At 38.0% G+C, this 288,358-nt stretch overlaps 11 protein-coding genes and 1 non-coding gene across 15 annotated transcripts in view; 7 read left to right on the top strand and 5 right to left on the bottom strand.

Moving 5' to 3' along the window:
• Window positions 1-858, top strand: part of LOC139145410 (xanthine dehydrogenase/oxidase-like) — a 23,725-nt gene extending 22,867 nt beyond the window's left edge. The window contains exon 15 of the mRNA XM_070716561.1: window positions 1-858. This exon is cut by the window's left edge and continues 448 nt beyond it. The gene's annotated coding sequence lies outside the window, so the exon portion shown is untranslated.
• A 734-nt stretch (window positions 859-1,592) lies between these two features.
• LOC139140421 (organic cation transporter protein-like) lies at window positions 1,593-21,923 on the top strand. Its single transcript, XM_070709652.1, has 10 exons — window positions 1,593-2,093; window positions 11,509-11,739; window positions 12,585-12,781; window positions 15,575-15,708; window positions 17,053-17,350; window positions 17,888-18,022; window positions 19,121-19,206; window positions 19,655-19,775; window positions 20,417-20,489; window positions 21,319-21,923. The coding sequence occupies exons 1-10, from the start codon at window positions 1,761-1,763 to the stop codon at window positions 21,562-21,564; spliced, it is 1,854 nt and encodes a 617-aa protein (XP_070565753.1). The 5' UTR covers window positions 1,593-1,760; the 3' UTR covers window positions 21,565-21,923.
• On the bottom strand, window positions 21,914-37,609 carry LOC139140422 (cytochrome P450 3A9-like). Of its 2 annotated transcripts, none has more exons than XM_070709668.1 (14): window positions 37,336-37,609; window positions 33,873-34,013; window positions 32,990-33,142; window positions 32,344-32,440; window positions 31,534-31,662; window positions 30,892-30,980; window positions 30,342-30,493; window positions 28,556-28,677; window positions 27,990-28,143; window positions 27,178-27,287; window positions 26,799-26,887; window positions 25,695-25,832; window positions 24,264-24,426; window positions 21,914-23,792 (listed from the first exon to the last, which is right to left on the bottom strand). In XM_070709668.1, exons 2-14 carry the CDS (start codon window positions 33,962-33,964, stop codon window positions 23,700-23,702), a joined length of 1,581 nt encoding a protein of 526 aa, XP_070565769.1. In that variant the 5' UTR covers window positions 33,965-34,013; window positions 37,336-37,609; the 3' UTR covers window positions 21,914-23,699. The 2 variants fall into 2 exon arrangements, with proteins under 2 accessions (XP_070565769.1, XP_070565780.1); XM_070709679.1 differs by lacking the exon at window positions 37,336-37,609 and adding an exon at window positions 36,867-37,030.
• Window positions 37,610-39,054: 1,445 nt separating this feature from the next.
• On the bottom strand, window positions 39,055-52,429 carry LOC139140401 (general transcription factor IIH subunit 1-like). Its single transcript, XM_070709627.1, has 11 exons — window positions 52,024-52,429; window positions 50,144-50,345; window positions 49,454-49,550; window positions 48,947-49,097; window positions 46,814-46,963; window positions 46,412-46,491; window positions 45,774-45,886; window positions 44,989-45,394; window positions 43,863-43,953; window positions 42,163-42,371; window positions 39,055-41,474 (listed from the first exon to the last, which is right to left on the bottom strand). The coding sequence occupies exons 1-11, from the start codon at window positions 52,178-52,180 to the stop codon at window positions 41,391-41,393; spliced, it is 1,740 nt and encodes a 579-aa protein (XP_070565728.1). The 5' UTR covers window positions 52,181-52,429; the 3' UTR covers window positions 39,055-41,390.
• Window positions 52,430-52,642: 213 nt separating this feature from the next.
• LOC139140410 (ciliary microtubule-associated protein 3-like) lies at window positions 52,643-57,651 on the top strand. Its single transcript, XM_070709639.1, has 5 exons — window positions 52,643-52,798; window positions 54,011-54,165; window positions 54,674-54,772; window positions 55,195-55,328; window positions 55,799-57,651. The coding sequence occupies exons 1-5, from the start codon at window positions 52,768-52,770 to the stop codon at window positions 56,010-56,012; spliced, it is 633 nt and encodes a 210-aa protein (XP_070565740.1). The 5' UTR covers window positions 52,643-52,767; the 3' UTR covers window positions 56,013-57,651.
• A 967-nt stretch (window positions 57,652-58,618) lies between these two features.
• Window positions 58,619-73,842, bottom strand: LOC139140395 (zinc finger CCCH domain-containing protein 11A-like). The gene is made up of 18 exons (XM_070709614.1): window positions 73,725-73,842; window positions 72,396-72,430; window positions 71,965-72,155; window positions 71,174-71,293; window positions 70,173-70,347; window positions 69,751-69,867; window positions 68,268-68,381; window positions 67,596-67,676; window positions 67,062-67,172; window positions 66,669-66,812; window positions 66,055-66,201; window positions 65,683-65,745; window positions 65,192-65,383; window positions 64,860-64,993; window positions 64,062-64,254; window positions 63,171-63,370; window positions 62,191-62,378; window positions 58,619-61,816 (listed from the first exon to the last, which is right to left on the bottom strand). The coding sequence occupies exons 3-18, from the start codon at window positions 72,016-72,018 to the stop codon at window positions 61,642-61,644; spliced, it is 2,208 nt and encodes a 735-aa protein (XP_070565715.1). The 5' UTR covers window positions 72,019-72,155; window positions 72,396-72,430; window positions 73,725-73,842; the 3' UTR covers window positions 58,619-61,641.
• A 6,831-nt stretch (window positions 73,843-80,673) lies between these two features.
• Window positions 80,674-88,883, top strand: LOC139140379 (RNA ligase 1-like). The gene is made up of 6 exons (XM_070709591.1): window positions 80,674-80,981; window positions 82,550-82,757; window positions 84,114-84,356; window positions 84,796-84,996; window positions 87,415-87,584; window positions 87,938-88,883. The coding sequence occupies exons 2-6, from the start codon at window positions 82,556-82,558 to the stop codon at window positions 88,133-88,135; spliced, it is 1,014 nt and encodes a 337-aa protein (XP_070565692.1). The 5' UTR covers window positions 80,674-80,981; window positions 82,550-82,555; the 3' UTR covers window positions 88,136-88,883.
• Window positions 88,884-90,376: 1,493 nt separating this feature from the next.
• Window positions 90,377-103,678, bottom strand: LOC139140384 (uncharacterized). Its single transcript, XM_070709603.1, has 6 exons — window positions 103,570-103,678; window positions 99,279-99,403; window positions 95,644-95,758; window positions 93,587-93,720; window positions 92,132-92,208; window positions 90,377-91,604 (listed from the first exon to the last, which is right to left on the bottom strand). Exons 1-6 carry the CDS (start codon window positions 103,636-103,638, stop codon window positions 91,501-91,503), a joined length of 624 nt encoding a protein of 207 aa, XP_070565704.1. The 5' UTR covers window positions 103,639-103,678; the 3' UTR covers window positions 90,377-91,500.
• Window positions 103,679-120,594: 16,916 nt separating this feature from the next.
• LOC139140369 (ras-like protein rasD) lies at window positions 120,595-157,869 on the top strand. The gene is made up of 5 exons (XM_070709579.1): window positions 120,595-121,634; window positions 153,867-153,923; window positions 154,383-154,456; window positions 154,797-155,108; window positions 155,523-157,869. Exons 1-5 carry the CDS (start codon window positions 121,439-121,441, stop codon window positions 155,658-155,660), a joined length of 777 nt encoding a protein of 258 aa, XP_070565680.1. The 5' UTR covers window positions 120,595-121,438; the 3' UTR covers window positions 155,661-157,869.
• Window positions 134,512-134,583, bottom strand: Trnaa-ugc (transfer RNA alanine (anticodon UGC)). The gene has a single exon. It is a non-coding gene; the product is annotated as a tRNA-Ala (tRNA).
• A 7,045-nt stretch (window positions 157,870-164,914) lies between the features above and the next one.
• Window positions 164,915-250,238, top strand: LOC139140353 (MAP kinase-activating death domain protein-like). Of its 3 annotated transcripts, none has more exons than XM_070709569.1 (25): window positions 164,915-165,108; window positions 166,786-167,513; window positions 198,057-198,351; window positions 206,746-206,877; window positions 207,989-208,102; window positions 209,563-209,643; window positions 212,643-212,975; window positions 213,540-213,879; window positions 215,449-215,702; window positions 220,974-221,541; window positions 222,988-223,108; window positions 223,863-224,040; window positions 224,866-225,070; window positions 228,949-228,987; window positions 229,879-230,004; window positions 230,763-231,064; window positions 232,150-232,309; window positions 233,125-233,245; window positions 233,874-234,090; window positions 234,610-234,717; window positions 235,589-235,753; window positions 236,415-236,487; window positions 237,258-237,364; window positions 244,602-244,671; window positions 246,003-250,238. In XM_070709569.1, exons 2-25 carry the CDS (start codon window positions 166,882-166,884, stop codon window positions 246,179-246,181), a joined length of 4,920 nt encoding a protein of 1,639 aa, XP_070565670.1. In that variant the 5' UTR covers window positions 164,915-165,108; window positions 166,786-166,881; the 3' UTR covers window positions 246,182-250,238. The 3 variants fall into 3 exon arrangements, with proteins under 3 accessions (XP_070565670.1, XP_070565661.1, XP_070565652.1); XM_070709560.1 differs by having other exon boundaries at window positions 224,866-225,091; XM_070709551.1 differs by having other exon boundaries at window positions 224,866-225,202.
• A 13,766-nt stretch (window positions 250,239-264,004) lies between these two features.
• LOC139145401 (uncharacterized) lies at window positions 264,005-264,664 on the top strand. The gene has a single exon (XM_070716548.1). The coding sequence runs from the start codon at window positions 264,005-264,007 to the stop codon at window positions 264,662-264,664; it is 660 nt and encodes a 219-aa protein (XP_070572649.1).
• Window positions 264,665-288,358: the final 23,694 nt, after the last annotated feature.

Raw genomic sequence — 288,358 nt, 5'->3', positions numbered from 1 at the left:
CAAAATCTAGCTGATGTACTCCATCCTTAATCACAGGGTTATCGAATCCCTGAGTTACCATTAGTATGCGAAATACCTCATGTGTCCGCTTAGCCACCAATTTCCCAGTTCAACTAGCTTGAGTGTGAAATAGCTAATTACAGGAACATAAACATGACTGATATGTTGACTAGGTTTTTTGTGGAGGTCAAGGTATAAAGACTAAAACAAACAAACAAGCAAACAAACAATTAATCAAGTAGTAATTGAAGTAGAAAATTTCTAAGTCATCAATCAGTTTCATATTAAATTGTCTTCGTACTAAACTGACCGACCAGCAAAATTTTCAGGTATGTACATGACATCAAAGATAAAAGAAAGTCCGTTGTCGAATTTGAAGTGAGCAGACAATTCCACATTCCTTGTGCCATTCTACTCGTTGAAAATAAGATGTGAGAGATATTAAAACAGGGTATTACAAACATTTCTTTCCAAAATAGTGAAAAGAACGATGGTCCACTGTAGGCTAGCTGGCAGCTTTTATGAAATTTAATAAAGCGTCAAGAAAATTTGTCGGTATTGTTGTGATGGAATGGTAAAGTTCGGTTTCTCGATATTTCTGGGAGACTTTATTTGATTTTATCAAACATTGTGCTTTATTGGATATTACTGAGAATATAAAAACCATAATTTTATCGCATTTCTTTGATTGCTAACAATATTGACTTAGTTCGGTAATGTTGTATGTACGTTCCGCATTTCCACCCTCAATACTGGACAACTGAAAGGTTCCATATTCCAATGCGTGCCTTGATCACAAAATGAAAGATTAAAACTGTTCATATCTTCCTTTTCTACCAAATAAAGTTTCAAATATTGATAAATCAATTCAAGTGACCAGCTGATCGATTAACGGCGTATCAGTGCATTGTGACAATATGTACATTCGTTTACATGGTGAATTCTTTTATTCAAGCCATAGGCTCAAACTTGATCATTTAAACAAGTAGACAAGGAATCTCTCTCTCTCTCTCTCTCTCTCTCTCTCTCTCTCTCTCTCTCTCTCTCTCTCTATGCTCCTTTAGTCTACATTTGCATACTAATATATTAAAGGCCAGTACAATTAGTTCAGGTGCTATTACCTATATCACAAACGGCACTTCAAAAGTTTCTCAAATTGAGGTCGCATCATGTATCGATAGACTGACGTGTCCCTGACAATTCCCAGAATTCCTCGGCAGAAGCGACGTTGTCATCCGTTATGTTATTATGTAGCGATTTGACACTAATGAAGTTACATTTTAATATCTGTCACAGTGTCAGCAAATAGGGTCACAAGGCCACCTATCAGTCGCGCAAGAGCCCATCTTGGTTTATCGGTATCTATCATCCACATTTTACATAATTGCAGTGCGCCCTCTATGTCCAGACTAACTTTTCACCAAACTTTTCCATAGTTTTGTCTGTCTTTCTGTCCTACACTGATATAATCGCATTTTAGGACTCGGGTAACGACAAAAATTAACGGCAGGCAAGGAATTCAGGAGCTGTCATCCAAGGAGATATATTCTTTGAGGGGCAATTAAAAAAGCAAGATATTACAATGTAATCAATCCGTGTTTGCTTGGTGATTACTGTACCTGGTTGCTTATGTAACTATTGTACCTGTCTTCGTCAAGTCCACATTGACTGTTTGCTCCTCGGCAGAGACGTCTAGATAAATATCAAGATCGTCGGTGTTTTAAACTCTCCTTGAAACGGCGCTGAATGGTTGTGCCCCCATGGAACTCGACGACGCGTTGGTTTTGATCGGAGAGTGGGGCCTGTACCAGACTCTCATGTACTGGCTGATCACGATACCTGGAACATGGTTTTGCGTGTGGCCGATGATGTCCGTCGTCTTTCAGGCTGGATTCCCTGAGACGTACTACTGCAATGTTGGAGAGAACTCCCAATTGAATCAAAGCATTCCAATAATCGATATGGAGGATGGAAGTCCCGTATACGACAATTGTTACATGTATGTCAATTCATCGGTAGATAACTCAACGATGCCATGCTCTGACGGTTGGTATTATGAATCAGACAACTTCGCTGAAACCATTGTCACGGAGGTAAATATCAAATGCAAAGTTAAGGAACACAGCAAACAATGATTTATAGATTCGATGAAGTTCAAATCTTTGCTTCAATTCAAGTGTAATTGACAAATTTGTCCTCGTCCAAGTGCTGACGCCAAAGGTAAACTTTGGCCAGGCGGGCTATCAGTGACGTAACTGATAGCGATTTAGCTGTCTCATACGCTTTACTCACGCAGCGATTGATGAGCTATCTTGCCGAAGACAGTATTGTATGGTGTATGATAAAACGTGGAATGGAATCATACCATTCCATTTGTAGTAACGCAAAAGGGCGACTTTCTGTCTAAAAGATTTTTTCCGTTTAAAGTGTTTTCGTAATTGACTGAAAGATTGTTTGTTAGATCTGCAGAGGATATGCATATGATTTAAGGGATAATGCAATCATAAAAACTGAGGATATACCAACATTAATTTAATCGTCGTGTTTGGGTACGTCATCTTCTTGTTTGTTCTTCATTTGGTATTTTCAGTCCTCCAATGGTTGTTTCGGAAACGCTTGTTTTGAGCACGGTCCATCCACAATTGTACCATATGCTGAACGATGTGGTTAAAGCTCCATAAGCTGTATCTTTTGGCTATTTTTTCAGAACATTTGTTTTGTGGTTTCCCTACACTTTCTGCATTGAATCCCTAAAATGTAATTTAATGCCAAGTGTTTAGCATATCAACACAACCTATATGAGTATAATCTACATTGTTATTGTTGAAAATTGTATTCAAGTCCGGACTAGAATCCATTTGTAAACAATAAACATAATCACTACATACATACAAGCTGTGTAAGAATACTCGAAATTTCAGCATGACAAACGGATCAGGGTCAGACAGAGGTAGTTGATATACAGAAGAAGAATACTGAAAAAGTTGCCACAAGTTATAGCTTATGTCCCTAAAACATAAACTAGTTTTAGTTGTTCAATTTTCTAATATGGATTCTCCAGATAGGATCCTGTAAGTGTCTGTAGGCGTTCATTTCCGTCCTCAAAATGGAACTATCTATGGATTTCAAACAAGTACGATTTCAAACAAGTACGATCTCGATGAGCCGAATCTTATGGAGAAAAATAAAGTTTAAGATTCGAAAAACAAACTTTTAAGACGGTGAAAAATTCTTATATACCAAGAGCTTTAAAATGAAGACTAACAAGTGGTAATGGAAAAGGTTTGGGAGTCAGAATAACTGTCTCCGAGTGGCATTCTATCTTAATCCAATCAAAAGACTAGTGTTATATGCTTTCTAGAAGACACTTAGTTGCGAAGCTGTCGGGTATCGGCTTAATATTTTTCCCGGTTAATTGGGACCAAAACAAGCAAAGTTTAGCCTTCGTTAAACTCTTTCACTCTAGTGAACTTGTCAGGTCAATGACCCTAAGTGACCCCATGACAAGTCCAAGTGCAGACAATTGTTTGTTGGTTGGTTGTTTTGAGTTGTTTAGTTTTTTCTGGGTTTTTTTGCGATGTCTAAACTTGTTTTTAATGTCAGTTGAAATTTCGTGGAGATTAGTTCAGCGCCAGGCGAAACGAAGATAGTCCATAAGGAAAGAAATACCTGACTTTGATTTTTTCTACATGCAGCTTGATTGTTTTTACTTAAGATGAAGATGTGAAAGATACGTGATAAAAACAGATTTTTACTCCTAGGGATGTGTAAAGCGAGCTGAGAAGATAGTTTCAGAAAATGCTGTCCCCTCAAAGAAAGCAGAGTGGAGTACTCGGCCCGGTGAGGGCGTTTTTGGTCACCCCGACCAAAAGATAGGTCCTCCAGAGCGCCCAAAGTTTCAAAAATTGGCCAAATTTTCCCGTTTTTGTCTCTTTAAATTCAAATGAACAAACATGTTTTGAAGGTCAAGCTTTAATTCAAGCATGTGATTGACCTTTTCTCGACATACAGCTGCCTAGCAAGTCAATTATTCTGTAAGATGCCTCTGTATAACCCCTATTTGTAACAATCAACCCTATTTGTAACAAAATTAATTTTCAAAAAAACTTTGCCGTATATGTTGAAATATTAATAAAATATGCATTTTGTATGTTTGCGGGCAATTTTCTTTTTTTTTCCTTGTCAAAACTCATTTTTCCGAAACTGCTTTTGTTACAAATTGGGTTGATTGTTACAAATAGGGGTGACATGTGTCAACCCTATTTGTAACAATCAACCCTATTTGTAACAAAACCTAAATTTCAAAGAAACTTGGCCGTATTTGATGAAATCTTGATGAAATATACATATTAGTATGTTCGGGGGCAATTTTCTTTGTTTTCCTTGTCGAAACTCATTTTTTCCGAAAATGCTCGTTAGATTAACTTTCGTTGTGCAGGTTGCCTAGTATAAGAGGCCTACTCGTAAGATATAATCGAGTTGTGCAGATAGGTTTGTTTTGGGGCAATTTTCACCAATTTCGGTCAAAAATGTTAAAAATCTTGTTTTCTGACCGAAATCATACTAAACCTATATGGGGTTAACTTTTGTTACAAATTGGGTTGATTGTTACAAATAGGGTTGCCCTGTCAACCCTATTTGTAACAATCAACCCTATTTGTAACAATCAAGCCTATTTGTAACAAAATTTAACCAACTTGAAACAAAAAACCTAATTTTCTACAAAACTTGGCCGTATTTGATGAAATCTTGATGAAATATACATATTAGTATGTTTTGGGGCAATTTTTATTTTTTACTTGTCGAAACTTATTTTTTCCGGAAGTGCTCGTTTGATTAACTTTCGTTGTGCAGGTTGCCTAGTATAAGAGGCCTACTCGTAAGATATAATCGAGTTGTGCAGATACATGCCAAAGGCTTTTTCGGGGCAATTTTCACCATTTTCGGTCGAAAATGTTAAAAATCTTGTTTCTGACCGAAATCATACTAAACCTATATGGGGTTAACTTTTGTTACAAATTGGGTTGATTGTTACAAATAGGGTTGACGTGTCAACCCTATTTGTAACAATCAACCCTATTTGTAACAAAAATTAACCAACTTGAAACAAAACCTAATTTAAAAAAAAAACGGCCGTATTTGATGAAATCTTGATGACATATACATATTAGTATGATTTGGGGCAATTTTTATTTTTTCCTTGTCGAAACTCATTTTGTCCGGAAATGCTCGTTAGATTAACTTTCGTTGTGCAGGTTGCCTAGTATAAGAGGCCTACTCGTAAATATAATCGAGTTGTGCAGATACATGCCAAAGGTTTTTTTTGGGGCAATTTTCACCATTTTCGGTCAAAAATGTTAAAAATCTTGTTTTCTGACAGAAATCATACTAAACCTATATGGGGTTAACTTTTGTTACAAATTGGGTTGATTGTTACAAATAGGGTTGACGTGTCAACCCTATTTGTACAATCAACCCTATTTGTAACAATCAACCCTATTTGTAACAAAATTTAATAATTTTGTAACAAAACCTAATTTTCAAAAAATTGGCCGTATTTGATGAAATCTTAATGAAATATGCGTATTTAGGTCTATATTTTGGGGAAACATGTCGTTTTTTCAAAAAATATGTTTTCTAAAATTGCGAGGTGGTGTGTTTTTTGAAATTTGGTATACAGGTTTCTGGAGATAATTCCTTCAAGACGTATTGAATTGTGCTGATCTATGCACGACTCTTTTTTGGCAATTTCGCCATTTTTGCTAAAAAACAGGTCAAAAATCTTCTTCTTAGAATCTACTCGTCCTATTGCTTTGACATTTTGTATGAAGGTTCCTTGTGGTGACGTTTTACCTAATTTTCAGATAATTCATCACAGATACGGCCTTGGCATTTGTTTGGATTCATTTGAACCCTCAATGCCGCTGCTTTAATTTATACACTTGTTGTTTATTGTAGGCTCTTGTTGGTTGTTTCGGCAAAAGGGTTTTTATTGCTTCCCACTTATCAAGTTCTTCCAAATATTTTGACGGGCTTTCTTTTTTATCCTTTGTTTTGATATGTGTTGAGCCTAAATGTTGTTGTGAAGATCAAGTCATTTTATGTTGTGAATGTTTGTTTGTTTGTTTTTTCTATTTACGGTTTTGAGTATGGTTTCTGTTTGGTTTATGTTGCCGTGCATTCTCTGTCTATTAATTTGCTTGTGAAGAATGCTACATTTTTTCTTGAAATCGATTGGGTATTGCATGTAGGCGAGTATCTAAGAATTTTGCCTTCGATGGGTCCCTTAAAGGTTGGTTTTGGTTGATCCTCTGAGCAGGCATTGGAACGTTCCAGTTGGTTTTGCATTTGTTTTAATATCAAGAATGATTTCTTAGTTTTGCTTTTAGCCCTGAAATATTTCAACGTCGGAAAATGTTGTTTTTTTAGGTATTTCTCAACTGTAAATTCAAATGTTGAATGCATTTCCAGTGTCAGTAGTGTCATGAAGTCTACAACCATTTTAATATTCAAATTGAATATTCGTCAGTTTGTATAACCTGCTGAAGGGAGATTTTCACTGACAATTAACTAGGGACAGAGACACAAGGGTAATTTCCCACTCGATGTTGCTGCCGAGCGCTGATGGATAAGTAACCCTATGACCTTTGATGAAGGGATGAGTCAAGTGCATGGCATATTTCGTATCATAAACCTCAAGAGGTAGACTATCATAAACGATGTTATTATCTGCATCGGCCGCACCACTTCTTAGATTCGGAGATTTTCATTCTGAATACTCTTCAGAATCACGTTTCATCTCTACTTTTTATGTTCATAGGGATCACGATAACATTCAATAACATTATGATTACTAAGATCGAGAAGTATCTGTCCCTCGAATTCTAAAACAATGCACTTGATTATATTTTTATGATATTCTGAACTACTCGGTTATTTGGGTGACCGATACTATAAGGTCAAATACCAGATCCGAAGGTATCTGGAACATAAACGACTCCACTCTCTAACTTTGGACACCGTATGTGTAGTGTCTCACCTATCTGTGCCTGGCTTGGGTTATGAGTAACTACATGATGGGTCCTTTCTGCCTTAATTCCATATGGTTTTCGGCTGCTGAAGCTTGATAAAATTATCGATTTTACGGCATTGTCATTGCTGTAAGGCATTATCATTGCTGTAAGGCATTATTAGTGGAGTAATACAGAGAAAAATACGACTGAAGGAGAAAAAAAATATAGAACTCGAGGGCGACGTTATTGAAAGTTTTTAAAATTTAAGTTTGATGATGATTTAAGTTACTATGACGCATCCTTTACAGAGGCCGACCAAAGTCTCGGTGGCCTGCAGATGGATAGGATAGGCAAAAGAAATGTTGTCCTGTTCCGATAACCCGACCTACCCTATTTTTTAGACTGCGACCCTAAACTTTTTAGCAACGTAAACACGGAAGAAACAAAAAGACAGAAAACCCCCGTAAAATCACGTGTTCGTCACCTGATATTTGATTTTTGCTTGGGACGTCGACGTCTTTTATGTAATTAGTCCTTGATATGTATGATACGCTTTTTCTGGAAATGTTGTGGTAAGTGTTAGATCGCCCTGAACCCCTGAAAAGTGCATATTTAAAAAAAAATATTGGGAAAAGAAAACCAGCCGACCTAACTGCCCTATTTTGAAACCATGTTATTGGAAGAGCAAAATTTATGTTTTAAGTGTTACAAATAGCATTAACTTTTGATATAAATAGGTTTAGTATGACTTCTGTCAGAAAAGAAGATTTGTTTTGTATTTTAGACTAAAATTAGTGACTGATGCCCCCCACCAAATTTGGCATGTATCTGAAAAACATGATTACCTCTTAGATGGAGGCCTTTTATCCCTAGAAACCTGCACGCCGAAATTTTATCTAATGAGTAGTTTAAGAAAAATGAGTTTCGACAAGGAAAAAACAAGGAAAATTGCCCCGAATATACTAATGTGTATATTTCATCAAGATTTCATCAAATACGGCCAAGTTTTGTAGAAAATTAGGTTTTGTTTCAAGTTGGTTAAATTTTGTTACAAATAGGGTTGATTGTTACAAATAGGGTTGATTGTTACAATAGGTTGACACGTCAACCCTATTTGTAACAATCAACCCAATTTGTAACAAAGTTAACCCCATATAGGTTTAGTATGATTTCGGTCAGAAAATAAGATTTTTAACATTTTCGACCGAAATTGGGGAAAATTGCCCCGAAACAAACCTATCTGCACAACTCGATTATATCTTACGAGTAGGCCTCTTATACTAGGCAACCTGCACAACGAAAGTTAATCTAACGAGCATTTTCGGAAAAAATGAGTTTCGACAAGGAAAAAATAAAAATTGCCCCAAAACATACTAATATGTACATTTCATCAAGATTTCATCAAATACGGCCAAGTTTTGTAGAAAATAAGGTTTAGTTTCAAGTTGGTTAAATTTTGTTACAAATAGGGTTGATTGTTACAAATAGGGTTGACACGTCAACCCTATTTGTAACAATCAACCCAATTTGTAACAAAGTTAACCCCATATAGGTTTAGTATGATTTCGGTCAGAAAACAAGATTATTAACATTTTCGACCGAAATTGGGGAAAATTGCCCCGAAACAAACCTATCTGCACAACTCGATTATATCTTACGAGTAGGCCTCTTATACTAGGCAACCTGCACAACGAAAGTTAATCTAACGAGCATTTTCGGAAAAATGAGTTTCGACAAGGCAAAAATAAAAATTGCCCCAAAACATACTAATATGTACATTTCATCAAGATTTCATCAAATACGGCCAAGTTTTGTAGAAAATAGGGTTTAGTTTCAAGTTGGTTAAATTTGTTACAAATAGGGTTGATTGTTACAAATAGGGTTGACACGTCAACCCTATTTGTAACAATCAACCCAATTTGTAACAAAGTTAACCCCATATAGGTTTAGTATGATTTCGGTCAGAATACAAGATTATTAACATTTTCGACCGAAATTGGGGAAAATTGCCACGAAACAACCTATCTGCACAACTCGATTATATCTTACGAGTAGGCCTCTTATACTAGGCAACCTGCACAACGAAAGTTAATCTAACGAACATTTTCGGAAAAATGAGTTTCGACAAGGAAAAAATGAAAATTGCCCCAAAACATACTAATATGTATATGTCATCAAGATGTCATCAAATACGGCCAAGTTTTTTTGAAAATTAGGTTTTGTAACAAATAGGGTTGATACGTCAACCCTATTTGTAACAATCAACCCAATTTGTAACAAAAGTTAACCCCATATAGGTTTAGTATGATTTCGGTCAGAAAATAAGATTTTTAACATTTTCGACCGAAATGGGGAAAATTGCCCCGAAACAAATCTATCTGCACAACTCGATTATATCTTACGAGTAGGCCTCTTATACTAGGCAACCTGCACAACGAAAGTTAATCTAACGAGCATTTCCGGAAAAAATGAGTTTCGACAAGGAAAAAATAAAAATTGCCCCAAAACATACTAATATGTATATTTCATCAAGATTTCATCAAATACGGACCAAGTTTTGTAGAAAATTAGGTTTAGTTTGAAGTTGGTTAAATTTTGTTACAAATAGGGTTGATTGTTACAAATAGGGTTGACACGTCAACCCTATTTGTAACAATCAACCCAATTTGTAACAAAAGTTAACCCCATATAGGTTTAGTATGATGTCGGTCAGAAAACAAGATTTTTAACATTTTTGACTGAAAATGGTGAAAATTGCCCAAAAACAAACCTTTGGCATGTATCTGCACAACTCGATTATATCTTACGAGTAGGCCTCTTATACTAGGCAACCTGCACAACGAAAGTTAATCTAACGAGCATTTTCGGAAAAAATGAGTTTCGACAAGGAAAACAAAGAAAATTGCCCCCGAACATACTAATATGTATATTTCATCAAGATTTCATCAAATACGGCCAAGTTTCTTTGAAATTTAGGTTTTGTTACAAATAGGGTTGATTGTTACAAATAGGGTTGACACATGTCACCCCTATTTGTAACAATCAACCCAATTTGTAACAAAAGCAGTTTCGGAAAAATGAGTTTTGACAAGGAAAAAAAAAAGAAAATTGCCCTCAAACATACAAATATGCATATTTTATTAATATTTCAACATATACGGCAAAGTTTTTTTGAAAATTAAATTTTGTTACAAATAGGGTTGATTGTTACAAATAGGGGTAATACAGCCTCCAGAGTAGGTAAACTTTACGGTAGTGTGCGCCTCATTAAAAGACTAACCTTTTGCTCAAAATTTCTAACCGATTATTTCTAAAATTTTCTTTCAAAATCAAGGATAGAAATTGGGGGTCAACGTTCAAACTTTGGTACTGGAGGAGCAAATTACCCAAGATTATCCGATATTTTATATTCAAACTGGCCGACAACTCTGTGTTAACTTTATGGAGAAATGTAAAATTTTCGATTTTCGCAAAACAAAGACGGCGAAAAGTTTCCATACACCAAGAGTTTTAAAATCAACCTCACAAGTGGTAGATCAGAAAAGGATTGAAAAGGTTTGAGAGTCCGAATAACTGTCCACGAGGCGCGTTCTACCTTAATTCAATAAAAAATCTAAGAGTGTCACAGGCTTTCTAGAAGACACTTAGATGCGAAGTTGTCGGGCATCATATCGGCTCAATATTTTCCCAGATTAATGGGAACAGCAAAGCATGGCCTGCATTAAACTCTTTCACATCAGTGACTTGTCAGATTAACAACCTTAGTGACCCCATGCCCATTCCAAGTCCAGACAAGTGTTTGTTTGTTCCTTCGTTTTTTTTATTGGTTTAGTTGTTTTCTTTTTTGCGATGTGTAAACTTGTTTTTACTGTCAGTTGAAACTTTGTGGAGATTAGTTCAGTGCAAGGCGGAACGAAAATAGTCCGTAAGGAAAGTATATTTTGTTTTCCTACATGGATAAAAGCTTTGACGACAAGTGGACCCTTTGGTCCTAATAACCCTTCTGGATCGAATATGTTTTAAATGAATGCAAATTAGTGATTGATTATTTAAGAGTTGTCATCTTTAGTTTGTGACATGCGGAACAGAATACTGTTTTTCGTAGTCAAATATGCAAAAGGGTGATTTGTCAATTCCATATAATTGAATGTAAGCTTCGGAAAATAGATTACTTAGGTGTTGTGCAGGCTATGTCGATAGTACAAATACTAGTAGAATTGTCAACATTCGATGGTGCCTTTGTCGAGATGCAGTACGATTTAAACACTGTAAAAACCAATAGTTACATTGAGTAGTTTCACTAAAATACTGGTAGGAAAGTTTTCCGATATCAATTTTCTAATCAACTCTAAGAACACACAGGTTGTACAACAGTTGCCACTCAATATAAGAAATCTCATAACAACAGGTCCTTCAAGACATCTTCAACACAGAAGCCCTCGTAATGTTACACCACGTATTAAATTTTAAAGTCAAATGTACTTTCTTTCGACAGTGGGACTTGGTATGCGAGGAGGCATTCCTCTCACAGTTGTCGCAGTCCATCTTTATGGTCGGTGTCATGATCGGTGCCTTCATAGCTGGATACTTATCCGATAAGTTTGGTCGAAAGACCATATTTCTGATTTCGTTGTGGTCGGAAAGTGTTCTCGGCATACTCGTCGCTTTCACGCAGTCGTACATCGGATACACAATCCTGAGATTTCTGACAGGTGTGATGCTTCAGGTAGGTGCAGATAATGACAAACAGACGTACAAATCTTGTTTTCATTTATCCCGCCATGCATTGCTGTACCAGTTTGATATACGTGCTTTAAACAAAACCCTATGTATTTTGTTGCATATATATTTTATCACATTGTCCAGCAATGTGGTTATGGTGCCGAAAAACGTTTGGTTACTTGTGGTTTATGATCAGCGACGAATGTATCGGTCAGATTAATGTCAGCCTAAAATGCCACAACTAACTCACCATGGTGCGAAAAGCATTATGGGACGATGAGAGAATCATTGCGGCCTCGCAGAATGTACGGTGTCCATGTGGTCCTTTCAATATGAAACTCATTGATAATACTTGGGCGAGTGGGTCATGATTGATATGTCACACGGAATTAGACCTGCAAAGGTGATGAATAGTGGAAGGCATTATGACGGATACGTATGCCGGTGTGACATACAGTATGAGTATGGACTGACCATGGAGGTAAAAAGAAAGACTGAGGCAAAGAGTGAGACTGGATGAATGGGTGGGTGGGTGGTTGAGTGACTGAGAGTGGGAGGGTGAGACGTATAAATCGATAGGGAATTGATGTATAGGTCATGAAGGAAGGGAGAGATTGTGAGTGATGAAAGGGTTGATGAATGTACGGGGGGGGCAAAAGGGGGGGCAGAAGGAGCGAGGGACGAACATTACATTTAGAAGAGGCTAACGTCAAAAACTTGAATGCAACATTCAGTTATAGTTGGCCAATTTGTTACTTTCAGAGTGACTAGAAAGTATCTAAGTATGTCCATCGTTTCCTTTCATAATTTTTTTACTGATATCTGAATCGCGACAATTGAATATTACAGGGCGTCATGGTCAGTAATTTGATTTTGGCCACTGAGATGTTTCCTCCAGGTAAACGTCTCTACGCTGGTTTTCTGAACAACATCTCCTGGGGATGTGGTATAATGCTGTTGGCACCAATGGCCTATCTTGTCAGAAATTGGCGTTACCTCCAGCTATTCATGCATGCCCCTGGTCTCTGCACGTTTTACTATTTCTGGTAAGTATACATCGATTATTGTAGGTAGTGTGCAAGTCCGATGCATATTTTATGACGAGTCTGGTACTTCCTTTTAAGGTAGAACGCACCTCGGGGACAGACATTCGGACTCTCAAACTTTTACAATTCTCTTCTGATATACCACATGTGGGGGTTCATTTTAAAGCTCTTGGTGAAAAAAAAACTTTTCACCGGCTTAGTTTTTCGAAATTCGAAAATTTTATTTTTCTCCATAGAGTTAACACAGGGATGGCGGCCATTTTGAATTTCTAATATCGGTAAATCTTGGGTAATTTGTTTCTCTAGTACCAAAATTTGCACGGTGACCCCCTATTTTTATTCTTGATTTTGAAAGAGAATGGTTGAAAGATTCCTTGAGGAAAGTTAGAGCAAAAGTTTAAGTCTTTCACTTTCGAGGTGCATACTACCTTAAAATATTATACTCAGGCTGATCTGATACTTTTATGGACTCTTTTAGAGATTGTGGAATGAGAGAGTTTTTGTTTGTTTGGTTTTTTTTTTGTTTTGTTTTTTTAAATTTTTTATTGGCTTTCAGAAAAAGAAAGACAAAACAAAAAATAACAACAACAGAAAAGAAAACCAAACAAAGAAAAAAAACCAAAAAAGCAGGACAGTACTTCGGTTTAAAATCTCAAAATTCTACTGGCAAAATAGACTTAATTTTGACCATTTTGAATCCGTGTCATCTTTATCAAAGAAACTTAATTTATGTTTATGTTTTCTACTGTATTCTTTCTTGTACCCATATTGTAAATTGTTGAATCTTTGGTATTCTGTGCAATCTTCTGCAATCATATATGTATTTCTTACCTAAAATTACTAAAACATTAACAGTGAAAGTATCATCTTTCGTTATAATTCCCAATATAACGTTCTCTGGAATCAGTGTTATTGGAATATTACAATTTTTCAGCAAAAGCGATTCTACATCACTCCAAAATTGAAGAATATGTTTGCACTCAAAAAACAGATGGACTATGTCTTCCACCCATTCATTACAAAAAGTACATTTGTCATTTGTGATTACATTTCTTATTTTTAAAAATTTATTGGTAGCTATTGTACGTGTAAGAATCTTGTACTGAAAGCTTTGCAGGGCAGTATCGTCTGTAATTTTGAAGGTCAATGGAAAGAATTTTTTTTAGGTCACCGACATGAAATCTTTCTATCCACTTGGTCGTACTGACTTGTGTTTTAACTTTGTTCATAACCGTACTTTGAAAAAGACTTAAATATACTTTCCTACATATTTTTTCTGAAAAACGCTGGTTTATTAATCGATTATGTGTTTTATTTTTTATTTTTGCTTTCAATTGCTTAGGAATAGCATCAATAATACTTATGAACTTCAACCTTTCTGATTGTGGTATATTGTATTTATGACTAAATTGATTAAATGTCATGACACAGTGATTTTCATCTAGTAAATCTTCCAAATTGCAGATACCATGTCTGTGCCACTTAACATAATGCACTGATTTATTATCGATTTGAATGTTTGGATTGGACCAAATGCACTGTGTGACTGGATCGCTATCCTCGTCATCTTGATTCAATTGTTGCAGTTGGTCAGACCATGTCATCAAAGTATCTTTCCAGAACTTATTTTGACTAAAATATATTGATGCTACATTCCTTGCAATTGGTGGAGTAAAATAGTGGAGACACTGACCACTAAAACCACTAACAGCCTTAAACCATTCCTTCCATTGACTTTCTTTATCACACATTAATCTATGAATCCAAGTAATATGTAAAGAACTAGCTAATGTTGACAAGTCTAACATGTTCAGACCGCCATTTTGCACATCACAGCATAATCTTAGTCTGTTTATTTGGCTGTCTGTTGTTCCATATAAAGTTAAAGAGAACGTCATTCACTTTTTTTACGAGAGTTGGTGGGAGAGTTTTTACAGCTTGTTTTTGTGAAATTCTGAAAAATTCACTTTTCCCATACGGTCAGTTTTAGTTATTTTGTCTTTCCAATTACCGCATTTTCACGGAGATTCCTGATTTTATACCTGTTGTAATTGAAAATTGTTAATAACGTTTCTCAGAAGAATGTTTTGGGGAAGTTAACACTTTCAGAATCGACAAATACTACAGTAACACTAAATCTAAGCATGTTTACCAAAGCCTTTTGGTACTATGGTAGCATTAACGAGACGGTAGACTAGTGAAGTTCAAAATCAAAGATAATGCATCGTAGGGAAGGAACATTAAATCCCGTGATTCGGTCGATTGGAAAACTCTCAATGGAAGTAAACCAAACTGTTGTTCCCCCTAAAAACTTTTGCAAACACAGTACCTTGACACGTATTGGTGTTCGTAAAGAGAAGAGCATAGCTCCACGATCCAAGCTTCCATAAATTACAAATAGGTTTGTGTTGTTTCAGGAATAAGCAGTTGCATAACTCTTTTTAGGTGGCAACAAAACAAGAGACCAGGGAATATCGTGAGGCTTTATGTAACACACCAACATCATCACTTCAGCTTCCATGAAACTCTACTTACCCGTACTTCACAGTGAAACTAATTTAATTTTCAAGTGGCTACAAATTGTTCTGAAATAAGGTCATTGATTTGTTTTGTGTTTCAAAGGATCGGAAGAAAGCTTCTAGGCTCAAATACTTTGGTGCTTAGGTTTATGATTATCAAACATAGAAATTCCACCTGTTGCGGTAGAGTTCATGGTGCTTCACATTTAAGGTAGCAATATCGAAAGACAACCACCAACTGGAGATACAATGTGTTCCTCCAATGTACATACAGGGTGATACCTGAGTCGATGAGATGGCTGATATCTATCGGTCAAAAGGACAAGGCAGAGAAGATACTGTACACAGCGGCTAGATTTAATAAGAAACAGCTACCAGAAAATGTGCTGAGTGACAGCGTTACAGTGGGTAAGATGTGTTCACAGTCGCTTGGTGGGCTATTCAGCTCTGGGACTATTCGCCTCATAGACGAGTGTACAGAAGCGAGAAACATTGTTTGGGGCGAATAGTCCCAGAGCTGAATAGCCCACCAAGCGACTGTGATGTGTTTTATGCATTTGCTTTAATTGGTGATAGAAATACAAGTAGACAGTTTGAGGCGAAAAGCGCGTCAACTTTTCTTGAGAATGCTCATAGTGTATTGAAAGGGGCTAAACTAGATCACCCAGTTATCATTACTCTGCAAAATAATAATAAAAGACTCACCATAAAATTATCCAAAAATAGGTCAGATTGTATTGATAAAATGCATGATAAAATGGTGAAAAACTTATGAAGTAAAGAAAGACGTTTACTTCATGTAAGCTTATTTACACGAATCTAATATGATGCTTACAACTTCATCTCATTCTTTACTATTCTTGACAAATATCGGACGATATATTGTCGCTTTCAGCAAATTTCCAAAATAGTGTCGAATTGATGTCCTATCGTCTTGGCAGACGACATCTGCGTTACACAGAATACTGTCAACGTGCGACTTGTGAACAGTCAACACAACCTAGAGTGTAACCTTAAACTTAACAAAAAACTATTTCACCACAGGCAAATAGGTTCTGATGACGATCCGATATTCTCTGATAGCAACGCACAATTTCGTGGTTGCCGCTTATCATGAATACACGGTATAAATTTCATGCAGTGATTATGCCACGTGTTCTATCCGAAATGGACCTAAATACTAGCTATTCAAAAGTAACTTTTCAGCTTGTATTTTGTTCACGCTTTTTGATCATGGAAACGTATAATTATTTTAATTAAAGTTAGTTGCAGGCTTTTTGTAAAATACAGCCTTTCGCGCGTGACATTGAAGAATTGACAGAAATTCGAAATGTTGGCGCCTGTATTTATTGCTAGCACGATTGGAACCAATTTGGGATAATCGGATCTTCATATTTTTCAAATTTCTCAAAAATGTTAGGTGCTGAATGTCGGGATATTACAAATTACCGATGAAAACAATTTGCAGATTATACAGACACTACTTCATCCGATTATCCCAAATTAGTCCCAATTGTGTTTGCTACAATTTCCTAGTCCGGCCCCTTATTTCAGTAATTGTTATCGTATTATCATGGTAATTAACATAAATTAACATGAAAATATGCAGAAAAATGTTTGTTTTGATTATCAACAATAAAGCTTTGACATCATTAGGGATCCACTCTCTTGTAACAGCGTACATAGCATGTGTTTAAGAAAGGAAATTTGCCTGAAATTAATGATGAAAGTGTGTTATGTGTTTGCCTTCAGATGCCCCAATGTGCCAGAATGGGTTCGGCGGAGGAAGTAATCTGAAGCCGTTTGGCAAGACTCTCGATGAAAACAACATGGACGGCAATTCTAACTGTGAAAATTATGTTAGTCCCAGCGACAACATCGTCTTTTCGAAGACGAATGGGGCCAGTAACGATGATCAAACATTAAGTGGCACAGACGGTGTTACCAAATTGGTGGACGATGAAAAGGAAGAAGATCCGAAGTACACTCTGCTCGATTTATTGAAACGGCCGAGATTGGCTGCGAACACAGCTATAATGTGTCTGGCATGGTAAGGGCTGGACCATTTGATATCCCTTGGTGGGTCTGGAAGATTTATGAGGTAGCATTATTTTTTTAAACTGATCCATTTAACATTATTTTTTTCCACTCCCCCACCTTTTCTGGCTGATTTTTTTCATTGACATTTGCTGGGAATCTTAATTTATCGAAAATCTTCCCGCCTCCCCCCCCCCGATATCAAATTGTCCTTCCCTAAGTAGAAATACATATCCTTCCAGAGATTGGGTCTGGGGCAGTATCATCTCCCTGTACAAACCTTGTTTGTGAGTCTTTTATACCGAAAACTTTATCGTTTCCATAGAAACAAGAAGGTTTTTTCTTACCTTGCCAGTGATGTATTAATCTGTAGGGACAATGTCATCTAGATCTAGATGTAATATAGATTTGCAGTGCCAATCAGATTTCCTCGGCGAAACCCCCGTGATGCACTGCACCAGAAAGGAAACACAGTGCAGTGAGTGATTGCCTCAAAGTCATATAACTGACCTGTCCAGGTTTAACCTCACTGCCTTTCAATCTCGTCAAGGTTTGTGACAAGTTTGGTCTACTTTGGAATATCCTACAACTCAGTCAACATTGGTGGCGGCTTTTATTTATCATTTTTCTTGAACGGAATGGTGGAGATACCAGGCCAAGTCATCGCTCTCTTTGCTACTCTCAAGTAAGTACTTAGTTGACATTTAGTATTTATCTGTTTAGCAGAACTACAATGCGCACCGAGAATACAGATATTCGAAATCTCATTTTTCCATGATACTTTGCTGGTTTGCTGGTTTTGTGAACTAATTTTGAAACAGGGGAAGTAAACGAAGTTTTCGTTACTTGTTTTGTTTTTGTTTTTTGTGTGTTATTTTTTGATTTTGGGGGGATTTTTTTGAAAATTCAAGATATAGTTTTCCAGCTAGAGTTTATGTTGATGTAGCGGCTATTATTTTATTTCAAATTTCGGTTATTAATAAGTAATGTGTATCTCCTTTGATTTCAATCTTGATGATGAAATAGAACATTTTAAAGGGCAAGCAGCTTGAACTTTTGATACTTGTTTCAATATTTTTTATTTTTTTATGTCAGTAGCGAGTTTTTGTTTCACTTCCTAAAGCATGTTGAAATACCAACACTGTGAGAGCGCCTAAGCTTATATGTTTAAATGGGCTCTCCTTGTTTATGTTTTGTTCCGCTTTAGGAATCCATGTTATCAATAACAATAAAGTTAACACAGTCACGCACATGTTCAGTTGACACGCTGTGTCCTGTATATCAACATGCTTTGGGAGTAAAACAAGACACTGTAATTAACATTAAAAATAAATACAAAGAAAACAAATCTTCAAACGTTACAGCTCCCGACTCTTTAATATTTCTTGTGGAATGTTTGAGCAAAAGTTTGAATTTTTTTCTATTTTGAGGCGCGTACTATATTAAATAACCAGGTAATGAGGAAAAACATGTGCGTTCAATGGTAGGTTTCGATCTCAACTTACAAACTTGGCGATCATGTCAATATCATATTCACAGGATAGAGTTGTCGTCTTGACTCCGTTGTCGGATGCGGTTGTTCGATGTTCTTCTGTCAATCGCTAAATTTGAAAGAGACCGCAAGAAAAGAGATGTCTGTAAGAGATCACATGTTAATGTGTTGGCCGGCATTGAATGTGTCGGACCAATAAATCTGATAATCGTAGGGTTGTGAGCATCGATTATCAACTCGGTTACAGACATCAGTTGCCCGTTAATGACATTAGAAATCACTTTGTTACAGGTGGGGTCGACGAATTCCGACATGTACAATTTTGGTCCTAGCTGGACTGTTCTGTGGGATAACAATATTCATACCAGCAGAAACGTGTAAGTATTGAATTCAGGTTTGACAACTTTAGTAATGGCAAGAATATGGTAACAGTAAGCCAAGTGTCTTCACTTTGAGCCGGATAGTTTGCTAACCTTGGTGAAATATCGATTGATCATTTCACCATTTTTCGTAACGAATGATCTTATAATGCAACTTAACTTACCTGTCGCTACGGGCTTCTTACTTTACAAGGCTGAGAAAGAGACCGACAAAAGAAAACTAAATGCTCTGATGCTCTCTCTCTCAGTACTTCCACTGATGTAAAATCCAAAACTCTCACGAATTACTAAAATTGCGCTTCTTTACTAGTTAACAACAACCTTTAGCCTATTGGTATTAAAGTCATTATCGTTGCATGATGTTTTACTTTGATACTAACATCTCTCTCTCTCTCTCTCTCTCTCTCTCTCTCTCTCTCTCTCTCTCTCTCTCTCATGCCCCTAGCTGATGGTACAAACTTAGTTCCTCTTCAACTAACGATGTACCTGATAGGTAAATGTGCAATCACGGGAGCTTTCAGTTGTTTCTGGACTTGGGCTCCTGAACTCTTTCCAACTCTTATCAGGTAAAAATATGAGATACTCTATGAGTACAAGGTAGACTTTGTGATCACCCAACACTTACAAGGAAAAAATGTGATTGCCCAATCCTTAAAATTTAAACACTGTGATCGTCCAACCATTTTAAGGCAAAACTGTGATCGCCTAATACTTATATGGTGAACATTGTAATCGCCCAAACCTTACAAGGCAAAATGTGATCGTCAATCCTTATAAGGTAAAAGCATAGACCAGGGGTCTACGGTAAAAGTTGTCTTCATCAAACCCTTCTTAAGTAAAAATGTGACAAGGTCAACGCCTGGCTACACGAATCAATTGAAGTAAATTTCCGGGGGAGATATGATGGACGTACTCAACCAGTTTCTCCGAACTTCAAAAGACAGTTTGAAGAGTGAAGAAACAGATTGAGTACGTCTGTTATTTCTTCTCACTTTGTACTAGTTCCTGACGACATCAATAAGTTGCAGTTGCATGAGTTGTGTCTATTTCTTGCTCCCGGAATACTATCAATTTCCTATCATGTGACTTGTACGAATGAAGACACGTTTCTAAATATATTTAACGCATATAATTTATGCCGTTGATAAATTAAGATCTCACAACGACCGGACCCTTGTAACAAATTCTGTTCACTGCAATTTTTCAGAAATCTTGGCTTCGGCGTGACCAATTTCTTTGCAAGTTTTGGTGGTGTGGTGGCGCCCTTCACTGTGTACCTTGTGAGTATGGTCTAGTAATGCTTGCTAGCATTGTGCAAAAATATGGTAACCGGTAAAACTTCAAACTTTAAACTCTAGAATTCAAGTCTGGCAAAGAAAACACAGAGTGTAGACAGTGAGATCTCTGCTACATACCAACTTGAAAGTATGATACGTAACTGAATTTTGAGACAATGGAACCTTCTTTTAAGATAGTTTGAGAATAATGCAAAAAGGTGATGATATGCTGGAGGAAAAATTTACAGTTCTGTATCGTTACAAACAACATATTTACGATATTTGAAGATGGTAAATCTCCCTTCATTACTTCTTTTCCTAGATATGACCATAGAACTTCTCATGGATCTCTTTGAGTCCTATTACCTACATATGATTCAGTTAACGTTGCTTATATTGGATCTCCACCAATGACAACACATATGTCAACGTGACATCTCCCCTTGACATCTAGGTCTGATGTAATTTACAGTTCAACATAAAATTGTGACAATGCCAACTTGTGTCTACTTCAACTTAAAAGTATCAACTCTATGTCTACTTGATATGCGCACTTTCTATTCTCCAGTTTATTCAAACCATCCTTTAAACATGTTCGTTATCTGAACGCTATTAGCTTCAACTGGCTAATTCAAATGGTTTGTAACTAATTAAAATTACCTAAACCAATGTGAAAGTAATCTCTTTCCATCAATATATCTTCAAGTCTGTATATGTTTACATTTTGTACATTTTTTATGAAAGTGAAGGACTATGCAAATTTCTTCATACATAAAGATCCTGGCATTCTCCTGTGTACATTTGGTGTGATGGTTATCAACTTGCATTGCAGGCCTACAACAACCTGAATGCCGTTCTGGTCATCTTTGGAATTCTGTCCCTCCTAACGGCCATCATCGTACTATTCCTTCCTGAGACTAAAGACCAACCGATGCCAAGAACCATTGAAGAGGCCGAGGAGATGGCCAAGGCAAAGACGAAACAAAAGAAACTGACCAAGGCAGAGAATGAACCGAGTAATATTCAGGGAAAGGACAATATGACGTACTTTGCTGAGAAGGAAACACAGACACTGTGAAGCACTATGCATTTGAACATACCTTTTGCCACCATGGTTTGTTCCAAACCCATTGTTATCAATGGTGAGTTTGGACCAGTTTAAAGAAACTGGGGTGAACAGATTCGCCCTTTGACTGGACTTGAATGTGTGAAGTTTTCTGGTGCTCACAAAATTACCACATAAGCACAGGAAAATTCTATACAGACCACAGTATGTTTGATACAGAAATTTTTACCACACTGTGATATTACAGGTGACAAAACGCTTTCCTGTTAAAAAAAATTTTGCTACAAATTACATGCTCACTTATTTCCAATTACGAGAAAGCAACTGCTTCTCTCAGAATGACTGCTCACTGACAGAAATGTTTCACTTCTTGCAGAATTCATACTTTATTCATAAAAATTACAAAACGCATACTCGTAGCATTCATCACAATTACATTGTTTTCATATCAAAATTTTTCAATTGGTCTTCGATATTATTACGAATACACTACACCATGTGTGCACACAAACAGACACACACACACACACACATCCATACACTCCAGCTTGTAAATTCAATGCCTGTATACACATCTTAGCAATACACTGACATTATGAATAGCAAATTAAATTGTAAAGTTTTTCACATCTGCATAATATTTGCATTGTACTTCTATTACTGACTCTGGCCAATGTTTTGTTACTCCTTTTTCTATAAATATCACAAAAGATGATTTTCTATAAATATCACAAAAGATGTTTGCAATATGAGTTGAGCTAAATTATATGCATAAAATCTTGCAAAACCTTTTTGCACCAGAACTGGGTAAAACTTCTGTAAACTCGATTGTAAAAACTACAACCCTTCTGAGCCTCTGAAGGGTATTTTGTGAGGCGCTTATCAGTCCCTCTTGGTTACAAAGTCATTTTATGGGAGATTCTCTTGGTATTAACTGCTTTTACCCCTTTAACCTAGTGTACAAGTCCATCCAACCTATTATTAACAATTGGGAAGTACCAAACTTGTATGGTGAATGGGGTGAAGTAGGTAATAACAGGGAATAGCAAATTTCTATTTCTTCAGGTAATAAACCAAACTCTGGACAAAAAAATATTCTTTTGTAGTACCTTTTTGTCTATATTTAAATGAATACATAAACATTCTCTATTGCTTATGATTATTGAAAAAAAATGTACTTTCTGCTGAATATAGAGAAATTAAACTAAAATGTTTTGTTATCTATAGCAAGAAATACAGGATTTGTCCTTCAAGTACTCTGTGGAAATATGCTAGAGCTGGTTAGGATTGGCACATATGAAACACAGGAATCGGTAAATTCTTACATTTCTGTTTCAAAATGCAAAACAAAAGTGACGGGTCAGGGCATAGTCCCTCAATCAAGAGGGACTGTGGTCAAGGTGTAAATGACATGACAGGTACTGGCAAAGCGTGTATGCTTTTTCTCTTTGATGAACAACTAAAGATAAAGTGATGGTCTATATACGGATGGCATCATCAGATGGAAGCTAAAACTTTGAAAGACCAGATCTACTTGGATGGATGGCTTTCGGTTGTTGAAATACTTATTCGACTTGTTTGTTATTATGTGCTGCAGATCTGTCTCTCATTCCATGGTTTTCCTATCGGTGCTTTTGTTGATGTTCACTATTTACATGTAGCTGGTATTGGTCCCATTGTTTTCCTTTGAAATTGTCTTAGATCAATCAAATTGCGCAAAGATACAGTAGATAAACCAGTAAGTAGAATAAACCTTGAGAAGTTTTTGGCACTTTCATTTTTTTTAATAATTTTTTTGTCTGCTGCTTGCATGGTCTGTGCTTAAGTCCTTAAAGCAAACAATCTTTCGCCTTCTCTTTTCTGAACAATTTGAAATATGACTTTGAATTTCAACATACATAACTTCAGGGGTTTTTTTTTAAATCCTAAACTTTGTGCTGTAAGCTCTATTATCACTCTACATGATGACTAGTTTAAAAGTTTGCTTGAGGAAATTTCAAGCACATGATTAAAATTATCGACTTCACAAAAAATATTTCAATTTCTCCTGATACACCAAATGCTGGAAAGAGTGGCTGTGACAAGCCTTGACTGAATCTTGTAATGTCAGAATTGACTGAAAGAGACTTGAGTCAACGTAAACTGCATCAAACTGGCACTTTTTCATCTCTGTCGATGACTTTCAAATGAATTCCATTGGTTGGTGTCATGGTGATTCCTACTTCCAATTTCAAAGGCACCTGGAAATGCAAGGAATGTGTGAGGATTAGTGGAAACTGGATCCACCCTGCACTTTGTGCACTCAACGAACAGTGTCACCAATACTCTCTCATACAAAACTATAGAGGGCTGATTCCTGGAGGCCAATAAATCTCAGTCACAAATACACAGAAATCAAAATTTATTTAACACTTCTTAACACCTATAGAGTATATCATTCATGGATATGGAATTTTGCTGAACCAATGTTGTGATGAAAATCATAAAAACTTATATGTCAAGGGAAATTGACCACAAGCAGGAATAAACATACTCGAACATAGTTGCAACATTATAAAAATTTGTCAAAATTTGTCAAAATTTGTGTCGCAATTGGCTGATGTCACTGATGTATGTAATGCTATATATAGCAGCACACCAAGAAATCTTATCATTATAATAAATGAATATTTTACTGTTACACCATAAAAAACAAATCTTTGTTTGCTTACTTCAGTTTTTGGACTGGTTGTGAACTTGTATTTCTGCAGGACCCTTGACAGGGCTATCTTCATTTCTAACTGTGCAAATCTCATCCCAATGCAATTCCGTGGTCCGTGACTGAATGGAAGGAAAGTGTACGGATTCCTTACTGCCTTGGCTTCCGGAGTAAACCTGGAAAGCAAGGATCCAGATAAATGCAATGACTGACTGAGTAAAACAAGAAACACAATGTCAAGCATACTTATCAAAGAGTGACTGTGTCATGTGGGCTGATATTTGACTTTGCCAACAGAATATCAGCACTTGGTTACAGAAATTTGACATATTTCTCATTTCAAATTCAACAAAACAACATCAAAATGTGACACTCATAGTATTACCCCTTTCATATCATGGTTTGGCCTATACCTCATTGTCATCAATGGTGATTTGTGGACCTGTTTATAAGTACCAGTATTATGGGGTGAACAGGATAAAGGAACTTAGTGCCCTGTCTTTGAAGTGGCAAGTCATTTATTTCACTTGAAATCATCTAAAAATGTGCATCACAAAAACTGTGCTGTGTATTGACATTCCATAGGAAGATAAGTAAATATAGCTGACACACCCTTATGACCATATATGGAATATGCAAATTTGCAGTAACCAATGAATTTTTGCCACAGACTTGTATCTGACACATTGTAGCACTGAACATAACAGAACACGTGCTCACATCAGAGTCCTTGATCAAATTGACAATTCAACCAGATACCATTTATTTTGCATATTGAATTAACTCACTGCAGGGCAAATGCTAAAGTAGTGACAAAACATCGTCCAATCACAAGTACATAAAAGATGCAGCGTCAGTCAGAAGACTTTAAGGACTGAGAAGAATTGAAACATGTCAACGGTAAACAAACTTTTTGGATTTGATTCCAATCTCCTCAGTGAAATGTTGATAAAACAAAAATCAAACTATGAAATAATGATTTGAAATGCCCCTGTATCACAAACATGATAAATTCCTGAAATAGGTTTGTTGGAAAGTTGTACTGCTGACAGCCCATAGAATAAGAAACATTTCTGAATAAAATCTGAACAGTGATTGAGTGGCAAACATAGATACGGTTTCAATGGGCGTAACCTTGACATTCAGTCAGTGAGGTTGCGTTTATAATAAGGGTTCAACCTCTTCCCTCTGACGGCAATGAATTTGGTTTGTCCTCCACGTTTGAATTATCAATGGCCAGTGGATAAGGTGGCATTTTAGTGGTAACAATATCACATGTAACAGAGACGTTGATGAGGAGAAACTCTACCGGTAGTGAAAAACACTCTCAAGCACATTCCACTAGTTACAACTTTAAGTGGTGCTATTGCTCAATACAAGCACGGACAAAGTTAAAGTACAGATAGCTGCAACAAGTTTCAAAATAGGGATATTGGCACCATACCTTTCAGGGTCAAATTTTTCCGGATCTGGCCAAAATTGTGGATTATGATGGATACCATATATGGGAATATCCACTTGAATTCCTTTTGGGAAGTGAACACCATTAATTGTACAGGATTCAAGACATTTGCGATTCACTCTGTACAAATGGAAAAGACAAGGAAAGGTTTGTTAAATGATTCACAGAGTAACATGTACATCTACATTCTTAACATTTATATATATGACTCACTTGAATTGAATACCTAACAACGCTTACTCATTAACAACTTTAACTTAGATATAAAAAATATGGCAGAAATCCTGGGAATATTTTTCACCTTGATTTAGATGGCTCCATTCAATTTTATCTTCCTAAGACAGAATGCGCCTCGCGACAGGTATTCAACTCTCAAATATTTACAATTATTTTCTGATCTACCACTTATTAGGCTCATTTTAAAGCTCTTAGAGTAAGAAAAACTACTGTCTTAATTCTTCAAAAATCAAAAATTGAATTTTTTCTTTAGAGTTAACAATTCTCTTCTGATATACCACATGTGGGGGTTCATTTTAAAGCTCTTGGTGAAAAAAAACTTTTCCATGGCTTAGTTTTTCAAAATTCGAAACTTTTTATTTTTCTCCATAGAGTTAACACAGCGATGGCAGCCATTTTGAATTCCAAATATCGGTAAATGTTAGGTACTTTGTTTCTCTAGTACCAACGTTTGCATGGTGACCCCTGAATTTATTCTTAATTTAGAAAGAGAATAGTTGAAAGTACCTTTTAAAACATTTAAATTTGTGCAAAACTTTTTAGCATTTCACTTCCGAAGTGCACACTGCCTTACACAATTTTTTATCAAAGTACATGACTTACTATCAATCATAGATCTTCATTCACCTTTATTAAAGCTACAAACTTTCTGAAAAGACCAGTCACTAGCATAGTGTGAATCAAACTGTTACGAGATACATCATTGGATAAAAACTATGCTGGTGAGATACAAAGGGTACAGAAAGCCAATGAGTTACATCATTGGATAAAAACTATGCTGGTGAGATACAAAGGGTACAGAAAGCCAATGAGTTACATGTTTATTAATAATTGATTTTAAAAACGTACCGGAATGCAGCTGGATAAAGCCGCTGAGTTTCTGATATAACCATTTCCATATATGGTAATTTCTGAACCGAATTGTAATCCAAATTTGTCTGAAAGAGTTGGTAACATATAGTTCTTTTCAGATTAAAGTTCAGACTCAGATGAAGACTGTGAAGCATGACACTAAATAGTTTACAGTATTAAAATATACTTGAACAAAGGTTCAACAATTTCTTAAACTTACTTCCTCACAAACATTCATGACATAATGTAGTTTAAAAAGACAGAAGGATTTTATGATGAAAATTTTTCGAAATTTTGAAACAATGAAGCAGTTTCTCTGTGAGCTGTGTGGATCAACAAAGTGGTATTTATTTATCATGATCATTTCACATCTTACCTCTCCCTTGAGTGCATCATCAACTTCCTGAATCAATCTTTCCTGAATCTCAGGATGTCTTGCCAACAGATAGCAACAATATGCCAGGGTATTTGTGGTTGTATCGAAAGCTGGAATGTCAAAAATTTAATTTAAATAGGATGACTGTACTTGTATACTTCTTTTAAATACTGGTGACAAAATATTTTTGAAAGATTGTAACTCAAAATGAGAAATCTTGGATTTTCTCTCAAATATAAGTGAAACCATCACTTCACATTATTTCTGATAACACAATGACTGTCTTTTAATATGTGAACTCACTGTCTCAACTGTTCTTCCTTATGTCAATAGTATACATACCGTGATCCTGAGTTTATCTTTATGCAAGACCATCCTCAGCAATTAATGTAATTTTTCCCATCAAATTTTTAGTGCAACATTTTACCAATTTTTATTAATTTTTCTGTACTTTTTTGACAATTTTGGACCATTGAAATGAACATCAAATTTTATTAAAATTTTGGCAAAAATCTGGAAAAAAAACTGACTGGGTATATTTATAAAACGGACAAAAATTGACTTTGGCACTCAAAGGGTTAAACCTTGACTTACAGCTTTTGTAATATGCTCAAAAAAATGTTACGCCACATTTTAAATTGTTAGATCAGAAAATACTATACAATCAGAAATTTGCTCTCACAACTTCTGAATAGCTTTTCAGACCTACTGAAGTATTCGATGCAAGTATTTTAATCATTCTATTGATTAAAGTCCAGTATATCAAGTTAATTCTTGATTTAGTCTATTAGTAATGAATGTTGGTTCCATACCAGCAAGTAAAAACACCATAATCTGTGCTTTCATCTCTATTCTTGTAAGTTTGGTTTTTTGCATTGATTTGGATGAAAATCCGTTCGCAATCTCTTTTCCCGATGACGTCTGCTCTGCAGCTTCCAGGAGAAGTTGACAGAAATCTCTTCTTTCCTGTCAAAATTCGAAATCAAAAGTTGTTAAGGATTTGAATATTTTTGGAATCAATTGTTCAATAATTTATCAATTCATACTAAGTAATTAACATTAATCAATCTTAAAGGTATAAAATAAATTAAAGGGAAACCGTCGTCAGGAGTCAGGACTGCGCCTGTGAGAGTTTCTCGTTTACAAACAATATATTTTGTGCACGATATTTAGATGCACCTCATCATCATAGCTGCAACATTTAAATTATACGATGTAGATTATGACAGACATGTTTTAACTTTCATCAATCACCATCATACCTTGGATACAGTGTTGCCATTGGTTGTATGGGTCCCATATGACCTTTGAGCGCAGTTCCGACAACTATATCCCTTTAACTAAAAGGTTTTAACTAATTGATCACTGCAATACTTACTGATCCGTGTATTTGCCTGGAGTCTAGAAGTTCGTCCATGATATCTTCAAAGAATTGGAACATTGGTTTTCTTTGCTTCATGACAAGAGCTGCTGTGGGCGGTATCAGGAATGGAAACACAGCTGTGGAAATCAACAGAATGTTAATATGTCAGTCTGAACCTACACAACAAATTGCTTCTCCACTTCACAGCTAAAGTTTTGCACCGTCTAATTTTGTGATGTGATAAATTTTGTCTGTGGAGGGGATAAGAAGCGGTAGAGTTCAGGCTAGCCTAACACATTTGTTTGCGGCTGTTTCTTTTGATAAATTGTTGGTCTGACCTATGACCATCTTCAGATCTTCCTCTGTTTTTTTGATGTACTCATAATGACAAATATACTCATTAAAAGGACAAATCGGCCATTTTTCATGAATTTTGTTTGATACGAAATACTATTTATATTGTTTGACATGTTGAAAAATAATGAATGAATGGGTGACCATGCATATATTTTGACCCTGGTTATAGACACAATACATGAAACCAACGAGAGAAAGAACAAATGGTCATGACGATTTATTCTTTCTTGATCACGATGGTTTCATTTGTCTATAACCAGGGTCAAAATATGCATGGTCACCCATTCAGTCAGTATCTTTCAAAATGTCAAACAATATAAATAGTATCTCACATCAAACAAAATTCATGAAAAATGGCCGACTTTGTCCCTTTAAGATAGTTTGTTTGTATCTTATATGCACCACTGACAGTAATGTTTCATGATGGACTTATCAAGCATAATTGTTTCATGAACAATACATAAAACTGTCAAGTCATATAAACACTTAGCTTCAGACTAAATTAGAATTGCTCCAAGTCTATCGGCATATTAATTTATCAAAAAAGAATAAACTGAAAGACTAAACTTCAGTACGCTGTCGTACTAAGTGATAGGCTGTTTTGTATATCATGGGGTGAACACCTTGGCCCACAGACTTGTGAACCTTGCAGGGTTTGGCTTGCTATAAATAATTCATGATGACATAAGGCTTATAAATATGCATAGGAAGGTAGGCAGAGTTTCTCCAGGAATCTGTGTTGGAATCATGTTGCAATCATTAACCAACCATTTCTTTATTACTCTGATTATGGAAGTTTTATATGTCAACATAGCTTAAGTGATAAACTGATTGCTTAGGAAGTTCAAAGTCCTTGTCAATCATTTGCTGAGTAGTATGCTTATGTCAACAAACGGCAAGACAGCTTGTAACACTAGAGGGTGTTTGCAAGGTACACCAGTCGCTTGGCAAGCCAGTAACTCAGCTGCTAGGACTAATCTAAAGCAATATGAAGACTAAAGGTCTCTGTAATGAACCATTTGACGAGTAACATGGCAACAAGTTAGCAAGAATGCAGCTTTAGGTTATGATCATTGGCCTGTTAAACTGAAAATCTTGTGACTCAGGAAAGTCCATGGAAATAGGTCAATCACCCCTTGGGTGCCAAAGACCATTTTTGTCACCTTCATCAAATATGAAACCAAGTCAATTTTTTTCAGATTTTTGCCAAAATTTTAATAATGTAGCCAATGAAACGAGATATTCATTGGTACAAAGTTAAAGAAAAATTATAAAAATTGGTAAAATGTTGCACTAAGATTTTGGTTGGAAAAATTACAGCAATGGAAGTAAGCTATCTTGTGATTATAATAGCTTGTTAAACTGAAAGTCTTGTGACTTGGCAATGTTCATTAATATAAGACAATGAAGTAAAATTTTATATCAGAATTATTGGTTAACTCACATGTGACAAAAAACCTGACACTTTTAAAAAGGAATGATCCAACTATCTGAGTTGATTTTTGAATGAACTGGTTGTTGAGGTCCTTCTGTGTCTCAATGTCAATGCCAAACGCTGCAGCTGCGATGACATCAAGGGTGTAGTTTCCGAACACCCTGTGTGAAATGAATGAAAACATACGTGGTATTTAGAATAAATATGAAAAGTTGTCCATGGTGAGTATATATAACCACAAACAGTGGAGTGGACTGCAGTTGTCACGAACTAGAAGTAACAAACCTAGTTTAGTAATTACTCAAAATACCGTACTGCTGTATCTTAAATTTTTTTGCTAGCCGCTCTATTACAACACTTACAAAATGGCCATGCATCTTACTAAAACAAGAACAGATACAATGTATGCTCAAGGGACTACAAACATCAACTTTGAACTTTGACTTCTTCCTTTTGCTCTTGAGAAGTACATGAACTGCACAGGTCATGAAATACAACACACCAGATCTCAATTATTTAGTAAAAAAGACCTTTAAGTGACCTGATGACAATAACTTACTTCCAGAGATTAAACGAGTCACCTTTGACCTTGTGTGATTCCAGAGCGTTGAGAAGTTGTGATGTAGCAGCGTTAATAAACGGCGACATCTGGAACAAAAATTAATGAATAATTAGCATTAAGTTATAGTACGTATTGGTGTGTGTAGTGATTTTGCGAAGTTTTAGTAAGATAGGTAAATGGTGTAGAAACTCCATTACAACTCCAGGTTCCCTTGTTAATATGACTGAGGAACCCCGTTTCACCAGAGTATTGGCCTTAACCTTGTACTCTGCGCCTCAAAAAATGAAAGACTTAAAATTTTGTTAAAGCTTTCCTCAATGAAACTTTCGACCATTTTCTTACTAAATCAAGAATAAAAATCACAGGCAACAGTGCAAAGTTTTGTACTAGTGAAACAAATTATCTAATATTTGCTGATGTTTATAAATCAAAATGGCTGTCAGCCTTGCATTAAAGTAAAATAAAATTTTTGAAAAAATAAGATAGTGAATTTTTTTCTTATGCAAATGAACTCCAACAAGTGGTGAATCATAAAAATTTGAGTCTGCATATCTGTCCCCAAGGCACATTCTATCTGAACAAAAACACTGATTTGGAAGAAAATAATTGAAGACATCGGACACACATACAAACACATACCTCTTTCATTTTGGCTGCGCTGAATGCCGGTGTGAGAATTGTCCTCACCTCCTTCCATCTCCTGTCTTCTAAAAACAGGACACTCTGTCCAAAGACAGGATTTGTGCGCTTTGGTGACCCCAGTGCATGCTGTAATTGAAGAAAGTCACTGTCTAATTCAGGGTGGAGATCATACAATAGGAACACATGATCACCGGATAGTGTATTTAACCCTTTGAGTGCTGTAATTTTCTCCCGCCAAAATTTTAGTGCCAAATTTTACCAATTTTTATTAATTTTTCTTAAATTTTTTGATAATTTTGGAGCAAATGGACATCACATTTCCTTAGCTACAGTTTTTTAATCAAAATTTTGGCAAAAATCTGAGAAAAATTGACTGGGGTTTATTTCATAAAGGGGACAAAACTAGACTTCGGCGCTAATAGGGTTAAGTCTATGTTTTCAATATGTGTCACAGGTAAAGATTAGTGAATGCAAACCATTAAATTTTGACTTAAAGGATTTTCCTGTCGGGCTTTAAGCTAAGTATCCAAACCCTACGGCTAATCCTGATGATTTCCTAAGTTACTGCTGAAATTAATACACAAGACAATCTGAATTATTAATCTAGTCTTTGCCAAATATATAGTCTCAATGCCTTGGCTGCCAGAAATTTCTTGTGAGATCCAGTGCATGTTCACAGTATGTTTTGTACAGCCATTTCATTACATTGTGGTAGTCAAACGGTTCATATGCTTCACATTACCTTTGATTGATGACAACACAGAAGATTAATGATTTGAAGTGTAACCATGCCATGTGTATACTCACATGTCTATTCTGGAACTTGTGAAATTCTTTGACCAGTATTTGTTTTAACATATCTGGATCTGCAACCACTATGGTCGGTTTCCTGCCCTCGTAGCAACTGAACAAAGTCAAAATATAATGTGAGGACTTTTGAAAACATTGGCATTAATATTTCAAACTGGCCCTATGGTACTGTGAAAATATATTCATTTTGTTCAGTTCAACACTGATGCATTTTCTGTATTCTATAAGTTATTATAATACTAGTACATGATTTGCCACAAATTTTCTGCCACCCTTCTGTATTCTGCTGCAATACAACATAATTTACAAATAATTGGCAGTTTGCAAATGTTAAAATGCATCTGTCATCTTTCAATGCTTTGTAAAAATGATTACATTACATTACCTGTAGAATGTTAAGGTTAATACCAGCTGCATTGGAGAATTTAATTTAAAATTAAATCATTTTTAATTTAAAATTTTAACATCTATTTGAAACTTTTATCAGCTTGGTTCAACAAATATTAAGAGGAAGTAAAAAGTGACATATGCCTGTTCCTCCAGACAGCTTGACACATTTATCTTATTTTGATAAACAAATTTGAATTTCAAAGACAAGCTGGTAACTCATGATACATACATAAGTCTGTGTTATACAGCTTACCAAAATATTTCACCATATTTCTTGATCAAATTTGTAATGTTGATGTGATATTGTGGCCCACCGTGGAGCGCAAAGAAACTTCCGACAAACGGCCATGGAGTGGGTCCTGGTAGATTTGTATGTGATAATACAGAAAATGCTGACACAGAAATCCTAAGGAGGAAACGAGATAACATACACGTATGCACTGAGAGGTTACAGTACGTGATTGTAACGTGATTACATATACAAGTATTGAGGGTCAAAAATCATATGTACGTACAGTGAAAATACTATCACCATTCAAATCATTTTTAAAACACTTTGACTTTCATAATCAATCCTATCCGAGGAGAAATTACTGCTCCATGAATATTTATGTGACAGGCAGTTTTTTCGGGGTAAATCTGTAGAGTGAGTCAGCATAATTGCCTTGACCCACTCATACACTCTTCATAGACAGACTTATCTGATATGAATACCCATAGATACCGTACTCTGTAACTATAAAGTTTGTATATTGTACATGAATGGAAATGGTATAGGTTTTGATGAGCTACTTTCTATGAATGATAATCATTCAAAAGCAGAACTTTGGGGCTGGATCATCGCTTTGCAGTGACATACTGGGATATTTCTAACAATTGATTTCTTTTCATTTGAAAAGACCTATTGTACACTGCAAGTCAACTGGAACATTGTCTGGGTCATTGACCTCTGTGACCAGCTCCTTCACTGTACCTGTACCTGGTACACCCTGATACCTGCAAAATCATCTTTTTTCAGTGTTTCCACATTGAAATTCTGACCAAAATGACGTGGAATCTTATTGTCGGCAGGATACTTATCATGTTTTCATAATTTTTAAACTCTGATGCTGAAGTAATTTACATACGGGACTTACCACATTAGAAAAATAATTACTATTGTCAATAAAATAGTTGTGACCGGTACTGAGGTCAAGCCGAGGTCAAAGGTCAGGTCTGATATTGCCATGTTACTTCTTCAGTGTCCAATGAAATCAGTTATACCACTTTGTCATTACCTGTAAATAGAAAAAACAGAAGTCTATTGAAATTAGCTAAAAATCACGCAATTAACGCACATTCTTGCCAAGTCCATATTTCACCACCAGGTCAAGATGGTTAAAATTAATGGTACAGAACGTATTCCACATAGTGTATTTTAACATAATACTGTACATTTGAAGGCTGTTGAAAACATAAATACTGTAAACTTGACTTTTTTGGACTAAAGATGCTATAACATACCAAGCCAAGTGGGTGAAAAGACGTCATGTTTGAGCTCAATACTGCTTTTTACTGACTTGGCTGATTGGGAAGTAATATTAGTCTTAATACTGTCTGGCAGGAAAAGGATTAACAGATAAAAAACTGTTCAACTGAACGACTGGCTTATGGAACAGTATTTTACATTTTGTATTTAAATAAATTCTTTTTTGTCAATTTTATATTTTGCATCTGTGATAGAATGTTAAATTTCAAGTATATAGTTGGCCATACTGATTTAGCACATGATCCAGGCTGTTGATAAATTTTCCACTGCCTTTTGACAATACGATATGGGCACAGCTAGTTCATGTAAACAATTTTCCCCAACGGCAAATAATTTACACTAAATTTCCCCATATGCTATACAACGTGTCAAAACCTACGAAAGCAAAACCAGCAATAATTCTGTAGAAAGACAGCAATGGACTCCACACAACATTGGAAAGGATAGTATAAATATGCTTATCCGTAAACTACATTCACTTTTCTCATTGAAAGATTGTCATGTATTTTGACAGGAGCGATAAACTTTCAACAAATTCTGTGTGACAGCTCTGCTATGGTGAAATACACATCCTCTAACATACTGTGATGGGGGTATAGGTCAGTGAACACAGACATTCCAAATGGGCAGACATAATTTCTACATCCTTTATTTCCTAGTATACCAATTAAAGCCACACCTCACTCACACATACGCTTCAGAAATTGGTTTTGAGAAGGATCGTAAACTTACACGTAGTCACAAAGGACTGAAAGTACATTAAAATAATTATGATTCCATCGTTGGTCACAGCAAATAGGTATATTACAATTGTACTGCAGCTATTGTCAGTTGTATACTTCCACATAATTTTAATTCCTCTGGTAGACATAGAGATCTTGTGGAGAAACATGTCGGAGACTATAATCTGTCACTCAAATGATGAGTGACAGGCTCGTACCTTAAACTATAAAAAGAGTTTGCATCTCACCCACAAATTTGTCAACTGTGGATTAATCCTGATGGGTGTAGCATGCTGGGATAAAATATGTTACCCATTCCAGACACCTCGTGACCTGGTACCACCACTTACTGGTATTAGTGGGTTAGCATGGTCCAACTTAATGACATAAACGTACATCTCACAGATTTGGTCATGGATATAATTATTGGACCAGTTGTGATGCCATATTGTTTAAGTTGCTTTTAAATAATTTGATGACAGTGGTGAACTTGACCGCACTCTGTTCGGTAAATGACTCTTAATTTACTGGCAATACAACTAATATCATTCTTGCTAAGTTTGCAATCCAATAAAAGTAAAAGAAAGATGTTTTGAGTCTGATTAAATATGGGTCACAAAGGACAGGCTTTACTGTGCTGGAATATTTAAGGGCTGTGGATAATTAAAACATATGCGCACAGTAAACGCAACTAAGTTTGTTTGGCCTCAACCAATGTCCACCTCCCCCTCAATTTCCCCTAACCAATGTCCCCCCTCCCTCAATTTCCCCTAAACAAAAGTTTGAAAGTGTGAAAATCCACCCAAGCCTTTATCAGCATACAATCGGTAATTATCTCACTCTGAAGTCACGCATATCCTACAAACCAACTCCTATATTTTTGCACGGTAATTGAAATACAGCCAAACGCCCATCCCCTCCCCCAACACAAAAATTGCGCTTACCATGCACAGGTTTTAATTATCTACAGCCCCTAATGGCATCAAAATTATATCGATCAAGACAGACTTGTGTATATAAAACGTATACAGGGTGGGGGCAATATACCTCAGTTATGTCACTATTTAATCATGGACAGTATAATCCTTCTACAGTACAGCTGGACTTTTTTATCAACTGTGCTGATAAAAAAATTAACCTTGATCTATGGACCATCCAAAGTTTCAAACAATCATTACAGCAATCTATAGTATTGTCCGTTGGTGCTACATCACTGGTGTAAAGTCTATTTATCTATGCCCCCTAGTCTACCCACTACTCATCTGATTAAATTTGTAAAGGGTGATACTACCAAGAGTCAGGGCTCCAAAACTATAATAGGGAGACTAAATGCATGTTCTTAACCTTAATTTTTACAATCATGGTTCAAACCGCTGTAATAGGTCAACCTACCCTATTAAAAGCAACAGGGTGTTCCAAATTCTGGTGGTTAATGGAATTAAGTCCTCTTTTACAAAATCATGGATGACCTCTTATATTTTAAAGTCATTTCAGTGTACCTGGTTCAGGCAAGACATCAGTATCAGTGAACGGTTACCAGGCAACCTGAAGACACATGTCTACCACTGAGGGAATGGCCTTGGGGATTATGGAATTTCTAATCTAAAGCATGTATTTTAGCTTAAATATTACACTGGAATTTTAAAGGTCAAATCAATTTTCTACATAACTGGGAGAGGCAGATAATGGTCTAACTTGTTATAGAGTACGAATTTCCAAAGCAAATTTCCTACAGTCTTTCACTCACTTGTTCACATGTTTATGAACATTGTTCCAATGTTTGCTGTTTTCGTTAACTTACAAAGTTCGACTTTAAAAATTTCAACATGTGTATGACATCCCAATGTTCATTTCTACCTTGGCAATAGCCGTTCACCTACATTGCTTGTTGTGTACTGTCCATTGTCCACATAACGCCTGTGACTGGTTACGTACTTTCACACCTGCAGACTGTGAAACGATCCTCGGGTTTCCTTATTTAAAATCGCACTCGGCGGAACCCACAAGAAAGTATAAATCAATACAACATCCGTGGAGTGGAGTGGACGGCACATCCGGTTAGTGCTTGAAAATTACTATTAGTAACCATAGACTGTAGCATACGCTACATGCTGCTACACTGGCACCATGCACCGGTGACTGACATGCCAAATTGTAATCACAAGCGTAACGTCCTCGTCTTCACACTGCACAGAACTCACAAGTGTCGCTACTACTAGGTCAGCATGCCCTTTGAAGAAGCGGATACCGATATTACTATGAAGTTCACACCACATGTACACGGTGAACAACCAGTGGCAAGTACTGTATATTCACTCTACATGTTATACCGTATATTTCGTAACTCACCGGCGTCCGTCTTTATATTTGCGTGTTCATCAACCACGTTCTGATCAGTCATGCGAATGTCCAGGAATGTGTCCAAACCTTGTACAGATTCGATTGTATGCTGATGTCTAGACGGTTTCGGAGTTCCGCCAGTCCATGCCCTCTTAGTGACCCGTACCCTCTTGTGACCTAAATTTTCCACAGGTCCACGACGCGATACGCGTGACAAGCATGTGATACATACGCCCCTACATGTCCTCCTGTCAGCTGTTTTATATGTGTGAGTTGTGTAGGTTAAAGCCCCCACTCAATTATCAGATTTATCTAATATAAATATTATTTACTTGATGAAATATTCAATGGAAAACAAAAGAATGGCAAACTGTTAATGAGCTGAACATTGACACATTCGCTAATGCGAGAACCTGGGATTGAGAAGGGCGCCTTTAAAGCGCCCTTGTATAGCGCCATCTGGCGACAGAAAGTTAGTATCCAAGATGTCACGTTTTCAGTATGAGAGGCGAAGAACTTTTTGGCATAAAGTAGTAAAAGTTTAAATTCTTATACTTTTGTTATTCTATTTTCTGTTTCGATCCACGGCCAATAGCCTGAAATACCTGATTAATATGTAGTACGACTCAAATACTGTCATTAAATGTCAACGAAATGATCTCCTTCATATCTTGGCGCCTTTAAGTTGATTTTTTTAAATTGGCAGAAAATCACAGAACGTAATTTGCACTCTGTTGGTCCATTTCCTGTAAAGTTATCAAATGCAGTACAATAATTCAGAGTCGCCCAAAAAGGCGATATTTATGTTTTTTGACATATTTTGAGATACAGTCTGTAAAGTTAATTACTTTATGTTCATGACCAGACGCACGGGTACGTACTCCCATGACTTATTGGAATCAGAGTAATTATGTCCGTTCATGCAGTCGCGTACTAGATATGAACTGATGCCCGTACGGAAATCTGGGCCAAACGCTGTTAATGAAATATGTGTTCCTTTTGCCCTACGAAATATTCTGAAACTAAGTTGCTGACAAGTGCCGATATAGGAGACGGCACATGTCAGAGAAGCAAAGTTTCCTACGAAAAGGATTGTTTCAAATGTTTCATCAAATATAGAGGGTTCGGGAGGAACGTTTTACAAATACCATTTATTTCCCTTACTTTCAAACAGTCCAAGAATATTGGAATATGCATAGAGAGAACGCATACAACATTGTAATTTGTACTTCTGAAATGAGTTACGTTAGTCCCTCCATTTGATGGAGGATTGTGGTTATGCCTTAAAACTTTTATGACTCACTTAGGTGGGAGAATCTACTTAAGATAATGAGAATTCGATCACCTTTGAGCGTGATGAATGATAAAAATTGGTGAAGAATTTGTCAATGATGGAAAACAAAAAGGGACACTGCTTTACTCTAATGTGCCCTGTAAGAGCACTCACTTAAGCACCTGCCATGATAGTTTAAAGTCTTTGCCAGTAGGTTACACAGCTATAAGGATTTCATTTCGGTGTGAAGTAAAACAACTACGTCAGCATAAACATAAAGCAAAACAATGCATTTCAACACACAATACAACTAACATTTATGAAAAAAATTGGCCAAAGCTCCTTAACTGTGGCATTGTTGACATCAATGTCATAGTTACTGAAAATTTCTGAAAGCCCATTTTTCATCGATAATTCTTCTGATAATATCATAATGATGCAATATAATGGTAATCTGACACTACAATTCTTTCATTTTTTATTTATCTTTCAACGTTGAAAACATCAACTTTGGCAATTACAGTAGAAAAAAACAGAAAAAACCTACATTAACTGTGAAAATTTTACACATACTGGTATACTACATGATTTCAGTGTTGACATCTAACTTTACAACACAAAAACTGCTCCCTTAACTGGAATGGTCTAGTCTCGAAAGACCATAGGAAGTGCAACAACACAGTGCACACCATACACATGGACCAAACGATATAAAGAGGGGGCAGGGGTTAGTTTCAAAATTTGAGAAACTGTAAAAGCTTAACGTGATCAAATACTGTGTTCATGTCCCTCAAACATTGTACGCCCTAAATTTTTTCCCAAAATCTATGAATTGCATCCGCTCAGAAATCTGCCTCAACCAATTCTGTACATAAGTATAAAACGATTGTTTTGTCATGACAAGAAGTGCGCCCTCTCTGGGCCAAATTGATGCGCCACTGACTCAAGAAAGTTGCAAAGTTTCATGTACTGGTGTAGAAACTCAGGCTTAAAAATTTCAAAAACTTCCTCAGCAGACCTAAAGAGTTCATGAGCTAGACAGCATAGATATAATACATTTCGCCCAAAAGCCTGTCTTTCTTCCTAAGATCTCTGTCACATTATCTCATTGTACTCTCATTGCAGCCCATTATCAACCCACGGAAGTCTACCAAACTACACAATCTGCCATGGCAAAAACAACAACAAACTTATCCGATGATTTAAATCTTTCTTCAAAACAACACTGCCTTTGAAATCAGAGATAGAGTCATATCCCACAAGTTTGAACCATTCGCAGATACTTCATTAGGACTATTTCAACCTACAAGCTTTCAGGCCAGTCAAATCAACACCCCTGTCAAAAAATATGGTATAGACCCTAGTAATGGAAGTAAACCTTTGACTCCCATTTTCTTGTAAAAGAATCTACCGGACTTAACTATTCTCAGACAGGTGGGTGAAATCGAAGTACCATGCTGCAGGAAACGTTTCATATTTCACGCTTTTTCACTTACACTAGTTTCTGTCCTTTTCTTGATAAAATATACAATATCATGTCGCTAACCCACGCATCTATGTACCAATGTTGAAGGTCAAGCACAAAGTATATTGGCTTGTTACAAGAAAAGTGTACAAAAAACATTATGGCATTAAATTGTAACTGAGTATTTTTGTGAAATAACCCTTTTGATTTCTTTGGTTAAAGTTACGACATTCAACTCAGACGTCTACAACAATAAACTGTATAAAAGTGACAAAATTGCTGCTTTTTGGTGTGTTTTTTATCTCTTGTCAAGAAAACATACAAAAACGTCTTAAAAACCACCAATATAGCCATAGATGTTGATGTACAACCTGACATGTTAACAGATGTCAAATACGCACGCATGGCAGAGACTGGAAATTATGAAACGGCTGTTATGTTAGTTAGCAAAGTGAAAGTTTTGCGGCTTTGACCTCTGTACCAGAATGTCTTAAACTACAGAGTAACGAAAGTCACTTCCGTTAAATTGACAAAGTCTGTTACTTCAGTTTCATGTATCCCTGCAATCTTCAGTCAGAACTGTTAGATATCAGAATCATTTATGTCTGTCTAATGATTGCAGAATGCATGAAATTGAAGAGATATTATTACTTTGTACTTAAAGAAATGAGGGTTTTTTATTTATAACGCTCTGCCTAGCATCAAGTTCTGTAATGTCCCATAAGGATATCTGTGTATATATTTTGGTACATTATGTAAAAATCCAGCCTGTAAGGGTCAATTTCTATAGTTAGTATCTGTGTCCCTATGAATCATATATTTTTTACTACGTGGTGAATTGTTGCTCAACATCATTATAATGTATGCAATTTTTTTTACACCTGAAATATGTAAACAGAAAACACCTGTAAGTACGTATAATGCACCAAAAATGCCCTGCAGAAGATACTACACAGCAGATATATACACATTCTTATCTTGCTGTGTAAACTGTATATCTTTCCCCATCAGAAATTTAAACCAATCTTCCCTTTTAACTTGTAAATTGTGGCTTTTCAAATATAAGAATCCATTCTTTTCATAATTTCAGTGTCATTGTTCTCAGTTTCACATTGACCAGTTTGTGCTGTTCAAATATCCTCTGTGTACCCTCAGCCAATCAGCATAACAGCTCTGGCATACATTATCACAATGACCAATCAGAACGTATCCCTCTGAGATTAACATCAGCCACTGTCCAATCAGAAATCACTTAGTTTTGCAGGCAGCAACGGCGAACACCAGGACACTTAATTCATGACATGGCACACACAGAAGCAGTCAGTACTATCTAACTCCACTTCTCTTGACTTGCCATGATGTAAATTTTCCATTGGCAGTCTCTAGCAGTTCCTCCATATGGTTGACCACCTGGCAACAAAAGATGAAAAAATATTCCAATGAGTAAACAGTGGACAGAGAAGCCTGACAGAACAGTATGATGGAAATGATATCTCTTTCATATTAGCTATTTGGTTGAATTTTGAAAACAGATTACAAATGATAAATGATAAATGAATACAGTGTTAGATAGTGACTTATTATCATTTGATTTATTCACACAACAAATGTTATTAACACACTTTCCATTTACAAAATCTAGCTTTTCAGCTCATTATAAATTTATCACAATTACTGTGCATGACAAGAATTGCAATCTGGCCAAGCCACAGCATAGAATTCAACTGAGGATTGCAATGCATTGTTACACACAAGCCTCAGTACCTTTCTACACAGTCTACAATTGCATAAGTAAGTGCAACACACGAAGCGTAAAACACAGCTTCAAAAACAGTAATTGAGACAATATCGCCTGCAGGCATTTACAAAAAAGACTGGACTGCCATTCACAGAGAGGCATCAACTACGTCTTCGATAAATGAGTACACAGTGTAAATGTTCATACCATAGTCTCTTGGAAAGATTGTTGTCAATAATGTATGTAAATTTGAAAATACATCATTAAATACACTAATATTAATTAACGGTTTCTGTAAATTTGGGCATAAACATTTTAGTTTTTATATATAGATATTCAGATCAGTAACAAATAACTCACGCTGACATTCATATGCTGAGAAACAAGTTTTTCTTTGAATGGATTCAACTTGGCTGCCTGGAATCTTTCCAAGTTGGTCTTCATCCGCATGACCTTCTCCTCCAAAAACTTTGACGCCACCGGAAAACAACTCCAGAAATGTCTCAGGAGCTCACAGAGGGCGCTGTACAGATTTTTCAGCTCGGCTTGAACTTCTTGACTGTATAATACTGAAGTCAGGAAGGAGAAAGTCATGAGTATTTGAGATGATCAAAATATGTTCACCCTGTCTTCCATGAGTTTTGTGCCAAACATGCTTGGTTTCTCTAACCTGTTCTCCCTAATTCCCTGTGAACAGGCCAACATTCACCATAGGAGTAACAATGGGTTTGGGTGAAACCATGGCGGTAACAGGGATAGGTTTTCATTGTTACTTTCAATGAATAAAGTTGGACCACTTTTACTCTTGTGCCTACTCTTCTCTGATCTATCTCCAGTGTGTTAACCCTTTCATTTCCCTTCTGGTTTTCCTGTTTGAGATTAACAGTGCAAAATGAAAAGGGCAAGTACCGTAAGATGGTGGCAATATGTCTCTGTTGAAGATGTTGGGGGACTCAGGGAAGGAGAGACATTGCCCATAGGTTGTGACCAGTCTATGCGGGAGGTTACAGAAGTTAAGATCTCAATGCAAAGTAATTAATAATTTGTCTTGTATCTCAGGAGGTAAGACAGCTGGTTAGAAAAGACCCTGATCAAGGTGCTAGTAGGTTTGCATAACAGCTTGCTGATGAACCAAAACTGCGATGGATTAGCCCGATCAGAACCTATCAGCCACACTTGGCGTGACACACTGCACATGTCATATGAAGAGCCAAGAGTGTTCATCAAGTGGCATTTTTAAGACTGTTTCAACTGGTACATAAGCATTATTATTAGCATAATTACAAGGCACCTATGGAGTTCAATACAGCAACAAGTCATCAGCACTGCTGGCATGGAGGACTTCAGAGACAAAGGTTTCTGATAAATGGCAGATTAAATTACAATACACAGGTAAATGATAACAACTGAATAATGAATTACAGACATCAAAGTTTTCTATATCCCATTTTTAGCCCAAGTTCGCAAAAAATTTACCAAAACAGCTCATGAATTTATGTGTACTTGACTATTCCTTGGGAGTTCTCTCCATGAATGCAGAAAATAAAAGATTCAATGACACCGTACTGTAGATACATAGGTACAAACCAACTTTTTATACAATGAATCAAAGATTAGCCATGTCATAATCAAAAAAGTCTCTTTAGATTCTTTAAACTAAAAGCTACTTGCAATCTGATAAAAATGCCATATAAAAATTGATTGGTGTATTACACTGTCGTATTACAGTCTTCATTTTCCTGCAGTCCTCCCCTCACTACATCTGAACCTGTGAAAATACTCAACCAATCAGGGAGTGGCTTTCTCAGTGCATTAGGCTGTGCACTGTACGTCACCATGTTGTTTGGGTTCATTTGCTATCCTCTCCCCCAGCACTTTCTGTAATGCACATTCTGTTTGGCTTTGGAAAATGCGAGATTTACAGGATTTCCTGTGGCTCAGGTTCAGATGTAGTGAGAGGAGCAATGCAGAAAAATAAATACAATAGCATAAACTACGGACCCATCTTTACATTGGATTTTAATCAGATTGAAGTGTCTTGCAATGATGTAGTCACTTACAGTGTACCGCCTGGTGGCTCTGACTGTGCATGAGAGCGCCCCCTGGTGATAGCTCACTGACAACACCAGCAGCTGTGCCTGGATGGATGGCCTGTAATCAAGTTTTCACAAAATAATTACTTTAGGAGACAAAATAATAGGCAAATTAGTAATATGTAATCTGTGCAGAAGACTGGGTTATCTGTATTTTTTTGTACCTGGATAAATTTGCTTTTTCAATCCTTTGTTGGTAGTTCCTTTATAACATTTGGTGGATGATAATTGTGTGTGGCAAGTCATAATGATGAGTACATTTCTCGGAAGATGTTATCTGATTGGTCAGCTGAATCTTATCGTTATAATTGAATAATACAAAGAGACTCTGTAAGTTGCTGTGAGTAGTGACAATCCACCAATCATATATAACCTTCTGAGCACGCTGCACATCAGCAGGATTTCTGCACAGCCTCAGTTGACAATAATATTCATGACAACTTTCACATACTGTACACAACATTTGAAAAGCACCCTGTTTTCAAAGGGCATTGAATTGGTTTTGTCTGAGAGTCTGTAGAGCATCACTAGACTGCACGAACTGTGTTACATAAAGGATGTGTTACACAGAAAGCATACTGGGTAGATACTTTGATACCTTTGGAGTCTTGAGGTACGATAAATAGCACAAGATATTTACATGTCTATATAGTCTTGTCCCCAAGATTGCGGAATCTCAACATGAGTATTTTACATGTATGCACTAAAAGTACACATTATAGACAAAAGGCGCGTCACATGGCCTTCTTTCTGTAAACTCCCTAAGACAATACAGGTTCCTATCCCAGCATGCATTTTTTTACTCTACTATATAGCGCATGTTGTAGGATATTGATATCAACTGATGTTTATGTATTGACGTCAACAGTGGCTGTGCAGAAATGTACCCCTGAGCAAAGTAAAATCAATCACGTCCAGAGGTTAGGGTTGGGCATGCAATCTACTGTAGCATAGCCAGGCATATGAACTACATACAGCCCAGATGTTACTGCTGTATCATCATTCTGAGGTGAATACAAACAGGTGTAAACTATTGATACTCTGTGAAGGCTTGTCTTCAATGTATACCTATCAGACTCTGCCTCACACATACCTGAATCAGTGTTGGCCTGGCATCCACCATATCTTCCCTGACGCTGTGAATTGCGTGTAACATTTCATCACTGGTTGCATAGTTCATTGCTCTCACCGGCATGGGGCCGTGGTGATAGCGATCAGTCTTGTCCAAGTTCAGTGACACAGTTTCCGGGGCCTTCTTGGAGGCCAGGTCCTCGTATTCAATGGATTCCTTTATCCTCTTTCTCTTCAGCTGAACTTCTTCACCCTGAGTTTTAGTACTACTGCTACTACCGCTACTGCTACTACTACTACTGCTAGTGCTGATACTGGCGTTGCTACTTCCACCGTTCTGAACGTTATTGGCAGTGCTGTTTTGATTGGCTGTTATACTTAAATTTGTACCTGGTTTGTTTTCACTATTGCTGAGTTGTATGTTTGCACTGTGGAAAGAAATTAGAAAGGATATTTTAGGACAAGTACAGTACATTGCAAGCACAATACTCATTATATCATGTTAATAAAAAAACAGTTCTGAAATACCTACCAGTTATCAGCAGACTGTGGTACATCCCTAGTATTTGTTTTAGGGGACAGATGCTACATACAGTTGAATAGGGCTTACACATGAGCAGGGGGCTTACACTCGGATGAGTACGGTAAGTAAGACAACCCCCCCCAAACCCAATCCCCCCCCCCCCCCCTAACATCAATTCATTGAACAGCTCTTGTTTCCTAATGTGTGCTTTGAATTGACCACAGCCCCTTCGGAGTGAGAAGGTTGAATTTTTGTGTATGTTAAAGAGCTCTGCAGGAACTTACCCGATTTTCTGTGAAGCACTGAGTACTCTTGTATTATGTAGATTAAATCTCTTGATGAGGTTGCTGTTACTGACATTGGTAGACACTTTATCTCCAAGTCCCACTCCATAACCCTGCAATGTAATGATCACACTATGAACTGCCATTCCTTCACTCACTGAACTGCCATTCCGTCACACCGTAGAGTCATTTGTCTCTCTAAGATCCCTTAAATAACCTGACAAATGTTGTATCTTTTGAGATCTAAAGCATACAATGAGGCCAAAGGAAGTAAATTCTCAGTTTCGCATCCCTCAACATAAAGAGTTTTTTTAGTTTTTCACGGAAAAAAACACACTACAAATTCTTGTGGTTCCCTTCATTTGCAATATTCAGTTGTAAAACCCAAGTCATGGCTTTTACATGGCAATAAAGCACTACCTGTGGCACTTGCAGTCATGTGACAACGACTAACCATGTGATAACAGAAAACTATGCCTTTGGAGACATAGTTACAGGAATGTGCATGTTGTATGAGAAAACTATCAAATAATAAAGGCAAATTGATTTGGGATTTTGGCTATGTGGACAAAACCTGCCACTTTCAATATCCTTGTGTGTTCTTCTTCAAATCTATCGATTCTTTGTATGATACTCACTTCATCAAGGGATTTATCATCCATCCCTGTCAGATCTAAGAGTGGATCCTGGATCTGTTTGGTTAAAGTTTTCTTCATTTCTGGGTAACGAGTGAAGAGGGATAAGGAAGGTAGTTATTCAAATGCTGCTGATCAAGGAAGTCGGAAAGGAGTCTGAATTTCACAGAATTTCAGGAAATTATCTTCCTATTTCTACCTCTATGAATACCAATCTAACTTTCAAACAAATTTTAAAGATTAAAAGATTAAGAAGATTAAAATATGCATATGCTAAACACTATTTATACGAAGCAAACCACTATCACAGTTTTGTACACAAACATTCAAAGTTACTGACAACAGAGTCCAAGGAAGTAACCATAGAATAGTGGAAATAATGGTCTACAAAAGAGCAAGGCTCACCTTTCTCGTCACTCTTTGCACAATCCGTGAAGAGATCCTTGGTGCCGGCATTGATTCTGTCTCTGTGGAAATAGTGAGACTGGAAAAATCTTGTCCAGAATTCACTCTCTGATATCTGGTCTGGAACATTCTCTGCATGTTTCTTTTTCACTGCAAATGACGGTTAAAAGATTCTTTAACTGACAAATAATCACTTTTATCATATTCTGTTTACTGAAAGACCCACCTGCTATGGCTATTCTGTAAATGAGAAGAACTGTTTGTGTGTGAAAATTCTGAAGGGGACAGCGGCAAGTGAATCCATGAAAAACAGACACTAATTTTCAGTTTATCATCACTCACAGAAATCTTATTGGACTGTCCACCTCTAAATCTCTATACACAGATCAACAATCACAATTGACAACATTGGGTTTGGGATCAAACCAAATCAGTGAGAGGTAACAAAGCTGTGAAAGGATGACATGTCATGATGAGCTGCATGTCAGTCTAACTTTGAATTATACACTATTGACCATACATGTATGCTCTGTAACAATAACAAGAGACTGTCTGTGTTTTGATGGAAAAAATGAGATCAAAGTACAATTATCAGTAGTGTGCAAACCATATGTTCCATTAGTGCTAAAACTGGTTTTTGCTAAAGCCAGCACATTTACCAGTTGATTACTCTACAGACCACTTGTCTTCAACGCTTCAATGCCTCAATAAGAGATATAGGCAGGTCCCATTTTCTCCAGGACTATGACCGTTACAATTATTATGTTCCTTCAGCCTACAACTTGCCCACTCTTAATATAAATATTTTTTTAAACTGTATTGGCAGGGCTTGAAATTAACCCTTTGCACCCTGACCCCCTGGTACTCTATGACGTCATCGGACATTTATGTCCGAGTCGGGTTCAAAGGGTTAACATTTTATCCTGGTAGTCATTTTGACCACCACATTTTAAATTTGGTGGTAATTTTAAGGAAACTGGTAGTCAAAATGTTTTTTTGAACTGAATCATATTATCAGGCTTTTTGTATTCATGAAAAGAGAGGTCAATGTTATGGTGGGAGTCTCTGAACATGGCTGTACCCAAAAAATACATGTCTGTACAGTAGATAAAAAAAAATAATACCGATGTTGGATAAAAATATACTGATTTTGCCAACAACTTCTCACTACTGACTCGGGCTTTATTGGAACCCAAATAACATGCAAACAGGTGGCACAATTCGTTCATGTTGTCTATCTTGCAATCGTATTTTTATACTTGCCAGAGTTTCAAAGTGATCGCTGCGTTGTCTAATGTTTTGTAATGATAAGTAGAAGGATTTTGAATAATTTTTCCGTCGCAAGAAATATTTGCATAAATGTTGCAAAATGAAATTTAGTTTATTGGCACCTGTGAAGGCCATGCGCCACAAAAAGGAACGAAATGTTATGTGTATCAATTTCTTCAAGGCCAATTGCAATGTTGTATTGATGAAACGGTGCCCTCGCCATACCATCAGACAAACCGGCAACCGCTGAAATACTAATTTTTTTCCATGGTGGTCAAAATGACCGCCAGTTACAGAATTTGGAGGTCAAGCACGGAAAAATGGTGGTCATTTGATGCAAGACCACCGCTAATTTCAAGCCCTGATTGGGTATATGATCTCCAGCTAACTGAATCTCTGACCTCTGACCTTTCACTTCCTATATACTCCAACTCTTCACTGCACTGTTGATCTCACACGTTGACCATTGATCCACTTAATTTTTTTTTTTATTACGAAAATAAACTAAATACCCTCCATTAAACTGCTACTTCCTATATACCAGTACTCTAATTCTTAACCTTTAACCTTCTTTGTAGACCTTTGACAGAAGTAATTTCTGAATACAACGTATAAGATTTGCGCACTACCGATAATTGTACTTTGATCTCATTTTTTCCATCAAAACACATTCTTGTTATTGTTACAGAGTATATTCTTATAGTCATTAGTTTACAAGTTAAGACAGAAGGCGATACAAATAAAGCCCCTTTGATGACATTGAGTACCACATTCTAATCATTACATGTGAGAGAAGTTCTAATATTGACCCTAACCTGCAGAATATTTCTAATATAGACAAATCAAGACTCATATTGACCTCACCTGCAGGATAAGTTCTGAAAATTGACTCTATGATATCAGCTGTCAGGTTATACTTCAAACCATTGCATCCATCAGTTTGTGGTTTGATATCAGCAAGAAATGCCGCCGACACACCGACATCTTGCTGTGCTTTCTGAGATGACGTCTGATTCTGAGAAAGAGAAAATAGATTATGACTTAAGCTTTGCATGTCACAAAGAGGCAAGAGATGACATCCTAGCACACTAAAGCTCATTTTAAAGCAGCACAACAAATTGCAATTTTAACAACCATAACTTCTAAAATTTTACCAATAAGTACAGAGAAAGGACAAGAACATATGGCCATGGCTGATATTGTTGAGCACAAGTTGAAGTGACTACAAGTGGAAAATGCTGCAATACTGCTGTGTCATCATCAGTTGTTTGGTTTAAAGACAAAATACAGAAATAAAATGTCTGAAATACTGTAATCTAGATATTTCTATTACATTATTTCATTTCCAATTCAATGAAAAAGCAAACTCACTGAAGTTCTGTTGGACCAGAATTCATCAGCTGAGATAACTCCACTCATAACGAGGTCTTTGTAAAGCTGAAACAACTCTGGATCTTCTTGCAGCATTCTGTAATCAATTCAGGATGATTGTTGTGAAGGAGAAGAGAATTCTTTGAAATGAATGAAACATTTGCAAAACAAAGACACAATTCCAAGATAACGTTCAAAATTACAAATGTCAGAAAGCTTTCTCAAAGAGACAAGCCTCCAGGTTTTTCAAATAACTGTGTGGGGGACGAGACAGGTGATATTCTAGAGGTGACTTTTAAACATACAATTGAAAGATAATTCAAGTGGTAAACTTTTAATATATGTAGAGTTATACTTGAAAGAGCATTAGAATTAAATACCAGTTGCACAAAGCACGGTCCCTCTGGTAGAGGGACCGTGCACAAAGCATGTGCATGAGGAATAAGACAGCAGGATTTGGGTTTAAAGTACCGGTATATAAATCAGAAATGTAACTTAGAAGCAGTGCCACAGGAACATGAACGAAAGAACTCTTTTATATAATTCAAAATCATTCTATTGCCCAGTTACTACCTCCAATACGGGAAACAAAATATCATATTTTGATGGTTCCTTTTCTTTGAAGGTTGGGTGTCTTTCCATATTTTCTGAACTCCTGTACAAATATTTCAGAATCCATTTCCTGCTTACCTATTTTTCTCTTCCAGTTCTTTGTTGGCTTTACTTTTAAACCGTGGCAGTAACTGTTGAAGCAATTCTTTGACATCGTTTCTGTCTTGCAATGCCTTGGCTTGTGAGTCAGGATGGGCAAAATGAAAGGTATTGGCACTGCCATCATGCAATATCAACTGTAACTGTACCTTGGATTTTCCCTCAGGACTTATTTTTTGCACTGAAGACAAAAGAAAATGTGGATTGCAAATGAGTTAAAATTAACTGGACATTTGATTTCCTTTCTCATTAACCTAATCTCCAGCTTCCCTTTTTGGTCCATTTGTGCTTTTCCTAAAAAAAAGATTGTCAAATTGACCTCGTACAAATTTCAGTGCATAAAAATTACGTGTAAAACAGCCCTCCCACTTTTCTAAACAACCTTGATCACTAGAAGGTTTGTTACTAAATGTACACGTGTGCTACCCTTGCTGCTGCTGACAGAAATTTAGACAAATCCGGATGGTTTAGTGTATCTGTGTTTCATGCTGTAGACTGTCATCACATCCCTTGGCATTTGATTTCAATAATGTACTTTACGATAATGACAACAAAGATGTACACTTTTCATCATTTTGTGCAAAAAACTTTTTGTCACAAATTTCCGATGAATATCAAATTTCCATACATTTGATACATCATTACACACAATAAGGTTCCTTTGCAACAATTTTCTTTATTACTTAAATGACACATTGTTGCATGTAATATTAAAGTTCAAACTTTGCCATTTTTATTATTATCTCCATTTTGTTGAAAAAGTCTAAAAGAACAACAGACTTTTGCAATTTTTCTCGCCATCTGTCGTGCCATGGGGCTCAAGGGTTTGACTCATGTGAGTTATTATTGTCCTACAGGGGTTCCCAGACACTTCGCACCAAAACCACTTCGCACCATACAATCTCGTCCCATACCGTTTCGCACCAAAACCACTTCGCACCAAAACAACCTCGTACCAAAACCACTTCGCCCTAGAAGTCATGTCCCCCAAACCACTTTGCCCGAAACTTATCGCTAACTGGTAAAGCTGAAAATAACCTCCTTCCTGTCATCCTGGGACTGAAATCTTGAAAGTGTACGCATTTCGCGAAATTGACATCGTGCATTTCCACGCACGGCACCTGAGTTGTAGCATTTGCGTGTTTTTTTCTTATTCTATCGATTATGGTTTCATGCAACAATAAATGGTTCGTGGTAGCCAAAATGTCCTAACACATTAATGCTTCCAAGTTGTAGGTAAAAACAACCTTATGATACGTTGTGACATCGTTGTTTCAGGACGAGTTGACGGTACTATACTTAGGGGGAAGTGGTTTTAGTACGATGTTGTACTTGGGGCGAAGTGGGGTTGGGCGAAGTAGTACTTGGGACGAGGTGATTTTGGTACGAAATGGTTTTGGGACGAAGTTGTGTGGGGCGAACTGGTTTTGGTGCGAAGTGTCTGGACCCCCCTACAGGAACCTGTACGCTTCAAGTTCAATAACGCATTTGAATAACTATTTCTGTCCACGTTAAAGGCGGTGCATCATTTAACGTGGATTACGACATACTGTGTCGATGTTTATCGTGCGATCAGTGTCCTCTGGCAAGGAGTACTTTGGTACAAAAGATCAAAACATGATAATTACACTTACAACAAATTTTAAGGTTTTTGTACCTCAGCAGAGCAGAATATATCGTATTTGAAGGATGTTGTTGTGCGCATTGATACGATTGGACATGTGATTTTCCAAAAGAAGGTCACACGCTCTTGCTCGTCGAGGGAATTTCAACTGATAAAAGAAAACCGGTCGAGGCCATAGTCTTACGCAAGCTTGCTGAACTCGTGTTGTGCGATCGCTCATGTCAAAGCCACTTACTCTTAATGTCTGCATATAAATGGCTGATGGAAAACATTTCCCTGCCACTTTCCATCCAGCCTATCCTTTCTGCCATTAGGTAAAGTGATCCATCTCTCTTCTTTTGACGGACGTTGTTTACCACCAGCAGAACTTCCTCGCTTGACGTGGTGGCCATGATTGATGTCCCCCTGGGCACACAACACCCGTCCTGTCAGTTTTCTCTGAGACTACTCCTTGTCAGATGCGCATCAGAAACTGAGCGCTTTCTCTGTTTTAAGTTAGTATAAAACTTCGTTTTTCTTGTAGTTTAACGAAACTTTTCGGGCATCAGTGTTGAAGCTGTTTTGTGTTGCTGAAGTATCGGCGGACCAAAATTGCGTCTTCCCCGTTCGTGGCAGCCATGCTGGATTTACGCCCTCAACGATGACATTTATAAATATAAAACATATTATCGTAAGACGGTGGCCTCCTGCGAACGTAAAATTAAATTTGCCTAAATTTTTCATATTTAGTCGATTTCTTACCGCACGTTGTGTTTTCATAATCAAACAAATAACAGATCAGTGTAAGATTAATAATTGGAGGGGTTATAAAGTATGACTATTGCCTCTATTGACATTTTATTACGACAGTCGTAAAAGGACGGTCTACCATAGCAACAAGACGCCCAAACAAGTGGCGATGCAAATTGTGTGTGTTTGATCAGTTATACATGCAGATGTTGAAGGGCTTAGGACACGGTGGCCACACTTCGAGTTGCCAATGAACGAAAAAATGGCAACGTCTTTGGAAGGTAAGTCTCGCTCTCTTCAAACCATATTACGTTAGCAGAGTATTCTCACGTAAAAGAATTCTTTGTCAAGGATAAAAGTAGATTCGGGTAGCGGTTCGCTGTTTGGCGCAGGCCTTTCGTGAAAGCTACTCTACAAGTAGCGTAATCATTGTACTTTGAGTCAACAACAAAACAGTTGTTATCAGTGAGACCAAGAGACGGCCGTCTAATCAGTACGAAGCCATTTGTTTATTTGAACTTCTCGACTTGACAGTTAGTCGATAGTATCCGAGGCAACACGTCTTGACATTCTCTTGCCTTGTCTTGCCGTTACGATACTTGAACTCCATCACGACTGCATGCACATACCAATCATCTACAACCTTGAGTTGGAAAATGTCGCCATTTTGCCCCTTTGGCGCTGGCTGGGCGTCGACACACGCCGCTGGTATTTTATCCACACAATACATTTTACGATACCGTCGCAAGCCCTGTCCATATGTAGCGCCGGATGGTAAATTGAAAACCAGATAAAACACGTAGCAATAAATATGGTAAATGTGGTCAGGAACTCCGTTGAAAATCGACAGTGACTTTTTGTCCTGTTTCTTCATGACATACTCAACCAAGTTGTGTTTGTTCAGTCGTATAGACGACTTAGATTGTTTGACAGCAGCGACTGAAACTTCCACAGTGTGTAAATCCATCAATAACATGAAGCATCACTAGCTTCGACATTGAGGTCATTTTAGGAATTTTATTTAATAGAAAAACCACATCGCTTGGAGAGTAACCGTGGCTCGGGCGACGATGTTTGGAAAGGAGATTTTACTGTCCAGGGGCTATTCAGTAAAACAAACACATTAAAGCCGCAAAGCCCTGTATACCAACACTGCAATGCAAAGTTGAACAGACAATACTGGCGATCAGAAGCACTTGGTTACATCGCAATGTGTTGTGTAAAGTACCACGATTCTGGCTGGAATAGAAATAGTTTGGAATAGTAATGTGATTGAATAGCATTGTAGGTAAAGTAATTTCAAACCCAAAGTTTAAAGTTCATTTTTTTTCCTTCTTAATAGGAAAATGCCTACACGAATTGCTTTACAGTATAGTAAAAATAATTGTGATATTTTCATAATCAACTGTCATTTTATTCTTTATGTGACCAACAGATGCAGTTTTGACTGTATTTATTTATTTGTTTGTTTGTTTGTTTCTTTATTTACATAGCCCTACTGGGTCGAGAGAAGACAAGTAATGTATCCTTTGGCACGACACAGAACAGAGCTCTCTTTCCAACCAGTGTACCTCCAACTCGTGTAGGAGTCATACTGAACTCAGAATCACTTCCGAACATTGCACCAGGCACATATGATAATGCTGAAGTAAGTATTCCTATTAACATTAAAACCTCTTTCACCAGAGAACAAAATTTAGTTTGCCCATCATTTTGACAAAGCTACATAGGAAACGAGCAATTTTTTTTTTTTTTTTTTTTTTTTAACAAAACAACAAAATCTTCTACTAGTTACATTGTTACTAATGTCGGGTCTAGATTTGACAAACTGTCCAAATAATAGATCCATTATATACATGATATACAGGCAGTGTTGGCAGAACAAATTCTTAGCATTTCAGAAGACGATTAATAAATGTAGAAATGTGCACAACAAAAATGCCTTGATTTTCTACTATTTAAAATTATTGAAAATTGGCGTAAGTAGAGGCGATTTTCGAGGAACACTTTACTGGCCTTATTTGATTTTCTCCATAATATTTCATTTCAAAGGCTATCACATGATGATTTAAAAGACCAAAATTTCAGCATATACAGGAATTCAAATCTAAAGCATGGTAAATGTTGCTTTTCCTCTCCCTGTCCCCCCCTCCCAGGTTAGTGGTTTTGTCTACAATATTGACAAACAAGTGACAAGTAGAAAAGGCTATTCACTGGGTGCCAGAACTGGACCAAGGATACGAAGACAATTCCAGGTAAGTCTGTGCACTGTATAACTTCTGACCTCACAACAAACTCAGCTTAACCCTTCGACCTTTGATGACCTATGACATTATGCAGAGATAGCAATGATCAGGCTCAAGGCCTCAAGGATCAGGCCTGATCATTATAAATTGTTTTTGATTTGTATGAAAGAAATAAAAATAAAAACAAAAGAAGAAATAAAGATTAGAAAAAAATGCAATAAATAAGTATTAAGCACTTTCATCCAGAACAAAGTAAAAGTACCAGTCATGGAATTAATTTTTTCATAACATACAGAAAAGTACAAATGCTGGACAATGTTCAGACATTGTGATCAGTGCGGTATCAGTATAACATGTGTCAATAATTCTCTTTGTTACTTGGTTTATGCTCACATTCATCCTAAATTGGAAAAGCATTATTTTTTTTTTAGGAAATAACACCATGCCCAACAACTTACCAAAAAGACACCACAGAACCAAGGACTTTTTCGCCGGCATTCAAACCTTTTGAAGCAGGAGCTCTCAGGTTTCCAAGAGTACAAAAAGATCCAGACATTACACCTGGGTAAGTATTGTCATAAAATGATATCAAATAATATTTAATAATTATCAATGAAAGAAGAAGGACAGAATTATTGGTGTACCATATGTTTAAGTAAAAGTTACGGGTTAATTGTCACTCTGATTCCCAAATTTTATTCATCTCCCCATACTGATCTATATAATTTTACCAACCATGGAATCAGTAAATAGAAAAGTCAAATACTCATACTGAGTCTTTTACATTGGTTACAAACTGAGTGAGCAAATGGAAAAATTCCAATACATTTGTAGTAATAAGACAGTCCCTCCATACAGGACTATGGCAATAAGCATTTTCTCTTCTTCTGAGTAAGATATGTAAGAAATTCTCCATTGGATAATGTTACACCTTTTGTATGCATTAGATCTTGTGCACATGAATACACCAATGTTCTGGATATTCTGTACAGACTGCTAACAATACGGCCTTTCCCTTCGTTTTCCCCCAACCAGGCCTGGAACATATGAACACAGAGTTCCACGGAATAGAAAAGTGGGTTTCCATGGCACATTCGGAGGCCCACAACTTTTAAAAGTCCCACCAGATGGCGGATTCCTATTACCAGACGAATGCAAAGGAACAACATACAAGAGCAGAATGATGTCATACAAAGATGCGAGAAAATTCAAAATCAGGGAGGCTTATCTTAGCCTGTACTGGGACTGATGATTTTGTGTGTTTGTCTTTATCAATGAATATTAACAATTTTGTGAGGTTCTTGCAGAACCATGGACATTTACTGTTTTATTTTTTTATCTGCTACCCCATGTGCCAGACGTAATATGCAAATTAGTTTCAATATGCAAATTTTAAAAAATTATTTTCATCAGGTATGTAGTGCTTCCAATAAACTGCTGGATGAGAGAATTTTATTTCAATGCTCTCTTGTGGCCAAAATCTATCATAATTATGCAGCATATTTGGAATTATTTATATGTACAGCTGTTTTCGTATTTGCTGTAATTGAAAACTGATTCTGTAAATTTTCAGTGGATTGACTGGTGGAAATCAGGCTTTTGCATTTGCAGTGTGTAGCTTTATATATTCATCTCATATTGATATATACTGGATGTGTGCCGAACTTGGCCTCAACAGAGGATCTGTGTATGTGTGTGTTTCACTTTATGTGTCCGGCATGGACACAGGTAATCCAATCATGGTAAAAATTATACCACTGAAGGGATGAGATACCGGTATATACAAACTAGGTTATTATTTAAATTATGAAATGATATGATTGGTCAACTGTAAATATATTCACAATAATTTGCATATTGTTTTTGTTTGTCAAGTGAGGCTGATGTCAGTAGATATGTAAAGGAGTTTGTGGAACTATGGTTATGTTGACTGAAAATAACTCATAAAATGACTCAATCATTTTCAAAACAGGTGGTTCTACTTAGTTTGATAATTATGTATTGAAAAATAATTTTTTTTTCAGAAATATGATTGTTGATTCCTAGGACTCCAATACCCATTAGACCCGGTATTTTTCCAGAGTAATGATTTCAGACTTACTTTATGAAGATCTGATTTTAATACCAACCTTCAATATCCTTCTGTTGTAAATGTTCACACCAGTTTGTACATTTTTTTGACTGCCAAAGTAAAAACCGTCCATGTTTTGAAATCAGTTGGTACAACATACAGGGTTGCAACTGTAAACTTTGTACCACAGCAAACGCTTTTTTTTATGTTGTCTGTTCAATTCCTTTATGGGGAGAGGGAGAATCATATATTGCTTAGATTACTACTAACCTAGTATGTTGAATTGTATGTTGAAAAGACAACCTATTAGGAGTAGCATATTTAGTGTTGTTATGATCATCTTCCGTCCTGGCACTATGGCAACAGTAGTTTCTGTTGTATGTGAGAGTTACATTACGTGCTGAGAAATCCAAAGTGACCGTGTCGGACTTCAAGTTGGCTTACTACTCTGTCACCAACACAAGACTTTTTTAATGGACACCATTTTTGGGGACACAAGAATTTCAAATTTTTCAACAGAAAAAATGCCTCTGGTATAAATGTATCAAAGCTCCAACAAAGGAAAGACTGTAGTTTTAAAATATTATAGTGGCAAAACCGGGAAAGTTTGTCGAACTTTCTGAAGTTCAATAAGAATTTCATGATTCTTTGTATTGGTAAAATGCACCTGAGGTCAAAGGTCAGAGTTCAATAGATTGCAGTAGCGTTTTGGGGAGTGCAAAGATAGATTATCCCTGTAATGTCAGCCCATTGTTTTCACAAGATGCATGTGTATAAAAATATTCAAATGCAATAAAATCACAAATAAATGGTACAACCACTGTATATTGTGTTATTGTTTATCCAAAGTTGAAGCCTTCACCTCTTGAATGAAATCTTGATAAAGCTTCTTTGGTCTGACCTACCACAGTCACTGTAATCATGAGGGCTGTATATTTGGAATTGAGATCATGAGCTCAATATATAGAAGTGCTGGTCTCCCACTCATTCTACCTACTGACCCATGGCCCAGTTTTCCTATCAACACAGTATTTTTAGTGTTTTGCACAGCTGTTTTGTTTGGTCACCATTTGCTAAAAGATCTTTATGTTTTTGTACCCAAATTGCTTATAAGAATAGAACACCTCATTTTTTTGTCTTCATGATCATTCACTCACTCATGAGGTTTCAAGTAACTATGCTGTGTATCTTTTCTATACGACAGCTTCTGCAAATGCAAGAAACTTGTCTATTTATGGTCTTGCGTAAAAAGTGTACGGCATGGATAGCCATAGGATTCATTATGTAGAACACTAATTATCAGTCTACTTGTCTTACCATCAAAAAAGATGTACAACGATCATGTTTTCTTTTCAATGAAATTTTCTTTCCACTGTCTTTATTGGTGGTGGAAGGTTTATAACTAAGATATTTGTGATTGTGCGATATTTTGTGCATTCAACAAGATGGCACTAAATACACATTGAAAACCAGTGCAAATCTTGTGCAAACAATGAAAATATTTAACTGTTACTCTATGGTCTAGCCTTGATACTAATTTTGAAAACACGTGATTTGATTTCAAATTTGTCTCATCTAAGTAAATTGGGAAAACAGTGACAGTAATCACTGATGTGAAGATAAAAATTTCAGAAGAAAAAAATTTCTTGAAGTTGATCAAACTATGTATGATGCTGAACACTTCCCACACTGGGAAGTGTTTAGAACGGAAAAGAGGTCCTCAAGTTATCTTCATTCCTGAAGGAGTGACTGAATTATCAAAAGAAATACACAATACTCATGTCTTCTTTTTATCAAAATAGTCTTTCCACTGTCTTTATTGGAAGTGGTAGCTTTAACAATGTACACCAACCAATAGACTTCCCTGAATACAAAATACTTCAAGATCCATTTTTGAAACATGAAAAAAGCAACAATTAAACTCCATGAAAACATCATTCATATATTATGAGAATGAATGAAAACAGTTTCAGTGAACAAGATATTACAGTTTCAATCAAATACAGAAATTCTGTTTACTATATCTAGATTGACTATGCAAAATGTGTCTAAGAATGTTGGCAATGTGTTTGTGCTGAAGAAGTGATAGGTTTATTGGAACCTGGACAGATATATCAGTAAGGAAATTCACCGCTGCATCAGCTTAGCCTATGACTGGTGTACAATGCAAAGTAAAATCAAAGTAGATTGATCTGTTATTGTAACAGTAAGTGTCTAGATGATACATGAAAGGACAAATTTCAAACAAAGCTGAGGAACATGTACTAGGTGGATAGTCCTACTGACGTACACATCCATGGAAAAATTCTTTATAAATGCCTTTGAAACATTTCACACATTAATTTTTTTGTGTGCAAAGTTTACTTCAAAACAGCAGTCTGAAATATACTTATTTAGTTGTACTCATGCTGTCTATACATTACAACGTAATACAGAGGAAATATGCAATGAAATAGCAAACTCAGAAATGGAATAACCTTGTTAAATGGCCAACAGACAGAGATTATAAATGCTTCCTGTCTGTCTTCAGAGAGGTCATCACACAAGGTTAAACACTTGGCATATAAGTCCTATCAAGACATTATTTTCATTTTTCCAAAGTAGATAAACTGTGAAAATGTATAATTTGTACGATGCTAATTTGACAAAACACACATTAGGAACGATTTTTTTAATACATGACAAAAACATTGGCAACAATGCACCAAGAAAAGTTCAAGTGCAAACAACTGTATTTTAGCTAGGATTTTTTGTCGATTTTTTTTTAGTTGTCCACAATTTTACTTGAGATTTTTTTGTTCCTTGAAATTTTTCTGTCATAACTTGGTTTTTTCGCATTTTTTTTTTCATTTATCATCACATTGGTGAACACTCATTCCTAATATCTGTATTTTTACAAACATATACAGGGCCTTTTTTTTGTTCATCTGAATGATTGTCCGATGTAGTCCTGTCCTCCCCATTTTCCTGTGTAGAGGTCAAACTTTGCCACAGCAATCAATGGCATTGGGCCAAACCATTGGTGAAATGGGGTTAAACAATTTTGAATTACAAGAATTTGACAAGACAACCAAAAGCACAAATGGCAATAGCTGTTTAACCTGTTCACCCCCATTCCCTGTAAACAGGTCCACAATCACCACTGACAACAATGGGTTTGGGCCAAACCATGGTTGTGTAAGGGTTAAGCATAGTAGCACATGTACTCAAGAATGACATAAGTGTTCTGTTACAACAATACACTTCCTGTCTCAACTTCACAGAATCTAACAATAAAGATAGCAATGAAATGTCGCTTCACTTTATACAAAACACAGAACAAGCTTCATATTTAACTTTTTCATAAACCTTGTACATCAAATGCATGCACATATAACTTTAAAAAGAAAGCGTTAAGATGAGAACATTTTGTGTTAAAAATTGAAAGGCTTTCCATGAAATATCCACATCACCTATACAAACTGATCAATAAACAAATATGTAGATCTTCCATTGTGTAAACCAAATATCAGGAATGATGGTCAGATAAAAAGGAATTAGGATTGATGTAACACAACAAACAAGAAAGCTACTCTATTTCTGGCAGACTTTCAATAACGGAAGAAATGGCTCTAGGTGTATAGCATAAAAGTTAAATGTCACTCACAGACTGACAACTATTTTTAAGATTCAAAATGAGAAAGAAGTAAGTTTTTTTGTAAATGCTCCTTTTCCCCTTTCATTATATTCACTTAACTTGAACACAATAAAAACACACCTTGTCTCTTGGAGACAAAACAACATAAGTTTCATGGACAGGTATCGTCCACAAAATGAAAGACTATCCTTTATCAGTCAGAATATACTGATGGTTACATACTTGCTTGAAGCTCTCCTCTTTTACATTATCATGTACTTGAATGATATCATTCACACTAACAATGAAGATTGTGTCAGACAGGAGTATACTACTATGTTGTTTCACCCCTGCAGATAAACTAACTGGGTCTGAAATCGGTGTTATATTGCGAAAAGCACACAGCTATTCAAAAAGGAAACAATCTTAGAGAGGGTGATCTATTAAAAAAAAGACACACATAATCTTAGAGATAGCTTATCTGTGACATTTTAAGCGCCATTGAACATCTTCTGAAGGATACAAGTAGGTTTATGAATTTTTTATCCTTTTGTTCCTTTTTTTTTAATCCAGAGCAAGTTCATAAACATCTGTCACGGTTGAAACATGATTGATTTAAGTTGATGCAGCTTGTGCAGTGAATGATATGAAATATACACCATAACATGTACGGCAAAATCTGTAATAAGCTTAATGATAGAGCATCAGTGCCTCTATGAATCAATTATCTTTCTCTTGTTTGATTCGATATTTAACTTTACAGGCAAAACAACTTCAAACTCCTGCTCTTAACAAGGTTGTATGGCGCCCTCTATGGTCAAGTGGCAGGATGCTAACTTTTCTACATGAAGAGACTACCAGAGTCACACAAAAGTAATGCGACATAAGAGCAGTGACTGAATAGTATACTTATACAGCAAAAGTCAAGGGTAACATACATCTGTGTCACTGCCGGTCAATGGTAATGCTTTCTTGAAATTATCTTAATACTATATAATGCTGTTCAAGTCATGACTTCTGCCATCTACACTGAATTTACTGTACACCATAACAGACTGCAGGTTTCTTTCTAGAAATCAACCACTGGGATTAGAATGTGCAGTGGAGCAAAAACTCATCAAATGAAAGTGTCAGGTATAAGGAAAGCACTGATTGCACGAATGGATTTGTTTTTTCCATCAAAAGTTGAAATCAGCTATTGATCAATTCATCCAATTCCTGCAGTATGTCGTCGTCGTCGCCGTCGGATTCATCCTCCTTGCCTAGATCATCATCCCTGAGTAACTCATCAACTAGAAACTCTTTAAATTCATCTTCCAGGGCAATACTGTCATCCATGACTGGCTTGGATTTCTTTGCTTCATCACTGTAACAAATACATAACACATTACTTAGCAACAATAAGATTACAACTCTGGCTTTAACAACAAAGAGTTTCTACAGATTGTGGATGTCAACCAATCATAATATGCCTTTACAACTCTGCAGTACTGTGACTTACTCTTTCATTTTCAAACTCTTTGGATGCATTTCTAAATGCTTCTTAAATTATCATTTAAATACATAAAGATACATGTCAACGTTTGAAAATAGAACTGTGAGGAGACTGACTCTCTGACAAAGTAAAATAAAGTTGGAAAACCGCTCCATGGTTTATCATCTCCTGGAAAGTTTGTTTTGTTTTTAACAATCTGTATACTACAGCTATGGTTCAATATTCAGAACATAAAAGTTACAAACCTGGCTTTGGTGTCTGTTTCCAGTGATGACCCTCTTGATCGTTTCACTGCCCTTTTCTGTGTTGTTGTCCTTGGTGTTGTTTTTGTTGTAGCTGTTGTCGTTGTTGTTGATATCTTATCAGTCTGTAGCGGTGACACTACTGAAGTCTTCTCTACGGAGCTATCTTGGATTGTCTGTGATTCCTGAGTCTGGTATTTACAAAAGAAAACATGGTTTCTTTATTGTTGTTACGGTATCATCAATATTCAACAGTCAAAAAGATCTCTATTGGCAGAGTCCTGGTATGGACATAAAGAGCTATCAACAAGGCAACAGACATTTGTGTCAGGATCCCTTGATTTTTTTGTCACATTTGTAGTCCACACTTTGGCATGTGACCTGGCCAATACAATAACGTAACGGTTCCGGATGCCTTAACAAATTTGCTGGGTCAAAATATCGCCAATTCAGAGATGCCATGCCATTACATGTGACAACACAAAAAAACAGACGCCTTGGACAATTAAATTGTCTTTCTGATTTTGTTTAAGTGTGGCAACAGTATGTTCCATGAAGCCTATTTCATCTGTCAGTTTCTTTCTCACTATTTTTATCTACCTGTCCGTCTTTCTGCCTGTCATTTTGTTCCTTGGTCTAACCTGACACCTATTTTAGACCATGTCCTTTTTTCCTCAAAACTCTATTTTTCATGATCCATCTCCCTACCACACACACGGTCAACTCTATCTGCCTTCCAAATCCCTCCGCCCACATTTCCCAATACCCTTGCCTATTAGTATTGTCGTCTACAAAAAGGCAGGGTCCATGTACAGCAGAAAGGGGATGGGGTGGTTAAAAAGGTTAATTTCATCATCTTGCCGCTGGTTTCAAAACGTTGCTTACCTTTTATAAGTTACACTCTCTACCATGAAAAATAAGTATTTACATCAAATTTCAATAGTGCACTGGTTGCCTCATTACAGGCATGCAAGATCACCTACCGTCTCTGATACGGCAATATCATTTCCATTGGCAGCTTTCTTTGATATGTTGTCCTCTAATGTACTTCTCCGTCTTCTCTTTAGTTGCCTCACAGGGACAACGCTGCTTGTCTTCGCAGTCTCTTCAGCTTTCCGTTTATTCAAGGGTGATGTGTTTGGAGACACCTTTTGAACTGGCTTGGCTATGTCCTTTGTTTTTTCTGTGGGAAAAAATGGAAAAATTTAGGCTGATTGCAGTCAGTGTAAATATGATGCCTTGTGTTCCTTCTTTGAAAATTAGTCTGGTACAACAAAGTCTGACTGGAAGCAATCCTCTCACAACCATGGTTTATTCCAGACCCATTGTTATCATTGGTGGTTTTGGACCTGTTTACAGATAATTGGGGGTGAACAAATTAGTCCAAATGAGGAAACAAATGCGAAAACAGGGAGACTGGAGAGACTTGAAAGTAAGACCAGGATGGGATTCAATATCTCAGACCATTCACAACTATTGTTAGGTTAAATCCAGTCTTCTGTAAACCTGTTCAGCCCTAATTCCCTGTAAACAGGTCTACACTTATGATTGCTGGCAATGAGTGTGGGCAAAACCATGGTGGTGAAAATGTTAAAATAGGGAAGGCAGACCCATGGGAAAAGGCTGAATTACAGTGTAGCTGGGAAACTTTAATAGGAAAAGTAACCACTACTTAGGGATTAACACGTCTGCTGTAAGAGACATTTCATATTACTTAAAATAGTGTTCATCACTCAAGATATAGAAATGTACATAATGCGTAATATTTATTGTAATACAACAGATTTCGCCAAACTTCAGATTTTACGATAATTTAAGGAAATCTGACATAAACTTGACCATCTGGTTTTGAAAAGCACTGAAATCACACATACCATTCGAGGTAGTAGTGTCATCCCATACGATGAGTTTAATATTCTTCTTAGGTTTTGGTTTTTGGTCCTCTTTTTCTTTTTCCTTTTCTGTCTTTTCCTCGTCTTCTTGTTGTTGCTGTTGTCGCAATTTCTTCTCCGCCATGATTTCTTCAAAAGTCTTGATTTTGACTTCAGACAGTGGCTTGTCTGATTCCTGTTACCGGTAAAAGATTCAAACTTCATGAGGGAAAACAAGGCACAAAACTCACGCTTTTCAATGCAGAAAATTCAGATTTTGATGCCTTGGTGGTGTACACAGACAAAATAATAAGAATAACCCTTGCAGTGTCGTGTTGAATTGTTAAGTAAATGTCATCTGAAAACACTTGAAATGATCTGTCTCTATTATATTTTTATCGCCATTTTTGTTCACTCTTTATCATACTATGTTATCACTTTACAAGCACACCTGCAAGCGAATCTGCAGTGAAAATACAATGAAGCACAAGTGCATGTGTTGGTACATGGCATGTGTACATCACACTATACACACATGAATTTTATGCATTCTTGTCATCTTGAATATGAGACGAAAACATCAATGAATGTTACAGTGAAGCTGACTGTAACATGTGTATCCATGGGTGTATATTTGAATGAGTGTGTGTACTATGCATTGGTGTGTGTGTTGGGAGGGCAGATATCAGCATGTGCATGGGTGAGGAAGTAGATGTACACAATTGTAGTGCATCCTTGGATCACCAACCTGAAAGTAACATGATAAAATGCTATATGAAGCAGAGTTGACAATTCCCATACCTGAATTTGTTCAGTATCCTTTGCAGTTTCTTTCTGTAGCCTCTGTATTGCAGGTTTTGCAAGTCTCTTGATCACAGGTCCATCTCTGTTTAAACTTACTGTAGATGGTGTGTCCTTCACAGAGGAATCACCGTCTGTACAGCAAACACAGAAAAATATCATAATATATACACTGTGTAAACGAACACATCTTCACCATAAAACACATTGGTATGATACATGGAAACACAACAGCTACAAAGACTCAAGCTTACTGGCTGATAAAATAACAGGTTATCCTTCAATGCACTGTCTCGGCCAATCAGGATTCTGTTTCTGGATAAAATTCTCACCTTCTGTTCTGGCAGTAGGTGGCCTATACAGTTGTCTTGGCTCTCTCAATCTCATCTTTCTGACTGGGATGGTTTTTGTTTCTTCAGGTTTTGTTTCTTCTTTATCCGACATCTCCTCACCTTTCCTCATGGCTTTCTCTTTTCTTATCTCTTCCAGTGTTTTGATTTTGATTTCTGGTTCTTTCTTCTCTTCTTTGAAGTAATAAAAAATATCAGTTTTGTATCACTTTTGCTGCCAAGACATCACAAATCAATGGTATCAAAAATATTCCTTTGTATGGTTGTTTTCCATTTATGCTGCAATTGGCAAATCTACTGAAGTTCAAAGGTTACAGGCTAAAGGTCAACAATCACAGGTACATTACATGTTGTTGTCTGTACAAGATGCTGACTGTTTACCTATTTAAATCAACATGTTTCATACCAGCAAAGTTATTTGACTGATCTGTACAGCATGTATTCCTATTACTATTACTACATACTATATCTACCTGTAGTACTGTGTATCCTCTCATCTGTCTTGTTTGCGTCTTGGAATTTCCATGTGATTAAACCTGTGAAATAACCACGAAATATAAGTCAGCAGACAATAGATGTGAAATTAATCATCCAAAACCTTATACATGTATGTGCATTTAAAACATGCTCCTTGCATAAAAAATTTGTGAACTTGTGGTCACTAATTTGCTCTCACATTGTTATTACTCAAAAATATAAACAAATGTTATATGCTCTAAAAATATGTAATAGCCAAAATACACAGATCAAAGCTTTGACATTTATTCTCAGTATTTTGTGAGGTGATGAGAGAATTGAATTCTTGACTGAACTATGGCTGATTACTGAAATGCAATGTGACCAACCTTGTTTTGTCATTGTGATTTTCTTCCTAGGAGGTGAACTTGAACTTTCTTTGGATTCTTCCTGGCTCTCAATATTTGCTGACCTCAGCGCCTTTTCTCTCCGGATTTCTTCCAAAGATTTGATGCGAATGTTTGTAGGAGAGTCCCCTGCAGAACAAAATTAAAAATATACATCCAACGTTAAATGTTAGTTTGTAACAGACAGCTGTTTACTGCATTGATTCCAATGATTGCACAGTGACCGATAAAACATAACGTGTTCACCTCCAGTTCATTGTTAGGTCCACACTCACCATTGATAACAATGGGTTTGGGCCAAGCCATGGTGGTGAAAGGGTTAATTTCTTGACTGTCTCTCTTTATACTTTCAGCTGTTCATATTGTATCACTTGTATTGTGATTAAGATAGTATTGAAGAACCACTGAAGACAACTGTGATTCTGAAACTCCTTGTCCACACAAACCAAGATGAACACATAAACACACTCCCCTATCCTAAAATTTGTATTATTCCAATAGTTTTGGATGTGACCAAAGAATGAAATTATTGATGTAACAGAATTGAAGAAGATAGTAGACATGAAAAATGTTCATATAACATCAGGATGTCTGACCTTGCCGATTTTGTACATCTACCGTTACTCTTCTAAAATCTGTACTCTGTACATCCTCTGTCTTGGCGGAGTTCTCAAATCGTTTCTGTCTTTCTTGTCTCAGATCTGTCAGAGACTTGATTCCCAAAGATGTCTGACTGTCATCTGTGATGAAGGATAAAAAATCAAATCAGTGGATGAAAGACTTTATTATGGCCCTGACTAGAATTCACATTGGAACTGTGTTACATGTTTTTAATTTTTTTATGAAAAAGTCTGCAAAGTACATATAGTAGACAAATAAATGGGAAAATATGTTTACCACAATATAAAGCAAGCCTATTTCAATTTCACAATATCATTTTCCAATCTTGTATCTATATTTGAATTTAAATCAAAGCAATAAACAATTACCATCTTTTATCTCATTGGCAGTGTTCTGTTTTCCAAGTCGCTCCATTAAAGACTGTTGCTTTTCACGTCGGATGTCTTCAAGGGATTTGATTCCGAGAGAGATTTCCATGTCTGCAAGACAACAATATTTGTGTGGTGGGATGAAGTATGACATGACAATTAATTTACAGAAACAACTGATTACAGTGTTTGTAAACATTCAAATCAACTTTATGAACATACATGCAACAGTTTATCATGAAATAACAAGGCCATGATGATAACTTACCACTAGAGATTACAAACATTTCTAACATAACTAACCCATTCAACACCATGGTTTGGCCCAAACACACTGTTATCAATGGTGAGTGTGGGGCATGTTTACAGGTAACTGGAGTGAGTAGGTTAAACTGACTGGCAAACAGAAGACGCCATGATAACAATTACCATACACAAACCACCACAAATTTATTATTCTATTTTTCTCACAACACACACAATTTCCTAAACATTGTCTGGTTTTTTACGTCCAAGTTTTTTTTAAGCCCTCACCTTTGCCTTTGCTGTCCTGTTTCCTTGTTGATATAACTCTGGGTCCTTCAGGTACCTTGATCTCTTCTAATCTACTGGATACTGTGGAAATGAATGATTACAAAATGTAAGTCTGCAACATCGCTAGAGACACATAGTGGAATTACATCAGAGTAGACAATCCCCGGCAAATTCTAAATGCAGATTATCTACCATTCATGTGGTGGAGAGAGTTGGTGTAATCTTAGTCGTCAATCACCATTTCAAGTTCTACCCTTGCTCTTCCAATGGTGTAAACATTGTGATAATTCCTTCATCAGTAATTGTGCCCCTGTGGTTTCTACAACATGGTAAATCTGTGGGAAACAATACTGTGCATTGTGTTTCAACCAATTATGTGCAGTTGCTGAGGCAAGACATTTGATGTCATACAATCACAAAAGTTAGCAAAATACCCATACGAACTTTGGTAATCACATCTTTTGTTATCCTAAAATATCTGAAGATGGTTGATGTATATCTGGCCTTCTCAGAAACACTTTCAAAACACATCTGTATAATAACAAGTGTGCGAACTGAATAAAGCAGACCAACTGAAGGATAGTGGAGACAGAATTGCTACCTACATCAATAGCACACAATGGTGTGCAAAATCTAGGAACTTTTAGCAATCAATGTCTTTGAAAAACTTACCTTTAGTGTTTGAGAATGTTTTGTCTAATTTCCTGATAACCCTTGGAGACATCATTTTGACAGGCGAGGCATTGCGCTTTACATGAATTGGTGAGCTCTCTGACGTCGTATCATCTGTAAACAAACATAAAATAGACACATACTTGTTACAACAACAAAACACTGCACTTTCTTATTTTCTGTGAGAACAAAGCATCATTTATGTAACCTTGACTTTCAGCTTTCACCTTCTATGCTAATTGAGGGACCAATTTTGGCAATCATGAATGAGGGACCAATTTTGGCAATGGTGAATGTATATTGCTAATTGAGGGACCAATTTTGGCAATCATGAATGAGGGACCAATTTTGGCAATGGTGAATGTATATTGCTAATTGAGGGACCAATTTTGGCAATGGTGAATGTCTATTGCTAATTGAGGGACCAATTTTGGCAATGGTGAATGTATATTGTTATTTGAGGGACCAATTTTGCAATGGTGAATGTATATTGTTATTTGAGGGACCAATTTTGGCAATGGTGAATGTATATTGCTATTTGAGGGACCAATTTTGGCAATGGTGAATGTATATTGTTATTTGAGGGACCAATTTTGGCAATGGCGAATGTATATTGCTATTTGAGGGACCAATTTTGGCAATGGTGAATGTATATTGTTATTTGAGGGACCAATTTTGGCAATGGTGAATGTACCGGTATATTGTTATTTGAGGGACCAATTTTGGCAATGGTGAATGTATATTGCTATTTGAGGGACCAATTTTGGCAATGGTGAATGTACATTGCTATTTGAGGGACCAATTTTGGCAATGGTGAATGTATATTGTTATTTGAGGGACCAATTTTGGCAATGGTGAATGTATATTGCTATTTGAGGGACCAATTTTGGCAATGGTGAATGTATATTTTGCTATTTGAGGGACCAATTTTGGCAATGGTGAATGTATATTGCTATTTGATGGACCAATTTTGGCAATGGTGAATGTATATTGCTATTTGAGGGACCAATTTTGGCAATGGTGAATGTGTATTTTGCTATTTGAGGGACCAATTTTGGCAATGGTGAATGTATATTGCTATTTGAGGGACCAATTTTGGCAATGGTGAATGTATATTGCTATTTGAGGGACCAATTTTGGCAATGGTGAATGTATATTGCTATTTGAGGGACCAATTTTGGCAATGGTGAATGTATATTGCTATTTGAGGGACCAATTTTGGCAATGGTGAATGTATATTGCTAATTGAGGGACCAATTTTGGCAATGGTGAATGTCTATTGCTAATTGAGGGACCAATTTTGGCAATGGTGAATGTATATTGCTATTTTCAAACAGTTGTAATCAGAATATCATGCAGCTGTATTTGACACAGTGATATAATCTAACACACCGTCTTTATTCAGACAAAAATCTTTCGGTTATACAGTCGACGAGTTTCTGTTACTTCAAAGAAGTACTGTAACTCTATGATCATAACCTACCATCATCTTCGTCTGGTTGTATAACAACAGGTTCAATTTCTGGTGTTGGCACCGAACTGAGAATGCTCTCTGACAGGCCTAAATCTGTTGACAAGTTTGATGTTGGCAATACAGACGCTACAAAAAACACAAAGACACATAATGACTGAGTTTCAGTAGACACACCACTACATTTTGTCTTATCTTCCGATCAAAAATGATGCCTGGCTGTATACCTTACTACAACTAGAAAATTCTTTACACTCGCAGTCTTTCAATATCGGTTTTGGGAAATGAAAAGCAAAAGGCAATGTTACTAAATACCTGGTTCTATTTTATTATTTGTGAACATCTGACTTTCCATGAGTTTTCAAATTTTATCTACAACATGATAATTGACTCAAATGTACATTACAACTCCACAGTAAAGGTTCTATACTCACTGTCCTGCTTTTTTTGTACATCCACCTTGCTCACCGGTTTGGTAAAGCCATAGGATTGCGCTGTATTTTGGCCATATGATGGTTTGTTTCCTTGACTGTGCAGAAAGACACAGTGTGGTTTCTGACATCCTCCTGGCTGGCTCTCCCAGTAACAGGGAATAGCAGAACGGTTTTTCTAAAGAAGAAAGAAAGATATGAATTGCTTATCCTTCATGGCACTGAATACAGTCAGTGTGACAGTTTTCGGATGACCTCAGTTTTTGGACATTTAATGACATGCTGTTCGTTGTACTCACTTTGCTCCGTATTGATAGCCTTTTACAAGTCATGTGACTACATATTAAGTCAGGTGACGTTGCTGTCCCGTTTTGGATAGTTTATTTAGGCAGAAGCTATTTCGGGCTACAAACTTTAGCCAGACCGTATAATACAAGGTGCCAAAAGAAACACACAGAAACAGCCTGTGTGTCCGGTAGGTAAGTGCTACATGCATCGAAATGTTGTTGAGTCGTCCATCTAATTATCACGAAATATTTATATACAGTTTTCTGAACACATCGAAATTGAAAACAGAGGTTTCGAAGTTTCAAATTATCAATATTTAGCCCCTAATCACATTCAAAATACGACGTCCAATTACTGCGATAGCAGTCCGATTACTACTGTATGCACTCAACATGGGGTTAAAAAATTTGGCAACTTGACCCCCTAAATACCACTTCCGTCCTGTGAACACTTTGAGGATAAACACAATAAAGTTTCGTAAGGTATGGTAATAAGATTTCGTAGTGCTCGTCATTCAAGAAGTGTAACTCACATGGATATCACTGTTTTGATCCAGTAAAACATGCAGAATGGCTTGTTCCATTTCATTTGTTAAAGCTCTCAATCAGTAAGAAAGTATAAACAAATGAAATGACTCAATTGTCAACAACACTTCATCGATACAGTTCTTTCTGAGCTGTACGAGGCTTTGCATTCATGAAGCATCATTCACTTACATTTGGTTCCATGTGTCGGAACTTGCAAACTTGTCGGAAGCATTTCCCTTCTTTCCACAGGGTACAAACAACTTCACTTCCGAGTGCTGCTTCACAATGACGGAATGGACAAAAATCCCCCTGAAATTCCCAACGAAAAAAAGTTAAAATTAATATCGTTTTTGGACAGTGTGAGTACTTTGTTACATATTTACATATAGGTAACACATTTAGGTTTGTTATCGCCTACCGGACAGTTTAATTCAGAAAATAAAATAGATACATGTATATATATATATCTCTTTCCAACCTGGCCTGTCACCTGCCATGCCATTCTGCTAAGCAAATTTGTGTGTGCATGTTGGGGGAGGGAGTGTTGGGATATTCAGAGAACACTATTTTCCCAGATTGGGCATATCTAATAAACAAGAATGAAACAATTGTATTTTGGCGAGCATATATATTACTGGACTTGGCTAGCTACGTTATATAACATGAACATTATTGAGACATGTACTTGACAGGACAATTGCCAACTTTATCCTGTTGTGTTCAAATGTTACCATCAGGTCAAGTTGGTTAAAACTAGTGAAGCATAACATGTCCTGTATGTTGCATTTTATCAAAAAATTGAACATTTGATGGCCACTGAAAACATATACTGACTAAAGCTGCTAACACATGTGGGTGAAAATATGTACGATTTTGGTGCAATACTGCTTTTTACTAACTTGGCACAGGGTTAGTGATACTGTCTAGCAAGGAAAGGGTTATTAAACGTAAATTCTGAACAAATTACATGTGACAGGTACCTTGGCACATGAGGAATAGTAGAAGAAATAGCAATCATCTCCTTGGTTGGTCATGATGCTACTGCTTGTTGGTATCTTTTGTAGAAAATCTTCAACAATGATCGTCTCCTGTAAGAACCAGGCTTCAACACAAAGTCTTGCAGGTCTGTGATGACCTAAGGTTGCTAAGTCGATCAAGTCTTCATTAATTTCTGTCAAAAAAACAATTATAAAAAATAAAGATATACGTAACTCACAATCACATCCATATATTTTGACAAATGTCATGAATTTTCTATGATATAGAAATAATACCTTCCTGGCCTCAGTACAAACAAATACCATAACCAGGGTATTCAGAAAGCTGGCACAATGAATGGTATTCTGTGAAGTACAGTGTATAATACTGCAAATGAAACAAGAATGAAAGCAATCAAAATGGAAATACTCACCTATCTTCTCAGATTCAGGGATCCTCTCCAAAGTCCTATCAGATAAGTAGTCCAACAATGACAAGAATTATGAGTTCTTCGTTCAATTCATCAGAAATGTTTAGCACACTAGAATGGTTGGTAGAAACAAGAAATGTTCACATGCTCTGACAGAAGAAATTCTTCCACAGTTCATGTAGACACATCTACAAGTCCATTTTAATTTTTTTTTTCATTCGTTTATTTTTTTTTAAATCTCTGTTTCATTTTTTTTTTTAAATTTAGTAGGGCACATGCACTGACCAGATCTTTGTTGGACTATGAAAGCATCAGCAGTTCTTGACAAGTAATGTTCTTCATTTACAACGTCAGTTCTTGTTGGGTTTTTTTTTCCAAGCTTCCACTGCTCAATCCATTGGAGAATTCCGCAACTTTGTTTTGTTAACTTCAAAATATATTTCTGCATACATGTTTATCCAGTGTCTAGCACATAGGCTGGGTCTTTGCCTTCCTGGTGCATCATGTTCTTATCAGTGTCTAGCAGACAGGCTGGGTCTTTGCCCTCCTGGTGGATCGTGTTATCTGTATTGCAGTTTTTGAATGATTTCGAGTGCATGTGCCCGCGGCCGAAATAAACAGAGACGGGGAAATTAAGTCTTTCTTCTTCGGTAAAAACAGATTGGGCTTCACCACTCGACCAATTCCACAGTACCATGGCGTAATCCACGATGATCAATGGGGGATGTCCAGTGTCCACACTTCCCTTGATTGTTTGCTCAGCTTCCGTTGGCGTCAGCAATTTTAACACGAAATCCGGGTACAGGCGAAGATACTATTGCACTTTTCTTTTGGGACACACACTCGGGAAAATTTCACAAAATCGCACTGAACTCACTCACACACCGTTACAGTAAACCGATCAAAACACGGACACACATTTGGGCACAAATATACAATAAGGGCGGGAATGCCAGACCAACGAAAAATATTATGAACTGCCGCTTGTCGATGACGAGATAAAAATCGATCGAAAAATGTTTCTACGACCTCCGCATTAGTCGGGTTAACTTCTTATACTTACTGCAATAAAACAGATATCAAACCATGTAGGGGTCACTGTCGACAAATCGAAATTTCAGGTTGTTGTTTTGTAACAAACGATCCCCAGTAACTGTATCCATCATTCTCCGAAAATTACTCAAGGCTACACTGATTGGAGTACACACATGTCAGCAAAAATTATAAAATTATTGTACAAAGCAAACCTCACACACTATCAACCCACAGCATTGGTAACCTAAATCAAATGAATCTTCATCCTAAGAATATATAACAATTAAATACTGGTACCCTTTTTGGCCGAAGGCTGACTGTTTTTTGACGATTTCGACAAAGAGTGATAATCTACAAGTTGGCGATGGTCCTACCACGATCCCTGATGGAAAACAAAATGGCGATATGACGCATGGATGTGTGACGTCATGCGTAGAATTTACGCCCTCTATTGACCTAACTTGAACCAAGACATGATGCTAAAGTTGGACTCAGTTTTGGTTTCGGATTTGGTTTCCAACTTATTTTATCATTTTTTCGGAGGATAGGATATGGTTAAACAAAAAGCGTAAGTTATCCCGTAATGCACTGCGCCATAATCTGCCCACGACTGTTTATTTCGTTTATGTTGGACACCATGGCAAGCATAAGCACATCGCTCAGCGTCAAATTCAAAGGTGTTATTTGAGACACTAGAAATAAATATACCCACATCTCAGTCGCGCACAAATGAATTTCTTACAGACACAACTGAGTTACTTTTTTTAAAGGGTGATTAACGCATTGACACAATGATCCGTTTCCACGCGTGGTCCCGTTCCTTCAACATTTCAATATTGCACACACTATAGTTCTAAAAAAAACAGTCCCCGTTTACTCTAAGTTAAGGCTGCGTTGACAAATAACGATTAGGGGGGGGGGGCTGGAGGAATTTCGATTGAAATCTTATTTTTTTTAAGATCCCCCCCCCTAAGTACCCCCAAAAAATTTCAAATGCCCCCCTCTATATGGTCAAAATTTTTCAAGCCCCCCCCCCCCCAACTATCACAGGCCCGCATATTTGTAAAGGATGTGAGTGCAGAAAAATAAACATATTGCGCCGTTCCGCTCACAGGTGTTCAACACTACCTGTATTAGCACTTTCTATAGTCATATTCTCAAGGCAAGTTCTTTAAATGCATCAGTGGTTTTTTAGATTTATTGGTCTAAAAGCCAACTTGAGTTAATCCAACTCTGGCCAGGTCAATTGCTCCTGCTGAGGAGCACACAAAATGACAATCATGAGAGAGTAGGCAAATTGTGAATTCTGGCTAATTGCCATATTGCACTGTGACCTACCAAACATTTTTCCAAAACTACAAGACATCTATGAATTAGATGCTACTCTAAATTGACAATACTGGAAGGTTAAAATGTTCCACCAAATAAATGTTTTAATCTCTGAAATTTTGGGTGTAATAATTTCAAATTTGGTTAAAAATAAATAATTCCATTTGGTCAAATATTTTTACTTTTAGTCTTTACTGTTCAAAGTTTTACATCTGTATCATTTTATAACAAGAATATGAAATTTAGAAAACCAAGCATGGTGACTCTATCTTTTTTCTGTAATATTTGATTATTCTTATATGCTAGAATTCAAACATTACTATGTGTTCTTGCATGTGTTGCTCTCTGGCCTGATCTTGTGTACAATTATGTTTCACTGTCATGAGCATCATTTGACCCAAATTCTTCTTCAACTACCATGTACATCAGAGTCAGAGCTATCTCTGTCACTGATCAGGTATGCAGTGACAGTGAAACTGCAGGAGCAGAGCTTTAATGATAGTGACACTATCTGTAGGCAGTAGCTGTATTAACTTTGATAATTTTGGCAATATTTTTGTTCAGTTTTACAAATTTGTTCTAGTTCTACTCCCTACAGCCTGTTGAAATGTCTAGTATTCAGCTTGCTATCACAGCCTATTTATGTGTACCATGCATTTGTATCACTGACAACTGACTGTCAGTCTTGACTCCAATTAAATTATCACTAAATACATATTTATATTTATATATACAGGCTTTGTCGACAAACTAAATATTGTATGTTTGAGCATGCTGTAGGGAGATAGCAAGAAACTGTAGTTGTTATATTGCATAGGAATATTGCAGAAACCATTAACAGTTGCAACTTCTGCCCTGTTACGAGGCTCAAGTTTGTTTTTTTAACACAAATCACACATTTAGATTTTTTCGAGATAAAAGTCATGAAATGTGACAAAATGGTTCTAAATTTTGTTAAATTATTTCTAACATTAAAACATTTTGATGACATTAAAAATGGTATTCATTTTTCATTGAATTATCTACAAAAGCTTGGAATTGGCAAATGTAAAACACAAAAGGGAACAAAAAATTTTCAAGTCCCCCCCCTATAGGTAGAGCAAAATTTTCAAGTCCCCCCCCCCTCTACTACCCCAAAAATTTTCGAATCCCCCTGAATTCCTCCAGCCCCCCCCCCTAACCGTTTTTTGTGAACGCAGCCTAAAGAGCGAGGTTTGAAATGGATTTTGTTGTTTTTCTTTTCTTGACCGGGGGTTACATTTTTCAGTTTCGTTTGAGAAGTCAACCTCATATATTAGTATTATCCTCGGAATGACGGAGACATTCGACCAACGTTTATCACCATATACAATGTGCTTCGCAGAACCCTGCTGAATGGAATTGTTCCCGGTGCAAGAACTCTGTGCGCTACCAAAATGATTGAGAAGCGAAGCGTGCGTCATATCCAAAATTGCTGAAGAGCCTTGACATGATGGATTAAGAGGTAAAATTCGTCGCCAACATCGATATCAAAAAAGAAAATGCATATGCGTTCCCAGTTTTCTATGTAAATTGCATGGTTGGTTCCCGAGTCATTTTTATCAGCAAGATATCACTTGCACAAAATGGTTATCCCGCCTGACATATAAGCCTTAAAGGCAAGTTAACTACAAAGTTTCACATTCCCAAAACAGCAATTCATTATTAAATCGTTTTACAGAATTGGCTTGGAGACTATGACATAATAAAGCTGTTTATGATTGTTGTATATTATTAATGTTTTGTTTTAAATTTACGGAAATAATTGGGAGCTCTGGAATTTCCTTTTCCTTACGATTCCCTTCCACAGTGATCTTTAATTAGTTGTTAAAAAGTGAAAAATAGGAAAGATTGAGATGCTTTTTTAAAAAGAAAACCCGATCAAAATAAATTCTCGTTCCCTGGCATCTTGTGTCTAATGTGTCTGTGGTCATGTGTACGGTGGAGCTCATATAAATATGGCTATAGAAATCATATTAAAACTTCCGCACCTTGACTTTTATTCATTCTTTCTGAACCAACTGGAACCAGTTTTGAGAAAAGCATACCAAGCAATTAACAAATATTTTTTTATCAAATATCGAAATCTAGGCACCAAACATATTCAAGTAGATGCAAAATTTATTTACACTGTGTTTGTAAACTTGGCATTTCTGGATATCAATGATACAACATTTAAAAAAATTATCTATTGATATTTGCTTGTATTCATTCATGAATTTAGTATCTTAATTGACAAACTACGCTGTTTGCAACATTTTTTCTCACAATTTACAACTCCAGTCGTCGTATGAAAGCCGATTAGCGAGGGAGGTACGATTTATTGCACGACGGCCACGGTATAATACTGTGTATCCTCGCCCTTTTTGCGTGCCGAAACACATGAACACCCACCTATTACCTCATCAGGTCCACCAAGGGTCAGTCAACTCGTTACAAAGTATGGAAAGTTACCACTTGCGCCTACGGCTGCAATTTGGTATGACTGTCAGCGCGCACTTAGGGACCGTCTCAGATTGTCACAGAAGTTCAAGAAACGAAATTCCTTCGTTTAGATCAAAACCCCCTCCCCTCTCCCTAAACGAAACTTCAAAAGTGCGAAATGATCATGTCTGACCGAGAGTACAATGTTGCATTTTTCTATAGCTACTAAAGACGCTAGACGTCCTAGATGTATTCCCCTTGCCACATTACAATTGAAGTAATCGATCAGATTTGAGTACTAACAGGGCATTTTACTGCATAAAACTTTCATTTTATTTAACTTTCCCTTTTTGCATCTCTTGTGCTGTTCTTTGTCTTTGCGAACACGCAATTTCTACTTGGTAGGGGCGGTAAATAAGCGAGAAACTTTGACAAGGGGGCCCAGGCATGTTCAATCATATTAAAACGACTATGACCAGGTGCATAACAAGTGAGAATAAAGACATCTAGTGTTAGAGCAGCACGCTTATAAATAGCACATTTTAAAAAATGATACTTTTTGTCTCTGTTTAATTTGATGAATGAAAGGTTTAGGATACAATGTTACTATCGGTAAATTGTGTTTGGGGCACAAACGAGATAGAAACAGTTACAAATTTGTTGGCACGAGTGTGCAGTTTTTCTTTAAAGGGATGTAGTCGTCGGAACTGCGCTCAAAGGTCGTATGGGACCCATACGACCCATAGCAACAATGTATCCAAGGCACATTGGTGATTCATGACAGTTAAAACATGTCTGTCATAATCTATCATCGTATAATCTAAATGTTGCAGCTATGATGATGAGGTGCATCTTGATATCGTGCACGAAATACATTGTTTGTAAGGGAGCCGTCATTATTTATGGCCTGGGGGGTCGGAGGAATCTGAGGGGGGGGGTCACTCAAAAAATCGAAAGCTACAAGGGGGGTTGCTCAAAAGTGGAGAACAAGAAGGGGGGGGCTACTCAATTTTGTTGACATGTATTGAAGCATTTAGTGGAGTTACGAATTAATACAACAATAATAGTAAAGATATGTATATTCATACCCGGTATTTGTGTACACACACACACACACATAATATATATATATATATATATATATATATATATATATATATATATATATATATATATATATATATATATATATATATATATATATATATATATATATATATATATATATATATATATATATATATATATATATATATATATATATATATATATATATATATATATATATATACCAAAACTTGTTTGTATCTTCTCAGAGGGGTAAAGTGCTCGATGCAGGGATGCAGAGCAATATTACGATAAATATGAGAACACATCAAGTATGTTTGGTACCTATTACTCGAGTTTCACGCATACACGCGATCGTCAGATAGGTAGATTTTATTGTGTAAAATCTACCTATCTGACGATCGCGTGTATGCGTGAAACTCGAGTAATAGGTACCAAACATACTTGATGTGTTCTCATATTTATCGTATATATATATATATATATATATATATATATATATATATATATATATATATATATATATATATATATATATATATATATATAAATCATAATACAGGTGGTTTCAAGTATAAACTAAAATCTCATTACACTATGGTTTCACGTTATTGTGATCTTCAGACGAGAATGATCAGCTATTCGACGTGGCAAGCCCTATGTTAGAGGCTAGTACTGAGTACATTTTTCAGGATTTCCTGATTTAAGATTGATATACTTGCCTGATCATTAATGAGAAACGTCTGCTTTCTATATTCTACATTGTATAGGTTACCGATAGGGAAAAATGTGTAAAGCAAGCTTATTCTGATGCTATAAAGTTTAAAACAGTTGAATGCCTTGACAACAAACCCATCTTTTATTGCAGGAACATAATAATAAATAATAAATGTGAATAAATGTATGTCTGTCGCTATTTTTTCGGTTTCAAACAATATAGTTGAAATCAGTGAACTGAAATATAAGTTTTGGAATACTGTCTCAGATTTATTTTCCTTTGAGTTTTTATACGAAAAAAATACTCCCCAAGTGCCACCAATTAACACCATTTAAATATCTATTTTTCAAAAGCTCCAATCGGGCAGGAGGGGGACACCCCCCTCTTGACCTCCCCCCGCGACCGCTTATGCGGTCTCTTGTGGTGCTTTCGCACCACATCTTCCCCCTCTTGAAAAAAATCCTACAGAATAACCACATGTCACCAGAGCACTGGATACAGACCTGTACATCAGCCCTGCCACAGCAATTGGAACCTCCTTTCGACAAAGACCTATACCACAGGGTTTAATCAGGGTCTGTACAGGGCCTTTCGCAGCAGCAATCCATTTTACTGTATAGATATTTAACTTTCCCAATTTTTTTGGGTGGAGGGGGGGGGTCACTCAAATTTTCTGTTGCAGAGAGGGGGGGTACTCAAACACGTCATGGTTGGCAGGGGTGGTTACTCGAAATTTTGGAGTTTCGAAAGCAATTCCTCCGACCCCCCAGGCCGTAAATAATGACGGCTCCCTAAACAAGAAACTCGCACAGGCGCTGTTCCGACGATTATATCCCTTTAATTTAAAATAAACACACGAAAACTTGTGATCACAAAATAAAAGTGCGAAAGTGAAGTTCACTAATTGAATGGAGGTCAAACCCCCTCCCCCCTAAACGAATGAATTTCGCTTTTTGAACTTCTGCGACAATCTGAGACGGTCCATGCTAGCTGTGGGTCCATAGCTGTGGTGTTTTCAGACCGGGATTCCTGCCTTTTACAGCTGTGGTGGCGGGGTTAAAATCGTAAAAGTCAAAACCAGCCCGTAAAAGGCAGGAATCCCGCCTGGAAACACCAAAGCTATGGACCCACAGCTACCCGCTCGCAAATTCCACGCGCAAATTCTACTGAGCTGAGAGTTCGATTAAAGACCTCACATACCACGCAAGGGGTCTCACGACATGTCGAGCTTTATTTGTGTTCGTCGTCAGGCGTAATTCTTTATTCAAACTGCGCTACAATGATAAACATACAAATTTGTGATATATCTTAGAAGTTAAATCGATCCAAATGTGCAAATTTTAAACTATTTATTTGGTTTGCCTTCGTCAACGGGTCACAGATCGACCGGCGTTCGAAAATGGTGACAGGTAGTAAATCATGGAATTGGGTCACTGACTCGCTCAGCAGATCGAGTAAAAATAGGGAAAAGTGCAAATTTTGCGGAAAATCGAAGAAATTAGATCATACAAATACTATATATTTATTTACATACTAACAAGGGGTTACCAACTTCAATTTTGTTCCGCACAAATCAGTTTAATCAACCATTCACTACGTTTTAATACCTCCAACAGGATAGGGGCCGGGCGCTGATGGAAACTGAATGAAACTGAATCCGAAACCGAATCCGAAAATAAGTCTAAATTCAGCATCATCCATTTTGACCCAGGACTTTTGGTACGGTGAGGTCGCGGAGCCCACCTTCAGGTCAAGAACTCCCTTTTGCTCCTTATTTCAAACATGTTTAACTTAAAACTGCATGTATTTAAATTACAATCCTTATTTTCAAATTTGTTGCAATTTTTCTAATACGCTCATCGACTGAAATCACATCCAAATCGATTCTCTGTACTAGTGAATATATTGGCCAACATATGTAACTGTGACAGTGTGAGCGATGTATTATTTAACCTCGTGTAACGTGACCATGGATACTCCGAAGCTGAGACTCTAAGGTAAATATAACGTAAACATTGACCTTGTCCTGTATGTTTCTTGGGTCAGCTCAAAATTGTATTTAGTATTCAGTGAGTGTGTTACTACGATACGCATGTGATGTACAGAATTATGAAGTTGAAGGCATGATACTCCAGGCATTAACCATTGGACACCTAAGGTGGAGGGGCCATTGGACACCCTATGTAGGTCGTCATCTAATAAACTGTTTACATGGTAGTCATGTGTATTGTGGTTGCATAGGTCCTGTACTAGCTGTGGATCCCTAGCTGTGTTTTCAGAAGGGATTCATTCCTGCCTTTTGACTTTTCTGACTTATAACATGTGTAACCCCTCCACCACAGTTGTAAAACACCTCAGCTATGGCCCCACAGCCAGCCCCATACATGCAATGGCTCTTAGAGACTTCGCACCAAAGCCATTTTACACCATACCATATCATCCCATACAATTTGGCACCAAAACTGCTTTGCACCAAAACAACCTCGGACCAAAACCTCTGCACGTGCACCCAAAGAGTCATGTCGACCCAAAACCATTTCGCCCCCAAAATAACACCACTTCGCCCCGATTATCGCCAGCCAACCAGTAAAGCTGATAATAACTAAACACTGCCATTGATGTATTCATCACCTCTCATCCAAGGACTAGACTCTTGAAAGTGTACAAATTAAGAGAAAATGACACCATGCAATTCCGCACAAGGCACCTGAGTTGTAGCATTTAGTAGTTTGCGTTTTTTCCTTTTTTCCAACTCTACTGTGTATGCTTTTCTGCAAAAATAAATGGTTTGTTGTAGACAAAATGTCCTGACGCAGCTTCCAAGTTTCAGGTAAAAACAGCACTCTATCACAGTGACTGTGATACATCGTCACATCGTTGTTTTATGATGAGTTGGTTGTATTATGATGGTACTGTACTTGGGGCGAAGTGGTTTTAGTATGAGGTGGTACTTGGGGCAAAGTGGCGTGGGATAAGCGAGTATTTTAGATGGGGTGGTTTTGGGACAAAGTTGTATAGGGCAAACTGTTTGGTTTCAGTGTGAAGTGTCTCGACCCCCCGTGCAACCATGGCAACAGAGAACTCTGCCACCTTTGTAGCTAGTTGTTCTCTGTTCAATTGTCTGTGTAAGGAAAAAAATCGAAGGGTCAAAATGGAGCAGGACACCAGGACAAAAACATTATCACATAATACATCTATTGGTAGTAGCTCAGTGAAGATAGCAGTAGTGAAGATTACAATGATCACAGTGACTAGCAAGAGGGCAGCTTCTTGTTTGCTGTGTAACGCCAGTCAGTAGGGAGACAGTTCTTGACCATTGAAAGCTGAGATATTATGCCCAACATACCTGCTTGGCACAGCAATTCACACTGGCAATGAATCCAGACTACACTTTTTGTAGACTGTCTATTGTTTCAAAAAGAAGATACCAGACTACAAAATAGCTGTGTCCACAAGCTAAATAACAAAAACGGATAGATTTAAGTAGAAAGGAATCCATCATGTTCCCTCAATTTGTCCTTCTGGAGAAAATCATCTCACCACACTATGTGTTACTCTCAACCAGATTACAATGTCAGGTAGTGTGCAGAACAAAGTGCCCTGTGTCTTCAAGACCATTGTCGTGGAAGGCAAATCCAGCAAACGAGCCCATCAACAGTATAAGGTGGTAGCATCCAGGGAAATCAAAGAGATTGCCTTGCAAGCTGATATTGAACAAGCCTCTCCTACAGAGAAGATTGACGGCACATGTGTCTATGTACATGATTTCCAAGGTACAGAATGAGGGGTTTTTGTGACTTTCTTTCATGAACCTTACGCCTGTGGTGAAAATACAAAAGTACAGTACGTACTTTGTTGTTATGTACTTTTGTGTCTACCATTTTAATCATCAGAAGCGTAACATCTGGTCACCGTTTTAAAATGCAAAATAACACAACCAAATCTAATAATATTAGTGGAGCAAAACATAACGGCAAGTTCAGATAATGTTCTATGGAACATCCCTTTTGTGATAAAAGTTGGATTTGTGTCCTTGATCTACATTTTACAATATCTGATACAACTGATTCTGTGACAAGTGGCAACACAAAAAAAGACAAATTTTCCTGATTCTAACAAAACAAAGTGAAAGTTTTCAGCATTTGAAGGTGAACTTTGTAAAAGGGAAATGTTTGGTATTTAACATCTCAAGTGTCAGTCAATTTCTCATATTGCCAGTTGTAATGTATTTCTCTTGTATGAATCGGTCTGTTTCTTGTATTGCCTGATCTATGTTCTCCACAGCTTTCCATAGATCCAAGAGTTTTACATAACAATGTAGTAACTTGAATATTCTTTTGTTGTGAAAATGTATCCTTTTGTATGAAGATTAACAAAAACTGAGGGGTGGTCCATCCCTCAAAATCCTCTCTTCTGAGAACCCTGCTTATAATATAGTACTCTAAGTTTATGAACGACACAATTAAACGAGTGTTGTTCGCTATCAGGAGATGTTACTGGAATGTAGTCTAGCTAGGATCATTTCTGTTATATACATTAATAGGACCGATGTGGTTTGTCTAGTGATGCAGTGTCCATGTGCTCACATCTGCTGTTTTATGAGTGAATGCATTTATGCAGGAAATTTGTGTCATGAGTATATCAAAACTTTTAAGTTAAAAAATTTCATGTACATTTACACATGGTTGATTAAAAGATTTGCCCAAATTACTCTAGATGATATTGATGATAATGGCGTCGTTGTTGATGATGATAATGGTGTTGTTGATGATGGCGTTGCTGTTGTCATTGATGATGATTTTCAACAATTTCAATACAAAGTCAATATGTTTGCAGAACAGCGCCCTCAGTGTCAAACAATGAAAAATGAAAAGTTGATGATTTTCAACAATTTCAATACAAAGTCAATATGTTTGCAGAACAGTGCCCTCAGTGTCAAACAATGAAAAATGAAAAGTTGATTTTCAACAATTTCAATACAAATTTAATATGTTTGCAGAACAGCGCCCTCAATGTCAAACAATGAAAAAATGAAAAGTCTAGCCACAACTTTCGTTTACTATTGCATGATACTGGTATTAGTGCACACAGGTGCCAGTGAAATCTTACTCTGAGTCTATCCTTCCCAGGCAAACCATGGCTTTGGGCCAGACATGACAGGAAACCTACAAAACAGGCAGACAAAAAATTTAAGAGGTATCAAACGAATCAAAGAACTTCAGAGTTGGATGGAGAGACAGAAAATGAGGTGACACCTTGGCAATGGAATGCTGAGAAAGATTTCAGAGAAGCTCCTGAGAACTGGATACCTGCCAAGGGAGTGCCAGTGATTGATGGAATAGCACAGCCAGATGAGAACGGGCACATACCAGGTGTGTAATATGCAATCTGTTTATGCATGATGTATTCCTATGTCGGTGTTTTCATCACAGGCACATATTGAGTTTAAAAAAGGCATAAACAATATTGTCTTCATTGCGTATTCAGATTTCACACCAGCTTTATCAATTTAAAGACTGCAGAGATACAGAAAAGTGGTTTGTGCTGACTGGTTATAAACATTCAAAATTGCTATCAGTAATGCAGTAATGTGAAAGACCAAATGAAGAGATTTAAGTCTTCAAGATGTATGTTTGATCTATCAATGTGTCATGCTGAACAATCAGTCAGGAATTTCATATTGAGTGGATTTAGTAAACCAAGGGATTAAAAAAGACAATTGTAACATACTTGTAGGGATGTGTTTGTTTGAATAGTAGGTACATGTGAAGTATCTCAAGTTGCAGGTTCTATCATTTTCATCTTTGTCAGGCTGGGTACCCCTGGACAAGAACAATAGGCAATACTGCTGGCACAACACAGTCGTGGATCACAAGCAAGGAGTAGCCGTAGTTCTCAGACCTTCTGCCGATGGCAACAAGGATGAATTAGAAGTGTCAATCAGCAATTTATCGTCACTGTTAGAACGGACTCTGGAATTGATTGGGACCAATATCAATGCTAATCCCTACGGTGAGAGTAGACATGTCATATTTACCAGTACTAATATCATAGTTACTGGTAGTAGTAGTCGTCATGGTCATACCGGTAGTAGTAGAGACTGCACTGTCTTGATAAAGTAAACAGGCTGTCACATGTCCAGCCCGCAAAATTACCCATAATGCAATACAATTTGTATGCACGCAGATCAGATTGCACATTGCGTTGTCGCCATATTACGCGATGCATAAACCACATGTGAACCAGTAACAATGCGATCAGAGTGTATGTCCAGTCTACTCACCGTGAGTGCCATTGCCTCAAAAGTATTTACATTGTAAGTTGAAACTTTGCCTTGTACACATGTGCATGTATTTATAACCAGCCAGGAAAATGTATGGTATCCAAAAGATCCAAAAGATAGAAACTCAACCTCAATTTTTGAATAATGGGAATCTTCATCAAGGACACCGTCCGGGGGGACTTATAGGTTTGGTAATGTCTGTGTGTGCGTGCGTGCGTCCGTCCGTCCGTCCGTTCACGCAGATATCTCAGAGATGCCTGGAGCAATTTCATTCAAACTGGTACAAGGATTACTTCATATGCCATACAGATGCACGTCAATTTGTTTTGTGATACAATCCAATATGGCTGCCAGGTGGCCATTTTATTATGATTTTTTCATGTACAGAGCCATAACTCAGGCATGTTTCAACTGATTTTATTCAAAGTTGGTACAAGGACATTGACCAATGTCATAGATATGCACTTTAATTTTTTTGGTGATACGATCCAATATGGCCGCCGTGCAGCCATTTTGTTACGATTTTTTCATGTACAGAGCCATAACTCAGGCATATCTCAACCGATTTTATTCAAACTTGGTACAAGGACATTGACTTATGTCTTACATATGCATGTCAATTCGTTTTGTGATACGATCCAATATGGCCGCCAGGCAGCCATTTTATTACGATCTTTTCATGTACAGAGCCATTACTCAGGCATGTTTCAACCGATTTTATTCAAAGTTGGTACAAGGACTTTAACCAATGTCATACATACATGTATGCACCTCGATTTGTTTTGTGATAGGGTCCAATATGGCCGCTGTGCGACCATTTTGTTATGATTTTTTCATGTACAGAGCCATAACTCAGGCATATCTCAACCGATTTTAATCAAAGTTCGTACAAGGACATTGACCTATGTCATACATATGCACATTGATTTGTTTTGTGATACGATCCAATATGGCCACCATGTGGCCATTTTAAACGATTTTTTCATGTCCTGAAGTACAACTCAGACATGTATCAAGCGAATTTATTCAAAAGTATTTTTATCACAGACCTAATGAAGAGGACTCTATCCTCTCTGAGGACCTATAATCAAAGTACCCATTAACAAGTGGGGACTGTGTCATCAACGATGACTTGTGCTATAAAGATCCGGAAAAAACCGTAAAAATGTACGTCTTCCGAACTGTCACATGGAAGTAACTGCAAAAGAGGATAAAAAACATATATATGCGTACGACCTCAATTTTCAGCTCGTGGCTATATTTGGACACAGCATTTGTCGTAAAGGTAATTGCGCCCTCAGTGGCAGAATGGTGATCTCATAGCATACAAGTCATGTTGCATCATGGGATAAAATAAGTACTGTGCAGCCTTGCCCACTTTTTACAACACATACAGTATAACATCACTCAAATCTCTCTCTTTGAACATACCAATTTTGGATAGGTATGGCTGCCACAACAACATGCACTCACACAATGGCCTCTATCAAAAGTGGGTGAACAAGTACTTTTTCAATCACATATGCCCATAACAACATCACATGCTCATATGAACAATGGTCGGCGAACAATCATTGATTCATTTCCATATGCCAGAAATAACAACATCTGCTTACATTTGCAACGGGTAGTTAATTCGCCATCTTTCAGTATGTATTTTTGTAGTCACCACTGCTGAACAAAAAAGTGTCGACGTCTACCAGGAGAGGCAATAATTGGGGCCGACTTGCAGCGATTTCGAAGCTGTTATCCAATTGGTTGGCAGAATCTTACCGTTACAATTAAATAATACAAATAAACTCCCTAAGTTGCTGTGAATAGTGACAATTGACCAATCAGATATAACCTTGCAAACACGCTGCGAATCAGCAGAGGCAATAATTGTGTGCTACACATGATTCAGAGTTTAAACAAAATAATATTGACAACATAGACATTGTTAAATATATGAAAATATAATATTTAACCATGATGGGCAAGAACTTACTGAAAAAAGCCAAAATTGGAATTATGGTTTTCGCAGGTTTGAAAATGACTCAACAAATATGGCGTGTGCCAGCAGAGAATGGCAATATTATGAATCCAAACTTCTGTCTCGGAATTGAAATGAATTATAATGAATACAGTATTTGTATTTTGTTTTCTAGGTATAGGATGTAAAAAGAACCCCATCCATTTATTGATACCACACGGTGCAATAGGATTGAATGACCAACTGACAGTCAACTATGATGATTTGAAGGAATGGTTTGAGACCAAAGATAACGGCAAAGTTGAAGGACTTGTTTGGCATTGTAAGAATGGAGAACTCTTCAAGGTAAATCCATAACTTATTCATTCATCTTCACTATTAAAGAGTTGGACAAAGTTACAATTTTTGGAGGTATGTTACGTTTGTTAAGTTCCTCCAAAAATTAATCATAAATACAAACTACATTGATTTTTCATGATTATCAAATATCATAGGTCTCTCTCCACTTTTTGCCAAGGGTTTTAGTTTGTATGGGCACAAATTAAGCCATCCCCTTCTGTTCTTGACAAGCTAGTCAATTTGTTGGGTGTCCATATGGTACGGCACAATGTACAGTCATTCCAAGAACTACCATGTTTTCTCACAGCAAAAACACTGAAGACAACATTTACCATTGGTTTCATTATGTTTCTTTACAGTTTCACCGTCACCACTTTGGTTTGCCGTGGCCAGTTGACGATTTACACCTGTGCAGGCAGCCTATCAGATTTGCATTGGACCCATCACGGTTTGAGTGTGACTTTGATGCCAAGTCCATGTTCACTGTACTGAGTCAGTTTGACGGACAGTTGTTTGATCAGATGAAGGACATTCCATGGGGTGAAGGGGTGGACTAGCTGTGAAGTGCGATGGGCATAGAAACTGACCAATTTGTCGCAAGATTTGTTCCAACTTCTATTGTCTTTAGTTGATTTGGCAGACTGCCTATGTGGACCAGATCATAAAAGTGTTGACACAGTTATTTCCAACTGTACACTATAAATACAGAAATGCAGAACATGACCAACTTGCGATGTAAAAATTTAATTATTAGACAATGGCGTCTATATGAAAATTTTGCAATATAAAGTTGGAGGAGATATTTAAGAGACATTATTTGTCACTTTGGGAAGGTTTCTCAAGAATTCTTGTCCCAAGTATAGTTGTCTGACTGTATGTGAAAACATGACAAATTATTCAGAGATTTCAGATAGTGTATGTGCTTACAGTACACATGTATGCAATGACGGTCAACGAGTTGTAAAAAGTGAATGTCTTTGATGTATGCTAACCCAACAAAAGTAATAGTGAATAATAAACATGGAAGCTATGGTAAAGAAACCCCCACTGAGGAAAACAAGAAACTGCCTGATAAATGGAATGACAAAACAAATTTATTGTGAAAAGTTCCTTTTATCATTCACAAAAATTTTTTCTCCTCATGGCAAATCTGGAACGTTCATTTTGAAATTCAACATTTTTGTTAATGTTATGATAAGCTAACTGTTGTAATGTCTTGAAATGCAGGCATTCTGCATGCTCTGTCATTTATGCTGGACTTATTCATTAACGTATGTAGATAAAGGCAATGTACATGCAGTGCCATTGTTTGGTCTATTCCTGCTCATTAACATATGCAAATGATTGCAGGTACTTAGTAACATTGTAGTCAATGTCAGGCTTGTTGCATTGTCCACCCACATGCGTCTGTTACTTTGACTACAGTCTTCCACTAACTGCGGGATCCACCAACTACGTCCTCTGAGGGAATTGGGATGGACCTCCAAAATTTGGCACACCCACCTTAGCGGATGTCACATATGTTACAAACAGATGTGACACAGACAAGGTTGGAACCAGCCAACTGCCAAATGTGCAACTGCGACAGTAGGTCCAAGCACAGTTACTTGTTGGCTGAAAAATTCATATCCGATACTTCATCTGCTTCAAAAATGTTCATATCGTGTGATTTTCGACTGATTTTGAAAGACATTGCCAAAACATAAGCATGATCAACATTTCAGTCGCCCACATGGGTAGGTGGCACTGACAAAATCCAAAAGTGGAGAATAGGGTCTAGGCTAGGGCTGCGTAGGTGGAATTTCAGTTGACAAGTGTGGGTCCAAGAGATTGATGAGATCATCGTCTTTGAGACTCTTGCTGATGTACCGGTATGTTGGTGACAAGGATTATTAAGCAACTTGTTCCTGCACAATGCTAACGAGTAGGGATACCACTATACACTATGAGACTGCATTGTTTGGACTGGTAACACAAATTCATTGTTAGCACAAAGATTGGCCAATTCCAGTTGTATTTATTACAAAAGACATCATTGCCATTTGAAATTGAGCTTACTGCTGTCTTTTGAATGTCAGTCAAACTCGTAACAGATATAAAGATGATATGTTCTCACATTCCTGGCCACATCGACGATGTGGGAAAAATCGATCCCACACTCTCAAAAGCCGTCCACACACTGCAGTATATAATACACGAGCTCTGATAGGATTATAAACAGCCTTTTGTTCGACGCGCAAAATATTATCAAGTGGCACGACGAGTAACACATGGGCCAATACTACAAAGTAAGCAGGTCAGAGTACAGTGGCAGACGACAGAGTTGTCACAATTTTTGATAATATTGTACGTGTCCGATATGAATTTAATGCATTTTGTGGTCATGTGAGAAAAAGAATCTCACACACCAAGGACCTGGGATCAGATTTCTCACACTCGTTGGGGATATTTTGTCTCACACTCGCCTGCGGCTCCTGTGAGACAAAATATCCCCAACTCGTGTGAGAAATCTGATCCCAGGTCCTTGGGGGTGTGAGATTCTATTATTCTCCGAGGTCACTTATATCGTGGACATCACCATCGGCACTAATTGGCTATTCACAAGTCACATACAACCGTGTGGTGGCGCTTTAAAACACACAACCTAATGACTCTTTCAGCCAAGGTCTGATTTCAGGGAGCATCAATCTGCCCAGACGAGACCTTGGCTAGCGAAGTTGGGCATGTTGTGATACAGTCAATATGTCAAGTCTCTGGTTTGTCTTCATTCACAGATGATATCACGTCATCATATCAGATTTTCCTTTTTACGTCCAGGTGATTTATTTACTGAAAAATGTACAAAATAACAAAACCTATCCAAAAGCACAATAAATTAATGGCTGCTTGAAACTAAGTATCAACAATAACTCAAAAAGGGACAGGACCACACAGCAATATTATCTGTCTTATGTTTGTACACTCGTTGTATGATTTGATACACTCTGTGGTTTGTTGACCAGCATCCAGAAGTATTTCACTTCAATATGGTGGAAATTATATTACTGATTAAATCTGAGGACAGCGATTTGCTGGAAATATGATCGCAGACCAAACATAGCCCATCAACATTTAGAGCACCAATAGTGACCAACATTGTGTCATAGGAAACATTTGAATGTAGTATAAAGACAATGTGCTGTTATTTCATTGAAATTGTAAATTATATGTTGTATTTGTGAAACATCAATATGCAACTTGTACACAGGTATGGCCAAAGTGAGATAAATATGTCTGCAAAGCTATTGTCTTATGCATGTTTTCTTTATCATGAAGGTGTAAGTCAGATGAGATGAACAGATTCTGACTCGCACAAGGTGAGGAATTGTGCATCTTTCAAGTATGTCGCTAGTTTGAGACAGAAATTCAACTACAAAAGTGACAACTACTGAAATTCAGAGTGTCGATAAATATTGCCTGGTTAACAGCAAACACAAAAGTTTGTTTATTTTCTGTGGATGCAGAATCAGTAGTACAGAGTTCATTAAAAAAATGGTGAGTACAAGCATGTCTTTGCTCTCAAAGTGTTGACACCAGTCTGTGGTAAACTGTTTAAAATCCTTAAAAGATTGAGAAAGGAAATTACGAAAAAGATAAAAAGCAGTGGCTTGGAAATGTTCATCAGAATAATACTTAAATATGTGTATTGAAGGAGTAAAAAACTACTAGTTGGCAGATCTATGAAGATTATCCTAAAAACTGTGAATAGTTGATGTTACTGAGCAATAAATTAGAATATCAGAATTGATCCTGAACAATACTGCAGTGTAGAACTGATATAAAATTTTCCGCACAACCGAAAGTATGTCTAGCCTTTGCGAGGTTCTGGAATGCATTTCATGGAAACCTGTGACTAGCGCCCTCTTGTGGTGAAATGGTGGTCCTAGTATTCATCAGGATCGCTGCTATCATAGCCATCATCATCTTTCTTCTTGTAACCTAGCAACGAGTTGCCCCCAGCTGGAACATCTGGAAGTGTGATTATTCCTGAAAGTGACAGGTTTATATGTTGATATCAGTCATCTTAAATACACTCAATCATACTTCCCAACGTTCTACAAACACGAAAAATGCAAGGTTTTAGGGGTAACTTGGAAAATCAAAATGTTTTAGTTTCGTTTTAGATTTTTCTCTTCCAAAGAGTAAACTCCTGACCTTTCTCGCCCGCTACACATTCCTGTTTGTTGTAATTTATAAACAACATGTAAACAAGGAGTTTTGAAGTGAGCAAGGATCTTGTTGTGACTGGGTTTGCTCTGACATGTAATAAACACATTTTATAATGACAAAGAGGAAAGAATCACATGCTGTCTAGTTTTCTCTGTCTTTCACAGCCACAGTACATTCTCAGTTTAAATTTGTCTCTGCAGACATGTAACAAATGTCATACAAACACTTGATAATGTTTTATTTTTTATGCGACATCAGTAGTTAAAATGTACCACGTAATTCGGTTAGGCTTTCAGTAGTTACAGAGAACACCATTTTAAGACAGACAGAGGCAATGCAAATACCTGATTTTGCCAGTCTTCTCTCTAGATTCTCTGTGGTAAAACTGTCCGTGTTTCCCAGCTCTTCAAAACCTACAATTCTGAAAACATAACCGTCATAAAAATTGTAAATTTTCAGGAATTATGGAACAGAACTGTAAGAGTCATTGAATCCTCTGTGCTTCAGTAATTAGAATTGCTTTGAGTGTATATTATGAGACAAATAATCTTACATCATAGGTGGTATAAACCATGGTTTACTCAATCTTATTCACATCTTTTTCCTGGCACATCAAGTCAACCAATCATACATTTCAAAACAATGGGACATTACCAAACATTGGTGAGCAGAGGGTGAAAAGAAATATTTTATCTCACACGAGAAAAACTTTAATTCATCAAACATTTGTTTGCTATCATGGACAGAGATAAGGTTTTGCTTTCCAAACAACTCATTTTACAGTGTTCATTGTCATTAGCAGTTGATAAATACACCATAATTGAACAACACCAACAATACTAGTGACCTTTGACATCTCTATCACTTTAAAACAAATACATTTTTGTATTCTTCTCCACAAATTATGAGTACAGGGCCAGTAATGCTAACTTTTGATTTTTTCACTATTTTTGTTTTTTAACCCTTTCACCCCCCAGTTCCCTGTATACAGGTCCAACTTTACCATAGAAAACAATGGATTTGGGAGAAACCATGGTGGTGAAAGGGTTAAATCAAACACAATTTCCTGTTCTTCTCTCCAAAGCAACACTTGATCAATCAATCAATCAAATTATTTATAAAGCACCAGTATCCTAGTATCTATAGTTAAGAGGCGCTGAACAGTCATGAAGCAAACGCTTCAGTAAATAAGTAAGTAAGTAAGTTTAAAATTCCTTCTAAAGCTAATGGATGAAGGCTCCCGTCTTTGTTCAAGAGGAAGTTAATTAAACAAATGCATCTTGATACACACAGTGTCGAGCTTGTCAACTCATACTACATATATGTAAACTGTTGATGAGTGAATTCTGGTCCAGACTAGAATTCAAATGTAAACAACAACAATGCATTTTACAAATATTTGCTATGTGGACAAGCTAAATAGTGGGTGTTTGAACATTCTGCATGAAGTAGAATGAAAACTTGCAAATGGCATACAAAATAATGATGAAAAATTCATTGAAAGTTAGCATTGTTCGCCCTTTGAATAGAAAGAATTATAGAGAGAATATGCAATATTATCAAATCTAGTCTGATTAAATGTCTACTGTCAACGAAACATTCAACATAACACACATGCAGGCTACATTTTCAAGTTGAATACTTGGCATTTCAGTATAATTTCCAGAGTAGGACAACATACTGTCATAAACTCACAAAAAGTTTCAATAAATGGAGCTTGCTCAAAGATTTATTGCACAATTCTTCTGGTGAGAAAAATTTTGGCAATGTTACAGATAATAAATAGGATAGAAGCTTACCTGTCAACAATCTTGCCTTCTTTGAAACATATCAATGCTGGTAAAACCTTGATTTTTAACTTGTCAACGAAGAATTTTGCAACTTCTACACTAATTTTCGCAAACTTGGTGGAAAAGTGTTTTGGCGCTAATTTCTGGGTGAAAAAATCAGAATTCCATGACATTAGACATTGTATGAACAAAAAGGCTCATATTACAAACCAAATATTGATACTCTGAACTTGTTTACCCACAATTCCCTGAAAATAGATCCACACTCACTGGAGATAACAATCAGTATGGGTCAAACCATGGTATTGAAAAGGTTAATAGCAAAGCTCTTTGAAATGCAGTATTTTAAAATATCATCTCTTTGTAATAAAAGCTGTCTCAGCATTACTATAAACTCTGCTGGTGTTAAAAGGATTCCTTCAAATTTTTGGATCATTTTCTCAGTGCATAACACTGACAAACATGAATTATCACAATGGCCATTTTGCCCATAACTTATTATTTGCTGAATATGGATCTAAATCTTAAATGGATGTTGCTTTATATAGTAATTTATTTCCTTGTGTATTTGCCATGAAATGTTTATTTTTATCAATTTTTTTTTATTTTTTTCAGAAATTTAAATGACCCTTGAATAAAGAGGTGTCTTTTTGTAACATTTTTATACATTGTATTTGAAACTATTGATGGACTGCACAAATTGAGGGAGAAGGGTATTTTCAGGTCAAAACAATGAGAATCCAATCCAATTTGGAGCACACGTCACTCTGAAAGTATTTTATTTTCTGATTTACATTTTTCCATGGAGCCTCAGGGAAGCACCTGTGCCATGCCATAAGCTTACCATTTTTACTACCGTAAGTAACAAACATTTAAGGTGGTTGGAAAGACTATTTTTGCACCAATTCTTTTCTCAGAGTTAATGTCAAGTTTCAAGTGTTAGAATCAAGACATTTAGATCAAATTTTCAGGATTACTCCCTTAGTTAATATTTTCTCCAAAGAATATGAAAATTGTATATTTGCAGCCATGATTTTGAAATATGACACCAGCAAATATTAAATTTAATCTTTCATATTTTTTTTACATATTTGAATTTCATAATAATTGGATAGTATTAATATTACCAAATTAGTTATAAATATGTTGACACTATTTATTGTAAGATTTGTACGGCAGGATTTGTAAATAAAATTTGTTTTTTATGATTTTACATGGGTTTTTATATCAAAAAATTATTAAAAATTCTTTCAAATTTCAAACTTTATTTTTCAAAAAGTACTTCAAATACAGGAAAATTGTGCCGTACAAATCTTATCTGTAACCTTGTTAATAGGCTGTAAAAATTCCATGTCCATATCTCATTTCAAAGTTGGATTAAATTGATATACAATTATGTAGGAAAACTGTTATTCTGTCAAAAATGTTGAAAACAAGCCATATTTGCGCCCCTCTTTTGAAGTCATAGAGCAGTTTTTTTTGGTTAATCTCACTTTTGACACCTCTTTGACACTCAAAGAATCTAAAAATGCATTTACAATAGCAGTCACTCACTCTGAATGCCAGCACCACCTTGTCAAACTTCCTGAAAAACAGCAAATAATGACTTTCTCTTTTCAAACATTTTATTAAAAGCTAGGGGACCTCTACCATAGTTAATACACTAAGGACTCCCCAACTTCTTCTTATTTGGTCAGTTTTTCAGAAGTTTTAACAGGCTATAACTCTGCAATGCCTTTGTGCCCAAATGTCTAGTTTTTTTATTCCACAGAGAATGTTGACTACTTTTATATTTTAATAGTTTAGTTGAAATTTATAACTGACGCTCTAGCCTTTCCAACCACCTTAATCTTTTGGAATGTAAAATTCAGAGAGCCTTCAAAATTCGAATCTCCAAAAACGACATTTTCTTTTTATTTTGTGAGGTCAATATATAATTGCAGGGTACAAATATTGGTTATTGGTATCAAACTTAACATGTTCACAACATGATGCAAAGGGACAATGCCACTTTAAATTCTGTTATCAAAGAAAATATGCGACAACCCATGAAACTAATAACATACCTCTAAATGTTCATCTATAATACTGCATCTCCTGAAATCTTGGTGATAAAAATGAACTAGTACTTTTTTCTCTTGCAAAGTCATGTCAAAAAACTCCTTCTCCTTTTTGATATCTCTGTCAAGATAAAAATAAAATACCATCAATGACGCTGTACCTTCTCTAATGTGTGGCCAGGTCAGGTAATTGGTTGTTGGCATGGAGTTGTTGGTAAATAGTTGATGATGTAGGGGCATGAGGTGGGATATGGACCAAAATCACCCAAAAGATGATTAAATATATCAATCAAAAAAATTCTAAGCTACAGTATAAACTGCCTAAAGATAGTTCAATGTGGAAAAAAGTTAAATAATTCAGAAATAAGAATTAACAGTCCAAAATAGTAATGACGCACTTCCCTACTGACCTGAGTGCATGTGAAATACACAACCTGGCATCTATAAATTAAATGTACCGGTATACCAAGTGATCATTTTAAGTCACTTTTAACTGTTTTAAATGGATTTTCCAAAGAGTCCTGTGGAAATGATGAAAAACGCTTATCTGGTATGAAACCTCATGGCTGATAATTGTCATAGTATTGAAAAAAAATTGAAAGTGAAGAAATTACTGTTTATGATAGGCATATTTACCTTGAAATACATGACCGTGTAAAGAATATATGCTAGAAGTGTTTAAGAGTAAATTTCTTTTCAAAAAATAATTTAATCTGTGGCCAAAGGATTTTATTCTTTGAGTTCACAAATTCAAACATTGCAATTTGTTCAATCATCTTGTGCAGTGCAAAATTTATAAAATGACTGAAAAATAAAAAACTGAAAATAAAAAAATTGGCAGAATTAGTCTTTATGATGTAAAATTATGGGTTGACATCACGATAATTGTTAATCTGTTCGAAGTACTACTATACTATTAAAAAAGAAAAGTTCATGCAGAAACGGTAACATATATTGTCAGCAATGTAGTGTTAATTTTGACTTTACATCAAAATATGCCTTTGCTGGATACCAAATATATAGGGCGAAATATTAAAATCAGCCATGTTCAGCAAAATCCACACAACAGCATTGATCCTTTTCTAATTTGATTTGATTTGCTTATGTTATCCTTGTATGACAGTCAGTACAATACGGAACTTGAACACAACACAGTGAATAAGTATGCTGTAAATGAAATGGTGTGGCTGCATCCACATGCAGCAATAGGAGTGTCTTTGTCTCACACCCCCATTTCCAACCTCTCCCATCCCTGAACAATAGTTTGGTCTTATATTTATAATGTTAATAATTTCTGTATTTGTTAAAATGTGGGCATCTCAAAAACTTTGATCATAAACATTTTCATTTTTTATAGCTGACCAGTCAGTTAACCTGTTTATTTTGAATATTTGCGCATTTTTCCTCCGTTTTTGACATTTTCAGAATACCTTCTTATTCAATTTGTCATTTTCTAAAAGTTAAAATGCTCCTTTGTGTGGTCAAGCTTTCCACAAGCATCAAATGTGGTACTTCATATAGGAAGGTCTGCCTCTAGAGGGCGGGCATCATGAACAGTGTTTGTTAGTTACTATATTTCCTCCACATAAATTTCTGATTGTACTGTAAACATTGAACATGGCCGATGTCCGATTTTCCTGTCTAAAACTTTCACTCATTTTCGTTCATATGACTCTGAAACTCCAGGAAACGATTGGGAAGAAAGAGTTATCTTGAAATATTGAGATACTCGCCGATATTTTGCAAAATTAAATGAGAAAAAATCCAAGGAAAATGCCGACTGGCTAACATCTGCAGATTATGCAACAGGCCCATATCACGTGAGGCCATGAGGGGATATCCACGCAACTCAGTACCAAACACTAGCGCACACAGAGTGAGCGCACACAAAGTGAGTACCCCTAACGTCAGCTCAGTAGTCTGTAATAGATTGTAGTCAACTAAGAAACCTTGGAGAAGGCTTAACACTGGCTATGCCGCTAAGTCCCATTTGATTTTTGTCACAGCTCAAAATCGTCTCCTACACCTCAACCTGAACCATGAACACCCCCACCAGTTTATGATATGACCCATCACAATGGCATGACGTCAACGGATCTTGACAGACGGAAGTATTGACAGACGGAAGTAGTTGACACCAGCATACTGGTTTTCAACTCTAATACCTTCTCTGTCTATAAATAGACACGAGAAGGTAAAAATAAAATAATTACATGAATTAACGAAATCTTTTTACAGCGGTAAATTGTCTAGTTTTAGTAAATCACAACCTTATTAACAAAAGAATCAACACCATGTGAACATACAGACTGTGATGCAGAATCAATCAATTGGTCGATAAAAAATATTCACAATGAGACAAAATCAATAAGGAATGTTATTCTCAGAGGTGTTGAAAGGTCAGCATATATTATATGCAAAAAACAAATACTTGAAGCTGTTCACAGTGGACGCTTGTTGAATGTCACATGGAATGGAATTCCAAAGTTGTGGCCTCGCAGATGAGAAAATCTACCTTGATATGTTCAGTCTACACTGAGGTAAGCACAACTGATTTTTCAATTTGAAGTACAAATTCGGGCCAGCTTTATACAGCTTTAGCAGATATTCAATTTAAATTATTGAATTACAAATCTTGACACAAGGATAACATAATCAAAATCACAATATGTGAGAAGATTACCATCTTAAAACATCCCTACATCCCTGTGCCAAATGCCATGAATTTTGGAACTTGCACACACTGCTATTTATTCGACCTTGACAAACCTCTCTGTCACACTTGCCCTAGATTCTCTGCATCAAATCTTCTACAGAATGTTTGCCAGGCTCCTTATTGATACACTTCAAACATATCAACTCTATACCTCACTACGTGAGTGGTCCTCACCACACTACATGAGTGGTTCCTCAAAGCAATTCACATTCCTGTACTATCTGATGACTGTAGCTCTCTTACAGATTCTAACTGCCCCAAAATGTACTTGACAGAGAAGATGGAGCCAACCAAAGCAGTGCTGAAGTACAGTTTGTGTAGGCAATACGGAATGACTATGTTCCTTCTAAAACAACTCCATAATACAATCTAGAGTATGTCTAACATGCCAGCATGTCTAGCATGCCAGTAATAACAAACACAAAATTTTCTTACACCAACTTTGACTTTGACCTTGACTACAAATACAGGCTGATAATTTCACTTTAATTGCTCCACTCAACAAAATCTCTCTCAAAAGCCTACTTCTTGTATAAACATAATAAGCCTCTCAAATACGACTTCACAAATACAAGTCCTCAACGTTTCCTTTGCCATCTTTGAGTTTTACGTAGTCACTACAGCAGTGATGAGGAAAACATATAACCAAAATTGTGCGTCAGACTTTCACTTTTAAGACATTTTTCAGGTGCTTACATGTATCTTTGCAGCCACCATATTTGCATTGCAACAATCTATTAAAATCTATGCAATGCGTTCTTTGCCAATGTTTGAAAACATATTCTGTAGTCACACATATAAGCATTTGTACATACATTGAATTTGATTTCAAACCCATCTTATAAAAAGAAATGCAAAAAGATACAGCTACTGGGGCTTTTAACCACATTGTTCAAAAACTGACAAAATATGCTGAGCAACCTACGTGTAGAGACCATAGTCTTTTTCTTTCTGTAGGTGTAGTTCTTCTACTTGCTGTTTCAACTCTGCCATTCTCTTCTCACGGATGTATCCTGGCAACTCTTCATTTTCCAGCTCTTCCAGAAGTCTCTGAGAGAAGACAAGCAAATTACAGAGTCAATACACTGTAGTAAAGTGGTGTATCTTCATTTTCATATTGTTAAAACCAAAGTATCGGTATCTTCATGCATCTTTTCTTTCCAAAAATATCATCAATGGCTCTAAAATACATCTACCAGTATTTAACACTGCAAAGTCAAATATAATCTTAGTGGTCACCCTACAGGCCAGTCACCTCTTTAGAGTGGTAACCTTATGGAAGTTCCAATGACCCTATGTACCAGTATGTTTAAGGCCGTCTACAGAACAACCATCTCTCTTATGTGGTCAGTGACCACAATGAATAGCTCCAATTTGGTATAAAATCTGTGTGTGATGGTCAGCATATCTGACTTTGAATGACCTCTGTCGAAACTTATAAGACTAGAAGAAAGAAATTATGTTCATGTATCATGATTTTTAGAGAGTTACGATATTGAATTTTATTATTACTGCTATCTTTTTGAAAATTCACCACTCAGCACACCATCTACACTGAAAGTAACACCACATCCACCCTGTGTAGACAGAACATCTCTGTATAGGTGTCAGTTTTTCTTGGTCAGTGGTGTGACCACAAGGTTTGATACTGTAAGTGATGTCAGTGTTGGTATGTCTGCCCAAAGCTGACCTAGAAGTCACATGAAAACATTGGCCATATTCTTATTCAATCTGCCATTTGAACAGTGGACCTTTCAGATGTACTGTGCTTTTATCACATACAGGTAACAATAGTTGCCTACTTAATGCAGTGTAGGGTTAATGGCTATAGTACGGTATACTGTATGTGACGATGAGTTTGCCATGTGGACATGCAATGTCCAGATTTTATACACCATATTGGCAATCGTATTCTCGGATACATCCCGAGATATTTGTCTGCATCTTCAATTTTAAACAAAGATTACTTTGAAAAATGTAATCTATACAAGCAGGCACACATACTTAATTAATGAAGCAACAACAATTTTAATCGATGTAACACTAGTTTCAAAATAAAATCATACAAAAATTGTGGAAAGTCACAGGTACTTTGACCTGTTCACCCCCACTTTCCAATGTAGAAGTCCAACTTTGCTGGAGACAACAGAGGAATTGGCCCAAACCATGGCGGTGAAAGGATTGACCTCATCTCACCTTGGTGCTGAGTTTGGAATGATTCTTTGCCTTCAAGGACCAAGATGACCTCAATGATAGAAAATTGGGAAGAAAGGATGAAATAATCCCAACAATTTTCAGAGATTTGTTAGAAAGTAAGTACATGCATTTTGAGTGATGCAGTCAGGCAACAACACGGCCATTTGTACCTTTAACCTGTCCATCCCAATTGCCTGTAAACAGGTCCACAATCATCATTGATAACAATGGGTTTGGGCCAAACCATGGTGGTGAAAGGGGTCAATAAAGTCAAAACCATTCTATGAATAATATTCAGAGAGGCAGAAAAAGCAGTGCAAACTCTTTCACAGTGTTTTTGTTAAGGGTGGTAAGCAGGTAAACGTTACCAGGGTTCCCCAGTTATTTTACTGGGATTCCCCCTGGTATATCATTGCAGTCAGATTAAGGGACAGCAAAAATGTTACCAGGGTTCCAAAATCAGTTTACTGGGATCCCTCTGTGGTATGTCAATGTAATCAGATTAGGGGACAACAGAAATGGTACCAGGGTTCCAAAATCAGTTACCAATCTTCCCCAACCTTAGCAAAACATGCAGTTATAAGAAGATACTGAGTTAGATGTGAACAAATAATACAGGTACAGGTTGTCATTGCAGCATGTGCAAGACATGACTGTATTTTGGGGATTGGACTTGGGTATACGAATCAAGGCTGAGATGTACTTTCTTCGAGAGTATGTTTTCTGAATAGCTTGCCAACAAGCAGTGATCAATTCAGAGGGCGATAACATACAACTATCAGTAGTTGCTCACTGCAATGTGCATGTCAGGAGATAGTTTAAACCACCAATTTGTGACAGTCCTACAATGTACTTGTTACTGGCCGTGGATGCCCGAGAAGTGCCTGAGGGTAGTACTCAGAGGAAAAAGTGGCAAATTTCGCCAATTTGAACACCAACCCAATATATCCAACTTAGATTAAGCCTGGTCAACCAAAAAGAACATTAATTTTCCATTCACGAAATTTTTCTCCAGTAGTTTTTAGAACCTTGAAGGCGCGGGACTTCACATCCCCTTATCTTGATTTTGAGATCATACCATTCAGTGCAAGGGGTGGTCAGCTGTCCAGCTGCCCACGCGTGGTGAGGCAATGCTGTGGTACCCCTTGCATTGAATCGCAAGATCTCATCATCAAGATTGGACATCCTTACAGTCCAGTTTTCCGGGTTCCAAACGAATCTGAAAACATCATAGGTGAACGCTAAATCAATGTTATTTTTGGTTAGCCCGGCATGATATAAGGGACCGTTCAGTTTTTACGGCCTGGGGGGCCGGCAAAATCTTGTCGCCGGTGTTCAAAAAAAATATAGACCCCCCCCTGCATTTTTCGCGAAGAAATGATGACCCCCCCCCCCCCTTAGTCAGACGAAAAATTTTGATGAACACCCCCCCCCCCCCCACTAAAAAATAAAATAAAAACCCATATGTCAAATTTACCCTCACGGTTTGGATTTGAACTCCGGTACGCGGCGCACTTTATTCGTGTAGCAGAGATGCCAGTGCACAAACTTCTCAGCCACATCCATGCAAACGTCTGTTAATTAGGACGACTGTAAGGCAATTTTGAACTTCATTTCCATAGACAACTTATGTCCATGGACATTGTATAAAGTAAACTTTATTGGAGTGGTTCGCCAAAGGCAGCCCTCCGGTTAAGAGGGTCATGGGCCATTACGTAAAGTCAACTTTATTCTAGTGGGCAACCAAAGGTGGCCTGCTGGTAAAAAGAGGGTCGATCATGGCCATTGCACGAAGTAAACTTTACTGAACAGGGCCGCTGAAGGCGTCCGGCCGTTAAGATGGTCATGGGATATTACAATAAAGTCAATTTATTGTAGTGGGCCGCCGCAGGCGGCCCGCCAGTAAAGAGGGTCGATCATGGCCATTGCATGAAGTAAACCTAATTGGAGTGGGCCGCCAAAGGCGTCTGCCCGTTAAGAGGGTCATGGGTAATACATAAAGTATATTTATTGTAGTGGGCCGCCGAAGGCAGCCCGCCGGTAAGAGGGTCGATCATGGCCATGGCATAAAAGTGAACTTTATTGTAGGTATTATGCTTTTGAAAATGTGGTGACCCCCCTTTCCTACCAGTGAAAAAGTGATGACCCCCCTTTGCGGATTCCAAAATTATGATGACCCCCCCCCCCCTGGATTTTGCCGCCCCCCCCCGGCCGTAAAACTGAACGGTCCCTAAATTGAACCCATTGGGTTAGTGTTAAAATGGGCGAAATTTGGTCTGTATTTTCCTCGGGCAGCCATGGGCAGTAATTAGCAGGACCCGATTTTGATGGCAAGAGCTCAGAGTTACCATGGAGGTAATATACCTCCATGGTCAATGATGGTGTTACCAATATCCTTTAAATAGGACTAACTGATCCGAAGCTACATGTAAGCACTCTTTACCTTGGTTACGGCCGAAAGCCTATCTATATTGCTGAATTCGTTACAAATTGCCGTTTGAAGTTTCCAACAAACTCATTTTGCACTGATATAAACGACGCCCTTCAGGCAACTGAATTTGTAGATTGGACTACGATCCCATAGGCTTTTATCTAAATATTCGTAAATGACACACTCTTACAAGAACATGCACCGCAGGGTCGGACCTTCCACATGTTCCATTTGGTTTTGGATAAGAATTTATACTATAATTTAAAATCTGACATATGTAGCGACGGTATCTCCCCATCGCTAAATTCAAATCAGTCTGTTAATCGCGATATTTAACGCCTGAAAACAGACAGGCGTCAGATTTAACGCTCAGACAGCTGTCTGCTCATGATCGAGCCGTGAGTCACAATGACTACAATGAGTGCATGACAGTTTTTAAACGTTGACTCGGGTTGATTTGGGCATTGTTGATGTACTGTTGTTGCTATGCTGGTATAGGGACTCAACACACAGAATCAAGTTACGATATGGTGGTATATCATATCAGCAATGCAATCACATCTCTAAATTTCCGTCAAATTAACAATACCTCTTCCTCGAGAGCTTCATCGGCCAAAACCTCTTCAGCTCGATCAACAGTATTTGCGATCGCCGCCATTTTGCCTTGGGTCAATGGTCGCCCTCAACGTCGACCCATCCAAATTCCTTTTTCTGTTAATTGCATGTTATGACTCGCTCACTCTCATTAAATTGGACTGCTGTGAAATAACCTTAGAATTGTACATGTAGTCATATATGCCCATGAGGATAACACATATTTTATCAGCGTAATTTATGATTTCATAACATCTGTATCTTACAAAACTATCACATTCAACCAAATACAAGCTTCATGGGATCTCACCACATTAAAATACTTTTCTAATAGCCCTATCAAGATATGGTGGTAACCGAAAATTACTAGTGCAAGCACTTCCCTAAGTTTACGTAAATTCACAATACCTCTTCCTCGAGAGCTTCATCGGCCAAAACCTCTTCAGCTCGATCAGCAGTATTTGCGATCGCCGCCATTTTGCCAGGAAATGGTGAAGTTCTCGACCTAGCCTAAAGCGCAATAACCGGATAGATTAAGCTTATATTTATACAAAAGTCGCAAAAAAGGATGAAATATCAAAATGTGACAAAATATGAGTACAACAGTTTCGAACTGCAAGCTTTTCACCGATATGATATTTTACTTGGAATAAGGGAAAGATTGAACTTGTTGATATCTTTGTTCCATAAGGGGATACACAAATATACCCTATATCAAAATAAACTGAAATAAGTTATGAAAACGGCGCCCAAGGTGAAATTCCATAATAGGGTTAGCGCTGCAAAAATATTGTCGATTTTTGTGTATCATATCCTCGTTACCGAATTTTAGTCAATATGCAACATGCCTTGGAGAATAACTTATGCAGATTGATCAATCCCTGGTATGACGTCAATGCAGTAATTAGACAATCAATCACGACTACGAGTGAAGTTTTCATGACACGCTGGGGATTATTAAAAGCCGACGCTATCTTACAAATAACCATAGCAAAATCTAGTGATTGCCTTCGATCGGTAATGACATTAACGTCATCGAACCTTAATGTGTGATCGGGTTTTAATGGTGAACATATTAAACACCCGCAAAAATCGTTAGCAACAAGCGTGCCCCAGATCTGAAGTGATTCCATCACAGTTTTTCCCCACACTTGCCGCTTTGACATTCAACTCACAGGATAAACTTAATGAGATAATATCGTAATTATTGATAATAAGTTTATTGCCATTATTTTGGTCTGAGAGAACAAACCTTTACATTTTCTTCTTCTCAGTTAAGAATGTTGAAAGACAAGGTATTAGTTTTGTCTAACAGCGCGTGGTGTACAACATGCAATGTTGTCGTCTGCACGGAAATTCTAGCTCGGACTGCAATTCAGTTAGTAAGGTAGTACGCGACTACATATTGAAAGACTCAAACTTTTGCTCAAACTTTCCTAACGAACCATCTTCTTAACAAATCAACGGCAAAAATCAGGGGTCAAAGTATAAATTCAGCATTGGAGAAGCAAATTACCTGATATTTACTGATACTTGACATTCAAGATGGTAACAGGCATCGATATCATCTAGAAGCATATAGTTACAGGTTTCTTTAGCAAGACTTTTGCGAATACACGTAAGTTTACATGTAAGCACACTCAGTGTTTCCTATAGGCCGAGGTATCAGCCTTGGCGAGTTCTATGCTAGTTGCATATACATGCTGGAAATTATTTCCCGATAGACAATGTCTTATATTCTCCGAGAGGAAATACGTTTTGACGGTTCGTTTTCTATTTCTGGCCATTGCTAATAACAAGAAGACTAAAAGCAGATGTTTTTTGACGGTGCGGTTTCAGCCCTGCGTTCATCAGAAAATACATTTGCGTTCCTGGAAAAATAGTAGGTGAGTTATGAAACATAATTTGTTGTTGCCGTTGGTGGTGGTACTGCAGCTGCTCGTGTTGTTTTGTTTCGTTATTTTTGTCAGATACAAAAGAAATGGCGCGGAGTTCCCACGTCATCTTGTCACCATGGCAATAATATCACACAATACCGAGGACTGTAGCAATTTGATCAAGGCTTCCAACGCCTCCGTCCTCCATTGTGATCCCAGAAAAATAAAACACAATGAGCACCATATACCCATCCTAAGTAACTGCTATTATTGATATTATTATTTAAATTACAAAATATATTATCATATTGTAATATCTAGCTATTACGCTAGCCTGGCGTAAACGTTTACGATACTTGTGTCGATTCTGCAGCGATTGCAGGCCTATTAGCTAGATATGGTTGTCCATGAAATGTCTTGTGGGGTTGAAGTGTATTTGTGGTGACACTTTTTCTCGCCGGGAGGCGCTCGAGACTTCAGCCAACCCAGCCACCTTTTGTTCTATGTCCCGTTTTGGCGGAAACTGCCCTTGATATTTGTTTAGGATAACCTCGCCAGGTAAATATTTTTAACTAACTGCAACAATAAACAAATCTAAGTTTTGTGTAGCATACCTAGCAGGTCAAGGTCGTTTATGCAATTTTAGGAATAATCTGTTTGCCTAGTCACGTGCAGGATGTACGACAAATTGGTTCATTGTGGTTGTTTGCCAGAGTGTCGTGGGCACAATCGGACCTCTACCCGATGTAATTGCTGAAGAAATCTTTCTATGGTGTTCTGCATGTAAGGTTGAGTTAATAAAATATACTGGTTCGACACAGCGTCATTTCCATTGCAATGGTTTTTCTCCGACCGTCAATAACAAATTATGAGCCTACAGTTCACCCCAGACAGTTTGTCAATCCACGATACGATAAAATCTCTCAACTTCATCGAAGGCACCCGCTCTCCTGACAAATGATGAGTTCGATCCAAGAACAGCTTTCCTTGATCCATCCATTTATTTTGTTCGTGTGTTATGTTATAACACCGAATAAAAGTGGACATTTAAATGCAGTATTGTTACTGTTGAAGAGTCAATCCGTGATTTGAAGTCGGCCTCAAATTGACACATGAGTTTCATTAAGGTAAAACACGCCTGGGGGAAAGATATTTGGACTCTCAAACTTTTACTATTTTTTTATGATATACAACTTGAATGTGGAGGTTCATTTTAAAGCTCTTGGTGTAAGAAACCTTTTCATCGGCTTAGTTTTTCAACATTCGAAAATTGTATTTTTCTCCATAAAGTTAACATGAGGATGGCGGCCATTTTGAATTTCAAATGTCGGTAAATCTTGGGTAATCTGTTTCTCTTGTACCAAAATTTGCACCGTGACCCCCGATTTTTATTCTTCGTTTTGAAAGAGAACGGTTGAAATATTCCTTGAGGAAAGTTTGAGCAAAATTTTAAGTCCTTCACTTACGAGGCACGTCTGCTAACGGCCCCTCCTATTGTGGAGGGACCGTTGTTTGCCAAATATTACATCACACACGTATCAAAACCACTTCATTTAAATACTTGTGTCATTTTTCACTTTGATTTATATTTAGGCCTGTAGCGTTCTTTGCATACGGCGTCTTCAAATAAATGTCCTAAACTTGAATGTGAATCAATACTTACGAAATATTGATATATCATATACTTGATAAAAATTGTGTTTAAGTATCATCAACTGCATTTTCCCTTGTGAACAACATAATTTTACAATGAGTAACTCGGTCGCTTATTAAAAGAGTAAATACTTAAATAAATGTGTAATCTTACAATTCAGCTCTCTGTTTGATATTGACTGATGTACTGGTGTTTGTTCTCTCAATTTACATATTTAATTCGTCCGCCAATCAGAAGCGTAAGGGCGAAATGTATATGGCGATTTTCATTTGGGAAAGCAAAATGGCGTGAATGACGTGGCATGGTTAAGCTGAATGAAACACTATTTCGGGAAAAGAACATGTTACGTCATGGCTTTCGTGACGTAAATGTTTGCATTTTTCAAACAGTCAACATCGTTTGGATGAGGCAGCAGTGTGCCAAGGGGATATTTTTGAATGATTCGTTTGAGAAACAATGGCCGAATATTTGAAGCGTAGCTGACGATGTACAAGTCCGTCATTTGAGTAGATATCTTACGGAAACTATGGCAGTAAGCGTCTTGCAAGTGAAAGACTTCAAAAAGTTTTGCTCAGACTTTCCTCGTTACGAAATCAAGAATAAATACCAGGGGTCACCGTACAAAATTTGTTACAAGAAAACTTTAATAACAAAATATTTACCTGAGAAATGTCCCAACCAAAAGGGCTTACTGTGAACGGTACTGACATGAATGCAACTAGCGCATTATTACTACGTGTGTGACGGCTGTGGTGTTGACTCAATCACTTAATCCGCTGATACGGACAGCGGATTATCAAGTTGGCAATGTTTTCGGAGCAATTACAGTGGTGTATACACAAGTTGGAGAGGAGATAAGGACTTGTTCGGTAATATATAAGCAGTCAGACGGTGTGGAGTTGAACTCTTTATTTGAAATATCACAGTCAAAATTAATAAAATCAAATAAGGTAAACCGTTGCACACAAAAAACCCTCCTCCCCACCCCAGGGTCCTTTCATCTGTTCCCTGTGATTTTAGGTGGTATATTACCGGAAACACCACAGGGAACAGATGAAAGGACCCTGGGGTGGGGAGGAGGGTTTTTTGTGTGCAACGGTTTACCTTATTTGATTTTATTAATTTTGACTGTGATATTTCAAATAAAGAGTTCAACTCCACACCGTCTGACTGCTTTATATATTACCGACAAGTCCTTATCTCCTCTCCAACTTGTGTATACACCACTGTAATTGCTCCGAAAACATTGCCAACTTGCTAATCCGCTGTCCGTATCAGCGGATTAAGTGATTGAGTCAACACCACAGCCGTCACACACGTAGTTATTTTAATGCGTGTGGGACGGCTGTGGTGTTGACTCAATCACTTAATCCGCTGATACGGACAGCGGATTAGCAAGTTGGCAATGTTTTCGGAGCAATTGCAGTGGTGTATACACAAGTTGGAGAGGAGATAAGGACTTGTCGGTAATATATAAAGCTGTCAGACGGTGTGGAGTTGAAATCTTTATTTGAAATATCACAGTCAAAATTAATAAAATTAGGCTACTTGTAGCAATAAAGAAAACAGTCAGACGGTGTGGAGTTGAACTCTTTATTTGAAATATCACAGTCAAGATTAATAAAATCAAATAAGGTAAACCGTTGCACAAAAAAAACCTCCCTCCCCACCCCAGGGGACTGATTTCTTTCCCCTATGGAAAGACACACGTTTTCATTATGGCTCAGCGCTGATTTCTACCGTATAGGAGAATGTGGTCCAGTTTTCCTTTGGTGTACCGAAAATCAACCTTTAAAAAGAGTAAGAATTGAATCCTGTTGCCAAAAAGTCACGCAATGCGAAGATTCAATCTACATTTTTGACAAAGTGATGACAGCGGCCGTCAACTTAAACAGACGCTATTGTTTTCCACTCTCGGATGACGACATCGACGCACTGCGTACGTGTCATTTCCGTACGACCATAACAAGTGGAGCGCTGACGTGTCGTGACAGTGTATGATTGTGATGACAGGGTTTATAAGTACAAAGGGAATGTTTTTATCGGGTTTCAGTCCAAACGACACATCTTAAAGCTGTTGATTCTGATACTGTCTCGCCGCAAGACGCTAACGTACGTCATCAAAAATCTCTCGCGTGGTATGACGTTGCTTGAATTTGAAAAGCCGTTAACCTCAACAGTATCGTGAGATCTACATGTCGTGCATAGCCTACACGTATACAGTCTCAAAGCCCTCTCTCTCTCTCTCTCTCTCTCTCTCTCTCTCTCTCTCTCTCTCTCTCGTATCGTATCGTACCGTGGAGAAAGCAACATGTTACATGTAAATTCTTCTTCTTTCAGCTCATAAACAATCGATGCAGTATCGTTGTGCACATGAATCGACGAAAGGATGAGTTGAGGGACTTCTCAGTTTCTTCAGCCCGGGGACGCCGTGGATAATTTTTGTGGTCACCAGACTGTAGCTAAATCCCCTCCCCATTCCAATTTCCAAAAAACAGGGTGACCCTCATTCCAACTTCGAAAACAAAGGTAAAAAGGTGAAATATAAATTATATATATATATATATATATATATATATATATATATATATATATATATATATATATATATATATATGTGTGTGTGTGTGTGTGTGTGTGTCTGTGTGTCTGTGTCTGTGTATGTATATATATATATATATATATATATATATATATATATATATATATATATATATATATAGATAAATGTTTGTGTGTATGTAAATTTTATAATTATATTTTAAACATTCCGTCATTCTGTGTTTTGGTGCGATCGTTGACATATTGTAAGTTGTAATATAGGAATTTAAATTTTTTCTATACAGTACTTTGAGTACAGTATTGTGAATGAGCTGTGAATGCATTTGACGCTTTCTACTATGCATAACAAGATGTCCAGAATCGCTGTACAATAATCATGTGAATCATTAGTATCAACGAGAGAAAAGCAGTAAATCAAAAACTTTGATGGGTGTTTAGACTTGCAAGCGAGCCAATTACATATCATGAATAGCCCTAGAGAGCTACCTTTGTAAGTTGTAGCCAAATCTGATGTGTACAGTGTCTGAGAGGACCTTTTCTATTATCCTTGAAACCATGAAAACACAGCTAATAATGACAAAAACTGCATTTTTAAAATATCATTTCACTCATGAAAAACACACCTTTTATTTGAAAACATGTTACAGGAAGGAAAATATCTTGTCATTTTTCTCTTTGTAAAATATGTCAGTTTACCAATTTCTTGTAAAATACTATAAGTGCATGTTGCTTACTCATACTGAATTCTCATAGAGAAAACAGAAAAGGATAAGGATTTCGTCATGCTTTTGATATGAAGTGCAGATTTCATAATGATTAGTACACTTTGCGAAACAGACTTTCAATTCGCAAACATCAAGATATTTCCGATATATATGTCTGAGATATTAAAGTTACGCGCCCCGAGGGCGTGTCAAAAATACAACTGAACGATGCAATGTGTAGCTGATACGATGTATGTTAGGCAAACCAGTGTTGTAATTCAAAAACACACTGAAACCCCCCCCCCTCCCCTTCGAGATTTCAAAAACGTGGTGACCCCAATCACCAAAGTCAAGAACAGGTTGACTCCCCGTAAATCTACCGCCCCCAGGCTGAAGAAACAGACCAGTCCCTAAAATGCCCCACACGTATGACTGTTATGCTTAATTTGCGTAAAACAAAATAAAACTGTAAAAAAAAACGACATCAAATGGAGGAGATATATGTCGTCATCAACGTTTACCGTCATTGCACTGCCCTGTTTCCAATCAAATCGCGGACAACTACGAATTTTGATCACGAGAAAGTTCACTGTAGCAGCTATTTCCGTTTGATTACTATGCATTACACATCGCGCAATCTGATTGGCTGTCCACAGGGTGTCATCACTTACCTGTTGATAGTTCAAGGTGTGTCTGAAAGTAGAATGTGCCTTCGGGGACGGTTCCTTTGTCATAATTTACGCAGTAGTTTTCTGGTCTGGTGCCTGTATAGACCGATTTCAAAGCATGCGGAGTACATGAAATTGTTACCGCCCTGGAATGTTTGTTTGAAACTAGAAAAGATTAACACAGGGTAAAGAACCGCCATTTTGAATTTCAAATATCTGTACGGTTCAGGTAATATGTTACTGTAATCCAAAACTGTGCAAGTTGGCTCATGATTATCAACCTTGATAATGAATGAACGTGGTTTAACGATATTTTGGACGTTTTGAGCCAGGTTTAAACCTTTCTTTACCGGGGCACAACTTACCTTAATCTCGATAAAATGCACAAGTTCATTGCTTTGCGTAATCATACAAACCGCTCTCGCCGATAATGAAACACGTGAAGACACAATACCCCCCCCCGATATTGTTTATTAATAAAAAACTTTACTTTGGCACATTATTCTGTATTATAATATAGCTTTGTCAATACCAGTGAAATTTGTGACGTCATACCCTCAGATTAATACTGATAATGTATTCGATTATCCATCATTGTTACTCAAGATGTTTTCTACATCTACAAAGTCATTGGCATCGCCAAAACTATAAAATAATAGCAATAATGTACCCCCTCCTGGCCCATAATAGACTCAAGTAAACTTCGCACTCCATAATGTACTCCATAATGTACTTGGTTCCACCTCGTACATTATGTTGCGCGCAGTTTGCCTTCGTCCATTATAGGCCGGGGGGTAGATTATTGCTTAAATATTGCTTGTATCGTTTTAAGGCTATGATTGACACAATATTCTGCGGTTCGTTAGTCAACTTCAGCCCATCATTATCATTATATTCTCATTTGTATCTCCCCATCTCATTACAAATGGGGCTCCTAAGATTTGATTAAGAGTTATCTTCACGGTTTCTCCTCTATCTCAAACGACAGGGATGGTGTTCCAGTAAGAATCGATTATATATTTAAGATTATTATATATTATATATATTATTATATATACATATATTCGCTTATCCTGATCTGATTCAATCACAATATATCCATTTGCCTTTGAACAGGTTAACTTGCGATTGAGATGAAACTCCGTCTGCATTCAAGCCAACAATGCCACTGTGATTCTCAAAAACTATATGTAAGATAAACTAGGAGAATATCCATGGATACTGTCATGAAAATCTCACCTTCATCCATTTCAAAAATAAAGAGTTTGCTAAAACCCTCCACTTTCCAATAACATCGTCTTCAGCTTCGTATTAACGTTCTTGGTACAGAGCTGAACTTGGGCCTAGTTTGATTGTGAGAGGGCAGTTGACGAAGCTGTGTCGGACGTTTCAAATATTTTTGTATGACGTTTAAGTCCCGTCAGAACGCCAACAAATCGTGACATATATTTTGCATTCTGGGGGAGAGAGAGAGAGAGAGAGAGAGAGAGAGAGAGAGAGAGAGAGAGAGAGAGAGAGAGAGGAAGGGTGGGCGGATCATAGCTTGCTATCATCACACGCAACAACTTTGATGAGATAGCTCTGATCGTATTTGTTACCTTTTTAGTGTGAAACTTGTTGTCTCAGTACCACCTACAGTTTCGTAGTCATCTCCCTGCGTGTCCGAATACCAATTGATCCATATTTAGCAGTGTTGTTAAATTTTTAATGCATCTACGCGTAAACTTAACTGTAGACACCAACAATGACCGTCTTGACTTTTCCCGGAACGAGATAGTTGACTGTACTTTAAATGCTACGAAAATCAAACTTTACCTCTTCTTCATACTGTAATCGTGAGAAAAGCTGATTCGATGGCATTGTTTCCTTGGACACGGAGCTTCATCTTTATCCCAAGGATCAAATTCAAGGGGAAACAGAAGGAAACACCTTGAGGACGCGCCAAGCCACGATTGCTGAGAAGATGTCCTATAAGTGAGTTCTCATATTCGTTACTAAATGTCAGCATATCTGTGTTAAGGTGAGATAAGGTTGTATGCTCTAAAGATACCAATTAAAGTTTGGAATATCTTTGTGATTTTCTGAGTCGTGAGACACCTTCCTGGGCTTCTCAACCTCGACAATGGATTCAAATACTAGTACGTGTTCATTTCACATGATACGAGGGTCAGTAAATTATTTGCTTTGCTTTACAGTTTGTGAGGATAACCATTTAGCTCATTGCATATGTGTCTCTTAAATTCTTTCTTCATTCATTCACAGACAAAAACAACGTTGTCTGTGATTCAATCACATCCGCGCTCCATCGATAGCTCATGTACTCATTCAAAACTTTACGCACCTACTCATCATCTTTCATTACTCACTCATTAACTCATTCATCCATCCATCCATCCATCCATCCATCCATCCATCCATTCATTCATCCATCCATCCATTCATTCATCCATCCATCCATCCATCCATTCATTCATCCATCCATCCATTCATTCATCCATCCATCCATCCATCAATCCATTCATTCATCCATCCATCCATTCATTCATCCATTCATTCATCCATCCATCCATTCATTCATTCATTCATTCATTCATTCATTCATTCATTCATTCATTCATCCATTCATCCATTCATCCATCCATCCATCCATTCATTCATTCATTCATTCATTCATTCATTCATCCATTCATCCATCCATCCATCCATCCATCCATCCATTCATTCATTCATTCATTCATTCATCCATCCATCCATCCATCCATCCATCCATCCATCCATCCATCCATCCATCCATTCATTCATTCATTCATCCATTCATCCATCCATTCATCCATCCATCCATCCATCCATTCATTCATTCATTCATTCATTCATTCATTCATTCATTCATTCATTCATTCATTCATTCATTCATTCATTCATTCATTCATTCATCATTCATTCATCCATTCATCATCCATCCATCCATCCATCCATCCATTCATTCATTCATTCATCCATTCATTCATCCATTCATCCATCCATTCATTCATTCATTCATTCATTCATTCATTCATTCATTCATTCATCCATTCATTCATCCATTCATCCATCCATCCATCCATCCATCCATTCATTCATTCATTCATTCATCCATTCATCCATTCATTCATCCATCCATCCATTCATTCATTCATTCATTCATTCATTCATTCATTCATTCATTCATTCATTCATTCATTCATCCATTCATCCATCCATCCATTCATTCATTCATTCATTCATTCATTCATTCATTCATTCATTCATCCATTCATCCATCCATCCATCCATCCATTCATTCATTCATTCATCCATTCATTCATCCATTCATCCATTCATCCATTCATTCATTCATTCATTCATTCATTCATTCATTCATTCATTCATCCATCCATCCATTCATCCATCCATCCATCCATCCATCCATTCATTCATTCATTCATTCATTCATTCATTCATTCATTCATCCATTCATCCATTCATTCATCCATCCATCCATTCATTCATTCATTCATTCATTCATTCATTCATTCATTCATTCATCCATTCATCCATCCGTCCGTCCGTCCATTCATTCATCCATCCATCCATCCATCCATCCATCCATCCATCCATCCATCCATCCATCCATCCATCCATCCATCCATCCATCCATCCATCCATCCATCCATTCATCCATCCATCTATCATCATTCATTGAATCAATCACACACTCTTCGCTAGTTCTACCGCTCACTGATGCATTCATTATTCATTTATTCATCTAATTATTCATTTACTCACTTCTATTTCAGTTTGTTTATTCATACATTCATTCGTTCGTTCGTTCTCATATTCGTTCGTTCTCATACTCGTTACTACATGATGTCTAAAACTTCCGCGCAGGAAGCATGTACTTTCTAAACCGAGCAAATTCGTGTTGAATTGCAGTGACAAGATGTTCATTAGCATGAGGTCATCCATAGTTAACAGATGAATGCCATGAAATTAGCCTATTTTTAATCCGATATCATGTCGCTCTGGTCAGTCTAAGGGCAAATTGAAGTTCAGAAGGAGTTGAAGCCCTGGAGAAAGGTCAGCGAATCTGTGTTAAGGTGAGATAAGGTTGTATGCTCTAAAGATACCAATTAAAGTTTGGAACATCTTTGTGATTTTCTTAGTCGTGAGACACTTTCCTGGCCTTCTCAACCTCGACAATGGATTCAAATACTAGTACGTGTTCATTACAAATGATACGAGGGTCAGTAAATTATTTGCTTTGCTTTACAGTTTGTGAGGATAAGCATTTAGCTTATTTGTGTCTTAAATTCTGTCTTTCATAAATTCTGTCTTTCATTCATTCATTCATTCATCCATCCATCCATTCATTCATTCATTCATCTATTCATTCATTCATTCATCCATTCATCGTAGTCATTCATTCATTCATTCAATCAATCAATCCCACACTCTTTCGCTTATTCTACCGCTCACTAATGCATTCATTATTCATTTATTCATCTATTCATTTACTTACTCACTTCCACTTCAGTTTGTTTATTCATACATTCATTCGTTCGTTCGTTCGTTCGTTCATTCATTCCTTTTCAATCTATAAGTATCCTTGCAGGAGGACTACAATACGTTACATGTTGTTATGTTGTTGCATGGCACGTATTTCAAACACCATATTAGCAAGTAAGATCACGTGACTTTCAATATCCGAAAGTTGTCACATAAAGTAGCTCATTTGCATGTACGTCTGATAGATTCATTCATTCATTCATTCACTCACTCACTCACTCACTCCTTCACGTTTGTTAGGATAACTGTCAGCTAATCTACACGTACGTCTGATCAATTCATTTCCCATTCATCTATTCACTCAATCAATCATTCATTTACCCACCCACTCTCTCACTCTTTCAATCAAAATCTCTTTTGAAATGGTGTACAAGACGGATCTCATGAAACGACCTAGTTCTCAGAGTTCAGGTCCCTCTGGGCAGTCTAAGGTCAAATGGAAGTTCGCACTGAGTCAAGTCCCTGCAAAGGTCAGCGTAAGAATGAGAGTCTGCTGAGGTGTGATGAGATACGGTGTCCTAAAGGGACATTGAAAATTTGAATTATCTTTGTGTATTTCTGTGTCGTGATACAAATCTTCAAACTCACCAAAATGAATTTAATAAATTACAGAATGTTCATAATGAATGAAACGAGTGTGAAATTTATCGTATATACTGTCCTTTTGCAGTTTGCAATGGTATGACGAAGTTGTATGTATCTCTGAGAGATTCATTCATTCATTCATGCATGTATTCATTCATTTCATTCATTCATCCATCCTTGCGTTCGTGATTCATTCATTTCTGCGTTTCTTAATAATTCATTCACCAACACACTCACTCAATCGATCGATCGATCGTTTGCTCTCTCGTTCCTTCATTAACCAGTATTTATTCAAACATTTACCTATGTGGTCATCACTAAGTCACACACACGCCCTAACTCCCTTATACCCACTTCCTCACCCACACGTACATTAATTAATTCGTTCATTTAATCATTCAACAATTGTCCCACTCACTCACTCATTCATTCATTCATTCAATTAATAAATAAATCAATCAATCAATAATTCAACTGATCAAGCACTCGATCATTTATCGAAAGATAGTCAAGAACCATGGGGATTTATAGATCCTTAACCTAATAGTAAATTATGAGATCTCCCTGTTCTGTCCTTGAGCAGATCTGAAGGTGTGTTTTGTCCCCTTGTCACTCTGTCGGCGTCTTCAACATCGTGGCCAGTAGTAGTTGATTTCTATATACACAAGTGAGAGCGAGGGAGGGACGTTAATGGAAAAAATCTGCGAGGCGAGAAGTGTTGCTGTTTATTGCTATAAAAATTCCGCAGTACGACTGACAAAAACAATATCTAATTCTGATTAAAGGTAGTTCGCCCCTCGAGTTGAAAGACTTGCTCAAACTATTAGTCATTCTCTTTCGAAATCAAGGATGAAAATCAGGGATCACTGTGCTAAACATTGGCACCAGAGAAAGAAATAACCCGGTATTTCACGACATTTTTAAATTTAAGGTAGGATGCGCCTCGGGGACAGATATTCGGACTCTCAAACTTTTACAATTCTTTTCTGATATATCACTTGTAGGAGCTCATTTTCAAGCTCTTGGTGAGAGAAAAATTTCCACCGTCGTGAAAATTTTATTTTTCTCCATAGAGTTGAGAAGGAATGGGGGCCAAATTTGCACTGTGATCCCCAATGTTTATACTTTATTTTGAAAGAGAATGATTGAAAGATTCCTTAAGGAAAATTTGAGCAAAAGTTTAAGGCTTTCACTTTCGAGGCGCATACTACCTTAAAAGGGCGCCATCCTTGTGTTAGCTTCATAGCCGGGGAAAAACCTAGTTTTTTCGAAATATTCCCAAGTTCACAAAAGTAGATCGGTGAAAACTTTATTTACTGCATAAGCGTCAACCAAAAACGTATTGTAAAAGTTTGAGACCAATCTTCATTATGAAAACAATTGGTGTTTTCTTAGGGGATCTCCCATACCTTTTTCAAGCAACTAAACCCCTTAGAATTGTGTTGATTCACAAGAATGTCCAATGAGAATCAAACCTCCTTCAGTCTTACCAAATTTTAAAACACTGAAAAAAAGATACAGGATCTTTAATTTGACCGTTGCTTCAAATGATCAAATAACCGGTAAACCCCTCTCATTACCATGGTTTGGCCTAAACTTATCGTCATCAATGGCAATTTCAGACCTGTTTACAGGGAAGAGGGGTGAATAATTTTGTGCCTTCTGCTACTTGATTGCTACATTCCAAAGTTTCTTTACCGATGTTGCTATCTTAATACACAATAGAGGATGCCTAGATTTAAATTTGCAGGCCGGGAATTTATTGTCTTCAGGAATCCAATTCCAAAAGCTATAAGTTGTAAAGAGCTCGTCAACTTTACCGAATTTAGTCTGAGGTATATTTACTCTTAGCAAATTGGATAAAAAATATACTTTCCGGCGAAAAATATATGTATCTTCCAAGTTATATAGCATAGAAGGGTAGAACAACATCATAAAAAACATGTTATTCGACTATTTTATCCAGTCATTTGTATTGAATCTAATATCCTTTCATTTGATTTCATCTCTCTTCATTTTTTGTCACCAATGATCCACAAACGATCTCCCAAAAGGCCACTCCCACTCGCAAGCCATGGGCAAATGCTTCGTTTTCAAGCAAAGACGTCGAGCGTGGCGCCTCTTTAGGGAAAAATCGACACAAACACTGGGCTCTTGACGCACATCCACAAAAACGCTCGGCGCCAGCCGAAGTGTTATTCGTAGTCGAGACATGTGAACAGGGTGCGTGTACTCTGAACAAAATCAGAGAGATGTTTTAATAATCCCAACTGTGCATTTCGCTGATATTGCAGATATCAGGTGACCTCAGCTCACATGTACGAGACACGTATACGTACAAATCCTTTGACAAATCGCGACAAATGAACAAGAATTCATGAGACTAGATGAATGACGTCACTCTTCAGAAGTGTTGAGATTGAACGGTTCAGGTGAAGAGGGATTACACCTGTTTACGGGTGTCGCATTGTTTCGCCCCATGCCCCGAGGGCTGACCTTGCCCTTGATCGTCATGATCTTTCTCGCCCCACCTCGTTCAAGGCAAACTCCTCAAGCACAGATCCATTTATCAAAATCTATAGCCTTGAACTCCCTCCCCCCTTTTCCTTCAATCAAGATGCAATAGCCTGTCTGGTCCCTGACATTGACATTGTCAACTTTGGGGTTCTGGTGTTTCAACTCAGGGACCATTCACGTAAATAAGAGCTATACACATCATGTCTTTGTGGATACGGACAGATATCCAAAGATCATTTGAATGTAAACAAAGAAAATTACGTTTATTCGAAATCAGCACGTGGAATCAACAAGGACTTCCTCATGTCAGCTTCAGTCAGACATACAAGATCGCTGCCGCTTATAAGGGAATCGTAAGAACCAAAAAATATAAAAAGGAAACACACGCTATCGCACACATATACTAAGTTCGTGTGTGTATGTGTAATACATTTATAATATTTAGAGAGAGAGAGACGGAGAGAGAGACAGAGAGAGGGAGAGAGACAGAGAGAGACAGAGAGAGACAGAGAGAGGGGAGGGAGAGAGTTGTATGCATTTTATGAATGTATGCATGTAAGACGTTTATCTATTCATCTAAGTCTTACTCGTTCTCTCGTTCACTCACTTCGTCTTGGGTGGAAAATCCGTGAAATTGACAAATAGACGTCTGTCATTGAAAATCCGTGAAATTGACAAATAGACGTCTGTCATTGAAATCCGTGAAATTGACAAATAGACGTCTGTCATTGAAAATCCGTGAAATTGACAAATAGACGTCTGTCATTGAAAATCCGTGAAATTGACAAATAGACGTCTGTCATTGAAAATCCGTGAAATTGACAAATAGACGTCTGTCATTGAAAATCCGTGAAATTGACAAATAGACGTCTGTCATTGAAAATCCGTGAAATTGACAAATAGACGTCTGTCATTGAAAATCCGTGAAATTGACAAATAGACGTCTGTCATTGAAAATCCGTGAAATTGACAAATAGACGTCTGTCATTGAAAATCCGTGAAATTGACAAATAGACGTCTGTCATTGAAAATCCGTGAAATTGACAAATAGACGTCTGTCATTGACAGCGTTAAAAATTGTAGACCCTAGCAGTACCTGTTTTACTAGTGTCTGTGTGATGCCCAAATTTTCTATGATACTGGCATCAGGTTGTGACATTTCTCATTTGTACGTCCTCATTTAAAACGAGACAGAAAACCACATACATTGAAGTTACGTTGGATCAAATATTTGCATCGCTATGTGATGCCTGCAACGCTATCATCAGTATCTGTATCGCTGACTATAGGGAGACTTTGTCCCAATCGATCATTAGAAGAAATGACGGCCTGGTTTTGATCATTCGCAGACAGGTAAACAAATTGATGTTTTTACCCTGAAAACGGTGGGTTAGGGGAGCCACCGTTTTTACGCTCTCGAAACGCAGGAACCGATTCCCATGTTTCAAATAAAGACTCACTTTTAAAAGGAAGAAAGATAATTCGTTTTGGTATAATTTTTGGCACTAAATGTGGTCCTGGATCGTCTATTTCGTCCGAATATGTGTTCTACCTGGTTTAGAGAAAGGTTTACACAGCGCCCCTGGTCGTCTTCGCTGGCTACTGTCTGTCATCCGAATCTGACTCTGAGCGATGTTTTCATTTCACATTTTCCTCGTTTCAAGTCGTGACGCAGTTCGGAAGATGGTGCTTGATAAATGCTACTTGAGTAGTTTGAAGCGCAATTCTGAATTTTAGCAACATTTTTCCAATGTAACTTCAAAAAAACCGGTTCCTTTGAACTATAAAGGAACCGAACGACACGTACTGCTCATGTCTCCCATTATGGATTTACACATTACTGCGCACTAAAAAGCGCAGAAGTCGTTCACAGTTGACAGTCTACAGCCCCTAAGATCCCGTGCTCCCTTGAGAGATTAGCCGCGTCGACGTGGAGGTATTACACGCGCCCTCACTGCATCCAGCCAACAAGCCCTCCTCGATAGTGTTTCGTCAGTGAATACAAAATAGGCAGTGTGTATTCATTCGAGGTCAGTTCACTGGTTTACCATACAAAGGAGGATAAAAAAGATCGTCGTGTTCACTCATCTAGCATCCAACGAGACAACGGCAGAGGCAAGTCGATGCTAGCATCGGAAGCTATTACAAGTTCAGCGAAGAGAAGACAAGCAGCATAGCCACGCTATCCGAGCGCCCACAGCGAGTCTCGTTCCCCACATTCGCGGTGTGTGTGCGCGCACGGAACAAATTAGGAACTCGGAGCTTTCTATAGCAAAAGACGGACTCTAAGTGAACATCAATACCGGGCAACAAAACACCTATTCAGAGAACACTGAAGACTTGATTAGCGGCGACACGACACTTATCTCGAGAACACTGCTACTTGGATTGAATTGTCCTCAGCTCACAGAGCTGGGTTCTGAAGTCAAGGGATAAAATCGCCTGTTTGCTGGCCTGGATAAACTCACCTTGCAATCCGCTGAAGGAGCTCGGGGCAGACAAGATAGAGACGAGGGAATCCAGCCGCAAGAGTCGGTGACAGTCCTTTGAACTTGATCGATGCGGATATAAATTTGAGCAAGGCAAAGAACAAGCAGAAGTTGTTCCCAGAACTGCCATTTATTTGTTTTGTATATTTCAAAAACAGGCTGACACTCTTAAGGTTTTCCGTGTTCTTGCTCCGTGCACGAAGCAAAGCATCGAACGCCCGACAATGCCGGTCACCAACTCCAGTGTCAAGCGGTCGCACACCGTCAACGGCAATGTGAACTCTAACGCCAAGACCATCAGCACCAAGTCAATGAACAATAACAACAGCCCGAAAGTGAGCCCAAGAAATCAGCGATCGGGCAAAATCGGCAAACCGTATCACATCGTGGTGCTCGGAGCCGCGGGCGTCGGGAAATCTGGTGAGTCACAAATTAAAAATGCTATATCTAGTTGACAAAACATACACGTAGGTATAGCTTAGTGACTGAAATACTGAACAGGGTTTAAAGTTAGAAAGTCTTCTTATGTTAAAGAGCGTTCTTAGCTATTTATTGCCGTACATTAAGGGGCGATTATAAAACCTTGGGTCAAAACACTTTCGTTGTGGGCAATATAGTGACTTGTGCGTCGGATGTAACGGGTGTAGTAAGTTTGTGCTCAAGCAAAACAAATTAGCCCAAATTATCTTGTTAATTTATATATTAATAGCGCATCATCGAATGCCAGACGTCTTCTTCGTAGTCTTTTGTACTGATACACGCTCCTTTTTGTGCAAGGCGACTGATCTCTGTGATTTTAATTTGCTTAGCACTGCCTCAACATCTGATCCCCAGTCTAATGAATATACTCGGTGCGTGAAACGACACGCTCCTCAACGGGCGAGTCGAAAGTCATATCAATACAGCGTAACTCCCATTGAGTGGACAAAACCACCGGCATGTCACCGAAGTTGTAACCCTTTCAACGGCTGGCTTAACAAGTAAACGGACTCCAATTGTCTCTCGACATTCCCCGTATCGCATAACGACATACCACAGCGGCTCACTTTAGTTGTCAAGTTGATATGCTTATTTTTCTTTATTTTTAGCTTTTTTAGTGTAGTAATTTATTTGAAATTGTCGGATGTACTCATCTGAGAAACATCAGATGCCTGTCGTCTATTATTAGCAATGTCTCCACCCTCGCAAGACATGGTCTAATTCCAGCATTTTATTTTCTGAGTGAAGAGGCAGGTCTATCACTCCGCTAAACCTGTTGTCTCGTAAAGTTACCATTCAAGGAACAAGACGAGCAAGTAATCGTGGCTTATTTCATTTTTTTTAACATTGAGAACTTTGTGTAGACGTTTCCGGTATGGATGAAACCACCCAAACAATACGGAACAAAAGAGACGAAGTTATAATACTCTTCTCACTAATACGCCCGGATCACAAGATGCCGCGTCGCTAAATGAGTTGAAAAGTAATATTAGCTGGTGTCGACCTTCAGATACAAGGGTCAACGAACCGTCCATCATCAAATGACGTTATATTAAGAGATCTATCACAGATCCACTGTATGCGACCTCAATACAATTGTCATTGAAAAGGCAAAATAGCCGACTTGGGATCGCACTTTCGTTTTTTCCCCTGTGAATTAAAAAAATGAATGATCTCTAGGAGCTTTACAATGGCGCCCTAGGTATCACAAGATACAATTCATTGAAATGGTGGGCGTGTATGGCAGGAAGCGGACAGCGGACTACTGGGAAGAAATGTCAGATTTAGTAACACGTAGAAAGACAAATAAATTTGTATCATTTATAGTTTGCTGCCTAATAATTTATCAAGTGCGGTAGGCGGTTATGTATATGTGTGTATGTGTGTACACATGAGTGAGTGCGTATGTCTGTATTAAAGTTCATGTATATATGTATGTATTAATGTATGTATGCACGCATGCATGCATGCATGCATGCATGTCTGTCTGTCTGTCTGTCTGTCTGTATGTATGTATGTATGTATGTATGTATGTATGTATGTATGTATGTATGTATGTATGTATGTGGGTATTTGTGTATGTGTGTATATGTGCACGTATCTAATGATATATACATTTAGGTAGGTAGGTAGGTAGGTAGGTAGGTAGGTAGGTAGGTCTAGTAGGTAGGTAGTATACATTGCAAATGTCGATGGATGAATGAGTTGATGAATGAATAAATAGGAAGAAGAGCTGACAAATATTTGTCAGTGTGTAGGCTTCTATGTGTTTCTGACGTTGCTACGTGCGGTGATGTTTGGCTGAACAAGTGCAGACATGCAGATTAGCAAACTGAAGTAATTCAAGTAAAGCGCATTCAGACTGACGGGGGTTGAAGATCCGACCGCGTTTCTTTCCGTTATTACAAAATAAATGTCGTTCTCGAACGCAAGCAGGGTGGGGCAGTTGTCATCGCTTCCCAGTACGTGCCCGGCACATCCGAGAACAATTTTATCGCCAGAGTTAGTTAGGCTATCACGAGAATTCGAAGGCCAGATATGCAATCAGTCTGGGCAGTTATTAAATTTGCAACAGGCTGTATAAGCCTCAGGCCCACAGAGCAACAAACTCTACTGTAAACGTTAACACTAACATATACATTTTCCAAGCATCGTGGAATAACATATCACTTTATTTTCTTGAATTTACGGCTTTTAATTTCGCCCCGACGGTCAACGAGCCTTACGTTTGTAATTCATTACAGGAGGGTCACGGCCTCAATAAAACAATAGCTGCCGGCTGGGTTTGATGAACAGAGTATGTAGAACGTTAGGAGTATTTGATTGAAGTGGGTACGTATCTTGAGATGGGACGGTAGTCAGCGCCGCCGTTTTAATATCAACCTCCAGGACTCAGACATCAGTTCGAGCGGTAACAAGACAGTTCGTGCCCGCCGGCGACGATCCCACCGTCTGAGAAACTGCAGTTCCTGAGCAAGGGATCAAGTGGGACCTTCGCGGTCGATATGAAGCCGAGAAAAACAAAATCAGAATGGATGTCTTCATTTCTGTTCCAGAGCGCATGCGCACTTTCATCGTAACAGTGCGCTGTTGTTTGATGAAGCACAGTAAAATTGTTTTTACTCTTGGATGTTTTCCGAAAAGCTAGCCAAGAAATGATGGATTACATAGAAAGGGTTCTATTTGCCTGTAAACAGTGATGTCTTTGTAATAAATAGAGTGACCGAGAAAGCACATTTTTGATCGCACGTCCGACTTCCTGACGCGGATCTGTCTTGTGACATGAAGACACATGAAAACATCGTCAATGTTAAGAGATTCAGGTCGCTGAAAGGTCAGAGGGTTGACCGACCAGTGTTTCATTGATTGTTTGACTCTCACTCTTCAAACTCAGCAAGTACACGGCCAATTACTGTATGCACGCCCCCACCCCCATCGTGGAGGGACCGTGCTGTACGATAGCATTTCAGAGGTATCGGAAGATGACACAAAGAGAGTAACTCAGACGAATAAACAAGCAGACATACTCTAGTAGCCACGCAGAGAGATAGACACACTGAGGCGGACACACAAACAGATAGACAGAGACACAGGTACGCAGGCAGACACACACAGACACACACACAGATACACACACAGAGCTAAGATTGTGGCATATCAGTGATGTGAACTTACAGTATCTTGTGATCGTGAAGCTCACTCAGATCTCATGATCAGATAGTTTTACAAAATCATCATAACATCATTTCGTCAGTAAAGCACAGCATTTATTCCAGACGCCGTGCTTGTAATCCATGCTCACGGGAAACCGACCGTGCCATAATACATAAATAAAGAAGACATTTGCACAATACAACTCACTCAACGCGAAGTCATTGACGTGAACTTAGCCCCAGTACTCTAAGGCCAGGGTCATTTTCAACCGCGTTTTGGTTTCTTTTGTCCAATTAAGCACTATTGTTTCGGCTTTCGCAATAGACCTATTCAAAATTCATGGCACTTTTATCCCCCAAATAAACAACATTAAATTCCATTAGGTTCCCAATCCCCTACTCACTCCAAGTTGCATCCAAGTAAGTGTGTCTGATCGTGGGAACATTTTTGGACATGCAAAATATTTAGTCCCAAATGGTTCATTGCTATTCAGTCGTGTCTAGCAATCACGTGATTGTTGACAGGAAGGCTTTTAATCTTCTGACAAGTATAATAATTGTTTGCATGAAATGATGAGGTGATTTACAAAACTGTCAACTTTCACTGCGCCCATGGGGCACTTGATCAAAATCCAAAACAGACTCTGTATTGTAATAATTATCTCAGACCGCACGCACTGTAAACAATACTCTCTCCCCATTTATGTCACCAACTGTACTGCGCTGACATGTTACCGTGACTGACAAGTGTGCGCCTCCAATCGCGTAAGACCGGTAGTTAAGAGAGTCCGGACTGCGTAACACTAGAAGCAATGTCGCGGAAAAAGCGATAACATTTCAGGGCACATGTCGGTCACATACGATATCTGCAGTTTTAGAATCTCAAGACCTTAACCGCTTTTAAGCGCGAAACTCGAAAATCGTCGCAGCATGAACGTTAGCCCGATAGTCAACAGAGTCCGAACTGCGTAACACCAGGAGCATTGTTGCTAAAAGTGACGAAATTTAACGAGAAACATAGGTTACGATGGTGAAAGAGATGGTACCACACAGTCGATACTAATCCCTTGTAATCGGCAATGATATACGGCCAGTAAGCCTCGTTGGTTGCGGTCAATAATAAACACTTCGAAAGGTAGAAAGTAATTCACGCTGTTATAATATCGTCGGTGCGTTGACCTCGGGAACTTTAAGGAGTGATTAATTGCGGTTGACCTGCCAGCCAAAATATAGCTTTCCCTCCGGTATTTACCTCCCTAATGGATTCCAATATACTAAACAATGGACGAACAATGATCCCGGCTCTTTGAACCTTTTTGTGGCGGTCTGCGGTAGCTTTGAGTTCCGCATGCAATGTATCACAGTCCCTCCACAGAGGAGCCGTCACACTTTCTCACATCGCTCCTCTTTGTTCTGGAGCAAGTGTGATGATTTCGCTTTACCGAATGTGACTTACGGTTTGACTGAATTGATAATCGCCTCGTCTTTTTATTTGGTCACCGCCCATAAGATGAATACGAGACAGACAGACAAACAGACAGACGGACAGACAGACAAACTGACAGACAGACAGACAGACAGACAGACAGATGGGGAAGAAGGGAAGAGGGAGGGAATGAATGGTAGAGTGTGGGGAATAGAGAGAGATAGATACACATATCAAAAGACAGCAGACAGACAGACAGACAGGTAGGTAGACAGTGTCAGAGACAGAGGCAGAAGCAAAGAGAAAATTGAAAGTACCCTATTGTGAATTTCCCAGTCAAAGTAATTGTTCCCGTCTAAGTCTTGTTAAGGTCTCAATTACAAACAAACAAACATGGATTAACATAAGCTGCAAATTGGCATGGACTCAGATTTGACGTAGACTGTGCTCATCAACAAGGATGGAAGCCTTAAATTTCGGGTCATCAAGCCATTTAAGCCCTGCTTCTGACAGTACATTATTGATATTTACAGAGACACCATGACCCCCCTTCATTATTATCACTGTCCGGGAAAGTATACAATCGTCTATAGAACTATCTACAAAAGTCAGATGCATTAAGGACAGTCGACAAGTGTTTACGAAATCACATGTCAAATACGGTTATAAATAAACTGGAATCACAGCCTCCAATTTTGCAACATCCTTCCGCAGCCGTCAAATTTAACTGCACCGGGCTCCTGACATAAATATCACAATGATCGTGACTTCCGTTTCTGTACACAGCTCAGTTAATTGACAAATCCCTTGATTTCAAGGGAGGAAGACACGAATGGACAGTCCTTCATTAATGTCACGATCCTCTTCAACATTCTTTGGATTGGTAACACTTTAATTGACAGTGACGGTTGAAGGGAAACCATTTGATAGTGCCTCGCTCTGGGCAAACCAGATTATAAAGACACTATGGGATAGCCAGATCACTTGATCGCCTATTTCAAGGCAATGAGATACATGTTCAGGGTCTCACGACAGGAAATGTTAGATTTCACAATTATTATGAGTGAGTCCTATGATAATAAAGTGTATGAATTACAACACATCATGCAACGCTTTGTTCGATATCTGTAACTTGAAGGAATTAATGTTACATGAATATTGTTATGATCACGTGTTCATGTCAGTTGAGCACGTGATCATAACAATCTTCATGTACCTTTCATTCCTTCAATTTGCATATAAAATTCCTTCATTGTGATTTCGGATGAAGGGGGAGGGGAGAGAGAGAAAGAGGGAGGGAGGGAGAAGGTGGATAGAGACAGAGACAGAGGCATACAGACAGACAGTTAGACAGAGACTGTGGTAAGTAGAGAAGACACAGACATACATGTACAGATAGGCGGACAATACAGATACAGGATGCACAGGGAGAAATGGACAGATATAGTAAGATACATGAAAACGCAAACAGGGACAAGGAGAAAGGCTTGTATTTGGCAATCATCCAAAATTCAAATTTTTGAAATCGCTTTCATAATCATATTGCAAAAATACGTCTTTAGGACTTGCAATCGTTTACGTTCGACAAAATGACACGGAACACAAAACAAAATCAAAACAGCATAGTTGCGTGGGACTGAATATCAAAGTCTACTGGATTGTATGGAAAATCTTGACCAAGAGTTCCGAGGTGAATGGGAACGTCCTGGTCAAACTGCAACTCCGGACGCTCACCATTGTGCAAAGCTAAATAGGTTTAATCTCCTTGTTTGCTTGCCGATGTTCCTGGGAGCAACAGAATGAGGGGAAGGGTTTTGTTTGGACTTTATTATATCAACCTTGCAAACGTCAAAATAAATGTTCATCATCTCACGTAACTTAATGACAAGTTAGCACTTAGTAGACTCAGGAGACTTGTCTTTTCATTTGAAAGAAGAAATATACATTGAAGCCCCCATCCCCACCCCCCAAGTAGACGTGGTTATTCTTTATTGTATTTTTGTCCTCTTTTAAATGCTCTGCGTCTTTTATACTACAGGGCATTAATCTCATCGACGAGCATTTGATCCGAACTCTTACAATGGCCACTTGTTGTATCAGCAAAGGCCACGAACTCCCGGCTCGCCTCGTTTAAACTCAGAACACTTAAAGCCCCTGTGCGCTTAAAAGAATGACTAGCTGATTCTTTTCAAATTGAGGACAAGTCTTGATAACAAAACTACTCGGAAAGTACCACGAGAAAGCTATCTCTATTTGATTTTGCATCACAAGAAGGTGAATTCCGATACATAGTGCTTCAAAAACCGTTCCGTACGCAGTGGCTCTCCAGTGCATGCCGGGAGTCTAAGCTGGCTACGTGGGAGCTCAGGAAAGACTCCCTAAGCTGGTTATGTTTTGAAGCAGTGGCCTGTCTTCTCAATATCCTTGTAAAACAGTCAACAAACCAATGAACATAAAGGATTCTGTAAATGTAATTCTTGTACGATAGAGGTTTAATCTGTTTTTCTTACACACGCGAATCCAGTTCGTGTTGTTAAAAGTACTGATTGGGTTTTCCTGTTCTTCCAACGATTTGACGGATTAAATGATCGAAGAAATTACAAATACGACAATCAAAGCCCTGAACGGGCTGTTGACTTTGATATACGTAATGCAGTAAAACAAGGACATGCACTTTGTGTCTGCTAAGTTTCATATGCGTAAAAAGGACAAACGAGGACACGTATTTTGTGCCTCCTATAGGCAAAGAAACTGCATCGTTATCTATGGAACTTTCATCATCGTCATCAGAAATATCACAACAACAACAACAACAACAACAACAACAACACAACAGCAGCAGCATCACTATCGTGGCAACATCATATCATTGTCATTAATAGCAGCGTGATATGCAGATTTCGTATCCACTGTGCATGACCTCCATTCATTCTAGCTTTCTCTGATTTAAAAAATTGAACCAAAAATAACTACAGTATTTATTTGTACCAAATAGAGGATAAGTTTAACTCGGGAAAGCCAGGCATCTCAAAGTTTTCGGTGAACAAAGCAACCAGGTTCACCTTTTGTTTAAATCTGATCAGTTCAGGTTGTATTAAATAAAAGTATAGGAAATTAAACCCTAAGGCACAGTAATTCTCCCTCTTATCTTGCGATGTCCTTTACTGAATTCCAAATTGATAAGCAGTTCAAATTTCCAGCTCCGTATCGTTAGACAAGTCGTGCTCTTGACAGCTCACATAACACGGCTCCGTGCAGTCCTCGAGTTCGGTTGATGAAACATGCAACAGGATTGTCGGGATGTAATCTTGCGCGATTGCAGCGGAGTGACAAGCAGTGTTGAGTTACTGTAGATGGCTATGTCAGAAAGTTGAAATCCGATTTCTTTCGGGGGAGTAATTTTCTTACCATGTTCTTGGCCTGCTATGGACACGTGCAAAGTTTATCGATCAGTTCAACCCATATAAACTATTATTACGTTTGTATAAGTATCCAAGGAATTTTGCTGTTATTTTTTCTTCATGGCCGTATGCAATCATATCTGTTCATTATCACCATATATCGAGGAACTTGATAGCATATCGTACCTCGCGGATGTTCAAAATAAAAGTTATACGTCAAGAATTGCTTTGTTTGCGTGGAACATCCTGTCCGAAAAATGTAAACATGTGAATTGCGGACAATCAGAAAGCTATGCTACTTTTAATTCATTTTTTTAGGAAGAAACAGAGGCAACTGCATGTAATTAGATACGCCAAAGTTCGACTTTTACACGATTAACATAATTGACCCTTTAGACGACAGACAGACAGACAGACAGATTGACGGACGGACGGACGGACGGATGTATGAACAGACAGACAGAAAAACATATGCATACAGACAGACAGACAGACAGACTGACGTAATTGACCCTTCACTCATAAAGATTGAAAGCCAAATAAACAACATTTCGGAACTATTGGCAGCAATGCATTCTCCTTAGAAGGTCACGCTTCCAATTTACAAGTATCATTATGACTACTCTGGCAGCAAGCTGTCAACATTACGAAGAAAATCCAATGGCTTGGGATCACACGTGTGCTCATCCCTGATAAGGGTTTGTTGTGTCAATGACGTAGCACGAATTCCCAGTACAAAACCACCCTCGAATGTGTCGCTGTACACTACACGCCCTGATCTTAGTTTATGACTGATTATTGATAACTGCTTCTGACAGTGAAAGACATACTTTTGCTGAATCAGTCCTCAAGGAAACTTTCAACCATCCTCTTTCAAAATCGATCAAGAATAAAAATTGGGGTCACCTCACAAATTTTGGTACGGTATTAGATAAACAAATTACCCAAGATTGAATGATATTTGAAATGCACTATGGCCACCATCCCATGTGAACTCTGTAGAAAAAAAACAAAATTTTCGATTTCCAAAAAACTCAGAAGGTGAAAACATTTTTTACTCCACAGCCTTAAAATGAGCCCCTACAAGCGGTAGACCATGCAGACAAATATTGGAAAAATGTAAGCGTCCGGATTTCTGCCCCCAAGGCGCATTCTACCTTAACGATGCATTTGAAACAGGGTTTGTGCTGAGTTTACACTTTTCCCTTTAAGTGGAAGCAGACCTAAATAATGACGGAGATCTTTGGTCAGAATTTTCCACATTGGGTTGAAACAGAAATGGTAAACAGTTCGCCGTGTGTCAAGCCAGGGTTACCATAGGAGGATACAATCTCAAATCGACTGAAACACATGATCATTGAGCTCTACCTCGGTCCTTGATATTGTAATAAAACAGCTCTCGCGGTGTATTCACCGGCATCAGACACAAAACAATTGGCACAACGTTCACCTCTCTGTTATGGAAGAAAGCTTGCAAGGTATCATTGGAGGAAAGAAAGTTTGTAAGGTATGTGTCTGGAGGGATGCGCATATGGTTTACTGCTCAGAGTTATAGAATTACAATGTATTGACCATCTCTTGTTTATCGTAGAATGAATAAAATGTTGATAATTACGATCTCTCTGTGTCCATTTACTGAGAAGTTCGGTCAAGATAAAAGGAACAGATATTTGAATAGCGGGATGGAGTATAGCATTGGAGTGATGGGAGTTGCTAGATTTGTAAACAGTAATGATTTATAGATCCCGACGATGAGCTGTGTTATTAATTTCATTTGAATGGAACTGTTGGTACATTAAAAATGAATGCCAATCAGAATTCGTGTGATAACCTCAGTGGTTTGTGGATATCCAGAATGTGTCAAAGGTATCAAAATGGCGCCAATATTTCTCAGTTACATAAAATGTAATGTCCTGATCTTTGTCGTAGTACGAGCACCTGTGATAATTTTCCATGTTGTCTAGTTATCATAGATGATAAAACTGAATACGATTCGAGGTTGAATCACCGACGTAATTGCGTGAATTCGAAAATGAATCCAATTTTTTCACGTAATTGACGATTTACAGAAAATTCAAACCACGAAAAAAGACAGAAAATTTATTAGACAAAAAGTTACCCTTATGCGGTTGCTAAAATATGTGCCAGACCTGTTTTCTACGCATGCGTGAGACCTGTTCAAGCGTCCGACTGTCTGTCTTTGGCTTTCTTAGTCTTCAATCAGCCCTCTTCCGACATTTTGTCGGTTTTCCAATCTCTATATAGCTTTATGTCTGCCTGTATACATAAATTAATGTACTCTGCATTCCCCTGAGACGGTGAGGGTGGACGATGAATGAATCGGCGGGCATCTAGCAAGTAGCTGCTGATGAATAGATGACTATGTGGGCGGGAAAATGTGCTCATATATGTGAGTAATTCGTGAAGATAGGTAGAAGAAACACAAAGGCATCGTTGTGATTTCTATAACGCTGCCCAATCATTTCAAAAAAGTTTCATACTTTGTTGAAAATATGAAATATGCATTCCCTGTGTAAAAAGGTCAGCCATAAATTTCTTTGCAAACCACTTTACCTACTGCCCTAAAATGAAAAACTTTGGGCTCCCAGAAAGGAGTCCCGACCTTCTATAACATCTTAAGAGGTCGACGTCCGTTACGCTCGACACGATGATCGGTCACCGAATACCTTGACCACGCACTGACCAGAGAACTGCAGTGTGCGGGTTCATGATCACGGGCTCGAACACAAACCACCCGTTGCAAAAAAGTGTTATCAGATGAAAAGATAAAACTATAACCTTATCTGGAGTGAATGTCAAATGAGAACCTCTCGATGATGGATGAATGACGCGATCTCTGCCTTGCCAATGACAAGACTTCAAAACGTGCCATTTTTATCCGTAATTTATGGGGATATTAGTTTACCCTAGGTAAATAACAATATTATTGCTTCCTGCAATTTGCTTTTCCAAGACACTGAATAATTTTCTCTATAACGAGATTTCTAGCATCACCGTCTTGAACTACTGACCGTATTTTGAACTCGATATTTTCGAAATTGAATACAAAAGCCAGTAAGATAGACTGTTGCCATAAGAAAACGTCAAAAATAGAAAAAAATTATGAAAATATTACCATTTTCAGCTAACTGCAAGTTTTTTGGAGTCAATTTGAAAACACATAACAATATGGGTGCCTATAATATCGTGTTTTCGTAAGAATCAATAGTAAAGTTATGTCTTCCATATTGAAAGGCGGTCAGTTGAATTTCAAAGTTTGTAGATTTAGAGTAACTGAGCTATGTGATACGAAAATTAACGTTTAATGGTTTTGAAGGGGACACACGTGAACATTCAGTAGCAGATCTAGAGTTTTTTGGTGCGCGTATTTCTCCAGGGGTGTCCATGAATCGTAGTGGTTAATGACAACTTAATATATGCATTATCTACCGTTGACACAAATCAGCATGTGCTTGGCCTTGACTATGGATGCCAGCTAGGTTACCTCTGATGACGTGGGGATAGTGTTGTGATGGATATATGTAGTTATGTGATGGAGATTTCCATCAGCCGTGACCTACACCTCCCCCCCCCCTGATATCATGCCTTCATTTCTCGTCCTTGTTTACGCACACATATGTCGCCTCCAGGTGCTGCGTATTTATGGTGCAGGAAATTGAAACATCGTCCCTGGCGCGGCAGTGAAGAGAACGCCATATTGTCCTCATATTGACGTCCTGGCAACGATTAAATCCTCGTGGATTTCTTCGCTCATCGGCCACTGATGGAACTGAAATGAGTTTGCGCACGAAAGGACAGGCATCTTTTTTTTTCCAAATTTGCATATAAATCACTCTTTCATTCGATCGGAATGCATGATGACACTGGAACTTGTGAAAGGAAGTCACATTGAACTGCAGTCAAGTCAAACATGACACCATCGATGCAAATCAGAATTATCTTTCTGTGATAATATCAAATATGCATATATATATATATATATATATATATATATATATATATATATATATATATATATATATATATATATATACACACATATATATAAGAACTTGTAGTTGTCACTCAACAAGCTGTTTCATGCGTTAAGCAATCACCATGCTTATGGCATGAAACAGCCTGCAGAGTGGCAACTACAAGTTCCTAAATTCTCAGTATTACCGCCCTGCATTGAGCACTACACTTTGCCTGCATTGACAAGCAAATCAGTTTTTTTTTGTTCATATGAATGTACAGTGTATGTATGTATGTATGTATGTATGTATGTATGTATGTATGTATGTATGTATGTATGTATGTATGTATGTATGTATGTATGTATGTATGTATGTATATATATATATATATATATATATATATATATATATATATATATATATACTTATATATATATTATATATTCACACACACACACACACACAAACACACATACTTATAGAGAGAGGTAGTTGCAATGCGTGCCAGAAAGTTTGATTTCGTGTTTTCCAATTGGCCATTCACTCATTTGTCGTTGGTGATAATCTCATTTCTTCGTTGTTAATTCAGACGTTTTGCAGTATATTTACGAGTTTTCAACGAATTTTGATCCAAATGTGAGTTTTGAAGTTTACAAAAAATGGAAAATGTATTGCAAAAGTCTTCTAGGTGTTTTTTTTTTTAATTTTATCAATTTCAAAGGAATCATGTGCTGTGTGACCTTACTAAAAGTGGCCTTCCTAAACTTATAACGTCACTAGCAAAGCGTAAGATTCCTTTCTTTTCAAGTTACAGACGATAAGCAATTAATATGATTTCTCTACAAAATAATGATACTATTTTGGAGATGCCGGGTTTCGAACCCGGGGCCTCATACATGCAAAGCATGCGCTCTACCACTGAGCTACATCCCCAGCCACCCGATTACGAATATGTTAACAATTCAAATAAACTAACCGTGGGTAAATCTTCCCTTCTGTGCACCTGCAGTAGTAAAATAGGCGCAGGTGTGCGTTGTTGGTCTATATAGTGTGTGCCGCGCCATCCTAAGTACACATACCACAATTGTTTTTTTTCAAATTTGTATTGCGGTCTTGCGTGCAGCTTCAAATTTCATCGGAGAGCAATTGCTGACTTATCTTTCATATATGAATATCCATCAACCCAATACATATTGTATATACATGTGCATCATCCATCATTTAACAATTTCTCTTTAGACTTCCGTTAAGCGACGATTCCCTGAAACGCGTTTTTAAAGTATCGCGCCTCGACTTAAACTTTTGCTCAAACATTCCTCCTGGAATCGTCCAACCATTATCTTTCAATATCAAGAATAAAAATTAGGGTCATCGTGCAAATTTTGGTGCTAGAGAAACACATTACCCGAGATTTACCGATATTTAAAATTCAAAATGGCCGCCATCCCTGTGTTAACTCTCCGAGGAAAAATAAAATTTACGATTTAGAAAAAACTGAGACAGTGCAAATTTTTTCTTGAGCCAAGAGCATCAAAACGAGTTCCCACCAGTGGTAGGTCAGAAATTACTTGTTAAAGTTCGGAGTCCGAGCATCTGTCCCCAAAGCGCATTCTACCTTACGTGAACGATGGGAACGCCAGATTTACACGAAACATTTTCGTTGTCATCTCTACGGAAAAGAGTTCGTGAAGATTGAAGATTGCGCGAAACACCATTCTCCACAAAGACAGCAGTTTAAGCGAAGCGGGGAACTTTCCTCCAGTTCGACAAAATTGAATCTTTTTGAGTAAAACACATAGTCAAAGAAATGTGCCTCGCGATTATATACGTGTAAAGGCGAAAAACTAACAAATAGGCCCCTACTTTGAATCGGTAAAAGACAGCCCGTAATTGCTGACGAAAAACACACTCACTGTTCGGTATTAAATGGTCATTCGAGATTTAGTTTGTGACACGCATACATTGGAACGTCTCCTCTGATTTGTGTAAGGAAAAAGAAAGAGCGGGCCTACACATCTTTTACCTGTCATGTGCCGACGTTTTTCATTGACGGCAAAACTTTGCTCAGCCCTCGGGAGCCGACGTCCGACCCGCCTCCGGATTTCTTTTAAGTGGACGTGTTCTGATGCAGCCGAAAAGCAAAAAAAAATGCTGACCTTCGTGCAGTTTCTATTTCCTCCGACGAAGAATTCTCGTCTGAAGAGTTTGTTCAGTGAATAAAGCCTGAAACGAGACCCACTACCTGTTTGCCTACATAAAATGCACCGTCGCAACGCCGTGCGGTGATTTTCTCGAACAATGACGCAGGTTGTGAACTTTGAAGGGAGAGAGGCTAATGGAAAAATCGATCAAATGTCTCCTGTAACAGGTGATCTGGGTTCCACGCTTGTCTAAATTTCTCGCAATTTCCAAGCCAAAGTATCACTTCTCTTTACTCTAAGCGAGAAATCTATTGCGTTCCTCGACGGCCTGAAATCCGGCACGTTGACAAATCGTCATGACGTGCATCCTATGGTGTCAATCAGTACGCCCCCAAATTGTTTGTCTGTGTTTTATTGTTTGAAAACGAAACTCGTTTGTTACCTTCGTCGCCGTCGACTTTGAAGGACAGCACTGAATGGGGTGAGATCATTAGATTTATAGTTTGGCAGATCACGGGAGATGAACGAAGTATACTTAATGAGCGTATTTTGCATTCAACTGATTTTATCAGACGTAGCAGCTGTATGGATGAATAAATGGACTGAAGTGAAATGGGTATAGATGTGTTGTTTGGTAGATGGATGGGTGGGTGGGTGGATGAATCGGTATGTATGCGTAGCTTGGTGGGCGGGTATGTAGATAGACAGTAGAGTTGGTAGATTTGAGGATGAATTGATGGATGGATGGAATAGACGGTTGGTTTGTTGGTTCATTTGTTGGTTGGCTGGTTGGTTGGGTGGTTGGTTAGCTGTTTGGGTTGAATGCTGTGTCGATTGTTGCGGATAATTGAATGAAAAAGTGCATGCAATGGATGGATGGACTGTTATGTGGGTGGGTTGGTTGGTTGGTTGATGGAAGTGTTGGTAGATGGGTTGATGCGGGATGAGATGGGGTGGATGGGTTTGATGGTTGATGGATGGAAGTGTCCACCGGGTAGATGGGTTGATGCGGGATGGGGTGGATGGGTTTGATGATTGATGGATGGAAGTGTCCACTGGGTAGATGGGTTGATGCGGGATGAGATGGGAGATGGGGTGGATGGGTTTGATGGTTGATGGATGGAAGGGTGAACTGTCAGATAGATTTATCTATGAATGGACATTCGAGAACAGTGTGTACATGGGAAGATTGATAGATGTATGGCAGAGAGAGAGGGGGAGGGGAGGGAGGGAGAGAGGGAGGGCTGCATCCTTGAAATATGGCGATGATGAATGGATGATTAATGAATGATGTATAAGGAATAGTCCTATTTATGAAACTATATCACAAGGTAATAAAACATTAATTTCTAAATAGAATCGTGTCTTTCTTTTTGTTGTTATGGGAAGACGACAACAAGCTCGAAAAGGATATCTAAAACATGCCAACTTCAGTTCAGACTGCGCTAAAAAAACGTATGGATACGAACTAGTTTTCCGGAGGGTTCAATTTGTGTACTCCATTCCTACCCCTGTCGACCCCTTAAGTTCCTTATTAATAGTGCAATACGATGACTTTGCCCGATAATTTCCGCTGTTGAAGTTTGTAAAACGAGTTACGGGCCGTCAACTATCAACCAGACAAAGACGCCAACCAGCAGACAACTACTAGCAGTGGCCAGAGGTCGCCCTATGATAAGAAGAGCGTTCCGAGAAAAGTGAACTTGTTTATTCTAGAAATGTTCAAGCCTGCAGCTGTTCGTCTCTCTGTGTATTGAAGGAAGAGGAAGAACTTCGATTCTCCGGTTCAAAGCAGTCTATGTTTATAACATTCTAACGGGGTGAAAACCTGGAATGCTTTCAGCCCTGTCAAAAAGCGATTTTGAAACAAGGTTACTGCGGTTCAATTGAAAGATTGCATCTGTTTTCTTGGAAACAGGGATGTTCTGACAAACTTAAAACACATTAGGAAACTGACAATTTCTAACATTAGGCCAATCTAGTGGACGTAACTTGTCAGCGTATGGTCCCGCATTTCCAGCAACTAAATTTTTCACAGAAAGTTAAAGAATGTCGTTGCGCCACTTTTCTATTTTCAGAAGCAGACGACAAATATTCCCTCCAAAAATAGATATTCCCCCAAAAATAAGACACTGAGGACCGAAGTCAACGATCCGGAACCATTTCCTGGTTCTAATGCATTCTTACTTTCAATTAAATAATGCAGTGGTGTTTAATAGTAACCATCCCACACTGATATTAAAATGTACATGAATGGCCTTTACCGCTCCAATGTGAGCACGTTTTTGTCTAACAAAAGTGCTCGGAATTTTCACGTGGCGTCCTAAATGCCGGACAGACTGCACAGTTTAGACAGTGAACGCACAAGCATCAACATCAGGTTTATGCATTGAGAAGACAGCTTCAGCAAAGAAGGGAAGAAATACAAGAGTTTTATTGAGATTTTCATTCAAGGAAATGATATTCTGGTCAATCTCTTTCAGGTTTCAGGTTGTTCCATTATCGGTGACCGTTCTCTGTCAATACAGACACGTTCCATTAAGTCCGCAAGGATTGGCTTACATTTACTCATTATCCGCCGTTTACGTCATTGTTGTCAAATGAGCGACGCTGTTCCTAAATCAAACTTAGACTCTTCTAGGTTACAGGGTCCCTCTGGCGTAGATGCAAAGCGATTTCTCAGCATCTAATGAGCGACCCTAAAGGGCGGCTATCTTCACGATCACCTGACTTTCATAGGGAACCGAAACTCTATTTTCTCATCACGCATGACGTAAACTGCCAATTATGTCCAATATCACGACTCAAAAGATTCTAATCGTATCTTAGCAGGGTTATCAAATTGGGACAGGCAAAATGAAGAATATAACAGCATTTCCGACAAAAGGCGTGCAGGGGAAATGCTCGAAAACCACAAGGAAACGTGTTTCAAATCCCTGTTTGTAGTTTCATTTGAAAAAATTAAACCTGATGTCGATGAGAAATGTCATGGTTCTTGGAAAATCTTTACTTTCTGCTAAGTTTTTTTTCTTATCATAACAGACTACATCCGATTCGTGGCTACAAGCATTTTAGCTCAACGTGACAAAGTATTTAACGAAGTCGAAAACCCGCATAAACATAAACATTAATCAATAGTTCTTTCTGTAACACGATTGTCGGTTGGTAAAACACAGGAGATTACTGACTTTTTTAAAACTGCACCAGAAAAACATAAAATACCGAAGATTAGGACAAATTACAGGAAATTTTGATTTCATATTTGCCGTGAGTCTGATCCGAGGGTGCATATCACGTATAGAGATAAGCCTAAGGCACGTCTATTTAAATTAAGCTCCTCAGTAATTCCCCAAGATGCCACGTGTACAATTATTAAGACGTAAGCCGTCTGTGATTAGTTTCTTGTATGGAATCCTAAACTAGAGTTATTCGTAAACGTAGACGATGTCATGTTCAAAGACTGGAACAGAGTTACATACTTTCACGGCTTCCGTTGTTTCGACTCGTAGGTAGGGAGGGCTTCAATTAATCACCAAGCATCCCATTAATCTTTTGAGTGCTGTATTTTTACCACCAAAGTTTCAGTGCAACATTTTACCAATTTTTATGAATTTTTATGTAATTTTTCTGATAAATTTGGACCAAATGAACGACACATTTCATTGGCCGCAGCTTTTTATCAAAATTTTGGCAAAAATCTGACAAAAATCGACTTAGGTGCATTTTATAAGGGTGACAAAATTGACTTTGGCGCTCAAAGGCTTAATTAATGTCTTATTTGGGTCTTGTACTAGCCTAGGATATCCAGACCTGTCAACATTTTTTCTGGACAGTTAAGGTATCGATTTGATATTGCTAACCTCTCCCTCCGCGTCTCCAAGGAGATCGGAGTTGCCAGGCAACCGAATTTTCCGGACGTACTTGATGGAATTACGACCATGCTGTTGGATGGCTTACCCCCAAGGCTTTTATCCGCACAAACACTCGACAAGACACTGTTAATGGCCCTCTCCGGGGCAGGCATTTCGAATTCCCGTGAACCAATGTATGAGGAAATGGTTCGGTGAATGTTGGTGTAGTCCATATATTTTATTTTGTACGTGTTTTCTTTTTCTCGCGGGAGAATGTATTTGCAGGATCTCTCATTAGTGTGCAATAATTGATTTACAGACTCTAACGGGATCAGTGGTTCTACACGGTTCTATCGGCTGCACACTGTTCCGTGCGTTTGATCACAATGTTTTTATTGATTCTCCATAGTAAGTTTAGTTAAGACGTGTGCATCGCGTGTGTCGCTAGCCGTCATAGTCAAGGCGGGAAGTTGGTCGATGGAAGCTATCTGTTGACTGGCATGTTTGTCAGGTCTGTGGTATTAAAGATTATGATGTGGTCGATATCTCAGAGTCTGGTTATCAAGCAGCCATATAAACTATCAAGGAGATATCAAAGATAGTTCAGTATTCCCTAGGTTTGACCACAGAAAGAGGATTCTTGTTGTTACGCAAGTCAGTGGAATATTGAGCGGGTGAATGAGTTGATGAATAACGTGCTTCGTGATTGAAAACATTAACTTTTCTCAAACTTCCCTAAGGAAAGTTGAAACTATTTTATTTGGAAATCAAGGATAAAAATCAGGGATCACAGTGCAAAATTTAGTTCTAGTGGAACAAATTACCCAATAAGCCTCATTACCGAAACTTGGAATTCAAAATGGCCGCTTAGTCTGTGTCAACTGTACCTGGAAAAATTAATTATTCCATTTTCACAAAAATAAGCCGACGAAAACTTTATTTATTCCACCAGCTACAAAATGAACCCCACACGTATAGTTGACCAAAATGCATTGTAAAAATTTTAGAGTCCGGATACGAGTCCAAGAAGCGCATTCTACCCTAAATGCTAGACAATGGGTCGCCATGTAGTTAGGAACGGAGGGGCTTTGGTTTTGTTAGGAAAGTTCTATCGGGTAAGGTATGTTGATTTGCAAGAAAAGATCGGCTGTTACAAGAAGGTAGCTAGCTAGCTAGCTATATTAAATGCATTGGCAGTAATTTTGGTGGGTTGGAGCACAGGTACCTGGCGTTGCATGTGACGTACACATAATCTCTCTATGTTTACTACACTGGCAACTCCAGGCACCTGTGGGTTGGAGTAGATGGGTGATAGCAGGAAGGTAGGCTGCAATGGTTGGTTGATTGGTTGGTTGGCTCGAAGGCGTATGATAGGGGTGTTGGGTGGGCAATTACAGTTTGAAGTATGTTCTCTGGCAGGCAGCAAGAGTGCACACAAGTTTCAGTCGATTTATAGGGACCTTGGCAACATACATTGAATAGTTTAGTAACGACATCCAGGAAAGCATTAAGGATCGAAGGCATTGGAAACAAAACGGCCTGTCGAGGTTCATTCTAGCAATTTCCATGGTAACAACAGCAAAATGAGTTTTAATGACCTCCGGTGTGCACACTGATTTATGAGCGACGGACATACGATTGACGAGATTAGCTGATTATGTTACATCACTATATTCTCGGTTTTTGAGGAATATTCCCTCGGTGGTATCTTAGCGTAGTGAGTCAACAACTCACATTCTTGCCACATCCAACGAGTCTAGCTTCAATGGGGAACAAGAATTTGAAACAGTGAGTATTTAAACTGTACAACCAGCTTCACGGTATAATTATAGGCAGTCAGCGGTTTCCAGCAAGATTTAATTCGTTTCAGCTCGTTTGAATCGCCGCTTCGATTTCCCTTCGCACTTCGGAGCGGTTTCGTTCAGTCATCGCGGCCGGTTCCCTCTCGGGATCAAGTTGTAGCCATGACAACAGAACTGACGGCCTGCGTCAGTGTCCCGCATTTGCATTGCCAGGAGCGGAGCGTCTAACAATGTCGATCCATTGGCCGGAGTTGATGAACAAGAGACGGGGATGAGGCTTGAATTGCAAGATGGAAAAGTCAGTATGCGTGAACGGAAAAGTACCACGTATACGAAACATACAGATGAAATTGAGGTCTTTGTTAGGCCGTCTAATTATCGGATGTTCAGAGGACTAAACCGTCACTCGTGTTCTTAATCTCAATTTTAAACGAGGAAATATTCTCGAAATGATATTGATGAGGTGTTCACACTCGTCAATGTAAGTCATATCCGCAGAGCTTACAAAAAGATTGGTTGTTGTGCTCTTACCAAATAAATTGCTCGAAGATCATCGAAAGTCGTGTTCGTGTGTTTGTTTGTTCGTTCGTTTGTTTGTTTGTAATTTAGGTGAGCAAGAGTACTACCTCTATTTTCGTCTTACTATTATCCTCGGATGAGCAATCAAGTATCGGCTTAGCGCTTTGGGCTTCATTTGTATAAATTACTTTTTACAGTATCAATACGTGAGTTTTCTCCCAAAGGGCTTTGGTGTCGTGATGCACCCGTAAAAAACTGCAGACTGGATCATCGACTGGAGTTACACTTAGTCTACATGACGCAAAAGTCCCAAAACCATCTATTCCGCGGTGATTTCTGAGTGTGAAGAACACTAGTAGGGCAGGGCAGCAGAGTCCAGTAGGAAGTAATTTGGTACCAAGAGGGCTTCAGAAATGAAAGACTCACACTTCTTGTATTTAGAATAATACAAGAAAATTGCATTTAATCTATATAAATCTCCGGAGCCAAGATAGTAGTTGATTGAAATAGCATTCGTGATCTGCAATCTTGCATCTACACGCTTATAGCTTGCTTTACAAGATCTATTCGGAAAAGAGAACGGGAGAGAAAAACAAAAAGTGAAATGTCAAACAACGTTTTCTGATTAGCTGACCCATCACTTGCGTAAACTTGGTGTTTTCTTCAGTTGGCCAGCAAGTTTCAAAATGAGAGTCAAAACACCCTACGTATAATTCATCACATCGCATAATTAATGAGCACACACATCTCAGTTTACACACACGCTATCTTGCAATTGCATATTTGAATTAGAATGCGTAACAAACGCAAATTTCGAATTAGTACACATGGTCTGCTACTGCGGAACTGATGCTGTGTTTGATATTTGTTTAATTGTTCTATCTCGATTCATTATGGATGTACGGCCGGGGCATACAGTCAGTTTTATTTGACGATTCCGGGTCGGTTAGTGAGATACGCTCTACTCGGCGAGTACGCAATCAGGAGTACGACTCGCCACAGATCGCAATCAGGAGTACGACTCGCCACAGATCGCAGCATGTCGAATCAGCCAGACACTTCATCACTACATTTAAAATATTTTACGGGAGGACGTGTTCGAGGGTTGATGTCGTCCCGATACTTCGATTCAGCGTTCGTTGGCGAAGCAATACAAATTTCAATGCCCGGGAAGTCAGTACATGTTTCGCAGATCGAATGCAATCACTGGGGATGTTTTGGTCACTTCCGTCAGAATAGGAGATTTGTTCAGTCATTTGTTAAGACTAATCCATGGATAAAGCCATCTTTGAGTTAAAGGTAAAATGCGTTCCGGGGCCAGATATTCAGACTCTCAGATTTTTACAAGGCCTTTCTGGGTTACCGTTTGTGAGAGCGAAAGGTGGGGGGGGGGCTCATTTTGAAGCACTTAACAAGTTCTCTTTACATTTTGTACATGAAAGGTCTGCACGAAAGACATTCTTTACATTTAATACATTTGTGAAAATCGAAAATCGAAAATTTAATATGGAACTGCTAAATGACTTTCACTGCTGTTAGATTTTTGTATAACCAATATATAGAGCAAATCTTTCCAGAGATATATCTCTATAATTATAAAAATTAGTTAAATATGCAAATGAGAATATCATTAACATAGGAGAAGCTAATGACCATGAAAACTGACATAACTTCATATGATCAATATGTGTGACAAGATTCGTCACATTTGGCGCTGTCATTCTCAGAATATTCAGGACAATTGAATATGCAAATTTGCTTTAATTATGCAGGCCACAATAAATAAAAGCCACATAGAAACTAATAAGTTCTTGCCATTACAAAATAGAATCTATATTCCACATTGTATTCGATCCATGCAGCCATTCTTGATTTAAACCCCTAATTGAAAATAATTAATTTACATGTCACCTTGTAACATCTTTCACCGCGCCTATATGATTATGAGATCAACATTTGAAGCTAGTTTAGTCAAATTGTGTGTAACTGTTCTTGATTTCAATCCATTTTCTGAACCATTTTAATTGAGCAAATTTGCGTAAACTATGCAAGCAACATATCCACCAAAACTGACCAGCCGTTGCTTTTCCCGAACAGAATCGATATGCAGGATTTGATTCCAATCCAGTCAGTCGTTTAGAGCTAGACAGACAGTCAGACAGACAGCGTTACGACGATAGCTCACATGTGTGAACTCGTGAGCTAAAAAGTCAGTGATCGCCCTTAGAGTTGGACACAAACAATGATTAGTCACCTGACAAATACAATATGGCTGATTAAGTCCTAATAATTATACTCTTCGATAAGCGGTATCTCTAACCTAACTGACAATTTTTTAGCTCGAATAAATAATTATTTATTAGTTGCAACCGACGCACTTTAAGTAATTCCCCGCGTCAATGTTAAAAGGTTGAGCGGCATTCTAATTATACCTTGGACAAGGAAATTGCGTATTTTGACTGAACTCCTCTATCTTCAGGCCTAGTGACGGCATTTAACACACTTTTTTATCGCTCCTTTCAATTTTTATTTGTGAGACACGCGTTCATCTGTCTGTTTGCTTCCTTCTAAATGAATATAAGTGAATCGAATTTATCTTCGGGAAATTAGACTCGGCCTAGAGTGGAATGAACGATGGATCAGGCGTCGAACTTTGAAAGGCAGTATTGAAATTTTTTGATTTTTTCTCAACTGGTGAGCAACGTGACAAATCGTCCAGTCTGCACGGCTTTGCTAGGTCGGCGTAGCATAGTCTCCCTGACAAACACGTGACTAGCGAAGTTGAACGTGACAAAACCCAGCCTGATCTCGTGTACATCCACCTGACTCAACTTCAGCTCATAAAATGCAGCCAACTAGTAAATTCAGTCATTGCAATTTTACAAAATCATCACTAAACATGCTTCTATATGCTGATATGCCGATTTTGCATATTTTTGACCTTGACATTATAATTTAGAGGGGAAAGTGAAGCTGTACGTAACTGACCTCCCACCGGCATATGCGAAAAACATGCCTACCCACTGAATTACAATGCCCTCTGCCCTTCCGATCGCTCATACTACCCACAACAGTTCGACCTCCCCCCGTCCTCTCCCAACCACTGACATTAATTCTCCCCAAAAGATATATCAACCACAGTGGCCCCCTCCTTACCTATTTCCCGGTACCCCATTCCAGAATTTTTCTGCACATTCTCTGTAAACACTGAAATTACTTCCTCACCCAAAAGTAAAATTGCAGTGATATTGACTTCTCTCCCAGCCCGCTGATTATTTTTAAATCTGCCCACCCGCTCGAAAAAAATGTGCATGAACACCCTTTTTGTAAGAAAAGCTTCGCTAGCTGCACCTGTCAGTGTGAACTCATGATACTCCGTTTAAGAAGAGAGTTTGTTTCTCGCTTGACTCGAGCCGAAACTATATCATTCTGTTTTTGGCTTGGAGCAATGTCTTTGTATTAAGAAGCTCAAGACATCCAGACTCCATGGCGTTCTAGAAGCTACATGTGCAGATGACATTCAGGCTGTAGGCCCAGATAAACAAAAATCGATTTCGCGTCTTCGTTTTCCATTTCCAGGTTGAAATGTAGTTGATTTCTCTCTCTCTCTCTCTCTCTCTCTCTCTCTCTCTCTCTCTCTCTCTCTCTCTCTCTCTCTCTCTCCCCCCATGATTTAGCACGTTTGTTTGTAAAAATCGTCGACATTTTACTCAGCGTTCTTTCCTAAAGACAATTAAAAACAGACTGAGTCTGATTAATACCCAACACATGATTTACAGTGCAAAATTAAACGAGCTCATTATTTTTTCCGTGCACCGTACCTATTGATTTAAGAATAATCATCCTTTTACGAATTATGAGAAAAGTTTTCAGTGACTTCATACACCATTTTACGTCATTTTTGACATTAGAATATTATAATGGCACATAAAAGTAGCTGCTTATTGGGCTAATTTATACTCTTTCAAAATGATACATCTCTGTCGGAGAGATACATACTTTAAAACATCTATGTGGTGAGATTAAATCTGGTAAAAGGCAGAAAATCAGGATATTATTGCCACCGTATTTTAGGTCAGTGGTCTATGTGACCCTGGGGTGACTGGTTATGCCAGCAGAATTCTAATCATCCTTCCTTCTTTCGATAAGGATGGAATCTATGACGTCATCATCAGTGGAAAATGCACAAGCCCTCTGAACTTTGACCTTGGCTCTTGGCATGCTGCTTCTGATTGAGGTCGATAAGTCGGGTCACAAAGGCCATGCTGAAGAACGCGACAGTTATACTTTAACGTTTAAAAATAAATTCTGGTACATTTTCTTGCAAAATTGTGTCAGTTTTCAATTGTCGACCGTTCAATTATATGGCCCCGTACGATATTGTCTGGGATTTGTTGTGTTTGTGTTCTTTGTCATGGGAAAACTACATACCTACTTAAAATGCATATGAACTTTAATAACGTCGATGTATGATAATCAGCCTATAATTACAGTGCTCAATGCTAAAGCAGAGCGTTATAAATAAACAGATTACTTCAAGTACAAAGTAATGTTTATATATATATATATATATATATATATATATATATATATATATATATATATATATATATATATATATATATATATATATATATGTATATATATATATATATATATATATAATGTTACATATATAATATGTCACATATATAATATAATATATGTGTGTGTATGTATGTATGTATGTATGTATGTATGTATGTATGTATGTATGTATGTATGTATGTATGTATGTATGTATGTATGTATGTATGTATGTATGTATGTATGTATGTATGTATGTATGTGGGGGAGTTTATTCATATCGAAAGATTTCTTAAATTTGAATGTTTCCACAATAATAAGATTTGTGTCTTTTTCCCTCGGTTGCAGCAGTAAATATATCAATGACGGCTTTAATCTCCTAGTAGCTTTCCTCTGCTTTTTCTCAGTTCACCTTATGATCAAACTGATGATCATGCAGCCGCTGTCTCATCCAGCCTCAGTGATTATTTGATGAGCGATGACTAGTTTATAGCGCCACCTATTGATAGTGTGTGTAAACTAGCCATTAGTGTAGATATACGGGAAAGACATACGGACGCTAAAACTTTTGCAATACTTTTCGCCATCATTTGTGGTAGCTCATTTTGAAGCCCCAAGAATTAACAGAAGTTTACTCGCTTTTAATCAAAACATTTAATTTTTATCATAGAATTAACAAAGGGCTGGCGGCAATTTTCAATTGGTTTCTCTATTACCAAATTTTGCACTATGACGCCAGACATTTAATCTTAATTTGGAAAGGGGATAATTTATAGTCGTAGCAAAAGTTTAAGTCGAGGCGCGTACTACTATGACCTCCCGATGACAAATCATTTTTCATATTACAGCAACTGTCGCAGCTCGCCATTCAGGACTAGACAGGATATTCTACAATTTGCTTGAAAATGCTGAAAGTTTACTCGCAATTGCCAAACAATACCAGTGGACTTCCAGGTTATCCGAGACTTGCAGCGTCATAAAAAGAACTTCAAAGTGGTCCCCACGTGCATTGTATATCAATTGTAGATACCTACACTCGAAGATCAGAGTAAAGGTATCATATCGAGAACATATTCCATAAGCATCGTAACAGAAACCACGATTGCTAACGTATTTATGAGCCCTGCAGTATTTATGAGCACTGCTGTGAAGGGCGTTTTCATGCACCGGTCTCATCCAAGCTGGAATTCACCAATAATTGTTACAATTTCAGGCAAACTTTCACAAATTCGTGTCAATCTTAATATATCCGTCTCAACTGTCTGTAGTAACATGGCGAGGGCTTATTTTTCGTTGAGAAGACAAAATTAGAGAATTCAATCCTTCCCTGTGATGCATTTACAGTGCAAATACACTACCTTGCATAGTTGGTAGCGTGGCGAGGTATCTTGTACTCTCATCACGCCCTAAGCAGCTTTTATCTCTGCATGGCCACATCAACGATATCATAGCAATTTAGAGAAAAGTGAGATATGCTATAGTGCGTCTTGCATGTAAATTGTTGACGCATGCGCTCCTTCACCTACATAAGTTCACTTCAAGGGTACGCGTGATTTTTCAGGACTCTGTAATAGTGATTAAGGATTAACAGACAGGTATAGTGAAAGGAGTGGGGCCAAGTAGGAACATCGACAAAAAAGACATCTCCACACACTTAAAACGTAAGTAAAGGGGTGTGGGTTTTCAAAGAAAGGCACGTGAAACAGACATTTACTTCACACTCGCGATCGCACAAAACTTATTCTTCGGAGAAAGTACAGTAGACCTACATTAATGAATAAGTCACTTCACTAGAATGAAATTGGGACTCACTCTAACGTTAAGTATAAGGCCAACGTGTCCCCAAGCACCATACCTGCGAGCGTCACGTCTTTGCAATCGATACCACTTTGCATCCCTTCGACACAAGAAACCCTAAGAAAGTAAACGGGGATGTTCAAAAACACTTGTCTGCATTCGGGCGGCAAAATGGCACCTTCGTTCTACGCACGAGTCGGTAAATGTAGGAAGAAAATGTAACTGGAGGAATTTGTTGTCGGTTACTTTTTCTCCCAAACATCCGCAAGAGGCTGATGGCAACAAACAATCCATTCTCAAGATGACCTAGTTTGTCGATGAACCCTTGCTCTAATGCTATCCAGGGGCACCATTGTGTTAGTTTCCGCTGTATACAGTTACAATGTCAGTTCATTACGGGGGAAGAGATGTACCTGCATTTTCGATGAAGAAGCTGGCCAGTACACGTGAACCGAGAAACACGTGTTGCGTCACAATTTCTTCTGCCACTCTGCTTTAAGCATTAAAACTGTTTCAATGTTCACACATGATTGCCTCTGAGTCCACGCCCTCCCTCTCTCTCTCTCTCTCTCTCTCTCTCTCTCTCTCTCTCTCTCTCTCTCTCTCTCTCTCTCTCTCTCTCTCTGAAAGGATTCAGTAGAGAAACTGTTATGACACAGAACAAAAGTAGAATAAAAAAATGAAAAGTACCAATCACCAGAGCTCGAACTTCCTTAAAACCGATGTCCACGTGACCGACATTATCACATAACTCCCATGTTGCATTGCGTAACAACACTGAATGTATGGAATGATTCAACAATGCACCCGTCTATAATGACGCAATCAATGACGCACACGTCTCTAATATCAAATCCTAGAAAAGCGATGTCCAAAGACAAAATTATTTTCCATTATCTTCCCATATTTGCATTACAAACTAATCACTCTGCATACAACATATCAATACTTCTTCTTTAAGAAATTGATATAGCTGAGGCGCTGTAAAAGTGCGTGTCTTATGACCGCGCTAATCATTATCGATTTCGTCTCGCCGTAATAAGTCCCAAAGATCCATTAGCAGCGAATCGTGTTTCTGTTATTGTGGATTTGGTGCTGTTTTTCACGATAACAGATTGCTACAGTGTAACCAGAGCGCACTTTAGATCTCTGCTGAACAGTTACACGGGTGAATATACCAAGAACACTGGCTGTCACCACAGAGCAACTTATGGACGCAATAAAGCTTATTGTAATAAGCTTCCTTTACAGTTGTTTTTCTCGAAATTGACTCTCTGCTCTTCAATTGCAAGTATGGAAAAAAGTATAACGACCGTGGACGGGCCAACCAGTGTCCTCGGCGCTACAAGGAGTCCCTCGATCGATACCTTGAAGGGATGTTGTAGAATACCTCATATGTCGCGTTCATGTTTTGCTGGCTCGAGTGAAAACAACTTTAATTGCTATGGACTTGAACGTCTCGTGTCTATCTCCATGGACTTGGTGTCTTTGGTGTTTATGTTATGTTGTTACTGTACCTACTGTGGCGAAATACGTCTTGAGGTCAGGGACGCAATTATTGCATTGACCGTGGCGTGAATTAGCTTCAGGTTAGCTTCAGTATATACACAGACAGGACAATCGCTCGGAGAGATTGCAACCAACTGTATCGTGGACTCAAGAATGTGAAGGTTTCAACTTAAGGTAGAACGTGCCTCGGGGACAGATATTCGGACTCTCAAACTTTTACACTTCTTTTCTGATCTACCACTTGTGTGGGTTCATTTTAAAGGTCTTGGTATATTAAAACTTTTGGCAGGCTTAGTTTTTCGAAATTCGAAAATTTGTGTTTTTCTTTATGAAGTTAACACAGGGATGGCGGCCATTTGAATGTTAAATATCGGTAAATCTTGTGTTATTTTTTTCTCTAGTACCAAAATTTGCACAGTGACCCCCCCCCCCGAATTTTATTCTTGATTTTGAAAGTTAATGGTTGAAAGTACCTTAAGGAAAGTTTGAGCAAAGGTTTAAGTCTTTCACATTTGATCGAGGATCATACTTCCTTAATTTGCCAAATGAATGCACAATATCTGTACTAGATATGTCTTCAAAGTGTCCCATCACGCATTCTGCGACACGATAGGGGTCGCTACACTGCAATGCCCCGAGGAGGACACCTTGACCGCCGTTCAGATATTAGGTAGTCACGCTTAAATAAACATCCAGTACAAAAACATTCTCGCCTCTGAAACATTTGATATACATCGATGATAGTGCAATCCGATGAGGCCAGTAAAAGTGTTGTTTCTTATTTTAGGGCTTAGGGTTTAATTGTAATAGACGGTCGTCATCTGGTAAATATACGTTTATATTCGATCCACGCCATTACATTATCTGTTTTGCTAACCTTGAGGGAGATGGGTGAATATGTCATTCTTATTTACCATGCTGATGACAAGTATATTTGCACGTAGAAGGCATTTCTGTCCTCGACTCGTAATGTGAGTTTAATGTCTGTGTTTTCGGGACGGAATCGTCAGAACATTATGAGTACGAGCCACATCTGCGTTTTTCAAGCGCTAACATAAGCGGATTCCGATGTCGGAAGATCTTGAAAGCTCCGTTAACGGCAATGTTAGATATGCTTTCCATGATTGTTGGTGTGTCAACTTTGGTACACTAGCGAGTGCAAATCTCAAGATCATTGTCGAAATGCCCAATGTTTCCTTTTCAATAAGAGGACAATCTTATAATTGACGACCGAAGTTTAGTCAGGACTAGAATTCACATATCAACGATGACGTCACACAGTTCACACATTGCGTTGCCAATATTTCAACGTACTTTATAGAGAAGGAAAACAACTTCGAACAAAAATGATAAATTTGTTATCAAAAGGTGACAGCAATTCTCAAGTTGACACACAAAGTACAGATGAAACAAAATGGCACTCTGTGATGAAAATCTGAAGGGTAAAATCGATATGAATTCCAGTACAAAAACAAGGTCTTATCTCTTCGAGCAGGGATTATGATAATCGCTATATTGAGAAGATGTTTACTGGACTGTACTTTGCGTCCTACACATAGTACACTACCCTTTGCAAAATATTGAAGGATCAGAGAGTTTTAAGTTACATACTCTATAAGCATTTCGAACAAGTTGAACTGTGCACTCGGGATACTTTGGAAAACATTCTCCTTCGTAAACCCGAGAGTAAAAGTGCCGTTACTGCGCGCAGCTTGATGTTTAGATGAACAAACTCTTGTGAAAATAATCATTTATTTTAAAATTCAAGTAGTAAATTATCATTTGGCAGATATTAGTTGTATTTTTGACTGATTTCAGAAGAGCATTCTATTTTATTTGCCTTCACGTTACTGGAACAACATTTGTACCTATTGATAACATGCTGGTTGTTTTTATCGCTGGGATGTTCTGCTTGCGACACATGGTTCGTATTACCACTTTCCGCTAGCTATTTTGTTCTGAAATTGTCAACCAAGGGCGTGCGGGTAGGGTACCTTATTCACCAAGGTAATTGAAGGACAGGGAGTTCAAGATTCGAACGTGACCATGGTGCTGGGCCCATCAGTAAAAAAACTCTCCTCTTTACGCCACCCCCCCCCCCAAGAGAAAAGCTTTCCTCATCCTGTAATTGGGCTCCCGCCGTTTAGCCGACGGATAGAATAAAATAATTTTTTTAACTGAATAAAAGATGTTATCATTCAGGTTATTTTTTGCTTTAACATACAATAATCTCTGCCGTTCCGATCACCGAAGCGTGGGCGACAAACAAGTTCGTCTAGCATCAATGAACTACTCTCGTCTGCGCTGCTTGTCCATCCAACACTCATTTGTTCCATAAATGATATGTCAATAAATTAACTCATTATAAGTGGTATCGTCTTCCATGTGAGCACGCAGCTTTGCTTTCACTGCAAGGTCTATAACTTTTATTATTTCTCAACTCGTGAAGATACAATTTGGGAATTTCTGGTAGATTTCTAGAGTTCACTATATCTCTAAACATGCACTATGCAAAATCACCTGTTATCAAAAGGTCACTGGTGAGTCAGCGACGCGTCAAAATGGCTGATGGCTACTTGGTGCACTGTATTGCGCGTCACCGTGACTCTCATGACATCAAAAAGTAATTAGGCAGATAATACTGTCAAGACTTTCAAGACGGACAGAGCTTTCTCAAAGCAAGAAACAGCATTGAAACGTCACATGTGATAAGAAAAGATGAATCATGAGCGATAAAGATACGAAAAAATGGAAAAGTATGATTTAATAGTCTTATCAGTTTCGCCAATGGAACGTCATTATTTTATTCGCTTCTTGTGTCATGTTTTACAACTTTATGGCCACGCGTGTGGCTCAGTCAGGCCACGGAGAGGTCATTCGTACAATTAACAGACACTGAAACCCGTCAGGAAGGGCAATATTAGGTTGCCAACAAAGTAGTATTTTATTTTGAACACCAAAGGCCACACGTAAGCAATATCGTGATTTCTGGCAGTTAGAATTATGGTAATGTATTTATGAGTCCAAGTACCTAGCCTTGCCGCGGGACTTGGTTACGAGAGAGAGAGAAAAAAGAGAAACCGAATATTTCAAGGCGCTAGTCGTTAGCTTTTTCATCCGTCAGAAGTTACATGTTCAATACACGGGTCAACCTTTAGTCTGATAATTATTCGGGCCCGGTCGTTAAAACACCCGAGCAAGAGTCCCATCTCGCAATTTTCTGATCTTAATTGCATCGCGAGGACGACTGACGGGGAAAGTCGCACCGATTTCCAAAGAAATCCAATTATTGTAGCTTTATTGGATGCACCTCTCTAACCTCTGTCGCATGTTAAAAGTCTCAGCCTACGAGGACAGGGGTTCTAATGTTCCGGGCCACTCGCTATTTCGCTCGGTCGATCTCAATTTCTTTTCCAGGGTACCTAACTCCAGTTCCTTAATACCTGGCAGCAAAATTCAGATCCCTGTGATTTGTCCAAAGGAAAAACACGCACTTGGTGATGAAATTGCGTAATGATGACGTCACTGAGGTCCGCGTTGGAGACAAATAGGTGTTCTGAAGGGCGTCTTGATGGCCCGTTTTAATGGCTGTTAAGGTGCTTGAGAAGCAACTGCCGAAGGCCTCGTCGGCCAGAACTTGCTACACTTCTCGCCTTACCAATTCAGCCGTGCTTGTTTTCAGTTCAAGGGAAAAACGAATGCATTACCACGCTGAATTATACACTTTCCAACAATTTTAAATCAGTCCCCTCAATTTGCGTCTGTCAAATGTATTTCGGACTATAAGTTGTAGGCGATAAAAGTTCTTTGCGCCTTCAGGGGACAAAAAGAGACCGACGTACCCAATTTTTATCTGTGACAGCTTTCGCTTCAAAGATTGATGTATTTCTATTAACACGATAAGTATAAGATTGAGAGAATATCAACTCTGGAATGCTAGGATTTCGATTATGATTTACTGCATCATTTTCTCCCCATCGATACTCTAGAGGGCGTCGTTCTAAATACCTCTCCTCCCTGTCTCTCGACAGCGCTGACGGTTCGGTTTCTAGCCAGACGATTTCTGACGGAGTATGCGTCAACGTTAGGTAAGGTGATTTGTTTTATTGTCGATGTTCTGTCTTGAGATGATGTACTAGTGACGGTGACGACGACGACGACGACGACGACGACGATGATGATAATGATGATGATAATGATTGTGGTGGCGGAGATGATAGTGATGGTTACGATGACGACGACGACGACGACGACGATGATGATAATGATGATGATAATGATGATGATGATGATGATGATGATGATGATGATGATTTGATGAAGGTGATGATCATGATCATGATGATGATCATTATGATCATCTTCATCATCATGATTATCATGATTACTATGATGGTGATATTTCCATTGTAGATTTGTGGCTATCATAATTTACGTTTTGCCATTTAAAACCTAAATGAGTCGAAATTGTAAAAATGTCCATGTTGAGGAAATTGTCTCTCACCCAACACATCTTGTAGGCTTCTCTTATTTGATTCTTTTCGTAGAAAATTCATATGAGCGTCAAGTTTTCCTCGAAGATGGCTCTGTTAATGTGCTGGTCACGGATACAGCGGGACTGGTAAGTAGAAAAGCAAAATAATTTTGGTCTACAGTTTCTCTCTGTGTGTCTCTCTTTGTCTCTCTGTGTGTGTCTCTCTCTCACTCTCTCTGTCTGTCTCTGTCTCTCTGTCTCTGTCTCTGCCTGCCTGTCTGTCTGTCTGTCTGTCTCTCTCTCTCTCTCTCTCTCTCTCTCTCTCTCTCTCTCTCTCTCTCTCTCTCTCTCTCTCTCTCTCTCTCTCTCTCTCTCTCTCGTGGAGAATTCCCGCGGGAGATCCTTTAAGTACCTAAATTGCAAAGCATCAAGGTAGCAGAACCTCTTCCCCGCTCCTCAACTTAATTTCAACTTTTTTCATACGCAGGAAGAAGACGTGAACTACCTCAAGAAAGCAGACGGAGTAATTGTAGTCTATGACATAGTGAACAGAAGTACCTTTCACAAGGCTAAAGAAATTCTGAAATGCATACGAACTGAAACGAAAAACGGAGTACGCCCTCATCCGGTTACCTTGGTTGGAAACAAAAGTGACCTGGGACACCTTCGGGAGATCTCTTGGATAGAAGGAAGGCAGTTGTCACAGGAGTTTGAAAGTATCGGATGTACGTTCATGGAGGTCTCAGCCGCAGAAGGGACCACAACAGTCGACACAGCATTCCAAGGCTTGCTCAAAAGGGTGAGTGTCGACAATTGATTTTGATTTCAAATACATATTCGGAATTCCAACCACACTGTACACCACAAGACCATGTGCCATTGGTCATCCGAACACTTCGTGTATGTTCAATATCACGTTTACAAAGCAGTTTCTTGGTTTTACTATTCTAGTTTACGTTGCAGTGGTGCTAAACCGAACTGCACTACAACGTTCATTTTTATATATCATAAACCCCGAAGATGTACCCTGAGCGACCGGGCAAATATATTTGGTATAAATCTCCAAGTGGATCAGAGGATAAATATACTATAACCAAAAGTAAAATTTACATCAAGGGTTTTTCCGAAACCGTGTCGACACAATCTTTCGACGTGGACGGTGTCGCGATATGAAGAATTCACACTATTTTCGATTTTTTTAAATCCCCTGCAGATCATAAAGGCAAAGGAGACGCACAGTCCGCTAGGGAGGCTGGAGAAGAAATCCACGTCGCCATCAGGAATGTCAAGTCCAAAGCCAATTCGTGCTTTAATGAGGAGACTCGAAAGGACAGCCAGTGCCATCTTTTAGACTAGTCACGTGACATGGCAGTGGGTGCCCAAGGCTCATTTACACGCATCTTGCATTTGACGATGGAACGCAATTTTGAGACGGAGTTAGGCAGCAAATAAACGTGTGTTTCTCCGCCAGTTTGAAAGCACTGGATTTCCACATTACTTGGCAGAGAACCTAGAATACTATGTTTTCTTTAACCTATTTCAATTCACATGTGTCCGATGATTGCGTGGTAACGTCAACTTGAACTCTACATTTTGTAAAAATACGGTTTTTGTTAATTAGGCCCTGAGCCAAAATTATCTTCGAACGATTATCTTATGTTCCTTTTCTTATGTCTCTTCTCTTTTCTTTTCACATGTCTCTAGAAGAGAATATAGTAAGTTTCATCATGTGTTTTGTTTTGTTTTGTTTTGTTTTTCGCTTGGCAGCAAAAGAGTGTCATTTCTATTTCAGAATTGCGTTAACTACAAAACTTAACTTACAGAGGAGCGCTCGTGGACATATTATGTGGACTGTTCTTTCGGGGGAGAGTCATTTACTATTTCTAGCTAAATCATCTCGTCATTGACCAGCAAAACAGGACACAGCTTCAAATTACGCGTATCTGCTGGCCGGACAGTAAGAGAGCTGTGTTTTCGGTGTCACTATACACATTGCCGCTGCAGTATTTGCTGACACGCTGACTGGACGCTGAATACCATCAATTGCTGAACCTGTATTCAAGATGAATGCATCGCACCAAAAAAAACATGAACACAGGAAATATTGCCAACTATAGTCTGAAATTTATGCTATACGAACGCGGCTGAGAGAAAATGTAGGAATTATTCAACCTGTTTACAAAACTATGATTTTTTAACCAGAAAGCTGTGACATGTTTGGTTTGTTCGATCTATGAACTTTCATTTTCGTGTCGCCGCGTGCTAGTTCACTATAGCGCCGGCAAGTATGGCAACGATGTCTATCGTTGCACCTTAAAGTTTCGTAGTCACAAACTCTTCTCAGTATTTTGTCATGATGCAGTATTAAATTAGTTGGCGTGAAAACAGTCTTTCCAGGTGATGCGCACCAGGTTTCACTTGGCTTGAGACAATTATGATACCCCGATAGGGTGAAATACGTTGCTCAGGGGAAAGGTGTTGAGAATTTCATCAAGTGTAAATCCACCTATAGACTCTTAATTGCCTTGATAGTAGTGGAAATTTGAGATTTTGGGTGAAATAAGAAATCTAGATATTTTATATGTAGTATAGATGGTACATGGCTGTCAAGAGACTGTAGAAAATTTTACATGTAATACGAAGGGAAAGAGATACCTGATTACCCGCACTCCGAGCAGTGGGGGCGCTGTAAGAAAGGTTTCGCGGAAAGCCACCCTGCGCGCATACTGGGTAACCTCGTTCGTTATTTCAAAAGGGCAAATCTATTCTTTTCGAGATGCCAAAAACTTCTTAAATCCTGTGGTTTTGCCATGTATTGCAACGAAAATATGTCTTTCTGCACGATAATTATTGGTTTATTTTCCCGCGCAAACTAGCTAGTGGGGGGAGAGAAATTAATTTTTGCAATGAACTTGAAAATCAAAACATTTACATGGAAACTTTAGATCCTTGTTGTATTGGTCTGCCATTCTATCGCAGGAAAATGTGATAAAACTATTTGAAATTCTGTCTGTACTATTCACTGAAATTTTTGAAATACTTTTGTTTTGCTTGCCATGCCAAAGGTATTTGTTTTGACAGTTGTCGACAGTGTCTTATGGTGTCCCAGACCTATTATAACCTAGCGAATTGAAACAAAATTTACAAACTGCTGGACGTTTTTTATCTCAAAGTGTTGTACACTTCAATGTCAATATGTCGCATTGGTCAGCTACCCGCTTAGTGTGTAATATATTCGCGCCTAAATTATTTATTTATTTTCCCATTCGATAGAAACTATTCTAAAGGAAAAATATAAAACTTACTTCAACAGAAACAATTGTACTACCCGTTCAGGCTGTATGTCCACATTCTTTATCCTTGTAAAATTTGTAATCAAAAATCAAGGTCAATGGATGAAAACTAGTGATTTTGTTAAATTTAACCTGTTGAACTCAATTTCATTCCTGAAACGACCGTGACTACTCTGCAAGACTTCCTCACATTTCTTCCTAATTTTGTCCACAAAGTTAGGGGGTTGGTGCTCATGTACTGAAAATAAAAAATCTGATTATACTCAAGTCGCAGGCGTGCGGTGTGATTTTTATCAAAGGTGTGTATGTGTGTTTACTTTCTTCAAAGAATGCTTGTGGGTTTTTTACAAGTGTTTGCAAGTTAAATGCCCGGAAAAATAGCTGTAACTTGTGATAATATTTTCGTTATTTTTTGTTCTATAAAACAGGTCTGTTTCTTTCTCTTCTACCGAAACTAAGTTGAAATACAAAGATTTATTTGTTGGCCTTGCTAACACAATGTACTGTGTGGCAAATAAATTCTTGTTTAATCCCGGAATTCGAATGAACCACGGTACAAACAAAACCAGGCGCACAAATGCGCACAGAGATACATGTTTGTACATCATGTGGGTTTGTTTGTAACGGCATCACGTGATCTCTTGGTCGTACTGGGTCTGCAGAACACCGCACTGTGCGTCCTTTTCATTAGTATACAGTCACCTGTAATCTAAATATGCCCATATATGGTCAAATGGGCGTTCCTTGGTATTGAAAATGCCCATGTGAGGGCGCTGTTTTAAAAAGCGGCCACCCGCTTAAAATCTGTGATTGGTTAGATTTTCTCTTTACATTGTAAAGAACTATGGCAAAATTGGAACAGATGACAGTATACCTAAAAAAGTCAGCTATTAAACATTGGGCAGCACCCACATACACCCAGGCTGTGTTGACAGGATGGACACTGTTCATCATGAAATGGGGAGTAGAACAAGATACTGTATTTTACAAAGTAGAATAAAATAATAGAAGATACATCAATAGTTAAACATATACACGACAGAAATAATCACTGAATTAATCCATAATTTCACGATACTGCTGAACGTTAAACACAAAAGATCGGACAAGATTAAACAGCCGATGTGAGGAGCCAATTTCTGTTTATTTCACTTTGATACTTTGCTTAGCAAACATAACCTATAAATGGGCAAACACGAGAAAACCCGCAAGGGAATCTTGACATTTGACATCAGGCACAACCCGGCCCTGGTATAGACAATTTGTAACTTTAATTAAAGGTACTATTTCATGTAGGGAATATTGATTTCAGCATTTTATAATGCGAAATTAAGTCAGCATCGTTCGGCATATGAATTTATGAATATCACTTCCAATTTGTTTTGTCAGAAGAGGGAATTTAAAAGAATTTCAGTGTGCAAATGACGGCTCGACGTGGTTAAATTGTCAGAGTGTTACCTATCGTGAATACAAAACATATTTTAAACCCAGTCCAGTCATATGAACTAAACATACTTGCACTGAACATCATTCGGTCAATGTTCGACATTGGGAAACAAGTTTGTTCATGGGCGTGGTTATTACACCGGGCTGAAATTTTTCTACAAGCCCAGAGAGAAAAAAATAAATTGTTCATCGCATTCACCGCTTCTACTTTGCCCGATTTGGAATTTTTTTTTGATTTCGGCAAATTCATACTTATACATTGCAAATACTTTAGTACAGCCGCTGGCGGCGCCATACACCTCGTCAGGTTTTCACGGGAATGTGGGATTCTGAATGAGACTTTTGTGCAGACACCAACTGTATATGTAATTCCAAGAGTTATTGCTGAGAAATGTAGTGTTGAATTCAATAACCAGTATCAGTGTATCTTGTCTGAGATATTTCTGGTTGGCCTAAAAGGGGAAAAGATTATTTTGCCTTGTCTGCATCCCGGCAAAAAAGTCCGAGGGACCGCGGTTACCTTTGGCCTAAAAACAAAGTAAAGAAAAAAAAACATTTTCGCTCGCCGCTCCTGAACCTTGGCAAAAAAAAAAAAAAAAAAAAAAAAATCCGATGAACAAGATTTTTTTCCCTCTAGCCTAATGATTACACATCGAAAACACATACACAGTCACATGCATCAGTGTGTTTGAGAAAGCAGAACGGATTTTAACTAACTGCAGTATCACCGTTGGTCAGTTTGCCGCGTCAGGAAAAAAAGGGAAAAAAAACCTCTTTTTAAAATTACACCTAAGTTTATATTTCAAAATGTAATCACGTAATCGACGTCATCTATTGTTTTGCACTGTGACCCCTGATTTTCGTTCTTGATTTTGAAAGGAAATTGTCTAAACTTTGCTGGAAGAATTTTTAGCAAAATATTCAAGTCTCATGTGACATCATTTGCCGAGTACGATTATCAGCAATATACATGTATGTAACTTGAACACTACTGTTTGGGAGTTGTGCTGACCGCCACTGGAGGAAAAAAGTGACACGACCAAAACATCAGAGAGATGGAACTCGTCAAAGTTTCTGAACTTGGCTTTGTTAGGTATTGAAGTTGAGCGTGCTCACAAACAACGGATGTTTGGTTCTCTGTCTACACTCATTGAAATTCGAGAAATACAGAAACCAGTCCTTCTCCAGACAGGAGCAGGGAATTTGTCAAATGAACACGTTTCCCAGTGTCTCACAGAGCTTGGATCCAAGTCGGTCAAGCTAATATGACACCGACTTGCATCTTTTCAAGCTTCAAATTCAGACGTTTTGTCTGTTAATCCAAATCCTACAACTGAACGGATTTGTACAGCTGTTGCATAACCGTATACTGGTAAGCTTTCACACACAAAAACAAATTTGACAACTCCAACTGTCATAGTACGAGCGCCACCGTATGACACTTTTCTTGCTGACTTTTGATCAGGCATGGCAGGAGACGATAGACAACAGAGGGGTATCAGACACTGAGGTACAGTGTTACACAGCAGAATTTTGCATAGTCACTCTGTTGGCTGAGGGCGCCCTACATTTTATGGCGTTGATATTACCCGTTTCCTGAAATGTATTTCTTTCTTTGTAAGGAAACACAAATTTGACAACGATACCAATATCAAAATAATAGCAATTGCAGGAATTGAAAATGATAATAATGCAACATCAGACACTCTTTACTGTATCGCTTCCTTTGTAAAATACACAGTTGGAATATTAGAAATTCAGCATGCTCCGAGTCTTGAAGTTGATGGGATTAAAGTTACCCTCCAATCCTATGTTATGCAATCAAAATGCTATCTTTCTTCATGGATGAATACATTGTATTTCAATTGTAAGATGATGAACAAAGCTGAGGATTTTATCACAAAGTTTTCAAGCCTTGTAGGACTTGAAGGAGGAGAATGCAGTGCGTCTTGAATGCATTCATATGATGATATGGAATATTTGTGTTATATTTTTCTTTCTGTTCTCTTCAGTTAAACGACTATTTTTGTCAGACATGTTCGTTTGCGCAAAACTTTCACAGTTATGTAGATTTGTTTTATTTGCCACTTTGTCGAAATAAATTTATTTTTTTCCCAAAAAAGTCACCTGTTTCCTAAGAAACGAATTCTGTGCTGAGAGGTGAGTCATAGCATTTTCGCTTGAGGGAAAGCGTTTCAAAAGCGACCGACGTTTATTTCTTGCATTATTTACAAATATTTAGATAAGTAAATTGCGGAAGAGGGTGTGAAATTTATACATTGACTGATGGAATGGTAACCCAACAACATTAGCATGTGTAAATGTGTGCAATCGAAAATTTCCCACATCTGTGATTTCAAATTTTACAACATTTGCATATTTCACACATTTGAGCATTTGAGTAGCAAGTTGACGTCAGTAACTGCTTGATGTGTAATTACCGATGATCGTTATAATGGTCTTGTTGCCTTCTTCAATCTATCGTGTCGAAAATTACATTTGTCATTTTATGGTTTTACCGCTAGAAATGACATCTTGACTTAAGTAACGACTAGGCCTGGTAGAAAGCTATTTACTAAAATGTCAATTTTCTGCTATCACGCATGTTTTTGACGCAACAGCCTTGTTTTTGTGGTCGTTGTGTATGATTTTTGCGATAAATGTATGTATTTTTTTTTAAATTTGTCAATCTTTCTATTTATTTATTTATTCATTATTTTTTGCACCATCACTTTATGTACCTAATGGATTCATTAAAAGTAAATAAGTTAAAAATTAATGCTTGAAACAGAATAAACAGAAATGAAGGAAAACATCGCATGAAGAAATCGCACGGTGTCACTATTGTTCGTTCATAAAATGCTAGTACTGAATTAAAAGGTGAATTTTTTTCTTACGCCAAGATCTTTAAAACGAACCCCTCACAAGTGGTAGACAGGGAAAGGATTATAGATTTGCAGAGTCCGAATATCTGTCCCCGAGGTGCATTCAACCATGGATGTAAAAAATTTTTTACATCCATGATTCAACATTAACGACGTTACATAAACCACGGAAATGGGCAAGCCTCGACTCGACTTGCAAATGAACATTGTGATGTCACAACAACGAATGCGCTGAACAGTGCGTAACAAAGACGTCACGAGTACTTCAATTCTGCATTGTCATGAATATGAGATGAATGAAATAGTGCACTTATTGGATCATTCACGTGTACAGTCACATGTCTTGGTTCCCCTAACAGCGCTGACCAGCCTCGAGTTCTTTGGTCTCTGATTTTATTTATAGTGTCTTTTTTTAAGTGTTTTATTGAATTTTTCAAATAGTAGAGGATGCTGTCCTACCACGGCTTAGAACTGCCTATGGGTTTCATGCTGTTCTCCGCCTCAAGACAGTAACCTGTTGTGTCAGAGGCTAGCAGAGTTATACATATATGAATATTGAGACAATGCCCAGCAGGATATTTTATCTTACAGTCAAAGTATTCACGCTGACATTACGTAAGCCATAAACGCATTGAACAGCGGTAGGACATATCTTTGCAGACAGACAAAGCATCGCAAGCAACAATAATATCACAGGAAGAATATTTTACATGTAATAATAAAGATGTGCCCTGGTTACACCACAATGTGGAACTATAAGGGAAGTGAGATGGGCCAATTTCCGGGGAAAGGCACGCAAACCAGGGAAGCCAATTTTTGCCATATTCGTTTGATCGCTATATTCCATCGTATGTGCGTTCATCTGTTGTTTCCACTGTGACCCTCGGGTTCACCACCCTCGGGTTCACCACCCTCGGGTTTCGAAGTCGAAGCAATGTAGACTTAAAAGCAAGTCTTTATTAGGGAGGTTTCAAATGACTATTTTGTTGAATAATGGGGTCGTTCAGGTGAAGAGAAGATAACCGCGCTTTGGTTCAAAGAAACATCAAAATCGGATTACTATGAAGATGCTCAAGCAGGGATCGGATAATAAACAAGACGCCTGTAAGTGGTTGTTGTGAACCCATAGACGGTAGAGACATGCTTTTCTCAAGGTTATTTTCTTGGAGCTTGAGATTTCCCGCGAGAGTATCCACATTCTTACACCATTTAATGATTTTTTATGACTTAGGCAAGAGCTGAGACAGCAGGAAAAGTCACTATATTGGAGCAATCGTTAATGCGACGAAAACTAGATCGATGAAAATCTTAACCGTGTCGATAAATTCTCAGAAAGAAGGAAATTGGGAAGTCAAAATTCTACATTAAACAATTAATTGTCCGTCATATGACTACGTCATAGATTATGCTGATACTCACTAAATTCAAGGCTCAAATAATACAAATCATGTATGGCATGGGTGCATGCAATGCTGCATATGGTCTTAGGGAATCCGACCATGATAAAAGACTAGTGAGACGATGTCCGAATCCGTCATGAACAAGAAAATGTCAGCAGAAATTAAGGAACACAAGAAAGAAGGGGTTGCATGGGAAATATGTCAAGCTAAATCACATCAAATGACTCTAAATCTAGTAGTTCGCCCCCAATCCTATGAACTGGCCCGACACCAAAAATCGATGACATCGTGTTCGGGCCAAACCATTGTGATGTAAGGGTCCAGGAGAGAATCTTGGAAAATTCTCTTTTTTCATTGCGTCGGAACGGTACATATGTCCCCATATATTCAAAACCTAGGTGTATAGTAGACACTTGTTTGCTCTCACCTCTTCCTTTTGAGTTGCACGAGATGTTGCCTAAAGATTCGTATCCCCCCATCTCCACGAGAAAATGCGTAGAGCTTGACTTTTATTTAATGAAGCCGACACAATATCATGATATTACTATTATGGATAAACTCCACAGAACACAGCATTCTAAATCTTTCAAGAACCAACTAAATTGATATTCCCAAGGTCAAGGTGTTGTGGTTTATAAAGTAGGGGCGAGACGTACTTCCGTTTGGTACTGTAAATATTGGACATAAAATGAAGTTTAACTACATTTTGCAGAATTTCAAATTCACTCTTTTTACATTTTCAGTAACTGTTAAAACAGAGAACCATGTCCAATATCTCCGCAATGACTGTCTTTCTGTCTGTCTGTCAGTCTGTCTGTCCGACCGTCTGTCTGTCAATCAGTCTGTCTGTCTGCGTGTCCGTCCGTCTGTGTCGTCTGTCTGTCTGTCTGTCTGTCTGTATGTATGTATGTATGTATGTATGTATGTATGTATGTATGTATGTATGTCTCTGTCTGTCTGCCTGTCTCTCTCTCTCTCTCTCTCTCTCTCTCTCTCTCTCTCTCTCTCTCTCTCCGATGTCCTCCCAATATCTATTAATTTCCAATTTCTATTATATTCATAGGTTCTGTAACGCCAGAGTCGGTGACATTACCCAGGTATAGGCCCTACACGGTGTACCGCTGTCCCACTGTTACCGATGTGTTTCAATGATGGCTTGACTTTAAAGCAGATCAAATTTGAACAGCTTAGAATGTAGATAATGTATATTAAAATTTTCACACAAAAATTACTAATGCTTGAACTTCCGTTTTGATTTTGAGTTACGACCTACTCGTTTAACATTGACCTTTACAATGACATTGTAAGCTTACAAAACCCCTACGCAAAATATTGAACTTGAAGAAAAATTATAATAGATACATTTCAGTGTCTATAAATACCGTTAACGAGCGATGTATCAGACAGTCTAATATTCAAGGTACATTTTAAATAGGCAAAATAATTGTATATTGAGTGTGGGATGGATTGATTCAACGTCCAAGCACCATGCCAACAGCGAATGGCAAGTCATTTCATCCGTGGGTTTTACGCACGATACGTGTGTGACGTCACGCCTGTCAGCCGTCATATGCATAATTCACAACTCATTGATTGCCTGAACGCCGCCATCACTGACTGCTTGCTGAACGTACATACAGTCACACAAACCCGCTTACTCCCAAAATATTCTATCCTAGGAAGACAAGAAACAAGCTATAGATTGTATTGCTCGCAGGAAAGAACACTGAGCTTCTTCTGCGCCAACGACGGACTGTCTTTCACGTTTTCTACGGGTAAGTTACGAATTTCGGGCGCAGGTGGTTGACGGCTCGAACGAAACGTAGGCTGCGCTGCCAAATCTGTCCGGTCAAACGTTAGGTGTACTACATAGGTTAGCTAAAGATTCCACCACTGTCATTGCTAAGTTCAAGTAATATTTTATCATTTTAGTGACATTGTGTACCGAGGACAATTCGGTGTTGCTGTATGGTAGCGTAAATTTACAAAATAGGTCCCGCATTACAAAAAAAACCCGGACGTATAATTGGACACAGTATACATTAGATCTTTCACCGCCATCTTTGGAGTGCAGTGAACTAGTGCGTTATGTTGATTTGACTAACGACATGGAATATGATAATTCATTTTTTTCGAGGCCATGGTATTAATTTGCAAGTCGAGTTAATTTTTTTCCGGTTTTGTGTCCGCCTTTTTATGAGTTTTTATACAGATATTTTACGGGATTTCCATTCATACGTACACACGATACAGAGTTTGATGTCCGTCCCGTTTGTGTGTAGCCTTCCTGTAAAATATTATCCCGCCGTGTCCGGGGTTCGCTCACTTCAAATTTGAAGGAATTTGCTTGCGTGTCCATATGTAGGAAAGAAATTCATTCCAGACAGGCTATATATACGGACCCGTAAAATTCCCGTTATATCTGTTCGCCAGAACGCAGGCATCCGGTGTCGCCGGCCCCTGCCTCTTAGGGGCGCCCAGGGTAAAACCGTACGCTGAGCGACGCGCACGATATCGATTCAGGGCTATACTTAGCCGTGCAGGACAACTCTGCGTTTAAAAAATGCTGTACACTTTTGTTTACATGCCCCGCCTACCGATATGTCGTGTCCGGCAAAGACTTTATTTGCCAAACCAGGTCGAATAATTGGATAAAGCACACACGAGGACATAAGGCTTCCCCACGGGATACAAATTATTCCTGGATAGAATTTCTACCTTAACAGGAAGTTTACGGAGCCAGACAAACTTACCTGTGTGAAACAATTTTTCAAGAATGTTTATTCATGACCTCTTTTGCTTTCATACTGTTCTTAAACATGAAGATATATGCGGGGATTTGGGAAACAATTTGACCCAAGTTGTTCTCTATTATGTCTGATGCAAAATGATTATTGGGTTAGGACAAAAGTGAAGATGGAACAACAGAATTCTGATTGTTACGCAGCCAATACACCCACTCAATTAGTATGTAAAAAAATAGTGTCCTTCCTGTATGAGACCTACAGCATAGTCAAAAGTGTTATTAATGCTCTTTGAGTAAGTTGTGTACTATACCAATAACTCATTGCCCAGTTTTTCCTGAGAATTAATGTTCTATGTCAATGTCAGACCTTTAAGGTCAGTAAATTAGCGGTCAAGGTTGTATATATTGTGAGTAATGATATCTTATGGATAATTGATTCGTGCTTTGATATCTTTATGTATTGTACTTTATATATATTAAACTTTCATCGTATCAGTACTAGTATTTTTACCAAGGTTAGTCGGAAAATCCAACACGATTTGTCTATTACAACGTTTATGCTGTTTCCTAATCTCTTTTAAAATCAGTGTTAATTTATAAAAGGGAAAAACTATGTGAGAGGTTCAGAATTGTATACATCAGCTCACCATGCTTAACAGAAACTGTGTATACCTCATGAATCTAAATCCCAATTCTCACCTTGCAGATGACTGGCTTTCATATTTTCAAGATGACTAACTGAGATTATGATTAGCAGCCTATCAGTCTAGTTCTTTGCCAGTTTTTGTACTGTCTGCCAACCATGGGTGAAGATAAATACGCCCCAAACAAGGAGAAGAAGTTCTTCTGTCCACGGTTGATTGATTATTTAGTTATCGTCGGGGCGCGTTATCCGAACCAAAACAACAATGTTGCGCAGACTCCGGATATGCTCCGGAGATACCCGATGGAGGATCACCAGGATTTCCCGTTGCCTCCTGACGTGATTTTCTTTTGTCAGCCGGAAGGATGCATAAGTGTTGGACAGAGACGCATGAGTCTTAGAGAGAACACTTCCTTTACATTTACGCTGACTGAAAAGGATACGGGGAAAGTACGATATGGAGTGTGCGTCAATTTTTATCGGCCCTTTGAAAAGAAAATGTCTGAACACAGAAGCAAAGAGAAAAAGACAAACCATAATGAGAACCAGAAAGCCTATGAGCAGACTTCGCTTAGCGTTCCGAGTCCCGACCACGAGGGCGAGAAATCACCCCGCACAAAGCGGCGGATGAAAACGGCCAAGCGAGTTCGGAACAATTCACTGACCTCACTGTGCATAATTAGTCATCATCCGTTCTTCGGTGCGTTTCGCGAGTGTCTGTTCATCCTCAAGAAGATGATTGATGCATGCAGTGAGAGGACGCGGAGAAAAGTCGGCTCCAAGAATGCCAGGTAGGTTCACTGTACTATCGTAACCTTTGACCCCAGTTGCCACAGCAAAGTGCAAATGATTCTCTGACTCATTAACCCGTGAAGCAGCTTTAAACTGAATTATCCACTCCCCAGTCACCCAGCAGCATTTAACTATTTTACATTACAAGAAATTGTCCTACACTTCATACGATTAGATGGGAATTTGATAGTGATATTGCATTCATGAAAAGATAGAAAATACTGAAATGAACCACACTTGCCATGTAAAATGATATAATGCCATGAAAATCCACATCGTAAATCTGAGTCACCATTATGCATGCACTTCTGGTATAGCAGTTCTGGTATGATTTATGTTTTGTACTATAAATATATTTTGAATACCTGCCAGTATAAAGTATCTCTCATTTGTAGCACCCACATGTGTGAACATGGACAATATTCATTTCTGTGTTTATTCAGTTCTTGTTTATTTGTGTACTGTCTGTGTGCATACAAACAACACTGTACCCATATTTATGATACTAATTGTTGTATGAATATGTATGGAATTGTTTATACCTGCAAAGCAAAACTTCAGTTTCAGGGAATGATGATGGTCACAATTTTAAATACTCAAACATGTTGTGATCTCAGTACATGTATGTTCTTGTGTTTGGTAATGTCCGTGCATAGCCTAAGCACTGTTTTATTCTCAAAGGACAGTGTAGCCCAGCGCTCCCTAAAACCGCAGTTTGAAAATTGAAACATTTTGTTAAGGTAGAATGCACCTCGGGGACAGGCATTCAGACTCTCAAACTTTTACAATTCTCTTCTGATATACCACATGTGGGGGTTCATTTTAAAGCTCTTGGTGAAAGAAAACTTTTCACCAGCTTAGTTTTTCGAAATTCGAAAATTTTTATTTTTCTCCATAGAGTTAACACAGGGATGGCGGCCATTTTGAATTTCTAATATCGGTAAATCTTTGGTAATTTGTTTCTCTAGTACCAAAATTTGCATGGTGACCCCCTATTTTTATTCTTGATTTTGAAAGAAAATGATTGAAAGATTCCCTGAGGAAAGTTCGAGCAAAAGTTAAGGTCTTTCACTTTCGAGGTGGATACTACCTTAAGTCAAGTGCACAAAAATATGTGATGACTAGTAATATCAGTCTGTTTTACTGTGCAGAAGAAATTCAAGGTCAATAATATTATATGTCACTGAACAAAATGATTTTAGGTAGATAGATGTGGCTATGATTCTGGATCTTGATGTGCCAAACTGTTTTTGTTTGCATGTACATGTAGTAGTGTGTACAGTGTATGAATGAGAATGGAAAATTCATTATTGTAACATTTTTTCCCCCTTAGGTGAAATTTTGTACATGTATGTCAAAATATTTATGTACCACGGTATAGTATGACAATATCCTGTGATCTTCTATTAATGCAATCAATTTTACATTTAAAAAAATTCCATTTTAAAACATATGGCCCTATCATTAAGTTCTTCAAATCTGTTAGTCAGAAAATATGGATTGTAAAGAAATTACCATATTTGTTGATTTCTATTGTCACAATCAATTAACACACCCATCTCAACATGGTGGTGTCATTGTTAGTGAGACTACTGTATTCCCATTTGCAATCCAATTTGGCCTTCCTCAGTAATTAGTACAGTGAAATTTAATGGAATTCTTTCCATTTCTGTCCCTAAATTGTTATCTTGATAGATTCATGATTCGTATTACTGAAAATGTCTTGTGAACATGATAAACACTCTTCACCTATACTGGTTTGCTAGTGTTTTGAAATCAAATTCTTGGAGGAGCATTTTGTGAAATTCACACTTCAAGGTGTGCTACCTGTGACTTGGCTGAAACATCCCTTTTCCTCGGTCAAATATTTGGATAGTATCGTATAGCATGACCTGCATTTCAACTTTAAGGCATGCAAACTTAGTTCTCGTAGTCATACTGATCAGATCAAGTGCTGTTATTATGTCAAAATAGAATGGTTTGAAATACACCCAAGGTCTAGAACTTATCATGACAGTTATATGTGTAACCTTCTTATAGAAAGTGAAAGTTAGACAGTGCATGGAGTTCAATAGAGGACTTTCAACAGATGTTGCATGTACGATAAATATAAAGTGTTGTTATTACCAGTACACAAGAGACGGTACAAAAAAATTCTATATCAGGATCTGATGCAAAAATACAGGTGGTTTGTCAACAATATGAGCTGTGTCCATGTGTTACATATGTGATCTGCCCAAAGTAAAATGATTTAGACTTTGTTTCAGCATTATTTTAATTAGTTACACACACACACACACATGTTTTGTGCATGTATGCATGCATAGATAGATAGATAGATACATACATACATACATACATACATACATACATACATACATACATACATACCGTGACCATTAATTCCATGGTCATAGAACTGCCATGACCATTAATGCCATGGTCACAGAACTGCCATGACCATTCTTAATATGTGTACCACGTAGAGTGTTAAAATTAGATTGCCTTGAATTTTCTTGGTTTCAGACAAGCAAAGATTTACTTTCTAAACTATATCCATGTCCTCACAGGATATACTATACATGTAGCGTTATTCAGCTTGTCAATAATGCTGCTTGTTCCATGTACCCGGTACTATGTATGAAGTGCACTTTACCATTGACGAGTTCTGTGGCATACAGGTCAAAACTGCTTGCCCTTTTTTGACAGCTCTGTATGTTTGGTAGCATGAATGGTGAACTAGCAAATTGAATTAGTACATGAATTGAACTAATAAAAAGGTTTTTGTGCCCTGACCCGAGCCCCAAATTTGGACCCCCTAGGTTAGCTCTCCTTGTGTAAGACTCATCTGCCACTATCTGACTATCTAGTCAATTTTGACAAATTGACATGCCCCAATACAACAACGTACATACCAGTACTTGAGGGACTTTTCAAAACGCCAAAAACGTAACAAAATATGTAGTGTTTTCGCAGACCTAAGCAAAACATACACTAACTGCCTAGCCCTGATAGAATGTACAATCTTTTGGGCACCTTTGTTTGTACCGGTATACTGATTTTTCCTGACATGACGTGTGGATTTATGTGTAACATTTGACTGCTTATGTCTCGTTGCTTCTCTCCTCTCATTACATGTACCTGCCAGTTCTTTGCTAAGAAAACGTTAGCAATATTCAAAATTGGATCAGCCATCATGATATAACAGTTCAATCACTCACTTCACACAAATTTTATAATTGGATGCAAACTGACTGTATAGTATGGTTGCAATGCATCGTATTTTGTAAAGGTTTGGGAAATTGGCTGGCAAATTGTCTTGGAAAAATGTAACATTACTGCCATGCCTCTGTATTCTCCATTGGTACACCAAAGGAAACCCTCTGACAAAATGTGTTAGAAGAAAATGTTGAAGTTTAATTAAAGTAACACAAACAATAAAAATGTCAGAGTGTATCTTTAGAAAGACTCTGTCATATTAACAACTGTAAGATATTCACAAATTTTTTGATTTATTTTATCACTGTAATGATTCGACATATTATTTTACGATGATCTATGTTTATTTTTGATACTTTGGTATTATATATCTGGAAGTATGTGAAATTTGAAGTAAAAAAAAATACCTCATTTTTAAAGTACATGAGCAAATGTTAGGGGTGGTGTAGGGGTTTGTCTAGAGGAGCTGGAGACTTTTGCAGGCCAATGACATGACTTTGGATGGGTCCCTTGTGTTTTGCAGTCTGTTCAAAAAAATTAGACTAGCATGCTAAGTGATTATATGCAAAATGTCTCTCAAAAATTACTACATTGTATTTGTACAAGCACACACATAATTATAACTTAATTGACATTTATGGTATATTCCCTCAAAGATAAACATAGTCATAGGACTACAAAAATGAAACAGAATAATACACAGAAATTATCATATTATTTGACATATATAATACATATAAACATTTATACATACAATGTACATATATCAAGAAAATTTAGAGATAATCTAAAAATATCCATTCTTGTATAAACTTATGTAATATGAGGCATGTCATGCTATCATTATTGCTCACAATGTAGAAAAATTTGGCATCTAAGTCACGCTGGTGAAATTTTCATTGTTGACCGCTGTAGAGTTTTAACACACAATGGCTGTGCCATTTATTGAAAGACCCAAAGAACATTTGAAAATAGGTAGAAAAGAGACTTAAACAGAGGATATGTTAACAATACAGAAGGAAAGAAAGTGAATGGACGGATGAAACTTTGTTCTGGTGCTTCTGTGTGACAAGGTGCTCCACAAAGCCATCGTGGTTTGCACATTGAGATCACTAAACTGACCTTTCCTTTATAAATGGGTCTTGTACTGTACATTCCTGGGCTGTAAGATTCACAGTACTACGGTACATACAATATGTAACTTTTTCTCTGGGTTTTTTTTTGACATGCTGTATCTGGATTGGCTGTAATTTTTGATATGTTGTATATTTCATTATTTTGTTTTGTATTTTGGTAAAACTGTTTCCTTTTCTTTCCCAAATCATTTGAAAAGCAGAAAGTGTTGAACTTCACTTTTGTCAACACAGCTATTGTAAAATGTCAAGGTTATATGTGACTTAAAAGTTAAAGACTGAAACTTTCCCTCAAACTTTCTTCAATGAGAATTTCAACCATCTTCTTACCAAATCAAGAATAAAAAGTAAGGATCACTGTGCAAAGTTTGGAACAAATTACCTAACATTTTTAAAATTCAAAATGACCGCCACCCCTGTGTTAACTCTATGAGGAAAATTAAATAAAATGATAAATTTTCAAAAAATTATGGTGGTAAATTTTTTCTTACACTAACAGCTTTAAAATAAGGTCCGACAAGCAGTGGACCAGAAAATTATTGGGAAAATTTGAGAATTTGAATATCTTTCCCCGAAGTGCATTCTACCTTAATTGTTAGTGACTGAATTCATTTAAAATTGAAAGTTCAACATCAATAACGCAAATTGTTCATAGTACATTTCTGCACAAGGGCTAGCAAGCTACTACGTTGCATTGTATCATACCTTTGGTGGAGGAATAAACAAATTTATTTGTTTCAGAGAATGAATTAATGAAAACGTGAAAGCTACGGCTGCAGAGTATTATCCATGTAAATACATAAATTAAAAAGCAAAGCATATTTGTATTGCAAGATACACTGTTGGGATTTCGAATTCAAGACATGATAAGAAAAAAAAACTACTGTAACTGATGATATGTAATCTGGGCTTGTTGAGAGTTTTTTACTGCAAATGTGAGTGTCAGGCTTTCAATATTTGCATTTAGAATGGAGATTAAGTTACAACGGAATTGTGGCCAGAGTGAGTGAGCCATGTGGTTATCAGATTATAGCATGTAGACCAGGTCCACTAATGGCATGGTTTGATTGTCAGTGAAATCTGTTGTCGAACTCACAAATTGAAGGCTGATAGTTTTGTTCTGACAACCATTATAAAGCCACACATTTTTGATGCGACGTTGTGTTTACATCGTATGTCATACTACAATTATTGTTTACAATGTCAATTCCAGTGCTCTACTATTCCATTGTCCAGTCAGTGCCCTTTTTATTCTGGAACATACTCATTTTCCTTCATTGAGTTTTCGTAGAGCTTGCTTCAATTAAAATATTGTGAAACTCAAAAACCACATTATGTGGGAATTTGTAATTCCAACAGTATTCAAAGAATTTGACCAAATGAAAATATTTTGTTTTTGATCTGTTAATTAAAGATGTTGATTCTTATACATGTACATATATGTTTATATTTATGTGAATGAAGACAGCTGCAAACTCATAGAAACGATAACATTCAAAGTTTGTATTTGCTATCATGAATTTAGGTCATATCTTTATATATTGGATAAAATGTCAGTTTGCAGAAATTGTTTTGTGTGCTGTTTCGCTGGTGGTTGTGTTGCAACCGTTGCACCTTTTTATTTTTCCCAATTGAACAATGAGCAGTGAAGAGCCTTGTTCAAGGGTACAACACTGCTAGAGTCTTGAAGTTTCACTCACCACCGTCTTACAGTATAGCAAGTCTGCTACTCTTACTTAGTAACACCCGATGTGAAAGTCTCTAACTAACCATCTTTTGATCATGAGTCAGTCACCCTACTACTATTTACCAAATGTTTCTATATTTTTCGATTATACTAGGCCAACGTGAAAAGACATTACGCACATCACTTATCTGTTTACTGAGTATGGTCTATTTTCGTTCAATAAATTGATTTAATGAAGCATGTGTATACTTTCTTGTAATTCCTGAAACTGTCAGCCCAGAGTGAATTCAATATATACAACAAATATTTTTAATGATTATTTTAACATAATGGATTGTGCATGATTGATTTACTGGATTAAATGCTGTGTGTATGTGTATTTAATTTATGGTACTTTGGCGTTGAAATGTACTTTGTGATACACTTTTGTCTGTTAATAGTATTACTGAGCAAGGAGATTTTTGTGCGACTGTATGTAGACATTATTTTTGATTTTGATATTCCACAGATAATATTGTGCAGTCTGTCTCCTGCGTCAGAGATTAAATGAGAATGTGACCCGCATGAGAGTACAGTGGTTCAAATTTAACCCTTTCCCTGCATCAACTCATTTATTTAAATATTGTAATATTTATAATTAGTATGTTGGATAATGCAAGTACAAAAAATGGATTGCGCCACGAAGACAGAGGCTGGAATAAATTTGCATAGGCAGGTCAAGTCAGGTCAAGGTCATAGATTGTCTCCCAGGGTGGGTCAAAATCAAAACGATTACAAATGTACATCAAATGTACATGAAACCTTTTGCTGCATTTCCCTGTTTATAGGTCAGTCTACCCTTTTGAAAACGGGCTATACCAAAGTTTGGCACTGACAGGGTGAAATGTACTCATGTCACTTCTGTGATGCTATTGATACTGAAAAATCAATTAATATCAACTGGCATTACTATTAGAAAGAATCAATGAGAGTGAAATTTAAGTGCAGCAAAGCCTTGTTAATCAAGGATTGGATTTTTTCAATGATACATTTTTTGTGTCATGATAAAGTTAGCACTGTCACACCACATTTCGTAGAGTGGAGGCCATTAAATATGTGGAAAGAAGTATGATTCTAGCTTGACTGGTCAACTAATACTCCAAAAATCAAAAAAATTGAACACCCAAAGAGATCCTCTCTGGCTCCCCCAGTTATTACAGACAGTGCTTTGTAAAATCTTTACCCCAGATTCTTCTGGAAACAGACACTGTAGTAGAATACTCATTAGAGCAACCCAAATATCCCAGTTCCCATGGTGACAGTGCTGCATTTTCATGCAATGATTTACCGCAAACTGCAATGTTTCCTGTCTGGCCCATGGAAACAAGTTACTTTGACAAAGATAAGGAAGTTGTTCATAAGCCTAATGGTTCTACAACCACCCCTAATGGCTTGACATTAGCCTTGCAGTGATGTTACAGTTCAGACATGAAATGACTCAGTGAACTCAAGTATATACGCAGACATTTAAGATCACATAAATCATAGATTATGTATCTTCCATGGCAGCTAAATGGACCACACAGACATACATAAAATTTATAATGCTCGTTTTTATGGTATCAGAAAGTCACAAGTGCTGTATCCAAAGATGCTCATCTATCTGTTCTGCATTGATATTTTTGTGAATATTTATTGCCTTCTGATTGGTCAAATATGGTCACCTGATTGCCTTCATACACACATGCTCTCTTTCTGAATAGACTCTGCAGGTTCCAGTGTCTGCCAACACTTTTCATAAGCACTGCTTTGTGTGAATGCGATTTTTTTGTCAGGGTTTACATTATAATTCCAAGGGTGGTGACTGTACGGTGAAAAAAATTATTGTCAGAATAGTAAATTGATATTTATTGTGTTGGTTCTGCTAGGTTGGTTTTAATTGTTTACTGCTAATTGCACATGAATCTTGATCTTAAAATTGCCATAACCCTGTCATCAGCTGTTTTGATGTCTTATTGACTTTCCATGAGTTGACCAATTCCCAATCCAAGCCTGCATGTAGTAAATAATTATGTGTAGGTATATCCATTGGGATTGAAGAATTTTCTTGTTACAGATAGCTGGGAATTAAGGAGTTGGCCTGATTGCCACACACAGTAACAGCAGTACAACTTTATGATTGGTACATTTTATTGCAATTGTGCAGTGTTCCAAAACTGTAGTTATTGTGCTTTGCTCTTGGAGCTTGCATAATTACTTATAGTATTGAAATAATATTCCTATAAAAATGTCATGTGGCATTGGAAAAAGTATTGTAAGATTTCAGGTATGGTACTGTTGTACGATCATCACCGAACACACTTCATCTCAAATTTAGTGGAAAGAACCATGCACAGGGTTGAGTAATGTTATTCAGGTTTTTATGATCCAGGACCAGTGTTGAGATACTTTGCCCTGGCTTTGTTCACTCAATAAATTTTCCAGTGTCAAAGTTTTAGTAGGAAAATCTGCATGTATTTTCTATGAAGACAGTTTATATTTGCTTTGAATGTGCAGACATTGTATGTTAAGGTAGAATGCGCTGTTGGGACAGAAATTTGGGCTTTTAAATTTTATCAATTCTCTTCTGAACTACAACTTACGGCAGGTGTCATTTTAAAGCTCTTGATAAAAGAAATGTTTTCATCATCTTAGTTTGTCAAAAATCAAAAGTTTTATTTTTCCCTCATAGAATTAAGACAGGGATAGCAGCCATTTTGAATTTCAAATATCGGGAAATCTTAGGTAATTAATACATGTATGTCTTTCTAGTACCAAAGTTTGCACTCTGACCACTGCCACTGGTTTTTATTCATGCTTTGGTAAGAGATTGGTCTAAAATTTCATGGAGGAAAGTTTGAGCAAAAGTATAAGTCTTTCACTTTCGAGGCGCATACTACCTTAAAGCAGCGTGTTCCAATTTCATACTTCTCTGGAAACGATTTCATGGTGTGTGTGCATAACCCTTCCCTTATAGTGTCAGGGGACTTCTAGTGTAGGTACAGGCCTCTGTACATATGCCTTGGACTTTTCACCTGCAAATATCGCAACCCTGGGAGGCTCACGTTTGGTATGTCAATCAAGCTGTTGAAATATCAGTGTTTTACCGCCAGCTTTGTCATCTGTATTTTTTTATGCCAGCTGTGTATTAATTAATGCCGGAAACGCTTTGTCTGAGTACACTTTGCAGAAAAAAACGGTCAATAATACTGAATCGGTAAAGTCAATAAAAACCTGACTGCTAGTTTTTTACAAAAAAATCTAAATATAGCAATTGGAGAAAAAAACAGCTGGTATAGTAGAGGAATGGTTCCCATGAAACAAATAAAATTGTCATTGATGAATATGTTTTTGTAATAGCCATTATTGTACATGTATGATGATGTAATTGGAGTTTTTTCTTCTTGGATTATTGTAATAAATTCGTTTCTGCAGAATATTTGTACTGCCATTAGACAGAGTGGTTGTGTGATTAACTTGTGTTTAATATTCAAGACAGTGGATATCTTAGAGTAAAATGACTGTGCTTCGTGGACAGAAAATCAAACTCAGAAATATTTACAACGCTGTTCTGATGTTCTGCCTATGGTGAAGCTTGTGGAAGAAAGAATCAAGTCTTGTTTTTATGAAAATCAAAAATTCAGGTTTTCTCCATAGAGTTAACATAAGTATAGAAAATTTGAATTTGAAATATCATAAATTTTAGGTAATTTGTTTCTGTAGTGCCAAAATCTGCATGATGACCCAAGGCTTCTATTCTTGACTTTTGAAAGAGAATGCTTCAAAAGTTTCATCAAGTAAAATTTATTAAACAAAGTTTAAAACTTTCAGTTTCAAGTCATGTACTACCTGAAGAACTACATGTATAGCAGATAAATATTCACTGTTTGTGGACTATATGTATAACAACCAGTATATGTAACATGAGATGATTGAACATACAGACTTGCAACATAGTATTTAGTGTTTTGCAGTCAGCAAACATCTCTAAGCAACTGTATCAATACCTGTGAGTACTTCAAATAATACGCACACTCCTAGAGATATGTCCATCTTGCATACTATTACAGTAAGCTGCAAATTCCATAAACAAGGTTACAAAACTACAGGTCTACTCAGAGCACTGTAAGGTATTAGGTGTTGACTTAAACGTGTATGGAACATTGAGAAAGCTAACAGGTGTGCCTGTTGCCTATCGGCCCAGGCATCTGTTATTGCAACTGCATGACATGGGGTTGATGATTTGCTGTGGAATACTTAAAAAGAAGTTTTTGTGCATGAAATATTAAATAAAATGTAACAGAGATCATTTCTGCAATTTCTAAGTCAGCCTCTAGTTTAAATGCATAGAGTATACTTGTGTCTGGCAACACAGTGTGATTCCATTTTTGTGGTGTTTGTATTGTTCCAATGAAAGCACAGACTTTAATACTGCATGTGCATGTGTAATTTCCGTGTGGATAGTGGTATGAGCTTTCTAGCCAAGTCTCGGTGTAAAATTCAAAATGGAATTCACACAGTGTTGCCAGACACAAGGGACTTCACATTTCTGCACACTCTCAGTTGATATGAATATTGATGAGTATTGGTCAGTCGATGTGAATACGCATAACTATGGGACATGACGTAGTTTACTTATCATTTGAGAAGTACCAAGGTACTGGGCTTATAACTGGAAAAGGGGCTTGTGTTACCTGAAGGACTTATACAATTTGACAAGAATTTGGCCATGTTGTTTTTATATGTGCACACTGAGTAAACACACACAGAAAACAGTCCAAGTGCATACATTCATAAGACACATTGTTTTAACAAGACTACCATGGAAGCATTGCATGCAAGTCAGCAATGCAGAAGCTGTGTTATACCTTTTACTAGAGACATTTATAAACTGTGAGTGACCATGGGCTACACCCATTGCTAATCTAAATATTCTGCCTATCACATTCATTCAGTACTAATTACAAGTAGGTAAAATGCTGTCTTCTCTCCAAAGTCCTTTTCTCTGTAAGAAGCATGATATCTATACAAAAGGCAAAATTTTGTTTATAATATAAAATAAAAAAAGGAAATACCTCATACAAAAGGCAGTGTTTATTTCTTTATTGTAATTTAGTATTGTGTTAATCTATAAAATTCAAAAACATTTTAGTTTCCGGTGACCCTATCCCTTTTCTTGATGAAGAATTACTTAGAGCACATACTGGTGTGTGCAAGAAGTGGCAGGTATCACTTTAGCATAGTTGCATGTCCTTGCTGTAGATTGTAGCGTATCAACTCAAGAAGCAAACAAACCGTCTGCACATACTTGTGAATTATCTGTTATCTGTAAGCACTATCCTGTAAAGATTGTTTTCAATGCACTCAAAGTTGACCTTGTCCAAACAGTTTACATGTATAGTGTGTCAAAAGAGTGGTGTTGTTTTAAGTGATAGTGATAGTGCCTTTTACAGGAACCAAGCACAATTGAAATTAAAGTGCCAGTATTTGTAATTTTGATGATTTTTTCACAGTTTTTGTTGTGTATGTCAGTTGCCAGTTCTTGCTCTACTTCCCAAAGCATGCTTAAACATCACTTATTTAGCTTGTTAAAACATAGACAATCGAGAAAGTTTCTCGACTGTCTATGGTTAAGACAATGTCTTTATGTGTAAAATGTACTATTATTGTTAGCATGTGAATTCTGGTTAGGCTTCGTCAAAAATTTAGAAAACGTGATTTCTTGTGATGAAATAATCCAAGGGAATTTTTCCAGGGTATATACACCATGAAGGTACATAAATGTAATATTCAGAGCAAGCTTACCAGTACAAGTATTCAATTTTCATGTATCAGAGCATTTTAAAGTATTTTTAAGTGTATTTTGTTACAGTACAGGTAATGTCTGGCAGTCATTCATTTAGACATTCTACTTTTCTAGTATGACATGGACATCTTACATGTAAGTCATGTTATTTGGGTATGGCTGCATTGAAGCACATACTTTGGAACTCTGTTTCTGCACTAGTGGTTGCTACCCATCATTGTTTTCATTCCAACACTTTGCAGTGACATGTTACCTCTATAAAGCATCCTGGCTCTTGCAAGGTACATGTACATGTAATTACCAAATTGCAAATATAACATGTACATGATGAATCCAATGTTATTGCAGTTCTGTAATAGTAGTCAAACTATTAAAGGAAATATTTTTCTAAAAATATTTGGAAGAGTCAAAAATTATGAAAACATGATTGAAAAATCGATTTGTCACTGACGTCAGGATGAAAATTACCAGTATTTTAAATGTTAAACGCAAGATTTGTATGCGGTATGTCTACAGTATTTGCATGTCAGTATTCCCCACATTGATGATCATCATCTACTGCCCTAGGCACAGCCTATACATGTATGTGTGGAGGGACTGTGAATGCTTGGTAATAGATGCCACTACATTCAAACCCATTAAACTTCATAAGAGCTAAAAAATGTATACAAGATACTTCGAGCATTTCTTTACAGATGTCAGAATTCCTGGAAAAGTATGCCTCCTCAAAGATGTGCTCAGTGCTGACATATTAGACACCCCTCAAAGAAAGCCCACACACATTACATATTGTCATCTTTTCTATTTTTAATAAAATATAAAAACACATTGCCTGCTATGAATTTCTAGGGATTTGCAGATGCAATGGTTACCGTCAGAATTCCTGGAAAAGTTACACACACCTTGAAAATTTGCTCAGTCCTGATATATTAGACAACCCGCATGCCATGACAAAGGCATCTATTGTTATTTTTGCTATAAAAAAAACACAATACATATTACTCCTGTGAATTTGAATAGAGGGATTGTAATTGCAATGGTTGTTGTTGTAATTCCAAGAAAAGTACGTTCCTTGAAGATCTGCTCAGCGCTGACGTATTGGACACTCCTCAAAGGAAACCCCCAGGCATCGACACAAGCATTATTTTCGCTATTTGTAACAAAAATTAAAAACACAATGCCTCCTGTGAATTTAAACAGAAGGATTGTAATTGCAATGGTTGTTGTGGGAATTCCTGGAAAGGTATTCTCCTCAAAGATCTGCCCAGCGCTGACCCATTAGACTCCCTACAAAGAAGACTCCGGCATGACACATCTATTGTTATTTTTGCTATTTATAACAAAAATAAAAAACACAAAACCTCTGTGAATTTAAATAGAAGGAATGTAATTGCAATGCTGTCCGAACAATCAGCAAGAAAGATACCCCCTAAAGTGTCAGCATAACGTCAGCATACAGACAAGGTGTTGTACGTTTGTCATACATATTGGTAAAGGAGGACCTACATGTATTTTGACGTTGTGTTTGGACATTGCATGTACATGTGTCAGTATATAACATTTAGTATCACGTGATAGCAGCATGTACATAATTGTTTTCAATAAGGAAATTATGTTTACATTTTTTCTGTCACCATGCCAGAGTAATTAGTTTCTTTGTTTTCCCTCCACTCAAAATTTTGAAAGGTGTGGCTCAAAATGCACACGGAAAATTTTCCACGTATATAAAACGTGATGTATTTATGATTGTTTCAATGTAATATTAGTGCTCAATTAAGAATCAAAGCAGAAAACTTTATCACCTCTGCAATTTATACTACGATATGATATCCTGCAAGCATACATGTACATGCATTTTAAGTGCATTTTATGAAATTCGTAAAACAGATATTTGCAGGCAGAAAAGCTACCCCCTTAAGTCTTAATACAGAGGTTTTTCACCAAAAAGCTCCAAAAACCTATGCACTTGGGGACACAAAATGAAGAATTTAATAAGTTTGGCCTTATCAATGAGTACATGAGAATATCAAAGGTATTATTATTCAGTTTCACGTGAAATCTATCCTTGATAGTTTTAACTTCTCTGCATTAGCAGTCATAGCAATCTGATAGGGATGGTTTTCAACTCCCACGTAGTTCTCCAAGGCACATCCACAAAGGGCAGGTAATTTCTATATGTTCTGACAGTACATGTACATCTGTGAGAGGTGGTATGCCACCTGGTACAGTACCTCTCCATTTTGATAATGATGCATTCATGTGCTTCACAAAGAGTAGAATGTTTTCTGTTGATTAATCATCATCATACAACTTATGCAGTGTGATTTTACAAGTTATACTCAAGACAATTCTGTATTCATGAGTGGACAGCAGGGTAGAGCTGTTGTCAGGATCGGATTAAGCCACCTTGTGCATTTTACAGCTTTTCACCCCCCACTTTTCACTATACCTTAGCTATTTTCAACAGTGCGGGTCAAATCATTTATAGGACAAGTAGGGCGACAGGGTTTTATTATTATCCTGTCCTCTACTGACCTATGACATGCCCTGCATAATCGTGCTGGTATGTACATGTACCAATGCTGTAGTTAACTTTCAAGAGCCAGTAACTGTAACGCTTGATGACATTTTTGTTTTTGATGACAACAACAATTTCTTGTTCTGCTTTCCAATGCATGATGGGATACACAATATCTGACTTGTCAATGTGCATGTGTACCATATAGACTGTATTGTTCTTGTTGACAAGTGAATTCTGGTCCGGATAACAATTCAAAATAATAAAAGTGTATTTTACATGTATAGCTGCTGTGTTGACAAGCTGAATTAAATAGTGGGTGTTTCAACATGCTCTGATGAGTAGAACAGGAATTTGTGATTGACATAAAAAAGTCATTGAAAGTTACTGCTTGTGGCCTCACTTACATGTACATTGTACGATGCCATGCCAATACTATGCTGATAGTTTTGTAGCTGTCAAATGATCATCGCTCGATACACCTTCAGCTGGATATTGGAAAAGATGTATGAATGAGTGAATGATTGGCAATAACAAAATGAGTCTCTGTAAAGAGTGGTAAAAAGCAATTGAATCTGTACGCCAGGGAACTCAATTTCTCATTTCCATTGTCATGGAATTCGACATGTTGTGACAAGACTGTTGAAGTCATGACTGTGGTGAATCACATCAATCTTGATGCTGCACATCATCACATTTTTATTCAATATTTTATGAGGGACGGGCTCTGTCAGGTGTGGCATGCAGTATACATAATGTACACTTTCTCCCCAATACAAGTACAGGTACATGTATATGTGCTCACACCCCTCTGATATATTAAAGAGTTGTTGCTATACATGTCATAGCATTAGTTCTCATTATCCATGAATTTAGTTCGCAATATTCATCCATGGTAATGAAGATATACATTAGAATAGGCAGTCCAGTCTGGCCATGAATTTCATTTCCTGGCAATTTACCTGGTGATGTAATAAAAAATAATTTTGGTCACCGCCCTTCAAGTCTAGAATGATTCATGGAATTGGAAATATATCTTTTATCCCCTTCGTACAATGTACAGCACTTTTACCCTACAATAATGAGCATTGTCAAGAACTGGCCATCAGATCTGTGTAAACACCGTCCCTAGAACCACAACTATGCAAAGCATTCCTTTTATGTGTCACACAATTTTCAGATCTATTATTAAATACATTTATTAATGGCTTTGCATTATTGTCATAAATTTTATGACGTCCTAGACTACCAGCTCTTTCTTCACTTCCACTATGTCAGCGTGTGTTTACATTTGATACGTAAATTCCACATTTCTACATATGTACTCTGGCGATATTTGATCCTAGAAAAATCAGCGAAAGACCAAAAATGATAGTCCTAGTTAAATTTCACCGTCATACGAAACTGGTGCATTGGATATCTGTCAATGAAAGTCGCCATGATTACAGTAGCAGTACAGGGTATTGTTTTTCACGAGGGTTTCAAGGTATTGATTGAAAGGCAAAAATTATTGAAGCGAAAGTACGTTCTGCAATTACCATTTTAAAATAACCCTCTTCTCTCACCCAGCATGTTGCAATGCCTCATTTTCAAATGAGACATGACGTAATGTTCAATTATAAACTAAAATCGTCATTAGGAAATCTAGACTTCATGGTAAATAGTGTAAGAAAGTTGAAATGATCTGTTGGGCTGCACTTAGTCATTGTTCATGCATCCGTTTCCAATTTAACATTCAATATTACTGTTTGCAGGAAAGTCAAACACTATCACCATGGCAACATGAAGTGTGCTAATGTGACATGTATGGGTTAATTAACATCCAGGCATGTATCAGGAGCAGTATTTTTGAAATCTGCGTTGTGAAATGGGATTGTTTGATTTCATGGGCGTTTTCACCAATGCTAACACATCTGTTGTTGTTGTAGCAATCTGTTACTTGTAACGTCACGTAGCACATTCAAATTTGAAATTAATAACAGGCTTCTACACTGGTATTGTGCAAATTTTGCTGACCCAACCTAGTTTTTCATCGTAGTTCAAAGAATTATGTCATCAAAATAATAATGTGAAAATATAAAACCTCTCTTGATATACAGTGTTTTAACATGTCTATTCAATTAAATTAGTAGTAAACGCCAGCAGACAGTAATATATTTTGCTCAAAGTTTTGGTGAATTTTTTTGAAATTACATAAAGCTAAAATATTGTATCAGTGTGAAAAGCACATCAATATATCATTCTGACTGTATGAGAGCTCATGCAGTCGGTGTTGTAGCAATATACCAGTGCTGAAGTGCACTTCTCAACTGTAGGACTAAGAATATTTAGGAAAAAATGGCATTGGGACTTAAATAATCGAATTCATGGAGATAATTTTAACATGTACAGTAGATTGAACGTTTAAAATTGCTTACTTGCTAAATTATTGGATTTTAACTTGTGCTTGGTTAGGCCAAAAAAAAATAATAAATAGGTTTGTTTCTGGTCATTGATATGTGGCAAAAATGATGCGGTGATGCAATTTTTTTTCAAATTTTTATTTTTTATTTTTGGTGGAATTTGATACATTTTCCCCTTTTTTCCATAGGGGCAAATGAAAAACAGGAAAAAAAAGAGTTGACGCGCACACTTTGAAGTGATGCGCGCGCTGACCAGAAACAAATCAATTTTTTTTTGGCCTTATGTGGCGTTGTCACATTTTGTCATCAATGTGACTTCCAATGCCACAACCAAATACACATGCCATGCTATGTACGGTATTTCCCTCTTGTCAACAAATTATACTCAGTCCCAAGCACTGAATTTCCTTTCCAAGACAGCCACTCCAATTCTGATTCTGCTTTCTCTTTTTGGGTGCTGCAGAGAAAACAACAATAACAAAGCAATGACTGCCTTGATAGGCAGTGATACACTCAATTTGGATACAGTGCACTCCATATGCCTCTCATCTTATGGCCTGTGCTGTATGTTGAACATTGTACATGCTTTTGTTGTACAAATGTGTATGTACACCTGTACTGATTGGCTTATCATGCTTTTGTTGTATTAAACTGATTGGCTGAGCAAAGTTGTGTCACACATGTGCAGTACTGATTGGGTGAGCATGCTTACATGTATGTCATATTAACTGATGAGCATGCTTGTGTCTTATGTATACTGCTTGGCTGAACATGCTTTTGTTGTATTAAACTGATTGGTTGAACATGCTTTATCGTCTGTATTGTGGTGAACATCAGAATGGTTGACCAGCCAGCTCCTACACCCATACAGTACCTGGGAAAGTCAAAACTGTCCATACAGGTCAGATCAAAGATAATGCAGAAAATGTCTTGTAGGACAGTGAGTTTACATTTTAAGCCTTTCATTCCAGCATACATGTTATTCAGATTCTATTACACCACTGAACATGACAGGATTGTACTGAAGACAGTATTACACCTTTGCACAGAAGGAGGTGGGGTGGTTCATACAGGCATAAAATGGTTTGAACCATTGTTACCCTGGCAAACAAGGGTACAACCCTGATCACACCTAGGTATATTTCCACACACATTATATAAATACCTGCATACACACATCTACAGTGTAAGTGTCAGACAGAGGTCAGTTAAACAAAGCAACACTGCACGGATGATACCTGGTTGTGCTGTTTTGTCTGTTATTTTGCATGTCAACTGTGTATATACCGGTATTTACCTATTACTGAATTTCATTGCTCATACCATTGCCCAATATGGCAATGCTTGGTAATGTACAAAGAACAATAGATCAAACATACATTCTTTATGTTTTTCATGGTCGTTGATATTTAGATGATACATATTTAGCCAAATTATTTGTCAAATGCTTCAAAAAAGACAATATTATGACTTGTTGGATATGGTAGATTACATAGTCTGGAATTTTCTTACGCGGAAATACTATTTTTAAATTTCAAATAAAGTAAATCTTTCAGGCAGTTAGGCCTGAAAAGAAATGTAAACATTTGAGTCTTCAAAGATAAGTGTCAACTCATGGTTTTGTTTATTAGGATGCGAAATATTAATATTTGTGAGAAGTTTTTTCAAGACTTTTGCTATTTCAGTATATGGACAAAAGTGATGAAAATGGTACTGGCAAAAATTAGGAAAAATTGTACTTTGTTTTCATTACCATGAAGAAAAACATGAAAAAAAATCAAGTTTAAATCTCTAACTAGAAGTGTGAGAAGTAGAAAGCACAGTAAAATTTGTCTGAATTTCTGTCTGTGTCAGCCTGTGTACAGCATGCAGTATTTATTTTGTCACAATAAATACTCCTGTTGCAATTAGTGCTATCAATACAGTTATGGAAACAGAGAGAAAATGTATGATAGTACTATAAATAAATAATGCAGAATGATATAAATAGTTAACATGAAAGCAATACTATACATGTATGTATATTTCTATATGGGGCCAGTGCTGTGTTTCACGTCTTTTTGATAAAGTTGTTATAATACAACCCTCAAAATAAAACAAGGGAGTGATCTTTGATTGGATGCCGATTGAGACCTGATGATAACAGAGAAAGTTTATGAAATAGTTTTAATTCAAAATCAAATAGCTTCTCTGTTCGTAGGTTTGTTTGAAATGTCATGCTTTGAGGGAACAGCTTTGTGTAAATGTTGAAAATTTTATTGTTTTCTCTCAGGCCATGGATTCTGTTATCAACTGCCATGGCTTCTGATAACTTATGGCTGCAGAAGCAAGATTTTATTTTACAATGCATGATGCATTCATATTTGGGCATAGGCAAACAAAGGGGACAGTCTGAGGTGCTCAACTTGGGCATATTCAATACATAGCATCATGCCTGGTTTTGCAGCAGATAATTGATAATAATAATAATAATAATAAGATAATAATAATAATAATAATAATAATAATAATAATAATTTATTGTTAAAAGACCACTACACACCTTGTCTCAGTGGTTTGTACATTACAGAAAATTACAGGTAGAAATTATTCATGGTTATTTATTTGATCCTCAAAAGTAAATGCTACATGTGAAATATGCATGGGGATTTCATTAGGGTATGTACACACATAGACCTACTGCTACATGTACCTGTAGCTAACAAAGATATGAAAGTCATTACTCATGGGTGAAGATGCATTCATATTCCATGTATCGGGGTACAAATGATTATTTACATGATCAACGGGTATTCACGGATATGCAAATCATCAAGGTTGTGTCCTGCCACCCCTATTTCCCTATGTTGCGCCCCATCTTGTCAAGATTAACAATAGAATTGTACCAAAATTTTTTGATGTTGGGGTCATAAGCCAAGAAAATTGATATACGAAATATACATACATGTACATGTATACTGGTATGTTCATAAAAGATTTATTCAATTTTGCATTATCCCTTGCTCATGTGATGACTGTGTTGTACGACTCAGTTTCATCAATTTCAATTCATTATGCAGCTACCAGTGAAATCAATCTAGTGAAATCATTCATTGCATGACTTTACCTTTCCTCTGTCTTTTAATTAACCTAGATTACATTTCAATCACTAAGCTTGAGCCATTTTTTTGTGTACAAGGGGTATCCCAGTATATAGGGGTGTGTCTGACCAATTAATTTCTGAAACAATTGTCTTATTTTAATTATTTACGGCATGTTCTTGAGAACCATGGAGAGCTGAATTCATTAAAATATCATTACCTTTCAATGCTGATGAAACCATTGTTGAGTATTTCATGTTCCAGTTTATATCAGTGAAATACAATGAAGCAGCATTCCTAAGACGTGTTTACATCTAAATACTGTGTTGTAAAAATAAATGGAAATTCATAAACTTCTGACAAAGCACAGTATTTCTATTTGGAATCTTCTAGTCGCTTTCATTTTCAACTGCCTCAATGGATAATATATGCACCTGTTGAGGGTAGTCTAGTCTTATTTTGTAATACTCTATTATTAATTGTTATGTAATGAGAACAAATAGTGTAGCAGGGTAAGATGTTTGTCTTGGCTACTTGTACTGTCTATTAGCATTGCTCCCTGTCTGGCAAGACATTGTTAAGAGTAAGTTAACACATACCTGCCAAGGACAGCTCTTTGTTCAGTGTTTGTATGTGTTTATGTGTACAGTACAATGTATATCTTGAAACTGTTTGAAGCTGGCTCACATGTTCTTTGATACATGGTTGTAATGCCAGTGCTATCCATTCTCAGACAGCAAGAGTGCAGGTACTTGGGATGAAATACTGTACTTGATTGCCCAGATTGACCATTGTATGGTTTAATTAACTTGGATTCCTAAGATAGATCACTGTTTAAGGAAGCATTCATGCTCTCAAAAGAGAATCATTCTGAAATTTGTTTTCTTGAGCAATTGCATTACTGAGAGGAACCAGCATTTTATTTGCTCATTTTCACTTTCGTCCATGGCCCTAGAGGTGTTAACTTCACTTCAGGTCAAATTCTGGAGGACATAAAGGACCAATGAGGGAATAATTACATTCTAGGCCAATGTTAGAGAGATAAAAATAGTATACACTGACCTAAGATGTGCTGGTACTGTAATATTTTAACAGCTACCTACTATAGGCTACACAGTGCTGTACAAATTTCAACATTATTGCATTGGAAGAATGGTTGCGACCTAATTCTATAATATTTTAAGTAACAGGGTTGGGCGGCTAATTTTGAGAAATTCTAACCATAGGTCTGTTTATAATTACACAAGTTATTTTTAACAAAATTAAAGCATGTTGTGTAAAGTTAAAAGCAGTTCACAGCTTTTCCCCCTCCCCAATATTAAATTTTGCCCCTTCCTGCTTATACCGTAAGCTTTCCTCACCCCCACTTTACAACCAGCAAATTTAGCCGTAGCCCTTTCTCCCACTACAAAAACTGCCTACCCAATATGATAATATCAACCCATGAAAATACAGTGGAAAGAAAGTTGATGTGAAGGAACTTACTGTGTTTGTTTGTCAATGTTGACTGGTTAAGACCATAGGTCATTTGCATAACAAGAGCCAACCAAGTGCGGTCCTTTTTGAACCTACATGTTTGCCCTGGAGCCTTACACTCACATGAATAAACATGATGGTAGTTATAATTTTCACCTCATTACTCAGCATATAATTCATCCACCTTACTCTAGGTACATGTGTAGAATTCGCCTCGGGCACAGATATTATGACTCTCAAACGTTTGCAATAATCTTATGGTCTATCACTTGTTTTGGCTCATTTTGAAGCTTATGGAGTAAAATAAAATGTTCACAGGCATAGTTTTGTGAAAATCAGGAATTTTATTTTCCCCATAAAGATAACACAGGGATAAAATGGTAAACGGTGGATAATTTGTTTCTCTGGTACCGTGGTGACCCCCGGTGTTTATTCTTGATGTTGAAAGACAATGGTTTATACTTTCATTGAGGAAAGTTTGATCTAAAGTTCGAAATCTTTCAAGTTCAAGGCACAGACTACCTTAAAACAGTTGGGATGTACATGTATATGTAGTAAAAGTTGGGTGGTTAAAAAAATGAGTGAGAGATGAACAGACACCTCTGTCTCTTCATTGCTTTTTGTCTACATACATGGCTTGTTTGATAAGTGAAGACCCAGACACACAATCCCAGAGCTGTGAATTCACAGCAGTGTGATAATCCAGTGATAATCAGAGCAGTATGATAAATTATTAAGTGTGATAATCACCCAGTACCTTTCATGATTAGAATCCATATAAATCCTCCTTTGGGCAAAATCTTTCCTCGGTGTGGAAGCTGACATTTAAAATACTGCCATACAGGAAACTTGGCATTTCATCCTGTAAAATGCCATGCTGCGTTGATCTTCTCACGTAAAACTTACACTTGGGGCATGAAATTGAACACAAGTGAAAATGCTTTCTTGAGGAATACCTGATAAAGTAATAATTGTCAAACATTAGATTACACAAATAGAGTCTGTCTCCGATTTCTTCATTTCCCCGCCCCCGCCCAATCTTTCAATTTCTGTACTGGTAAATTTCAAATGTTAAAAGTCAGGTAATTTGAGAAATGTGCATGAAAGTATAGAGACTGTAGAAGGTAAAGTATATACACACCTATTTCTCTTGTCTTGCGTCATGTTTCAGTGAAGAAATTTGATTTTGGCTTCCTGAACTGTTCATCAGTGCAAACATAGCTGTCACTTCACTTCCATGTAAATGCAATGTTTGTGAGAAACTCCATCGTATTGATGAAACCATAGTCAGAATGCAGAATATTAACGTTGCGCAGTGTTTCTGTCGAGGGCTTTACATGTGTACAGTATATGTACCGCAAGAAATTTCACAGTAGTGTCCCTTTGTTTATTTTTAGTGCAAGAATATATGGAGATTACAGACGTTAATTGTACCCGGAGTTCAGAAAGTATTTTCATTTCTTCCAAAAATCATTGCAAAACCATTGTCTATTCATAAAATCCTGTGAAGTATGATATCCGTTCACACTACCGTCTAATGATTTGGAACACAAGTGTTACAAGTATGCTTCACATCAGATGTACCCGTACATGTACCAGCATGGTACCTTAATATGTAATGTGATGACATATAGTGAACCACTTGTCAAGCGGTGACTTGCTTCTGTAGAGACCAATCTGTTGCCACCACTCTGAATTTGGTTGTGTGGTGGTTTCCATAACATATAACCCTTTGACTGCTGTAATTTTTCCCACCAAAATTTTAATGTAATATTTTACCAATTTTTGTGAACTTTTCTGTAACTTTTTTCATAATTTTGGACCAAATGGATATCACATTTCATCAGCTACATTTTTTTATCAAAATTTTGGCAAAAATCAGAAAAAATTTACTGTGGTATATTTTATAAAGGTGACAAAAATAGACTTTGGCTCTCAAAGGGTTATGACAAAGATCACACACTGTGATGAGACTGGTGTGAAACATTCACTCTACCACCTGGTAACTTTTAAGTTAGAGAATGAAGACGATACCAGAACTGAAAGTGAAAAAAAAAACTAGAGCCTGAGTGCCACTGGCATGTTGATGGTAATAGATTTATTTTCTCATGTCTATTTTTACAATATTGATCTTTAGCCAAGGCTAGAGTGTCATGTCAAGTCATTCACCTTTGGAGAATCCATTTGGTCGGTCCCTTGTTGTGCAATTACGTCAAAATACCAAGATAAGACTAATGGAAAGACCTCTTTGTAATTGTGGCTGCTTCCCACTGCGCATGTTTTCATCGTGTAGAGATGGCACCTCAGACCCATTCCCTGCAGGTGTTGCAAGTATGGTGAATACTGCAGAATCCAAAATATGCTGAATGTACAATTATTGAAGTACCTTGATGCTTTGTTATCACGGGCCTTCCATAAAACCTGAAATGAAATACTGGACATTTAAGAGATAATTCCAAATTGTGAATTCCTCCTTCCCTGACCGGTATGTCGTAAAAGCTTGGAATGCTCCAGCTTAATTGGCCATGTAAAGTTACTATCATTATTCATATGAATTCAATGGTGTAAACATAGTGTAAAGGGACACAATGCTTCACTAATGTGTTTTATTTCTTTCTGTCTTTCTTTCTCAATTGATTGATTGATTAATTTAATGGGAGGAACACTGATCTTAAAACATCAATCTGAAATACAGAAAAAGGGCTTCACAAAGCTTAACGCGGCAGTATAACATTCTACAATGGAATTTTACAATTAAAATTTTCCAATTTTGAATTCCCAGTGAAGAAATGGACAGATGGTACCCCAACTGGCCCTCTGTGTTCTAAATTGAGAAATCTCTATGGGTGTAAACACTGTCAAATGAATGAAGGTGATTAATTGTTATTTTAATTTACAACCAGCATTTCTGAACCCTTGGATGTCCATATATGATGAATATTATTGAATGCTCATTTATAGATATAGTGTTTCAATTTAGAATAGCAAGGCCCAATTATATTTGACCAACACAAATTAAGTAACATTGGGGAGAAATTTTAAACTCTATTTTTGAATAGAATTTATAGAAGCCAATAGATCAATTACAAATTTACTGGTATACGCATGTAAGTTCATCCATGCTGCTTCCTCCTCAACCCCTAGGCCATAAGTCTCTATCTTGGTTCAGTCTCTATTAGCCCACCAGTTAACTTTTAATGCACAGTTGTAAATGTCAGTGCAGCAAAGGTAGACTTGATGCTGTATTTTATCATCTTGGAGATGTATTTTGTTTCTGGGGTAATGGATGGACTAATGGTAGACGTGAATAACTGTTGTATCAGGAGTCTCCCACATCCCCTTCCTGATAACAGGAAGGGCTGCCCTGCCTAGAACAATAGCTCTTCCATTTTAGGGATGGAGTGATGTAGACAATGAAGAGCAATGAACAAGATTCAAGATGAGCAATGGACAGAGTGCATTGGTGTCTTTGTTCACAAGTTCTGTTGCTGAGTAAATTCATTTGTCTGTGAATGAATGCCACATAGCAGTGTGCCCTCCAAGCCAATTCCGGTATGATGCGCCAGGATGCAAACAAATTGTTGTCATGGAAGCAAGAAAATGTTTTTGGTTCCCATGTTAACATACAGGATTGATGCAAAGAAATTTCGACAATTCCTCAAATTGACGGAAGTTTCCAGAAATTATTAGTTGCCAGTGGGCACACTGCCACACAGTATGAGACATTTCCCACAATGCACCATTATTTGTCCCCTCGAAGGTTGAATTACGCAAACAAGAATAAAAGTTCACCCTGTGGTAGGCAAACTTCACCCAGCACATATTGAGCTGTGCAAAGGATGGGCTTATGTTCAGCGTCTCAGAAGCTGTTACCCAATTGGGTGGTTGAATCTTACCCTTATCATTGAGTTATACATAGTAGACTCCCTAAGTTGCGTTGAATAGTGACAATCAGAATCAACCAATCAGATATAACTTTCCAAGCATGCTGCACATCTTCAGCAAAGGGTGATAGGAGTATGCAGAAGGCAACAGCCTAACTGGTGTATAACCTTCAAGAGATCCAAAATTATTTCATAGTCTGTAATTTGTTGACCTTAGATACTGCATATCGGTCAATCCAGTGTGTATTGACATTGTTGTGTGTGTACTGGTATGTGCGCTTAGGCTCTGAGGTAGCGGCAGTAGTTCTGTTCAATTCAGGGCCCTACAGTTGACAAATTTTAATGTAATTAACAAAATTTGTTCTAAAATAAGGTATTCTGGCACGCAGTGTGTTTAGATACTTTCTGAACAGAAAGCTTTCTGCTATAGAAGATTGATGAGATGGTTATCTTACTGTTTACAGTTTGCTGTACTCCTCCAGTTATCCTTTCTTCATATCCTTGTCAAAGCTTGGAATCTGTAAAATATTGCTTAATATCATATTACATTTGGTTCTTTCAATGCTGTATTTAACATTTTGTTTGTTGATGTCTGCATATGTTGGCCCCTTGATGCATTGCAAGTGGTTTCTGTCACAGGGAACATATGTTCATTAAATCCCTGTTATAGAGTATTTTACTAATGTGGAAGGACCTTATACTAAGTGTACCAAGGGTATACTTGGAGGGGGAGGGATGGACGATGGTACCGGCACATTCATATCTTCAGTCGAATGTTGCAAATCAATTTTTGCTTTCCTTCAGATGAGAAAGTACGGCTACAAGCTGTGCATGAATTGTAATTGAAGTACGGTGTATCAGGCACTGTATAGTCAATCAAGTTCTTGATAGCTTCTCTGAAAATCAATCAAACGTTCCTCATTGTAGGCAAACCACTTGCAACGCTGTCTGCGCCCTGCGTTGACTTCTTTGGCGCCAAGCACAGCTGTGGCTGAAATGTGGCTCTTGCTCTTTTTATTGGTGATGATAATGACAGAAGGTTTGGCTGGGAATGTATTGATAATGATAAGTGATTGTGGCTTCCTGCACATTTCCCATTTCCATAGACTAATACATCCTTTAATACGGTATGATAGTTCTCTGCTCCATGTATGGTATAATTTGTAATTGAACGTGAGTTCAAGAGTCATTTCCATGTTCTCAATCAAGATTAAATCAGAGATTCACACACCTGCACTTCCAGTTTACATGCCTTGGCAAGGAAAGTGCAGAGATTTTTCTTGGCCAGAAGTTGGACGAAACTGAAATAAAATGGATTCTCTTGTGTCTTCCAGTTCGACGCGTCTGACTGTTGAAACTTTTCTTTGACTCAAGAAGAATTTCTATATTTTGTGTACACTATGCGATGGACTCGAGGAAATTAAAGGAAATTTCATTGATTCAAAAGTGTGGAACCTGAAAAGTTGGAAGGCTCATAGAATGGATAACTGTCAGCTATAAAATTACCCATGGGATAAAAATGATAAACTCACTGACTTTGTTAGAAACACTGAAAGAGATTGCAAAGAAAGATTGGCCTCTGACTTTTCTTCAGGTTCACAGAAAGTGACACACTCTACCTTAAGGTAGTATGCACCTCGAAAGTGAAAGACTTAAACTTTTGCTCAAACTTTCCATGAGGAATCTTTCAGTCATTGTCTTTCAAATTCAGGAATAAAAATCGGGGGTCACCGTGCCAATTTTGGTACTAGAGAAATAAATTACCCAAGATTTACCGATATTTGAAATTCAAATAGCCGCCATCCCTGTGTTAACTCTATGGAGAAAAAGATGAATTTTCAAATTTCAAAAAACTAAGCTGATATAAATTTTTCTTACACCAAGAGCTTTAAAATGAACCCCAACAAGTGGTATATCAGAAATGAATTGTAAAAGTGAGAGAGTTCGAATACCTGTCTACCTTAAATCTCTTTGAGTCAATATTCTACATCATGCCAATGGCAGCAGAGATTGACAACAATCAGTTTTAGCAAACACAGAAGGAAATATCAACAAATCCCATACAGTTACTGCAAGTACATGTACATACACGACACAGTTGATGGCAAACAAAGATCAGTGCATGAAGCCACATGCATTTAGCATGTTCAATTCAAAATTAGAAAGGGTTGGGGTTTTTGTGCAAAAGTGATTGAGTGTGAGCAATGTAATGCTTACTTTATAAAGAAGATATGAGAATTTTTGTAACGGTATTTTTAGGTTACCTGTAATGGTGTCATGGATTTTCTCTCCTTCAGCTCCCATAGGGATATGACATCCAACCTTTTGCTCAGGTCCTCTTTCTGAATATGATGTCCTATCCTATCACAGATTCTGAATCAGAAAGAACAAAATTTGGGTGTTTAGGTTTTCAGCTTCTCATAGTGTCAGAAGAGCATTCACAAATTACCGGTATGTCTCTGTTAAAATACTTTTCAAGACATTTTGAAAACGTTTGGAAATTATAATTTACCATGAATTTATAGTTCCCCTTTGATTTCCAACATCAACTGTCCAGTCTGTATGGTTATACCACAGTGGCATGTGGTTTGATATGCGGTGAAAGTTGATGTAAGCTTCAGAAAGAATGGAAGTTCAGATACAAAATGGCCATGATAAATACATATCACAGATTTCAGAGTTGGAATTCCCTCACAAAAAAGGCACAATTTATTCAAAAACCAGCATGGGTGGCGTTCACTATTCATACCTGCTATCCTCTTTGCATCAAAGTTGATATTCTTAGCATTTTGGGGTATGATTTCTGAGGGGACCCACACTATCCACGAGAAACAACCCGTTCTAACAACAGCTTTAAAAAACTCTGTTTCTGAACTTCTCTCTTTCTAATACATACAGCAGCTTTCACTGTCAAACCACAAGCAACTGAGTAGTATATATGGTGAGATTGTTCGCTCATAGTGTAATTACTGTAAACCAGTATTTTCTACATGCACAACAAAAGTTAAACCTACCGGTAGTATTGCATTACGTTTTCAATATACCGTATGTTCAGTCTGGTAATCCAACCAATTTCACAGGCAAATTCTTATATCGTGTCAGTAAATTCTTTGGCATATAATATGGTGTGTACAAATTTTATTACCTGATGAAAAAGCACATAATTTTGAGTGACAAGAATATATTGTGAACAAAGACAGCTAATTATAGGTGTGCTTGAATACTGATAACAATATAAACAGAACACAAGAGGATAGCGAAGAGCCACTTTAAAGAAAGGTATATTCTCGTTCTAGGGTACATTATGCTTATAGTGATGGATGATATAATTCCACATTATCATGCAATCAGTACAAAGTACCAGATTTCATATTGCTGATCACAAATCATAACTGTGCCATCATGTTCATGATATTGTAAAACAGCTCACCTCTGACCCCAGAAATAAATGCTGGCACCGATTTTACTGAAACACTTCTTTGAAAATACAAAATTGATGAGTCAGTCCTCCTGCCCATATGGTATAGATGGTACATTATCACTGGTGTTGCCATATTGAAAACAAATTGCTACTTTACAAATTGATGCAATCCACATAAATAGCCAACATATTTTGCATATTTCCATCTGTCCACAGTACATCCATATATGTCATTTATGGTTAATTATTAACACAGGCTCAAGAGGTTTGCAAAATATGCAAATTTACTGCAAGTTCAATTTAAACATCTGATGATAGTCTGTCTGGATTGTTTCATTAACATGGTATTATCAAACAAAACATACTGTATAGCCAAGTGATATTTCCATACACTCAAACACTAATACTTACCGGTATTACATACTGGAAGTTTAAATTTATGTTATAGTGCAAACTTTAACTTAACAAGGAGGAATAAAAGTGCTAAATGCATTTTGCATGCATTAAAATACATGTACAGGTATTGTTCATACTGTACAGGTATACTGAAGTGATATGTTGTGTAATATGCGTATCTTTTATGCATCAATTTCATAATGTATAGAAATCTAAACATTCCGATACTTGGCTATTCCACTTTTAATACAATTAGAATATTTTGTGATTTATCCTTTCCTATTTCTCTTTATATTGGCAATCCACATACCAGTAAATTGACCCTCCAAGTAGTTTCAAAGAAATTAAACAGAAATTCTCCCTCTGAGCCCATTTGACCTATCAGTGTAATTATCATTCCTGTGCCATCTGTAAAGAGATCCAAGGTGTACTAATTGACATGGAGAATGTGTCAGTAATAGCATTTAAAGGGCCCTTCAACAGACAGCAAAGTAATGAAAGAGTGAGATAACATCTACTGACCTAGATACGATGCCACGATGTGCTCTTTTTTTCTAGGTGAGCTATGTCAATGTTATAATTTAACCTGACCATGTGAACATGTAATGTAATATATAGGTTAAAGGTCATAACCTTTGCTTGTTGCTGTAATCCTCAAAAGGATTTGCTGCGTCATTATTTCAAGATCAAGATTAAATCTTTACTTGACATTCCAATGAGGATTTCATCAACTGTGATTACAGAGAATGGTGTGAATACTAGATAGCTACCTCCCTGACAACTTAACGTGTTTGAGAGTCATTGCCATACTTACTGCCATACTGTGTTCACTTTTAATAATATTTAAAGATGACTGTTTGAAAAAAACATTGATCTGATATGTAAGAAAAAATATGGTTCAGGACAGAAAAAAGATGTAGGTACCCATTCTGCATAATCCCAATGCCTATAAAGTTATGATGCCGGTATTTCTTCACACAGAGATTTCCCATGAATCTGATATAATTTCATCTTTAACTAGAAATGATTGTAACAACTTTTGATGTTCGACGTGTATCACAAAACAAATTATCTAAGTTAGCAGAACCCTGTTGTCCCCAATCATTATTGTAAATTAAATTGCTTTATGCACAAGTGCCACATTTTCATAGTGTTTCCAGCTCCATGTGTATGGATGGGCATTTGTATGGTTCATTAAACTTTCTGATGATGAATTATACAGATTGCATCAAGTGAGAGATGTGCATATTAGGAGGAATATGCATACACTGTGAAGTACTTTATCAAAAAATGAGACATCAAAGATGATGGATACTTTAAATTGCCTCTCCATACATTTCACATCTTTGTCTCGTTTCAGTGATTTTCTTTTTGTACATTGGTCTACATGCACTTGTGCTTCTCTCGTTGGTCAGAATTTTTATTTTCATTGCACAAATTCCTGTTTGCATGACTGGAATATTAGATATAATGGTTGGTATGTTTCTCATTTCATCTTTCAGGGATTCTGTGTGGGGAGTTTTGACCGGTGTCTGTGAGAACCCAGGCATTGTACGGCATGATGTCAGAGAGATTGAGACTTGGATCTTGCGGCTTCTCAGCGCTCCTGTTCCTGTCCCCGGCAAGACGAGGATCGAGCTGGAAATTCTGCCCACTCATATGCATTCCCCGCTAACCCTAGCACTGCCAGACCATACTCGGTTCAGTATGGCTGATTTTCCATTGCATCTACCACTGGAGTTACTTGGTGTAGAAACCTGTCTACAAGTATTGACCTGCATTCTTCAAGAGCACAAGGTGAGCTGTGATAGGTTTAGGGATTCATTACATTGCTAATGATTGGTTGATTCAAATACTTTCAGGTTCAAAACCAGGGTTCATATTAAAAAAAAAGCGACACAAGCAGTTGTTGTACCGGTACATACTGAGGCATATGCCTGGTAGACTTGAACGGTGCACATCTGATGGTGCATCCATTACATGTATGATAATGTCATATGTTTATTATGCAGACATATTGATATACGGTATACATGCCTACACACAGCCATATACCTGGTAGCTATGCCGTACATGCTGGTACTATTATATATTTAAAGCTCCTACGTATTTGTACAGGTGCACACACACTTGTATGCTATCACAAATACTAATGCATAGTGCAATAAAGATGACCTTCCCAAAAAAGTACACATTGCTTTTCAAAGAAAATGTCTTTTTTGAATTTGTAATCTACACTGTGCTATGTGATTGCATACTATTGAATTCGTTTCTTTGCTTCGATAAAGTTTGTATGTGCGATGTGGGATAGTGCGCATGGGTGCATGAGTGCTTCACGAACTCTACAACGTTTGGAGCGGTCTCAGTCAGAAAAATGCAACAACTTTAATAGCCGGCTATTGAACCACTCTTTTTTTGGGAGAGGAGATTTAGCCGAGCGGTTCTCTCTGTGGCCTCTCCGCTAGGCGACTGATGCCGTATGTTGTGGGTTCGAACCCGATTGAAAACTAGCCGTATATTCAAGATACTGCTAGGGCACAGGTCTAATTAAGGTTCCCTAGATGGCGACCCAGTCATTATGCATGCTATCAATCCACTCTCTACCATGACAGATGAAATCATTAACTGTAGTGCCACTGTATATTAATCATTGAACAGATGATTAAACCATCCAGAAACTTAAAGAAGTGTCAGACACATTGATCCAACCATCACCAAGATTTTGATCAAATGTGACTTCTACACAGGGTAATTTGCAAACAGCACTTGTACATTTTGATATTTCAAATGTAATAAATGATTGATGGAGCTGATAACTGTCATAAAATGATCAGAACAGATTACTTCTGAACTTTTCCCTGTAAATGAATAATGAGTCTACTTTCAAATTTTCAAGTCATGAATATTTTTGTGTCTGTTTGGAAGTATGCTGATATCAAAGACATGTACGAACCTCTTTGTCAAAAAAAACTTGAGAAACATGAGTTTCAACATGTGTGTGGTTTTTCATTTTATCTTATAAATATATTATGACATAGAAATGCAAATGTGGACACATTCTGTTGAAAGCAGAATGTCACCTTTATAACTAGTTCAGTAATTTTCTTTCCCAGCTACGATTGAAGAAAAAATTTATCATGTGAAACTCGCCAAGCTGTCAGAAATGATAGGTTCTACAATGACATTGATTTTGCTGAATTCAGTGAATTATTCAGTGTCTGCTCAGATACACAATCAATCAGCAATCCGGCAGATTTTCCCATTCTTACTGTCAAGAGAGACACATGGATAATGGCAAAATTCAATCCGGGAATTCATGATTGTCGGCCAAGTTTCTGGGCAGGGTGCCGCTAATACCACAGTTAACACTGCCGAGATGAAAACTCCTAATTGTATCAGGTGGAAAGGTGACATGTATGATTGTTTACTAATCAGAAAAGATGGAAGATTGTATTGGAGGTGGCGCCACTTGATGTTTTTGAATTTGCAATTCGAGAAGGAAATTGTGAAATTATCTGTGCGTCACAGGAGCCTAGCAAACTTATCATGGTAGAATTGATGCGTGCATTATACTGGGTTTGAACACATTTGACTGAGTCTTACACATGAATGTTCTTGTCAGGATTACCTGACCAGTACGAGTTAGAACACAAGTCATCGTCAGACATGAATAGCATATACCATACCTTAACGGGCCCCTCATATGTAGTACAGAAGCTGTCCCATGTTTGCTAGATTATTTATCAAGGGATGGCGATAATTTTTCCCAGTGTAAATGGAAGGAATTTTAATTGATCAAACAAGTAGAGGTCTCTCATGAATTCAAACCTTTACCAGTATGTGTACATGTGGAAAAATCTACACACTGGGTAGAAACCCTTTTTGAAAATTTACTGTTTCTGATGTGCAATGATAGCAGATAGGTACTTTTGCATCTGAAGAAAGCATTTATGATTATTAGATTTATAATACCCAGCAGTAGGTTTTCCTTTGAAGTTGGCTATCTTTATTTTGAAAAAATCGCTCTCCCTTGTGTCCTGTCTGGTCTCAATCAATTTTTTAATAGCATAAGATGAACCAGTGTAATCAAAGAAGAGAGGTCAACTGTATGTGTCCTCAATTTGCATAATTAAGTTGTCCTTTTCCTTCATTCTATAATTTACTTGATGTCATCTTGCTACATAAGTGTTCATTGGAATGGCATACAGGCACCATCTATCCAATTTCACCTACCTTGGTTTATCAATTATTGGGTTAAAATGAATTACTCCCTGACCTCAATAGCATGACAAGTTGATTATTCATGCAGAAGATACTGCTATGAATGTAATATGGAAAATATGATTACACACATTGCCTATAACAGCCTAAAGAAAACAAGGCAATTCAAAATAGAGAAAGACAGAAAAAAACTTGTAGAACTATGCCTTCATTCAAGATAGAAACAGGAGAGAATCCAAAGATGTGGATAAAGATCATGATTATCAAATTATTTACCAATTGACTTTTAATACACGTGTGTAATTTAGTGAGAGGGCTACTGTTCATGAGTGAAGATCCACCCACAGGCAATGAATTTTAAGATGATAACATGGTGTATGAAGTACAATGACACATGAGTGCTACATACCTTCTGGACAGGATGGTAACAGTATAACATCTGCTATCTTTTTTCACGATTGTACATGTCAAGGCTTATTGCCGTGTCATCATTGAAAAGTGACCCCATATCTTTTCTCAGTGCCAGTATATCAAATGATATGTGAGTTTTTAAGGTTGTCTAGATTTACAATTCCTGATAAAAGTGGTTTGTGAATTTCAGAGCCTAAATGATTCATTCAAGTTTGTACTGCAAAAGTAGATGTGAAGAGCGGTACTTGTTTTCATGCCCAGTCTGTAAGTACGACACTGGGCATAACAAATTTTATTGTGATAATACTGTTCAAGGAGAGGCTAAATGAACTTTACACCAGGCAACAAACTCTATCATTCTACATTCAGAACTCAAGATTTTAGTAAATCAGAGCTGGACAGTGCTGTAGCTGTTAGTCAGGCAGATAGCTGACTGATACATGTGCAAAATTATTTTCATATGCTGACCTTGGAAATTGTAACAGTTGTTGCAGAATGCTGTAGCAGCATTTGGAAATTTCATAATGAAAGCCAATTTAAGCTGATGAAAATGTGTTGTCGATGACTCACATCATTAAGAGTTACTCAGCAAATAATTTGCATGTACTGGTACATAAATCTGGTTGATGATATTTCAACTCTACAATCCAGTGTTCTCCACAAATGAAAATTAAAGGCGGGCGGCTAATTAGCATATTTATTTGCATAATATTTGCATACAATTTACATATCACCAGGGCTATTCACAAGGCATTCCAGTGATGAGATATACTTCTGACATTTTTAATATTTTTCTCCATTCAGCAGTGATAAATGGCAAGCTATGCAATTTATTTTTAAATTTAAATCCTTTTTATTTACATTAAATAAATAATAAAACATCAAAAGTGAAAAAAAAACATTGAACTAATACAAACAATACACAATTTAGTAAATATATTGCACAATACCAACATAAAAATTCAAAAGTAGGCCTACATGAGAAGTATCAGTGTTCGAAATAATCGATGGCAAATGGTGGCACGTTTTCATATGATCCTCTGTTACTGTATGATTGTCTGTAGCCCGATTGGTAAAGCCATGAACGTCTTTTTTTACGTGCCGCGTCCATGACAAGTTGATACGGGACTGAATATTTGCACTTAGTTAAAAAGTCAGCGGAGCATGCCTGCAGAGAAACATACGTTGACTTTAAAACTCTATTCATAATAAAGAGAGGCCCCAAAAAAATGATACCAGGTATTTCCAAGAGAAAGATTTGAAATTTCATCGACTCATAGTTCGGCAAACATACAAAACTTTGACAACTGCGCGGCGTAGGCTGCCATGCATGTTTGTGTGGAGCAGGAGCACGCTGGCGCTCTTGATCTCGATCACACGCGACCTTTGAACTATACAGTACAGAACCGTGTGTACATAGCTGCTGTATTCGGATGATCACACGAATGATGATTTTAGCTCGTGCATTTTCTTTTTACTTCATTTCATTGTGCCTTTAATATTTTAAAACGGCTCACGGATTTTGAAATTTGATCAAACGCAACTGCTTCTCAAAGTCAATCGAGTGAATCGCATGCAAGTTACGAATGCGTGACAGGAAGTGACACACATGGCTTCAACGTCATGTGGACGTACACGGATCTCAAAATGGCTATTAAACTCGGCTCGGATACGCAACGACCTGAACACGCGAAGTACCATACTTTTTTGCATCTGATATTTGTGTCAACCATCGTACGATTTTAGCCACATCTGATCGAAATCACTTTTCCTGACCTTCGGATCCTTACAAGTACGAGACATTGGCGGCAATGGTATTGCCTATAGTATAGATGCTTTGACTGAGTGCCCGCTGGCAAAAATGCAACACCGAGCCTTGTACCGTGTCCGTTGTATGAAATGGACAGTGTCTGTACGGTACGGTCGGCACATTTCAAGCTTTTTGAATTGAACTTGAAGTCTTAGTGAATGTTCATCGGCACTACGGCCGTTTCACACTAAAAGCTCGCTGAAATAAAAGCGTGACAAAATCGCCGCTGAGATCGGCGGATATGAAAGAGGATCGGGCGAAAAAAAATAAAGGATCGGGCCGATCCTTTGAGAACATTGAGGATTGCATGCAGTCGCAAAACAAACCGACAGATGTGTGAACGGCCCCTCTTTATTACACGACGTTGTCAGTTGCTGTCATTTTTATTCAATAGGCTTTCAGATATTGTTCGGACAACTGACTGTGAAACAGTTTAGGCTACAGAAAACAAAGGTGGGCGGGCGAGATAAAAGTTGGGCGGGCGAGATTAAGGTGGGCGGCGACAAAAGAAGCCCCTCGTGGAGAACACTGCAATCATAGAGCGCTTATTATGGGGTTCACATCTAGGCCCAGGCCGGCCAGAACTAATCCGGCAGAATGTGAGAAGATAAGCTAATCTTTTGTCCGCGTTCACATTACGTTCAACGCTGTCCTAGCCTAGATCATTTGGTAGCGTCTGCAACTGTCCACAACCGAGCCTGCAGCGGGATTTACTGCAGGTCTGCTGCCAATAATCTGGCTAAGTTCTTCGTAAAACATACAGGTCTTTCTTCCCCGACCGATCAGAAACGTTTTTGAATTCGGACTTCAAATGTTTCATCTTACGTTTGCATTGATCTGGGCTATGATCAAACCCATGCTCTGACAAAAGCTGTGAGATGATATTGTAGGCGATTCCATCCCTTGCGGTCCATCAGATTTTTTACCATATCTTCGTTCCAAATGCCTAAAAGACACTTGATTTCTTCCGTAGCCCAATTGACTACTCGACTCGCCATGTCTAAAATGATACTGAATCGTCGACTAGGTCAAAGACTACACTGCATGTCAACTACAAAAGGCGTCAACTGGGACCTGAGTCGGACAAACACGTTCACATACGCTGTTTACTGCTCGGCCAGAGACCTGGGTCGGCCACAAACCACCCCTCTCGACTAGGACAGAAATTGTCCGGACAGTGGCCGGCCAGAACCGTTCACACCTGTTTTTTTGGTCGGCCACGAACCTGGCTAGGACAAGGGCCGAGTCTTTTTTGGCTAATGTGAACGGCCCTAATGACATGCAAGTTTCATATTTGTATACCATACACATTGAAAAAGATAAATCCTATGTTTAGAATTTTAGTAAAGATTGTCAAGAGTTTACACTTAAAATATGCAAAAATGTGGTCTTAAATTTCTCAAATGTACACCGAATCCCAGTTACATTCACTTTGAGAGTGTGTTCAGTGCTTAAAATTTCAAATACATTCCCCTCCGCTGTCTATAATTTCAGTGATTTCTGCAGTTAATATCGTCATTTTTGACAAGTTAATCTTTTGATAATTTAGGTGTTGACAACATTAAATCTGTCCAAACTAATGCCATATTGCTTCTTTCATAAGATATTTCATTCTCCTTTATCACTCTGTTGGAGTGGTTTTAAGAAAATGTCATTGCTTGATATGTGTATCTGCAATTGTTTATTTCTTGATAGAATCTCACAGCATAATATCAAAGAAATGGCATGTGCCTCTTCCATAAGGATGAATAATTCATTATTCATACATGGATGCATGAGAATCAGATTTGGCCATTTGTGTGTACCAATACTGTATTATTAGATCCATTAGAGATGCATTCATTCCAAATATTGCTTTGTAAATGAGTTTAGGGATCATGGATGCAATCTTCCCACATAATATCCTGACAAACAATATCCAATTTACCTAAATAATCTGGCTGTATATTCTACTTTTTGACTTGTAACTCTGATTACTGAAAGAGTGGCTGCAAAATTTTCACAATTGTGTAAATTAACAATTAGTTTTCATCCAAGCCATCAAATCAAAACCAACCCATAATCTTGTAGCCATGTTACTTCTGTAATGCAATGTACCGGTAAAACTTTGTTTTAGAAATTAGAACACCATTGTCATTGGTTTAAGATTAATTTTAATCAAAAAGGGCAAACTTCATCAAAGCTCTCTGCTACAGATATTATTTTCACCAAAGAATATAGTCCTATTTGATTATAAATACTCAGAATTACCAGTAGAAACTGCAATTTGAGTTAGAATGTAAAAAAAATTAAAATTGTATTTTTATACTGTCACCCCTGTTTCTGCAGTTTAGAACAGTTACTTCAATTTGAGCGAGAATGTAAAACACAATTGTAAAAAAAATTAAGCTCTTTTTTTATACTGTAACTACTGTTTTCTCTGCAATTAACTGCAGTAGCTTGAAAGGCTACAGAGAAAACTCTCCTTGGGAATTTTCTTTCCAATGACGTCGTCTTGCTAAAACCCTGTGGCACTTACCTACTCATGTGTAATAATTGAGATCATCACCAGAATACAAATCATCAAACAAATAGTGTTCAATATTCTTTGCCAATAAATGCTGAAAATGACCACAAACCTGTTTATCTCTTGTGTCTATAATAGTCTGACTCAGCAGTCTTCAGTTCTTGCATCTTAAATATTTGAGCAGCTAGCCATGACTGTTGGAAGTTTGCCCACTGACATTAGCCATGCACATTAACCATGTAGAACAATTTTGCCACTTGACAGAGTTGAATTTCATCATCTTCAACATTTTCAGCCGGATATGTATAATTCATATGATATCATGACACATTCAGTGTACCCTTTGACAAGTGCAATTTTGAAATTGTGACTCAGTTTAAGGCTTTTTGTAACATTCTCCATGTTTTCCTCATTTCTGAATAGGTTCTGTGATAAACTATTTTGAATTATGATGATTTCTTCATGGGAGAGTTTCATCATATTAGCTTAGTTGGTACTAATACATTAAAAGAAATAGTATCAAAAGAAAATTTCAGCGTGTATTTTGTGAAATAAAAAAATAATGCATGATTTGCACAATTTGCGTATCATAAAATATATTAAATCTCCCGAGGCTTCAAAATCATTGTAATGATCTGAATGATAATAATTTATTTAAATTTGTTCACAGTTTGGTGCAAACAAGCAAAGTTCATAAGTTATCTAGGGTTTAGACTTGGTTAATGTTTGTTACTGCAAAAGGTTTTGACTGAACATGTATGCCAGGTACTGAGGGAAAGAAAGGTTAATTCAGAAATAGAGATGCCTGCCCACCGTTATGACCTTTGGTACGGGTCACCTGTCATGACGTACCTTCTGCCACTTGCATTACCCTGATTATCACTCAACATGTTTTGTTATTTTTGTCTGAATTCAGATTGTGTTGTTCTCGACATGGAAAACTTCTTGCACATACTAATATTGAAACATTCCAACTTGCTTGATCTTTAATGGGAAAAACCTAATGTTGTGAAATTTTGATAGCTTTCTATATTTTATCTAAAAACGAATACATATAATTTTAAAGGAGGTATGTCTGCATCAGATTGAAGATAAGCAACTGTAATTAACAAATATTATTAATCATATGACATTTAAATTTTCTGCATACTCCTCTTCTTAATATATTTTCTGTAATCATTGAGTACACTGGTAGATCTCATTTAGATGGAATATTCTCAACTTTGTCTTTTTTACCATTCAGGTTGTCCTTCAATCAAGAGATTACAATGCATTATCCATGAGTGTGATGGCGTTTGTATCCATGATTTATCCCCTAGAGTATATGTTTCCTGTTATTCCTCTACTGCCCACGTGTATGAGCTCAGCTGAACAGGTAAATGCTAAATAAATTAACAATTTTTTTCTATCACAAGCTTAACATGAATCTTGACACTAGTGTGTTCTCATGTTAAGTAAGGTACTGTAGGATGTGCCACGAAATTGAAAGACTTCAACTTTTGCGCAAACTTTCCATAATTAAACTTAACCATTTCCTTTTTGACATAAAAAACAAATATGGGGGTTACTTTGGTGCTAGATTTACTGACACAGGAAATTCAAAATGGCCATCAGCCGTGTGTTAACTCTATGGAAAAAAGTTGAAAATTCGATTTTCTGAATAATAAGCCTGTGAAAAGTTAATTTTATGCATTAACTTCAAAATGAACCACCACAAGTGGTAGACCGAAAATGTATTGTAAAAGTGGGTAAAATCTGACTCTATGTCCCTGAGGAGCATTATACCTTTAACTAGTACACTACAAGACTGTTTTATGATCTAGCTGATCAAGTTTTTTGTTGATCTGGTAATCTAAGGTTAATCAAGAACTAAAACCTATAGGATCCATGCAATGTTTCAAAAAAAAAAAAGAGTGTGGTCTGTCTCTCTGTACAGCATTGTGTCTGGATTGATTGATATGTACCAGGCATATGTGTTTGGACTATATATTGGTATATTCAAATTGAATTTCCCACTCATATCAAAGATAGTGTATGTCAATTTGACCCCAATTTTTTAAATGTCTGAGTGCCAATTCTGCTTCAGGCTATTGAGATCACCATTGAAATTTGCATAATAGGACACTACTGATTGGAATTCTCGGTAATCGTGCAGTGGATTAGCTTAAAACATTAATATTGTAAATGTCAAATGTCATTGGACAAAACAATTCTTGAAATCAGATGGATGGAATTCTGATCAAAATTAAAGATAAATTTTGATGTAACTTTAGAAATACCATATAAAAGTCGAGGAGAAATAGATTTTCGGTAAAGTTGTAGTTTAATGAAACTGCAAATTTTATCGCATGTTCTAGTGAAAGAATAACCATTTTCTAAGTTTGATAGAAACACCCTGCCTTTCAGTGTTCAAAGTTGGTGCAAAATTTACAAACAGATGACTACAACAAAAGAGTAACCGCTTCAGTGATATGTTTTTGTTGCAGTTACTTCTTGCGCCAACACCGTACATTATTGGAGTTCCTGCCAGTTTTTTCCCGTACAAATCACAGTTCAGGATGCCAGATGACGTCTGGCTCATAGATCTTGATTCAAACAAGGTAAGACAAATTGCACCAGTGCTTACAATTCATGCATGTGCCAATATGCAAGTAAACAGATACCGGTATGTGTCGTTTAGGAGCAAACATGCAAAGACGACAGAATGTTGCAAGCTGGAACCAAAACAGATTTCCTCAAATGTTCCAAGCTGTTTTTCGACCTCTACCGTACAACATATGCCAGGTAAACAGTACAGTCAAGTTCGCAATCATAACTTCATTTTCAATCTACCGGTATACTGCTCTGTTCTTGAATATTGGCACTCTTTATTGAAGGGGTGGGGGGGGGGGGGGGGGGGGTGGAGGGACTACCAGGTACAAACATTCAGTAAACTATAGTAAACAATGTATCATGAGAGAAAGGCACATTCTGTGACAAATGTCCACTGGTGATAATGTTTTTCTCTGCCAAGGAGATTCCAGGATCTGAGATACCATGAGCTCATTGCCCTTACTTTTACGTAAAAATGATATTTATCCCTCTTTCTCCCAGGTTGGAATTAGTTGTACCGGTAAGCTACCATAAACTTACCAAGCAGTATCTACATCTAGTTAAAACTGAACATAAATTTCCCAGACACCAGTTACTCTTATATCCCAAGTCCTTTTTAGTAAAAACCCAATACTATAAAATGCTATCAAACATAGTAAACAATTCAGGAGGCAACTACTTTGCTTAACGATGTCAAGCATACCAACTGCGCAACCCAAAACATGTTGCAACCAAGTCCGACTTGGTAACTTATAGAAGACTGTCATTGGGAAAAAGAGAACTGATGTGAATTGTGGATGATTGAAATTCTGTTACAGTCTGGACATGAAATATTATTCACCAACACTGACAATGTACACTGAACAAAGAAAAGCTGTACTGACATGAACCCTTGGTATTCCACTATGCAGGGGTGTTGATACGAGCCGGCAGCCAGCAAAAACAACTGGCTATTCTGCCTTACTATACTGTCTACCTTTTCTCCAAAAAGGAACTGTACTCCCTCGTCGATTCACCCACCAAATTAAGAAATTCGCCCACCAACTTTGGGAATCCACCCACCAAATTTGGAAATTCACTGACCACATTTGGAAATTCATCCTCCAAATTTGGATATTCACTGACCACATTTGGAAATTCATCCTCCAAATTTGGATATTGTGTCGTCTTACTGTGAGCTTAGGGACACCCCTGTTATGTTGGTGAATAGACAAAGGAGCCGTACTTCCAACATTGAACACAAATACTTTATGAAAATAAACATTGTCAAAAAGTTACAATTATTTTGAGTTTAGTCATTAAAAAGAGTTTTCCTTTACCAAAGCTCCAAAAATCTTAGCTGTCCAGGATAACTGGTCATGGAATAAAACCATGAAATATAATACCCAGGACTCAATTTTATTTCTGGAATGAAATTTTGGGCATTACAGCCTTGAGTGCCTGATCAAATGTCTTGATGATGTTACAGATTACAGTACCGCTGAGCGCCGATGAACTGCCGACCTTACCTGAACCAGAAGGAACCGTTCTTAAGAACCATCTCAAACAGGTAAGTAGATGGGATTACAAGAAACAAAATGCCGCAAGGGAATTGACCAGATTTATACTGTATTTTGATTGAATTTGGAGCTTGTAATGAATTTTGTGATGAGATAACGGCTTGCTGTTGGGAATCTCATCTGTATCAAGGAAATCGATGCTGACCAAATTCTTTGTGCAAACGCAAGACATTGTCAACTCAATGTTGACCTTGGGTGAACTACAACAAGATCGTTCTGAGTTTCTAAAGGACTTTTTTTATTTTAAAATACTCAAAGCACTGTACAAGATAAAATTGCTGTATAGTGAACTGAAGTTAGCAGACACCCCAATGGCGCCTCTCATGTTATTTTATCCCAGAAAATGTAGGAAAGATTTGGTTCTGGAATCGTCATTTAGCTAACACAAGAACAAAACTCTATAGCTAGTAATAAGACAGAAACTCTGTGACGAGTATGAGACATTCCATCTCAGTCCATGGGATTGTTGTTTTTCCTGCGTCCCCTTCAATATTTGCAAAAATTTTAATTTCATCTTATTTTACTGTGGAAAACAACATTATCATCAATGACGTTCTCTGATTTATATCATTTTCATTTGAAAAATGCAGTCCACATTCATCTGCACCCAATGCTGTGTGAAACGTGTTTACAAAGTTTTTTTCTACCTGCTGCATGTCTAACAGCATTATGTAATAATTTTTTGTGTCACATCAGTCAACATGACCACATTACATCATGTGTCAGTCTATTTCAATGTACCGGGTATTTGTCATCAATGAGAGAGTGTACAATACCTGTTCACACTGAAGTGTGGTGTCCGCCAGTGCTATAGTTGCAGTTTAATTAAGTGTACCGGTATGCAATCCTCCATCCATCTAATGATATGCACATCTGGGTTTAAGAGGACAGCAATTGACCAACCTAAACTACATACATGTACTTTTATATATGCCTAAACAATACAGTGTGAGAATACAATTCCTCACCGGTAATAGTTACCCCACCCTCAGTGTACCAGGGATGTGAAGGCAAAATATCTTATTTTCTTCTATCTACCCAAAATATTTTAATAGGAATGACAATGTAAATTTTTTACTCTCTGCACTCTGTGCATCCCTGATTACACATTTCCTGCACCACTATTTCTGTCAGTCCCTGCGTGCAAGGTCAGAATTATTTTAAGTACAAGGAAACACTAGAATATGCATTTTTCTCTCAGACTGGTTTCATGGCCGTTATGTTGTATGGACAGGCATAAACACGGGTACATGCATATTTCCACTTGATTTACAATTCAAAAACATGATTTTGTGATGAAGGCCAAAGCCATGCAAATGCTGGTATTTTCTACAAAAAGGAACCTTCCCATAGTTTGATGTGATTTTCGTGTTGAATACAGTGGATTTAAAAATTTTGACATATTCTACAATGCATCACTTACTTAGAAGTATCCAATAAATTGACTGCAATGATGAAGTATCTGCTGAGAGACTCTCCAAAGTCTTTGCACTTACATTATCACATGTACAAATATTATATGGAATGACTATTCAACTGTAGCAGAATTAATCAATTTTCCCACAAAATTTGGACACACTTACTGTTTGCAAACAACCTAAGCCAGCGTACAGACTGTACTTTAGTTTTCTCAGTAAAATTTCTGATGGTTTTCGTCATTATCGTCAACATGCATGTTGTGCACATCCATTTAGAAAGGGTCTTTTGCACCTTTCCATAATTCAGAATATCAGAATGCAAGCTAGGTCCAGGTAGTTAGTTTGAACTCTCCTACATTGTGTATCAAAAATCTAACTAATAAAATATGTTGCTGCTGTTTAATTAAATCAGTACTCATCTTTGTGTGTCAGATGTTCTGGTATATTGCCCCAGTATTAACCTTTGAACTCTGACCCATGGTGACCTATGACATCACACAAGAACAAACAATACTCTCAAGCAGGGTTCTGAGGGTCGAATATGAGTGAGAAAAGGGAACATTTAATTTAAAGAGTCTGCTAACATTTCAAACATGACCTGTACAGAAACTTTGACTATCTTGTTATTCATTGCACAGTACAGAAAAATTGTAGGGAGTTTTGTACTGGTAGTTTTTGAGTCCTGAACAGATGCTGTCATACAGCAAGCAGCTTTTTTTCAATGGTTGGGATTCGATACCATATTTTTAAAAACTCCAAGACTTTGTCATCCTTTTCTGCTGTAGGTGGTTTCACTGGTCCATTTACTGAAACTCTATATTTCAAAAAGATGTGTTTAATACTCCCACGCATCAATGTTTTTTATATGATTATGTGGGAGGAACAGAGGTTTTCGATCAGATGGGTTTCTTGCACGGCCCTGGAGGGATGTAATGACTTCCTTTGAGAGTCACATTTTGTCCTTTGTGTTTGAAAGATGAGGTATTCTCCATTTCAGGGAGTGTTCACTGTAGCTTGGAAGTACATCGGGCTCTCCAGAATTGACCCCAGGGGGTTCATTTTGATGAAAATTCTAGTCTTCTACAGCTGCCCACACAGTCATGCTTGCCATCACGTGAAGACTTTTACTTAAAGGCAAAAAGTCACCATAGATACTGAGGCATACCTTTCAAATTATTTTTTGCCATTTGAATGAAAAGGTTTTATATCAGTAAATTTAAATGATTTGTTGTCTGATACCAAAACTTGTATTTTCTATATCATAAAACAATTGTGAAAAATTTGGTAATGCATACATGTGAATCATAAAATTTATAGTGTTCTGTATATCTTGAATAAACATTTGTGATTTTTGATTAAATACAAGGTAGCATTGACATTGTTGCAGTCAAATGATATGAACTGTTTCCTTCACTTTGCCTCTCCAGGCACTAGTAAGTATGAGCATGAGTCAGGCCATCAACAGGCCATGAACTGTTTCCTTCACTTTGCCTCTCCAGGCACTAGCAAGTATGAGCATGAGTCAGGCCATCAACAGGCCATGAACTGTTTCCTTCACTTTGCCTCTCCAGGCACTAGCAAGTATGAGCATGAGTCCTCAGGCCATCAACAACCTGGACAAAGCAGATGGAAATGCCAAGCCAGCATGGACCAGGCGAGAGAGTTTCACCTCAGAGGTCGGTTTCAACCCTTTCATCTATGGCAACGATGTTGACTCTGTCGACATAGCAACCAGGGTTGCCATGGTGAAGTTCTTCAATTCTCCCAACATCATGGCCAACTTCGTTGAGCACACGAGGACGCTGAGGTTGCACCCTAGGCCCGTGGTAGCATTCCAAATGAATCAGTTCTTGCAATCGAGAGCACACAGGTCACAGTTTATTGACAGGCTGTCAAAAACTCAGGTAGGCATTTCCCCTGGAGTGACTGTGATTCAAGTCGCTTGTGGGAATAAATGTTACCATGGGGCCAAGCAAATCATTTAACCCTTTCACAACCATGGTTTTTGCCTGAACCCATTGTTGTGGACCTGTTTACATGGCATTTGGAGTAAAACGGTTTAAATATATTGAACCCTATACAATGCCTTGGCATGACAACATCCTAAAGTTGCTTTTTTGCTGATTTATGTTGTCACTATTGATATTTGGTTTTCATTCATTTTACAATATTTTACTTAATACTCTTTTATAAAATAGTTCAAAATTAAAGTGTGTATTTTACAATATCATAATAGATCAGTTTTCATCCTCAATTATATATTACATTTTACCAAATTTCCACAAATTCAAAACTTGCATTATAATTAAATTATTAATTGAAAAATTCTAATTTGTGATTTCTGTGAGCTTTTCCCAGGTTGTGTTCCTGCAATAGTCAATATATACATGTCATTTCTGAAAACTGTATTGCCCTGATATTGTTTGCTCTGTTCTATTCTGGTCATAATGGTGTGTTCTTGATCACAGGCAGTGGAGTTCTTTGCCGAATGGTCCCTGAACCCAACCAACGTAGCATTCCTACGGGTCCACACAGGAGTCTATGACCCACAACTCATCGGGGACAAACCAAAATGGTACTGCGCCCAGCTAAGCCCCGTGGAGTTCAAAGTCTATGATGAAAAGCTGACGCTTGCTGCAACCCTCGCCGAATCGATTGAAGGAACATCAGATGATGAGAACCCGACAGATGAAAGTGGAAGTAACACAGAGGAGGAGGACGATGCCGGCAGCACAAGTTCATCGTACTCATCCCTCAGTGACTTCGTTACAGACATCATGAACAGTGACATCACTGGTGATGTCACAGGTAATTAATATTTATGATCTCATTTGCATAAAACAGGCAGTCACAACTCAAATCACGGCAAAGATAAAAAGAAATCATATGATGATATGTAAATTAAAAAATACCTGTCGTGTGTTTCTTCTCACTTTTGATTTCGAAACCTCTTTGCTTCTTGTGTTTCAAATTGTTAAATGATATTCATCGAGTAATTTAATAAAAATGGTGCAAAACTCATTAAACTACTTAATTTTAACCTCAAAATTTCTAACTGTTCATGGTATTGACGTGCCTTGGCTGTCTGAGCTGTTGGCTTCCATATACTGTATTAGAAACACACTATCACCTAAAAACCTACCTGTTAAACTACCTGAGACCTGTCTTTCTTTCAAGTGTGCAATGGAAAATTTCATGACTGTGAAACCTGACCTGCAGAGGGATGGTAGCGTGAATGTTAATGATTGAATTGCCAGCAGATAGTGACAATACACTCAATTAGTAGTCAGACTGTATTGCCTTACAGTTAATGATTGGGGATTTGAATTTCAATTTGATTACCCTCTTGAGATTTGACTGGTGTTATCTTGCTATGGATTCACCCATCTTGGATAACACCTGTACCTCTAGGAGCTAATCACCTCATTTAAAAGTGTATGCTGAATTTTTCTACTGTCCCTAGTCAAATAACAATCTAGTTAAGGATTTTTTTTAACAAACGGGGTAAAGTTCAAGGGGGAAAAATAGATGTTTCCTGTTTCCCCAGTAAAAAGCTTACTTTTTCATCTGTTTCACTAGACTTGCTGCAAATCTGTGTGTACATAAATATCAAAACAGAGTAAATCGAATGAATAAACTTCAGCAGACTGTCATATTAGTGGTAGGCTAGTGCATATATCGTTTGGTGAACACGTTGGCCACAACCAGTAACTGCTGCTGAAAGGCAAGCGACTGGGGCCAGTCTGCTGTTTCACTAACAGCTAGTGATGTTTTCCTATTAATGTTATGCCGTGTAAGGTACATACTATATTCATGGAATTCTCAAAATAAATTCTGATACTTTATGTTCAACTTTATGAAGATTTTGAATGTGAAATTTTTAATAAGGAATTTCCAGAAAGTTCTGTTAGAAGTATGCTTCAGTTTTATACTAGTACACATAATATGACATTTTCTTGCAGCAGTGAGAAATATCTTGAGTCAGTTGTGTGTCAATTTAGTAGAGGTCAGGCCGCCAATTATCATAAAAGATAACATCATATGAATGTCATGTGAGGGCATGTGTCAATGCATGTTTTTGTGGACACAACAATAGAATATTTATGAATTGATCTGTGGAATGAATTGAATTAGCAATCTCATGTGTTTCAACAATGGTAGTATGATATTATGTATGAGTTGTTATTACTGTCCAGTTTCCATTCATTGTTCCAGTGTTGTATCTGATTCTGTATGAACTAGTGGAAGTATTTCATTTATGTGAATATTGCTATCTTAATGTACCATTGATATCAGCTTTAATATGAGAGTTGAGATTTGGCAAATTCAAACACTTTGATTCTGAACGATGATTACTTGTCTTGGTTTGTTTAACAGGGGAGTTTGAAAGCATTCCACCAGTGGACTTGGAGCACCATTCAGTGTACGCACCTCCCCATGACTTACAAATCCCGGCCAGTGCAATGAGCAACAGTGATTCCACATTCTCAATTCCGGACAGCGAGTCGTCGGCATCTAGCTATCCATCACTTGGACACGACTTGGATTCAGAATTTGGACCAGGCGGTAGCTCAACTCCTCCGCTTTACCAAAGAAGTGTGTTGAAAGCAGACACGCCATTGTCACCAGAGGTAAGCCACATTCCAATGGTAATGTCATCCCTTTGTCAGTATTTAGCAAAAGTCAGTATGACTAAATTAACATTTGAAGGTAAAAACATAAAACGTTCCCTAGATGTTGGATGTTAATGCTTCTATTTGAACGTAAAGGGACAGATTTTCATCGGCTCTATATCTGAGTGAATCGATTAACTGCTCACAACTTTCAAAGGAAAACAAAGGACTAATATTACATATTTCTAAATAGCCAATGTCAACAGCCAATAACATGAGAGTCAGGGATTGAGGGGTGTCACATTAAACTCAATAAGCTGGAACTTTTGATCTATTTTCCATAATTGTTGTCTGTTCGTAAAAAAACAATGTGAATATTCTTTTCACAGAATCATGTATGGATGCTTAATGCTTAAGTTTTCAATATAACCTCTGTGTGTGTGAAGCCATAATATGGTTGACAAATGAATTCTAGTCAAGACTACCGGTACAATTGATTTGTCACTGACAACACTGCATATTGCACACAACGTATGGTGTCAGTTAAGGCTAAATGTATAAACAGAAAACTTATACTTGTTTTTTAGAACCAAAACAATGAAAATATTGTGAAAAGTATTCATGACCACAGAAATGCGGCACACATTTTCATTCTTGTCTCAAGTAGATAGAGCTGCAAATATTGTTCTATATTTCAGTAAAGAGTCTTCAAAAATGACAGGATATTGTTGAAAAAAATTACATTTTTTATCAGTTTAAAAAGGAAAAAATAGAGATAATTTTTGTTGCCAGCAGAAATTAGGAATTCCATCAGATACACGTATTTATTTCTGTTATATTATACATTAAAGAGGCACTCCCACTTGGTAACATTTTTAAAACACATTTTTTTAATGCCAACGGTCGATATTTGACATGGCGACTGCGCGCGGATCGCGAGATATCGATAAAAACACGTCCTCAAAAAAGTTAAAGTTTGAATTCCGGTGGCCCACCTGAATTCAGCTTCCGAACATAGAACGTTCGGCACTGGGGCCATTGTCAACTAAGCTATGGAGTACAAGTCTACGCTGACGTTGCTGCATGCTGTACGCCACAGCAGTGCCAATCTCGTCGGTGAGCGGTCATGTCCCATGGGAGAAAGCCGAGTCCTACTGACTCGGCAAAAAACCCGAAAAACAAAGTTTGCTGATCCACTAGAATTCGCATAGGTGACTAGCACAGATAGGTGTGGTTGATACATAGTATGCATAGTGGCCGCCGCGTGGTATGCGCGCATACCACACGCGGCGGCCGCTATGTATCGAACCACGCGTAACTGTGTGGCAGACGACAAAATGTAGTCATCAGAGGCAACTAATATTTTACACGTAAAAACGATATCTATGTGGTATTGTTTAAAAATTCAATACAACTGATTGAGAATAATGAAAACGACAAAACAAAGGAGAAGTTTTAAAAAAGAATTACCAGAGGTAAGGCATTGATAATGATGTTATTTATCATGATGTATATAAAGTCATCGCAGTAGGAGGTAAATTAATTGCGTCATTCGAACGTTTTTGGACTCCTTAGAATATCCGTCAATCAGCACAACAACACACTTTCGGGGGATTTCGGGTGATAACCAGAAACGATCGTAAAACTTCGGGATGTGAAAAATATGCTCGGGAAATGACATGTTTTTATCGATATCTTGCGAACCGCGCGGAGTTGCCACGTCAAATATCGACCGTTGGCATTAAAAAAATGTGTTTTAAAAATGTTACCAAGTGGGAGTGCCTCTTTAATGAAGAGACGGAATAATTACATGTATCCATTATGGTAAACTTGCCATGAAGGGGGTCACAAAGTGGTCTGATAGTCAGAAATTTGTCTTTGCAAAGAAACACAGGCAAAATATTGGCACTGTCCCCACAGGGCAACTGTGACATTCATGCCATACAGTGAACAACTGAACCAATCTTTACATTTTTGAATCAATGAAGCTTTCTAGTGTATTGAGCTGTATTGAGTGTTGTCTGAATCAAAATACAAAATGTCAAATGACATTGATGAAATTCTGTCTGGCAATGCTTTCAAGAGGTTGTTTTGAATCGTATGGAAAGCCTTTTGAGCTTACGAATGTGTGAACATTGTCTTATCATGCGAAATACTGCAATTTCTTGACTCAAAATGATGTGTAAGATTAAACTTCAAAATGGTCAGCTATAAAAATAGGTACTCTACTGTGTCAAGGAGTATTTATGTTGTTTGTTGGTTGTAGACACTGTCTTAATTATTGCTCTTGTAATCCACCTGGTATATAACAACAGATCAATACTGTATTGTACAATACAACACAGGAAGGCAAACCTGAAGACAGCTGGGCCCCTCTTCCATATGGTAATAATCAGTGCTTGTCTGAGGGTGCTTTTCATAATTAATAAACACTATCATACCCCCTAGGAAAGTTTTTAATTGTACAGTAGCCAATGTTTTTAAGTCTAACCCACTGAACTTGTGACAACTGTGAAAATGCCTTGACTTTATATGAAGTGTTCACATCAAAAGTTATGAAGGACCAACTGACCAACTCCATGTTGTCATACGTACTATTCGCCAAGTATCTAAGTAATGAGAAATGTCAAAATAAATGCCAAGTGTCTAAGTAATGAAAAATGATAACAATTTGACAATCATGTCAAAATAAACAACACCACCAAATTTTAAATTTTCACTCTCAGTGAAGGTGATTGATATTGGTCATGTGTTTGACATAGAATAGACATTTCCAGCCATTGTCATTTGAAGGTCATATTTGTAAAAGTCAAATCCTAAAAAGGATGACACATTGCTTTATTATTATCTAATTTACAAAGCTTTCATGACATTGAACTCTGATGGTGGAGATGTCAGCAATGTTGTCTCACACAAGGCCATAAATATTTCCTGTGTAAAATTTTACACACATGGCCTTCTCTGTGGTTTGAACTGTTTCTATATCAACTCTAAACATTCCTTCCGAAAAACCAACTCATGGCACTACGTAATGTCAAACTCACAGACATGCAAGCAAGTGGCCAAAATTCAAAATGTAACAGTCACACAGGCTAAATCAAGTTCATGAAACTTGTAGACTGTAACGGTTGGTATTATAGCATATTCTATAATCTGATTCCATCTTCATGTGCTATGTTTTGACCGTTGATTTTCTGAAATACTTCTTCCATTTCTTTGATATATTTTCTTTTCTTTCCTTTGAACAATTCTGGCCGCACAGTTTCACCGATATTTCAGTGACTATCTCAAATACCTAAGGGTACTGTATATCACACTTGCTATTGTGCAGTCCTAGACTCTAGATATACCAGCTACCCCATACCACAAATGGCTTCACAATGGTGGAGGGTTTTGCACAATTAAATACAGTATATGGCATTAAAGGGGCTCAGTCACTTAAGTGGCACATCCATTTTACAGGTTGCCAAGTGTAATTGTGTGTTACTGTTTGTTTAAATTGTTACAATTATTTCAACTCTGATTTATTTTTCCTGTACATTGGCTATAGTCATGACCAGTAATTGGTAGCAAGCAGAAGTCTTTGTATACTGTACCCTCTAAATTGTAGAATACATTGTTTCAGCTTAAAACATAACAGCAAGAAACATTTTTGTTGCATTTTTAGTGCCATTGGCAAATGAGTGACTGAGTTCTGAATCATTCAAAAATTTGAGCCAATCATAAAGCAGCTTACATTCTCCTACTTCCCAGCAATAGTAGTCACGTTTTTACTGGTAGAAATAATACCAGCTTACAGAATATCAGTAGTGAAATAAAGGTAGCATAAGCTTCATTAGAACTGTAGAGTAGATTAATGTGTACAAGGTTTGTTGTATACACATGATATACCAGTAGAGTGTTGACAAAGCTCAGCTAAGCAATGCTGGCTTTGTACAGTGTTTTTGAAGCCTGCATGGATCGTGCCGGTCTGTTGAATTGGTTAGTTTAGTGGTTGCTATATTTAGATCTGGGGAATTATCAGTCAAGTGAAGTCAAGCAGTGGGCAAATTGGAAAATTGAACTGATTATGGTCTTTCAATGAGAATTGATGAACTGATTTTGTTCAATATGTGCACTACATGTAAAAATTATGATAGAATAATTGTGGTTATGTGAAGGCAGACAGAAATGGTAAATTCACTGTGCTTCAGATAAACTAAGCCGATATCAGAATTTATTATCGATGCCTGTCTGAACATGTGATGGTTGGAGCCCTGTCACTACTGTTCACCAGAATTATTTTTTCTGTGTTTGCCAACAGACAGATATTTATGCAGCTGTTTGGCACACATGGCTGTTCACAGTCAGCTGCCGTGGTTACTCATGTATATCTTCCCAAACTGTCCAAATTTTCAAAACTGCACAGACCCCCGCCTGATACCCCAAATTTTTTTTTAAAAATTAAATTATTCAATGCACAAACTTGGTGAAAACATATATTTTGATATTCTGCTAGGATTGACTAGCCAGAAAGAGTCATTAATGTTAAATTGTTTGCATTTATTCTGAAAGGGCCATTAGTGCTAATGTTTAATGACATTTTCAGTATTTTTATTTCATATGTCAGTTTCAACTTCTTTCTCTACTCCCAAAATACTTTTGAAACACCTCTACTCCCAAAATACTTTTGAAACACCTATTATTTAGCTTGTCATCATAGTGTCTGTATGTGTAAAATGCACTGTTATTGCTTACATTTAAATTCCAGTCCCGTACCAGAATCAAATTGTCGACAGTTACAACACAGTTTACACATGTACAGGCACAGTTTACAAGCTGAATACAGTGTATATCAACATGCTGTGGGGAGTAGAACAAATATTTATTTTTGACATTAAAAACAAAAATAGTGAACAAATCATCAAAGGTTAGCATTTCTGACCCTTTAAATAATGGGTGCTCGAATAAGGTACTTTTGTTAAAGTTTAGCATTGGTTGCATCCCGGCAAAAGGTTAATACCATGTCATCCATTGCTATTTATACGGTCTTGCTAAGTAGACTTTATAATTTCAGACTCTTAAAGGTATACTGTCACCTGTTCCAATTTTGCCACAGTTACCATGGAAAGAGAAAATCTAACCAATCACAGATTTTAAGCGGGTGGCCGCTTTTTAAAAATAGCGCCCTCACATGGGCATTTTGAATACCAAGGAATGCCCCTTTGACCATATATGGGCATATTTAGATTACAGGTGACTGTATACCTTTAAATTTGGCACTTAAAGAGGAATATTTTTTCCCTATAGCATCCTCCTGAGGTCACTCTCTCTGGAGCTGACACCGACGCAGACGTTGAAAGTCTGAAATACGACTCAGATAGTAACTACAGCGGTACTACTGCAAACACGGTGGAGTATCTGGGTACACCGACCACTGGCAAGTATTCCGTGGATCACGATAACAATTCCATCCAATCAGATCCCGGCTTTACAGAATCCATGCACGACAAGAGAAGGGTGCCGGAAAATGGCGCTGTCGGCAATCCTGGGAGATCGCGACAATCTGACGAGGAAGAACAAAAGACCTCGTCAAATGTATTGAGAAAGTTAAGTTCAATATTACGGTCAGAGTCGACAGAATCTTCGCCGTCAACGACTCCAAAGAAGAAACCTCCATTATTAAAGGGACTGTCTGATAGCAGAAGTATCGAGAGAGATCCAATGGGATCGCCGACGTCAATTGCAAGTAGCGACTTCAACGGATATCCGCCAAGCATCAAATCTGATCCAGGAAATTACCGTAGCAGCAGTGGTGTGTCAAGTATGAGTCTGCCAATAGGAAGGAAGAAGAAGCATCTGAGTCCATTCCCCTCAGGTTTGTGCAGGTTTTACCCTTTCACTTCAATGGTTTGTCCCAACGCTATTGTTTTCTATGGTAAGGTTGGACCGCTACAGAGGAAAATGGGGATGACATGTGTAATCAGAAGTAATGTCAGAATCTTGAATAATGATGGTCCTTGTTGTCAGGTTCTAAAATTTCCATTCTATATTAGGTTTTGGGATTTGATAGGAAATATCACTGGTGTTATAGTTTATAGAAACATGCCCCTCCAATTACTGAGTATGTGTGGGAATATGTTTTAAGTTTAGTGTGATTTTAAAAGTCATCTTGATTGGAAGAAAGAAGGCCTAAAACCATTGTTTTCACCAGGGCGGGTTGACCTGTTTATAGAGAATTGGGTGAACAGGTTGATCCTTTGAGTGCTGTAATTTTTCCCACCAAAATTTCAGTGTAACATTTTACCAGTCTTTATGAATTTTTCTGTAATTTTTTGATAATTTTGGACCAAATGGACATAACATTTCAATTGCTGCAATTTTTGACCAAAATTTTGGGAAAAAGCTGAAAAAACTTGTCTAGATATGAAAAATGTTGCTGGCTATGTCATATTCTATAAAGGCAACAAAAGGCAACAAAAGTTTACTTTGCTACTCAAAGGGGTAAAGCCCTGTTACCTGCAACATTTTGCATGCCATCTCACTTACCAAAAAATTTACCATCCGATCTTCAGATAGATGTTTTGGATCCCTGTTATAAAGTCATATTGCCTTTAAAAATGTCACTGTTTCAATCCTTCGTAATAGATTTGATGAATTAAATTCAAGTGCTTTCAGATATGTCCGCTGCAGCCATATTTGAGTTGCTACTCCAAAATTATTTTGTTTTTAAAATCTAAGTTGTGCATTATTGTCATACCTTTGTTAGCATGTGTACATAATTTTCATTTGATTTCAAACAATTGTCTCGAATAAAATTCACAAAGGTACTGGTACAGGTGATGGGGCTTTAACCCTTTTCCTGCCAGACAGTATCATTTCCCCATCAGCCAAGTCAGTAAAAAGCGGTATTGAGCCAAAACATGGCGTATTTTCATCCACTTGGCGTGGTCTTTTATAGCATCTTTTGTCCAAAAAAATCAAGTTTACAGTATTTATCTTTTCAACAGCTTTCAAATATACAGTACTGTGATAATGTTAAAATACACCATATGGAATATGTTGTGTTTCATTGATTTTAACTATCTTGACCTGGTGGTGAAATATGGGCTTGGCAGGAAAAGGGTTAAAGGAGCTAATTGTCTTTCTATGAAGCTGTGTAAGCTATTGAAGTCTTCTGGTTTACATTAATCTTAAAAATGCCCTTTCAATACAAATACTGATATCTTTCTTTTAAACATCAATCATCTTGTACACTTAGATTACATCTCACACCTAGCGGCTGAATTTCAGTGACATTGACATATTTTGCATGGCTTTGTAGGCTCCAGGAAGACCAGCCTTGTGGAAAGATCCACACTGATCAAGCACAGTGTTACAGGCAAGAAGACTCCTGAGAAAGAAAAAGCCAGTCCTACCTCACCTCCTGAAGTTCTTGCAAACCAGTAAGTCATTAGATTTTTCAGCCAACAGTGGAAGATTATTGAGAAAGGCAGACTCCAGCAGCAGAGGCATCTGAAATTTTGTCCATCAACAGTTTCATGAAAAATCTGTTGCCTTTCTGTCGCGAAGTTCAAGTTCTACATAAAAAGGGATGATGAGAAATGATTTGCATGAATGGAGCACCCATAAGTGAATAAATTTTTAGGGTTAAGGTGGTATGCACCTCAAAAGTGAAAGACTTAAACTTCTGCTCAAACTTTCCTCAATGAAACTTTCAGCCATACTGTTACCAAACCAGGATTACAAATCAGCGGTCACTGGTTTGGTACCAGAGAAATAAATTACCGTACATTTACTGATAGTTTTAATTCAAAATGGTGATCATCCCCGTGTTGATTCTATCGGGAAAAATAAAATATTTGATTTTCAAAAACTAAGATAATTTTGAAACTTTTTCTCACTGCAAGAGCTTTAAAATGAGCCACACACGTGGTATATCAGAAAAGAATTGTAAAAGTTTGTAAGTCTGAATATCTGTCCCCAAGGCATATACTACCTGAAGTCTAGTAATGCTCCTCAGTGGCCAGGTCCATTAACTCTCTCATAGAACAAAGTATGGCACAGGGTTGCGAAACTTTGCTGACAACACCATTAGAGAAATTAAGATCAATGCCAAGGTAGGTAAATATCTCTCCAGCCTTCCTTTCAAACACAGAGATTTTACCTATTTTTGATGATATTTCCCCATCATTGCAGAGAAAACCAGCAGTTCCTGAAGGAAGTGATACGGAATGTGATGGAAGGCAACGGAGTCGGTTGGCTCAGCTTGCCACGCTTGAAGAAACTGATGCAGAATGAAAACCTACGAGCTCAGGTTGTCAGTCAGCTTTATCCACAAGACAGCACGGTCACTGAGGACTACATAGAGGATGTTGTGAGTGTTTCATTAATTTTACATTTTCATAATGATTTGAGTTACCCTTTTTGATAGAAGAAATGTTTACTATTTTCCTACGGCATTTTGAAACAGCGGCATTGCTTTCTGTTACAAAGTTCAGCTTCAGTGAAAGGACATTGATGAATAGTTGTTCTCAGTTTTAGTGCCAAGCTACTGATTAGAAGGAAAGGTAGAACTGCCCACCCTCTTCAGTTTGACCTTTAAGGGGCCTACAAAGTCAATGATTTCATAAAGTAGACACACTAAGAAAGAAGCTATCGCTGAGTTAAAAGTGCTGGTTAATTGTTACAAGTCGTAACAATAATTATCCTGCTTCTGAGATGATGGCCATTTGACCTTTCTTAGTGTAAACGAATTAGTGGGTGTACAATTTTACTGTTGTTGTAGACTATAGCCGTACACTCCAATTGAGCATGAAGTGCTTTTAGGAGTTGTAATTTTTACTTCTAATGTTCATGGCTGTCGCTGGAATTCCGCAGTTGAGAATAAATGTGAAGGGAAGGCTATCTGTCATATCGTTTGATTATTCTTTAGTTGAACAAACTCTTCTTATTCTTAAAGGTATACTGTCACCTGTTCTAATTGTGCCACAGTTACCATGGAAAGAGAAAATCTAACCAATCACAGATTTCGAGCAGGTGGCCACTTTTTGAAAACAGTGCCCTCACATTGGCATTTTGAATACAAGGAATGCCCCTTTGACCATATATGGGCATATTTAGATTACAGGTGACTGTATACAGCCAACCTGTAAAGTGCTGCAGGCATTGAAAGACTATATTGTCCTCTTTTTACCTCTAGAAAATCACCAAGCAGGTTTACAAAGGGCTAATATCAGTCATCAAAGCCCTGATTGCTGGCCTGGAACACACATATGAAACAAGCGGCTCAGGAGGGATGGCCAGCGCTTTCACAGTGCTGGAGATTGCGCACACGCACTACTACGGCAAGGAAATCGACAAGAGCCACTCGCAGAAGAAAGGAGCGCTAACGCCCGACGATGAAAGTATGTTATGCAGTCCCGAGGGTTTGTATATGTCTGGGGATTTTGGTGGTAGTTTTCATTACATACATCCCTATGGCGGTACTAAATACGACACGCATAGCTTAAATGAAGACAATCTGATAGCAGCACTAGGTGAGGACGGTATCTCCACTTATATATGGCTGTGGCAAGTGGTGACCCAAGTTGTGTGGTCTTCCCTGCATGCTGTATACCAGTGACAAATCAACCCCAGTCAGTATAAAACTCACCTTTTGTAGTGATGTGGGTAGACAGTGTACCATCAAAAGAGTGAAGTCTCATGCAGTGAATTGGTTAATTTGTGTTTTGAAATTTTTCTTGTTGGAATTTGGAGGACAGCTGTGTAGGATAAAGTGTGGTTTCACTGTATTTTGTTTGCAAGACTTTGTTGCAAAAGTTTTGTCACACTCATGTTATCCAGATGTGTTAGACTCCCACCCTTCCTTGGTTATACTGGTTTATGTCAGTAGATGAGAAAGAAACAGAGCTTAGATTGAATAGATAGAAGTTGGAAAAGGAAAGTTTCATGTCTGTGTGCTCCAAGTGGCTGCACTACCCAAAGATGTGGCTGTCACACCTGTTGTTATGTATCCCTGTGTGTCCTAACTCAAATTTCTGCATTTGTAGTGATTAACTTGCATACTGATACTTATTAACTGCTCTGTCAAAAATCACCAACTCCTGTCTTGTTAAAATTCAGTAGATTTATTGTCTTTCTTCATCTGAAGACTGTCATCCATAACTGAAAACTAAAAAAAAATGACAACAAAGTCTCCAATTAATTTTCTTCAAATACATTGATTTAATGCTTATTCTTTCCCATTATGAATGAAAAAGTCTACAGCAAGACTGATGTGTTTTAAACTTTATAAAAGAGTCAAGGGATTTTATTTGTTTCATGACCCTGAACAAGTTATGTCAGTGCAAAGAAAGTGTGTACTGTATATTTGGAATAGATTAAGCATTCATGGTGGTACAAGTGTTATCAAGGTTTACATGTGTTCGATGTTTTGCCAGTTTTGTAAGTTGCAAGTATACTGTTGATGTATCGATAGTTAGCAAAATCCCATTGAAGTTATCATAGCTTTCGAACATAATGATTGTAAGTCGAATGGTAATATAGAAAATGGAAACAACTCTAATCTGGTGTAGACTACAACGCAAGCCTAATGAAATGCTGTTAAAGATTTCAGAAACAATAGCTGATATTGTGTTGTTCATTGTGAAATTATAGAAAGGGGTCTCGTGGCCTGATCTTGTGTGGGCTCCTCCCTTCTGTTATAAGTGCATGCCTGTGTCAATGTGATTCCGCTCAACCCTCGACATTCCAATTCTCATTTGTGAGTTTGTTCCACAGGACATGTCTCTGTTCTATGTGTCATAGTAGAGTTACACCTGTATGTACCAGTAACACAGTGCGTATTTGTGTTTTACACAGAAACAAAAGCTATGTATCCAGAAATACACAAGTGCATTCACGACAAAGTTTCCTGTTGTTTTTGTTCCTGCTTGTTCTGCCCCCCTCTTTGTCTGTGGTATTGATATTTTCAGATGCATGTTGTTAAACACTGTATGGATCTGTTCTTGAACTTGGCAGTCAAAGCATGTACATGTAGCATTACCACAATAACAGCATACGATGTCTTTGTATCCATCTAAACATAAACAGTTCCTTGCACAGTCTGCTCATGACTGAAAGTGACAGGACTTGTGCACTGGTTGCTTTCACATACATTGACCTCAATTAAAACAGATTATTTCTTTGAATTCACATTGAATGCCAATTAATATGCGTGGATGCCATTTGATATGCATGAGTGCTACTTGACATGCGTAGATGCTATTTAATATGCGGATTGTGCAACATGAGCACACCTACATTGATACCGCGCTGTAATTATGCATGAATCACACTGCACCACCGTGTGATGACTAATCATAATTTATCTGGTTTTTGTCACTTTTGGACTTTTCTCTCTCTTTATCTCTCTTTCTCTCCATTTCTTGTATCTTGCGGTTGCACTTTTCTACCACCCACGTATATGCATCAATAATGAGCAGAGAGTAAGAACCGTTTCTTCAATTGGTGTGTCATTTCGTAGTCGCCTGTATTTGGTGTAGATAACAGTAGTTAAAGCCATAAGTAGCTTATTAGTTTGTATAAGATCAATGAAAAAACATAGTGCTTTCCTTTGACATCTCTTTAAGAAGCAGGTGTAATACTTTAGTATAGTCGAACTAACATTGTGTACACATGTATGTTTGTGTATAATGTGTGGGTAGCTTCCCTCTGTTGAAAGAGAAATAAATTTTCAAAACATAATGGTAGAATATGTAGAACACCAAAGGCAACACACAAATATGGGAGAAGGGGACTGGCCACTGTGTAAAAACATTTTGATATGTCAGTTTTTGATTAAGAAGCCACGGATAATTAAAAGTGTCACATGACCAATGAAAGTCATATTGTTTAGGGCTAGGGGTTTACATTGCTTTACACAACTGCGCACAATTCGCACTTTGTGTACACCAATGTTATGTGATGTAGAAACAATGTACAAGAGACCTGGGAGCAGGATGGGGGACTGCATGACACTCAATCACCATTCACGTATTGTTTGGCAATGCTTTTTGTGAAGATACCTGTCGGCAGTTTAAACTTCAAACAACCAATTAAATAGTCTATTATTTTCTTTTAAGTTCAAATTAGATTTTGTGATTGAATAATGCACTTCCAACCTTCATATGGCAAGGGAGTTTTAAGTTCAACACAGTAAGCATCATTTGCCATGTGTATGCTTTAATTATCCTTGGTGTCCCTAGACAGACAACATCCATTTTCTATAGACAACTAGATTATATACAAATGATTGAAAGAGATGTAACTTCCCATAATCTTTTCTAAGTTTGAATGACGGTTAGAAAGGCATGAAGTTGTTTGATGTGGTTAAGGGAAATAATCCTTGACTCTCCAGTTTCTCTGTGTTACAGTCCATCAATATCATTGAAGAAACAGGCGGTACTATACATGTACTTGTTGGAGAAAGGGTTAATAACATTACACAAACTGTAAAATATTGAAAATCAACTTTAAAAAGCTGTTCCATCGGGAAGGGTGCAGTAATTCACATCTGATGGGGGACTGTGCGTATGATATACATCAAAACACGATACAGTACTAATGAATATGTTTACCTAGCAATTGAACATTAAATCTATTGTAAAAATGAATTTAGGCAGAACGTGAAATGTCTTAAATGACATTTGTTTAAACAATGAGGTAGGGTGATGTATGGGATAGTTACAAGTCAGTCATGTGAGCTCAGATAGGTATCAAACAGATAGTAGGGATTTAGACAATTCTTCCACCAGTTCAACATGTTGTGTCCTTCTTTTGTTTAACCATGATGAACATATATGAGAGCTTTAACTTTGTATGGTAAGCACTGTCTGTTGAGAGAGTCATTTCCAAATTTGCACAACAGTCATTCCCACCATGACATACTGGTATCGTCAACTGAAACACCTTGCAATCAAATTTTTGTGATTTAGTCCAACCAGTTGGCAAAACCCCATTTGCAACATGAGTTGCCAATCACCCAATTTAGCAATGAGGAATAAAAGGCCTTTCTCAAGAGCATTACACCATACTGAATTCTTGAATTCTCCATTGTCTCATCATCAGTCCGGTACCCCACCAACTGGTGAATTGAAAAACCTACACGTATACTGTCTTTCTGCCCAGATTCATGGTGGAATAGATTTAATGCTAAACAGTCAAAGTTTGTCATTAGTTGCGTTAGATGTTGATGGTAACAAACTTGTTGCAATAACTTGTGTTTCTGTAATTTTTTTCAAAGGTTGGACAGCAAAGGAAAAAGAAACGAGTGTCAAGAAAGGTAGGAGTACACTTGCCTGCTTTTGTAAATTCAATGCAAATTTTGCAATGCATAATTAAATATAAACTTTAGAAATGCAATGTCAAATGAATGCTAACCACAGTGTAAGACTTGTACACTGTTACTTATGTGTCATCTACTAAGAATGAAATTGAGTATTCAGCGAATGTAATCCTTGGTTAGATAATATCTAATCAGATTTATCACACTGATGTAATTAATGTCATAGCATTTACAATGAAGAGTTGATGCAATCTAGCATTGTGTGATGCAATTATATCGAAATGAATGTGAAGTTTGGAATCCGTGAGGTTTTCTCTGCCTGTCCCAGAACATTGCCATTTCTTGTTATTCTGTGACACAGAGGAAGAATTTCACAAACTGTCCTGAACCTCTTTAGGGGCCGTTGATAATAAAAGCTGACACACGACAAACATAATTCTTTCGTTTAGGGGGGGGGAATGGGGTAAAAGCTCATTTCATTTTGTGTGCGTCAAAATCGCATAAGGAGTTTCGTTTAATGTTTTTGAAGTGCAATTTAGTAGCAAGAACGCAATACTACCTTCACGTTCATCGAGACCAGAATGTCCACAAAATATTGAGACAAAGACAACGAAAAGACATAAATTTGTAATAAAAACTTGTATGCTTTTGCAATGTGAAACATGTACGTGAAACATTTTCCTACGTGCGAAATACATTAAAAAATGTTCTGTGTCTTAAAAAGTGAAACACGTAAAGTGGAGATTTATTAATTAATGTGAACTTCTGGTGTTTTTTCATGGCGTGGGGAGACCATAACTCAGGATTTTATCATCAAGCATTTAAATTTGTACGTAATTGTTCAAGTTTCATTGACAACTATTCTTTGTATTTGTTTTTTCCCCTCAGAACACACTGATAAAATTGAAGACAATCGCAATGACAGCTCATTTGACATTGTTGATGAATCGGAGATTGAAACACTTGGCAATGGTTCACCTAGTCAGGGAGCTACTGGTGGAGTGCCTGCCTCAGGTATAGTGAACCCTTTCATCACCATGGTTTGAACCAATCCCATTGTTTTCTATGGTAAAGTTGGACCACTAGACAGGGAAATGGGGGTGAAAGGGTTAAACTGTATTCATAGCATTAACATGCAAGACAGTGAACGTACCGTATATGTTACAAAAATAACAATGTTAAAATAGAGTAAAAATGTCAGATTTTTAAGTATTTGTCCAGAGGCATAAAACTTGAATCATGAAACTCATGATAGACAAAATGGTGGATTTGAATCGCTCTGCATTGTTCTACATAAAGATGCTTAAGGATGTACAAGTGGTACACGCGCGTGGAATTTGTCACTTCCCATAGGATTACATTGAAATTTGCTGGAAAATCAATTTCTACTATTGTCATTTTCATGAAAATTTGCGCAAAGCTCAATCTAGAGAATGAATAATAGTGATCAAATAAAATGATATGGTCACCGCGCTAAATTTTGAGATAAACGGCAGTGAATTATTTCGCCCATAGAAAATGCATTGGTGAAAAAATGCAGACTCAGCATTTTTTCTCATAAATGGCAAAATTCATGGTCATGTATCTCACAAACAAGCGTGGTATCACACATTTTGAAAATACTTACAAAGGAGAATCCAAAAATCGACAATTTAGAGAAATTACATTACTTTCAATTTTACCGATGCTTAAAGCAAAATGCTTTAAAGTTGTTCATCAAAGATAAAAGGGTTTTTGTCTCTAAAACTTACTTTTTTAAAAATCCTATTCAGGAACACCAGATCAAGATGATGACAATGGAATAGAGATCGTTGCCAAGGAGACAAATGGTGTCCCTGGCAACAGCTCATCTCCGGACGCTCCTCTGAAAAAGAACAAGCAACTGGAGAAGATCTCCAGTCTAGACTCAGAGGCATCGGAGGCCAGCACACTGGTCAGTAATAGCTCGGACACACTGGGAAATGACAGTGATATCAGTAATAACAGCAGTGACAGTAAAACAAAGAAGAAATCACGTATCAACCATCATTCAATACGTACCACCATGTCAGACAGTGAAATAGAGCTCAATGGAGTGAGTATACCATCACATCAAAATAAAAATTTATTCAGGTCTGCATGCACATCACTTAAATGCCTTGGTATCAACCTTTTCTTTCTGTTTATTGGAGCAGGGACAGATGATGAAGTAAATAAAGTGCCTGGAGTAAAGTCCCAAGATGTGTGCTTTATGCAAACTACTTCTTGGCAGTGCATTCTGAATAACGGGAATTCAATATAGCACATGAAAATGACCTGTTCAATGTATGTTTGAAAAACAGACTGACTAACTAGAACTGAAAAAGTAAAAGTTAAAAAAATATGCGTTGTTGCCCCCATTTTAGAGACAAGCCATGACTAGGAATAGTTCTTTATATTTTTTGGCCTTACATACTTTTAATGACAAGGAAGTATAACTGGACTTACGCTATGAGAAGTATTGATATAATGATTTGCTGGAGACAAGGTTTAGCTAATGGCAATATTAATTATTTTAATTACGATAACATTGTTATTGAATAACAATCCTATGGGATTTTGTCAAATGAAGGAGATAGTGTAATCAAATCTGCTGATTGCATTTAGGAGGTTTGAATCCATGTGGGCACTGCAAGATGGGTAGTCCTGTTTGTATACTGCAACACATTTCTTCCTCTAGGTCCAAATTGAAAGGAGGTAAAGAGAAAAAGAAACAGCTAAACATAGTTTAGTCAATTTCTTCTTCATTCACCGATAAGTGTCTGTGTTTTTGCTACGGGTTTGGTACACACCAGTAGGTTATCGTACCCTTGTACCATTGCTGTTATTCCTTGATAGAATTTTATTCAATTTGCTTTTAAACATTGGGAAGTGTGGTGAAATTTACCAGGATACCCTTAACATGTGCTAGTAACATGTAGTTGCCAAAACTCTACAGCCCTTGATTCAATGAAGTATTCACTGTCCACCGTCTGCAACTATGGTAAATGGTAACTCCATATTGAAACAGTTGTAGAAATGTAGCATGATTTGAATTTTTCCAGATGCATGGTGAGTCGATGACAGTTTTAGATAATGATTGTCACTTTAGACAACTGTTTGACGACGTGTGTTTAACCATTGTGATCACTCTGTTCACAGCCAGCACAGTATGCACGCAGGAAACGCCTTCCCAGTGTGTGGAGTGCCAAGAGCCGTGTCAGCGCAGGATTCCGATACCATGCCGGAAACATGATAGCTACAGACATGGCCACGTCCCCTGAAGCAGTACCCAGGCAGTATATCTTTGAAGGACTGATTGGTAAGCATGTATAACCTGCCCCTCCGAATTTCAACCTGCCCCTCCGAATTTCATCCTGCCTTCACCTTTCCTCACTCATATTGGATGTTACCCACAAACATTCTAAACAGAAACCGGGCTACAATATTAGTATCATGGGGGATGACAACTTTCAGAGGGTTGACCAGATCAGGTAATAGGTATTATTTATTCACCAGCTGACTGATACACTAGAAAACTAAGCATGACAAACTGTAGTATCCAATGATATATAATGTTGGTTAATGCTTGCATTCATGTTTTGCTCTATACTGTCAACCCATATAATTGGAAAATGGTTTGGTTGTATCAAGTATCCTGGTTACAAGTTTAACCTGTGCACCCTGTTGCCAAGTGAACAAGTCCACAATTACCATTGATGACAATGGTTTGGGCCAAACCATGTTGGTGAAAGGGTTAAGATAACAAAAAAATGAACAGGATTATTGCAGTCCACACAGTAAAATGTACTTATATCCTTGATAATGTTGCACCCACCTGATGAATATTAATTATACCCTTCAATCACCATGGTTTGGCCCAAATCCATTATTATCAATGTTGAGTGTGGACCTGTATACAGGAAATTAGGGGTGAACAGGTTAAAGTGACATCACTTCAGGATTTCATTGCAGTGGAGTGTACAACAGAATACATTAACCTCATCGAAAAAGGGTTTGGGTAGGTGGGTTGACCACAGCAATGGGGTGGGGGGGGGAGGTGGGATTGACCCTTGCAGTGCTACTGGCAGAATCTTTCATAGATTTAGTGAGAGATTTGATCAATGTTTCTTTCAGGGAAGGACAAGTCATCACTGTGGAACAAGATGCAATTCTGGGAAGACACTTTCTTGGACGCAGTGTCAGCTGAAAGAGATGCAGTGGGTATGGACCAAGGACCAGCTGAAATGATGTCAAGGTTGGTTTGTGGTCACACATGTTGGTCAAACGGTCAAACATTGGCTGTAGTTATACAGTTATCTATCTTTCATCAGTAGTTTGGTAGTTCAGGTAGTATGTGCCGTGAAATTGACAGACTTTCCTCAAGGAAACTTTAAATCATTGTTTTCGAATTCAAGAATAAAAATCGGGGGTCATCATGTAAAAGTTTCTACTAGAGAAACAAATTACCTGATATTTACCAACTCTTGAAAATCAAAATTGGCTGTAAATTTTCTATTTTCACAGAAATAATGGGGTGAAAAAACATGTTAAAACACTTTCTATTTAGCTTGTCAACACAGTATCAATAGGTGAAAACTACCGGTACACTGTTATTTTTTAGCTTTTGAATTCTTGTCCAGACCAGAATCCACCTGTCACCAATAACAAAGCAGTTTACACATGTACAGGCTGAGTCAACAAGCTAAATACTGTGTATCTAAATGTGGAGTAGCACAAGAAACTGTAGTTGACATTAAAAAACAAAGAAATAGTGAAAAATCATCAAAATTTACAGCCACTGGCTCTGTTAACAGTTCTTGTATTCCAAGTTTCACAAGCATACCTGTGCCTGCAGAGTCCCAATCACTGTATGTCTCCTTCAGGTATTTTGGCCTGGGTTACCTGGAACAGAGACGGCTTGAGGAGGACGAGGACAAACTTCTCTCCACCATGCTGCACAACATGATAGCTTACATGGTCATGATGAAGGTGCCTAAACCTGAAGTTAAGAAGAAGATTAGGCGTCTGCTGGGGAAGTCACATATTGGACTCGCGCAGAGCCAAGAGGTCAATGAACTTTTAGATGAAATCAACAACCTGGTAAGTTAATGACAATTTATTTTGGTTTACTCACACGTTAATGATGCATTAAGTGTCGTGAAATTTTGAATGAAAATGACAACCTAGGAAGAGAGAAAGCACATTCAGATTTTAATACGTATTATATCATAAATAATTATATCAGGTAATTTCTATTCACTGACTGAAAAATTATGTAGTAGTACTACTTAAATTTATAGACTTTAAGATCTACCATTTCTTGTTGATATATTGATTATTGAAGCAATATATGTAGCCCTACTGGCCCCATAATTAATTGACAAACACAAACTTTACATGATATAATGTGCAAGGCAAAACCGAGTTCATTAAGAAGTGAAAAGTTTGCTTGAGTCCATTATGGCGTGGGAGGGGGTACATTATTGCTATTACTTTATAGCTTTGGTAATGCCAGCAAATTTGTAGATGTAGAAAACATCTCAGGCCACAACGCTGGATAATCAGATACAAAGTTATAACGTAACACTAATCTTTGCGTTTCTTTGTGACTGCCCACAGCATGGCAATGACATTGACCTGAAACCCAGTGTCAGCCGTCAGATGAGGAAACATTCATTTGTGGTGCATGCTGGGACTGACACACGTGGAGATGTTCTATTTATGGAGGTAAAGCAAACACACTATTAGAAAATATTGAGACACAACACATGTGGAGGATATAGCAATTGCAGTTGTATTTATTGTGTACATTGTACATTGTCGTGGTGATACTGTTATATTTGTCTTGAATTATCAAAGTGAAGATTTGCTTGTTGAGCAGAAGATCTTAATACGTACCACTTCAGTAGTGCTAATGAATTAATTTCCAGTTTATCAAATTTTTGGATTAATCATAACATATTCTTTAGCTCTTGTGGCAATTCATTGAAGGCATATATGGTACTTTCATCAATGTCTCGAGGTTTCTAGTCAATCTATTATTGTGTCCAATTTGCCTCGTATGATTACAAAATCATATCACAGTTTTTCACAGCTATTGACAGTTGGTCCTAGAATTCAGCTTAAGTAAATCATCTGCCTGAAACAGTCACCCCTTTTTCACGTTTTTTCAAAATAAAAAACATTTTAGATCACTAGTTTACATATTTACAAGGAATGGGGACTAACCTTGTCACCTGCTGTGTTCAAAGTGCATGGTTTTTTTCTAAGAAATGGCCAGGAAACATTTACATTGTAACTGATGATATATCCGTTTGTATCGGGCAATTTTATAACTGAGTATTACGAAACAAAAGACTTTTTTGAGTTTTGTTCATAACTACTCACAGCAGACCAACTGATTGGTAGAATCACCAGATTGGCTATAGCGCCCTCTAGAGTCATGTATCCTTCTATACCTTCATAGAAGAGCACTGACAACCACTTTTTATATTGTTTTAACCTTTGCCAGCTTAAATTTTGCGATTAACATATCTTATCTAGTAAGTCCTTGGGATTTAACTAATAATTGATAAAACTTTCTGTGCTTTTTCTAAAGGTGTGTGATGATGCCATCATTATTCGTAGTGGTAATGGAGCAGTCTGTGACAGATGCTGGTATGAGAAGTTGATCAACATGACGTACTGTCCAAAGACCAAAGTGTTGTGTCTGTGGAGAAAGGTGGCACAGGAAACAAGACTTGATAAGTTCTACACAAAGAAGGTAAAACTGAAAACAAGTTTAGGGATTCAAACAGGGATCATGCAACAAAGATTGTTAATGTACCGTTTCACATTTGGACATGGAATTTGAAAAATTCTAAATATCAAGTGGAAATTCCTTTTTACTCCAACAAAATCAAAGTACCATGGTATCGTACAAAGGATTATTTAAAGCCACAGAAATGTATGAATATTGCAGGATAACATTGTTGTAAGACATCCATTGAATGAAGCACCATCATTGGAACATACATGTATACCTATACAGTAATGTGAGTCATAAGACTTTGTATAGGGGATAATTTTACAGAATTCCCTATTTTTATAATGAATACATCCTCAGCACTTCAACCCAAATTAATTATTTATACCAAAACATATTATGCTGACAGAGATAGTCAGCCAGCACTAAGTTCTTTCGCCAAAGCCATATTTGTGTGTTCAGGTTTATTTTTGATGTAAAGTTTGTAGAAGACTCCAACCAAGGCAGTGGCATCAGGGATGGTAAAGCTATTTTATTATCACTGCCCGTACAGTACTTGCTAGCTGCTCACTGAGCAGATTAAGCCGTGAAGTGTGCGTTGTTGCAGTTGTTAGCAAATTTTGGGTTGATTATTGCTACTTGTATGTGTGTGACAGTAGTTTTGTGTGTCCCTTCACAGTGCCGAGAGTTGTATTACTGTGTGAAGGAAAGTATGGAGAAAGCAGCTCTCAGACAGAATGGATTAGCTGGAGGTAAGAAACTAGAAGACTTCTCAGTAACCTGTTTTGTAATCTTCACAACACAAGGAACTCTTCTCACACATTGATAACTAAATAGTCAGTTATGAGTCACCGAGGAGAGAGATGTTCAGCTTTGAGTTTAATTTGAAAATATGTATGGGTGATTTTACTAAGTTTTGGAACATTGCTAACTGATTTAGGATCCCTGATTGCATTGATATACCAAAGGGGATCCCAGGAAAATGACATTGGAACCCTGTCACATTTATCTGTTTAGGGCCCTTTATAATAACAAAACAACTCTGTATTCAGTTCTCAGCTGTATGTGACCTTATACACCTTACGATTTCACCCCGGTTTAGTAATTGTATCTTAACAGATACGTGAAGACAATTGCCAAATTATATCATTCCTACATAATTACACATACATAAAATGCCTTGTCTCATTTTATGTGTAATCTCATAAATTTCTTAATATGTTGATGGACGGATACTTGAAACTCGTCATTTAAGTGACCTATGACCTTTTATTCTATAAACTCAAATTGCAGATGACATCATCATATCATGTGAAATCAAAGAATTTAGGGCTAATGTGCAGCACTGAATAAGCTCTAATCCAATTTGGTAGCTGAATCTTACCAATATAATTAAAACAATACAAATAGACTCCCTAAGTCGCTGTGAATAGTGACAATGGACCAATCAGAGAAAGAGCTTATTCAATGCTGCACATCAGCAGAGAATTTAGAATTTAAATATTCTCACTTTGTCCACCAGGTAATGAGTTAGGTGGGGAGTTTCCAATCCAGGATGTCAAAACAGGAGAAGGTGGTTTACTGCAAGTAACATTGGAAGGAATTGGACTCAAATTTGCACACACCAAGGTAAGCATGCATTCAGTCTCAACAGATCTTTAAAAAGCTCTGTCCTTGCATTGCTTTAAGTCATACTGTTTGCAGCACTACTCATAACTGGATGTTTCGTGTACAGATGGCATAGACAGATGGTATATAGATTTTGTGGCTGTAATTTTAGTACCAATTTTTTCGTTCCTAAAGCAGTCTATATAAGCAATGTCCATGATAACTTTCCAACTCAGGTTTCCAACTCTATCACAAACCTGTACTGTCACAGGTTCTGGTAGTGGTGTTAATTTTTGTCACTTTTATAAAATATACTACAGTCAATTTTTTTCTGATTTTTCGCCAAAATTTTGGTAAAAAACTGTAGCTGATGAAATGTGATATCCATTTGGTCCAAAATTATGAAAAAACTTACAGAAAAGTTCACAAAAATTGGTAAAATATTGCATTAAAATTTTGGTGGGAAAAATTACTGCAGTCAAAGGGTTAAATATGTATACCCCAGTTGCCAAACTTTGTTTTTTAGTTTGTTCTCTGTCTCTGTTTAGCTTGTAAAATCCTCAAAATTGTGAAAGTGAAAAACATCCCCTCTTTTAGGTGTAACTTTGATGTTTCAAAATAAATGTATACATTCAAATTATTCATTATAATTATGAAATGGATGATGACATATCAAATCAAATTATTGGAAGGTCTTTTGATCAAAAGTGAACTAATGGTAAATTCAGTCAGGTTTGTGGAAACTGCACCCCGAGGAGAACAATAATCTAAATTGATTCATGTAAAGATGTAATTCACTACAGCTGAAAAAAAAGCCACGAAGTCTTGAATGATATCTGCTATGAACTCTGTACAGTCACATCTGTTGCTTTCCGGGAAAATGTAGTGACCACAGTATTTATGTGTTGCCCCACCGATTCCCTGACCCCTTTTATGAAAGATCATTGATTTAAAATGCTAGTGCAGCACCACCAAGTGCCATGTTTTCTGTTTCTTGTGACTTGGAAATTTTTTCTGTAGGAAGCTGTTACATTCTGCTTTTATTTATTTATGTTTTTATTATGTTAAAAGGTCACTGCACATGCACCGTCAGTAAATTAATTTACACAATACATGTCATCGCTTTCCTTTTCATGGCTGACTCCTCCTCCAATGAAATAAGCTGTTCAAATTTTATTAAGCATTCATCATTTAAATAAAGGTTCTCAATGATGACATGGATTTCAGTTCACTATTTCAAGGGCCAATGCCTTTGCACTGTGCAATGCATATGTTTGTGAGTTCGGTACATTTCAATGTCTATTCCAATGATGTACCATACAGCATTCATTTGTAGTGTGATCTTTGTTTTCATGTTTTGTTGTATGCAATGTCAAATGCCTGGACTACACTGTGCGTCTGGTTGTTACAATGTACATGTGTACCAGGGGTGAGCCAATCCTTTGTCATTTTATGTTCTCTCTACCCCCACATTTTTCATGTTGTACCCTTTCTCCACAATGGTTTGTCCCAAACTCATTATTTCAAGGATGAGTGTGGGTTGGTGTACAGTAAAAAAGGGGTGAAAAAGGTTTATTCTTCAGACTCTGGAAAGAAACATTGTTGTCCTTTTTTATCCTCCAACCAGACAATGATTCTACTCTGTAAAAAAACTAGACAGGCCCAGTACGCCCAAGATATACCGGTAGCGTGATGGTTGTACAAACATACTAAAGCATACGGAAATACATAACTTCTATGCCTGTTTGTGCAAGTGGGTTTGTTTGTACCAGGGTCCATTTCAATTTAGGGTTTGACCTATTAGTTCACCTCTGGTCTTATCTATCTTGTGAGTTGTCCCTCTGTTCTTTCACTGATTGTTCGTGTTGTTGTACATTTTTGTTTTGAAGTGGTGTGAATCTAGTGTTCATACAGGCTGGTCTGAACTTGTATGTTGTTGTTCCACTGTGTTCTAAAGTTTAGAATCTTGTCAGAACAAGCTGGTCACTTGAGGAAATATTGTATTTGATCATTAAGTGCTGTAATATGCATGTGCAATGGACAGACGCTGATACAAACGAAAAGTAACACTTTGATTTATGAACGTGCCGAGAATTATTTCTCTGATGTCAATCATGTCGCTGAAAAACAGTAACACATTCTCTCATTGTGAAGCGATCATACAAAACTATCATATTTCAGAAAGGGAGCCCCAAAGTGTTGAGTTTGGATGTAACCTATGCCCAGTAGTTTGATGTTGTATAATTGCCATGCTTTTGTAAAAATAAGACCAGTTCCATTGTGACTGTGTTGGTATCCAGTCACCTACAGAACTGAACACATACATATGTTATACAATGCAAGATGTGTGGTACATGAATATTCAACATTGATAAAGATCATTAGCATAAAATTTGAATACCAAAAGAATACTCATTAATAAAATTTGCATAAATCAATACTATTCCACCTCGCATCTTGCACTTTGAGTAACAACGACATATTTCTACAAGTGCTGTCTTAGTTCCTTTGATGATACATTCATGTATTGTATCTCACACTTTGCATGTCCCCTGAGTACTTGTTGGTTTGTCTTTATCTGTTGTATGTGTCTGTCAATCTACTGTCTTCGTACAGTCTAGCTGTCCTGTCCAGGCCTGTCTGCCATATTTTGTGTGTATTGTTTGTGTTGTACTAGTATGTGTAATACATATAAATGTACTAGTGTTCAGATGTGTATTTTGTTTGTATGTATCGTCACATTTGTGCATTGTCCATGTGACAATCTTCTGGTGCTGCTCATATGGTTGTCGTAGCAACCATTCGCGTGTTACTTGTCTTCGCAGCCAAGAGTAGATTTGTTCTGAATTTCAATCATGAAATGCTGTATACATGTGTCTTGTCAATTTCTGAGCTAAACCACACCATTTCTTCTTCTAATTTTTTCTCTCCTCTTTCCGCTGCTTTGCTTGGGCTTGCATGAAAAAAAACCAATTTCACTTGTATAAAAAAAAAACACACTACCACACATCAATGTATCACTCACAGCCAAGAGTAAGTCCTGTTAAAAAAACGACCAAATGTTCAGTGTCTTAGCAACGCCATGCCATGACTAACAGTTGCCATAGTGATAGGTTTTGTTGGCATAGTAAGCATTTAAAAGTAACCCACTAACTTCAACCTACAAGCCTTCCTGAACCAGGACATTTGTAGTATCATCGTGATTGTACTGTGTGTATGTTGCTGTAGCTTACAAACTCCGCCCTGTGGTATAATACTTGTTGAAAACCCCTCATGCCACAGGTCCTTGTATTAGTAAGAGCTCTCCAGCGCATATGGTAAACTGTCTTCTCAAGTAAGGCGCCCTCTACGCCTTGCTCTTCGTAAGTGCGGGCGTAACGTAGAAACCCATCACCTGTGCCCTTACCTGACAAGTCAGAGCTCTTACACATTGCATCCCTGTAACTTTCTCATTACCCCCATAGGACCAGTCACCTCTGAAAACCAAGTCATCCACGTCAAAACTTACCAACTGGGGAGAGTACCTCAGTAGGGCCTCCTGCTCACTGCTCTAACCATGGTTTCTATTGTAACGCAAATGGGGGCAGACCGACCTACTTGGTGTAGCCCAGATCTCATTAGCTGTGCTGTTTTGTTGCCATGACAGTCGACCTTTCACCTCTGACCTCATGACTTTTCCCAAGGTGTAGCAGTAGTATTTCTTTACTTTCCATTTTTTCATTCAACTTTCACCTTCCTCTCATACTTAATCTTCTCATTTCATTTTTTTTAATCACACTTTTTTTTTTGAAGTTTTGATTATTTCTTGTCTTTTTAATTTACTTAAGGCATTTGCCCCAATTTGAAAACAGATCTGTTTCAGAACAGCAAATTCTACCTCTGTGTTAAAAAACATACTTTTTACTTTTGCATGGCAAAACTAACAAAGATCGTATCACTCATCTTATAGACAGAAAATAATTAAAAATAAAGATGAGGCTATACCTATCAGTTAATAATACATGCAGTTTTCAGAACAGAGGTCAACCAACTCATTTTGTAGTTTTTAAATCTTTTGACCTGTACAACGCATGAGCACAACTTAATCAAGATAATCGTATCATAGTCTGGCTGGCTCTCAGCCGGCCCCCCAAGAGACTACTTTCTGTTATACGTTTTTATTTGAAAATGACCACTGTGTAAAGTAATTGTTGTAAGCATTGTGGAGTCTTGTGCATGCATTTCTTTTTCTCCTCTTTTCAAGTATAAGTTTTAGTTTGTCTGACTTTTGTCTAGGTATAGCTGCTGTCTGTGACTTGATGTGCTTGATACTCTAGTCAGTTGAGGCCTGTCTCAAAAGTTCTTCTGAAAAAATTGTTTCCTTATATTCTGTCTGATTGGCTTTCTTTCTCATTTCTCTCTCTCTAATCAAGTGGCACAGAATTTTGCACATTTTTTGCTCTGCACTCTTAAAATTTGAATTTCAACGCGTTTTGCAAAATCATTGTTCAACACTGAATTTTATTTTTCCAACCCCGTCTTGCATTTTGACTTTCTATGAATTTCATGTTTTCAGTGAATATTTTTCTCTCTGTTAGTAGCGGGTATTTTGTTAAACAATATCTGGACCAAATTTGTACTTTTTTAGCGAGGGATTAAGAGCATAATATTCTGTGCCAACTTTCGTGTGATCTTTTGAGATGGTCCTCACTGATTCTAGTCTTGCATTTGTAGCCTCATAATTCACTCACTTGATTTGCTGTTGTTGCTCTTATCACTAATCTGTTCTCTTCTCATTTCCCATCATGCATTGCTGTGGTGAAGGAGTTTGAGGTATACCATCATGGCATGTGAATTGGGTGTAGCAAAGTTAAAGACAAAAATTACATCCTTTTAATTTGTGAACTTTGTGTCCTATGTTGTTTCTCATTGACTGTGAACTTTGAGGACCATCGTAGAAGGTCTGGAACCCAAACATTTGTTTTTTAAACAAAAAAAATTAAAAGATAATATTCAATTATGAAATCATCAGCTCATAAGTCTTGCATATGATAGTAAACAAAGATATCTTGAAAGTGGTACTACTTAATAAAAGAGCCAAGAGGGTTAAAAAAAAAAACAAGGAAAAAATGAGAACAATACTTATGGAAATATGAAACAATTAACTTCTTCCTCTTTTCATAATCCAAAGTTTACATTTGTGAATTTTAAGAAAACAGATGTTTGGGTTTCTGTCTGTGTTGTGTTAGGTTTGTCCCAGGTTTTAACCTCCCAGTGTTCTGTCACTGATAGATTGTGTTATTCCCTCTACAGTTAATGTTTATGAAAGCAACTTTAAATAATAACTGAGTAATATTTGAATCACGAAAAGGTTGAAAAATATCTCCAAATAATATCCCACCTTATTTCATCTATTCACATACATGTTACTCTCAAGTTTCAATTGTGTTGTGTCACCAATATCTCTGAATCTTTGCCTCTCAAAGTTCAGAAACGGTCACCAGTTTCTTGTTTTGTTGCAATTACTGTGTGGTTGACAAAGTAAGGTGCAATTTTAATGGCACTCACTGGCACAAAAACATGATTTTCTTCTACCTTATGTAGCGGTACATTTGCTACAAGAAATCTTTCTGTCAAACCATGTATGCACAAGACTAAAGTCCAATGCATATGCACTTCTCGAAATGTTATGTTTAAGGTAGTATGCGCCTTGAAAGTGAAAGACTTAAACTTTTGCTTAAACTTTCCTCAAGGAATCTTTCAACCATTCTATTTTAAAATCAAGATTAAAACTCGGGGGTCACAAATTTTGGTGCCAGAGAAACAAATTACCCATGATTTACCAATATTTGGAATTCAAAATGGCTGCCATCCCTGTGTTTACTCCATGAGAAAAAATAAAATTTTCGATTTTCAAAAAACTGAGATGGTCAAAGTCTTTCTTACACCAAAGGCTTTAAAATGAGCCTCCACAACTGGTAGACCAGAGTTGTAAAAGTTTGAGAATCCAAATTTCTGTCCCCGAGGCACATTCTACCTGCACTGTGTGAAGCACAGCGAAGTGCACAACATACATGTAGATATCTCAGATAAGTGAATACAGTTAGGCCAAACAAAGAAAGGTTCTCTAATCCTTGAATGTGTTTATCTAAACTAGCAGCATCAGGCCTTTTTTATGTTCACTTTGAAAAGTTATATGTTAAAAAAATCTTATGCACAGTAGCAAATGTAACTTTTATTACCTGTATGATCACATACACACTGTATGCAGTTCTGAATAGCAAAGCTATCAATGTTATCATGCCAGATGTCAGAATACTAGTACATGCAAACATTCTTAGGTTGTTTTTCCACATGTGTAGGTGGGTCTTCAGAGCTTCAAAAAATAAAGATTGCAATGCCACATTTTTGTAGTAGATATGGTCTTATATAAGAAATGTTTGAAGATATTGCAGTAGATTAAACTTTCAATGATACATGACACGAGGACTCCCAGAATGTTAGATAATTCATATGTAGATAAGGTATGATGTTATGACACTCAGCATGAAGTCTTAGCATCAGCCTAGAATCACCTCAAACACTGGGGAAGGCTTGTCAGACTTGCTGTTGAAATTATTTTCTAATGACTAGACTGGTTCTGGAGTTTGTGTCAGTGGCAAATGAAAACCTGTCCTTCAGAAAATTATAGGGCATCATGCTGTTTGAATGTATATTGCTGAACTGCCCACAAATCTGGTTCAGTCTAACTAACAATCATATGACACATTCCATCATAAATATCTGCATATCTGGCTCTCAAATGACATTCCAAACATGTTCTGAGACCCTGTGTGTCCCCAAAAATCATCATTGCTAACTTGATGTTCAGGGCTTCATCTAAAACCTTCAATCCCTTCCCTTGTAAATATAATTAATACACCTCCTCCCCACTTAGCAATACTTTGTATTTGTGTCTGTCCTTCACAGATAAATTCTTTCAAAAGACATTCTTTAATGTCCTGAGTGTTATCAAATTCCAATTCCATAGTTTTTTTGTTGGCAAAGAATCCAACGTATACACAGTCAACATTTCTTGGGCTATGATAGGTCAGATAAGAATTTTAAATAATACATGTTACAGGGTGATGATTGATTACAATCAGAAGAGCATGTAGCCATAGCTGAGATACACAAATAGAGAGGAGGCCCAGGAGGCTGAATAAAAATGCCGGTATCCAGATTTCTGTCAGTAACCTTTTTTATCTCTTTGTCTTCTCCTATCGTCTATTTCATGCAGCAATTCATCGAACTGAAGGACATCAAGAAGTGTCATACGAAGAAAGATGTCTTTATAATTCATGAATACAGTAAGTTGCTTTGTAGATTTGTTCTTTGATTTGAAGTCCATCTGTCATGCCTACTCCTGTTGTCCCAGCATGCAACATTCAGAAATGGTGATCCTGTTTTCTCCTGAGATGTCAATATTGATGAGTATTATGCAGTCTTTGCGATTTAATGACTTGGCAATAGAAATTGATTCCTACTGCAAAGATGAATATTACAAGATTAATTGTGATGCAGTGAAAGCTACAGTTCCTTGACCTCATATTATTGAGAGGATATATAGTATCAGGCATAGTCATTATTAGTCCCCACGGACACCGTCCGGGGGGACTTATAGGTTTGGTCATGTCCGTGCGTGCGTGCGTCCGTGCCGTCCGTCCGTCCGTTCACGCAGAAATCTCTGAGATGCCTGGAGCGATTTCATTCAAACTTGGTACAAGGATTACTTCATATGTCATACAGATGCACGTCAATTTGTTTTGTGATATGATCCAATATGGCCGCCAGGCAGCCATTTAATTACTATTTTTTCATGTACAGAGCCATTACTCAGGCACGTTTCAACCGATTTTATTCAAAGTTGGTACAAGCTTATTGACAAATGTCATGGCTGTGCACGTCAATTTGTTTTGTGATACGATCCAAAATGGCTGCTGTGCGGCCATTTTATTACGATTTTTTCATGTACAGAGCCATAACTCAGGCATATCTCAACCGATTATATTCAAAGTTGGTACAAGGACATTGACCTATGTCATACATATGCACGTCAATCTGTTTTGTGATACGATCCAATATGGCCGCCAGGCGGCCATTTTATTACGATTTTTTCATGTACAGAGCCATTTCTCAGGCATATCCGCATGTTTCGACCAATTTTATTCAAAGTTGGTATAAGGACATCGACCAATGTCATAGCTATGCACATCAATTTGTTTTGTGATGCGATCCAATATGGCCACTGTGCGACCATTTTGTTACGAATTTTTCATGTCCTGAACCATAACTCAGACATGTATCAAGCCAATTCATTCAAAAGTATTTTTATCACAGACCTAATGAAGAGGACTGTATCCTCTCTGAGGACCAGTGATCAAAATACCCATTAACAAGTGGGGACTGTGTCATCAACGATGACTTGTTCTAGACAGGTTGGAGTCAACCATGTTTGTGGCTCCCTCAAAAAAAATCAGGAAAAATTCTTTTCAGAAAGTGCAAGTTTGCCATTGCTTTCAATGTCATCTGTTGCGCGGATGAACATGAAAGTGGCTTGTTTCTTGTGTTACATCAGTGATATGTCATGCTATCACTCGGAGATTTTCAAATTGATTTCAATGGTTGATTTGTTTTCCAGATTCACAGTCGAAAGAAGTTATCAAGAGACGATACAAGTCTAGCATGGCTAATGAGATCTGTTATGCCGTACTCTGCGTTTTCTCCTACGTAGCTGCTGCCAGAAGTGCCGAAAACAATCGCAAAGAAATGGAGGCCAAAATGGCTCTGAAACGCAATGAATATTTACAGGACAATTAGGCAATCTCTGTTAGCTGTCGGTTTTTGTAATGCTTATATTGCAATGACAATTCATCTAAGCCATTGATTTAGAGCGCCCTCTAGAACTAACACAACACCCGCTTACAACAAGCGTTCATTTTGTGTGTGCTGGATAATGGCTGGCATACAAAAATCCAAAAATTCCTGATTCTCTCAAAGCATAGCTCAGCACAGAAATTCAAGAATTTTAAGATTGGATTGACTTGGCATATTGAGAAATTATATGTGTGTTCTAGAGGGTGTACCAGTGGTCGTTTTTATCCCCATGCATAGTTCGGTCAGTTTACATAGCTAGCAGTTCACTGCCATAGTGGGGACTTAGGTTATTGATTAAATGCCAGTTTGTAATCATATAATATTATAAAGTTTATATAAAGCTAAACTAGCCAGCAGACCGACAACCCATTCATCTTCATTACTATATTCAGAAATGATGGCAATTTTAAAGTTACAAATACTTGTCCTCACTTGAGTTTGTGAAGGATGCCCTGCCTTCAATCGAAAGCAAAATAACTTGCAGGAATTTTTCAAGAGATGCAAATTATTTCAGACCAGTATTCTCCCCAGCATTTCTAATAAATCATTTTCAACTTTCCTTCACTGGACCAAAATTTTTTTAAAGCACACTCCAAAATTATTCTCAAAGTAAATTATTGCCAGGGAAAAATTGAAACAAAAGTGCATATCTTTAATGTAGATGTCTGCAAAGACCTCAGTTACAAGAAGAAAGAGACTGAGTGCTTTGTGTGTAGAGGTTAAAGTTCACAACTCTCTGGTCTGTGGTAGATGTATGTAAGAAGTAGAAGGTAGACGCATAATATAAACCCCATCAGAGTGCCGCATTTTGAATATCAGAAATTTTACCATTAGAAAAGTCTTTGTTTAAGGAGAAATTTGATTCTATTTTACATCCAGCTAAAAATATTGATGCCCCAGAGATGATATCTTTGTAAGTATCCAACAGGGTATGTTTGAGGCAACCACTGCCCCTCAGGCAAATCTGTCATTAAATGCCCAACACCCCCACCTGCCAAATGGTTTCAGCTTTGCTGCGATTGGTGCAATTAGTCAGAGAAGCATAGTCACATAGATGTGGAGCAACAGTGCAGCAGACATGTTGTATTGTTCTTGCTCTTTTTCAAAATCAATCATTGTGTACCGGTATGGTAGAAAAATATGCAGGGTGTCTTAATCCTAGTTTGAACTTCATCACATGAAGCAGTGGCCTGTCTGAGATTTCTGCCACTAAATGAAGGAATTACATTAATTACAAATTTATGCTGCAAGACAAATGATTTTGTCAGGTTCATTGTTATAGTGGAGCAACATAGTACCACTTGCTCCAGTGTAGTTACTTGTCTTTATGTTACTCATATCTTTGTGTCTGCATTGCCGTGTCAAAGTACACTTATAAGGGTTACCATTACAGATTCAAGTGTAAGTATTTTAGGCTGACACTTCATTGAATGGGAATTTGAAGAATTTGTAAATTAGACTGGGGGCAGTTTCTCATATGGTTTCCCAGGGCAATTATTTCACTCAGTAATCTACCTGGAAAACTCAAAATGATTTGCTGCCTGAAGTTCCTTCGGCAGTTTACTGTAGGAAAGTTGTCACTGTGTACTGACATGTCGCCAACTATGTTTGTGATATTTATACTATGATGAGAGCAGTCACAATGTGACTGGTTGAAACAGCTCGCTAGGGAAAACTCTCCACAGTCTAGTTCGATAAAACAACAGTTTTCTCTTCATGAGTATAATTAGTTAAGGTAGTATGCACCTCCAAAGTGAAATATTTTAAGCTTTTGCTCAAGCTTTCCTAAATGAAACTATTAGTCATACTCTTTCAAAATGAAGAAAAAATATCAGATGTCACCGTGCAAAGTTTAATACCAGAGAATCAAAGTACCTAACATTTACTGATATTTGAAATTCAAAATGACCGCCATTTCACTGCATTAACTCTGCGGGGAAAAATTAATTTTTTTGTTTTAAGAAAAACTAAGACAGTGGAACTCTTTCTTACTTCAAGAGCTTTAAAATGAGCACCAATATGTGGTACATCAGAAAAAAATATGAGAGTTCTAATATTTGTCCCTGGGGTGCATTCAACCTAAATTTTGAGATCTTCAGCCAGCCTTTGTACATTTGATATATCAGGCACAACAATGGCAATAGAACATTCAACACCTGAGAATAATTTTGGATTGGAGTTTGTCTTCATTTAAATCACATTTTGTCCAATTATGTGCAATAGTACGTCTGTTTAAACTTTCTTTAAAACTTTCAAACTGTGTTCCTTTCCACTCTGTGTAATTGTACGTTTGTTTCAAAGTTAACAACAGAGGACCCCAGTATTCATTCCAAGTGAACAGTTGCTGAAATACATTGAAAATACATAGTCTTTTTTTCTCAAAGTAGCCATACACTGCGGAGAACTTCTAGAATTAAAGAATAGTTTGATATAGGTTTCTTCTATATATAGTACATATAATAATATATTTGCAATATATATCTGATTCTTTTGCAAATCCTGTGCAAAAGAAAGTTGTCTGATATTGGAATAGACTCAGAGATTGTAAGCAAAATTCTTCTATGCATGTTGCTTGACAGTTTATTGAAAATTTAAATATGCACATCCGTTATCTGTTCCTTGTGCTGTCATTTGCTAGCAGAATAGGTCACATGACTTGCACCTGACAGGTCTTATCCAAACAAATGTTTCCTGTGCTGTCATTGGGTATCTGGAAGGTCACATGATATGCACCTGACTGGTCTGATCCAATAGATGTGCTTTTGACTGGTCTATCTGTGTATGCAATGACTTGTGATTTGATGGATTCATGTCTCAAGCATTCTTTCCCTCCATTGATCACTTGGAGGAGGGATGGAGTTATGAACAATGGGGGAGAGTTGGATAAGATTAAAAAAGGGAGGGGGACACCTGTTTTTTGTATGGTCACAAGATAAATGATTTGTCGTTAGATGGTAGCTTTAACAATATCATCCTGCAGCATTGATGATTTCTTGAATAATGTAAACTCATTTTTCAGTGTACCATTGATTAAAAGTGCACATAGAATACGTTAAGATTGTTACACGATTTAGCCAGCAAATAATTTTGATATATGGTTTTGAATTCATGGACAAGTATACTGTATTTATTTCCTTCCATGAATAATGAGTTCAGTTCTTTAGGGATAGTTTCAGTCAATAAGTTTTTAGGTGATGTAATATTGACCTCAGAAAGGTCATTAAATTTATTGTCATAATAATCTAAGTTTATTGTATTGAACGTTGTATGTCTTATAAAAAATACAGGTATCTTATGTTGTTGGTTGAATATTGTGAAAGAAAACTTTAGAAAGATTGCAGAAATTTTGAATGTGGAATTGAAAAGGCAGGTCCTAAGAATTAAATATTCACAAATCAATTGCGATTAATGTAAAATCACATGATCCAAAGGACTGTATAAAATTTTTTTGAAATATTACAAAAGTTCAATGTACATAGATTGTAACAATTTACATTATTATGGAAATTTTTGTTTGTGTGCATTAGTTGTCATATTTACATTAATTTAAGACTAACTTGTAGAAATTCTGTACATACACTTTGCATAATCATATGCTAATTACATGCAAGGTCATATTCTGATCAGTAGACTGTTGCCATGGTGTATGCAAATTAGATCTATCCTATTGGTCATTGAGCACTAGGCAGTACATATTTACCTTTCGGTGTTGACATTCAAGAAGTGAAATCCCACAAGGCAAAAGCTACTCTTAAACGATGCTTGCTTTTTGCTTATATCTTGGCTGTATTACTTAAACTCTTTGTAAAATATAGCTTCCATATTTATTACAGTGGAGAGATTTAAAAGTCTTTTGTTGAGTTTCATCTGGAATAGATTATGAATTGTTAATATAATTGTTGTCACCTAGTGTAGCAAAATTTTGCACAGTGCTTTGTATTTCATTGTTTATCCATTGTGAAAATGTCAAAGTGAAATAAAGACAAAAAATGAGATGTAACTATCTGTGAAGAGTCATATTCTCTGAGTTTGTCTCGTCATGATCGTAGATGATGTTTGTTTCCTTGTGGTGTCAGTGTGATATCGATGATTTTGGGACTTCATTGTTTTGTGCCCATGTATACCATTCATTTGTATGAGTAAACTGTGACATTTCACTGGCATGTGGATATGTAAACGCTTACCATGTGCTTTGGGAGTTATGGTATTATGCAATAAAGGTGTTAGTTTTCAGTTGTACAGAACAAGACCTCGTGGTGATTGAGTTTGCGTATCGTTGGATGCAAGATCATGACAATTGGTGGCAGCGGTGGGATTGACGAGGAAGGCGAGTGCCAACATCATTCTGAAAACGGACCCGGAGGAATTCAACTCTGAAGTAAGAGGCAAGTTTTCTGTGCACCTATTGCAGACTACAGTGCAGTAATTTGAGCGTGGGAAAGTCACAGAGCCACTTGCGTTGATGGACTGACTTGTGGTTGTTGCCGTAAGTAACTGTTGTGACTGAATACCAAGTTCAGGCAACTTGTCAATATTCCTGAGTCTATAAACTGTGAACTGAGGTCGGAACTAACACAAACTGATAACTGGTGAAGACTGTCATAGACGGTACAGTTAAACCGGTGTGCGGGGTATAAAAGGCCCCTAACTTATTGAAAATTCATAATGGCGCTTGAGTGACAACTGGCAATAGCTAAGGTAGACCGCTCCGTGAAAATCAGCCTAAACAATTCTCAAATATATATTATTGGCTCATCATGAACACAGACTGTTTCATAAACACCCAGGCCATACAGGTATCTGCAAAGTTTCACAAAGTTTTTTAAAACTACGACGATTAGGGGGAAAATCGCTTTCTGAACAAAGGGAATGGCCCTCAGGAGACAGTCGTTCCATGATTCAAACAATTGTCAATCATTCGGTGACGCAAAGAGGCGTAAACTGGTCAAACATTTGCTGTGCATACGAGAACAATTACAATGTAAACAAACTGTATGTAAACTTAGAGTTATATCAGCGAGCGAAGGATGAAAACTTGTCGTTGCCATCAACTCTTTTGCTAGCGTTTATGGTGCAATGAAATCACGAAAGTGAACCATTTTCAGACGTGAGTTAGCAAGAGGACTAGTCAGTAAGCTTACCGTAGTACGATGTTTTCTAGCGAAAAGCGCGTAAGCAGAGTCCGTAGTTTGCATTGAGAATGGCATCGAAAATAACCATCAAAACATGGCGGTAGCCTCCATGATCAATTTAATTATTGTCAGTCGAAGAGATCCACTTTTTAACAACTCTCCCCTTCCAAATCTACGGCCGAACGTGACGGTACTGAACAGTTGTTTTGGATATATATGCTGGCCCTGAAAACGGCCGTATGTACACGTGTTTTTACACGCGTGGAAATGACATGTCGTGTTCGGAGTGCTGGTACTAGTAAGGTTTTGACATACCGATTATCCCAGTTACATTTGGACTTCTGTGATCAGAATTTAACAAAATTGTAAGATATTTGAACAGTTGAAACATTCAATCTTTCAGTTCAAGACGAGCAAGTAAGCGCCATCACCCAATCTTGTAAAACGCTTTAGGATACGCGTGTCTGAGGACAGATCATTGATTCCGCGCTACATCGTAATAATATTTCGGCAAAAGCTGGACTTTAATTCCTTCAATAACCATGGAGGAAGACAGAAAGACGAGAGGAACCCAGTCTGTCATTGATCCAGTCGAAGGTTAACAAACGTTTCGAGCAAAACTGGCAATTGCTCCGAAAATAAACATAACTCGTGATAATTTTCGATATCACCCCCGCCACCAAGCAACCGAGCAACTGACCGCGATCGCTATTACAGATATCGTGATACACGAGATTCAAGGAAGTCTCGACCCTTCCGCGAACTTCCTTTTTTTTTGCGATCGGTCATCAGTTCGTGTACACTCTAAAATAGGAGACGTTCAAAATATATCCCATAAACGCCCATATGACTAAAATAAACCAATCACCGTGTCGATAACGTCATGCGGAACACCGCCGCCAACGTTGAGACGTACGTCTTTGGTCTGACACATGCGCAAATCGCGACTGCTTGACTCCGCCTATCGAGGAAAACAACAGAGTCGCAGCAACAGAATCATGGAACTTAAACATCGTAAAGTTCATGCCATGGACGGAAGACACTTCCACATGGTCTTCTAGACGTTTTCAGCTGAGGACTGACAATTGATGCAACCATCGGATGGCCAGTCATTTCATGTCTTCGTCCACGGTTCGATATAACGCCGGGAAAACAGACCTGTATGCAGGGCTATACGGCTGCAATACTAGTCACGACCTACAATCAACGATGCTTCCCGTTTTTTTAACCGCGCACCGTTGCGCACCTATCCGTGGGACCCAAGTGTTAGGCATCATTAGAAAGCTGGTTTTCTGCCCCTTTGAATGATATAAGAAATAACTAAGTAAGCTAGAACTACGATCGTAAAACGCCCGCAAAAATGAGTCGACTGTCAACGTTAAAATCGCGGGAAAGTGTGATGGCGATTTGCGTATTTCAATGACTAACTTCAAAATGACGTAACGAGAAAAATCTCGCACGTACCACCCTCCAAAGCTGCCATTTTAAAGTGTAGACCATTTTGGAGATATTTTCATTCGAAAGACACCGAATATCTGTCAACTGGGGTTTAAAAACCCGCCGAAAGTTGCCAATGGGTTTGTTCCCGCAAAATCGTACGTTCACTTCCGCATTTACAAATTTAATATTCATGAGAAATTCCCTTCTGCCATTGGCCAATACAAAAGGTCATGACTTCAGCAAATGTCTCCTATTTTAGAGTGTACACGAACTGGTCATGACGTCGCCGTTTACCTATTTCCTACCATTTTCCTGACGTGTTCCTTTTCCTTCCTAGTTTTTCTTTCTTTCTTTTTTCTTTCGAGTATTGCCATGGCATAACTGAAACGAACCGGGAAACGAAGGCTGTACGTACCCAAGCCTGAGTGTGATTTGAGAGCAAACAGATTACGCAGATAATGCGAACGATCGCAACCGTTGCCAACAGACTCATTATGCAGAGCCATGCCCCAAAACGCCCACCCAAACTTGGCACTAATCCTGATCCCGGTCCATTTCGAGCCGGGCTTTAAGAGAACTTTGCATGTGTAGTGATAGAGAAAGTCTGTCTGCAAGTTGAGCAACACAGAGAACTCTAGTTCAACTACAGTTTAAACGCCAATTAAGAACTCATCTGGTGATGAAGTAAGTTGTCAAGATAGACAGGAGAAAGCCAAAAAAATTACTCCTTGAGACACTTGTACATCGTAAAAGTTTGCAGATGTAAGTGAAAACTCCGAAGTGACCTTCACTCGAACATCTACAGTGGGGGCCCATTCAAGGTTGTGTGAGTACCAGCCTTTGATCGATTGATGATCGTACCACATCCACATATATACCCAATCATCGTTGTGACCTCGGTCACTGGCCCTTTGTGGCACTCTTCTCACAGCATGCTCAGCTGGCCTTCCTTCCTGTCTTCCTTGCAATCTCTGTCTTGCTTGACTGGTTCTGGAACATATTGAAGTTCAGTATTAGAGTTGTCGAAATTTGTGTTGTGAAATTTGACTTACACAATCTCTGTCAAGTTTATTTTGTGATCAGTGTCAATTTCACTATCACTGTCTGGAAAAAAAAACATGCTCAAGGACTTCCGTGATTTTAAACTGTGCCTGCGTGCCATTTTTAATACCCTCTGACATAAAAACAACAACTAATCACGATATCCTTACAAATCATGGCGGAGAAATGACCGAGTATGGCAGCATTTGTTTACAAATTTGGCGCACAGCCTCATTTTGTTGACCTCTACCTTGTACTCTACGCTAGGCTTGAGGAAATAGTCAACAAACATGATGTAGAGCAGAAAAAAGCCAACGTATATCAAACAATATAAACACATACGTTTGTTCTTGGTGCCTTTACGTGCCTCCCGCAGTCTGCCCGTTGGCACAGAACGCGCCCTCCCATGGTGAAACTGTTAATAGTATTGCGACTTTTCAGAGACACTGACAGTTACTTGGTTGCATACAACAAGTGTGCTACTATTGAACTGCAAGTATATTGCAAGTACTGTATATTGCAACACATTGTGTGTATTGATTGCAAGTGAATTACTTCAGTTACAGTGTAATATTCAGTATTTTTGGAGAGAGCTTATTCGTCTGTACTTTCTTAACAGCATTTCATGGCTGCAAGACATAGCAGCTGTGTATGTACTTTGGGTATTGCTTACATTTTGTGTATTCCAAGAGCATCCTTTCTTTTATGCCTTGTTGTGGTATATTGTCAGTGTCAACTGTTTTTCAGTTGTTTTGGCTGAGTTAGTATACTGAGTAAGCGTAAGGGTGTACTGCAGTAAAGCCAAGATGAGTAACACTGAAAGACGTGAAAGTGACCATAGTGCAGCTGAGGCACTTGTACCGTTGGGAACACAAGATCCAACCAAAGCTCCTAATCAAGACATTTTGACGCTTGAAAGGGAACGCCGAACGGCGTGCACATTATTTGCGGATCAGAGAAATGGAAGAAAGACAGCAGAAGCAGAATCAAGAGTTCAGCTTAAACTCCCGCAATTACAGACAGAATTAGCTAATGCTAACAGGTCAGAGTACAAGGGACCAAAAGTGCCGAAGTTCTAAGAAGGTGAAGATATAGATGCATACCTCAGAACTTTGAGAAGTTCGCCAAATTTTGTGGAGGGACCATGCCAAGGTGCATGAATTGCCAAAGTAACATGAGCGACTAAATTGTGTTATGTAGGTCTTTCCCCCCACACACATGACCTGTGTTTAATTAGTCTAGAACATTCTCAAGGTCACTGGCCTTCACAACCTCACAACCTTGAATTCAATTAGTCATGTTCGGAATGTTCTGGAAATGTAATTAGTTGTGTAAGAGTGATAAATTTAGAGCAGTAATTAGCATGTTCTAGATTGTTCTTATATTCTCTTATATAACCGCATGAGTATAGACAGCAGGCTTGCAGTCAGACATCTTGGGATTGTGTCTCTTGTTTGCTACTTCAAGTCTTTGGAAACTCCAGCAGTATTATTTTCATGTCTCTTTAGAATTATTTTTAAAGTTATTTAGTGTTTGTACATCTAGACTAGAAGTCTCGAGACAGTTTTCTAGCTATCGTCGGCTGTGACGTTTGCGCATGCTCGATCGCCAGCCTCATTTTGACAAATCTCTTCAATGTCGCACTTTTCCTCACGAGGCTATGAAAATGGCTTATAATCTCCGACCCACAGACGAACTATCCGCCCATACCTGTTCCGGTTGTGATGAACAGGATTCCAGTACACACGGCAAGCAATTGTAAGTTAACCTTGGTTTGACGTCCCCACTGGCAAATAGGAACGTAGTTTTCTCGGAAAGCTGTGATGCTGAAAGCAGCCCATCAAAGTTATCTGGTCCAAATACGGTTATCGAATCCTACACTTCACCGACACTAAAAAGCAGTGGCAATGATCAAACCAGTGAACGTTCCATAGAAAATCGACTTGACAGACTGGAGGAGGTTATTGCAAGATTGTCCAGGCAAGTGGAGACAATTAACTCTTTCGTTCCACTCTAATTGCAATGCCAGTGATTCTGGAAATGCGCGCCAAAACACTGGCAGACATGATGCAGTACGACGCCCCAAGAAACTCTATGATCAAGTCAAACAGAATTCGATCACACCAGCGCCCAAACCAAACTGCTACACGATGGCGTTCCTGCCGCCACTAGAAAGAAAGTCTTGGCAGGTGAGTACGTTGACCTTAGCGAGCTCCATCCTATAAACAGCTATAACCTCGCTACCATGGATAAAATGGAGGCTACTCTTGATGGAACGGAAATAACTTTTCAGCCAAAACGAAAGAAAATTCATATAACTTCTCACAGCCAATGGTTAAGCGCCTTCACAGTAATGGAGAGTATTCTTCTCGGGAGAGATACAAACCTGGCACCACAATTGCTACGATACAGGAACTTGATACATAACTGTGATGCAAAGTTTGCCTGGTCAGCTGTCTACGCCTACGACGTAAACTTTAGGCACAAATTAGCTGAGCAAAACATTTCAGCTATCACATAATCGACCATGATCTGTATCTTACTACCTTCATGGACCCCTCTGCTGTTAAGGGTACTTGTAAAGAGTGTTACCGCTGTAAGGCTACTGACCATTTGGCAAAGGAGTGCCCCTTTTCATGAGGACCTACTCCAGACTTCGGAGAAAGAGATGCCGAGAGAAAAGAAGAAGACTTCGGTATGTTTGTTATACCAAACTGACGAGTGCAAATTCCCCACATGCAAACGTTAACACAAGTGCTGTAAACGCTGTGGCGGAACCTCTCCACTCATCCACTGTAAAACTTGCATGCAGGTTCAACCATCAAGCCTGGAAAAAGGCTTTCAGTAAACACCCAAATCAAGAACATGCCAGGAAGATCATGACGTGGATTCAGCAAGGGGTGCCTATCGGATACAATGGACAAAGCCGCAAGCCGTCTTGCTGCCCTCCAATTGGAAGAGTGCCCTGGACGTAAAACCCATTGTAACACAGAAAGTACTCGACGAAGTTAAGAAAGGATATAAGGCAGGACCATTTACAACACCACCGACGAATTCGTTTTTAAAGTTCACCCCTTGGCGCTCGTCCAAAGGAAAACACAAAAATATCGCATAATTCATGATCTTTCCTGTGGCCACCGCAATCTCTCAGTAAATGACCACATTTCGAAAGAGGACTATTCATGTACATATATGTCAATAGACACGGCTATCGAGCACATTAAACGTAATGGCAAGGGGTCCCTCATTGCAAAGGTTGACCTCGAGGACGCTTTCTATCAAATCCCTGTCAGGCCAGAAGACTGGGAACTTCTCGGTTGCTCATGGGACATTGAGATCAACGATGAACTCAAGACATGTTATTTCTATAGTAAAGTATTGCCCTTTGGTCTCCGGAGCAGCCCTGCGATATTTACCGAATTTGCAGATTGCCTTCAGTTCATCATGACGACACAATACAATGTTAACCCCGCTGACCATTTGTGACCTTGATGACTATATTTTACAGCTGGGCCGGCAAACACCAACAGATGTGAACAAAATCTGCAGGGAATTCTGTCAGCGTGTAGTGACTTAGGCTTCCCTGTGAATCCACAAAAAGTGACGAAACCTTCAACATGCATGGAATTCCTAGGAATAACATTAGACATTATCGCATGGAAGCCCGCATCTCTGCACACAGAGTTAATGAAACGCTGAACGAACTGCACCTATGGCAGAACTACAAATATGCTACTAAAAGACAAATACTTTCTCTCATAGGGAAACTGACGTTTATCACTCGTGTGTGCCGCCCAGGCCGTGTATTTCTCAGACGGCTAATTGATACCTCAAAACGACTGCGACAACTTCACCATAGAGTTAGGCTGACTGGCAGCTTTAAACTTGACATTCAATGGTGGCTCGATTATTTGCCCACGTTGAATGGGTTAGCATGTTCTACGATAGCTGTGGGTCCATAGCTGTGGTGTTTTCAGACGGGATTCATGCCTTTTACAGGCTGGTTTTGACTTTTACGATTTTAAGCCCGCCACCACAGCTATGGGATGATATTCCATAGACTAGCGTCCATGTTCCGCCGCAAGCACTCTTTGCGCAAGTTTGTTCGACGATATTTGAAAAAATTTTCCATCCAAATTACAAATTGCCAACACTCATCGACAGCTTGGTTATTAGGGACTCACCAGACCAGAAATCCGCTCAAAATTCACTGAAATATCGCCTTTTTTCTAAGTTTGCGCGACATGACTATACGGAGACCGCCATTTTGCTAGCGTAAAACTGTTGGTCGAGGATCCCGAGAGTACGTCACTACAGTGACGTAGGGCCGTGACCTCTCAACTTCTAAACACAAACTGAGAGATTCATCGTGTGATATCGATGACCATCGTTCGTCTTATGGACATTCCCAGTCTCACAAAACTGAAACCAAACTTTTACTTGGGGGGAAAAAAGTTCAGTCCTAGGATCTATGATTATTCGTGGCGCGCCGCGCGGATGCTGGCCGTAAGTTAGTTTGTGTTCAGAAGTTGTGAGAGGTCACCGCTACGTCACTGTAGTGACGTACTGCAGGGATCCTCGACCAACAGTTTTACGCTAGCAAAATGGCGGTCTCCGTGTAGTCATGTCGCGCAAACTTAGAAAAAAGGCGATATTTCAGTGAATTTTGAGCGGATTTCTGGTCTGGTGAGTCCCTAATAACCAAGCTGTCGATGAGTGTTGGCAATTTGTAATTTGGATGGAAAATTTTTCGAAATATCGTCGAACAAACTTGCGCAAAGGGTGCTTGCGGCGGAACATGGACGCTAGTCTATGGAATATCCCATAGCTGTGGTGGCGGGGTTAAAATCGTAAAAGTCAAAACCAGCCCGTAAAAGGCATGAATCCCGTCTGAAAACACCACAGCTATGGACCCACAGCTAGTTCTACGATAGCTTCTGGACCAGTAATGTTGACATACACCTATATACAGATGCGTCAGACATTGGATTCGGGGCTGTATATTATGACAATACACTCCAGGGCCGCTTTGTGGATGAAATTGTAGATTAAAGTCCAAAACTGTACTCTATTAACTGGAGGGAACTGTATGCTATCGTACGAGCAGCAGAGACCTGGGGCCAGCACCTTTCAGGGCGTTGCATATTATTTCACTGTGACAACTCATCAGTTGTGTCCATGATACAAGCTGGCACATCATGCAGTGAATGTTGTGCGGCACTGATACGAACTCTCTTCTATGTATGCGCTGAAACAACTTTATCATGAATGCTATCCATGTTGAAGGAGCAAAAAACATTCGTGCAGATGCACTGTCACGATATAAATAACTAACATTAACTGCTACCTCTTGCAGGAGCCCATACACATGCCTCACAATGGTGGAGCCGAGCTTGCCATTTGGTTGGTCAGGCGTACTCTAAGAACACCAACCGGACATACAGTACTGGCCAGAAATCGTACATCGAGTTTTGTGAAAGGCTTGGCCTTGCCCCACTGCCAGTAACAGAAGAAACGCTACTCATGTTTGTTGCATATCTGCTTGAAGAGAAACGGCTCAAACACAGCACTATTGTCACCTACTTGTACTCCGTTCGTTCCTTACATATTCAGGAGGGTGTGCCCGACCCACTGGAAGACCGTCCACGCATCAAACTGGCACTACGGTCAGTTCAGCATCAGCAAGGACCAGGATCTGCTCAAAAACTTGCACTAACCTTAACATTCTACTCAAACTAGAACATTTCTTTGACCTACAAAGCATGCATGACCTAGTAATGTGGACTGCACTGACTACGGCATTTTATGGTTTATTCCGTTTGGGCGAACTTGTCGTGCGTCAATTACCCTTTGATCCCACAATGCACCTAACCATTTCAGATGTTACCTTTCCAAGCCTTGAAAATCCTACCTCAATTGCAGTGATACATTTAAAACAATCTAAGTGCGACCCTTTTAGGAAGGGCGTTGATGTAGTCGAAGGCTGTTCAGGCCATAAAATATGTGCTGTCAATTTGCTTTCACGCCTCTACACTTCACGTACCAACGCTCATACACCCAGGGATGCACCTGTCTTCCTCCTTCCAAATGGTACCCCTCTAACACGCAACATCCTAGTAACACACCTGAAAAAGCTCCTTAGCCAGATAGGACTGGACCCTAATTCATATAGCGGACATAGTCTCCGCAGTGGGGGTGCCACATCAGCTGCAGCTGCAGGTGTTCCAGACTGGGAGATAAAGGTTATGGGCCGTTGGTCGAGCGATTGCTATAAACTCTACATCAGAACCAAAAGACAACTTTTGTCAACATTTGCAAGACGTATGATTGTCAGTACCAACATTCATTTTTTCACTCCATTTCGACCCTTCCAGCAAAAGAATACTAAAATAGTATTGTTTCAACACATTGGTGCAAAGCATTTGTTCTGTTACTTAGTTGTGAAGTTCTTCACTTTCAAAGTAATTTTTAAATAGTTTATATACTCAAGTTTCTCCAGAGCAACTTGTTTCTTACATATTCCATGTGTTGGGTGTCTTGGGCAGCAAGTCCTTCAGTTTGCCAACACTGAGTATTTCATTAAACAAGTTGCCCACTCTTGCCTACACATGGTTGTGTGTGTGTGTTGTTTCACTAATGTCTCTTTAGAATTTATTTTAAAGTTATTTAGTGTTTGTACATCTAGACTAGAAGTCTCGAGACAGTTTACTATTGTCGGCTGTGACGTTTGCGCAAGCTCGATTGCCAGCCTCATTTTTAGCAATCTCTTCAATGTCGCACGTTTTCCTCACGACCCCCTTTCCCTCTGTTTTGGTAACTTGTTGTTTCCTTGTAAATTTACATACAGCATTGTAATTTTATTGTTTAGACTTGTATTTGAAGGGCAGCAAGTTCTTCAGTTTGCCAACACTGCTGAGTATTCATTAAACAAGTTGCCCACTCTTGCCCACACATGGTTGTGTGTGTGTGTTGTTTCACTAAAGACTTTTCAAGACCTTCACTGCCATGCTGGATTTATACCTAGGACTTTATGGAACTTCAAGCCTGCAAGCCAAAGGACTGCTTCATTCATCGGACTGACTGTTACAACTCTGAGACTGGAGCTTTGCTGTCCAAGCTGAGATTAGTAGTCTGTACATTTTAACCGTTTGTATTCTATCCCTGACTTAGCAATTAGTTTTATTTTTCGTAATAAATTTCGTTTTATACGGAAACTGCTGAGTTCACCTTTTGTTCGTTTTCTCTCACGTAACAATTGGCTGGAATTTTGGCAGGAAAAGCACTAGATGTGTACTTGAAGTTACCTCCTGCAGAGAGTGACGACTATAAGAAAGTTCGCAAAGTGATCTTTATATGGTATGAACTCACTGGGAAAGCATATCCTTCGAAAATTTAGAACGATCAAGAAACAGAAAGATAATTCCTATGGTGAATGGAAAACTGTTCTTTCTGGATTTCTAGACCGATGACTAGAAGCAGTAGATGTCAGCAGTTTTGATAACTGAAGGATCTGATTCCAGTTGAGCAACTGCTAGAGATGTCCCCACCTTATATGGTTTAGGAAAAAGAAACGGAAGAATTCTGAAGAATTAGTTGACATGGCTGATCATTATGTGGAGACTCACAAGAAGAGCAAGCGTACTAGTATGGACGTTCTCCAGATGTAAAGAAGCAAGCCTGTCAAGTAACTGATAAGGCTGACTCCAAGCAAGGTAAACCAAAGAGTGTTCTCACGTGTTACTCTTGCCACAAACCGGGACACAAAGCCAACATATGTCGCTTCCAGCAGTTGGTGCCTTGTGGATGTAATGATATGGCTTGAAACCGTGGAAACCGACACAACTTAGTATCCTGGTAAGGTGAACAGTCAGCATGCTTTCATACTGACAGACACAGTTTGTGACCAGAAAATTGTCCACTCAGCTCCTGTACCTCTATATACATAAGATGATCAATATGTGAACATGAATTCGCTGATGGTAGCAGTAGATTCCTTCTTTTGGCTGCCCTTCATATACAATGTCAATGCTATGAAGGTCAAATTTTGGCTGAGAGATATTGTCAGACCAGAGTACTAATTTCCTGTCACATTTGATGGAAGATTTATGTAAACTGTTGCACATCAAGAAGTTGAAGACATTCCTGTTGTGTTCTTGGGTGAACATTTGATTTCGATTCTATCGATAGTGACGACTGGACGACTGACATTTAGTTGAACACCAACAAGTAAACCTTATTCAAGAGACGTACACGTGCTACATACACATCCGCCATGCCATGTGGGGAGAGCGTATATGCGCGGATGGCGGGGAACTTTATCACGTGACTACATTTGCATATATGATACGATACAATCAGCATGTATAAATTAATTGACTCAATAACACAACATCCCCCAGTGATTAAAAAAAGAAACGAACGGCAGTGCTCCATAAAGAGAAGTTCCATCTCATGAAAATTATTGTTCCGATTCAATGAGAACTCTAAATACTGAGGCACTGAAATAACAACAAGAGATCAGTCTCTCTAGTTCACAAGTCCAAAAGCTGTGGATACACGTTGTGAACGTCGGTTCAGCTGAGTCCGGTTTCTTCAAGGGTGTGGACGTCGTTGTGATATGCGGTTCAGACACAGTATCAACGGGGTTATCATCGTAGTCAGTTGTTTGCAAGTCTTCCTCGCTGAAGTTCTCCGCTGTTGGTCTGATGTGGCGTCTATTGCATCTGTATACGCCTCTTGGAGTCTCAACTGTATACGAACGTGGTTCGTCAGTGCATGCAACAACTCTGCCCGGTTCCCAAGTTTTGTTGATCGGGTTCTGTATGCGAACAGGTTGTTGTGGCATTAGTTCTGGCAATGGGCGACTATGCTCCCAGTGTCTCTTTAAGGGGTGTCTTGGCGGCACTGTAAGATGTTGCCATGGCGACTAATACCATTCCATATCTTGCTCGGTAGGTTAGACTGATACATGCACAAATTCAGTAATCCACATGGCGACAGCAGGTTATGACCAATTGGCATTGATCGTAGTCATAACATCGCTATATGTGGGTCTGTGCCAGTCTCACGGGCTTTAGTAAACACATCCTTCACAGTGTGTACTTGTCTCTCAGTGAAGCAATTGCTTTACGGAAAATGGGGTGATGACGTAACATGTTCAAATCCGTAACTTCTAGCAAACTCCTTGAACTCTCATAAATCATATTGTGGGCTGTTATCGGAGAGTAGGTGTTGGTGCTCGTCAAATATTGATTTCAGGTGATTGATGATCAATCTCGAGCAGAGATTATTCAACTTCCGTACCAATGGAAATTTCGAGTACTGATCAGCCACTAACAAATAAGTGGATTGTTCCCAGTGAAACAAGTCTGATGACAGCGTATGCCACGGACTGTCGTGTTCTGATATACACCGCCCTCTATCAGTAGAGAAAGTTTACTGTTCACCAGAGGTTCATGGGTGATTGTAACTGTAGCAATGGCGGGAGTCAATAAATCACTGATGTGTTGTAAGTTTATTCTGGTCTGTGGAGTTAAATCTGAGCCATCCAGGCGACATATCACATTGGCGACGAGGATGGGATCACCGAAAGAACTTTTCAAGATGAGTGAGAAAGGAAAAAACGTCATTTCAATCTTTGATTGTGCTGGAGATGCAGCGACGGTAGGTCAACGATGGAAAAGGTGGTTGGCTTCCTTCGAACTTTTTGCAGACGCCAAAGGTTTGATTTTAGACCCGGACAAGCCAAATATTGCCAGACAGAGGCGAGCACAGTTGTTACACTTAGCTGGACCCGACGTACAGGATGTTTTCAGTACACTGGATGATACAGGTACGCCAACTGAGTATAGCAAGGCCGTTGATGCTTTGAACTCTCATTTTGTTCCAGTAGCAAACTCAGCATACGCGAGGCGAAGTTTTCCGATCCCTTACCCACGAAAAGGGGGAAACTGTTCAGCAATTTGTAACTAGATTACGACGCGCAGCAAAAGACTGTGAGTTTGGTGCTGATGCGGACAACCAAATCCGTGATGAGGTCATTGCAAAGTGTAATTCTGATTACATACGCAGAAAGTTATTAGAAGAGGGTTCGACACTAACACTTGCAAACACATTGACAGTAGCAAGACAGTGTGAAGAAGTTGAAAACCAAATGGCGACCTTGACAACAAGTAAGCCAGAAACAGTCGTTACCGTCAACCGTGTTGACAAACGTAAGCCTAAACAGAGGGTGAAAGGCAAACGCAGCAGCCACAGCAGCAATGCATGCTACCGATGTGGGCAGAGTGGACACTATGGCAAAGACCCAAATTGCCCTGCGAGAGGAAAAAAATGTTTGAAATGCAATGGTGCCGATCATTTTGCAGCAGTCTGTAAAACAAAACAGAAGAAGGTGAATTGCGTGAACTCTGACCAAAACCCAAGCAGTGTCAGCGGTGATTACGCATTTCACATCAAAGATCAAGCCTCAAGTGGTGTGATCCCAACTGTGATCGGTGGTGTTAAGCTGAACATGTTGGTGGATTCAGGAGCTACCACCAACATTGTGGATGAGGACACATGGAAAACTCTAAAAGCAAAGAAAATCCAGTGTGCATCGTACAAGCAAAACACCAAGTTATATCCATACGCATCTGACAAGCCCTTGACAGTTATTGGTGGATTCTCCTGTGACATCAAAGTGGGCAAACAGAAAACAGTTGCCAAGTTCACTGTTGTGAAAGGGAGTGGTGTACCACTGCTCGGTAAAAACTACAGCTACCGAACTTGGAGCACTGAAGGTTGGAGTAGATGTTGTGAACTCTATCTCTGATCAAAAAGGTGAGATGCTACGCCAATACCCAGAAGTGTTTAGGGGAGTTGGAAAACTGAACACTAAACAAGTCACAATACATGTCGATGATCAGGTTAAACCAGTAGCACAGCCACTGAGGCGTACACCCTTCAACCTAAGAAGTAAGGTGGAACAGAAAATCCAAGAGTTGGTGGAAAACGACATTATTGAACCAGCTGAAGGCCCAAGCAGGTGGGTTAACCCAGTGGTTGTCGTTCCCAAAGCCAATGGGGACATACGTCTGTGTCTTGACATGAGGAGAGCCAATGAAGCCATTATCAGAGGCAGATACCCAATTCCCACTGTAGATGAGATACTTCAAACTATGAATGGATCCACAGTATTCAGTAAGTTAGATCTGAAGTGGGGCTACCATCAGCTGGAGCTGGACCCAGAGTCAAGAGACATCTGCACATTTGTGACACACTGTGGTCTATACAGGTACAAGAGACTCCTGTTTGGTGTAAATTCGGCCAGTGAACTGTACCAACACGAAATCTCTTCGGCATTGGCCGGAATACCAGGGGTAGACAACATTTCTGATGACATGATTGTGCATGCCCCAAACCATGCGATGCATGATGAGCGAGTTCATCAAGTCATGAACAGACTTAAGCTGTGTGGACTAACCTTGAACATTGATAAGTGTGTATTCTCCATGAGTAAGCTCGAGTTCATGGGAATGCTGCTTTCAGAGAAGGGAGTTGGCCCTACTGAGTCACGAGTAAAAGCCATCCTTGAAGCTAGGGAACCCAAAATGCAGCCGAAGTGCGGAGCTTCCTGGGATTAGTCAATTTCAGTTGTCGATTTATCCCACACTGTTCAACGATCTGTGAACCACTGTCTGAACTTAGACGTGAAGGTGTGAAGTTTAAATTTGGGCAGCGTCAACGCAATGCATTCAACGAATTGAAACGACGAATGGCAGACGCTACCACACTAGCATATTTCAGTAAGACAGCACGCACAGTTGTCCTTGCAGATGCAAGTCCGGTCGGATTGGGTGCTGTGTTGGCCCAGGAACAACCAGATGGCAGTTTAAGACCAGTAAGCTATGCCAGCAGATCTCTGACTGACGTCGAGCGGCGATATTCTCAGACTGAAAAAGAGGCACTTGCTCTGGTATGGAGTTGCGAGAAGTTCCATCCATATATCTATGCCATGAAGTTCGACCTTATGACCGACCACAAACCCCTCGAGGTGATATATGGGCGTCGTTCTAAACCGAGTGCTAGAATTGAAAGGTGGGTTCTTCGCATGCAGCCATACGACTTCAATGTGGTACACATACCAGGCAAGCAGATGGTGGCTGACCCTCTCTCTCGACTTCTGAAACCTGGCGGTAAAGTTGAGCGCCATGATCACGGAGCTGATGACTATGTGAGATTTGTGGCAGTACGTGCAACACCACAAGCCCTGACAACCCGGAAGTCGAGGAGGCTTCTGCTACCGACCCGGAGTTTACAGAGTTGAGAATGGCGATCAACTCTGGCCATTTTGAAAGCTGTAAACAATATCAACATGTGGCTGGAGAGTTGTGTATGATTGGGCAGCTGATACTACGCGGAACCCGTATTGTACTACCTACGAAGCTGAGGCAACAAGCCTTAACTCTAGCCCATGAAGGACATCTCGGTGTAGTTGGCACCAAACAGAACTTGCGTACCAAAGTTTGGTGGCCAGGTTGTGACAGAGCAGCAGAAAGATTCGTCCGATCATGTTATGGTTGTCAACTTGTAGCCAGACCAGACCCAGCTGAACCAATGAGGTCTACAGTGTTACCGATGGTCCCTGGCAAGACCTGACAGTTGATTTGCTTGGACCTCTCCCGTCCGGTCATTCTTTGTTAGTGCTGGTGGACTACTACAGTCGGTACTACGAGGTTGACATCCTGACATCCACCACCGTAGACAAGGTACTTGACTGTCTGGAGGAACACTTCAGTCGACATGGTATTCCCGTGACGATGCGGTCTGACAATGGACCCCAATTCAAGTCGGAAGAGTATATGAAGTTTTGTGAGCTCAATGGCATCAAAGCTGTCAAGACTACTCCAAAATGGGCACAGGCCAATGGAGAGGTCGAGCGCCAGAACTCGTCCTTGTTGAAACGTCTACAAATCGCTCAGGCTGAAAAGCAAGACTGGAAGAGAGAGATACGGAAATATCTAGCATCATACAGGGCACTCACCCACCCTACAACTGGACGCAGCCCAGCAGAGCTACTATTTGGACGTAAATTACGTGGCAAACTACCAGACCTGTCGACACATCAACAAGAGGATAGCGAAATCCGAGACCGTGACGCTGAGTTGAAAGCGAAATCGAAGCTGACTGCTGATTTGAGACGCGGTGCAAAACCATCAACAATTAGTGTAGGAGACGAAGTCCTGATTCAACAGGAAAAGAAGAATAAGTTGACGACTAACTTCAATGACACTCCACATACTGTTGTGCATAAAGATGGTAACCAGGTAACCGTTCAATCACCTGAAGGTGTTGATTACAAGCGAAACACATCTCATGTGAAGCTGTTTGTAAATCCCGAAACTAACTTTGTAAACCCTGAAACTAACACTGCAACAGAACCATGTGTTGAGACATTTCTTGATAATCCAAGTGAGTCTAGCATGTCGCAAACTCCTAGTAGACCAACTCGCACTAGGAAACTACCAGCGAAGTATGATGACTTTGTCATGGAATGACACTGTCATGGGGCAGAATAATCCCCAAGTAACAGGCACACAATGGGTAGTCCACCCCAGCCTGTGAGTTGAATTGTTCCAAAAATTGAGTTATTTGAATTGTTAGTTCAATGGTTAATTCATTGCTGTATTCAGCTTTTGCAATTAAGAACTGACTGAGACACTTGTATACACTCTGAATACAGACTTTGAACAATTCACTTCATGTTGAAGAAAAAGAGGGATGTCGTGTTCTGATATACACCGCCCTCTATCAGTAGAGAAAGTTTACTGTTCACCAGAGGTTCATGGGTGATTGTAACTGTAGCAATGGCGGGAGTCAATAAATCACTGATGTGTTGTAAAGTTTATTCTGGTCTGTGGAGTTAAATCTGAGCCATCCAGGCGACATATCACACGGACCTGGGGGTACATCGTGTGAGTGTAGTCAGCGCTTTACTCGTGAATGCGATCGGGGGTTTGTCTTGTATGAGGGCGGCACCTAGCCCCCTGCTGGACGCGTCTACTTGTAGCGTCAGCGGCTTCGTTGGATCGTAGAATGGGAGTTGCGTGCAGCACAGATCTCCGCTTTGATACGGTTGAATGCGCGATCATGCTCAGGACCCCATATGAATTCTGAATCTTGCTTGCAGAGGTCGCATAGTGGCGCTGTGAGCTCTGCCAAGCAGGGTATATACCTGTTCAGGTAGTTTACAAGTCCGAGAAAGCTCTGTAGGTCTTTCACGTCGCTAGGGCAGCTCATTTCTCTGACGGCCTTCATTTTGTCTGGATCGGGTGAAATGCCATTCTCGCCGATAATGTGACCGTAGAATAAGATGCTTACATCGTACCACCAACTTCTCATCGTTGAAACGTACATTTTTGTCTCTTGCACGTTGTAGTACGCGAGGAAGTGTAGCATCGTGATTATGACCGTCCTGGTCCCAACCTGCGATGATAAAGATCATCTGCGATTCCGAATACACCTGGTATGTCACAGAATGTCTTATCCATCTGTCCTTGGAACACGTCTTGGGCACATTTTAGTCCCATAGGTAGTCTGCGATAGCAATACCTGCCAAACGGCGTGTTGAAGGTAGTCAGTAAAGCGCTTTCATCATCTAGCGGTATATTCCAATAGCCAGAGCGTGCATCGAGAATACTGAACCACTTTGCACGGTGTAGTCGACTGACTATCTCGTCAAACGTCAGTGTTGGATAGTGCGGTCGTCTGATTGCGAGGTTTACGTCCTTCGGATCTAAGCATAGACGAATTTCACCATTTCTCTTGGTGACACAAACGCAACTGTTATTAATGTTAACCCAGGCGGTTGGCTCAGTGACCAGCTTGATAATTTCTTTCTCTACAAGTCTATCCAACTCGTTTTTGAGAGCATCTCAAAGGGCAAACGGCACACGTCACGGAGGGTTTACTACAGGTGGAACGCTCCGGTCGATTTCAATGTGATACCTGTCCTCGAAGCGACCAATCCCCTGAAATACATCAGTGTACTGGTGAAGTACTCTTTCTCGCGCGGCGGGGTCACCTTTCGGTCTTGATGATTGTGACGTCACGTCTAACCTTGTATCAGGTTCAACACTATCGTCAGCAATGTCAATGTTGTAGTGAAAAGTAACCAGCTGTAGTGCGTTGCATGTGGGTAAGCCTAGTAATACAGGACCCTCTCGGTGAGATAGCGTGAGGTAACACGTACCATACAACTCAATGGTATTACCTCCATAGGCGACCAGCCTGGTGTGTGATGGTTGTAAACCTGGTAATGCCTCTGTGCTACCTTGTGTAGGCACAAGCGTGTGATACACTGATGCAGGCATTATATTTCCCTCTGCGCCAGTGTCTATCTTGCATTTGATGACTTATAGTTCCATGCTCAGATTTGGCAGTAAGAGTAACAAAGGCTTGTTTCTCGCTGTTTCTATCGATCTCTCTGCGCGCCATGTCTGCTTGGAGCATGTGGAAGTAGACAATGTCGGCTTTTTCATCATCCGCTGTAATTTCTCTATCGAACTCTTTCACCGTATAAATACGAGCGGTTGGTTTAGTGTCTTTGCTGGGTGATCTACACATTTTTACCCAGTGATTTCTCTTGCAACAGCCTCTGCAGGTAGATCCTCGGGCGGGACATCTTTCGTCTTTCCTGTGAGCCTTGCCATAGTTGCCGCATGTCGGGGAGGATGGGACCGCCATTGACCGTGTATATATATTTGGCCTCTTGGCACCCTTTGCCCGTGAGCATTTCCTTTGTTTTTCGGTGTGTTGTGAATGGCATGTACAGTCTCTTGTGCACCGCTTATATCGTCCAACTGGCGTGATGTAGCCTCATGTAACTGAACGATACGGATAGCATCTTGAAGCTTGGTTTTCTCACCAGCTTCGAGCAGCTTTGACTGTATACGACGCGAGTTGATACCATAGATCAGCGTGTGTAACATGTGTTCGTCTGGTTCTTTGTACTTACAGTCAGCGCAGACATGTCTAGGAGGTATGTAAGAGTGCTTTCAACAGCATACTCCGAGTTCCAAAACCGAGTCGGACTTACAAGTCCGAGTACTCGGACTTGCATACTCCGAGTAAAACTGCTTACTCGGACTTGCATACTCCGAGTAAAACTGCTTTACTCGGACTTGTATACTCCGAGTACATGGCCTACTCGGAGTTGAATACGCCGAGTTACACATGCTTATAGAAAAAACAATGCTGGAAAAACACAGGAAATATTCGATCTTGTGATAAAAATTTGCAAACAGCGTATACACACTGCAGAACTTCCAGTCGCTCAGAGAAAGAGTTGTTAACGCGATCGATCAGCCTGACCTCTGATCTGTGTATCTTGTACAACACGCTCAAGTCATTGTCGTTGTCGAGTGTAGCTACCGTCACGCAAATTATGAGTTTGTCTTGTCTTTTCGCTTCATTATCGGATCAGATCTAGATTTGATACATGACTTGAATTGGGCCCAACAACGTTTCATGATCACTGCGATGCAGTGCAGCGAGTTATTAGAACATGGACGCCATACTTGAATGACCTGTCGACGTGTGACGTCATGGCCTTGGTTTGCTAGCGTGGCAAGGCCATGATAGACTTGCCGAAGCATTTTAGGCATATTTATGTCTTGATAAAATAATTAAACTAATATTTTTTCAAAATAAAATGAGCACAGTGCGCTCGTGTATGGTATGAACCGAGTGCGAGTGACCATTTTGTCGTAAATAATGACCTGACTTGACCTGTGATGTCATGCATTGATTTCGCTAATATTGAACGATGGTGCGATATCGGACTGAGTAACTGGCTGGACTTGCTGAAGTTTATTGGTTTTACTTTAAATGTTACGTCTAAGTCATCTTTCAAAAAACTTTGCTGACGGCCGTGGCAGCAGCTTTCTTCTGAGGGTAAATCACGGTCCCTCCTTGTGGAGGGACCGTGCGTGGTTAAATATATATTGCGCAACAGATTACTAGACATCGTGAAAATGAATTTTTTTTTTTGCAAAAGAGCAGAATTTTGACATATCAATCAGCACTAGCCGTAAACTCTGTTAGTAATAAAATGCTTTCTTTCGTCAGATCGTTTCTTGTCTGGCATGGCAAAATATGCATTTCTAGGAACACATATTACTCGGCGTATATTCAAGTCCGAGTAGGCCATGTACTCGGAGTATACAAGTCCGAGTAGGCCATGTACTCGGAGTATACAAGTCCGAGTTAGCAGTGTTACTCGGAGTATGCAAGTCCGAGTACTCGGACTTGCAAGTCCGACTCGGTTTTGGAACTCGGAGTGTATGGTTTGAGATACTCTTACATACCTGGACCGGTTCATTCGCCTCTTGCTTCAGGTTGCGCAGCTTGAATCGTGCCACTCTGAAGTTACTGTCCAGTTTGAGATACGCCTCAAATTTCTCCCAGTGCTTGCTAAAATCATCTTTGTCGGCGCCTGTCAGCTCCCACGACTTGGCTATATCTCGACCTTCCTGTCCTATCCAAATCAATAGATAGCGGATTTTCTTCTTTTCGTCGGTGGATGCTAAAGGACCTTCGAAGTATAGCTCGCACAGGCTTTTGAAGTTGGCGAGGGCAGTGCTGGGATCTGCAGCATGCCAGTCCATCTTGGGCGTTGGTAACCCACTGAGTTCGGCCATGTTGCGCAATACGAAGGGTAACTGCGTAATGTATGGGTGTTCTCAGGTCACGTCGCAATCGTTCACGGATCCAGCGATGAGGAGCAGTTTATCGGCTGGATCCCACTCCTGACACCATGTTGTGTTCTTGGGGAACACTCGGGTTCGATTCTATCGATAGTGACGACTGGACGACTGACATTTAGTTGAACACCAACAAGTAAACTTTATTCAAGAGACGTAGACGTGCTACATACACATCCGCCCTTGCCATGTGGGGAGAGCGTATATGCGCGGATGGCGGGGAACTTTATCACGTGACTACATTTGCATATATGAAACGATACAATCAGCATGCATAAATTAATTGACTCAATAACACAACAATTCCCATATCACCCAATGGCAAATGGTCTTGTGGAGAATTTTAATGAGATGTTGAAATCCATGTGGAAGAAGTTTGCAGCAACCAGCCCAGAGAGTTGGGACAGATACAATTCATATTTGCTTTTCACATATAGAGAAGTGCCGCAGCAATCTACTGGCTTATGACGTCTTTGTAATTGAATACTCATTTTAAAAAACATCCCCTTGTGACAATGACGTACTCGGCATGCACTGCGCTACCGGCCCGAACATGTGCGCCTGCTTGCAAGTGAAAAGGTTCATTTACAAATACGACACAAAAGTGACTTTGGTACATTATATTGAAAACCACTGTCCCTCTATGATCAGACCACAATCTTCCAAAAAACATTGTATCTACACATCACAAAGCGTTGTGACAATCATTAATCACTGTAATGACTTTATTGTATAAGAACACACTTCGGAAATTGCGGTATAGCAAGAACAAAACTAAACATTGCATAAAACATTGTTGTCTATGTCTTTACCTGCAGCAGCTGGGGGAAATATAGTGTTTGTAATATATTTCATGAGAAACAGCGTATCATCTGAAGTTAAAATGTACAAAAATTTATCTCTTTCAATTAAACTATCAAATATTGGATACAACTTTATTGCAGAAAAGAGAACTCCTCGATCACAATCATATTTTTGACACTTCATTAAATATTGAAATTCATCCTCGACGGAAGACTTACAAAACTAACAAAATTTGGATTCAGACGGAATTCTTGGTTTTTACCTTCTGCCTAACTCTATTTGTAAACAGTGATCAGAAATACGAAATTTTGTGACCAATTTTCTGCAGCTTAAGTTCCTGATATCCAGTAAGTAACTTTCTAAAGCAAACTTAGTTTTAAATTCTCTGTACGTGCACAGGCGACCCAATAGGTTCTGAGTTTTTCACACTGTTTTCTTTATCATTTTCTCTTCTTTCTTCATGCTCTGAATGATCGGAATAAATGAAATAAATGGTTTATATAACCTAACCTAGCCTCTGTGACTCTTTATTTATTTTACACTCCATTACAAGGACGTATATCTCTCATACACACATGCTGTAATTAATTCGTCAACACAACTAATTTTGCTAATCCGTGGACTTATCAGAGGTTGGTCAACATCGGAAAGATAGTGATGTTAATGAAAAAGGGGAAGGTATGAAGATCTTGGGAAATGTGTCTCGAGGACGTCCGTAAACCTAGTGGACGCTTATATATTCATGATATGCGCAAACAAACACTGCTCATTATTCAAAAATAAACGGGAAGTTAGATCGAAAGGAACGCTGGAAACGCGCATGCTTTTCGTTGCCAAGCGCCAAATTCTCACATAACTAAGCAGACATGGTCCTGCTCCATGTAACAAATGCCACCCAGAAAGTATCGACAGACCAAGCAGAAAAAGGTTGCCGGAGTGGCCGTTTCATGAGTTTTTCAACAAAATTATATAGATGTATGTTTCACGTCGTCGTTTTCTGGGAGTGTATATACCAAGTATAATTTACAAACTGCGTCGTGATTCAAGGCACAATGGTGACACATTAGCAGCAGCACACAATTTTGGCCAGCACTGTGAATTTTTTAAACCAGTCACCTTCATTTCTCTGCACTCGCTATTAACTCCATGTCTGCCGGTAACATATCGTTATTTTCTGTCTCAAAGTACGTACCAGCAACAGGCCTTTGGCGTCAAAGTCGGTTGTTTTCTGGTATACGGTAGCAACCAAGCTCATGACTAGAATGACTCTACGGCGTCAAAGAGTTAATCTCGCCGGTTACTTTTTTCGCCTAATAAAAGAGAGTTCGTCGCTACATGGAGCTAGTTTCTAGCTCCATGGTCGCTACTATTCTAAGGAATTCATCGATTTTCAACTCAACTTGAATCGCGCCTTGTGCTGTTAGTGCACAAAATTTCCGAAAGAAGCGGCGCACGGGCTATAAAACTTCGTTTGTACTGTTAGGCTAGCTTTGGGTCCATAGCTGTGGTGTTTTCGGACGGGATTTCTGCCTTTTACGGCTGGTTTTGATTTTAACGTCACCACCACAGCCATGGGAACGTCCATGCTGCCCGACAGCACGCTTGTCGCAACTTTGTCGATATTTCGAAAATTTTCCACCCAAATTGCCAACACTCGTCGACAACATGGTTATCAGGGGCCTACCACTACCAGAAATCCGCTCAAAAATCACCAAACTATCGCCGTTTTTCCAGCTTTTTCCGACATGACTACTCGCAGACCGTTCTTTTTCTGGCGTACAAGCGATTGACGAGGCTCAGTGCAGCCCGTCACTAAAGTCACCTGAGCGGTGACCTCGCAACATCGAAACACAAACTGACATCACCGATGATGTCGGCCACTACGTTAAGAAGCCTGTGAGAATTTTTACCAGCACTATTAATTTTGTAAACCAGTCACCGTCATTTCTATTTACTCGCTATCATCTCCATGTCTGCCGGTAACATATCGTTATGGAGAAGTTTAGTTACACGTAATTCAGCTGATCAGTGATAACCATACGTCGCGTACGTGTAGAACATACGTTAGGAACGGTAAACAACACCTCTACACATACAAAATGTAGTCATAATTACGTGTAGTATTTTTTTGATATTCTTGATGATTTCCTCGAATTTAGACAAGAAACCTTGTAAACTATCATGGAAAACATCTTTGATATCATAATATTTCGTAGAGTTTGCAACAGCGCAAGAAGAACTTGCTATATGATTTCCTTACATGAACGAAATGTTGTTGTCTCATTCCACTTGTTATCTGACGCCGCCCCAAAGAGTTCTCCAAACCGTATAAAAAACTGTATCAAAGAAAATCGGCTGATTTAATTCGAGGATACGAGCTAGAATATTCCTCATATAAAAATTAATGTTTCTTAAATCTTAAACGAATTTCCAATGTTTGTGAGAAAAAATGCAGCAAAATTATCGAGAACGCACAGCTTAACTGAAAGGCAGACCACCGTCCCTCCACCCACGGACGGTGGGCAGACAAAACCTTAGCAACACCACCCGATTGAGAGAACCACGCTTAACCACACGAACTTTGACCCTAGTCAAAATCAGACTTGTCCCTGGGAAATATGTTTACAAGTTTGCCCACATCTAAACAACGTAAAGGTCAAAGGTTTCAACTTCCGACTTCCTGCTTTACGGACGTCCTCATGCCATGACTGCAGGCACAGGCACTGGTAGGTTTGCACTGTTCGCGACCATATACACGCTTGAAATTAGAGTAGCTGGCTTTCCTCGGCCATCGAAATACATTGGCTGCAGTAGATTTTGGATAAATGGTCATGACCGGCCGCAATTTGGTAATTTCTGGACACATTTCAGGAGAGCTTCTTACCTTCCCATTTTAGTAACCATTCCTATCTTTCGCGATGTTGACCAACCCGTAAAATCCCTGATAAGTCCACGGATTAGCATAATTAGTTGTGTTGACTAATTAATTACAGCATGTGTGTATGAGAGATATACGTCCTTGTAATAGAGTGTAAAATAAATAAAGAGTCTCAGGTTAGGTTAGGTTAGGTTATATAAACCATTTATTTTATTTATTCCGATCATTCAGAGCATGAAGAAAGAAGAGAAAATGATAGAGAAAACAGTGTGAAAAACTCAGAACTTATTGGGTCGCCTGTGGTACGTGTTGAGCTTATTATTTCCCTTCCCATGAGTCTTATTATCATTGTGTAAATCACTGTACCAAGAAACTTGATAATGCTTGCGTAAGTTATTCTGGACAATTTTAATAGTGTCATTAATGTAACAAACAGCTGACCAAACATTACTCTTGCTATAAGTATCTAGTATGTTTTGAATGAACTCAAATCACTCTGAATGACATCTTGCAGAAATTTAAAGATGCGCTGAATGTAACAGAATGTCATTACTGAAAACTACCTATGCCAATATTTTAGCATGCCTTTGACTATGACGATTTTGATAGGATATCTACCAAGTTCACCTATAATACCTGCCTAGGGAGCATATTTTGAAACTCCCAGTAAATATCTGTAAAAAGAAAAACTAACATCATTTAAGAAATTACTCTTATCATTAACTTGATTCCCCCAAATTTCACATCCATAGGTCAGAATGGGAACAATCAAATGATCAAGATCTAAGGTAACTTTCACAGAAAAAATCCCATTAAAGGAAATACATTTGCGAAGACTAAGAAGAGCCTGAGTAGCTTTCATCTTAAGATTTTGAAAATTTGCTTTAAATTTGCCATTAGGAGTTATAACAAAACCAAGATAACAATTCTCTTTCACAACATCAAGGGCAAGTTCATTATAGGTAAGTAATGTACCTTTCAGTAAGTGATTATTTTTGTTAAAAACCATGACTTTTGACTTCTTTGTACTGTTAGAAAGCTTCCACTTCAAACAATAAGAGTAATTTATCAAGGCAACTTTGTAAACCTACTTGAGTTTCTGAAATCAACAGCAGATCATCAGCATATGAAAGACAGTTGATGTGCAATGAATCTAATGTAATTGGGCTGTCCTTACTGGAGCCAAAAGTACCTGGAAGGTCATTAATTACATGCACGTTCTGTATGCACAAGGGTTCTGGACGGGCAGGAAATTCTCACATAAACACTATACAGTTACATGTATTTGTTATGGTTGCACTTCATTGGGTAGGCTGCGTTCAAAAATAACGGGGGGGGGGGGGGGGTGCTGGTGGAATCGCGATTGAAATCCTATTTTTCAGATCCCCTCGATACTCTCAAAAAATTTCCAAGTCCTCCCCGCAATACCCTAGAAAATTTCAAGTCACCCCTATTATCACATAGCTGCATTTTTATTAGGGATGCACGTAAAAAAAAAATGAACATGTATTAAATTTGGCGATTTTGCTCGCACATGTTCAACACTACCTGTTAATATTAGCAGTTTGTAGAGCCATATTCCTAAGGCAAATTCTTAAATTGGTTCATTTTAAAACACATCAGTGGACATTTTTATTTATGAGTTAAAAGTCGACTTCTGGCAAGGCCAATGGCACCTGCTGGAGATTACACAAAATGACGATCATGAGAGAGTATGCAAATTGTGAATTCCTGGCTACATTAGATGCTACTTATAAGTTTTATAAAATTGATTATACTGGAAGGTTAAAACTTTCCATCAAATCATTAAACTATTTAATCTCTGAAATTTTTGGTGTAATAATGGTAATTCAGAATTAGAGTCTTTACTGTACAAAGTTTTACTTTTTGTCATTTTACGATGAAAATGTAAAAATTTAGAAAATCAAGGATGGTCAAACCATATTTTTTTTTTAATATTGATTATTCTCATATGCCAGAATTCAAAAATCCCTGATAATTTTCAAGTCTCCTGGTCTTTTGTGTGTTGATCTTGTGTACAAGTATATATGTTTCACTGTTATTATTGTCACATCACCCAACTCTATAGCTACTTCATGTCAGAACTATCTCTGTCATTGCCAGTATGCAGTGACAGTGACACTGCCTGTGGGCAGTAGCAGGGCAGTAGCTGTTTAACCTCCTAATTTTGACAATAATTTTGGTCAGATTACACAAATGCATTCTTCTTCTACTCGTTATTTACAGCCAATGCATTCTTCTTCTACTTGTTTATTTACAGCCGGTACTGAATAAAATGAATGAATGAATGTTATTTACAGCATGTTGAACTGTCCAGAATTCAGCTTGCCACAACAGCCTGTGAATATATACCTCGCATTTGTATCACTGACAGATGACTTTCAGTCTGGACTCTAATTCGATTATCACTCAATATTCATATATATGCAGCTTTGACGACAAACTGTCGTATTATGTATTTCAGCATGCTATAGGGAGAAAGCAAGAAAACTGTATTAGATGTACTGCATAGAAATATTGAAAAAATTATCAACAATTGCAACTTCTGCCCCGATACTAGGCCTACTTGTTTGGGGTTTTTTACCAACGTTCATACAGTTTTAGATTTTTTCGAGACAAAATTAGTGACATGTGGAGTTCTCCAGGCTCTGTATTTGGCCCTACACTATTATTAAAGTACAACAATGATCTTCCTAATTCTTCAAAAGACTTTAGGCTTTTTGCCAACGATTCCAATCTTTTCCACACTTTTTTCACGTGAAACACGCAATGTAAATCTTTCTTTTGTGCATGTACATTTACAAGACGTTGTTCAATGGTGCGATGCTAATAAGCTGACAGTTGATATAAGTAAAACAAAGTATGTACTTTTTCGCTGCAATCGTAACTCTGTAAAACTACAAGTAGGGTGGCCAAAGTTAAGCTAAAATGTTGCGACATTATACGCAACTCACGCACACTGAAAGTGAAATTTGATTTTCGTGAAATTTTAAACGCCATTTTTTCTGAAAATAAGTAGCTCAGTTACTGAAAAAATGGATATTTCCAATTAAAATCGATGTATGAGGCAGGTTTCATTAAAAAACTGAAGAAAAAACGATAGAAAGTGTTTTTCCTCTCCAAAAATGCCACTTTGTACTGACCGGCCACAGTGCTCGAGCGGTCGCCGCTCATGGCACGCACTTCTGAATCCAGTCAATACCTATTTCGCAACGGAACTGCTTTCGGGCCCTGTGCACGCTGTAATAGAACTGTGAAACTTGGCCAGGAAGTGGCAGACCATCCCATTTACATGTAGTGGTGAGTTTTTGTTATATTCTGGGAATTTTAGCCAGCAAACACGAGGTAAAGTGAGTACGGTAAATTCGGTGTAGAATTTTCCCATTTAGATATATATTTTTGCCATAAAACTTGTAGCATGCTCTTTTTAAACATCATTCCAACATTTCTATGAAATATGACGAAAATCTGTCCACGAGCACAAGTACGAATCATAAAACAAAATAGTGTTCATTCATAGACCTCAGTACAGTGTGACTCAAGATTTCGGCGGAGGGCAGTCACACTGACACACCATTGACAGCCTGCCTGAGGCTGAAGTTAGGGACAGCTATTTCTTACAATTTCATGGCTGAAAATGAACTGCATTAAAAGACAATTGGCAGTTTAAATTGATTTGTTAGAAATGAGTGTTATTAAATAACATTGTGACAAAATTTCATTGTATTGTGAGCTCTAGTTTTTAAGTTATGTGAATTTAAATTCATAAAAACATAAAAATCCATCCCTTTTTCGATAGTACGGTGCCGCCGCAATTTTGACTAAGTCAGACAAAATATTTTCAATTTTCAACACTCACAGTTTCCAAATCCAAGACTGTGCATCAGTCAAATCTTGATTTTTCCGTAATATTGGGTAAATCTGTGCACAAGACACATAGTTTAATGATTCCATGTGAAGTAAATAAAAAATTATGGGTTGCCAAACTTGAAGGAATCGGCATTTATTGAAATAATTTTAAAATTTGCCGAAAATTGTTCGCGAAAAAATGGCATTTTTATTGCTTTAAAAATTCATAACTTTTGATTGGAAACAGCTATTTGCATAATTTTTTTTTATTTTTCTTCTTTACCCCATTCTTGCTAAAAATCCATTTAAACTGTGTGTATAAACAAGAGAAAAAAATGGCTTGGCCACCCTACTACAAGGTAATTTATCTGTCAAGAATGTTATCATAGAAGAAGTTCTACAAGCATCTTTTTTGGGGGTGTTTTTGATAAACATTTAACATGGAAATTTCATATTAATGAGATAATTAATAATATAAGAAAAAGTAGGAATCATATTCTGGCTAAGAAGTTATGTACCACAGCAAATTCTAGTACTGCTCTACAAAAGTTTATAGAACCAAATATTATGTATGGTCTTGAGGTGTGGGGAAGTACGTATCCATCATACTTCCATCAGATTTTTATCACCCAAAAATTGCTGAATAATTACGTTTTCAAGATTTAGTCTACTGCAAGTTTATTCTTCAGACTAGGTATACTGATGTCTATAAACTTCATAAATTACTTCTGGGAAAATTCATGTTTGATTTTAATTATCAAAATATACCACATAATTTGAGTTATTACTTTAGTTTAGCTGATCATTTTATGACACTCGATTTAAACTAGGTCAAAACTTGCCTTTACCGAAAGTACGTACAACTGCAGGACAGTTTGCAATTTCATATATGGGTACCAAAGTCTGGAACAACCTACGCCATATTGTCAAACAAAGTGCAACAAGAGATTTATTTATAAAATCATTAAGATAGCATCTCTTAAGTGAATACAAAGATGTGTGAATAATTATCTATTTTTTTTCATTTCAAATATAGAATGTTTGACAAACAATTGACATAATTAGCCCTTTAAGACAAATAATGCAATGTAAATTTCACGAAAATCGGGCCAGGCTCGATTAGCTATTATTCCTGGCTCCAACTTGCCTCTTTCCTCGTCATTGCGTAATAAGACTTGCATGTTTGTTTGTATACTTTGTATACCTTGTATACTTATATTTGGAATTCAAGTTGCAATAAAGTAAAGTAAATGTGACAATATGATTCTAGATTTTAATTATTACTGAAATTGCAACAATTGGACAACATCAAAACGTTATCAAATTTTCATTGAATTGCCGAACAACCTTATCGTAAAACAGGGAACCAAAAAATTTTCAAGTGCCGGGTGCCCCTATAGGCAGAGTAAAACTTTCAATTCCCCCCCTCTACCACCCCAAAAATTTTCGAATCCCCCCTGAATTCCTCCAGCCCCCCCCCCCCCTAACTGTTTTTTTTTTGAACGCAGCCTTACGGCCCGGGTGACGATCTGGAGTCTGGGAAGTGGTATCCCTGAGGTCCAATTGGACTTTGACCACAGTCTGCTTTTTGTCTAGCCTCAGAATACACTTAGTCTGTGGTAAAAGTTTTTTCTGTGAACATAAGTCTTTATACTGCTAAAACGAACGTAGATCACAGCATGGAACCTACACATGGCCGCAGCATTGCACGGCACGGCAGATCTACATCTGAGAGACGTCGATGCTGCAGACCGCCCAGCTTATTGTTTTTAGGTAACAGAGCATGCGCATCAAAGGAAAATTTAACCTCCAACTATTATGGAAAAGACTGTCTCCAACTCACTTCAGTAGTACCAATTAGTACGGACTGCACGGTAACTTTATGGAAACGTACGCATTTTCGACACATTTTACGCAGATAAAAACCCACTTGCGTGGAATAAAGTTTATGGAAAAAGACTCCCAAGAAGTCAAAAAAATTATCGCAATGCAACAGAACATAGTGAACGAACAATACAAGTTTCAAGTCGCCCGTCTGGCGATTGCTTTGACTGTCTGAGTCGCCAATGAGTCAATCAATTAGCCATTTTGCCGTCTGGCGAGCAGAAGCGCGAACAATGATGTCTTTGTACCAACTTTGAATAAAATCAGCTGATACATGTCTGAGTTATGGCTCCAGAAATGATAAAATCATAACAAGTGGCAACCGGGCAGCCATACTGCATCAGAATGTGAAACCAATCGACGAGCATATCTATTACATAGATCAATGTCCGTGAACCAACTTTCAATAAAATAAGTTCATACATGTCTGAGTTATGGCTGCAGACATGAAAAAATCGTAACATAATGGCTGCCACGCAGCCATTGTATTTGATCTTACCGTAAAAAAATCAAAGTGCATATGTACCGGTATGACATAAGTCAATATCCTTGTACCAACTTTGAATACAATCGCTTGAAGCGTGCCTGAGTTGTGTCTCTGAACTTTAAAAAAACGAAACTAAATGGCTAGCACACAGCGATATTGAATCTTATCGTGAAAAAAAATCCACGTGCATATGCATCACAAAGGTCAATGTCCTTGTACCAACTTACAATTTTATCGGCAGAGATTTGCCTGAGTTTTGAATCCGTACATGAAATATCGTAACAACTTGGCAACCATGGATCCTATCATAAAACAAATAGACATGCATATGTATGACATAAAAAGTAATCCTTGTAAAGTATGAATGAAATCACTCCAGGCATCTCTGAGATATCTGCATGAACGGACGGACGGACATAAGGACGCACACACGCACGCACAGACGTGACCAAACCTACAAATCCCCCATGACAGTATTCGTGGAGACTTAAAACACAGGCAAGGAGAACACTATGACGTACATCGGAACATGTGCATGTATCAGAAACAGGAAGACTCACTGATTTCAAGTCCACCTCTGTTGTTTTGGGTGTAGAAAGTACAAAAACGTAACTTATACCTTAATCTGGTAGTTTGTTATAGTAGTCTTTTTATTCCTCACCTTAGGAGTGTTAGTTGATTGGATTTTATGGCACAGATTCAGCTTGCCCCTGCCCAACAATGGTTTGACCCAAACGCATTGGTGATTGTACCAATAGTCTTGTATACACGAAGTTCAAAGCGAGGGTACAGAAAGGTTAAACCATAGGCAGTAGAGGGGGAAGATGGCTGAACACAGATCACTTTTTACCGAACAAAAATAAAGACCATGTAATATTTTATCTGGTGAGTAATGCTATAAAAGATAAACAGCATAATCCTCTTTAAGGTGATATGCACCTCGAAAGTGAAAGACTTAAACTTTTGCTCAAACTTTCCTGAATGAAACTTTCAACCATTCTCTCACCAAACCAACCATAAAAATAGGGAGATGTCACTGTGTAAAGTTTGGATCTAGTGAAACAAATTACCCAACACTTTGCGATATTTAAAATTCAAAATGAACGTCATTCCTGTGCTAACTCTAGAGGGGGGGATGAAATATTTTATTTTTCGAAAAACTAAGACGTTAAAGTTTTTTTTCTTGAAGACCTTTAAAGTTGTAGATCTGAAAAGAATTGAAGAAATTTGAAAGTCCGACTATTTGTCCCCGAGGCGAGTTAATTCAATAAAACAAAAACCTTTGCACAGCAGCACTTTTAGATGCGGATTATTGTTAGGTGCATCTGCGGGTCCATGGCTGTGGCGTTTTCAGACAGGATTCCTACCTTTCACAGGCTGATTTTTACTTTTACGACTTCAACGCCTTCACCAAAGCCAATGGGCTTCCATAGACAAATGTCCAAATCTGCCCGCAAGCAACCATGACACTTGGCGCAAGTTTGCTCGACGTTACCATGATAAGTTTCCATCCAAATTACAAATTGCCAACACTGATCATTACATTTAGTGGACGGGATGCACCGAAAGTGGTTTTTGGAATATTGTTTAGAAAGTTGCCAAGGAAAGGTTGAAATGTGAATCTGTAATAAAAGTCGTTGCATTCAGCAGAAGGTGAGAAAGTAATACCTGGTAAATATGTGTCAAACATGAAGTGTGGAATGTCAGATGTATTGACATATTACACTGCCAATATTTCCATGGTTGTGGTAGTTGAATTTGACAGGTTTAAATAAATACAAAAGTACTTCTTTCATTTGCTTGTTCTTTATAATTGTTGAACAATTTCTGTGTACAAAGAATCACAAGACTGTAAAATATCACAGAGATCCTGTGTGCAAGCTACCTATTTGTTATGGTAATAAAGTGAAATCAGTGCATTACAAACACATTATCTAACCCATAAATCGGGAGAAAATCGCATGCTTCCTTGATGACAATGCCTGTGATATCGATAACATACGACACATACTTCTTACTCTGTAGATAATGTCCTTTTTGACTAACATAATTGTATGGTATTAACAAGAGAGTCAGTCAATTATTGACGCCTTCGGTGAAAAACAGGAGCACACAATACGCACAATATAGAAAACTCCTTTTGTGATCTGGTTCATTGAAATGTTCAGCAATGGGTTAATTTGTTATTCACGATTGTATACGTGTGTTCATACAGACGTCGTTTAGTTCTCCCTTTCTTTCACCGATATATTGGAAAAAGCATTTTTGGCAAGTGATGACATAGATTAAATTGCGGGTGGTACATCTGATATTGCCAATGACTTTGTAGGTTTTTCCGGTATGTGTACTAGTAATGGTGTCCGGTATTGACATTGGTTACATTTTCCGCAGCGCGAGGTATTACCAGGGGTGTGATTAACAGGCATTTTTCTGGTGCGAGCTCTAACAAGGATTTTTCTCACATTTGGTGGTTGTTTGTACGCAGTAATGGGTAATTCTTTAATTGCTTTGCTAATTTCCTTATCATTGACAATAAGGCCCCAATGTTTTGAGAGAATATCTGAAATTTTAGGGAGGGTCGGGTTGAACATAACTATACGGGATATCCGTTGTTCACCTAGTTTTGGTGTTGGAGACACTAACATTGATGAGTTGGTCTCTATCAATCGTTCTCGCTTTGTTAATGTGGTTGTGAATGACACGTGCGTCATATCTCCTGTCCATGAAATGCTGTTTCATATTTTGTGTGGCAGTATCATATGAACGATAAGTGGGACATATAAGGCAGTGGCGTAAGGTCTGGCTCCACGTGATTGAGCTATAAATGTGTTTTGGGTGGCATGAATTGTACCAAAGATAGGTATGATGATCTGTAGGTTTACTATAGATGGAGGTTTCGATTTTGTTATTGTGAATAGTCATAAGTGTGTCTAAAAATGGTAAGCTTACTGAACTATACTCCATGGTAAATTTGAGGGTGGGAGGAATTTGATTGAAAAATTGAAGAAAGGAATGTAAATTTTCAATACTATGGATCCATATAAAACGGACATCATCTATGAAGCGACGCCAGTGTGAAGGTTGATATTTTGCATTTGCCCATTGCAAGATTTGCATAGGATAGAGCCACCTTTGACCCCATGGCCGTACCATGTTTCTGCAAGTAATATTTCTCTTTGAAAATGAAAAAAATTGTGTTCCAATATAAACTGTAACATTTCAATGCAGAAATCTGGATTATCTACTTTGTTATTAATGAGATACTCTTTCACAGCATTCAGACCAAATTCATGAGGAATATTTGTATATAGTGACTGGACATCCATAGTGACAAGAAGAGCATTATCGGGTATCGTAACATGATCAATGTCTTGTAAATGGTGATTTGTGTCTTTTATGTAGGATGGAAGTGTTTTAACAATTGGTTGGAGAATAAAATCAGCAAAGGCGGATATATGATTAGTAAGTGACTGACATTGTGGAATTATAGGAAGCAGTGGAAAACCTACAAAGTCATTGGCAATATCAGATGTGCCACCCGCAATTTAATCTATGTCATCACTTGTCAAAATACTTTTTCCAATATATCGGTGAAACAAAAAGAGAACTAAAACGACGTCTGTATAAACACACGTATACAATCAAGAATAACAAATTAACACCCGTTGCTGAACATTTCAACCAACCAGGTCACAACCTCAGTCATTTCCTTGCCAGTGGCCTCTGTAAAATGTCTTCTGCAAATACTCAGCAACGACGAAAAAAGGAGCTTTTCTATATTAATGCATTTGGCACTCTTTCACCTAATGGCATTAATCGCAAAGAGGGCTAATTTCTTCCCGTGTTGTATTGTTTGCTATGAGACTACCATATTACATTTCGCCATTAACTTAGAGGGTCAATAGCCCGGCAGATCTATTATAGTCTAAGGAGTCAGGTCTTGTTTAGTTTACTATAGAACACCGGCGGACGTTGACACCCAACAACGTCAACAAGGTTAGTTTTCTTTTAAAAATGTTTGAAATACGCTTACTTTTTATTGGCATGTAATCCTTTTTAAACTTGGAGAGTACTTTCTTCTCTTTTTTATCTTGGATTTTAATGTATGATTTTTCCAGTTCTGTTTTACATCATGGATATTTTATCTAATATCTTTCGACACGTATTTTATCCAATATTCCTCATAGGTTGTATTTTGAAAGTTTTTTTTTCCATTTGTGTAACCCTGAAGAAGGTAGTCTGTGTACTGCCGAAACGTTGTTTAAATAAAGTTATCTTCCTTGAAGACGGAAACACTGGTCGAGCACACTTGTTTTCTTCTACCGAATTTATAACATAATTGATTTAACAATTACAGATATTTCACAATAGCTCTTACAGATGTGTTAATTTTTCTCAAGTCTTTTTGATTGACAACTGCTTACCTTTTTAAATGATGTATTTTGTATTGATGTAATGACAATAGCAGTGGAAACAAGTATTTTGTATCACTGGTTTTGTCAATGTTTTGTTATTGTAGCAATTCACTCAATATTGATTTTTTTCAAATTCGATCAACAACAAATATTATAAAGCACAAGTGTATCTTCTTCCATAGCGTCTATCTTCCTCCTAGTAAAGAAAAGATAGGAAAAACGTAAACGTGTTTACAAACATTATGAATGCATTTTGTCACATAAATATGTCTCAGTACTAAGTGTTCACACGGAAACAGAGCCATACAGCAATAATGGTGTCCCAAAATAAAGCAGACATTTCTCAAACATGACTGCACATCAGTCATCCTCACAGACACACAAATTCATGAACAACATTATATCCTGACAGTGTACAAGCATTTAGTTTACTCTGTTTGCATGCAAATATCCCACACAGCTAGGAAAATGCTGGGCACATATTCATTGCCATCCACATGCTACAATGATAGATGAATTTCCCTTGTTACATAGGTTTTCACAGGTCATGCGGTCAATGATATGAGAATGTACTATATCATCAACTATACTACAAAGCTGTGGGAGTCTTTTTTTTTAAAGGATAGCCTTACACCTTGCTGGCTTTATGAACAAGTCATTGTTGATGACACAGTCCCCACTTGTAAATGGGTATTTTTATTACAACTCCCTGGAGAGGATAGAGTCCTGTTCATTAATTAGGTCTGTGATTAAAGATGAGTTCCATGGTGGTGGAAATATCCAACCAATGTGGGCTGCCGGCCTAATTACAAGAGGTCATGAAATAAGTCAATCAATAATGAATCGACAGGATGTTGCCAAACATTTTTGCATTCTATGATAGCACCGAGCGATTATCACATGTACCAAATTTCATAAATGAGACCGCCAAGTGTCAATGAATTGTATTACAACACTGTGAGATCAACATCTGTACAAAGTTTCATTAAATTTGATGAAGTGTTTCTTGACACATCATTCTAATAAGGAAAATTTATTACATATGTAAACTACATATTGATTAACATGACACTGCATAGTGTCTATAGTCAATGTTGAAGCAATGTGAGCTCAATATCTATATCATGTTTCATTAAATTAATGAAACATTACTCGCCATATCAGCCTTAGTTAAAAAATCATTAAATGTGCAAATCAGCAGTTAATTGACATGATACTACTTCATATTTTTCCATACCATAACACTACTGGAAGATCAACATCAGTGCCACGTAAATTTGATAGAGCATTTCTAGACATATCATACTAATAATGTTCTTTAAATATGCAAATAGCAATTAATTGACATGATACTGATTAATGTCTTTACACAGCATTACAGTACTCAAAGATCAACATATGTACCGTGTTTCATCAAATTTGATGCAGTATCTCTCGAGATAGCCCACTAATTATGAAAGTTCATTCAATATGCAAATTAGCAATTAATTTGAATGACACTGATAAACGTCTCATTTTCAAATGTTAAAGCAATGTGAGCTCAACATCTGTACATTTGATGAATAATTTGTTCATAATTAGCCTAATTACGAAAATACATTTAATATGCAAATCAGTAGTTAATTGACATGATACTACTAGATATCAATGCACACCATAACATCCCCAAAAGATCAACCTTGTGCCACAATATTTCTGACATATCACAATAATTACAAGAGTTCATTCTATGTGCAAATTAGCAATTAATTGACATAATACTGCTCAATGTCTTCACACAGTATTACAATACTCAAAGATCAATCTTTGTACCATAAATACAATATCTATAAATACAATATAGATATATACAATGTCTCTCTTCGACAAATGATCACTGGTGGCATCGGTGACATGGGGCCTTAGTTAGTGACCACTACCTATCTGACTGACAGATTGATATATGGCGGGTGCCACATGTGGGGCAGTATGCACTTACTATTTTCGAAACACCTGACATCACTTCTTGGTCTTTTCGCCACAGGTCCATATATCTTTCTTTCATGAATTTGACTTTGTTTGTGTACCGTCTATTATGGATTATGGATTGGTATGATTGCGATCTTTGTACCATGTTTCATCAAATTTGATGCACGTGCGTGCGTATGTGCCGGCGTACATTTATCACGCACGCACGCACGCACGCACATACACATACCTACATACATACATACATACATACATACATACATACATACATACATACATACGAGATGCAAATGAGACTGATTCACCTTATAAGATAAGCTCTCTTTGATATAGATAAATATACCAAATGTGACCTTAAAAGTATTTCTGGTTAGGGCCATTGAGATAGTTCAGTCTGAACTAGTCAAGTCTACAACCCTAATAAGTGTTAATACACATCGGCGACTTTAAGTGTAGC

The sequence above is a fragment of the Ptychodera flava genome, chromosome 1 (assembly GCF_041260155.1).
Source record: "Ptychodera flava strain L36383 chromosome 1, AS_Pfla_20210202, whole genome shotgun sequence".
Classification (NCBI taxonomy): domain Eukaryota; kingdom Metazoa; phylum Hemichordata; class Enteropneusta; family Ptychoderidae; genus Ptychodera; species Ptychodera flava.
The sequence above is the reverse complement of the archived record's forward strand: the minus strand, read 5'-3'. Positions and strand labels throughout refer to the sequence as shown.

What these genes read in the sequence shown, in the direction of transcription:
- LOC139140395 (XM_070709614.1), bottom strand. Translation starts at nt 72,018, where the DNA reads ATGACCAACCAAGGAGATGATTGCTATTTCTTCTACTATTCCTCATGT. An exon ending in TCCGACACATGGAACCAAAT is followed by an intron (nt 70,348 to 71,173) that starts GTAAGTGAATGA and finishes TTTCTTCTTTAG; the next exon opens with AAAAACCGTTCTGCTATTCC. An exon ending in AACATTCTCAAACACTAAAG is followed by an intron (nt 67,677 to 68,267) that starts GTAAGTTTTTCA and finishes TCATTTCCACAG; the next exon opens with TATCCAGTAGATTAGAAGAG.
- LOC139140421 (XM_070709652.1), top strand. Translation starts at nt 1,761, where the DNA reads ATGGAACTCGACGACGCGTTGGTTTTGATCGGAGAGTGGGGCCTGTAC. An exon ending in ATTCATACCAGCAGAAACGT is followed by an intron (nt 19,207 to 19,654) that starts GTAAGTATTGAA and finishes TCATGCCCCTAG; the next exon opens with CTGATGGTACAAACTTAGTT. An exon ending in CTCTTTCCAACTCTTATCAG is followed by an intron (nt 19,776 to 20,416) that starts GTAAAAATATGA and finishes GCAATTTTTCAG; the next exon opens with AAATCTTGGCTTCGGCGTGA.
- LOC139140369 (XM_070709579.1), top strand. Translation starts at nt 121,439, where the DNA reads ATGCCGGTCACCAACTCCAGTGTCAAGCGGTCGCACACCGTCAACGGC. An exon ending in CGCGGGCGTCGGGAAATCTG is followed by an intron (nt 121,635 to 153,866) that starts GTGAGTCACAAA and finishes GTCTCTCGACAG; the next exon opens with CGCTGACGGTTCGGTTTCTA. An exon ending in TCCAAGGCTTGCTCAAAAGG is followed by an intron (nt 155,109 to 155,522) that starts GTGAGTGTCGAC and finishes AATCCCCTGCAG; the next exon opens with ATCATAAAGGCAAAGGAGAC.
- LOC139140401 (XM_070709627.1), bottom strand. Translation starts at nt 52,180, where the DNA reads ATGGCCACCACGTCAAGCGAGGAAGTTCTGCTGGTGGTAAACAACGTC. An exon ending in TTTCAGAACTTATCCTGCAG is followed by an intron (nt 46,964 to 48,946) that starts GTGAGGTCAATA and finishes CGTCATTTGCAG; the next exon opens with TGAAAAAGAAACATGCAGAG. An exon ending in AGTGCTTCACAGAAAATCGG is followed by an intron (nt 45,395 to 45,773) that starts GTAAGTTCCTGC and finishes TTCTTTCCACAG; the next exon opens with TGCAAACATACAACTCAGCA.
- LOC139140379 (XM_070709591.1), top strand. Translation starts at nt 82,556, where the DNA reads ATGTCAGGTAGTGTGCAGAACAAAGTGCCCTGTGTCTTCAAGACCATT. An exon ending in TGAGAACGGGCACATACCAG is followed by an intron (nt 84,357 to 84,795) that starts GTGTGTAATATG and finishes CATCTTTGTCAG; the next exon opens with GCTGGGTACCCCTGGACAAG. An exon ending in AGAATGGAGAACTCTTCAAG is followed by an intron (nt 87,585 to 87,937) that starts GTAAATCCATAA and finishes GTTTCTTTACAG; the next exon opens with TTTCACCGTCACCACTTTGG.
- LOC139145401 (XM_070716548.1), top strand. Translation starts at nt 264,005, where the DNA reads ATGGCGACCTTGACAACAAGTAAGCCAGAAACAGTCGTTACCGTCAAC.
- LOC139140353 (XM_070709551.1), top strand. Translation starts at nt 166,882, where the DNA reads ATGGGTGAAGATAAATACGCCCCAAACAAGGAGAAGAAGTTCTTCTGT. An exon ending in GCATTCTTCAAGAGCACAAG is followed by an intron (nt 198,352 to 206,745) that starts GTGAGCTGTGAT and finishes TTTACCATTCAG; the next exon opens with GTTGTCCTTCAATCAAGAGA. An exon ending in AGGACTACATAGAGGATGTT is followed by an intron (nt 224,041 to 224,865) that starts GTGAGTGTTTCA and finishes TTTTACCTCTAG; the next exon opens with AAAATCACCAAGCAGGTTTA.
- LOC139140422 (XM_070709668.1), bottom strand. Translation starts at nt 33,964, where the DNA reads ATGGCAATATCAGACCTGACCTTTGACCTCGGCTTGACCTCAGTACCG. An exon ending in TGTCAGGTTTTTTGTCACAT is followed by an intron (nt 28,678 to 30,341) that starts GTGAGTTAACCA and finishes TGATTTCCACAG; the next exon opens with CTGTGTTTCCATTCCTGATA. An exon ending in ATGATGCACTCAAGGGAGAG is followed by an intron (nt 26,888 to 27,177) that starts GTAAGATGTGAA and finishes CAACTCTTTCAG; the next exon opens with ACAAATTTGGATTACAATTC.
- LOC139140410 (XM_070709639.1), top strand. Translation starts at nt 52,768, where the DNA reads ATGAACGAAAAAATGGCAACGTCTTTGGAAG. An exon ending in AATGGCAACGTCTTTGGAAG is followed by an intron (nt 52,799 to 54,010) that starts GTAAGTCTCGCT and finishes TTATTTACATAG; the next exon opens with CCCTACTGGGTCGAGAGAAG. An exon ending in GCACATATGATAATGCTGAA is followed by an intron (nt 54,166 to 54,673) that starts GTAAGTATTCCT and finishes CCCCCCTCCCAG; the next exon opens with GTTAGTGGTTTTGTCTACAA.
- LOC139140384 (XM_070709603.1), bottom strand. Translation starts at nt 103,638, where the DNA reads ATGGCGGCGATCGCAAATACTGTTGATCGAGCTGAAGAGGTTTTGGCC. An exon ending in AAAGACTATGGTCTCTACAC is followed by an intron (nt 95,759 to 99,278) that starts GTAGGTTGCTCA and finishes TTATCTTGACAG; the next exon opens with AGATATCAAAAAGGAGAAGG. An exon ending in TTATAGATGAACATTTAGAG is followed by an intron (nt 93,721 to 95,643) that starts GTATGTTATTAG and finishes TTTTTCACCCAG; the next exon opens with AAATTAGCGCCAAAACACTT.